This window comes from Rhinolophus sinicus, chromosome 1, assembly GCF_057876585.1.
Source record: "Rhinolophus sinicus isolate RSI-liver-muscle chromosome 1, RSI-T2T, whole genome shotgun sequence".
In the NCBI taxonomy this organism is placed as follows: Eukaryota; Metazoa; Chordata; class Mammalia; order Chiroptera; family Rhinolophidae; genus Rhinolophus; species Rhinolophus sinicus.
The window spans coordinates 209554083-209842440 of NC_142501.1; the positions used below are offsets into that span (position 1 = coordinate 209554083).

At 43.8% G+C, this 288358-nt stretch overlaps 2 protein-coding genes across 6 annotated transcripts; both read left to right on the forward strand.

The window, feature by feature from the left end:
* Positions 1–77437: 77437 nt before the first annotated feature.
* CLNK (cytokine dependent hematopoietic cell linker) lies at positions 77438–238111 on the forward strand. Of its 2 annotated transcripts, none has more exons than XM_019716570.3 (19): positions 77438–78194; positions 121934–121986; positions 163188–163259; positions 172424–172452; positions 181657–181694; positions 184124–184265; positions 185480–185586; positions 191461–191506; positions 202875–202900; positions 203119–203138; positions 204179–204289; positions 211942–211969; positions 215630–215648; positions 217508–217589; positions 221424–221464; positions 226175–226308; positions 227790–227867; positions 228577–228732; positions 235397–238111. In XM_019716570.3, the coding sequence occupies exons 1-19, from the start codon at positions 78192–78194 to the stop codon at positions 235541–235543; spliced, it is 1332 nt and encodes a 443-aa protein (XP_019572129.3). In that variant the 5' UTR covers positions 77438–78191; the 3' UTR covers positions 235544–238111. The 2 variants fall into 2 exon arrangements, with proteins under 2 accessions (XP_019572129.3, XP_019572130.3); XM_019716571.3 differs by lacking the exon at positions 77438–78194 and adding an exon at positions 108599–108828.
* Positions 238112–251280: 13169 nt separating this feature from the next.
* ZNF518B (zinc finger protein 518B) lies at positions 251281–268308 on the forward strand. Of its 4 annotated transcripts, none has more exons than XM_019716594.3 (3): positions 251281–251386; positions 253658–253967; positions 261658–268308. In XM_019716594.3, the coding sequence occupies exon 3, from the start codon at positions 261856–261858 to the stop codon at positions 265087–265089; it is 3234 nt and encodes a 1077-aa protein (XP_019572153.3). In that variant the 5' UTR covers positions 251281–251386; positions 253658–253967; positions 261658–261855; the 3' UTR covers positions 265090–268308. The 4 variants fall into 4 exon arrangements, with proteins under 4 accessions (XP_019572153.3, XP_019572156.3, XP_088649006.1 ...); XM_088792880.1 differs by lacking the exon at positions 251281–251386 and adding an exon at positions 252074–252223; XM_088792882.1 differs by lacking the exon at positions 251281–251386 and adding an exon at positions 252090–252108.
* The last annotated feature ends 20050 nt before the right edge of the window (positions 268309–288358 follow it).

The following is a 288358-nucleotide window of genomic DNA, read 5'->3' on the forward strand; positions in this document are numbered from 1 at the left end:
AATTAGGAGATGATATCGACCTTGGAGCAAGAACACCGCTGAATCATACACAAAATGTTTGTACCAAGAAAGCATGGCAAATGTTCTGGAGGGAAGTTGTAGTTGGAAACTGGGCTTGACAGGGTGTGCCTCTGTCATGTGTCGTGATAGCCTCCCCTCCAGCCTTTCAGCATTTTATGTAACATCCTGAGGGGGTAAGAATTAGGAATCTGGTATAGAACAAGCAAGGTCAGACACCTCGAGAGGACAAATCCACAAACACAGGACATCGGGTGGAGCACTTTCTTTTACTCTGAACATTCTTCCAGGACCCTGGTTGTGTCTTAAATATGTCCCATGAGGAAGGCGAGAAACAGAGTTATTGTTTTCCCGCACTTCTCTGTCCAGCAGCTTTCCAGGAGTTCTAGAAGATTTGGCAATTTTCTCCCTAACCATTGGCAAAACATCTGAGCCTCTTTGGCAGAAATCTAGACAGGGAGTGTCTGTTCGGCACAGACAATTCCCAAACAGGGAGCCAGGAGCCTGGCCAGGGACAGCCCAGCCTCAAACAAATCAGCTCCCAATGAGATCTGCCTGCGCGGGAAATGGCTCACTGCAGGCCCCCTTATGCTCCACACCATCTGGCTCCCCGCACACCCTTCCTTGCTGAGTTTTAATTTCCGAATCAGACGCACTGTCACAATTATGCCTTACTTCCTTTTATGCATCCTGCTGTGTGAACACAGAAGCTTCTGGTAATTAAATATCTACTTGGTGAACAATGGCGAGGAAGTTTCCACACTTAATCATTGTTCTAAATCGCTAAAGATACAGCAGAGAGAATCCCAAGATTTTAGCACCTTGGACAGATCCTGGATCACCAGTTCACGGACCCATTAATTCAGGAAGCAAATCTATGGTGAGAGACAGGAGGGGTGGGGGGTCATTTGGAGTTTGATGAAGTTCTCACTTGGCTTCTTACTAGCTGTGAGCCTTTGAGCCGTTGCGGATGTTCTGGGAGCCAGCTTCCCTGTTTCCCCATCCATTAAAGGAGAAAACCACACAACATAGAAGTATATTTCAATAAGATAAAAGAGGCTAATGACTGTAATCCCAGCACATGTTTGTTGACGTGCGTTCCAAGCTTCACCCTTGTCTCTTTAAGCATACATCATCAGCTAACCCTGCCATTCCTATGAAGTCCAGAGATGAGTTCTGGTATACAAGCCTTTAACAGAAACTACTCCAGTATTTGAAAAATCAAAAAAAAATTTGCATATGTTTTGGTAATTTCCAATTTATCCTGAGGAACTGGAAGATTTCGTAGTGTGGACAGCACATGTTTCTCTGGCATCAATCAGTTGGAGGTGAGGCACACCTTTAGTGCAAGAGAGCTGTGGTCCAGCAGTTTCTCAAAATTTTAAGTGCACGTTCATCAGCAGGGCCTCTTGTTTAAGGGCAGATTCTTATTTAATAGATCTGGGATGTGGTCCCAGACTGTGTATTTCTAACAAGCACCCAAGACGAGAATGCAGGTGGAAGTGGAGCTTGTTTGGAGTAAGAGGGGTTTTGGACAACATGCAGCCCGGTGTTTTTTTCCCTTCCTGTTGACTTTTAACCGATGCCCGAGAACAGGTGCCATTTATCATTACACTTGCTCTATTGTCCTTTTACTATTAGAGATATATTCTTCTACACTTGGTTTGTTTCACTCATTTGTCACCTGCCAGCCTAAGAATAAACTTGAATATTTAACCCAACTTTAAAGGATGTTTGGTAACCCTAGCCTGGTTGGATCAGTCAAAGTCCCGCCAGGAAGAATGATATCATTAACTATTTTTAATGGAGAGAATTTACATTGCCCAGGTAATGGCGAAATTAATGGAAAAGTTGGATGGAAAGTACACAGGCAATCTGAATTATTTTTGCAACTTCTTATGCGACTTAAACTATTTCAAAATAAAAAGACACTTGTCTCGTTAGGGAGACCACTTCAGGGATGATGTAGATGCCTGATCACTGCACTGTACACCTGAAGCTGAAGCTGAACAATAATGAATGTCAACTACAAGTTTGTATATATACAAGAAGCAGAGTACAGCATTAGGAATAGAGACAGTGGAAATGTAAAGGCTGTGTGCAATGTCAGAGGGGTAGTGGGTGGGGGGAGGGGGGTTCACACAGTGTGAGGGATATAAAAGATAAACATCTAAGTATTACTTTGTCTTGTGCACCTGAGACTAATTTTTAAAAAAGTTATAATAAAAAAATAAGGTCTGGGCAATAGAGAAATTATTTCAGTAAAATAACTCACTGTGGCAAGAAATCTTTGGCTCATTCTTTGTAGTTAGAAGAGAAACTACTGGTCATGATTTTTAGGATGAACACTCTTAAGGACTCAGAGATTTTAGTGATGATACTTCAAAGGCTTATTCTTGCATTGATACAGACAGTTTCATAGAGGACATGCAGCCATCCTCAGAAAAGGAAAATATGAAGGTGTAGGCGCTTGGTACAAGAGTTGTTTTAGACATACTAGCAAAATGTAGAAGTGACTGAAGTTTATTTGGACACTCAATACTATTTCAATGCCCTGGACACTTTTTCAGCTACCATTTCTCCCACCTGTCCTGGTGGATGGATAAAGATTTCAAATACATGAGGGTTTGGTCTTTATTTGGGGGACTTTTTGCAAGTGTCTGCAGAAGTCTTCTCCAGTTTCCCCACTTCACCCCCGGTTCTTAATGAGGTTTGGAAACTCTCCTGGGCATGTTATGAGGTGGGCAATACAGGATCACATGATTCTTTTGTAAGCCTCATCTTCCCACAGGTACCACATCCCCGTCTCGCAAGAGAATGCTTTTTCGAAGTTTTCTTATCCATGTTTCAGGAGCCCTCAAGAGAAAACAATCACTTGGAGCCATTGAGGGGGAGTTACTGTCTCTCTTAGTGCATTTTACAAGTAGGGGGTCATCATAATTTAACAAAAATTGGGCAGATGTGAGGCTTCTTAATATCTCCAAGATTCAGAGCAATCCATTCGTGTAGGACTTAAAATGAAGGACACACGAAGAAAAATATCCATTTTTGATGAGGGGAGATGGGGTCAGACAGAAGCTAGAAAGCCAAATAGCCAGACGCAGTCTATGCTTCACAACTAGGAGAGCAAAAGTCTTCCTGAACTTAAAAAAAAAAAAAAATCTTCCTAAATAACCCAGGGATAGAACTTGGCTTCAGCGTCAATCCTTAGTTGGCAGGGGAAAGGTAAAGAGAATGATAAAAAAATTGAAACATCAAGGGGTCTCAGCATATGTGCCCTTGACTTGAACTTTGTAGCATTTTTCCATTATTTCCAGGTCCCTGATACTCCACACCCTGCAAGACTGCACCCAATTGTTGTGAAAATAAGAGGACAACACAGAAATATTGAAATGTGGTGTTGTCACTTACTAAGCTCTCTGCATGTGGAAAGAAATGTAAGGAGAATACACCAGCCAGACTTCAGGTAAAGATTGTCTCAGTTCTTAACACCCCAGTTTTCCTCAGGCTTGTTTTATTCATGAGTGCAGCCCAAGATTCCATGCCCCCATACACACCTCCACAAAACAAACAAACATATTTTATTTATGATTTAGTGTAGAGGTCCATTTCAGAGGCAGGTCCAGAACTCACAAGACACACAAACTCAGAAGTCTGATAAGAGGTTCATGAAAAGTGATTCAAACAGAAATTTTAAAAAAAAGACTAGTAAGTAAAATAAAGTATATGTTGGAAAAATAGATTCAAATATGTTTCCTGAAAACTAGAGGAGTCACAGGAAACAAAAAAAGGCACCCATCTGCAATGAGATGCAGATATATATTTAAAAAGGAGGTCACAGAAGCAAGGGGATGGCAGTGACGGGGCAATACCTAAAGGACGGTTTTTATTATTTGAGTTTTTGAGTTTCCGAATATGTGGTATAAGGGTTCTGTTTGTTTGTTGGGCTTGTTGTTTGTCTTGGTTTTTGTTCTTTATGTAAGAGTTTATTGTCCTTATCAAAGAACAAAGTTGTAGGAATAACTCTAATGGATATCAATATTTTTTTAAAAGATATAACAAATGAGACAACATGGTATTGGCACAAAAGTAGAGAAATTGGAATAGAGACAAATTCACACAGATATGAACATTAAATTTATGAATAAGATAGAACTGTAGGATGGAACACGAAGGACTTTTTAAAATAAATTATGCTGGATCAAATAAGTATCCACATGGAAAGAAAATGATTTGATTCCTACTTCATACTATATACAAAAGATGAACACTAGGTAAACAATCAATCTCCTAGAAAATAACATTTGATAATATCCCCATGACTTTGAAGTAGGCAAAAGTACAGATACTAATACTAAAAATAATAGTCAATATAGTCAAAAGGGAAAGACTGATAAATTAGATTACAATAAAATTAAGACCTTCAGTTTATCAGTAAACACTACGCAGGGAGTGTAGAGTATGTCAGACAGTAGAAGATATCTGCAATACATAAAATCAACACGGAGTCACATTTAGAATACATGTGTGTGTGTTTTGTATACATCTGCTGTGTTTCCCCAAAAATAAGACCTAGCCGGACCATCAGCTGTAATGCGTCTTTTGGAGCAAAAATTAATATAAGACCCAGTCTTATATTAGGTCTTATTTTCGAGGAAACAGTATAAATATATATATATATATTATGTTGTATTATATTATATTATATCATCATATTGTATTATATTATATATTATATTATATTATATTATATTATATTATATTATATTATATTATATTCATGTATAATATGCAATTAAAAGTATATGTATATATTAAAAGAATGATTATCCATCTGTGTAATGTGGTTTTAGTGTTGCTTGGTTGTTTAATTATTTAGGGTTTATTCTGTTTTATTTCTTTGTTTTTGTTTGACTAATGGCAAAGATTTTAAATGTTTTTCCCTAAACACTTTAAAAAGTGAAATGTGAGAAGAGCTTTAAAGACATTCACCACTATTATTTCCCTTGCTTATTTGCTTATGCACCTGTTTGATCTTACAAAGAAAACTTATGCCTCATTACCCTAAAAAGGAATTGTAGAGATTGATATTTTTAAAAGATATGCAAACTGTCCAATTCAGTGCTTTAATCAAATAGTTTAGGCAAACTTTCGATAGTGAATATTTTGCTTTTATACAGAAATTGCTGCTGATTTGCATTTAGTTCACATGCAACACCTTTTGTCATGCTTAACTTTCTTGTAACCCCCTTACCTGAGTCATTCTTTTTAAGCATAGTTGGTATATAATATTATATTAGCTTCAGGTGTATAATATAGTGATTCAACATTTTTATGCCTTATGATGTGACCACTACAAAAAGTCTAGTACCCATCTGTCACCATTCGAAGTTATCACAATAGTATTAACTATACTCCCCTTGACCTTTTTCACCCATCCCCCACCATCCACCCCTCTGGCAATCAACAGTTTGAACTCTGTATCTACATATAAGTGAAATCGTACGGTATTTGTCTCTCTGTCTGACTTATTTCACTTAGCATAATACCTTCTAGGTTCATCCATGTTGCAAATGGTATGATTCCATTCTTTTTTATGACTGAGTAATATTCCATTGTGTACATGTACCACATCTTCTTTATTCAATCATCTATAGATACACACCTAAGTCACTTCCATATCTTAGCTACTGTAAATAATGCTGTAATGAACATAGTGGTGCATATATCTTTTCGAACTAGTGTTTTGAATTTCTTCAGATAAATACCTAGAAGTGGAATTGCCTCACCCTATAGCAGGGTTTTGTTTGTTTGGTTGCTTGCTTGGTTGGTTGGTTGGTTTGAGGATCCTCCATACTGTTTTCCATAGTGGTTGCACCAATTTACATTCCCACCATCAGTGCACATGGGTTCCTTTTTCTCCATCCTCACCAACACTTGTTATTTGGTGACTTTTTGATAACAGCCATTCTGATGGGAGTGAGGTTTTTCAGGTTTGTGGTTGTTGTTATTATTGTTGTTTGTTCTTAGATCCACTGAACATGAGAATCTTTTTTTGATGTGCCTTGAAAAGCTGACACTATCTCTTTTTAACCCCCTCTATAGGAAAGATACGTTTAAATGAATGCTGGTCAGTGAAACATTTTGTCCACTATGGGCATTAGGTACTTAACTGTCATGTGAATGTTGTATATGATTTTTAGGCTTATGTCACTAAATATTTTATTCTCAGATGATATTGTATAGAGATGCTTTGCAGTGAACTATAGTAGCAATAATTTTTATACATGGTCAAGGGTTTATTGTAGAATTTCTTTTCCTGTTCTCTCACTTTTTTGTAATAAGGGTTAGTATTAACAAATGACAAAGAGTAAAAAGTCAACATAAAGGTTTTAGAAGAAGAATTTATAGGACACACATTTGTGATTCTTTGGATGTGTCACTTTTGGATATGACTCTAAAAGTGTTTATTGAGCATTGTCAGTTGTATACCTTTCATAGGGATGGAATGTATATATATATATATATATATATATATATATATATATATATATATATATATGCCCTTCTACATGTGCTATCACAGATGTGAAATTATTGACCTTAATATCGTCTTTCAAAATGTTAAATTGAGAATTCCATTAATTTACATTTTATGAATCAGTGTATTGAATTACTGCAGAGATTTGATTTTCAGCACAGTGCAAAGTGCTTTCAAATGAATATGTCTCTGTTTCCTAATTCCATTTTATTTAAAGCATATTTTAAATATAGTTTTTTCATTTAGTAAAAGTTGTCTAATTGATATGAAACATTTTATGTATTTATTTATTTATTTATTTAAATTCTAAGACTCAGAAAGGAAAAGTCAGAAGCCCCAAATTAAAATTGGCAACAGTTTCAAGTATGCATTTCACAAGTGAGGATATATAAATAGACGATAAACAGATGGCAAGGTGTTCAACATCTTTTTTTTAAGAAATTCAAGTTTAAACCACACTGAAAAACCACTACATGCCCACCACAGTGCCAAAAATTTTTAAAAGACTGGCAATTCATGACGAGGTTATCAACTGAAAAATATGACAAGGTTGTCAACTGAAATTCTCATAAACTTCCGATAGGCATTTTAGTTGGTGCTTATAACCAATTCAGAGAACTGCTCCCAGCCACGTCTCCTAACACTAACTACTGTCTACCCTGCGCCCCAGCAATTCCTGTTCTCAGAAGTAAGAGTGTATGATCAACAGCGTTCACAGCAGCAGCAGCCGTCACGAACATTCCCAAGGCAGAAACAACTCAGGTGGCCACGAACAGTTACTGAAGAAACAAATGATGGTGTATTTAAACAATGGAATCCTACACCGTGAACTACGATGCCATTGCTACATGCACTGACTCAGCTGGATCTCACAAACATCAAGATAAACAAAGAACGGCAGACACAAAGGAGCACTGTCTGTATGATTGCATTATACAAAGTTCAAGACCAGGCAAAACTGATCTGTGGAGTTCAAAGGCAGAGTAGTGGTGTCTTCCCGGCAGGAGTGGGGTTTCTGGTATGCAGACAATGTGAAGGCATCCTGCAGTCCCTCAGATCCTTATTGCCCTTTCTGGGCACCAGTCCCCAGCCCCGACCACCTCCACCTCTGCCTCTGTGGGGCTTCAGTACACAGTACCTGCCGTGCCTCTTGGACAAGCTCTCGTTTTGGGGGCTTTGGCCATAAGCACAGAGAGCCAGAAGGATGCGGGAGTTTGTGTTTTCCTTCCCTGCAGAGCCATTACCACTGTTATTGTGAGAGAGAAATCTGGGGCCCCATGACACAGGACGGGATGCCTCTGAGTTCTCCGACAAGGCCAGACCGAAGCTACCTGTGGAGCCTTTCACTGGGAGGACACCTCTCTCTGCTGCCTTGCTCTGCTTCTCCGACTGCCTTACTTGTCTTCCCTGGGAGCACTTCCTGAATAAGTCACCTGTGCCCGAAGTCTTACCTTGGCATCTGCTTCTGGAAACCTAATCTGAGTCGGCTGACAATATTCAGCTTTTTGTTGAAAAAGCTGGTTGGATAAAAAGAATGTTGGTCATGCCGGTGCATTCACTTTAGGATAATTAATTGAGGTGTACAGTAATTTTTAGTTTTCTATATGTACATTATTCTTCGATAAGAAAAGGTTTTTTAAAAAATATTCCAAACCCTGTGACTAGAAAAATACAGAACTGTGCCCTAGAAAATTTTCGTATAGTTATATAGTGATTTATGTGTAAGAAAATTCATTATAATGTAATTATAACAAATAAACAGAAACATCCTGTATATTCAGAATTGAATGGTAAGTTAAAATATGTTACATCCATATGATTAAATACCATCCATTTATTACAAAACCCTTAAAATTATTTAATGACATAAAAATGCCCATGAAGTATTATTTTTTAAAAAAAAGTCAAGAGGCAGTACATAAAATGTAGTTCTTATTTGGAAAAATAAAGTTTATTTTATGTACTTTTAATGTACATCGAGATATTATTAGTGACTTTCTCTAAGTGGTAAGATTATGCCTATCTTTTTATTCTCTTCTGAAGTCATCTCCATATTTTCTCAATTTTCAATAATAAATGTGTATTCATTTTAACCAGAAATATAAAAAAAGTTTCCTCTAAGAATCGTGTCCACATCATGGAAAATCAAGTAGTCCTTATAAATGGGTGGGTATTCCCCACATCCATTGAGATGATAACTATCAAAAAATGAAAAGAAAGGAAAATAATGAGTGCTAGTGAAGATGCAGAGAAATTGAAACACTTGTGCTCTGTTGGTGGGAATGCAAAATGGTGCCTCTATGGAAAACAATATATTGTTTTCCATAGAGGCTACGCCATTTTACACCACCAAACCAATATGGTGGTTTTCAACAAAATTAAAAATAGAATGACCATATGATCCAGCAATTCCACTTCTGGGTATATACCCAAAGGAACTGAAAGCAGAATCTCAAAGACATATCTGTACACCCATGTCCATAGATGCACTATTCACAATAGCCAAAAGGTGGACTCAACCTAAGTGTTCCTCAATGGATGAATGGAGTAACAAAATGTCATATGCATAGATACAATGGAATATTCTTTAGGCTTAAAACACAATGAAATTCTGACATGCTACAACATGCATGGAACTCCATGCTCAGTGGAATGAGCCACTCACAAAAGGACAAATACTGACTAATTCCACTCATATGAAGTACATGGAATAGTCACAAAAACAGAAAGCTGGATGGTGGTTGCCAGGAGCCAGAAAAGGGGGATGCAAGGAACTGTTGCTTGATGGGGACAGAGTTCCAATTTTGCAAGATGAAAAAATTCTGGAGATTCACAACAGTGTGAATATATTTAAAAATACTGAACTCTAAACTTCAAATGACTAAGGTGGTAAATTTTATCTTATGTGTAGTACACCACATTTTGTTTTAAATGGGTGGATATCTCTATGGCCATTTGATGGATGGGTGAGGTGGCACAATTCTGGGTCTTTCAGTTTTAACCCTCGCACTCCTTACAAGCATTCACTCTGGGAATTAGCTTTGTATTACCACTGATGACTTCCTTTAATCTCACCAACTGATGTGCTATCCAATAGAAACTTCTGCAATGGCAGAATTGTTCTGTATCTGTGCTGTCCAGGGCAGTTCCCACCAGTGTCATGTGGCTCTTGAGCATTTGAAATGTGGCTAGTGTGACTGAGAACCTGCATTTTTAAATTTTATTTAATTATAATTAATTTAAATCTAAGTAGCCACATGTAACCACAACTGGCCACTCATATATTAATGTTGGTCTAGATTTTTCTGTACACCTTCCTCTACCATGGAATGAACTCTTCTTGTGATGATTTTTGAGGAAACAGAAGCACAGCTCTCACCCCAACTGCTTCCATTTTGCTCTTTTGCCAGATTACAATTATCCCAGGTGTTGGAAACATATCCTCTAAACAGGATGCTTTCTCTGCCTTTGCCACATAGAGCCTTTCCTGTGATCTCCCTTTTCGTTTGCTGTGCTCCACACATTTGTCACTGGGAAACACCTGATAAGCACTTCCGTAAGTTTCCAATTGTTATCAGTTCACGGAGTCCTATAGGGGATCGTTGGTGAGTCTCAAGCCAAGACAGTTTGAGTAATTTGGGGGTAACTACAGCTTCTCAGGTCTAATTAGGTGCTGCTGGGGTGCCATTTCTTTATCTGGAGAAGTCAGGCATTCAGAGATGTCTGGCCTGATTATGGAATAAACCCCTCACAGAAAGCACAATGCGACATTTTAAAGAAAGCAAGGACAAGCGTTGGAATCAGATGGCTCTGGGCTTAATTCCATTTAGGCCACATACTATCTATCATCTTGAACAAGTGAAAAACTGCTCTGATCCCACCATATTTTGGATCTATGGGAAGATAATAATACATTTTAGATAATTAAGCCTCACAGATAATGATCGATCAGTAAATGACATCTTAGAAATTGCTAACTCCAGGTCCCCTGCTCTTCTATTCACTACCTCATCCTCACCTCATCTATTTGGCTGTAACAGAAATAAGATGGCTATAACCGCACCTGCCTTTTGAGGAAAGTGTCCTTGCGAACTTGGCCTTCATTTTGCTTGAAAAATGTGTCACAGGAATAAATCACTAAACAATTTACTTAGATGCAAGAAAGTTGCAGTTTTTATTTGCTGTTTAGTTTGTTCGATTTTGTATTTTTGGCCTGGAGGTGGGTTGGGGATGGAAAGGAACCCAAAAGATGAGAGATGAGCCAGAGAAGCTGGACCTTCATGGAGCAATGATGAGGTAGGGGTGGGGGGACACCACCATGGTACAACCAAGGAATGACTTTGAAGACCAGAACTATCTTATGGATTCTGAAGTTGTTGGCTGCCAAGCATGTGGTGCAAATTCCCTGCTTTGACACCCCCATAAATTCCTGAGTAGAATCTGCTTTGCTTATTAGAACGTTTTGCATGAATGGATGCTTGTTAAGAAACTCAATGAGAAGCTCAATTTTGCATCTATATGAATGTAGGACTAAAACAGCACGTAAGAGGCACACATCTGGGCTGCCCATTCATCCACCCATTCATCTAGACTTTTAATCAACCAGAATTTATTGAAATTGCTTCCCTGAGCATCTCATCACATGAATAACCACTAGACTAAAAAAGGAGTTATAAGCCTTGTCCTAAAGGATCTTACGATAGAAGAAGAAGGACAAGTATGATAACAAGAGACGTGGAAGGGATGCTGAAGAGTTTCCAGTATATCTGCCTCATTTCACTGATAAGGAAAGAGGGGCCTCAAGGCTCAAAGGCTTGGAAAGATAAAGTGATTACAACTTAGTGTCTGAGTTGGGACTCGGAGCTGTTATTTTGGACATGTGGAATAATGGTGGTCCTGTTACACTAAGAAAGCCAAACAAAGTATCAGAGGAAGGAGAGATGGATCCTTCCATAGTCATCTCAACCAAGTGCAGTGACAAGGTGTTACTTGCGCTGGGCTGCTGCAGACACTCAAGTAAAGTTGATCCCCAGTATCTCAGTATCTCTTCTCCCTCAGCACCACAACAACAAATGTTATTAGTTCTTAGCTAAGACATCATTCTCCAGCTTCCCTTGCACTTAACTGTGTGGTACTGTGTGTACGTTTTGGCTGGGGAGGGTGAGTCGTAAGTAGAATTGGTCTGTGCAACTCCATATCAAAAGGATGCAGTGGACCCCTCAGCCTCATTCCCCACCAGTATCACAGCCTTTATTGTGACTAGGTCATCAACTAAAAAGCAGAGTGTTATGCTTTGAGCACCTCTGCTCCTCCCAGGTATGTACTTATTTCTTTGCTCTAGTTTTTTTACCATGACCTCCTCTTTCAACTTTGGAATCCTACTCATCCTTCAAATCCCAGGACAAGCCCTACCTCCCTCAAAATTCTTTGGCTGACAACACCCGCCTTCAGTAATGGCTCCAGCCTATGAACACTTATAGCACATGCTACTTGTGTCCCCTGTGTCAAGGTAAAGACCTGGAGCCCACTCACCTAGATGTTTTAGACCCCCGGGTTCCCCTGAGGCTTCTCCATAGAACTCTTGGCCTCTGCAGAGCACAGTCTGTGTGTGTGCGAGTGTGGGTCTGTAGGTGAGATGGAGGAGCATGGGGAGAGAAAATATACATTAGGATGGATAACAGAAAGTAACCAGAGAAATACTGTAAAGCCAACCAAATTCACCCATTTATAGGAATTTGCCTGATGTTTGAGGGTACAGAATCATATAAATATATGCTCCGTGAAACACTAGCCACTCCATGAAGACAAAGGAAGATGGAAAATATGAATTCAGGCCCCTGTTGTTGTATATGAAGCCTAAAATAAATTGTTGTGGAGAACTAAACTTATTGGGTACACAGGTGTAAAATGAACATGAGTCAGACTCTATTTTTAACTCATTAGTTAATGAAGGAACTGGAAAAGATGTTCCAGCCTATTTAGATGAGAAGTCAAAGATCCACATATTTACATCTAGTAAAAAAAATGCTGGCATGAATTTGCAAAACTTGGTCCCTCCATAGGGCAGTAATCAACTGTAGTCCACTGGACACAATTAATTTGCTTATATCTAGGCAGTTATTTGCACTGCTGTCAGTTTTCTACAAGCTGATGTCTACCTTCACAGAGTTGTGTACTAGCCTAATCAAAGACAAAGGCACCCAATTTGATGGAATCAGATAATCCCCAGTGAATCCATCTTCCCATGAAAGAGTATCCATTAATCTCCTTAGCTCATTCCAAAGTCTTAACTTTTTTTCTCTACTACTTATTTCTCCAACATACTTTAGCCTTTTCTCACTCCATAACTTGCTCATAACATCTCTTCAAACAGGTAACCAACCCTTTCTTTCCACCTTGAACATGCTTTTCCCCTTGGCTTTGACACTCTCCTGCCTCCTCTAGCCCATCTTCACCTACCGACTTGCCTCTTTCCCTTCCTAGTCTCATTTCCAATGTCTCTTTCTCAAATAAGCCTTCCTTCCTTCTTGACTTCCCAAATAAGAGAGGCTTCCTGGTTTTTGTGTTTTTTGTTTGTTTGTTTGTTTGTTTGTTTGTTTTTTGCACATTTCTAATACTACCTAATGCTAGATGCTTGCTCATTTTATGTTGGTAACCTCAGTGGAGACAGAAACAACGCTGAATGAAAAAAAATAAAAGAAAAAAATAAAAGAATGAATGAACGTAACTCAGCTTCCATGACTTCATGTATAATGAGGGAAAGGATCCCTGCCACTCTCAGGATTGGAGTAAGTATCAAATAAGACTTATACACAATGACAAATGGGCCTGACAAATAAAACTTTTTTTTATTAAAAAAATTCTTTAGCAATTTCCTCTTCTGACAGCCTTCTGTGCTCATGAAATAAGCTCCCAAACAGTCAATGATAAGAATCATGATGGAAAGAATGTTTAGAAGTTTGATTTAAAGTAAATGTGGTTCAAAGGGAAAAGCAGACATTTTTGGCATCATTTAAAACAGTAAAAGTTAAAATAATAAATACAAAAATGAGGTTGGCATATACTGGTGAGCAAGACTGTCAGTTAATTCAGTAAATATTTATTTCCCTCTGACACATGCACTGTTTTCTTTCAGGGTATTTATGGAGGGGCGTGGTAATGAGCTGTTCACTTTGTTATAATCTAAAAACACACAGACGCACATGTGAAATGCAGCCACCTAATTAAGGAAGAATAAATACTATCCAATCCTCAGAGCCTTCCACTCACCTGAACTCTAATCCTATGCTAGGCCTTGCCAAAGGCACTCGAAAGCTATTTACCATGTGTACCATGTCACATGGATGTGTCACATGGAAGACACATCTACGGACTCATTAAAGTGTACTCATTATTCCACAATTTTGAAAGGAAGAACATATGGGAACTGTTTTCCTTGTGAGTGTTTCTGCTACAAAAACAAAGTACATGAAATTGAACAAGTATTTTTCATAATCTATGTCATTTGCCAATGGTATTCAAAGCTCACCAAATTCATTAAGATTAACAATACTTGATTCATCCCAGTTAGAGGCTGCGTGATACTCAGTTCTTCCTGTCCTGTCTTTTATTTCCATTGTTTCTTCTCCCACTGACTCGTGACAACTTCTACCAAGATGATCACAGCTAAACGAAAAGTGAAATATTCTGACCATTCAAATAGATGTTGGGTGAACACAGTCGAGCAGCAGGTGAGATGCTTTTGATGTGTTCCTGAATTGACCAGATGCTTTGGTGCTGTAAGGACACAGAGCCCATCTGCAGTGGACACAGCAGTGAGGACCCCAGGCAGGGAAGAGAGGACCTTGCAGGCTGAGAAGAGAATATCTCAGAAAGGAAGACACGTATATCTTTATTCCTGTAGCAGGAACCAGTCTCTGGTTTCTACATAGATGAAAACAGTTAGGATCTGGGGCACAAAGGCTGCTCTATTGAATGAGGCTGTCTTTGATAGGAGCACCCAAATCCCAAGCAAATGCTGAGTTACTTGAAAACTGAATCAGATGATAAATGCGTAGAGCTGAGATTATTCATCAATAGTGCTGTTTACCTAGATATGAACCATTACAGTATTAATGGGATCTTTATTCCTTTGCCTTCCTGGGTACATGATCTTGCTGCTTGCTAGCTGGCATTTGCCTCGGGGCAGAAATGAGAACTTATCCTGGACAGAAACAGAATGCAAAGAGAAGGAGCAAGATGATAATATGGCTTTGGGCCGCAAAACTAGGACTGGGTACTGAGACAAAGGTCCTCAACCCAGGCGATGGTCTTGCGAATCAGTTTTTCAAATAGTCATTTCTCCTTTTTGGCCTACAAACAACCATGTCTCAAGGACCCATTGTCATAGTTTTCTCCTGCAACTTAACAGAGAGATCCTTCCACCGACAGCAGCAAGGGCAGGAAGCCAGACATTTCTTCATGAAAGGATGTGATGTGAGTATTGTTAATGGTTACACTGTTTCCCTTAAAAATATATGCTGAAGTCCTCACCACCAGTAATGATACATGAACTTGAGTTTATTTTGAAACGGTCTCTACAGATTGAATCAAGGTAAGATGATGTCATTAGGGTGGGCCCTGATCCAATATAATTGGGATCCTTATAAGACGATAGCCATGTGGAAACACATGAGAATACCAGGTGAAGACAGAGACACATGAACACAGCGTGGACAGCACCATGGGACGATGGAGGCAGAGATTGGAGCTATGTATCTACAAGCCAAGGAATGCCAAGGATTCCAACCAGCATCAGAAGCTAGAAGAGGCAAGAAAGGCTGCTCTCCCCCAAGTTTCAGAGGGAGCGTGGCCCCGCTGACACCTTGACTATGGACTTTCGGCTTGCAGAACTATGAGACAAAAAAGTTCTGTTTTCTTAATCAACCCAGTGGGTGGTACTTTTTTTAGAAGAGCCCTAGGAAATTTATACAAATACTACAGGAAGACGAAAAAGGGAAAGATGGGAAGAAAACAAGAAGTGGACATCTGTGTCCTTATTTCCCCTGTCTGGGTTTCTGCCCAGAGAATGTGGGAACGTCAAGTAGGTATATGTGACACCAAAGCACTGGGTAGCGGTGGGGGATCTCAGAGGACTGGGAAGAAGGCTACCGCACAGATGTCACAGATGTCCTGCATCAACCTGGGAGAGGCCTGTGGGGTAAGGTGTCACCAAGAGGCTTAACTTCCCAAGGCTCCCCGAGGTGACTTTGTGTCATTCCCAAGGCCCAGTAAATGCTGGAACCAATAGTATTTTATGTTAGAATTCTACATTTGCCTTGAAGTTCCAATTACTGCTCTTGTTTTTCTCTCCTTCTCTGACTTACAGATTTGTTTTGAAGGAGGTGGGAATTCAATGCCTGATTTTCCAGTGAAGTCACCATTGTACAAGTTGGTTAAGCAATGATTACTTTTCCCTGACATCCCAATTTCTGTTAACGACAGGATCGTTCATTGAGTCGCCCAGGCTTGATATACACATTCAGCTTCAGTGCCCACCTCTCTTAATTGTAATTGTTCTCTAGATCCTTCTGCAATTTGTTAAACACGCTATGAGACCTTCTAACATCAGCCTCCTGCCTGCTTCATTCATTCAAGAAACAAATAAAATTATTACTGACTAAGCAAGAGTCCCTTTTCAGGTATTTGAGATGAAAATGATACATTCCTCCATAGGGTTATGTGATCTATTAACAAGGTTAGATCTCAACTAATTAATTATCCAGCTGCATATATAATTGAAAGTATCATAAATGCTGTGAAAAGAGAGTGAGAGATTTGATAAGGGAACTGATCTAGTCTGGGTGGTGGGTAAAGAGAAGACTTTCAGCGGAAGTGACATTTGATGCAAGATCTTACGAGTAGGAGCTACCTGAGTGGAGCAAGGCAGGTGATGGAGCGGAAGCTGGAGGCAAAACTCTTAGATAAGCCTGAAGGAGGAAATGAGCATGGACGGGACCAACACAGGACATCAGGACGGCGGTGGAGAGCCCGAGGGGAAAGCTGTCTGCAGTTAGGCTAGAAATGATGGCAAAGGACAAATCTATTACCATTTTAAGGATTTTGAGGCTTTAGAAAACAAACGAGAAAGGAGCAATAGGAAATTCTTGTAGAATTTCAACTGAGTGTTGGCATGTAGAGGGCAGCAGCCTTTGATCACCTGGCTTCACTATGAAGAGATGGGAGCATTGGTGCAGGGATTCAAACTGACCTTCAAGCCCCTGTGTCTCAGCTTGGCTGTACGGGGCATCATCTGGGGAGCTGTCAGATACTCTGGGGCCTGTGTCTCCCCCACAGAGTCTCATGAAATCTGTTTGGGTACAACCTGAGCATTTCAATTTTTAGAGCTTCAGAACCACTGTGACTGGAATGTTAGCTTCATGAGGGCAGGCAATTTGTTTTGGTGGGTTTTTTAAGCCTCTTTTGTCACCCTCATCTCTGCCCCCATAGCTAGAATAGTATCTGCTGTAACGCTTAAGAAGGGAAGGAGGGAAGAAAGAGAGAGGGCGGGAGGGGGGAAGGAAATGAATGAACAATTTTTTATGTATGTTCCACTATTTACACTGCTATCTCTAAATATTTTGCCCTTGTCTCTAGAATAAAGCCTACACGTACAGTTATAGTTCCCCCACCCTGTTTCTCTTTCTCTGTCTTTTAAACAGTAGCATCTCCTGGGTTTTAGGTATGCTCATGGCTGCCCAGCTGGACACTACATCTCACAGCTTTCTAGGCAGGTTGCTCTGATCATGTGAAAAAATATTGACCAATAGGATATAATCTCTAGTTACAGGTGCAAGTTCTAAGTTAAGTCTTCAGAGACTGACACAGTTGTCTTTCATCTTTTCTTTCCCCTCCCGTGGCTGAAACATAGACATGGAGTGTAGGAGCCAGTTTCAACTCCGCAGACCAGAGCGACACGCCATGAGAGGGCAGGGAACACGACAGTGCTGTCCAAGGGTTGGCCATACGGAAAAACATTCACATAACAACTAGTTTTCCACTAGACAAAGGAAATAATTTTCACTCTTCAAAGATACATAGTTGAATGTACATTTTATTTTAATAACCAGCCAGGAAAAATAACATTACGATACCAGCAATGTCATATTTTATTTTAATATATGTTTCCCACTAATATTTTAACATCAAAATTCTTGAGAGAGCGTATGTATTTTAGGCCAAGTTAGCATACAGAATAGTATGTTTTTATTATGGGAATCTCATATGACTTCATGATTGTAACGCCAAATCATATTTAATAAGATATCAATTGAGCAAAAGATGCAAGTGGATTTTATACATTCCACGGTTTTCACACGGCATCTTAAGAGGAATGTGCTATGGCCCAGCTTTTGTCACAACTCTGACATCCTTGTTCTCCATGGGGTTTTAGCCCAACCACCTAACTCTTCATTTCTCCAAATGTCCATTGACGGCTGGGGACAGATGGATAATGAAAATGTCTTAGCAGCTCCAAAAAGGAGTTCTGGAGCTATTCTCAGGGTACAGTTCTTTGTCTGTAAATCAAAAGCATCTAAACTCCTTAAGAACAAAACAATACAAAAACTCAGGTATATGAGAACAAGGGGGTGAGTGTTCACACCAGCCTGCACACTCAAGCCTCCAGTTGTTGAATAAGCTGATAGGAATCCTTGCCATCTCTACACTGAAAACTGTCCCTGCCGGGTAGAATTAAGTGTGTTAATGCACCAAAGCCCATCAGACCCTTTATGCGTCTGCACCTGCCAACTCCTGATCCACGCGGGTCGGTGACGTTGGGGAAATGCCATGCACTTAGCCACTTCCTTACAAGTACTTTTCAACAGCTTGCTTGACCTTTCACCCGGAACACCAATGTGGTTGACAGAATAATGCCTTCCCCACTCAAAGATGCCCACATTCTAATCCCAGAACCTATGCACATGTTACTTTATGTGGCAAAAAGGGACTTTATAGAGGTGATCAGGTTAGGTTCTTGAGATTATCCTGGATTACCCAGGTGGGCCCAATGTAATCACAGGTATCCGTGCAAGAGGGAGGGACAGAGGTAGAGGTGATGTGACGATAACAGTAGGGGTTGGGTGATGTGGGGCTGGCTACCAGCTACACCGTGCTGGCAGCCTCTGAAAACTGCAGAAGGCAAGTAGGCAGCTTCCCTCCTTGAGGCTTCAGCAGGGAGACTCTAGGCTAACGCCTGGACTTCGGCCCAGTAAAACCCTTTGTGGACTCCCTACCTCTCGACTTCTGAGACAACAAAACTGTGTTGTTTGAAGCCACTAACTGGCGATTTGTTACATCAGCAACAGGAAGTTATCTTTCTCATGGAAAAAAGTTAATAATGACCCCTGTGATATATCATATGCAAAAATCAACTCACGATGGATAAGATACCAAAGCTGAACTATAAAATCCTTCAAAAACACAGAACATCTTTGCTACCTTGGAGTAGACAAATATTTCATAGACCCAACATATAAAACCAAATTGACTGCATCGAAAATAAAAACTTCTGCTCATGAAACAATTCCTCTAAGAAAATTCAGAGGAGGCTCCAGATGAAGAGAAAGTATTTGCAATACATATATCTGACAAGGGACTTATATCTAAAAAATATATAAAGAATTTATACAACTCAATAAAAAAAATTTTAAAGCTTAAAATACAACAGACTTAAACTTCACAAAAGAAAATATGCAAATGGCCAATAAGTAATGAAAATGTGCTCAACATCATTAGTCATACGAGAAATATAAATTAAACAAAAGCTGTCGAGGCTGTAGAACAACTGAGATGCTCATATATTGTTGGTGGAAAGGTTAAATGGTGTAACTACTTTGGAAAATAGTTTTGCAAGTTCTCATACAGTGAAATCTATACTTCCCATGTGGCCCAGTAATTCTACTCCCTGGTATTTGTTTATTCAAGAAAATAGAAATATTTCTCTACACAAAAACTTGTACTTGAATACTCATAGCAGCTTCATTTAGCCCGAAACTGAAAATAACCCAAATGTCTATCAACAAATAAATGGATGAACAAATTACAGTATATCCATGCAATGGACTACTACTTGGCAGTGAAAACGAATGAATCACTGCTACATGAAACAAGAAGGCTGAATCACAAAAACATGATTTTAAGAAAAGATGCCAGACACAAAAGAGTACATTCTATGTGATTTCATTGTGACAAAGTTCAATAATAGGCAAAAGTAAAATCTATCTATAGTGATAAAAAGCAGATCTGTGGTTAACCGGGGCTGAGGGAGTACTGGTGGGCACTGATTGGAAAGAGGCAAGGAAGTTTTGGGGTGATAGCAACGTTCTCTATCTTGATTGGGGTGGTCATTTCATGGGTAAACACATTTGTCAAGATTCATTTAAGTGGGTGTTCATCACATAAATTATACTCCAATCTAGTAGATTTAATTTCCCTTTAAATGACAATAGTTTTAAGCATACAAGAGGATAGTACTAAAGCTAAATGCTCTCTTTCCCACATCTGGAGCAAAAAATTAAGACTAAGACACTCTATTGTGTCAGAAAGCAAGAGAGTCATTCAAGACAAAGCAGATCTTGTGAAAAGGCACTGGAGCAGGAACGAAGACAGGGCAATGTGGTCATCAAAAGAAGAATAAATGAAGTTGGTGGAAGCTTATTTTATATTTAAAAACCAATGGATTCAGAATGAAAGAGACGAGAGAAGGAACATGAGAATATGAATCTTAATAGATACCACTGGGAGTAAGTGGACAATTGGACTACCAACTTCTTTTCCTGAACATTGTCAATCAAAAGAAAAGAATTAAGCATCTGTCTGGTTTTTCCTGTATAGATTGTATGTCACAGAAACTAAATAGCCCTAGGTGATAAAGAGAATTTCTTATTTACAGAAGAATTCCAGCTAATAAACATGGGGGGGAAATCGTGGAATTAGAAAATCCCTTTTTTAAAACCACAACTGAAATCATCAGCTCAGGCAATGACCATAAGTGAATGAGCAATGACTGAAAACTTACCTTCATTTATTATTATGAAGATATTATATGGATGACATTGAGATGTTCTACCTGAGCCCTTTGATCAATTTAACATCAATCATAGCGGACAAGAAAGTATTGTTCACCTCCTGGGGTGACACAATATGAAGTTGAACTTGATTCTAATCAAGCCCACAGAACTAACATCCATGTACAGAAAATAGGGGGAGGATATAAGAATATGTTAACCACCAGGAAGCAACCAGACAAACCCAGAATATGGGATTGTCTACAGAGAACCTAAACCAGAGTCTGGGACAATACTATGACCAAAAGAAAAATTTAAAGTGGATGAACTCTATTATCCTAACTGATTATCTTATGTTCAAGATTAGGCAAAAAGAGAAACGGAATAGAAAGGAAGTTGTTTGTTTGTAGTCTCAGGTGTTTCCCAGGTGAAATTTGAAACTGGCCCCCATCCGTGGAGGGCAAGGAGGGACCCAAGAGAAAGGCAGACACTCCAGATGGTAGGTGGCAGGCTTAACAAGCAAAGGAACCCATACACGGGGCTTAGGTGGCCACAAGATGAGTAGATTTCTGAACTGCCCACCAGAATCTCAAAATTTTATATAGAGGTCTTAACTGGGTTCAGTCACGTCTTCTGTCCAGAGGCATCAACAACACATCACTATCTCAAGGATGCATCCTTGAAACAGCTCCTACTATGGAAAGAAGGTACATTCCAAGGACAGGGGAGAGAGAGAGGAGTTTCTGATTCCCCGGGTCCAGCTCACAGGTCAAACTGGAGGTCACATCCTCTCGATGACCTCCTCCACAGGAGTCCAGAGTTTATCACATAATAAAGGTTATATGTTCAAGTCAGTGGGAAAATTATAAAATAGGCAATAAGTGGTTTTGGAAAAATTAAATAAATATTTAGGAAATAATGATAATAAAGGTGTTTCTACCATATCATAAAAAATTGATGGAGGAAGTGAGAACGTAAGCATAAAAATACTATTAAATGTAACAAAAAATAAAGGAATACCTTTCTAATTTTGGAATAGGAAAGGCCTTCCTCATTAAAGTATAAAATTCAAAATCCATAAATGGAAGTATTGATCATTTTTTAAAAATTATTAAAACTAAGGTATGATTTTAAAATTTAAAGTCAAACGCTTAACTGGGCAGTAATGTTTTCAAGTTACATAAATATTCAAAGCATTAGTTTACAGACTATATGAAGAACTACAAATCAAAAAAAGAGATACAAATACCCTAAGGAAAAGTGGGCAAAGGATATAAAAGATCAATTCATACAAAAGGAAAAATATGAGAAATTAGCACACAAATATATATTCAACTTTGCAACAATATGCAAATAAAAATAATAAAGATATATAAATAATTATAGCAATAATGTAATAAATAATAATAATGATTATACATAATAAAGATGTAATAAATATACATAATATAAATTATATAATAACATGTAATTATAAGTAGAGATATATCATATAATATATATATATGTAATACAAATATATAATTTTTCAGCTCACAGAATAGGGTTTCTTATAGTTTTTCAGCTCTTCTTCTAGTGGGTACTTCTTAGGAGTAAGGCATGAAACCCTAGTAAAAGCTGCAAAGCTTTTTATATCCTAGATTTGAAGTTCCCAAACATCACTTCTGTCATATTCTTTTGGCCAAAGCTACTTACTAAGGCCAACCCAGATTCAAGGGAAGGATAATTAAACTCTAACTTTTGACATGAAGAGTGGCATGTGAGTGCAGATAGGGAAGAAAAACAGTGGTGGCCATCTTTAATTTCTACATTACACAAATTTTTTCTCATTACTCAATCTATTCAGAATTCAGATATGGAAGAAGAGTTTTTTTATCAGGTTTCTGCAAACCTACAACGAAATTATTTATGGGATTCTACATGCTCTTATGAAGGGCATTGGGTAGCATCAGTTAAAATAAGAAATGGCATACCCACCAATATAAATTCTAGGATCCCTCTGAAATATTTGTTCATGCATGCACCCTGATAAAAGTGAACTGGCATCTTAAGATGCTTAACCACAGGGCTGGGAGGACTAGGAGTGGAGCTGGGCCCCTTGTTAACTCTCTAGTCCTGACTTCCTGTTAAACTTCGTGGTAACTTCTGGGAGAGGGATGCTAATAAATAGAGAAGCCATCTTGGAATCAGGGCTTTTTGCACCTGGGCGGCAGGTTGGAACCCTGGTCAGCAAGTATTCCTTCACGCACTCCTGGGGTGACCCCTGGGGTGACCCCGTTTCTTTTTTCTTTCCCTGAATAAACCGTTCTTTTGGTGGATTTTCTGGAGAATTATTTTTGGCCAGTTGACAACCAACCCATAGAGGTTTGTACAAAGATGTCTGTGTCTACATTATTTGGTATGGCAAGCAATGGAAACAGTGGATATGATCACCACTGAGGTGATAATTAAAAGCGATGGTATATCCAAACAATGAAATACTGTGCAAAAGTTCAAAAGAGTAAGGTATGCAAATGACATGGAAAACCTTTCCACTTACTCTGTCATTTGCATTTTACATACAATAATAATACTAATAATGCAAATATTTTAATAAGTTCATATATATATATGATTTATAAGACTACATAATTTTAAGAATGGTATGTTCTTGGGAGAATAATGGGAGAAGGCTGTCAAGGACATCTTTAGTTTAATCTTCACTTAATGTTTTATAATAAGAACATTCTTATATTACTTGTATAATTTTTAAGTAAATTTTTATATATATAGTAAACAGGGAAGTCATGAAAGGATTTGACATGATGCCACTGGCTGGAAGATGGAGGGCACCTGTGGCAAGGAATGCGGGGAAAGCTGAGGCTGCCCCCTGGTGGGCAGCCAGTAAGGAAATGGGAAACTTCAGTCCTGAAGTCACAAGGAACTGAATTCTGCCACTTTCTTGTGCGTTACAAGAGCTTTACTTTCCCTGGATTTCACCCACTAATTGCCAGATATATCCCCCAATCATTGTGACAAGCAAAGACAACCTCTAAGACTTCCATGTGCCCCCGAGGGGGTGACAGCACCAATGGATGAGAACCAATGAAGCTCAACCCCATTTTTTTCAGATAATGAAAGTGAGCACTAGAGAAAGGGGCTTTAAGAAGGTCTTCCAGCCCCTTAATGTCAGAGCAAAACATACCCAGGGGAATCCTAGTGCCCTGTCTGTTGCAAACATGTTACCTAGGATATTTTTTTACTAAGTCACTTGTCATCGAGTTACTGTGAAAGGTTTTGGGCCCCCATGTCTCCCTCCCTCACTTCCTTTGAGTGTTTTCTCATATGTCACCTTCTCAGAAAATCCTTCACAAGCCTTCTATTTAACATTGCCAACACCCATTACCAATACTCAGGATTATCATCTTCCATTCCTGGTTTCTTTTTTTACATAGTACTTAGTAATACTTTTGAACAGACTATACAATTTACTTTTTTTTTTTTTTTTTTTTTTTTGGTGTGGCGGGGAGGCTACCTAACTTACACTAGACAATAAGCTCAAGAATGAAGGACTTTATCTGTTTTGTTCACTGACGTATCTGATTCTTGTATTATTTCCTGACACTGGGTAGGCACTCAATATTTACGGAATAAATAAATGAGTAAAACTATTATCCTGAGTATTCTATATACGAGGTCAGACAATTAAGTTTGTGAACTTTCCACTGTGTAAGTGCACGGAGAAAATAAGTAATTATTTTCTCTCCTGTTTGGAGAGAAAAAAATAAATTTTAGAATGTATTTAAAAAATATTGTATTTGCTAATAAGTATTTCAGAGAAAAAAACTGCAAAACTATGGTGAGGAATATGAAAATCAAGTATAGTCAGTAAGGAATTTTTGTGTTATATTTTATAAAGCTAAAGTATGTAATGAAATTTGTTTTATGTTCTCGATCAGAAATATTTTACTTTCATGTAAAATCAAGGCATGAATTATGTATTTATATTATATAAATGAAGTATGGATGAGCTCAGAGAGTGATAATATGCATTCAGATTCTTTTTAATTCTGCAGCAAATTATTAGTCTACATTTTTTTCTCTTGCCTGATACCTCTCTAAACTAATAAGGTCAACAGTGGGATTTTTCTTAAAAAGGAATGCTGGATTCAAAAAAGTTAATACCGGTAGATGGTCTCAATTTAATCTGTTTTAAAGAAAAACAATGAGCACATGACAGATGTCAGTACAGTTTTATTTTGGAAATATAAAGATAAACTCAGTTTGGTACTTGACCTTGAGCAGTTTCTTTTCTGTTGGCACTGGGAAGATGTGTGCATAGAAAATACTGTCAACAACTGAGAGTGTATATGAGGTGTGATAAAAAAAATGTTCTTGCTCATTTCTATCTTTTTTCTCATAAATGCAATTTTTTCCTGAAAAACAAAAAGGATGTCAAGACATAAGTTTGCTGCCCTCCTGAATATTTTAATCTGAGAATTCAGTGTTAAATTGAGTGAAATTGCACTAAAATGTCCTCCATAATTTATAAAAAGTGATTTGAACACGTTAGGAACATTTTTGTTCTTATATAAAGTCTGTGTGTTTTTTTTTAAATGTAAAATAGGTTTTCTATTACATAGGGTGGCTGGCAACTAACCAAACATTTCTTTGCATTGTTATAATGACATTTTAATACAAAGGGTCACATTATCATCAACCCCAGGGACATCTGCAGTATTTACCTGAAAGGAAGATGATTTTTTCCAAGTAATTTAACTCAAAAACCAAGGATCGATGTTTGCTGGAGGGAGGGGGCTTATATTTCATACACTAGCATCATCTCATGGTGGAGAACGGTAAGACCGGGAAATCCTTTTAGTTCGATTAGGAATCACTCTGTAAGTTTCAAGACCATAGCTATTGAAATGGATATGGAGGTACTTTCGGTGCCTACGGGAATATGATTGATAAATTTACAGAATTAGGGGTGTACCAGTGTGCACAACAGATTTGAAATATCTTAAAGGGGAACAGGGGAACCAGTCAGAAAAATAATAGAGTAAGACCAGGTCTGGATTAGATATTGGCCTCAAGGTTGAATACTTTCTATATTGGATGATCGCACTACAGACGTCTGTTTTGTGCAGGCTCAGGACTCATTGATTTCATATCCCTCACAATGGGAACCCCGTAAGAGATTATCCAGAGGGCTCTATTAGTGAAATGTGTATCTGGGCCAGAAAGCAGTGGGAAAGGAAAGGGGGAAAGGCGCGCAGATTCAACAAACAGTGCTGGGGAAGGAACGTGACCTACTAAAGAAGTATAATAAAAGGTTATGAAACCCAGTTGAGTCCTCCTGAAGGCACATAAGAACAGAAGAGGGAAATTGAGCAAATAGAAATGCTATTTTCAGCATAGAATACTTAAAAGTCCAGGAAAGGCTGTTTCTTGAGGGACAGAGGGCAGAGGTGTTGGAGCCCTAGGGGCCCCTAGGAGCACATGCTTCAGAAACATCAATAACCTCAGTTCAGGAATCTGCTGACGGTGTTGGAGTTCCAGCTGAAACAAATGGAGGTCTCAGCCAGGCCCTGCCCAGGAAGCAGATTTCACAGCCCCACGGGAAATTGTGGAAGAGTGGTGACAACATCCTCAGGACTAAGAACGCCTGCTTAAGAGAGAAGAGTCACCCTGTCGCCTGAAAAGCTCAAACTCAGGAAAGTTCAGCGGTTTCCGAAACAAGAAGCTCAAAGGGAAAACGGAATATAAGAGGCTTTGATTAAGTCGGAAGGAAATGAAACACGTTTCAATCAAACCTGGTGATAGGGGTTGACACCATGTAGATTTCTAAACTTTGAAGAATAATTGCTAGCATTTATCCATTGCCTTCTGTGGGCTGGACACTGTTCTGTGTTACGCAGGAAGAGCTTATTTATTTCTCACTACTCTCTGATCAGGTGAGAACCACTTTTAATCCTTTTTTTTTTTTTTTTTAACCGATGAAATTCAGGCGCTGAGAGCATGTAGCCTGCCCAAAGTCACACAGCTAGCAAGAGGAGGAGCTGGGATACAAGCCCACAAATTCTGGCTCCAAAGAAAGCACTCTTCCTTACCAACCAAGGAAGGAAAGAGTCTTCAAGACAGGGTAGCTTTTCTGCCATGCTATGGGATATGCATGGTGCCAAATTAAACTCTATCAAAAGAAACCTTCCCCTAAAGTAAATTACACTATTCCAGAAAACGCATAGGCTGACATCTTGGAAGACTAAAACTAAGATGGTCTCTTTTTGGTGTGACAGACTCTGGCTAACCATCCCTATAGCCAACTCTGCTATCTCCCTACCATCTTCCCAGCCTGAGATGGTCCTGTGGCATCGTCCCAGCCAATGAGATTCAAGCAGAAAAATTCTGGTTCAACTTCCAGGAATGCTTTCACTTGCCTGACAGAAAGAGAAATTCAGCTGGCGTGATTTCATGCACTGCCCTGTATTGTTCTCCCATCCTGGAATACAAATGTGACGTCCGGAGGGGCAGCAACTACCCAGGGCCATGAGGAGAGCCACAAGCTGAGGATGGACCCACGGGAGTAGAGGACCCTGAGCCCTTGACAGCGTCCTCCAACGTCTTGCCCAGCCCTGGACTGGCTGCCTCTGACCCTTTAGTTTGGAGGACAAATAAAGCCCAATCATTTAAGAAAAACAAAAAGAAATAAAATTTTTAAAATTATTTAGAAGCCACTATGCCTCATGCCCTCTGTCTCCTCTCTTGAGATAATCACTACAGCTGACAACCGTCCACATTCACACATGTAACTAGGTCACATTCACTGTGTGTTTGTGTGTGTTTTATCCATTCCTCTATGTATTAGCACTTGAGTAGTTTCCAGTTTTTACTATTATGAACATTGCCCAGCTACAACAACCACTGCTCATGGCCACACAGGAGCCAAATAGCCCCGCTCCCCCAGCCCCCTCCTCTGGCCACACATGGTTATTTTGAAGCAATTGAAAAGTTTATATCGTTTCACCTGTGAAGATTATTTTGAGGAATAGAAATTCTTAAGTTTAATGTGTCCATATTGACCAATCAGTTGGGGGTGGGGGTTCTTTTAGAGTGGTTCTAGGGAAAAAATCTTTCTACTCCAAGTTTATAAAGAAATTTTTCTCTTGTTTCTACAATCCTTTATTTTCCCCTTTTACATATAGGCCTTAATTCATCTATAACTGGTTTCTGCATAGGGAGATTTAATTTTGTCCGTTTAGTATGGTTACAAGTTGTCTCTAGGGCATTCAGTAAACATATCAGATCACCACTGGTCTGCACCACCACATCTGCCATATTTAGAGCTTCTGTGTCTAATTTTCTGTTGTGTTTTACTGGCTCATATTTCACCAATAACCCCGTGTCCTACATCCTTTAGCTTTAGAATCTGGTAGAACAAGTGGTCGCCTTGTTCTCCTTCTGGAAGGCCATGCTCTTCTTAGACTTTGCATTTCCCATGTAAACTCAAGAATCCGCTCATCATATTACACAGTAACTATGATTTGGATTGACTTGCGTAGTCAATCAATGTTGACAAAATTGGCATCTATACAATATTGACTCTATGAATCCATGAGCATAATACACATCTCCACTTTTAGTTCTTATTATATTTAAGTAGAGTTTTGTTATTTATTTTCTTTAAAGGACTCGTATGACTTCTGTTGTACTTACTGTTAGGTACTTATATTTTTATGCTTCTGTAAACTTTCAAATTCAACTTCTGTTTGTTGATAGTATATAGAAATATAATTGATATTTATACTGCTTTTGTATCTAGCAGCCATGCTAAATTTTTACTAATTCTAATATGGTATCTATAGTTTCTTTTAATATTTGTAGTCATCTATTGGTACATAATAAATTATCCCCAAGTCGAATGGCTTAAAACAATAATAGTCATTTATTATTGCTTTCTGTGGGTCAGGAATTCAGATAAGATACAGTGGAAATGGATGTCTCTGCTCTGTAATGTCCTCAGCTGACAGCTGGGAGCTGGAATCATCTGATGCCTTGTTCACTTTCCAGCAATTGATGCTATTAGCTAAGACCTTAGCTGAGGCTGTCAGCTGGAACACACCCATGTGTCCTCTCCTTATGTCCTGGGCTTTCTCTCAACATGGTGGCCATGTTCCAGAGGCTAGTATCCTGATAGAGAGAACCATAGCATTATTTCTGCTGGGTTCCATTGGTCTAGGTGGTCACGAATGCTCTCCCAGATTCAAAGTGAGGGAACACAGATGCCACCTCTCCCAGGATGGACTGTCAATCACACTCCACGCTGCATAATATGAGATGGCATTGAGGAGGGCCATACTAGAACATACAACTTGTCACAATATTGTATACACAGGGGAATTATCTGCAAATAATGACAGTTGTGTTTCTCCTTTTACGATCCTTTTTTCTCTTTGCCATAATACACTAGGCGGTAACTTTAATACCACGCTGAATAGAAGGGCTAGGAGGGAGGCTTTGTATTTCTTCATCCCCATCTCAAAGGGAATGCTTTTAAACATCCCACCATCAAGAATACTTTTGCTTTAGGTTTTTGTTCTGGTGCACACGACAGTGAAACACCTGTGTCCCCCAGAGAGAAAGGATTTGTTGCCCACCTGTGGAAATTCTTTCAGCAGACATCTTGCAGCTGTCAGCCCTTCAAGGTTTGCCTCAGTTGCAGAGAGCTGACCCAACTGAGGCCAGAAAAACAGCCTGCCTCAGGAGGCTCAGTAAGGCGGGGGTCTGAAAACCTGGCCATTTTGGCCAGTTCTGGGCCCTGAGCTCCCCACTGTGTTTTCTGAGGCTCTGTCAGAACTGCAGCACTGTGCACATCTTCTGACAGGTCTTGCTTCCACCCACTTCCCTTCACAGATATTAACCCCCCCAAAAAAAAATCTTGCAGCTCAAACACCAGCATCTGCTTCCAGAAAACCCATCCTGCAACCATTGCACAGGGAGGGGGAGGGTAACGTGGGCAATAATAGGAGATTTGGGGACGGGTGGCCCACTGCCTGACTGGAGAGCACCCTGGTAGGAGGTGGAACACAGAAAGCTTTGGCAGAAGAGAGTGGTCCAACTGTTACAGCATTTGCTGAAGGTGAATTCTGAGAATATTTAGAGGAAAGACCATGAATTACAGGGACAGATGTAGGAGGCACTTGAGATATCTGGAGAAAATGGCATCTATAAGGATGAGGGATTGGATGGCACATTACTTCGTAGGGTTGCCCTAACCGAATACCATAGACTGGGTGGTTGAAACAACAGATATTTATTTTCTCACAGTTCTGGAGTCTGGAAGCCCAAATCAAGGTGCAGCAAGGTTGGTTTCTGGTGAGAGCTCTCTGTTTGGCTTGTAGATGGCCCCCTTCTCACTATGTCCTCACATGGCCTTTCCTGTGTGCGCAGGCACTGGTATCTCTTCCTCTTATAAGGACAGCAGTCCTATTGGACTAGGGCCCACCCTCAAGACCTTATTTTACCTTAATTGTATCCCTAAAGGCCATCTCCAAATACAATCACATTGGGGATTAAAGCTAAAACACATCAATTTGGGGGGAACACAATTCAGTCCAGAGGCGATTGCTGTTGCAAAGCACCACTGATGCCCCACAAAATGATAACCAACGGCTCAAGTGAGTAACAGACACTTCATAGGAAGCCAGGTGTGAAAGCTAGGGGCCTCTTTGCTTGCATACAGAGCATAAGACAGAGGAAGCCGGGCGGATTTCAGTGGTGCACTCCAGGCTACTGCAACCCAGCCCTTGCCCCATGCAGACTCCTGTCACCATAGACACTCCAGCAACGGTTCCTCCCATCAGCCCCGTTTTCTGAGGGGAACTTTAGAAAAGGGACATAAATGGGACAAACCACAGCCCCCATTGCTGCAGTCAGGCTTAGGGCTGCAACTAGTGCAGGTTGTCAGTGTCCTGGATATCCGCTGAGCAGGCTGTGGTGGCTTACCTGGAGACATGACCCAACCCCTCATCCCTGGGGGTCAGAGCCACACTCCTCCATGCATGATCGCAAATCAATCAACCAGTTCTCTCTCTTGTTGTGTAACGATCGCCCTCATTCCCACTGAAGAGCAGTGTCGATGACCCACCCAGGGTGGTGCCCCCTTCCCTGGCTATTTCAAGTTGTGCTGTCGTGCACAATCATACACATACCCCTCTTAGATTTTGTCCATAGATCTTGATATTTACCTGGAAGTGGGAATTCCAGGTCAAAGAGTAAATATGCATGCAATTTTCATCGCCAAATCCCCCTGTAGAGGTGCTGGTCCATTTTGGATTTATACCAACAGTATGTGAGGATTCTTGTTCCGACAATGTTGTCAAAGAGTGCTGTAAAAATTATACAGATTTTGGTGTTTTTGTTGTTGTTGTTGTTGTTGTTGTTGTTGTTTTAATGTTTCAGGCCAACGTGGTTTGAGGAAACCTGAGCTATGCAAAGACTAGCATGACAGCTCGCGGCCGTACTAGTTCTATCCGAGCATCCGTGGAGGCGATCTTTCCCGGCGGCTAGAAGGGTCTCCCACATGACTTGACTTCCAAGCAGAAGTCATCGATAAAGCTAGTGTTTAATGCCATATTTGACCCCTCCCAACGGGTCCATTTCCTGCTTCCTAAGACTTTGAAGATGCAAGAATTTCATTCAGTGAAGTGATGGCAAAGAACAGTCAGAGTTTTACAAAGAAGATGCACACGGACAACCTCTCTTTGCTAAGGGAGAAGGGGAAGTTCAGGGAAGAGGTGACAGGTGCCAGATTTCACCAGAGCTGACTATGATTTTCCTCAGAGAAGCCTGGACATTAATATATTGAATCAGAAATCACCAGAACTGCCGGAGACTTTGGTCATTATTCACCTCTCCCATTATAAGGAAATGATGGCTTCTTTCAAAGACAAACAAAGCTGGATACAAGCTAAAGTGGCAAGAACAGATTTTAATTAGTAATATACTATTGTAATGGAAAAAGAGCCCAGCGTGGTCAGAGATCAACTTGGATTTGTACAAAGGTGACAGGTGTTTTAAAGGGAGAGTGAGGGAAAAGGGGGCGGAGAATCGGGGGCTCAGCCGAGTCGGGGAAGTGGAAAATTATGGAGAGCAGGAGGGAGAGACTGATCCATGAGCAATCCATCTGGGTTTGCTCCTACCCTCCCACAGAGGCCGGGGGACAGGTCCCTTCTTCAGGTGTTAAGTGGAACGGTCAATTCTTTTGGCAGCCTTGAATTTTCTCAGGCTGAGCCTTCAAGTGGGGCTAGGGTCATGCTAGGGCCTTGTGCTGTGAGAAACTACGGTAGTGTTTGTCCAAATCGTTATAGGCCAAGGTTGGTGCCTAGAAGAGGGCTTAGAGGAGTCTGGCTAGAGTGAACTGTTGTCACCTCTAAGGATCAAACACATGGCCAAAGGTCACCTAAGAAAATAAAGTAAGAGACTAGACCAGGACTCTCACTTCCAGTCTGCCACTGGCTGGTAACATATTATTGGCAGAAAGTGCCCACTTACAAAGATTAGAGCCCCCAAATATAGAAAGCCAGCGACTTAAGCCATTCCAGCCAACATAAAATAATAATATGAATCTTCCTTTCTCTCACTCTGATGAAAGTGACATATGGAGAGGCCTCTTTCTCAGCACACAATCCATAATTTCAACAGAAATGCTGCCTACTTCCTCATTAGCTAAATTGTATTCGTTGCAGAAAGCAGCTTTTGGTAGCAGTATCGATCAGCAGGAAGTAAGATGGAAAAAATTAACACAACTTGAAAACTCTAGGCTCTGGGGTATAACTCGCCATCTGGGAATGACTTATTAGGAAAGGAATGAGGAAACACTGCCCATATATTACTTTCATTTTACATATGCACTCGGTCCTCATTAATCTGAGCCCACCAACGTGGAATTTGTGATAATTCAGAAGTGACATGCCCAATCCAAATGTTCCATGCAAGACATTTAACTTGAAACCTTAACATTTCTAATGCAAGTCAGGTGTGTTTCCCTCCACTTCTGTAATCGTTTTTATGTGTGATCATGCATATGACACCCACAATGCACACACTGGGCAAAATGAATGTATTTAATTTCTTTTTTTATTAATTCTTACATTTTACTTGGTTTGATAATTTTATCCCCATTTCCTCATTTTAAATTAATACTATTTTATACAATAAGAACAATTCCGTTTTTATCGTGTCCTGTTATCTCAAACACTTCTTTTTGCGTAACAGAGAGATGTTTTAAAATAAATGGTCAAGGTGAAAATGCAGTCAAACAAGGGTCTTAGTTATAGTACCCTCCTCTGACCAATTCACAGAAAAATACTACATAAAACATTTGTTATTGAAAATCCACAGTAGCTTTCCTTTTGTGCTTTCTAATAATTGAACAATCAGCACTCTACAAATAATTTTTTAAAATTACACTCTCCTAAATCCATTATCCAAGTTATTTTAATAATCTTCTGTCTACTTACAATTTCAAAATTGTTTTTATTTCACTCTGTTTCTTTAAATCAGTTCACTCCTTCCAATGAAGCTTACATGGGTTGACTAACGACGCAAAAGAATATGAATTGACCCAAATAATTGAGAATTTGAAGTTAATTGGAGAGGGGATCTATCATGAGGTTGGAACAATGGTAGGAGGTAAACAGCATATAATTATTCATTTCTTCCATCCACACTTCTTCTGCGTGTTTAGTATAAAATTCCAATTTGTTGTGAAGTGATTTCAAATTACAGCTAATTATCAACTATATGTAAATGCTTTTATTGCAGCAAATATGTAACAAATATCTCCACATCAGAGCACTATGTTGGGGGAAATCCAGAGAAATAAGAGGCACAGTCCTGCCATCCTAAGGATTTGTGTTCCAGTTGGAGGAGAAAATGGAAAATGGATATAGAAATAATGGATTCGTGTATTCATTTCCTGTGGCTACTATAACAAACTACCACAGGCTGGGTGGCTCCAAACCACAGAAAGTCATTCTTTCATGGTTCTGAAGGCCGGACATCCAAACCGAGCTGTCAGCAGGCCTGTAGGGCTCTAGAAACTAGCAGAGGCTCTTTTCTTGCCTCTTCCAGCTTCTGTTGGCCCTCACCTTCCTTGGTGATCAGTGGTTTGTAGCTATAATACATCACTCCAATATCTGTCTCCATCTTCACATGGTGTTCTTCTCTGTGATGCAGCATATCCTTCTATCTGCTTATAAGGACACCAGTCATTGGAGGTAGGGCCCACCCTAACCCAGTATGACCTCATCTTCATTATAGTTTCAGAGATCCTATTTCTCAGGTCACATTCTGAGGTTCTGTAAACATAAATTTTAGAGGGACACTAGTCAACCCTCTACAGGTAGTAAAAATAATCCAGTTAGGGAAAAAGGGGTACAGCCTGAATGGAGGGAGACCCCTGTAAGTCCAGAGCAAGATGGACTAGAAGGCATAATACTCGGCATCATGAAAAACAGGACCGTGCGGGCTTTTATCACCCAGGCCCAGCCTGCCTGCCCATCCCCACACTCTACCACTTTTCTAGCCAAAAAACATTTACTCTGGTCACACAGAACTTCTCACTCTTCCTGGGCGACATGGTAATCGTTTAAACCTCTGCAGAGTGGTAAGTGAATATGTTTGTCTCCGTAATTTCTGTTGCAATCCCAAAGCTGGGACACTAGAGGACAATTGTCTATATGTCCTGTAGAGGGCGCTAGACCTGCCCAGAGACGGACAAAACAAGTCCTGAGACCTATAGCCCAACACTCACCACCAACCTGACTATAAGAGATGCCCAGAGATTCATTAAGCAGATTGACTGGAGAGGTTTCTCCGAGAAAGTTGTCATTCTAGAAGGATGGCTAGAGACATCATTGTCTTCCTCTCTCTGGGAATGTGAAAACAGGTATGTGAGGGGGCCTTGACTTCCAGTGCTGACCGTGGGCTCCATGGAGCGCAGTGAGGGAGCTTCCTCATAAAGTGATTTGTGCCTGAAAGTCGCAGGGCCTTGGGAGGTGTTGGACGCTTGCCGACAGGGGACAGACTGCCTGGGGCTGCCCCAGCAGCAGACAGAGGAAAGAAAGCTACAGAGGGCACAAGGCAGCAAGGGCTTGCTTCCTATGGCCTAGGGGACAGTGGCATTAGTGTTGTCTGAAAGGACCCTCTCCAAAAGGTCTTCCCACAGGGGAAAGTAGACACCTGCAGCGAGCAACTGGAGGCCTGCCACCAGAAGTAGGAACTGAGGCAGCGTTAAAAGCCATTGCAGAATCAAGCATCTCCCATCTCAGGAAATACTGCAAACAGAGGATCCCAGCTATTGTACTATAAGGAACTCCTAAAACATCCCACGAGGGAAGAGTTGGCATTTTAGACATTCACCATGTCAAAGAGCATTGAACAGTTAAGGGAGAACTACAATTGCACCATCTACATAAAACCAGACCATTTTTTCCCCTTCATCCACCCTCATTTGTCAGTGGAGCAGCCAAACAGCAGATCCGACAAGGGGTAGGGAGAATGGAAGAATTATCAGGAAGGATAAGCTGGGTTATGCTGTGGTAGCACACACACACACACACACACACACACACACACACACACCCCACAATTCACATATACAGGAGACAGAAAGAAAGAAGTAATGAGAATTAAAGGAAGGAAGAGGGAGGAAGGAAGGAAAAAGAGAAGGAAGGAAGGCAGGAAGGAAGGAAAGAAGGGAGAGAGAAAAGAAGGGAAAGAGAAGGAAAATAGCAGACCCAATTTCCCTAAAACCATAATTTACACCTAATTACACCAATAATGATGCACTCTTATTTTAATGGAAAATTTGATTGTATGATTTTTAACAATTAGAATGTAGCAGAGAGTGGTATTATTCAGAAGCTAATTACAAACGATGGTAGTTAGAAAGTCAGAGGAGAAATCGCAGATCATTACCCTGTTCTCCTGAAGACCCCCACCCCCACCCTGAGACTCCTCTGGACGCAGCATTGATTGTCCCCGAGATCCGTCTTTGCAGGAGGTGCTCTGAGTTCACCTTCCCAGATGGCAGAAAGGTAAAAATGAAAGAGCCAGGGCTCTGGAGTAAAATAAAACAGACCAAAATATAAGCACAAATGCCAATCTGTGACTGCCTAGGTGCAGAACAGAGACTCGTTTACCCTCCCCAAACTCCCATGCCCCATCTGCTATAGAAGGGTGGGGACACCTTCCCAGAGGGCTGTTGGGTGTATTGCCCAGAAAGCATTAGCACTCCAAGTGCAGGGCTGGCCCCCAGTGTGTGGCGGTGGCAGCTAGAGACGGTGGAGGCAAGGCCCCGCAGAGAAGGTGTTTGTGTGTGGACATTGCCATGGGGCATTCGTATAGCTGAGCAATAACAATGATGGTGAAGTGATCATCTGTTTACATTTTGAAATGGTCACCCAGACTTCCAAGGGACTGGCTGGGGCAGAGAAGTCATGGGGACACTAGCTGCCATTGTGTTCATGTTCCCATCATTAAGTGATGCCCTGAGACTGGAACACCTACAAAAGCAGTCAGCTGACAGTAGGAAATGCTACGGGGGGAGAGTGGGGAAGGGGAGGAGACTGACTCTAACATGTCCAGTGTGTTAAATGGCTTCTCCATGCTCTTGCGATAAAGACAAAAGCTTCTTGCGGCCTGTGTGGGCGGGCCCTGCCCACCTGCCCCATTGGGTGTCCGACGCTCCACTGCCGGGTCCTGGTCCTGCAGCCACACAGAGGAAGCACGGGACAACTGAGGAACTGAAAGACCAGGTTCGAACCTTTCCACATGATGTCCAAATGTCAGAAACGATCCTCACGTCTCTTCTCCCAGTGAGTGCCCACCGCCTTTCAGGTCAAACGCCATGTATTTATGTGACTATTTTATTAATGATTCTTGAGACTCCTTTCGATTATAAACTCTAAGAAGACAGGAACCGAGTCAGTTTGCTCAGAATTGCATCCTCAGTTCTTATTATCATATCTTCCATGTAAAAAGAGCTCAACACACATTGGAGGGGTGAGTAGATGGACGGTGAATGGATGTCTTACCCAAAAGCATGGTGTATGTCCTTGGCCCAGGCATTTAGCCATCTCCACTCCTGAGGACAGGTAAGTACAGGGTGTCCCGAATCTAGGTCTGACACCAGTTTGCCTTATCCTCTCGGGTTCCAAGGTCACCCTGACCTGGGACTCTCTCCATGCCCTGTCGGCTTTTCTGTCCTGGTTTCTCTCCACTTGCCTGGCTTGAGACCCATGAGCACCTTCACTGTGATGCCCTCTACTTTCTAACAATCTTCCTCACTGTCTTTTTGTGGAATAGAGGCAGTTTTGATGCCGGATCTATATGGGTCCGAAGGCCGGCTTTCCCAATAATACGCCACATGGTTTGGGTTGAGTTATTTGCACTTTGTCAATCCTCATAATTACTATGAAATTATATATCACTATCCTCTTTGGGGAGATTATGAGCAATTTATGGGGGAAAAATAGAGAAACAATGTTTTATAGAACTTAAAGGAATTTTCCCAAGGTTAAAAAGGAATGAAGTTAAAAAAAAAAAAAAAAAAGAAAGAAAGAAAAAAACACAAAACTTGGGTTTCTAACTAAGTCCAGTATTTTTCCCCCGTCTGCATCACAATTTCTACATTTTTTAAAGTTCAGGATATTTTCCATTGTTATCCGAGGATTACAGCACACTCAGGCACATACACATCTGTTCCTGTTCTTAATTTAAGCTTTTCTTCATTGCTTCTGCTCCATTTAAGTCCGCTGCTCCTAGCTACTAAAAGAAAAAAGGAGTGAAATAATGAAGAGACGTGGAACAAATGAAAAGAGATGTCATATCACAAGAAATCTTGATTACTTTACTTTAAATGCTGTGTTATTGCAGAATGTGTGTGGGGAGCTTTGGAGAGAAGTATTCACAAAATTAGCCAAGGTTAAATAATGAGTATGAATATGCCCAAGCCGAACAGATTATAACATTTGAAGAGAAATTTTACAGAGAATGGAGAAAATTGTTATAAAATTAAAATTAATGATAATAAGTCTGACATTCATGTGTTAGCTTAGACCAACATGGATATGAGGGAAATGGTGCATCCTGCAGGGGAAGGGAGGTGGGATACGGGTATGACACTGACTGACGCCTCCTACGTGTCTCCACGCTGCTTAGGGCGCTCTTCACATGTAAACTCTCAGGTCAAGTTCAAATTTCTCACACTTCCTCTGTATCTCATCCTCCCAGGGCTACGTCCAGTTCTACTTTCCCTTTGCAGTCTTTTTGTTCCATACTCGGAACCAGTGGTGACTGAAGACAGGACACATGATCAGGATGGTGCATTTGAAAGGCAGAGACTGACAGCCGAGTGGACTTACACTTGTATTCTGGCTTGGTCTGGCTGCATGAGACTGTGTTTTTTCAGTCTTAGTTTCCCTGTTTATACCATGATGATAAGAAGCCTTTGTTGCAAACTTGTGGGGAAGATTTATTGCAGTCTCACACATTGGAACAATATTTAACACCTTGTTTGCCGCTTAATTGGGGGTCTTTGTTGCAAGCAATGGCAGATGACTCTGGATGCTTACATAGAGGAAAAGGGTTCTTTCAAAGACACTGGGCAGCTCCTTCATTTGTGGAAAAGATGGAAATTAAAATCACTACAGATTCCCAGCAATGTCCTAAACAAAGTCTGATGAAAAAATGCTACTGCCTGCAGAGAACTAGAGCAAACTTCCCTAACTGCAGTCATTGAATAATGGTAAAATATAGGATTACAATTTCAATAAACCCCAGCCATTGATCTAACAGTTACATTTCTAGGAGGCTTCTGAGGGAGGCGCGCAGGCGTGTGCATGGGCCAGGCCTCAGGCTTTCATTCAGCAACACCTAAATTCTGGCGGCTTCCTCAAGGTCCATTACTGAGCAAACGATGCAGTCTGTTCATCTGTGTTATGGAGTATCATTCAGACATTTTTTTTGTTTTGTTTTCTTTTGTTTTGTTTTCTTTTGTTTTGTTTTAAGGAGGCACAAATATATGCACAGATATAGAAACATATTCATGATCTATTATTTTTTAAAAGCAAACAGCTATATTTCTATTTGCTAAAGCCTGGGAACTGTGTGTATGTCTGAATGCATGTGTGTTGGGTAAGTCTAGAAAGATGCCCAACAGTGAGTAATAGAACGTCTTGAAAGTGGCAGTGGCAATGACAATGGCGGAGAAGCAATGAGAATGTGAGAGAGGTAAGAACAGCCACAACAGAGAAAGGGGCTTTTTCCATGCTGGATTTATCTTCAAACAACATGGACAACTATTTTAATTTAAAAAAAAAAAAAAGGGATTTTGCTCAAAGACATGCAGAACTCAGAGGGAAGAAGCGACAGATGCAGTACAGACTCTGCCACCAAATGGTGGTGTGGCTTTGTCCATCCCACTTTCCCTCTCAGATCAGAGTGGCTGAGACCTGCTGGAGATGTGGGCTGAGGATGCAAACCTGTGAGCAGAGAACCACATCTGCTGTCTGTTTCCTTGTTTCTCACATAGATTGACTTCCGGAGGAACGCCACCTTCTCCGTAAAATACCCTGGTGGGTGTTTCCTCTGTCCATGAACAATATATTAAATTCCCCCTTTTTTACTTGATTTCTCTTAAAATCAGCTCTCTGTTTATGTGCCTTCTGCCTATTTGTGAGGTGAACTTCCAGCCTTCTCTACCTTGGGTTGCACCATTCTCCACATCTGGGGAAAACTGGACATTTAGACAGACTGGATTGTCTTCACACGTTGGCACAACAGACAGGAAAAGGCCTGGAAGCCCAAACGCGGTCATTAACTGCATAGGACGTTAGCCCGCCCACTGGCAGTTTGCTTTTCTGCATATTTCCAATCTTCTGTAATAAATAAGCTTTGCTTTTAAACAAAGAGGAAAATCAGGAGAACGAAAGAACGCACACGCACAAACGCACTTCCGTGGAAACACAGATTTTTTGCATTTTGACCCAGCCTCAGCCTGTGCTTGACTGTTTCCAGGATCTTCCGACCTGATTGAGAAAATGTTGGACGGAAGTGCACAGGGTTCCTAGGAAGCCAACCCTGGGTGCTCTAGACTCCTGCGGCTCAACCGTGCAGCAGCATTTATAAAGCAAATTGCTCAACCCCTTTGAGCTTGTATTAGTTTCCTGGGGCTGCAGTAAACAAAGTACTGCAAACTGGGTGGTTTGAAACAACTGAAATTTATTCTCTCAGAGTTCTGGAGGCCAGAAGTTAGAAGTCAGGTGCTAGTAACTGTGCCCTTCTCCCCTTGCTCCTGGTCACCACTGGCAACCCTTGGTTTGTAGACGCATCACTCCAATCTGTCTCTGTCTTTCTCGGTGTTCCCCTAAGTATCTCTGTCTATGTCCACATTTCCCTCTTCTTATAAGGACACCAGTCATTGGATTGGGACCCACCCTACTCCAATATAATCTCATTTTAACATGATTACATCAGCAAAGTCCCTATTTTCAAATAAGGTCAAGTTCACAGGTACCCAGGGGTCAGAACTTGAACATATCTTTCTCAGGGGCCCAATTCTACCCACTACAAGCCCAAGTCCCCATTCCCTAGTTAACCTCACAATAATTGTTGTGAGGGCAAATGAAGTAAAATCGTGATTATTGATTGTATAGGTAGTGAAATGTATGCATTTGTATAGCTGAGCAGGAACAATGATCTTTGTAACATTCAGAAAATTAATTCACATGATGACAATAAGATGTTTGGAATTCCTGCAATGTGAAAAGTACTGTGCTTAGGGCGGGGCCCATGGAGAACAGAAGACCCTGGGGTGGGGGGAAGGAGCTGGCCCAGCCCTGGCTCTTGGCTTGTGGGGAGAATCCAGATGAGAGGTTCTCTCAGAATTTGGGGACCAATGCAGCCCTGTGGTCCTGGCTGGATTCTAGGAGTCCTGGTCTTGCCAGCATTTGTGTTCTAAGACTGTAAATGCAAGATGTCTCCTTCCCTTTCCCATCGCAGGACGGCTCTGGGTGAGGTTCAGAAACGAGTACAGAAGGGTCTGGTGTACAGAGGCCTGGCTCCAAGAGACTGAGGCAATGGGCGCAGGGCAGCCTCAGACTCAGAGCCCCCTTCCTACCTCCCCCCACCGCACCCCCAGCTTTCCCATTGTCCGCACCCCACGCCCTCTCTCCTCTTCCCGCAGTGGGTTGTGAAAGCTCCCTTGCTGAAACTTTAGTTTCCATCTCCTTCACACTTCAGCTCTGCTGTCCTCTCCTCCCAGGGACCACCAGGAGCCAGGCAAACCCTGTCCTGACTTCATTTGACTGGAAGAATCTGCTCTGCCCGTAAGACTGCCTTGGCTGGGAGAACCTCTCCTCTCCCCTCCCTTCCACCCACTGATGCTGATAGTAAGAGTCAGAGACCAAACAAGACATTGGGCTCAAATCCCTTGAACCCTTTCCACATTTCAGGCATGTTGCAACTTCGTGTAGTAACAAAACATTCTAAGTAACTTGCTCAAAGTCAGACTGTATGTTGGTGTGGATCCAGGCCCATCCTCTTATATCTATCTCACTGTCTGGAGACCCCAAATGGATTCTCGGCGCCCTCCCAACAGGGTAGTTCTGGAAAACTTAATCACTCTCCGGCCAGCTGAGTCCTAGGTTGAGCGGACCCCTCGCAGCACCAGTCAGCCACCCTCTATCCCTTCCCATTTTACTCCGCTGCAAGAACAGCATGGAAGGAACACGCTCACACAAAATGTGTGGAGTCCCACCAACATCTGTAATTCACAGGGGAAATCCTGAAGTTGGATTTTTCTTTTTTTTTTTTAATCATTGGAGATGTAAGGGTGGATTTAGCTCCCACGAGATTCCCATCGAGGAGGTGGGTGTTGAGGGTGGGACATCCTCTGCGAGTCCCTCCCTGACTTTGAGTGGGGTGTCCTATTAGGATATTGTCAAAGCCCCCCAACCCCAACCTGAATGAGTTTGTTATTTTAAATGCTTGTAGCAACAACTTAGAAATCATTCTCCCAGGTTCTATATCTGGGTTGATGTGGGGTTTACATCCATATCCATAACACCCTAAGGGGAGTTCTCCAGCCAGTCATCATAAAGGAATTTGGTCCTGCTGGCCATGGGGTGACCTGTGTGTCCCTCAATTGGCAGAGCCAAGGGGACCAAGGAAAGCACCCAAGATTGTCTGGGCTTCATCCTTCAGACACGGCTTCCTTCTGGAAATCTTTCATGCATGCCACATAGATACATCCAAATTGCAAACCCGCGGGTAAGTTTTTTCCCCAGTGAAATTGTTACTGGAATTAGCCTTCTCTGGTAGAGACTAACATTGATGATAACACCTCAGTGCTCTGGAAAAACTGACCAGCTGCTGACTGTGTGAGGAGTGGAGACAGGAGGAGTGAAATTCCAGTGTCACAGTCCAGCCTACATGTTCTCTGTGAGGCACAGAATCTGCCAGATAGTCCAGAGCAGGACACCCAGGTAAACAGACAGCTGTGCTTTTAAGAAATAAACTCTACTCACAAAATCAGGAAACCAGAGCTACAGCTCAAGACTATTCATTAGTAGTTAAGTGACATGGAAACTCATTTCATCTCTCAAACAAGGATGCACGATGGCGTCCGTGGGCCCTACCTGGGCACTTCCCGTCCATTCGCCTCCTCCTCCGTAACAAGCATATTAAATGATCACGTATGATTGTGTTGGCATAAAGAAACATATATTAATAGCGTATGCCAGAACATTTTCTGGTGGATTCTCTTTTGTTTTTTGGCTAAAACATCTTTCTTTTACCTAAAGTTCATTTCTGGTTGTTTTTTGTTTGTTTGTTTTCTCATTTTAAAAGAAATTAAAACATTTTTTATATTTCGGGCCCTAGGCTCTGTGCCCACTGTGATAGTGGAGAAGTTAGCTTTTCTCTCTAAGCTAAAAGTTTTCCTTATAATTTAAAGAGAGAAGTAATTCCCACATGTGAGAATTTTGATGATAATTATACGAGATACTGTATGTATGCAACCCTATCCCCAGGTGGGTACCTGATATATTCGACTGGAGTCTCAGTGAATGGAAGAAGACAGGGAGCTTCAGTGTAGGGATTGTGTCTTGGAGCAGAGTAAGCCTTGCCCTGGGGCGTCTCTTGGGTTGTAATGTTGGCAGTCAAAGCACAGAGGACAGAAAGGGGAAGGCAGAGAAAGTGCCACTCCTAGGACAGCCTTGCTGTTCTCCCCTGCACTGGGGACGGCCTGCACATGCCATGTTCACAGCCCAGGTTTGCCCTGGAAGCGGGCAGAGGTTACAGGAGGCTTCCCCAGAACAAGGGTATTTCCTCTCAGCTCGAAGTCACTCACATTTCCATAGTGTAAATTTGTTTCTTCAACATACCCTTCCTCCAGTTAAGATTCTTCGCTCATGAATAACTTGTTTCTAGTGTTATTGTAGTGATTTCTTTTTCTTTTTACGGAAGTTGAAGGAAGGATTGAGTCTCACATTTGAAATCAGCAAAAGCAAGGAGCACAGAGTGCCCAGGGAGACGCAGCCTTTTGAAACCTGATGTGACCTTGAGATACAGACTGCCTGGGAATTTACAAAAACCTTGGGGAAGGCTTCAGAGTCCTGCCAGCCCTCTCTGGACCTCATGCGTCAGAGGACCAAAGAAGACAGCCAGGTGACAGGGTGACATGCCTGGAGCAGGGGAGGGCACAGTCACCAACCCAGTCCTCTTTTGCCAACAGAGGAAATGCAGTCTGTCGCCAGGCGCTCATTTGTGACAAGCGCGCACCCTCCTGCCAGGTACCAAGTCTGTTTGGAGTGCAGTTACCACCACCCCCTCCACCCCTGGCTTGTACAGCAACTCTTTCCATGGTTCACCATTGGGGACACTGCCACCTGAGTCCCCTCCAGGCGGGGCTCTGGTCTACTTCAGGTCTCCTTTCCGCCCTTTGACACAAGGCAAGTTTACAGTTCTTCTTGGGGGCTCTAAACATGGAGTTGCAGACGAAAGACCACAGCTTTGAGAACAGAGCTGTCAGTGGGACCGCGAAAGCCAAGCGAGGAGTCCGCCCAAAGTGCTCCAAATAGTACCAGCGATTATCCAAAACAGTGGCTGCCGGCATCTGCATGCTCCCACCCGGGGACCTCAGCCCCGCCCACCCGACTGGGACATGTGGGAGCTGATATACTAAGTGTGAAAATAAGAGAAGGGGGAAGAGAAAAGTGGTGAGCACAGCATGGGGCTCTAACAGACCTCCAGCCCTAGAAGGGACTGGGACAGAAGCACATACAGGTCGCCACTTTTTGAAAACAGAAGCAGAAGTGGAGAGGGATAACCCAAGCGGGTCACAGGTGCAGCCCCAGCTCTCTTAGCATCACCACCTCCTGTTTTAGGAGAGGCTATGAGTGCTCTACCTTAAATGTCAACATGCCTATAGCTTATAAAACAAAACCCAAAATACCCTCAGCTTTGGAGACAGAAAACAAACAGCCCTTCATTGAAATCCAATCTTTGCCACTTACTGACTTTGAGACTTTGGGTGGAATCCTAAACCCCTTCCTGCCTCCATGTTCCCCAATATAAAATGCGATTAGCATAGCCATCTCCCAGAATCAGGCGGCCATTATTTGGGATAGTTTCGGTAAAGTCTCTGAAACATACTAGATAATAATGAATACAACAGTAAACATAAACATAAAAGTAATAAAGCTATGTCATTTAGTCAACTGTTCATATCTCAAAAGCTACCCATTTATAGAAGAGTTCACATAACCTCAAAATGTCAAATGATCTTTGCCGAAACCTAGGTAAGTTTCAACCATTAAAAAGCTAAGCCTGGAACTGAGCAGAATTTTAATTTCTTTTGATAACTTTTTTTTTTTCAAAGTGAGTTTCAGTTCAGCATCCCGTCTTTCCCTTTTTAAGAGATTTAGTTAAGTTTGCCAAGTGTCAGTGTCCCTTTGCCGATCTTAAGTCAGAGGTGACTTATATACCTCATCTTGTTCCCCGTTATGTGAAAACACCAGTAGACACTTTTCCCGCCATGTTCCTAAGTTATGTCTTCAACTTGGAGAGAAGAATCTGACTATTCACCAGCACGCTTCTAGGAACACATCACACATGCTACCTGGTTTTATGATGAATTACCCCAGTTTTATAAACCTAGCAAGAAAATAAGTTGAATTTTTTTAACATTAGGTAATACTTTGCTCAAAGAAATTTGATTCATGGCTAATTTTGATGTTTCTTTTCAGAGAATTTTCAGAGCATTTTTTTTTAAGTGCCTTACATTCATGAGAGGCTGAATGGCCTGTTTGGACACAAGACGTAATCAAACAAGGACACAGAGTCATATACAACTGACTTCACGTCCCAGCCCTTAAATTGAATCAAACACAGATATCGGGAGGATGTTCAATTCTCCTTGTGTTTCAATGGTTAGTCTATGGTCTGAGCCCACGTGGCACTGCCAGGAATGGGTCAACCTGGGCGGGGGCCTGAGCACATCCCTTCTACCTATAATAACTTGGGCAACTCCCCTGACCTCTCTGAGTTACTCATTCTTTGCAATTCTGAACCTATATAAATAAATAAACAAAATATCTGTGAGGAGCATGAAGTTCCCCTTCAAATGTCAGCCCCTATTCTTCCCCAAACAGATCAAATCAAAACAAAAACATTGTGTTCTGCACCTGGCATTAAGGCTGAAAACAATGATTTCCCCCAGCCCTGGCCCCTGGTTGGTGCAGCCGAGCACTCAAGCAGAGCTCTTTGGCAAAGCACAGTGTTTTTCCAGCTGAAATGGTGGTGGTTCAATTAGCTTAGCAGTTTGCAGAGGAGATTCATTCAAAACACTGAAAAGCAAACATTGGCAAAATGGAAAGTTGTTTCCTAGCTCGCTTTGGAGATATTTTAAACACTGAAACTCACCAGAAAAGGGCTATGGGATAGCTTCTTGGTCCAACCAAAAAGTAGAAGTAACCTCAGATCTAATGATTTCATACAGAAACAAGAATTTGGCACTTGGGTCGTGTGTTGTGGGTCCCTGTTTACCAACATGCAGGGTTCCAGGGTCAGGCATTCCCTCATTATTGCTTACTCTCCTATTTAAAATGTATCTTATTCTTCCTTTCTTTATTCTAAGTGGTTTAGTCTAGCTATTCCCCCCTTTACTAGACCACAAGCCACCTCAAGGCAGAATGTCTTGCTCCAAATTAAAAGTGAAGAGCACATCAGCAGTGATCAGAACAAAGGAGGCATTCAAGGCTTGTGAGTGAGTCGCGAGTGACTAATGCTTTCAACAGTGCAGTGTGTCTGGGCTGGAGTCACAGACATCTGGGTTTTCGCCCAAACTCCAACACATGGAAAAGTCACCATCACCTCTGAGCCGCAGGCTTCCACCTATGAAATTAGAGGTATGTCTCCCAGCTTGGAAGCTATTTACAGAAATGAGGGGAGATGTGGCAGGTTAACAGTGGACCACGTGATTATTGCTGTTTTTCTTTCCTACTTATCAGATGATAAGTAAGGACATCACAGGGAGTCAAAACAACAAGATAAAATCAAAGGGCCATGTGCTGCGCACCTACTGTGTGTAGGCCCCTTCGTGCACTGAGTCAAGCCAGGTGCCTGGGGCTCACTCTCCAGCTCCTGCCACTGCCAACCGCGAGCTTGCAGGGCCCTGAGGGTGAACACCTCCTAAATGTCGGGGCTACACGCCTGTCTGTCTCACCCTGGTGTCTGCATGTCTACTGTCCCTTGGCTCTTGTGCTTGTTTCCTCACGCTGTCGCAACAAATTACCATGAATCAGGTGGCTTACAGCACAAATTTATTCTCTCACAGATCTGGAAGTTACAAGTCCAAACTCAAGGTGTCTCAGAGCCTTGATCCCACCAAAGACTTTAGGGGAGAAGTGCACCTTGCTTCTTCTAGCTTCTGGTAGCTCTGGGTGTTCGCTGACTATGGCTGCCCTACTCCAATTTCCGCCTCTATCTTCAAGTGACCATCCCCTCTGTCTCTGTGTGCCAATCATCTCTCTCTTGTGAGGACATTCACCACTGAATGATCTGGGATAATAGGGGGTGATCTTATCTCAAGATCCTTAATTACTTCTGCAAAGACATTTTTGCCATTCACAGTTTCTGGGGACTAGGACATGTTCATATATTTTGAGAAGCCGCCATTTAACTCACTGCGGTTCTCTCCTCTTCTGACCTTCTCCTTCTCATATTCCTTTTCCGAATCCTTCACTCTGCAACAAAGCAACGTGACATCATCCACGTCTGGTAGTCCAGTTGAGAACATTTATATTTGGACAGATGAGAATATTCACAACACTTTCTGACTTTCATTTGTAATTACAGCACCCATCAAAAGTGTAATTAATTTGAAATTGTAAACACAATGAGAACAAGAACTGGGGCTTTTCAAAGCATTGGACCTACTATTGCGGCTCACTGGTGCTTAGGAAATGCCTGTTAAATATATAGACGCAGGAGGGTTGGGAGGTAACATAACCCTGTTATACCGCTTCTTAGGTCATGAGCTAGGATTCATACTCCCCTGCCTGGCTTAGGTGGACGAGAGCATTCTAGAATGAGAATTGAACTAGAAATCATAAAAAACAGATTTTAATCCTGTCCCCAAGTCCTAGTTTTCCATCTGTAAAATGGGAAACGAATTTTTGTCCTACCATTCCCAAAGTTCTTTATTATTATTGGTGAATGCATCCTAAGTCATTGATTCTTGCCAGCAACACACTGAGGGCAAGCGGAGGAATGTAATAAAGGTACAAATAAGCCTGTTTGATGGATCTGAGACAAATTACCTTGCACAGTAAGCAGACACTTGACTCCTCCCCCTGCCGTCCTTCACCGGGAAGTCTACCAGTCGGCACTGAATAGAGAGAGGGGAGCTGCCGCCTCCATGCCTAGGAGCCAGGCCAGGAGCCAGAGCCACGTTTTTCTCCATAGCCAATTTCCTCCCTCCTGCCTTATTTCCCAGTGGTATGTATAGTATCAGTACATGGTGAGATGTAATTAAAATGTGTGTCATGGCGCATGAGTATCCCCAGCTACCTGACCACATCACCCCCCACTTTCTCTCGGCTACTTCACCTCACACAGTGTTTCTCAAACTCTGGGTTCACATACGACCCACATGAGAATGACTGAGCTGCTGGGTAAAAAGCTATGTCCTGGCCTCTAGGCCAGACCGGCTGACTCCGAATCTCGGAAGGTAGATCCCTGACGATGCCTTTTCGTGAAATAGTCCAGATAATTCTGATGCCACTACATTTTGAAAACTGTGTTCTGGGCATAATGCACACACAGCTAACATCCAAAAGCCCCATTCTGTGTCTGTAACTCTGTAATCTGCTCTTCTCAGGGAGCTCCTCTCCTGTTCCACGTCCACTCAAATATCAGCAACTTGGAGAAAAACTTTCTACTCTCTTCCATTTAGGGCTCCCCTGAGTCTCTTCCCTTCAGGGTCCACCACCCCTTGCTTTGCCCCTCCATTTACAGCACCCAATGTGTTTTGTTGAGGAGATTCATTTCCTTCACCATGGCTCCAGTTTCTTGCAGAGGAAAAATCTGATTCATTTGTCTCAACAGTTTCAGCTTGGAGCCAGAGCTTGTATTACCTAGCCAAGAGCACTGGTGTTCCCTGAAATTAGGATGACAATGAAACAAGTGTGAGGTGGAACTACAGGGGAGCTGCGTTTGAAACTCAGCTCTACCATCACTTTGAGGGGAGACAGAGCTATGTTAGCCTCCATTTCCTCATAAAAATCAGGTTAACTTTACCTACTTGTGGTAGATTTATTTCATGAGTGGTCTAATTCTTTATCCTCCAAGTATCTACACCCTTCGCCATGTGACTATGAAGTTTCACTAAAGATGTAGAATCTGTTCCTCCATCCTGTGAATCTGGACCAGCCTAGTGATATGCTCTGGCCAATGAGATGTGAAAAAATGGAATGCCAATGAATGGAGGCTTGTGCACTTGCCCTTCTGCACCCAACCCGAGAACGTGCTCGGGCTCGTCCCCTGGAGGGTGACAGGTCCTTGGAGCAGACCCACTCTAGCCAAAGCCTGGTGAGATCAGCCAATACCCCGCTGACCCCTCGACATGAGTGAGCTGGCTAAGATCAGCAAAGCCGCCTCGTTTCTTCTCATTTGACCCCAGGTGTGTGAGCAATCGTTACTTCTTATTGTGGGTTTTGTAGCTTTTTGTCAGGCAGCATTATTGCTGTCATAGATAACTAAAGCATAAAACCACCGGGTTGTTGTAAAAATTAAATGGGCTGGACGTGAGCATGTTTAGCTCAGCAGTTGTGTCCTTAAAGCTGTGAATAAATAGTAGTTGTGGTTGCAATTATTGACACAGTGCCACGTTGTTTTTCCATGAAGGCAGCTTTGGGAATTTGGCTCATAGCCAGTGTCCCTTTCTCCTTGGTTCTGCTCCTTCCTCGTGGCCCATGACGTAAAATAGACCCTCAATTTCTAGTAATTTATGGTCAAAGAAGCAGAAGGCTACATTTAGACTTCTCACCTGGAACTCTAGCAAGCTTTCAAAGTGACATGTTCTATAGATCGTCTCTTCTTCATGAAAGGACTCAGTATTAATTCAACAAATGCTTGTGGAGCCATTATGTTCTAACATATTGTGGGCATAGAGACGAACAGGACAGAGTCCTGCGCATGGCTATGGACCAGCATGAAAACCAGGACAATACCCTTACTGAAAAACTCACATAGGGAGCAGTTGTATCCAAATCTTAAGTACCACGTGTATAGTGTCCCAGGCCCCCAACTCTGCTGCTGCCTAGAAGAAATTAAATGAAGAGCCTTAATTGTGCAAAGAGCAAGTGATGACAAAGACATAATTCCTAATTGGCAGCCCCCTCCCATATTAAGTAACCCGCAAAGCATATCGACTTGAAGGTCATTTTTAGAGTGAGAGACACTTAGCAAAGTGAAATTGTATTCCTCTCAAGCTTCCAAGAAACTCTGCGCAAATGTGTTACTGTCTGTCGCCGCAAAGATGCTACTGACGAGGTCCTGGGTGGCAATAGGTGAGATTTCCACGGGCCCCGTTCACCTGAAATTGCTCCCTCCTGCAAAACGCGGAAACCCCACAGCTGCCGTGACTTTCCTTAATTTGAGGCTGTGATCCCTGGGGATGTCCTCCTCAGTTTAGAGTCCTTTGTGGTCTCCCATTTGTCTTAGAAGATGAGACCAATGAAGCAGACAGGAACCAGAAGGTGCAGGGTCTCCCAGGCTGGGGGAAAAGGCAGCGCTGGGCTTCAGCCTGATGTTTTCCCTTTAACTCTCTGCCCTTGACCTTGGCCACCATGTTGCCCATCAGCTTCTCGTAAGTACCATGTGCCCTCCCCCACCGCCCACTGAATCTTGCACAGGCTGACCCCTCTGCCTGAAATTCTCTGCCCCCTTCTTCTTTCCCGTTTATTTCCTACTCCTCCTTCAGATTTGGTTAGAAGCTGCTGCCCCAGGAAAACCCTTCATGGGGTTAGGACCCGGGCCAGCTGCTACACAACACTCTCATCACAGCCTTATATGTGGTTTCCCCTCTTTGGCATCCCATGGGGCACTCACGCACACCTGTCTCCACCTGACTTCTTGCCCTGCCTTCAGGTCACCTGCGTGTTACCTGCTACCTGCTGCCTCCCATCCTCACCCACGCTGCACACCGACCACTCAGGCTGCTTCTCCTCAGTGATTCCCTTGCTTTGATCCCCGTGTATCACACACACAGTTTGGCAGATGTCTTAGTTTGTGCAGGCAGCTAGAACAGAATACCATGGACTTGGTAGCTTATAAACAACAGAGATTTATTTCTCACAGCTCTGGAGGCTGGAAGTCCAAGATCAAACTACTGGCAGATTCAGAAACTGGTGCGCCTGCTTCCTGGATTACAGACTCCGCCTTCTTGCTGTGTCCTCCCATGTCAGAAGGGGCGAGTGCGATCTCTGGGGTCTCTTTTATAAGGGCACTGAGGCCATCCTTGAGGGCTCTACCCTCATTGGCTAAGAATCTCCAAATACCCTCACACTGGGGGAGTGGGTTTCAACATGTGAATTTTGGGAGACATAAATATTCAATCTACATTCACAGAAAAATCACACCCCCAAAGATGTTCTCGTTCTAATCCCCTTACATGGCAAAAGGGGCTGTACAGACGCGATTAAGGTAAAACCCTTGAGATAGAGAGATAATCTGGATTTTCCTGGCAGGTCCAATGTCATTACCCACCATGTGAAAGAAGAAAAAGAGGGAAACAAATGACACACAGTCAAAAAAAAGCGATGTGACAAGAGAAGAGGTTGGGATGGGTGAGTTTAAAGATGGAGGAAAAGACCATGAGTCAAGAATGTACGAAGCTTCTGGAAGCTGGAAGAAGCAAGGAAGCAGATTCCCCCCCACAGCCTCCAACACAAACGCACTTTGATTTTAGCCTGTGCGACCGTGCTGTGCTTCTAAACTCCAGCACCCTAAGATGGTAACTTCATGTTGTTTGAAGCCCCAACGTGTTGTCATTAGAGACAGCAGTTGTGGGAAGCATACACACAGCCTTGCTTCGTGGGAATACAGCTTCTTCCCCATCACAAGGCTGGGTCTTCTCTAGGAGAAGGAGCTTGCCTTAGTCACTTTCATCCTCTCGGTTTGTGTCGCAACGTAAACGCAAGAAACACACTTTGGGGCTTTTTAAAATAAATGCATAAACGAATGAATCACACCCACTCTGCCAAATGTACTATTATGGACATTTTTTTTGGCTTCTTTAACTTCTTGAACATACTGAATGTTTTATTACAATATAATGTACTTAGAGAGAAGTGCACTTGTCATCAGTGGACAGTGATGAATTTTCACACAGTGCACACACCTGGCTCACCAACACCCAGCTCAAGGAACAGAACATTATCAGTGCCTCCAGAAGGTCCCCTCCTGCCCCTTTCCACTCACTATCCACACCGCAAGGGTCAGCACTCTAGCAACTTCTACCGCAAAGTGCTTCTTTTTCAAATAATGCATTCATGTAGCGAAGAATTCAAATGTTCAAAAATCAGAGACAGTGAAAAGCAAATGGTCTTGACCTGTCTCTATGCTGATTTTCCCCAGAGGCACCCGTCGTTGACAACTGACTATGAATCCTTTCTGAGACATCTCTGTGTATGTCCATGGACAGCTTTTCTCTTTTGAACCACTTTCTACAGGAGCATTGTCGTGTTAACCGTTACCTTTAATTTTTGCTCTAAGCAGGCATGTGGAAGTTAAATCTTTTGAGAGCCAGCACCAGCAGTGTAATTCTCAAGAAAAATGAGCTCACCCTAGCGTCTGCGATACTCACATCGCTTTGCTCACTGGTCTGAGGTCCATCCCTGCTCCACCCCGTGCCTGGTGCACCTGCTCTAAAGCAGGAAGAAGGGATTTGAGCATGGCTGAAAAGAAAGCAGCTCTAGAAGAAAGCCCATGAGGAATAGAGGTGGGGTTGGCATCCAGCTGTGAAAATGTGCCTTCTGTTTAAAGCCGAGACAACACAGGCTCGTGATTCACTGTCAGAGTAAGTGTGTGCATCGGTTGTCAGGTTTCAATTGCACGTCTGAGCTGTCTGCTTGCTGGAAAAGGCCAGATGTAAGCGAAAACCTCTTTGGGACTCTAGTCGTGCAAATGCCACGCACCGTTTTAGCTGACTGTAGACAAAAGCAAGACAATGAAATTCTGGTGTCCTCACAGCCTGGGAAAAGTAAGCCTCTCTCATCCTGTGTGCTGATTTGGTAGCTTCCAAATCTCCTTCCCCTAGAACTCACTTCTGTACCCCAAGAAGGCAGCCAAGGGCAATGGACAAAGCATGCTTTTTGAAGTCAGGAAATGTGGGTCCAAATTATACTCCACCATTTAAAATCCTTGTGACCTTGAGAAGGTCACTTAATCTCAAAATCTCATAATGTATGCAGAGAAAGGAAAAGGCTGAGTTACCTTGCCAGGTAGTTAAGGATAGTAAATGAGATAATGTGTGCAAAATCACCTGGCACAAAAAAAAAAAAAAAAGTAGTTGTTAGCCCCCAGAATTTTGCACTAGAAAATGAAAAACCAAAGCTCACCTACTTCTATATATAAACCAGCTTTCCTCTTTCTGTATACATCATCCAATTATTCAGATAACAAACACAAAACTCGCGATCGTCTTGGATTTCTTCTTTCCTTCGACATCTTTGAATTGATTAACCACCAAATCCTCCCATCCCTTCCTACAATACCTTTTCTCACCAATCCCTCTGTTCTTGCCCCAACTCAAGTATATTCCTCCTTCCATCTAGTCCAGCCTCCCCAGCCACAGGCAGTTTTACCCCCCGCCCACCAGGGTGCGTTTGGCAATGTCTGGAGACATTTTTGGTTGTCTAACTGGGGAGCTGCTATTCGGGAAGCATAGATGCTGCTAAATATCCACAAGGAAAACAGCCGCCCCGTACCACAGAGCATCATCTGGTCCAAATGTCAACAGCGCTGGTCTTTTTTTCTCATCTAATCTCCTTCCCTTGCTCTCTGCCAGATTAATCGTTCTAAAAATTTCTCTTATGACCTATAACTCATAATGACTCTATGTTTCCTGGAAGAGTAAACCCAAAATTCTGGGCTTTCTTTGTTTACCAGTAGAATAGAAAGTTAATGTCAATAATAATCAATGTTTTTAAGCAATAAGCATATGCTAGGAGTTGTAAGTATTTACTGTATATTAACTCATTTCATCTTCCAAACAGTTCTATTAGAATTAAATGCAGGTGTGTGTTAGCTGTGGTATTATAAGATGGCTTTCTTTAACTGAGCTTGGATAGAAAGTGCCCAGCAAGGATACGCAGAGCAGTAATAACTAACATCCAGTGAACCTGCTAATACTTATTGAGTTTGTTCCAGAACATGTACTACTCCGTGTACTGCGTCATTTTGTCATCACAAACATTTGTCTATGTACTGTTTTAGCCAGTAGTTTCAGAGATTCCCACTTGGCATTCCCCATTTCAAAAGGTCTTACACCACAAGCCAAGGGATCCGTGTGGGAGTTGTGACGACCACCAGCCATGTCGTGTTACTTTGCTTGGGCTGCCTTAGCAAACTATCACCCACTCGGGGGCTTAAACAATAGAACTGTGGTTTCCCACCATCCTGGAGGCTTTAGGGCTGAGAACTAGGTGTGCACAGCGTTGCACGTTCTGAGGCCTCTCTCCTTGGCGCCCTAATAGCTACCACCTCCTGGTCTCCTCCTCGCGTCTTCACACGATTGTCCCTGTGCGTATATGTGTCTTAATTTCCTCTTCCCGTAAGGACACTAGTCGCATTGGAATAGGTCCACCACCCTGATGACCTCATGTTACCTTAATTACTTCTTTGGAGGCCCTATCTCCAAATACAGTCACCCCTGAGGCACTGGGGGTTAGGACTCCCACACACGAATTTGGAGATATATATTTCAATTCATAACTCACGACATAATTGGGGACCAGAAAAAATGAGCACTTGGTGTGTCCATGGATCAGGCATTGGATGCAGCACCTCCTGGGAAAGAGGCATGACCTTGGGTGATGACCTTGGGGCTTTCGTGATCTGAAGCCATTTTTATAGGAGACTAGAAGCTGGGGGCTATGTGTGACAACACTTCTGTAAGTGTAGGATTTCATTCTTCTTCCTAAAAATGGTTCTTCTGTGGGACAGACCACAGTATCCACCACAAAATGCTCAAGCACTTTGATGACATTCAAATTAACTAATCAATCCACTTGTTGACAATTTTCTTGAACATTTTGCAAATTCAGACTCTAGTTAATTAAAAAGTACACCACTCCCCCCAAGTGATAAATGACCATCATCACTCTAAGCCTTTGTGGTTTTCTGCAACAAGGGATAATCCAGGTGGTAAAATAAATCAATAATTTGGTATCAAAAAATCCTGACTTCTTATTCCCCTCATGGAATATACTTGATACTCACAGAATGGACCAGCAGCTGCTGCATCCCCCGGAAGCTTCTAGAAATGCAGGATCTCACGTCCCACCTTGGACCTACTGAATCAGAATCTTCAGGGTAACAAGGTCTCCTCAGGTGACTCTTATTCTCATTGAAGTTTGAGAAGCACTGCTATATATGACCTTGGGCAATTAATTAACCTCTCAGAGCCTGAAGTTCTTCGTCTGTAAGAGAAGGCAATTATAGCTTGAAGACCCCTCAGATCCCTTCACGTTCTAAAATGCTGTGACAAATCTGAGCAGAGTTTGATCTTTAAAAGTAACTCTCTCATTGCAAATGCATTGAGCTTTTAGCCCTCCTTATGTGTGAATGTTCTGCTTCCTGCAAACTTCACTTCCATCTGTAATCGGCAATTAAAGTCACGGTCGAAAGGAGACTTCTGATCGCCTAAAGGTAAAAGCATCCTTGTTAACACGTCAGGTCTGCACCTTCAGGCTAGAGTAACTTACAGCTGTCACAGAGTAATGTGTAAGTGTGCTAGACCAACACTTATTGGAGTTTGACACATGATTTGGGGGAGGCCAGCAAGGACTATTATCATTTTTACCATTTAGTGACTTAACCCTCAACAGAGGGCTGATAACCCCTGGTTAGCTGGTATAATTTACGCCAATACTTCATTTAGATCCAACCATCAGCAAGATAGTGATGGCTGGGGATTGGGGGCAGGGAAAGATCTGGGATTAACAGAAGATAGAAGCTTTAAGGTTGAACACCAAATTATCATCCATTGTTTCTGTACAAATCATTTGAAGCCCCCAGCCCCTTTCTAAACTGAAACTTCCCAAATGATTAAAAACCTCACAGGACTTGAATGGTGAGCTGCAAATGGAATTTGGTATAAAAAATGCAAGTCAAAACTTATCAAAAGATGTACTCACTTTTTGTAAAAATTACAAGAACAAAGTTGCAAGGCTGGTGAAAACTGTACAGAAATTAATTAATATTATTACTACCAATATACTAATAAAAATAACTACAACTAATCTTTATTGAGTGTTTTCTCTATACCAGCAACTGCTTTTATGTGCGTCATTCATCCTTAAAATAACATAATGAAGCAATACTATCATCATGCCCTTTAAACAGATGAGAAAACTGAAGTCTAGGTTAAAGGATGTTCTGAATGTGGTGGAGCTGGCATAGGAACCCAGAGAATCTGACCCAAATCCTTATTTCTATACTATCTTCCTTTTCTTAATTCTTTCATCTTTGCCACCTGCCAGATAAATCTTTTTAATAAATATGCATAACAGGAATTGCATCCCTATTTTATAGATGAGAAGAGGTCGATGCCTGCCCGGGTTCCCCGCCACGTTTACATCTTGGCAGAAAAGAGAATACAGCTACTTGGCTGAGCGGCCCTACCTCTGCCCACGGTGCCCACCGCTTCTCAGCGCAGGCCCTGCGCTAGCCCCTTTCCCATTTGTTACAACCACGAACTGGTACGCAGTGATGCCTCTCTCGTCATCCCCACCAGGCTTTCTGTCCTGATTTGGCAGGGCTCTACGTGGCTCCTGATTTTAAAAAAAAAAAGAGAAAAAAAGATGTTACAATTTTAATCTAGGAAGAAACAGACGCTCCCACTCCAAGGGCAATAAAACCACGTGGAACAATGTTATTTGACTAATGCTTTATCAGAAGAGTCACGGTCCCACTGGAGTCAATAATTCATTCCATCTGCAGAAACACTCCAGGTAGTCATCATGTCTGTTCTGTGGAAGAAGAGCCTTGGCTGAGAGAGGCATATGGCTGTGGCACATCATGAGTGCCCGTTCTTACCCCTCAGCGCGTACCATCCTTGAGCACTGCCTCCATGCCAGGTAGGCCAGTAATGCTGGGGAGTGACTGTCACCCCACCAAGGCCTGGTGGGGGCTGATGGCTTCACGTCCCAGCTCCCTGGGCCCTCGGGCGAGACAATGCTGAGAAGTGTGGGATGCTGTCTCTCAGACTTCCTCCGTGGGATGAGCTGCTGCCCACAGTGCCCACTGTAAGACATCGCTTGTTAACACTCACCCTCATAACTTCCTTTCCTTCTCTCCCTGGCTTACCCACCTTCCCATCTTTTTTTTTTTCCCTGGGATCACCTTCCAAATCAATTATTTGCACTTAAGACTTTAATTTTGGTTTCTCCCAGAAGCAAACTCTGAGAAATACAGAAAACTCACTCAAGTTTACCCTCATATGATGACTGAGTGCCTGCTTTACACCAAGCACTACACTAAATACTGGGGATGTGACACTAAACAAGACAGACGCAGCCCCTACTCTCAGTGAGTCTAGTGTGTAGTGGGCAACACAGCGGGAAAGTAATTGCAAGTTGTCACAGTGGCATGAAAGGAGCCAGTCTAGAAGGGATTTGTAAGCAGTGTTCCATTTATTCTGATATTTAAAGAGGGAGTCATGCTGGGGGAGAATGCTGCCAGTAAACGGAGCAGCATATCAGAAGGTAAAGCCAAAGGACCAGGTGATGTATTGAAGCAGGGGAGAGCGAGCGGCACTGAGAGTAGTGACGGGGCCGGGAGGCAGGCAGGGGCCAGACCTAAGAGGGACTTTTAATTACAACAAGTGCTTGGGACTTTATCCTCAGGACAATGAAAATCTGCTGGAGGACTTTAAACAAGGCCGTGGAAAGACCCCTCTGGCTGAAATGTAGAGACTTGATAGGGGAAAATGCAGCTGAAGATCGGTTAAGAGATCTTAAGAGTTCCGGCCCAGGACTTTCACAATATAATTTGCTTCCTTTCAATGACCGTGTCACCCAAGGATTGAGCTTAGCATCATACAACAGAAAATCCATGTAATGGTGGCTTAAACAAGTTAGGGGTTTATATTTTTCTTACTTAACAAGAAATTCAAGAATAAGTGTCTTGGGTTTTGGTTTATTGGCTCAGGGATGTTGGCGATGAACTTATTGTGGGTATGTTGATACTATTCCCGTAGTCAAAGATACTCCAGTCCAATCATTATGTCTACATGCCAGACAAACAAATAAGTAAAGGACAGTGGAAAAATAGGTACTGACCAGCCACGGCCACTATTTAAGGATCAGTCATAAGAGGCCAGCCACAGATTTCTGCTTGTATTAAAGTTGCCCCAAATTGGGTCACATGGTCATTCCCATTCACTAGGGAAAATGGGTGTTGTGCAGGGAGGCCTGCGGGGTCTCTGGTCCTGCTCCCCACATAAGAACGCAGGACATGGTGAGGCCAAAAAGGAACACCCACGGAGCCATAAGTAGGGGAGTCATACCATTATATTCTCGCTGGTGGCTGGGTTGGAGAAACAGGAAACAGGAGCCACACAATTCTCAACCCTCATTGCTCCACTTGCAGGCTCAGCCCCCATCTTCTTGCTAGCCCCCATTTTTTCTGCTAGCGTAGCCACAGCTGTTATATTAGTGGCCAATGGCTCACTGGTTACAGCTGACGGCCAACGAGCCACAGCTGATGGCCATCCAATCACAGTTGATGGCCATTTACTACCTGAGCCAGCACCTGTCTATGTGAGGCCGAGAGCCTGGAAACTGCTTTTTGGGGTTCTGTCCCCACAATGGGAAATGCACTTTTTAGCTGAAAACATTGCCACGGAACAAACACCCAAAGTTCCATCAAAACAAAGGAAGAAACAAATGGATATTGGGGAATTAGCAGGCTCCATCAAATCTATGGGTGTAATAAAACAGTCAGATTAGACGTAGCAACAAACCCACTAACTATAGCAAGAGAAAAACTCATAACAGTGATATAATTCTAATACTGCCTCTGTTTGCAGAGCATTTGTACTTTTCAAGTACATTTTGTGAATTCAATTCCCCTGTTTAATATATTTAATAAAAGAGTGGAGCATAAAGATATTGACGTTTCACTAAGCAGAAATAACCCAAGAAAAGCTAAAAGCGTGATAAATCAGAATGGCAGAGGAAACAACTTGTCGCTGAGCCTTAAATTGCTTCTTCATCACAAATTCTTTTTTCTGGGCTTTGACTTACATTTGTAACTGGTCGTGTCTTCCTGAAGCAGGTGTATTTTGGGGTCATTTGAAGAAAGGACCAAACGTATTGTAGTATGGTGGAAAAGTGGGATTCAGGTTCAGAGCTGACCTCGCCCTAATAACTCAGGACTCCTGAGAAACGAGTAAGCTATTTTTCCTTTGGGGCTTAGTTTCCTCTTTCGTAAAAGCTGGTAAAGTGTACCTGCCTTACAGGTTTCAAAAGGCTGCAAGACAGTTCCTGCCTCAATACATATTAATTTTAATGCCTGTGTACTCTCCTCTTTTCATGCTACTGCTATAGATTAGATGCTAGGGAGAATATTAGGGTTACAAATTGGTGGAATGCTGAGTAAAATTGGTGCAGGTGAGTACATTTTGAGTTGGCGTGGAGGGAAAAGGGTAGTTATGAGACCTGAAGCCAAAATTGGCTGTGGGTGAGAAGTGAGTAGGTTTGCATTAGACTCTACACACCACAGGCAGTTGGGAGCGCTGCAGAGGTTCAGAAAGAGAGGTGTCCTGATCCCACAGCCTCCTGGGGCAGAAAAGCACTGGATTGAGTGTAGAGAGGCAGGGAAGAATGGGAAAGCCTTTAAAGAGAAGTTCCTGATTTTTCTTTTTTCTCAGAATCGCATGTTTGAAGTGCGACCAAAGTCACTCTTATGTAAAACAGTCTCTTTCTCCTGAAAAAAGTGTTGGGAAATGCTTTTGCCACAATGACTCTGTCATGCAGGGTCTCAGCTCCCGCTCCCCGCACAAGAACGCAGGACATGGTGAGGCCAAAAAGGAACACCCACGGAGCCATGGATAGGGGAGTCATACCACTATATTCTCGCTGGCGGCTGGTCAAGACACAAAAGCAAACATCCGCCAGTACCCCAACAAGGGGCCTTCCTGCACCCCAGTCTCACTGGCGGCCTGGTAAGACACAAAATGCAGTATCCACACGATCTGCAACCCGCCATCCACGCTTGCTAACCCCACTTGCTAGTCGCAACCCGCCATCCGCTTCTCTTGCCAACCAACCCACCCACCCACCAACCCCTTAGCGTAGCCACGGTAGTTATATTAGTGGCTAATGACTAACCGGTAACTGCTGATGGTCACCCAGACACAGCGGACGGCCATCTGATCACAGCTGATGGGCATCTAATAACCAAGCCAACACCTTTCCACGTGAGGCTGAGAGCCTAGAAACTGCTCTCTGGGACTCTGTTCCCACAGACTCGCAGCTCCTGAGGTAAAAATCCCCAGGGTCTGTGGGCAGCCCGTGTGTGTGTGTGTGTGTGCCTGTGTGTGTGTGGCAGCCCGTGTGTGTGGCCTTCTGTGAGTCCGAGGCACTTCCTCTGAATGACTGTCCTTGCCACCCCCTATCACAGGCCTGCAGATGCTGAGACAAAATGAACTGGCCCCACCCCCTGCTGAGCTGGGTTAAAGCCGCTCAGAGTTGCCAGGAGAAGACGAGAGAGGGCACTCATGTGTTTCTCAGAATGGTTGACAGCCAGCCTGGATAATCGAATCTAACAATCATTTATCAAACATGGGCTTCATGCCGCACTCTAAACTCAGCTCTGAAGACAAAGAGTGATAGAACATGGGTCCTTTCTCAAGGAGTCCACAGTCAAAGGTGGACGGTCACTTAGATGGGAGGAAAGAGAAGGGGCACCTGACTCTCAGGGAGTCGTCTGCAGAGGTGTTTTGTATGTTTGTTTTCATGGAGTAAGAAACAGCAGAATGAACTATCGGCCAGGGAGTGAGAACACCCAAAGGGATAGCTTGGCACGGTCCAGTCACTAGAAACTGCGAGACAAACAGCCCATTTTCGGAAAGATATGCTGGGTTCCATCATGACTGCAGAGCTAGGGGATGTGACAGTTTATTCTACAGTCAACAGGGAGTCAATGAAAGATTTTGATCAACGGAGGTGTGTGAAGACATTTATGTACGATAATAGCTCAGCAGGATGGAGAAGGAACCAGAGTAGAGCTACAGGGGGTGAGGAACGTGAGCTAAGGAAGGCATGTGGGAGTCCAAAGGAACTGGGAGGGGACAACCAAGGTCCTCTCCCCTGCAGCATGATGGCATCAAGTGAGAGCCGGTGTCCCTTTCACAGTGTGTGTACATAGATGCCCCCTCAAGTACCTCATGACAATGCTGTTTCCATTTTACAGAAGGGAGAACTGAGGCACCAGGAGAAGAAATGGCTTACCCTCAGGACTCCTGGCACACAATTCCAATGTGTGTGTTGACTCAAAGTTTGCAAATGGGTCAGGGCCTTAATAACAGAAATCGTTAGGTTGTCCCCAGAATTCCTGCCAGGTTTGTAAATATCTTGAGCACTTTTTAAAAGAGACCTTTTACACACATGGAGAGGAAGTGCAGGGATACTCCTGAGGCCGTGCGTTTAATTTTTGTTCGTTTTGGGGTCCCTGGAAGATAGGTTTTTGAAATAAAGTCTCAAGAATTTCAGTATCTTTACTCAGCCCCCACCCTGAGCCATCCCTTCCTTTGTCATTCCAGTCTGAAGCAGATGTATTTAGAAAGTATCAGTGATATTTGCTGGAAAACATAATCATTTCCTAACATTTGTATTCATTTCTTTGAGCTGTTGGCTTATTTCTGGATATTAATTTAAATCCGCTCCTAATTTTAATTAGAGGTAGGATTTAACAGGGTTGAGTCTTTTCCCTTTTTTATTCTCCGCCTTCTCCTAGGAAAAAAAAAATGTTAACTTCAGCAATCCAGGATTTAAAGCATCTGTATTTATTCTGAGACTTAAGAACAATGAGTGGGGATTAATATTCAGATAGGGACTATGGGAAAGCATTCACTGTGCCTTTTGAAATTAATTAAAAATGTTTTAAGATTTTCTAATAGGTTATTTAGCTAAATCACGCTAAAGCAATAAACTAGTGTGAGGCAAGTTTTAATATAAGTCCTAGGCACCCTACTGTTTTATGGCGTCTGCTTCTGTCCCACCATCATAGCCACTGACTCATTTCTCCCAATCTCATCTCTTGTATAGCAGCCCACCCTCCTGCCTTTCCTCCCCGTGCCCTTCAGACTGTAGCACTGCTCCGTTCGTTTACCTTTCCTCACCCACCACGCCCATTCATGTCCATGTACTTTCGCACTTCATTCCCCCTGCTTGAATCCCTCTCTCCATGTCCTTTCACAACTGGAAAAGTCCTGCACGTTATTCAAAACCTTGATAAGGCATCCTCGTCTTAGCAAAACCTTCAATGCATCTTCTAGACAGAATTTATACATCCCTCCTTTTATCATTTCAATCCATCAAACAACTACATTTGTATTTAAATAAGGTATTGCATTCGACAATGCCTGTCTCCCTCTATAAGCTTTCTAAAGTATCATGTGCTCTTTTCTGTATCCACCCCCTCCCCCCAAGGCTTAGCATAACATTTAAAAATAGTGCTGACTCAAAAAGATGAATTCGGCTCCCATTCTACTTCATGTACCCGCATAGTGAAAGTGGACTCTTTTTTTAACCTGCCAAGTAGATTATACTTTCAATTTCTCAACAGCATGGGTTGAATTCAATCATATGTTGGAGATTACCTTAGTCCAGTTATTAAATGCCAACTGAAAGAAATGGCAGAAAACTCGATCGATTTTATAGCTTGGAATTTACAATTTTCTGTTTTAAGGAACACCACTGATATCAAGAATTGAAATGAAATAACAATGATATGGTCTGATTAAACTGTGTGAGCAATACTGCCAAATTTTTTCTGCACTAGGCGTTTTCCTTTTTGCTGTGAGGGACTCAAAGTGAGAACATTGACGAAGGGCAAAGCCCCACGTCCGCTTTCTCCTGTGGCTTCTGGTTGTCCCTGGGGACTAACCTAAAGACATATCAAGGAAGAGACATCGTTTCGAGACCTGTAATGAGAACTAGCTTCAGAAGTCTTAGTCTAAATGGACTTTTTCTAGGATCAGGAGTTTAACCAACCTCTGAAACTTATTCCAACACCGAAATTCCAGCAAGAAACTTCATGATCATTTTCCTTGGAAACCTGGGATTTTATAAAACCCATGGTCAAAAATAATTCTCTAGACTCAAAAACATCTGTTTTTCTTCCCCTGTTCTCCAATGTTATTTCCTTTTCAGCATCATGGGTGAAACACATGTACAACACACACGCACCGTTTGGAACCCCATGCGGGGTTCACATCCCAGCTCTGACACCTGTGAGCTGGGTGATCGCTGGTCAGTAGCTCACCTCTCCCACCTTCAGTTTCTTCATATGGGGTAACCTCATCATGGCGTCGCCCACTTTAGGTACCTTGTGCAGAGCCTGTCAGGTAGAATGTGATTAAGACAAGGGAGGTGCCCCCTGCTTCCCACTTTCTTCTCCCCCTTCCTTCTTAAAAGGGAGTAAAAGTAAACTTTCATGCTTAAGCTTTCTATTCTAAAGAATGCCATGTTTTGATTTATCTTTTACTTTCCTATGAATTGAGAAACCAGATAGCCAAATTTATTTGAATTATATAGGAGAAAAGAATAAATGAAAGAAAAGGAGGAAAATTCCAGAAATTTATTTAAAGATTTATACCCAGAACAAGATCAGGAGTCAGTAGAGTAATGATGAGGCCGCATTTAACAGCTACCATGAATCAAACATTCATTCAACAAACATTATTGCTTTGCCTACTGAGTCCTGCTTAATGTACTCCATCTTTGACTCTGGAGTCAAAGATGAATTAAGATAAAGGTACCCTCTCTGCAATCCAAGACCTAACAATTTGGCTCAGGGACAAAGACACCTAGTTTTGTAGCCCTCTACCTCCCACTGCTGTAATAAAACAGACATCCAGGTGTGGCAGGGAGAAAAACGAAAGTCCAAGGTTCTGTGTCTCTCAACTGTGTTAGGGGAAAGTGGGTGAGAGTAATCAGAGACAGCTTTCCTGAAAAGCAAGTGGGGATGGGCTTTGTGAGACAAAATGGATCGTGACCTGAAAGCTAATTTCTAGGCTAGGGAGTGGCTTGATAGCATGACCAGATTTGTGTTTTGGAAATGTGGTATTCAGAATGCTGACCCATGTGTTCGCATAAAATCTTTAACGTCCAAGTAATTGTATTGCTGTTTTCCATAGTTTTCTTTCACGGTATGTTCTCATCACCTAAAAATATCATGAGTGTAGTGAAAGATATTCTTCAAAGTTATTGCAGGCCAGCGTCAACAAGGAAGATGCCTTGGGGAAAGAAGTTCTTTTCGGGACATGAGGACAAGAGATGTCAGAGGGTGATAGGAAACAAACAAACAAACAAACAAATCTGTGGATAACTGAAATAAATAAGAAAACTCCATTGCTTCTAGCTTTGTAGTGGAAAAGATTTCAAACCTATTTCCCCTAATTTTCTGTGGTTTGAATATAATTTTCTGAAAGTAATTTCTTTATGATTTATTGCTTTGCATGCATTAGTCTGTTCATGCATCCAGTGGGAAGGAAATCTCATTTATGAAGCGCCTACTGAGTACTTGGCATAGTGCAAGGCGTTTTCACATACTTTGCTTCACTGAGTTTTCCCCCAAATGCCCAGGAAGTAGATGTTGCCTTCTCCACATTGTAGATAACGAGATTGTGACTCAGAATTGGTGTTTGCCAAAGGTCAAAGGACTGCTCAGTCTTGGTTTTCAATTACTGTTCCTTCCAGGGACGCCATGTTGGTTCAGATGAGTTGTGAACAGTCCCCTGCATGGTTGTGCATTGTGACAGCCCAATGACACCCCTATGTGACACCAAAGGCCAGTCTGAAGTGCCACCCAAGATCCTGCTATGCCAGCGGTCATCTTCACACCAATCTCAATTGTATTAATTTATGGCACCGCAGTATTGGAGAAAAGACTCCATTTACTAAAAACTCAACCAATTCACAGTAGTAACTCATTGGTTGTGGATATTTGTTTTGTTCTCATAAAAATTAATCTGTGTAGAAAAACAAAATCTAATAGCTATTTGGAGGCTTTGGTGAATAAAATCCAATTATCTGAGGTTTTATTCTATGGTGCCGTCTCATTTACCTTACCCAGAGTAGCTAAGACACAGGAAACAAAAGGCAGATAGAGGGCTTTGCCCAGCCTGCAGAATACCCTCCAGAAATTTCGTGCTCAGAAGCATAGCCCATTACCCACAGAGCTGACTTGCATCTTTCCTTTGCCCCTTTACTCATTTTCTCTTGAGAACATATTTACTCTTGATTTAGGAATGAGTCTAATGCATGATTATGGATTGACCAGCCCACGGCACAGAGGAAGCACCAAATTAGGGGTCTCGGACATGCTGAAGCAGGAAGCAGGAAGTGACAGTGGAGATTGAAGAGGGATGACAAGAAGACAGAAAGTCACCAACAAGCCTAGCAGTTGGGTGCCTTTCATGTGAAGGCAGACATCCATCCAGACCTCAAATGGCCGCTGAGGGGTTCACTCTGGAGGAGGAGTCGATAAACCAGGCCCACAGGCCAAATCGAGCCTGCAGCCTGTTCTGTAAATAAAGTTACATATTGGATCACAGACAAATTCAGTTAGCATGGAAAAGCTGAGCAGCTGTGGAAGAGACCCATGCCCTGTGCAGCCTACACTATTTCTTTCGTGGCTCTTTACAGAAAAGTCAGGCCCACCCTAGAACAGTCCATGTTACAAGGATTTCCCCAGTCACCGGGTTAAGCTCAGTTCTGTGGGTCAGGCTGTAATGGGGAGCAGGCATGGTACCCCTCGTGGTACGCAGTGTCATTCACTGGACAGACTGCCCCAAGTACAGTGAAGTCCTTAAAAACACACTGATGCTTAAAATAGGAATGTTCCTTTACAGGGAAATTTCCTTAAGCGATACTGATGGGTGTCTGCCTGGAGGATGCTCTCCGACACCTGTGTGGTACGCATTTTCATTTCATTCACAGTCTGCTCAAACGCCACTGTGCCAAGGAGCAGTGCCTGACCCCTGACCTATGCAGCCACACTCTGTCTGTAGCCACACCCCTTACTCTGCTTTCTTTTTCTTCAAAGGATTTAGTGCCAACTCCCACCATATTGTAAAAGCATTATCGGCTCCATTGTATTATCCCTCCCTCTCACGAGAATCCAGGGTCCACAGGGCAGGGCCTTGTTCCCACTGTCACTGCTGTACCCACAGCCCCTAGGAAATGACCCCCTGTGTTCAGGAAATAATTGTTGAGGGAATAAATGAGTGGAGTCAGGCAAAGGCACTAAGCAGATGAGATGTTACCTTCCTCTTATTAATGGTCAAGAGGCTTAGAAAGAAAAAGAAAAAAATGTCCCCAATTAAAACATAGCTGTTTCTTTCACTCTATGATATACTAGGAAATCTAATGGGATTATGGAAGAGAATATATCTTCTATTCTATGGTGAGACTATGCGACAAAGTGGCAAATGCACGGAATGACATAGGTCTGAGCTCAAATTCCAAGTCTGCTTCTAAATATTTGACCTTTTCAATTATAAGATATTTGAACACATATTTATGTACATGTACATATTTATATATATATTATTACATATATTTATATTATTATATACTTATATTATTATATTACATAAAGTGTATGTTTTATATATACATACATATGGATATATTCAATATTTTATATATAAATATATACATATAAAAATATACATGTATATATGATGCGATTACAATTAGTTACCACAAATGACTATTACAAATGAAAAGGATTTGACCTTTTTATGTGTAAAATACTTGAATACACAGATGTGTGTGTATATATTCAATATTCACATCGGGATATAATATATTCACATTTAAATGCAAAATATTCAGGTCAGATATATATATAAAAATGTGGTTATGACTAATTCCCACCAGGGGTATCATGATCAGAGATGGTGTGTACAAAGTTGCAAAATGAGTGTTTGCTTGGTGCTGGGTTTGCTTCCACTTCCAGCAGAACTGCGTGTTGGAGAAGTGAGACATTGCTGCGTAGACCTGCCTCCACTGTTCTTCATTGAGCCGTCAGTTCCTCACTTTTCATTTTGAGAATAAAAATAGGAACCAAGAGTCGCCTCCCAGACAAGTACTCCTTGGGTCACCATCTCCTGCATTGGGAGGAGGGCACTGACTCACCACCCAGGGAATTCTGGGACGTCTTTGGAAGAAGGCTGTCATTTGTATTCTGTTTTCCACAGTCCTGTTTGTTGTCATAGCTGGACTTGGGGCAGCCCTGGTACCAGCTGCCTCATTAAAATAAAGCTGGCTTTATCCCTTCAGTGGCCAGCGGCCCACTGTCTACAAAGGGCTGTGGCCACCCCCTGCATGGGACAGTGCTTGCAGTCACAGGGCACAGACCTGCAAATCGAGGGCAGCTACACGTTTTTCATTCTCAACCCACTGCCACATAGTTCGTTCAGTCTAGAAGAGTTTTTTGGAAAAAAATATCTTTCAGCATAAAAGCAAATTTTATGCTCTCATCAAAATAACTGCCAAGTGTTTTTCGGTTTAAAAAAAAAAAAAATGCCAGAGTTTAAAGTCATTCTGTGAAAGGGTGTTCTGGGAGAAGGAACAAGAAATGAAGGAATGTTCTCACCCAGACACTACCTCACTGTGGTAAGAAAAACAGAATAAAATAAATGAAAGATTTGCTTTTCACTTTTGAGAAAGAGTAGCCAGCTCAGCAAACAAAGAGCCCCTCTGAAATGTTAAGGATTTCTAATTATGACAAAAAGTTGGCCTCAGACTAACTTCCATCCCAAAGATTTACAGCCTCCAACCACTAGGAGAATTTTAGTTCTTCAGTAGGATCCTTTCAGCCTATGTAGTATATTCTTGTTTGCCTGCAATGTTGAGAAAAATGGGGCATTCCTAGTCTATTAATTAATTCAGTAGTCATAAATAAAACTAAACATGGTTTCAAGTCCTGAGTCTGTCACTTCACAGCTGTGTGACCTTGGACAAGATCTTAACCTCTCTGAGCTCAATTTTGTTATTTGTAAAATGTTGCCTAACTTAAAGTCTGGTTGGGAAAAGTAAGTAAGAACCTATTTTCAAGGTGCCTAGGACAGCCAGGCTTGGAGTAGCCTGGCTTGGACCTCTGTACACCATACTTTAAGAGAGAAGTAGGAAAATGGCTCAGGAACATAAATGGAAAACCTAAGACAAAAATGAAAGACATCGAGATGCTTGGCATGGAAAAGTGAACACTGACAGAGACATGAAAACCATTTTCAAAAAAGGGCTGTTCAGTAGGAGAAGGATTGAACTTGTGTAGGTGACATGAAGGAGAAAAAAAACAAGATTATCAATTCTAAGAGACATGCTTTAGTTTATAATTGGGCTGATATGGAATATTAATTAAAGGTGGGTTGTGATGTCATTTTTATAGTCTCAGCTGTTACATTTAGGTCTAATAGATTTTGAGCTAATTTTTATACATGGTATAAGGTAGGGGCTCCAACTTCATTCTTTTGCATGTGTATATCCATTTGTCCCAGAACCTTTGTTGAAAAGATTATTCTTTACTCATTGAAATGTCTTGTCAAAATCAATTGATGATAAACATAAGAGGTTCTTTTTTTTTCTTTTGATTCTCTTCCATTTTTCTGTATATCCATTCTTATGCCAGAGCCCTGCTGTCTTGATTACTGTATATTTGTAGAAAGTTTTGAAATCGAAACATGTAATTTCTTCAACTTCGTTGCTCTTTTTCAGGATTGTTTTGGCTAATCTGGGTCTCTTGAATTTCCATATAAAGTTCATTCTTGGCTTATCAATTTCTTCAAAGAAATCTTCTGGGATTTTGATGGGGATTATGTTGGCTCCATAGATCAATTTTGAAAGTATAGTCATCTTAACAATATTAAGTCTTCTGATACATATCTTTCCATTTATTTAGATCTTCAGTTTTCTCAACAATGTTATATAGTTTTACAATCTTTTATTTCCTCTGTTAAATTCATTCCTAAGTTATTTTAATTTTCTTGATGCTACTATAAATGGAATTGTTTCCTTAACTTCATTTTCAAACTGTTCATCGCTAGTGTACAAAAATGCAATTGAGTTTTGTGTATTGGTCTTGTATTGATCTAAGTTTACAGTGGGCACACCAGGCACATGTGTACAGTGGTAAATAGAAAACTGGAATTGGAATCTGGTAAATTCACAGTAAGAGCTGCAAACATTTTCTTCTATCTCCTACAAGCATTGGTTAGAATTACATGGTAAGCTTATATTTGTCAGAAAATTATTTTAATTCTGCTTTTCTCTTTGAAAGACATTGCCAGAGGAAATAGAAATCTAAGACGGGTCAGAGCAGACAGGTGAGAGTAATAGCATGACCAAGGAGCTGGAGGCAAGATGGCCCTGGCCAGCTACTCTACAATTTTCTGCCATCTTTACAATTTTGTAATAAAAGACCATTGAGCACAGAAGCACATTTCTTCATTAACAACATGCTAGAAAAATAAGGGGAGAAATTCTAAGTCTTATTCGATGTGTTATCCTTGGGACAGTGTTTTTAGATTATAGTAAAACCTAAAGAAATCAATGCTTTTTGTTCAATCTGTGCTTCTTGTTTTAATCGGTTTCAGTATATTCTCCCTAAACCACTTCTGCTCCTGTTCCCCAGGGACCTTATTCCATTTTCAATTTTAACACCATTCTCGTTTTCAAAATCAGTCGTGCAGCACACACAGAAATAGAAATATAGGTTACCTGAGTCAACCTGAAAAACGTAACTATCCAGTACATCCCCATCCAGAACTGACCCTTGTGGCACTATAACACTTTGCACACACACCCCTTGCAACCCTTTACACATGTGTTACAACTATGGGTTCCCATATCTGTCCCCACAAAGCCCTTAAGAAAAGAAAGCATGCCTTTTGCATTGCTGCATCATTAGGGCGTCAGGCACAGTCTCTGGCCTATAATAAACGCTTGGAAAGTGTTTCCTGAGTGAGTGTGCAGAGGTTCCTTTTGAGATTCTCCTTTATCCTTTCTGAGGCCCCAAACAGCTTTACGAAGATAACTGTTTTGGTATAATTTTCTAAACATTTCTTCTGACATTTCTTTTGGGATATAATTTTACCAAAAGTCAACAGAGTTTTTGAGCACCTGCTGTGTGGAAGACTCTGCCATACGTTATGGGGCAGACAAAGAACAGAGCTTTTTGATCTAACTGGAGCACAATTTATATAGGTGACAAAAATAAGTGCAAATGTTGACTGAGTACCTACTATGTACCAGGAGTGGTACTTTGATGAATGTAACTCATTTAATCCTTACAACAAACTCATGAGGCAGACACTGGCATTGTCCTCTCTGACAGGTCAGGGGATGACACAGAGATGGGCTGAGTAGGTCACCTAACTCATTAATGGCCAAGCCAAGATTTGATGCCAGACAACTTGACTCCAGAACCCATCTCACGTAACCGAATGCACCACTCTGAACATATGAGACCGCTGATCACCACGGACAGGGAAGATTTCTATTTCTCCAGTGATTTAGGGGAGCAAGTGACCAATATAGGCTGAGATGTTCATTTAAGGACTCAACAAGATCGTAGATTTGAACTGGTTCCAGAAATTTGAGCCAAATTTCAACTCAAAGGCAGGGAACTCTAGACAAGAGGAAATTCTAGAGGCAGGTGGGGGCTCCCGCCATTCTGAGGTAATAATGGGTAGTAGTGCTCAAAGCACTCTTCTGGGCAATGACAGTCAAATAAGACAAACTTCCTGCTTTCATGGACCTTATAGAATACATTCAAAAACAAGTATAGACTTATCCAGTGTGAAATGTGCTACCGAAAGAACATAGTGTAAGAGGACAGAAAGGGACGAAGGAAATGTGGTTATTCTATATAGTATGTGAGGGAAACAGCCTCTCTGACATTTCACCAGACACCCAACGGAAAAAGAGGAGGGAGCCATGTGGAAACCTGGGGATGAGGTATTTATAGGAAAAAGGAAGAGGAAATCCAGAGGCTCTGAGGTACCGTATTCTTGTTGAGTTTGAGAAAAGAAAGGAGGCCAGTATGGCTGGAGTAGAAGAAGTGAAGAGGAGAGAGGTGGGAAGTGAGACCCAACAGGCAGCAGAGTCAGGTTCTATGGAGCCTTTTCTTTTTCAATTACAGTTGACCTTCAATATTATTTTATATTAGTTGCAGGTGTGTATCATAGTGGTTAGACATTTATATAATTTACGAAGTGATCCCCCTGAAAAGTTTAGTACCCACCTGTCACTATACAGAGTAATTACCATGTTATTGACTAGCTTCCCTGTGCTATACTTTACATCCCCGTGACTATTCTGTAACTGCCAATTTTACTTTCTCCCTCCACCTTTGTCATCCAGCTTGCCACACTCCCCTTCCACCTGGCAACCATCAGCTTGTTCTCTGTATCTATGACTCTGTTTCTGTTTCGCTTGTTCATTTATTTTGTTCTTCAGACTCCACCTGCAGGTGACATCATATGGGTTTGTCTTTCTCTGTCTGACTTACTTCACTTACCTTCATACCCTCTAGGTCCATCCATGTTGTCGCAGATGGTGAGATTCCATTCTTTTTTATGGCTGAGTAATATTCTGTTATATATATGTACCACTTCTTCTTTGTCCAGTCGTCTTTCCATGGGCACTTAGGTTGCTTCCATATCTTGGTTATTGTAAATAGTGCTACAATGAACCATACGGGTGCTTATATCTTTTCAAATTAGTGTTTTGGATTTCTTCAGATAAATACCCAGAAGTGGAATTGCTGGATCATAGGTAATTCTATTTTTAATTTTTTGAGGAATCTCCAAACTGTTTTCCATAGTGGCTGCACCAATTTACAATCTCACAAACAACGCACAAGGGTTCCCTTTTCTCCACATCCTCCCCAACACTTGTTTGTTTGTTGCTTTAGTGATGATTACCATTCTGACAGGTGTGAGATGACATCTCATTATGATTTTAATTTGCATTTCTCTGATGGTTAGGGGCATTGCGCATCTTTTCATATGTCTATTGGCCATCTGTATGTCCTCTTTTGCTACGGAGTCTTGTAGATGATCGCAAAGGCTTTGAATTTTCTTCTGCTCTAGACTTTCCAACAGCTTCCCGTCTGACTCACAGGGACAACATCAGGTCTTCCATTTCATAAAGGTCCCTGTAGCTGAAGTTTCCTTGGATCAAGGAGTAAATGAACAGGTACAGGAACATTGGAGGAGCCATCTTCTTAACATAAATATTTATGCAGAGGAGAAATTAGAATTGAAGCTGGAGAAAGTAGATTGGGGGTGGTCTTGGTTGCCACACTGGAAAATTTGGTCTTTGACCCTTTGGAGATCAAAGGGTGAGAGGAGGACACCATAGCAAACACAGGATACAACGCTCATATTTCCTGTCTCAAAAGTCTTCCTGTTCTATGACTGACATGAGCACTGGTGATTTTCAGAATAGTTTTTGAAAATATACTCTACTAGGTGAGACATAGGAAATCAAAGAAACTCCAAACTAATAACGGTATAGCCATCGCTGATCTTCAGGCAGGTAAGATGCTTCCAGACAATTTTATTTTAATGATAGCAGATATCTTCTGGGCATTTTATATGTTAGGCACTGTGATGCATGCTTCCCTTGCACTATCTCATTGAATCTTTATAAGACCTCACGCAATCAGGTGCATCATGATTTCACAGCTGTGGAACCAAGACCAGGAAAGGGTGGCTAACAGTCATAGTCACAGGTAAGAAAGATGACATCTGAGAGTGTCTTCACTAATATTTTATAGTCTTTTTAAAATGAACTTTTCAGCTACAGTTGATATTCAGTATTATTGTATATTAGTTTCAGATGTATAGCACAGTGGTTAGACATTTATATGCATATAATTCATGCAGTGATCCCCCTGATTAGTCTAGAACCCACTATAGTCTTTTTTCAATATCACCATACATTAGTATAAATATTAATATTTACAGCCAAGTTACTTAACCCAAGGTTTATGAAGAATTCCTAAGAAATTGTTGGTAATGGACAAACTAATAATTTCTCTGTAACATGTAATCTGAAAACCTGTGTTAAGAGGTCAGGAGAGAAAGTGGAGGAACAGTGGGTCTGTTAAGACACGGGAGGAGACCTAGTATGTGAGACCTGCATCCTTCAGTCCAGTCTTAGTGATATTGGAGCAAAATGGCAATAATAATAATAATAATAATAATAACAACAACAATTGGTCATCTAGTCAAATTTCAAATTTTTAAGATAAGAAAAATTTTTCAATATACAGTTTCCTTTTCAGGATCTTTGTAAACTTCCAAAATAAAATCACTCAGTGAGCTTTTTGTCCTCATCCTTCACTTTTCAGGAGCTAAGAATAACTTGTCGTAGGTCCCACACCTGGTGAGCCTTAGGTGTACTAACCTCAGGTACTCACGCCTCTCCCGTCCTGGGACTTATTTCATTGCCTCAGTCTGAATTCCATATCTGATACCAGTACAGCCACGGTGAGAGGAAGGAAGAGCCACATTTTCCATGCTAGCCCTCCATCAAAATCCCAAATTTCACTCCTAAAGAAAACAGGACTTCCTTCTGGCCCTGGGTGTTGTGCTGAACTTTGCGGATTGGAGATCTTTGCTCTCCAGTGTGGCTGCCCCCAATCTCTCCATAGACGTCTGACGCAAGAGTAATGAGTGCTTCACATTAACACACAGTATATGAGCCAGGAGCAGGGTGTCAGGGAACTTCCTCTTGGTGACATCTTTTATCCATCAGTTTGATTTCATTTAGCAGAAAAGACATCAGGGCAAGGGGGCAGCCATCCCTTCTATCCCTGCTGTGACTAACGGTGATTCTCAGTGACACAGCTCATTTTAGATACACAGTGGGTGAATTCCTACCACCTGAACCCTTAATACATGCAATCACATATACTTGGCAAAAACATTTTGTTTTTTATACCAGCCCAAAGGAAACTAAGTCAGTCATAGATGACTTTGCAAAGTTGAGTGCAAAATAATTCAACAGTAATGGCAAATTGGTTTACCTTCTACCATTTCAGACAGAGAGTAGAGAAGGAAACCAACTAATTCAATAAAAATAAGGTGGACGGTCCTTAGAGGTTTCCTTAGAATTGAATAGAAAAGTCATGAAGAGTAAAAGAGCCATCATATAAGACAGCACATGGGCCTTGCACACTTTCACCATACCTCCTCCAGTCCCATCCCTATTTTCCACCTATGTATCCATCTGCCCGTCTATCCATCTACCCATTCATTGTCCTATCCATAGCCACCCATCATCTATCATCCGTATCTATCTATAAACTATGTATGTAGGTATCTATCCACCTTCCTCCCTAGTCTTACTTTTTAATTTTCTTTATTTTACAGGTGTACACTGGGCATTTATGGCATCAGTCAGTCCCTCAGTTAGAAGGGATAGCGCAGTCAATGGAGTAAAGACCGACAGGATACATGGGGGGGTCTGACTAGTGACTATATGTCAATTCAGGGGGATTAAGAGTACAAGCGAGGTTAGCACAGGTTCTCTGGGGACTCAGACAGGTGATGCCTGAAAGAGACGAAGTGGATGGATAGGAATTAAACAGTCAAGGAAGGGACGAGGAATGGAATGTCCTGAGACGTGGAGATACACAAAAGAAGTCAGAATCTGGAAAGGTGCGTGTAGGACCAGGTTAAATCTTTGGTTCCACTTTGAAGCTATTCCTCAATAAGAGTCATGAATGTGATTGGAGCTCTGCCCAGAGCACCTGCAACCAAATATAAATACTGCAAGAGCCTTAAGTCCTGTTCCCAGAAATGAGTGAATGTTGATGTCATGTAAAACATTCACACTGTCAACACAGACTTGAGTGGATTGTCAGTTTAGATTATCAACACACATGTTGGGATGTCATCTGACACTCTCTGGAAAGCAAGTCCTGTTGGGAGAGGAACTGGTGGGGGGACAGAAGGAAAGGCAAAAGGAAACAAAGGAAGAAAGTCAGCCCAGCATTAGATGTACGCGTTCCTATCACCACTTGGAGACTTTGCTTTTCCATTTAACATGTCACCATCGCAGGTGAAAACAACTGAGAATTTCAGTTATTATCCAAGTAGGATTAAGAATCTCGTTCCTACACTGACGTGTTGATCTCACACTTTCCTCTTTGGATTCGGTCTTTTAAGCACAGCTTATTAAAAGTCGCTTTAATTGGCATTTTGTTAGAAAGTTAATGCAAATTTACCAAAAATAGCTTGTGAGAGAAGCAGATAAGAGTCAAAAAAAAAAAAAAAACCACACATTATAATTGCACAAATTCTTCTCTTTCATCCAACCTTCTTTTCAAAGGCACTTTTAAAAATGGTGGCTCACTAAGTCTGCCTGTGGCAGCCTTGCCTCCATCATTCCACGTGGGATCTCTCTCCTCCTGCTTCTATTCTGTTCCTGGATTGTTGGTCAAAAGGTTTTCTTACTCACCCAACCAATACTATCGATGATGCATGCTGTCATTGCCCTTTCTACACACATGTTCAGTTTGTTTGACTGTTTTCTGTTTACCCCCTTTCCAAGAAACTGCATTTTCCTGTGTGTCCTTTGAGAACTGTTTATAAATCCTCTATCAGAGAGGTTTCTGTACAGTCAACTTGTATTCTTTTCACAAACACAAGGATTCACATTGCCTATCTTGTACCAGGTAACACAGGTAAAATACGCCCATAATCCTCACCTCCAAAGAGTTCATTGTCTGGTGAGCAAGACAGATAAACAGAAAATTACAATAAAATACAGTATGTGAAATGTTCAAGATCTCGAGACAAAGACAAACTAACACAGCTAAGTCAACAAGGGGAAGTTTTCAATTCCCCCTACCCAGAACATGGAAGGTGCCACAGGCCATGGAATGCTATGAATCCTGTGGGTTACTGGACTTGTCCAAGGTCTCTCTAATAGTTCCTTTATTTGCATGCTCTTCATTCGCATACTATCTCTGCATAATAATCAGATTACCCTTCTCCTGAAGCCACTGAGAAGACATTGAGTATTTAGCTAAGAAACTTCTTAGCTACTGTCTCTTTCTCTAGCTGGATATCTCTTCCCATTCTGCCTTGCACTCTTCCATTTACACAAACTTGCACACCTGCTCTTCTCTCTCTAGAGCATGTGGGCTAGTAAGACCACTAATGCATGACTCCTCACCATCCTCGTCATCATAGAGACACTCGCGCTTAGCAAACATGTTTGGTGTGTAGTATGTACCTTTCACCAATACTCTTAAGAAAGTTTCATATCCAGTCCACGACATTGGAATTATTCTTTTTGTTTTGCAGAAGAGGAAGTAGGTGCTCAGAGAGTTCCCCTCCCCCGACACTTAGCCAAGGTCCATACCTCAGCTGGGCAATACCTGAGCCCTTTCTGTTGAGAACTGAGGCACAGGCCAGGGATGTGGGACAGACGTGAGGTTCATCAAAGCTGGAGCACAGAGTACAGCTCACAAGACTGGTGAGTCTAGGACAGGCTCTGGGACTGCTCAAATCTCTCCTTCCTGGTTCAATTCTAAGAGTCCTGTCTGTGTGAAGGAGGAAGCTGGCAGAGCTGACAAGACAACCTGGAGCTCCCTCCCTACAGCCAGGAAGACCATTACTCACTGGGCTCGCCACTAACCTGGTTTGACCTGCCAGGGCCACTTAACTTCTCAGGAAGGAGCCCATTTTGTTCAGGATCTCGTAGACACAAAGTGCCCGGTGGGGATTTAAACCCAGGCCTCTGCAGTGGTGCAGCCTGTACCCTTTAGCTCTGCAAGCCTGCAGGCAACACATCAGCTGAAAGTTCTGAGTGTCAGGTCAGCTTGATCTGGTTGCATCTCACCTTCTGCCTGGTTCTGGAGATAGAGTTTTCTCGTCATTTACAAAGCCAACTGCCCAGATGATAGCCCAGGACTGCTCCCAACCCCCAGGCTCTTTCATTACCCCCACACTCTAAGATTGATAACTAGATTGCTACCACAAGCCTTGGGCCCGAGGTCCTATTAATTACCCTTTACTCTCATTCTCCCCAGTTTTTCCACAGCTAAGTCCCCAACTTTCTCTTCCATGGCTTCCTTTCTACCCTCAGACAGAAGCTTCTGCTAAAGGCAATCATGAAGGTTGAAAGCAGCTCCCTGATGTAAGACCTAGTTTATGCTACGATCTTACCACTGCTAATTTCTAAGCATTTCCTGGTTTCCTGTTCCTATATTGTTTTGCTTGTCTCTCAAGCCTCATTTATTATCTTACACAGTTTGACCCCGAAGCTAACTAAAAGACAGAACCACAACCTGACACCCTAAGCAGCAGAATGAAGTCTCGACTTCTCAATATGCAGAGAGTGTGTCCATGGCGACACAGCCATCGCTGCAGCTTTGTCTCGTACCATCGCCGGCTACACCTGTGCTGACCCAGGGCCAATCACAGTGCTTGGACTTCCCTGAGCACACCGCGCTGTTCATCCCACTCTCCATTTACCTTTCTTGAGATGTTCTTTTCTTTCTACTTGGTAAACTCCTGGTCATCCTTTAAATCTAGAGCTTATGGCACCTCCTCGGAAAAGGTGAAACCTCCCTGCCTCCTTGAGAGAGAGAGAGAATGTGTGTATTTCCACTATCTGCTGACAGTCTGCACTACCCGTGCTCTTTTCATGAATTTTAATCATTCCACTCACCTCTCCCCAGAGTTCCACCCAATTTTGCTAGCTTATTCCAGGGCTATAAGATGACAGTCCTGGGGGCCCTCGCGGTTGTCAGACATCTTTAATAGATCATGGCGCTTTTTCTTCCTGAGTCTGCCCATGGTCTCTGAACCCTTTGTCAAGTAATGCTCCGGGCAACCACTACCAATCAATATGAAATGGAAGAGGAACCTCTGATCATCAAAAGAGACGGCAAGCCTCATCCTGGGAAAAGCTATTCGCAATGTACATAACAAAAGATCAGCATCCAGGTCTTTGGATAGAATGCTGACAAAAAAAGAAAGCAAAGAAATGGCACATTTGCTACCTTTACTCTAGGCAGGAAGACTCCTGGTGTGGGCGTGGGGCACTGGGAGACTTGCGTCCCTGAGCTTAGCATTTGGGAACACAACACAAGGAAAGGAGACCAGGGGACCCTGCAATTGTTTGGTGTAAGCAGCAGGTGTGAGTCAGGCTTGTGGCCCCACCTGGGCTCTGCTCACCTGCTTTGTCCCCCAGCCAGCAGTCTCCAGGTTCCTGCTAGCAACGTCCTGTCCTGTCCTGCGTCAGCCTGATTTGGTTCTCCTTGACCACGGCACCCATCAAACAGACCGAGACCGTTACAGACCAAGATCCTTACAGGGAAAGCAGAAAGGGGTGTGCTGTCTCAATAGTCAGTGACATAAAACATTTCGACAGTGAAGGAAGTCTGATGGAGCTGTCTGTTATGGCAGCTGGGACTTGGCTGTAATCTAGAAGACGTGTGGTGAGTGCCGGGGCAGGTCATTGAGCCATATCGCTTGCTGAATTGTGTTGCCTCCAATGGTGAGTCCATCCAACTTTCCTTTTGGTAAGCTTTCCTCAACTATGAAAAGGACAAAAGTGTCCACAGACTGGTCCCCGTAAAATGGGACCAAATAAAGAGGAGGGAAAGATGGGGCTAAGGGATGTCATAACTCCCTCTGACAGGACGATGCTGTTGCTTTTGCTATAATGATCTGAGAGGTGTTACAAGTTGGTTCCAAGCCAGAATGTGAAACTGCAAGATTGTAGGTTAATGGCCTTGCGTGCAACAAAATGGCCAGGTTTTGGTGTCATGGCAAGTGCTAGACCTGGTGGCAAGTTCTTTAACTTCTCTGACCTTTAGCTAATTCAATTCCAAAACCAGGTGAAGGATGTCTTTTCCCAAGGTCACTGTACAGAAGAAATGAGACGCATGCCTGTCAAACCCAACTGGAGTGCAAATACATAGTAGGTGTCTATTAAATAGCAGTCTGTCTCCTTCCCTTACAAGCACTCGTAAGAGAGAAAAGAAAGAGGATGTTTACCTAATGGGTTACAGACTCACATTAAAATGCACTTTGAGGGAGTAAGCACTGGAGACCTGCATCCAGAGCTGCCTACACAGGACAGCAGCTCCAAAGCAGGGTGGACACACAGGAATGTGGGCTCTTCGGGCCCAGGGACGTCTCTTTTCACTCCCTGTAGATGTCTAGCACTTCACTCCACAGCAACACAAAGCTAATATTCTCTGAAAAGTGCCAAAAGCATCTCTGGACAAAGAGAACAGGCATCCAGTCAATAGCCCCTATGAATCATGGGCCCAGCTTGAGAATGCAGACGACATGGTACCCAGAATACAATAGACACTCAGAATGATTGAGTAAATTTATGGGTCTTTCAAAAATACATAGGTGCAAGTTAGGCCGGTAGCAGATAAAAAATAACAATCATAGAAGGTAATATTTCATCATTCATTGATTGTGCTAGGAAATTTGATACACTCATTTCCTCACCAATGGGAAGTATTCCTATTCCCATTGTATAGATAAGAAGACTGAGGCCCAGACGGGTTCTCTAGCTTACCCAGTGTCACATAATTAGTACATAATGAAGCAGGAATGTGACTGTCTCCAAAGCCATTTTTCTTAAAGCTAGCCTCAGCCAGGACTGACGGGGACTTACTCTGACTGGACAGTGAAGGGGTGGGCTGTTTTTCAGAATGACCAGGGTGGCAGTGGCCTGAAGGGAACAGTGCCCAGGGGGTGGTGGGTTGTGGCACAGGGTCCATGGGCAGACACAGGAGCTGTTCTAGCTTCAGGGGTCCTGCCATGGGGGAGATTTGAGCACATGCCGGCAGAGGCACCCCCAACATAGGCAGCTGTGGAGTCGGGAAGCTGTGGGTGAAACCTGGGGGGCAGGGGAAGGTCACAGAGACAATGCCAAAGCCACAGCCACACATAAAAGGGGGTTCTGGCAGGTCATGTACCCTCCTGTTTGTGAAGATTCATCAGTTTTCTGAATCTTGGGTCATGCTCTCTGAAATCTCTCATGAAGGAATTTCCTAAAATGAAATGTTGCAGTGTTTACGGTCCTGTTCACTCCCAGCAAGAGGGAATGACATAAATAATTCACATTACCCTCTTTAGGATCATGTCGGTGAAAATATATCAGCCGATATAATTGTCTGACACTTCGAGGAAGTGATGTTTTAAAATTAGAAGCCCATGAGGAGGGGAGAGAGAGACAGAAAGCACGTGACTCACTTTGCTTCCTGTGGCTATTTACTTTAAAGATAAGCTTTTTAGGGGGGCGGGGGGCCTCAAGTTGCTGGCACATGATGTGCAAGACACCATCTCCAGGTTCTTAATTCATCAGTTTTCACCTCTTCTACCTGTCCTCAAAAAGCATCCGTCTTTCTTTGACTGTCATGGAATTTCAGAATTGAAAGGGATTTGAATAGCATGTAGCCCCATTCAGCACCTGAACACTTCTCCCCACGAGTTACCTGCACCACTCAGTGACAATGGGACCAACACCCTTTACCCCCTCCTCCCACAGTTGGCCTTTCCCAGGCACAGCCGGACCAGTTCACCTCTGCTTATAAACCTGCAGGGACTTCACTTGTTATTAGGATAAAGACTAAAAGCCTTAGTGACCTTGCCAAGCTCCCTCTCATCACAAGGCCTTGCACATGCACTTACTTGTGTGGACTCCCCACCTGTGTGGACTCCCCAGGCCTAGTTAAATCCACTCAACCTCCAGTGCTGTGTTGGAAACAGCCTGCACAGGCTCGTAAGGGCTGACTGTTAAATATTCAGTAATGTTACATGCTGGTTGTTAAACAGAGCTATTATTAAAAAACAAAATCATATAAATGCATGACTAGATTATATTAAAACAAAAGTAATAAGTTCTGAAAATTCATCGTTTCCTGATTATTTTACTACACGGCCCGACTTTCCATGCTATTTGTTTCCAGTTTTACTGAGGTATAATTTGCATATAACACTGGGAGATTAAAGCGCACAACGTGGAGATTTGATGCCCTTACATATTGCAGAATGATTACCACCATCGCCTCACGTAATAACCACTTTTTTTACGTAATGAGAACATTTACAATCTACTCTCTTAGAAACTTTCAAATATATGATAGAGTATTGTCAGCTATAATCGCCATGCTGTACGTTAGGTCCATAGAATTTATTCATCTTATCACTGTAAGTTTGTACCTTTTGGCCAATATCTCCCCATTTCCTCCACCCCCAGCCCCTGGTAACCACCATTCAACTCTGTTTCTATGAGTTTAGATGTTTGAAGCTTCACATGTAAGTGATTACACACAGAATCTATGACCTTAAGGTCGTTTCTGAATAGTAGAAATGCCATCTAATGGCGGTAACTGTACTTGCCTTTCCAACTGCACATTCAGATATGTCACATCGATAGTCTCCAGGGAACATTTACATGTCAAGGCTTGTTCTTCTCCCCACCCCCACCCACTGGAGAGCCGGCTGGTACACATTTAGCAGCACACCACTGTTTCAAAATCGCCTTCGTCCTCACATCCCATGCCCTTTCCTGGTCCCCAGTTTAGGTCAGATTGTTATGTGGTGTGATCTCATAGGGCTGAATTCCTTTCTTGCAAAGTCTTCTCTTTTTGTGATTACATAGGAACAGTAAACGGCACTACTAAATATGGAGGTCCTATACTCCATGAGAGCAGAATTCTTGTTGGACTTGGCACGGCATCATGAGGCCCCTGGGAACAAAACCGATGCCAAGCTCTGAAGGAGTGCCCAACAAATAGCTAATTGTAGGATGAGTCTCAAACTCAGGTTATTAGAGATGCTTAACCTGAGTTGACATCTTCAGCCCCTTTTAAGGGACCATCATGTGTTAACGCATGAATGAGAGTTCCTCTTAGGAAGAAACTCCTTCTGCAGTAACATTGATAAGCAATTTGAGGTTACGAGGAATGCCTGTAGGGAACAGTGCCCAGGGGGTGGTGGGTTGTGGCACAGGGTCCATGGGCAGACACAGGAGCTTTTCTAGCTTCAGGGGTCCTGCCATGGGGGAGATTTGAGCACATGCCGGCAGAGGCACCCCCAACATAGCCGGGGTGCTAGCAGGAGCTAAGGCACGAAGGAAGGGGCTAAACCCCCTGCCTGACAGGACAGGAGTGGGCAGCCCTGTGGCACGAGGCTGGAGGTCTAGGAGATGTGAACTGTCCTGTGACCAATCCCCTGTGGTTGAGTGGCCAGAGACTGTTTAAGAAGATGTCTGATATTTCGTTTGAAGTTTTTGTGGCTGCGAGGTAAATGACTCTTGATTTAGTCTTTCTCCCTAACTAACCCTTAGGAAAATCTCTACACACAGATAGATGCTGTGTGTGCGCACGTGAGCAGGAATTAAAGAAAGGCCTCCATTTCAAGCTTGAACTGATGCCACAGTACGTGCATGATGGAGAGATAATTCCTAAACTGAAATGATGGAGCACATGCAAAGGTTGGAAACGAGGGGTGATCACAATCCAGGAAGGGTAGGGATTTAGGGAAGTGTTCTCGGCGGTTCCAGACTTCCAGTACGTGAAGCATAGAAGACTTGGGGTTGTTTGCTGTTGTTGCTGCTGCTTTTCCTCAGGTCTTAAGGCACCAGAAGACTGGGACACGTTCCTTTCAGTAGCGGTCCTATTTCTAAACCTAGAGAACAGAATATACTTCATCTGTGGCTGAAAGTCCTCTTTGAGGAAGGGGGAAGGGAAAAGTCGCAGCCAGGCAGTATTCAAATGCAAAAGTAAAAATGCATGACTCCAGTTCAAGGCCATTCTACTTCTCAACATTCAGGTCAACTACACAAATGCATTTATATATTATGTTAAAACACACACACATTAGGATAAATTATTGTTTCATTGATGTTTCTTCTCCCCACAGAACACCTAATTCAAAACTCGTGGCACACATGTAATCTTGCAAACACAATTTGGCAAATACTGGTTTGAAGGAGACAAGAGAGGTTTTGTGTGGGAGGTCTATCAGGGGTTCTCAACGTCGTCATTACTGACATTTAGGGCTGGGTAACCTTCTGTTGTGCGGGGCTGTCCTGTGCATTGTAAGATTTTTTTCAGCATCCCTGCCCTTACTCACAAGATGCCAGATACCCTGGCCCAGTTGTGACAACCAAACACATCTCTAGACATTGTTGAATGCTCCGTGGGTGGCAACATCTGTTGAGAGTCACTGAGCTTAAACCACAGGATGAGAAGGACTGGAGAGGTGTCCCCAGAAGCCCCTAACCCTGTGATCTGGGGCAAGTCTCCCAAGCTTTCTTGCTTTGGTGTCCTCATTACTGAAACAGGAATGCTATGAGTAGGTGTGCCATGAGGTGACTGGGACAGTCCAGCGTGGTGGTCCAGGTGTAGCCCTGAGAACCTCACCCAGACAAGGTGAGGATTTGATCAGTGCCACGCTTATCATCTTTCCTGTGGTGTCCATTTGTGTGTATAGAATCTTGGGTGCAGAAAACCGAGTGTAACCTACTTCCCATGTCATGGCACAGCATCAACATTCATTTAGACAAGGCTCAAAGCTTCTTTCCTTCCTTCTATCCCTCATTCCTTCTCATATGGAAGAAACTCATTAGAACGGGAGGCCCTATCATCAAGTATTTTTTGTGCATGTGCATGCTGTTAATTAAAATAAATTCCCTTGAACAAGAAACCTCATTCTCTCCTTTTTAAACTATGGTTTACTATCTATCCATATGTACCTCTACTTCTGTGGTTCTCAACCTTGAGTATACATCAGAACCTCAAGGAGGGCTTGTTAAAAGACTGCTGGGCCCATTCCCAGATTTTCTAATTCATTAGACCTGGGGTGGGGCCCATGAATTTGCATTTCTTACCAGTTCCTGGGTGATGTTTATGCCTCTGGTCCTGGTACCACAGCTGGAGAGCCACTGCTCTCGTTCACGTCTTCTAGCTGCTGCCTAGTGTTCCATTATTTGCACCCTCAGAATTTCACTCATTCGCTCTTCTAATGGACCCAGCCATCTCCACTTCTCTGACCCCACGGAGAGTGCTGCAGTCAGGGTCATGCTGGCACCTGTCCCCTCACACACTGGCCCCTAAGGGTGCATGCATGCTTTCCTGCAGTAACTATTGTAGGATCACGCTTTGGAATGGCTGAGCCTGGCTGTGCTTCCACCCAATGTGCATAAATAGCTTTACCCCCATTTAACAGCAGAGGAACTATGAAACAGGAAGTTAATTAAACTGATCCCCTCCGCCCCCACCATTAACACAGCTAGTGAGTAAAGTCTTGGCGTAAACCCTGGTCTGACTCCACCCTGCTGCTTACTTACAAAACAATCTCGAAGAGGCTTTGAGTCCCACCACAGAATTTTCCATAGCTCTCGAACTGACCTTTATTATTCAGCTCTCCCATCAAGGGTGCTTTTTCCCCCTCCCTAAACCCCACTGTCTTAAGTTGGCAAAAAAAAAAGAAAAGAAAGAGCAATCATTTCATTGAGAATTTTGCCAGCCAAAAGGGTAAAGGCACCTGGTTTTTATGAGCTCTACACAGGTGGGATCTACCAGCCTGGTGACATTTCAATGTTCCAATGGCATGAAAGCCGATGGCTGTGACACAGTCCCCATCCCAGTTCCTGACAGCCTCAGACTTCTGCCTTGACCTCCAGACAGGGGGGCTGCGACAACATTGTGTCTAAGGAAAAAACTCCAGACTCGATGTGATGGTCCACAGATGCCTATAGCATGTTGGCCTGTCGCTTACACTGTGACTTTAAACCAATTACCCTTCACCCTTCCTATGTGTCTATTAGAGTCAGTAAAGCATCTTCATGGCAATGGTCCCATTTGACCTTTATCCCCCCTGCTGGGCAGTTTCAGATAATGCCATTTCCAAGTGGAGGATAAAGTTCCCCGTGGATGATTGTAAGTCACGTGGCTCGTAAGAAACGGAGCTAAAATTCTGAAGTGGGCACGTCCTTCCCACTCTGCCTTATTCGGAAACAATTCTGGGCTTTGACTTCTCCTGCACGAAATGAGAAGGTTACAGAAGTTGTTGGTTTTCAATCTTGAGTGATTTTACAGCTGAAACCTTCATTATATCGTTTATAGGTTGAATTGTGTCTCCCTAAAATTCATATGTTTAAGTTCTTACCACTAGTACCTCAGACTGTAACCTTATTTGGAAATAAGATTTTCACAGATGCACTAGCTAAGATGAGGTCACATTGGAATAGGGTGGTCCCCTTCTCCAACAGGACAGGTGGCCTTCTAAAAAGAGGAAATGTGGACACAGATACCCATGGGACAATACAGCTGAAGGAAAGAATACCCAAAATTGCCAGCAAAGCACCATAAGCTGGGGAGAAGCAATGAACCCCGCCCACACCTTGGTTTCAGACTTCTGGTCTCCAGAGCTGTAAGAGAATACATTTCTGTTGCTCTAAGCCCCCCAATTCATGGGACTTCAGTACAGCAGCCCCAGTAAACTTACTATGCACCCTAACACATTCACAACACCCAGTTGATAGACCCCTTTCTTTTCCATTCTAGTTTCTACATGTGCCAGAGTGTCCCTTTAGCTCGCAGAGAGAGGTAGGGGAGAACAGGAGGGGAGGGGGTTGGGAGGGTAGAGAGCTTTCTCTTCCTATAGCTACCGAGTCAACAAGAGAGAAACATCTACATGACCTACACGAGAAATTCATGTATATAATATGTAAACCTTCACACAGTTTCTTTCCTCATAACTAATTATTCTGAAAGCACTTCCCAAACTCGTGTATCTCTGTTCTGTACCTCACAAAGTATCCTACACTATAATTCCTGGGCAAACAAATATACCCCACTCACACACTTCCATTCTCTCTCTCTCTCTCTCTCTCTCTCTCTCTCTCTCTCTCTCTCTCTCTCTCTCTCTTTCTCTCTCTCTCTCGCCTCTGGTGTTTTCTTAGACCCCTCAAGAGAATACTAGAATTTCGGTGAACATAAATTAATGTGATATAACTGGAAGAAGCACAAGAAGTCTGGCAATTTAGTGATTTCCAAACAAGTCGTTTCAACAAACATCTATTATCTACTATGTACCAGTAAGAAATATATTGATGACAGGCGTGGTGATTGTTAGTAAACCTTATTATTACTGCCCAAGAGTCCCAAAGCTGGGAATACCAAAATCAACAAGACAAAAACCCTGCCTCACGGGAAAGGGAAGTGAACAGAAATGCAAAAGAGATTTCCCATAATGCAAAAAATTGCCAATATTTTTCCTCAGTGCCTCACACATTCCGGGCAGTTTTCTGAACACTGTCCATGGGTTATTTCTCTAAACCCTCGTCTCAGTTCTGAGATTTGATCCCATTTGCATCTGTAAAGTCACAAGGAGAAAGATCCTGAGAGTTTAACAACCTTCCCTGAGTTAAAACAATCAGTAAGTGGAAAAAGTGGAATTCAGTCCCTATTTATTGGCTCTCTGAGCCTCCTAATACAGTCTCCTGGCATACGATTAGAAGCTTCACAGACCATATACTTAAGTGGTACGGGAAACAGAGAAGAGCAGCCACTAGCTCTCCCTCCGTGGTGTAACAGGAAGGCACCAAAAGCTACAGAATGGTGGGGGCTTTCGGTTTACAAACGGGGAGAGAACATTCCCACGGAGGAAACAAATGCAGAGAAAAACGGAAAACATAAGGAGCCTAGCTGAACTAGCAGGGGATGGGGCTGGGGCCATACTGTGAGAGCCTAGCGATCCCTGTTTTGGGGCTTGGATTTAATCCTGGAGCTAAATGAAATCTGTCCTGCTGAGTGTAAGGTCTTATCCACCCCTCTGCATAGAATTGGAGACCTACTCCCCTTTCCCATTCTGTATCTACATGACTTCCTGGGTTGTCAGCAGACTAATAATTTGGCACCCAGCTCTGAAAACATGCTTCTTTTATGCAGTCAATGAACAGGTATAAAATTATGGCGTATATATTTATATTTTTATGCCAAGCAATATGACAGGTGTTGAGGATAGAATAGGCACTTATCAACATTGGTTGGTTGGTTGGTTGGTTGGTTGGTTGGTTGGTTGGTTGGTTGGTGGGTTGGTTGGTTGGTGGGTTGGTTGAGTTGGTAGTGTATTTGGTTGATGGAATATATAAATGAACTACTGCAAGCTCCCTAAATTCAGTGCCCATGTCATGCTCATTCTTCCATTCCCTTAGTGCCTAGTACCATATCTCATATACAGATGGTCTCAATAATTAACTGTTTGAATGAAAAATAAGACGAATAAGTGAATGAAATGTTTATAAATGAATGCATGCATAAGCATATAAAAGAGTGAATGAATTGACTGCATGGACAAATGAACGAATGAACAAATGTGTCCATTTCCACCCTATCTGTGTCTCTCTCTACAGGGAGTGGAGAGTTACCTGCACATATCATATTCTCTGCACACTTCCTTTAACATCATTCCCCAAACACAATCCAGAAGTAGCCCATATTCCAGAGGAGAGGAAGATGTCAATGTGTTCTTTTTATTTTTAAGTACACTTTTTAAATTTGAGATTGTTGTAGAATCTCATGCAGTTATTAAAAAAAAAAAAAAGCAAAATGCTGCAGTGTGCCCTCTATTCAGTTTCTCCCAGTGGTAATATCTTCCAAAACTGTAGTGAAACATCATAATTAGGATGTGGACATTGGCACAGTCAAGACGTAGGATATTACATCACTGCAAGGATCCCTCCTATTGGCCTTTTATATGGACCCAGGGGCTACAAGGAAGGGGGTTCACATTGGTCAGAGAGCACATGATATATGATTTAAACTCTTAAATTTGTTGAGGTTTGTTTTAGACCAGGATGTAGTCTACATTGACGTGTTTTGTGGGCACTTGAAAAGAATGTGTATTCTGCTACTGCTGCGTGGAGTGTTCTCTAAATGTTGATTAGATCCTAGTAATCAATGGTGTGGTTGAGTTCGTCTCTACCCCTGATAATTTTCTGTCTGGTTGTACTATTAGTTGTTGAGAGAAGGTGTTGAAGTTTTTAACACTAATTGTGGATGTGCCCATTTCTCCCTTCAGTTCTATCAATTCTCTTCATATATTTTGCAGCTCTGTTTTTTCGTGCACACTCGTTTAGGATTGCTATGTTTTCTTGTGGCATTGGGCCTTTTATCATTTATGTTCCTTTCTGTCCAGTAATATTCTCTATTTGATATTAATATAGTCACTCCTGCTTTCCTTTTATTAATATTTGGGAATTAATTAAAATGTTTAAATGGATATTATTTTCCATCCTGTTACTTTCAACTTACCTATATCACTATATTTGAAGTGAATTTCTTGTAGACAGTGTATAGTTGAGCCATAGTTGTGAGATGAGCTTTTCATCTGTTCTGCCAATATCTGTCAGATTAAAGTAAATTTGGCCATTTACATTTAATGCACTTATTTATATGTTAGGGCATAAGACTGCCTTTTTATTTTTTGTTTTCTACTTATTCTATTTGCCTGTCTTTCTCCTTTTTCCAACCTTCCTGTGGGTTATTTGAACATTTATTTTTTAGAATTACATTTTTATTTATCTCTAGTGTATTTGAGTATATCCTTTTGAATAGCTTTTTTAGTGGTTGCTCTGGTATTTATATATATATATATATATATATATATATATATATAACTTACCATACTCTACTGGTGTTGTCATTTCACCAGTTCAAGTAAAGTGTAGAAAACTTACATCCAATTATGTCTCTCACTTATAACTGTCTTAAATATTTCCTCTATCATACATTTGGGACACACAGTGTTATAATTTTTGCTTCAACCATCAAACATAGTTTAGAAGACTCAAGAGGAAGAGGAAAGTCTTTTTTGTATATCTGTGTTTTAGCTTACTATGTTCTTTTATCCTTCATGGTGTTCCAAGGTCACTCCTTTTAATACTTTCTTTCTGATTAAAAAACTCATTTTAGTCATTTGTTATAGTAGATATGCTAGTGACAAATTCTTTTAGTTTTTCTTCATTTAAGAATGTCTTGATTTCCCCTGCATTCCTGAAGGATATTTTTGCTATATGTAGTATTCTACCTTTATAGTTCTCTTCAATTTTTTTTCAGCTCTTGCAAAATGTAGTGCTGCTTTCTTCTGGTCTCTGATTTCTACTGAATAATTTACTCCTCTTCAAATTTTCTTTCCCCTATAAGTAAAACAATAAGTAATTTCTCTCTCGCTACTTTCAAGATATTTTCTCTATTTTCAGTTTTCAGAAGTTTGACTACAGTGTGTCTTAATGTGGATTTCTTTGGGTTTTTCCTGTTTGGGATTCACTCAACTTCTTGAATACATAGGTTTATGTCTTTTACAAACTTGGGAAATTGTCACGTTTCTTTATTTTTTTAACTCTGTCCTCTTTTTCTTCTCTTTCTGGGGACTTTCATTACACAAATGTTAGATCTTTTGTTATAGTCTCACAGGTCTTTGAGGCTTCCTTTATTCATTTGTTTGTTCTTTCTTTGTTTGTTTATGTTTTAGTTTATTTTCTTCATGTTGTCCAGATTGAATAATTTCTGTTCTACTTTCAGTTCATTGATTTTTTCCTCTTCACATTCCATCCTCCTATTGAGCCCACCCATTCAGGTTTTTGTCATACTTATTGTAGTTTCACTTCCAAATTTTCCATTTAGTTCTTTTTTACATCTTCAGTTTCTTTGCTAAGACTTTGCATTTTCTTTGCTAAATTCTTATTTTTCCATTTGTTTCAAGCACGTTCTTAATTGCTCACTGAAACATTTTTGGGATGGTGCTGTCAAATCTTTGTCAGATAATTCTAACGTCTTCGTTTTCTTGCTGTTGGCATTTATTGATTGCCTTTTTCTCATTAACCAGAACTTTCTGGTGCTTGGTATGAAGAGTGATTTTCAATTGAACATGTACGTTCTGGGTGTTATAAGATTCTGGACCTCTCTTAAAACCTTGTGTTTTAACTGGCTTCCTCTCTGACAAGCGAAAGAAGATGCTGCCTTCCTACTCCCTGGTGCTGTGTGGGTATAAGTGTCTAGATTCTCCACTTGACTATACACAGTTGGAATGCTGCTTCTTATTGCAGGCAGGGTGGGAGATCTCCTTCTGACTGGGCCTCATTCTTACCTCTCTGTTTGGGGGGCAGGGTAGAGTGTCTCCTTACAACTCCCCAGTAAGCCTCCACGGACACCACCTCACCATGTGTGTGGGGGGAGAAATACCTCATTACTGCCCAATGAGGCTGGAAGTACAGCTACCCCACATGGTCTCCACAGACACTGTGATGGAGAGAAGGCTCATTACTGCCCGGCAGACAGAAAAATTCCAGCTCCCTACTCAACCTCCTCTACCACCACCCCAGCAGGGGGTTTGGGGACCTTAGTTACACTGGGAGGGTGACAGTTTAGGGTCCCCACTCAGCCTTTGCTGGCAGGGGTGGGACACAGTGTTTTTCTGTTGTGTGCAGCTACCATAAAGCAGTTATTTTCTAGAAGTTTTCTGTCCTGTTAGCCTGCCCTTTTCCCATTCCTCTGGGTAGAGAAGGCAATCTTTTGTTGAGGCATTTTTTTATTTATGCCTATCAGCGTTTCTGGATGGCTGGCTTCTTCAGCTCCACGTTTGGGACATGTGAAGCAGAAAAAAACAAAACAAACAAACAAACAAACCTCAGGAAACACATCATCTCGTTGCTCCTTGGGTCTAGAGGTCTCTAGCCAGTCTGCCATCTTCTCCCCACATTTCAGAGTTTCCTTATGTTTTTCCTAATATAATATCTAAGGTGTTTATTTGGACTTAACGGAAAAAATAGATCAAAGTAAATCATCTTCCCAGAAGCAGAAGTCTCAAGGTTTTCTTCATGATTCTCTTGTAGAAATAATAAATTGCTCATCTACTTGGCCTCAGCTGAGACATTTTTGTATTTCTTATTAACCCATTTACTTGACTTTACTAGAATTCAAAACCTCAAAGCCAAAAAAAAAAAAAAGGTGGGAAAAAACAAAAACAAAGTCATAAAAACTTCCCTGAGCCAGAGTGTTAATGTTGCCACTTATACAGAAGAAACCTCTTGAGAATTCATTCACACAGAAACTGCTTATTTTTAATTTAGTATTGCTGAAACCTCGATTCTGCCTCATTCACTCAGAAATCCCAATTTTAAAAATAATTTTGCATGCTCAACTTTTGGGTAGATATGAAAAATCTCCCTACCTTTTCAAACAGTAGAGACTCAGGAAGAGAATTCACCCCTTTTTGATGACTCAGATCGTAATTCAAAGCTGCTGGGGCAGCTTTCCCTCTGCCAGGCAACTGCAAGCTCTCCGTGCTCGTTTCTGCAGCTGCCATTCCCTCACCCCTCACTCCTGCTTATCGTGTTCTGGGGGTTCGGAAATGAGATCAGCAGAGCTAACAGAGGTGTGTTAGGCCAAGAGTCAAACGCTTAAGCTGAGAACACAGGGTATGTCCTACCATGCAACAAGCAGGGACGGTGACGTACGGTGGTTTTGATATTAATAATTTTAGTTCCACTAAAGTAATGCAAACATTTTTCAATATTCTTAGTTATACTCTGGGTGGCTAAAATTACCAAACATGCAGAAGTTTGGGGGAAGAAAATCAAAAATAAGAAAGAAGGAAAGAGGAAAGAGAAATTAGTGTTATTTTGACAATGGTGGGTATACCGTTCCCTTGCTGGAAATAAATTTGTGGAGTGTTGGTATGAACCAGATAGTACACGGGGTCCATTATATATATCATTGTTTTAAATGTGTCCTACTTGGCAGAGTCGTGGTAAAAAAAAAACATTGTCCACGTTTTTAAAATGAGAAAACTGGAACGGAAAGTGAAATGGATTGCCCGAGGTCACACACGTTGCAAGCGACGTAGCTTGATTAAACCTCGTTCTGCTCTTGTCCTTTTCACTCTGACGGTGCAGGGCTATACGACCACAAGGGCTAGTGCAGCACCCAGACAACAAACCCCTGCAACATACTGTGTACAAGAGTGCTTCTCAAACTCTGATGGCCACAGACTCCAGTGCAGTAGGTAAGAAAGGGGCCCGTACTTCTAACAGGGCTCCAGATTTTCCTGAGGTGGCTGGTCCATCAACTACATTCTAATTAACAAGGATCTCGAAGATCCATTTTGATAATAAGCAAAGGGATTTGAACATGGATTTGATCTTCAGTTGAAGGTATTTCAGGCAATTCATTGTTACTTGTTCTTTTTAAAAATGCAGTGTAGTCATAAAAATTACATGGCTGCTTCATGACCGATACTGAAGCCCGATAGAAATTTTGATTTAAGGCAAGGAAAAAAAAATCATTTACTTCATAAATGAATTAAAAGGAAGATGTCTGACCATGAAAAGGAAACTAATTCCTTACCTATCACCAGTAGTTTTCAATATTCCTTAGTTGCGTTGATTATCATTTCTAAATCAAAAATCAGAGTATATGATTTAATGGTTTGACAAAAGATTTAAAAAATGAAATTAGGATTTTGTTAAGTTGGGTGACTTTCCCATTGATATCTGAAATATCTCACTATTAAAATCATGGCATAAATATAAAAATAAACCACACACACATTCGTGCATACACACACATACACACACATACACACACATACACACACACACACACACCTACAAGCACATTATCTAAAATACTTTAGAGTAAAAGAGATCTAAGGACCTAAGGATGTTTATATCCCACTGTTGTCCTGATTTTTGAATCTGTGATTGGTACAAATCAAAACAATAGTCCTCGGCATAGTGACCTAAAAGAAAATATTTAGTTCTTTGAACAACATATACATAAGAATGTTCCAAACGACTCTGTTTTCCTTGGTCCTGACTCTAGTCTCTCTTAAGTAACACAAAATATCACAGACAGTTTAATTCACAATCTCGCTTTACTATTAAAAGTGTATATTTATTTAAAAAACACAACTTCGACGTCAATTTCAATTCTCAGCTCTCCCCTCTCGCCCCGTTGTGAGAGCCTGCACTTTGGGGGTGGGAAATGGCTGCAGTTTGCGGCACCTACAGTCAAGGAAAGGGTCTCTAGTCGGCTTTTGCTCATTCCCCAACCTAGCACTTCCTCCTACCATCTCCCCCATGTTTGGAGCATGTAGAGCTGGAGAACGAAGGGAAGGAGAGGGTGGCAGGGAAGCTCTTGTTTGGCCAGTGGTGCTGTGAGCTGGTGGTCTGCGTTTGGCAGTTAGGACCATGAACTGTCCAAAAGGGGGTCAGACTCACAGGCCCCTCGTCACCCCTGCCCCGTTGTTGGTGGTCTCTCCCTGCGGGTCTCTGCTGTGGGAGATGCCCTCATCTTCCTCTGGTCCTTCTTCTACCTTGTCTACCTTCTCTTAGCAGAGGTTTTTCACTCCTCCAGGTTCCATCATTGACAGGCAGTAAGACAACTCCACACCAGCTCTCTTTTGCTCGTAGCACTCCTTTTATCTACGGAAAACACTCACGTTATAACCCGTCTTCCTCCCAGAGACATTCTTGGAGTGCAGGATGTCCAACACAGCCAATACCCTCTCCCCCACCCCCGCCCCGCCATTCATGCACGTGCAGGCTGCTTAGCTCATCCTTACTCTTTAGATTTGCCAGAGGAGACTCAGATTCCAGAACCCTGAGACCACCCCCCGCCAGGCTTGAGGTGAGGAGCAGGTACCTCCTGTCTCAGGAGGTATATGGGTCTCACGGCACAGCAGTATATTTTCCAAAAATACATATTTAAAAAACAATTCTCCTTACTCTCTACTTTGCTGACCCTTTTGATATCCTGGATGTAGGTGAGACCTCTAACTAGATTTTGATCGTCTATTTTGCACCTTCTGCATATGTTCCAGTACCTCCTGTGAACTGCAATATCCCTTGTCTCCTGGTGTCTCTGCCAACACTCTATTAAACATGATAACGGATCTCCAGAATCACTAAGAGTATTTCTGAGATCTCCCCCAATTCCAAATCTTCTTTTCATGGAGCAAATCACAGGACCAGTTTTGAACGCTCCTTGTAAATACTTCAGTAGAATGCTGGCATTGGAAGGGACGTCAGAAACAATCCTTTTTTTAGTAGAGAAGATGGTCTGTGGCCCAGAAAGTTTCTTGCGAAAGCCAAGTCCCCCAGGCCTGAGTGGGGAACTGAGCCAAGGCCAGCTGCCCTGACCTGCCAGCTCCTCTATTCAAGAGCCAGAAAAGAGAAGTTTCCATATTGAAATTTTTTATAAATCAAATGAGAATAAAAATAGCTTTCCTTTTCTAAGTGAAACTAAACCAGTCTTTCAAAACAAACAGACTTGGTGCAGAAAATAGGAGCAACGTGTGTTTCCAAGATTCTCTGCTCCAGTATGCTCTGAGACAGTTTGATTTATGGATTAATATATACTTTTTATATTTCAAATGATTTGGCAGCTACTCTTTGGGAAAAAAACGTTCTGTGATTCAGCAGAACTAGAAGGTCTTCTGTGAGATGAAAGACCCAAGACAGAGGGCACTCGCTTTTTGCTAAGAGACACCAACGGTTGGTGCTTGCGTTGGACTCCAGATCCCAAACTGCCTTAAAGAAGCAGCTAAGTGCCCTCACTTCCCCCTGGATCCAATGACATCGGTGCCATAAAGCAGTTAAGAGTTCAAAACATAGGTTTAGCTACTAGTTCACACCTTGAGAGACAGCAGAGTATGCTGCCCACAAATTCTGAATTTGTTATATTGGTCTACAGATTTTCCTCTTTGCTGGGAGGCTAGGACGTTCACACCTTAAGTGAGAAACCACCCATGAGGCCAACTCGTCCTAGGCTATAAATATTACTCTTCTTATACGAATGGTCAAAGATCTCCAGCCCAAGAGGAAACAGTCTTACAGCATCTGGTCTCACATTCAAAGCAATAGTCTCTCCTACGCATCTGTTCTATGCTGTCCTCTCGTCTCATATTCATTTGGCTTTTATCGAGCAGGTACTATGTGAAGAGGACCACACACAGAGTTAGTAAGACAGGCCCTCAGCTTGAGGAGGTGCCAGTGTAAAGGGAGACACAGACACACCCAAGAGAAGCAGCACGCTTCTCTCCTGGTGGTTTCCTGCGTGTCTGGGGGCACCAAGGAGGTTCGGGACAGAGAGAAGCACTCCAGCTTTGGGGTTCAACACATCACAGCTCTGTTTCCAAAGATGCAGTGACTTCATTTCCTCAGTCAAGATTAGTTTCCTCAGCTATAGAATAGGGAAAATTGTAGTGTCTAAAAGAATTGAGAAGATGAAAGAAGTAAAAGGCATAAAGCCCAGAACAGTGTCTGGAAATAATGAATGTTACGTTAGCTATTTTATTATTATGCAATGTCATCATCATAAAATGATGGGGAATCATATTTCCACATCCAGGTGTAGAACCTTCGTGCACAGATAGGTTAAGTAGCAGCAGCAAGTGACACAGGTGGGATTTGAGCCCTGGCCCCCATGACATCAGCACCGAATGCTGTCTGGGACACCAGGCTTCCTCCTGCCACCTCCGTCCCCTCAGAAGGAACTATCTCATCTCCTCTGAAAGTGCCTCTCACCTCTGCTCCAATGCCTGGGAGCCCTGAGTCCCATCTGGATCCAGTGAAGGCCTCCTTTGCCTTCAGCACAAGTATCATTTTCTCCCTGGAAAACTTCTAACCCTCTCCGCATCGGCCCAGGTCACTTCCTTGGTCTGAACATGCCCTGCACGTTCTTCCATCATAAACTGTTGTGCTGTGCTGCCGTCGCTTCTCTGCCTCTATGCTATAAGATGCTTGAGGGTGGGATCCAGGTCTTATTTACTCCCTTACCCCATGAATGAATGAATGAATGAATGAATGAATGAATGAATGAATGGACCGTACTTGTGTCCTAAGGAAGCGTATGATCCCCAGCACCACACGAGGTAGCTCAGCGGCCTCATGTAGGGAAAGGAGACACATGGTGCCTTGGCCTGGTCAGTGGCCAACTGGATAACATGGGCTTCACTTTCACTACTTGTACAAAAGTGATAAGAAAACCCCTCCTGGATATGAGGTCAGACAATTAAGTTCGCAAGCTCACCCTAGAACAAATGCTACATACCTCATTGCTGAATATCACTATGGTCACCTTGGAAGTACTCCCCTTGGGAAGCTATGCACTGATGCCAGTGCCTAGTCCACCCTTCAAAGCAATTGTGGAACTCTTTTCCTGAAATGGCCATCAGAGCTGTTATCATATTACCCTTGATGTCCTGAATGTCATTCAAATGTCGTCCTTTCAATATTTCCTTTATCTTTGGGTAAAGAAAGAAGTCATCTGAGGCCAGATCAGGTGAGTAGGGAGGGTGTTCCAATGCAGTTATTTGTTGACTGGCTAAAAACTCCCTCACAGACAGTGCTGTGTGAGCTGGTGCGTTGTTGTGATGCAAGAGCCATGAATTGTTGGCGAAAAGTTCAGGTCATCTAACTTTTTCACGCAGCCTTTTCAGCACTTCCAAATAGTAAACTTGGTTAACTGTTTGTCCAGTTGATACAAATTCATAATGAACAATCCCTCTGACATCAAAAACAGTTTAGTGACATCGTCGCAACAAGTCCGTGAACTGAATTGTCAGACCTCGTACATTTAAAGATTTGGAGGAGGGATCATAGGAGGAAAATGAATGGTACGGCCCGTGGCATCCATAGTAGATGCTCACAAACGATATAGATTCTCTTTTCCCCCTCTTGTCCCCACAGCTATCAGACTCTGGATATTTGCAGAGATGTCTCAGGAGGGATTGAAATGAAGTCTGTCCCTTGGCCAGGGAAACCCAAGTGTTTATGTGGGCATCTCTGCTCATGCGCCAGGGAGCCCTGGCATGTGGCCTGGACTGAGAACTTCTGTGTAGAATTAGCTCAACACAGAAACAACTCCTGAGACTGTCCCTACGTGTTCCCCCAAATGGATCCCTTTAGCCTTAAATTCATAGTAATAGAAGCACAGCCCTGGGGAGGACACTGGAGGTCCAGGAGTTCAGACCCTACATGACCCTTTCCATAGAGGGTCCAACTGAGAAGCAGAAAGCAGCGGCTTGCCCAAAGAGACGCCTGGCCTGGAACTCTGAGATTCAGAGACAGGTCGGCTTTCCACCATACCTGCCTTCCACTTTCTTCCTTTTTGGAGGTAATGTCTAGAATATCTTTGTAAACATACAAGGGTGTTACCCCAGCTAGAGAACAAAGCAAGACAATAACACAGACGCATTTGTTGCTGCTTCCTTCTCTTCCTTCCCTCATTCTGTCTCCAGACAAGGCTGCTGATCCACAGGTGAAGAAACAGGGAACCATCAAATAAAATATTTCATCAGATCACACAGCTCATGAAAAACGATGCTGAAACCCAAGACTGTAGCTTCTAAAACTGGTCCATGCCGAATACTTTCCTTGTGCCCCTCACCCAGTGAGGGGCAATCAAACAGCACATTTGGTTTTGTGCAGCTCTGCCTATGAAAGGCAGAGAAACAGCCCCCAAGCTGTTTATGTCCCAGTTCCCGGAGCCCTACAAGTGTGTTATGTTATGTGGCAGGGGAAGATTAAAGTTGGCTAAACAGTTGACCTTACAAAAGGGAGACTATCTGGATGGGCTCAGTGCCATCACAAGTGTCCTTAAATAGGAAAAGGGAGGCCAGAGTGATGCAACATGAAAAGGACTTGTCCCAATGCTGCTGGATTTAAAGATGGAGGAAGGGGTCATGAGCCAAGGAATGTGGGCAGTTTCCAGAAGCTGGAAACGCAAGGAAAAGGATTGCCCCAAGAGTCTCCAATAGCAAACACAGTCCTGTCCACACCTAAATTTCAGCCCAGTGTAACCCATTTTGGACTTCTAACCCACAGAACTGGAAGAGAAAACATTGTGTTGTTTAGCCACTAATTGTCTGGTCATTTGTTACAGCAGCAAATAAAAAAGTAAGACAGGGTCTCAGTGTAACTACTGTTTCCCAAGGTCACACCAACTGGGGAAGGATAACGGACCCTAACAGTGTAACTGTGTGTTTTGTTCGCTCTTCCCCTCCACTCACTGTAAAAGGAACGTCAGCCTCCAGACTCCGTTCTTTCCAACACCTGGTTACCACTGGTGGTTCCCAGGGAGTTTTCTACTCAGCTTCTATGTAAATGATGCTCATGAGGCCCAGACTTGGTCTTGTTACTCTCTTCTCCCCTTACTGACGCCTCGTCCAAAGGCCACTTGGCCTTCTTTGTTCCATGAATGCACTGCTCTTGCACCCACTCCCTGCACGGGGCAAACCACCTTGGCGTCCCTGCAATTACACTGGTCCCACTGAGGCACTGGGGTCCTGATCCAGCCAAGGAGGATGTTGTTCCATCACGTCTCCCATCCGTCGGAGTCCAGCCCCTCCCCCCTAAGCCTCTCATCCAGCCCCCAATGGACTCATGTCCAAGCACAAATCTGCGTGGCAAATACTACCTCCTGATGTAGGATGTTCTGCTTTGTGACCCCAGAAACATGTCTATAGATGCCCCGCTTCCATCTGGATGAGTTTCCTAGAAGTCCCCTCTGTTCTTCATGGGACTAGGGGTCTCAAATCCAGATGGAAAGGTTTAGGACTGAATTTAGGAAAGGTAAGAGACAAAGCCCACAGGAACCAGGTCTGCTTTGATTTATATGCACTGCAAACCTACTGTGTGCCAGGCATTTTACCAGACACTTGAGATCATTGTGTCATGTGTTTCCCTGTGCAGGGCTCTGAGCTTCAGAGTTAATTCTCCCCCAGCTGCACAGCCAAGAAGCAGCGTGCCTGGAAGATCAGGCACAGGGAGACTCAACCGTGTGGGGACAAGACGCTCCTCCTGTACCAGCTGGCCTGGGCAGAGATGTCACATCCTAGAACCAGGAGCAACATGCTACCCTAGCAGCTCCACCCTGCCCAACCTGGGGGGTGGACATGGACCTCCTCCTGCATGTGGTTGGTGAAGGTGGAGTCGGGGGAGGTAGCCCCACCCCAGGGGCTCAGGGTAGGGAGCTGACATCGGCCAGCAAGACAAAATTCATTTTTAAAGTGACCTAAGAAAAATTAAACTTGCAGTTCTGTCATTCCATATAAAAAAAAATCAAGAATGAAAATAAAAATGATTCCAAGTTATTTTATTCTGAATTTATTTTTAGTGGCAATAACAACAAAATAGCTCCTTTACATGAGTCATTTTATACAACAGAAACACGATTTCCTGAAATGGCATTCTGCAGAAGCTTAAAGGAAGCCACTGATATGAGAAAGATGGGATGCAAATAAGTCTGTTCACTTGGGATCTCACCCCAAAAGCCCCAGAAGGTTCTCACCCTCTTTCTCCTCTAGTTACCGCCCTATTCTTCCTACAAATCTTATTGAAGCTCTTACTTCCTCAGAGAGTTTTGGTGTTTTGTTTTTTTCTGGCTACTCTCACATTTGAAAAAACAGATCCCCTGCTGTATGTTCTCAGAGAATATTGTACTATTTCTTCACTGCACTTCCGGATGGTACTAATTATTCTCTGTGTGTTCACGTGCCGGGCGCTTAGGACACAATGACGTGTGGAACGGGACATGGCCCTGGTCACCTGGGACTTAAAGTCTAAAATGGGGAACCAGGTAGTCTTTGTGTCTCTCTCAACCAATTCTACTCAGAAATGCAGAATTCCAGAAAGCAAATGGCCTTACGGCAAGAATATGGGCACACACAGCAGGGGACACAAGCAAACAGCGCTTAGACGTTAACCAAACATGTCTGTACATGTGTCTCTTTCCAGTCTTTGTCTGTTTTGTTCACTCCACGTTCAGCTCTACGTGTGTGCCCCACCCATTGACCCAGCGTTGGGCACATAGTAGGTGCTCAATCAATGATTATTGAAACACTTAATGAAATGAAAGTAGCCACTTGTGACATGGGCTTGTGGTGTTATTAATGCCTGTGACTATTGGTTCAAAGCTGAAACGCACGAGATCACAAAATATAAACATTTGGACTAGTATCAAATAATCCCACAAAACGCATGCCACCTCTCATCCTTGAAGTGGATTTCAAATCTAATGGATCATTTTCTCTCTTTAATGTAATCATCCTCTGCACTGGGTAGGGTCCTGATGACACCCTCTGACTGGTTAACCACTCTCCATCCCTCCGAGCACCAGCTGAGACAGTGTAGGGCAGCCAAGTGCACGGCATAGAACCAGTCTACCTGGATTCAAATCTCAGGTCACGTTCCTGCAGGGTGACCTCATGCAACTCACCTTTCCATGCCTCAGTTTCCCCCATCTATGAAACAGGAATGATAGTAACCTACCTCGCAGAGCTATTGTAAGGACCAAATGAGCTAATTAATGTATGTGACGCTCTTATGACGGTCCCCAGGGCAAGCGCTAGGTGGATTTTTAGTACGATCAACTCCTGCACGTCACCAAATTCATTCCCAAATGCTTACACATAAATCTCAATTTTCCACTCACCAAGTCTGTTTATCAGTCTCTCACCTCATAGCCAGTTCCATGAGAGCAGGGACTGAGTTTTATTTGTCTTTCCAGCATTTAGCACAGAACATGGCAAGGACCTGAAATTCAGTGAAGGTTTTCCATAGTGGAAAAAAAAAAAAAAAAATGCCGGTTTTCAGCTGTGTTCTCACACTCACAACCTGGTACAGAGGGGCCAGGACACACACGTTTAATGTAGGACATTCAACCATACTGCTTAGGAGAGAGGCAAGGGAGGGAGTCGTTTTAAGGAGAAAATTTCGGTTTATATCCACAGGCAATAGATGCAACCAACCCTGAAATAGAGAATGTCGGCTTGCAAAATCTCTAGCATGGTTTTACGCATTTCCTCGTCCAAGTATTGACCAAGAAATAAAACAAATATGTCTTACTCATGGCCAAGGAAATTGGGTGGTGATAGCCCCAGGGATATCTTTGTAGAAGAAATGAAAGAAAGATTTGAGGGCTCAGAGGAATTTTGATGAGGCATAGGTTAGAGCTGATAAAACCTTTTATAGACACAGGAGGTGATCACCATTTTCCCGCAAGTGGAAAACATCCCAATTTGCTGAAGTGTTTTAAGCAGTAAAACAGTTGAAGGATTTAATTTCTACATACAAACCTCTGTGTAATTATGCATATGCATCATTGTATCTATTCTGTGATGACATTTGCATATTCCTATTTGCCATTGTTTATACAAAACCGTGTTTCTTTTACTGTAGGAAAGACATAGAGATAATCTGTAGGCCATTTTCCCCACCCATGCTTGTTGTTTCACCAGCTCCCGTAAGAAGCTAGACTCCGTGAAGAGGCAACTCCACTGAAGCAGGGATGACGTTCCTGGCTTCGAGTCAGGACGTCTGACCGCCAGCATGACCGCTGCCACTGAGCTGCATGGTTAACAACTCCCTCCCCTTGTCTAAGCCTCCAGCTTCTCTACTTGTAAAATTAAAAATAGTCCCTTCATCACAAGTCAGGTTCTTGGGTCTGAGTGAGGTAACGCGTGCTACATTTTTGGAGACTGTGAAACACTGTGAATGTGTAATAAAAACCCACCTAAGTCTCTCATGCACAATAATAGATCATTCCAGGGCCTCCGTAAAGTCACAATGGACTTACAGTTGGCTTTGGAGTCAGACAGGCTTGGATTCCTTTTTAGGCTCCGCGTGCTAGAAATCTCTTTTAACCACGGTGACCTTCAGTGTCCTATCAACCTACAGCATTTACTGAATATGTACGATGTTGGAGGTGCCACATAGACCAACTCATTTCATCGTTATTGCACTTCTCACTTTCCTTAACCCCAAAGCCAGCACCTTTGCCTCCATCTCACCCCTTGAATTCCACAACTAGACATCTTCTCTTCGCCAAACCCGTTTCTTCACTAATCCCCATTGCAATGCAAATTTGATTACATGAGTGCATTAGTTAGGGTTCTGCAGAGATATATATATGATAGATAGATAGATAGATAGATAGATAGATAGATAGATAGATAGACAGACAGACAGATACATAGATAGATAATTGGGAAGGCTAAGAAAAGTCCCAAGATCTTCTGCCAGCAAGAGAGGGACCCAGAGTCAGTGTGCCATTCCAGTCTGAGTCCCAAGGCCTGAGCATTTTAAGGACAGAAAAACTACTGGCTAGGGCAGGCTTCGACTTTGTTCCTCTAAAGATTTGACTTTATTCTTGTTCAATGATTTACCAGCTGTGGATCCAGGCAAGACTTGAAACTTGACTTCTTTGAGTCTCAAAAATTATCCCAAGGAGTTGGTGCGTTATAGACTAAGTAAGAGTGAATGAAGTAAAACAAAATTCAGGGAAAGAGTCTGAAAATTGTTAAGTTACTCCACTTACACCAGTTATCGTTATGTCTATTTGCCTTAAAGAGAAGAAAGTAAGTTTGGTAAGTTTGGTTTCTTTCTCCTTCCTCCTAGAAAAGAAAAGACAAAGAGACACAGAGAGAGAATGAAAGAGAGGTTAAAAGCCAAGGCCCAACTCCATTTTAGGTATTAATGTTGCCTGCCTCCCTTTCACCATCGGTTCTGAGTCCTGCTTCGTCCCACTATCTACCCCACAGATTGTTTGCTAATCAAGGACTCCTTAGCGGTGTTCGTGCTGTTTTCTTTTTCTTTTCTTTTTTTTTCATGAAAAAAATGCTCAGTTCTCTGAACATTTTCTTTTTTCTTAATCTGATCCTCACTTCAAGACCTAAATTCAACCAATGCGAGGACAGATGGCATGGGGCCCTTTGCCCTGCCAATTTAGCAACCCTGGCAATGAGTCAGCACCTGCATGGAGGGAGTGATTTTGCCCACATGGTTTAAAAAGACTACAGTGTTTTTAACCTCCAGGGAACGTGTTGGGCAAACAACCGATAACAGATTTGTGTGTGTGGAGATGATGTCACATTTCTGGCCAGATTTGTCTAAACAAGGTTCTGCTCAAGATAAATGGCTAACTATGGCTGCCATTTAAAGGCAGAATTGGAGGCATAACAGTGCTGGTGTGAAAGGATATCTGGCTAAGAGTCTGGAACTTGGGCCATTGTCTTGGTTCTTGCCCTAACTCACCACAGTGGTCGGTCACTTCACCTCGGTGGGATTCCACTTCCTCATTTGAAAATCAGAGGTTTAGGCTACAGCCAATTCAGTTCACCTATGGTTGAGTGATGCATGATGGGTTCTTGGTATTGCAATGGATTCCAAGATGAAAAACAGCTACAGCCACCTTCAAGGAATTTATAATTTATTAAGGTATATACACCCCCAAAGTTCATCCCTTTCACAGAACCCTCTTACGGAGTTACCTCTACTCAGAAGTCTTCCTTCCAGACCTACACCAGGTTTGGTCCTTTTCATCACTGAGGCGTCAGATAAAATGTCACCTCTGCTGAGACTTAACCCCAGATCACCTTATATACAGAAACCCCGCTCCCACCACATACGTCCCAGGCCACTGTCTGTCCCATTATCCTGAGTCACTTTTTCATTGCACTGCACTTTCCCTTATGTATTTCTTTCTCATGGACATTTCACCAGATGCTGTAGGCTCTGCCATTACCTGTTCCCATAACCTCCGGAGGACAGAGCCACAAGTGTTCTAGAGCTGTCCCAGGGACAAAGCTGGGAGGAGACACGTGGAAACAGTGGTGACAAATGAATCTATCACTAGTGTGGGAAGAACTTGGTGACTCTGAGACTCTGGTTTTTCACATGGGTAATAGTAATAGTGATACCACTATGAAAACACTGTTTGGATGATTAAATTGTGTGTTTCTGCAAAGTGCCTAGAACAACGTCTAGTGTACACAGAGGTCTTGATGTTAGCCCCCTGGGTCCCTTCTAGGGGTTAGGGGGGAGTGTGAGCTAAGCAATGAACTTGTATTTAATGGATGTTTGTTCATTGGCAAACCACCTATCATTTCCGTCAACAAAGAATTAAAGGCGTCGAAGGACACTGAGCAGAGGTTTCAGGGAAAAGCCCTTTCTGCACTTAACTAGCACCTCCGCCTCTGTGGTTCCCAAAGGACTTAGTATAAATACAACAAAACTCAACTAGGACATAAATCCAAACTCAGGAACCATGTCATGCTCAGAATGGCCCTTGACCTCTGACCTCTGAGCGTTTACACTGAGTCCTGGGTTTACCTAAATTGGGGTCTGCTTTTCTGTAGGATTGTTAGGGTGGTCAGGCCGGGAAGTGGGGACACCTGAAGCTCCTTCCTGGAGAGAATGGACTTCTGTGGAAACCATCCCACCTGCTATCATTCCCCAGACGTGACCAGACGGGCTTGAAAGTCAATGATGTTTATATGTTAGATTTTCCCCCAGAAAGCTACTTCTAGCAGTTATGAATTTGTCCAACTGGTAGCACAAACCCAGTTGGAACGGAGCACATCTGAAGTCCAGCAGAGGACACAGCTTAAGTTCATGCCAAGATTCTGCTTCCAAAAGTGCCAGTGTGATGTGAAGAGAGCCCGCAGCTAATTGGGGGAGCTCCTAACATGTTTCCTGAAGGAGACAGGATATGAGATGAGAAAGGAAAGGCAATTAGTGTGAGGTGAGCCCCTCTCATGGGCATGGAGTCAACCTGCCCACGGCACTGCTAGAAACAGGTGCTAAACTATAATAAATCAGAAATGCCGGTGCTAATTAACCCAGATTTCCACACAGAAGTTCAGCTCTCATATAATTTGTAAAAAAAAAAAAAAAGTACATGGATCTTGATCCATTGTAGCAGATAGTTCCCCCAACTAGGAATTTATAAAACAAGCCACACACCTACCGTGATGATGAACAGTTTCTTGTGTTTTGGGGGTGCAAGTATGTGTAAATTGAATGTTGCACCCCCAAGTCTTGTCAGCATCCCAAGACCAGCTGTGTGATGGGAACCTGAACTTGACAGTCACCACCCACTGAAAGGAGGAAACCAAACATCACACAGCATCACGATGCTTCCCAAGACCACCAATTTTTTTTATCACCTAAATTGGTTATGTTCAAAAAATTGTAAAAGAAAAACGAGAGAAGGGCAAAAATAGCAGGAAAGAGGTAAAGTTAGGTCAGGCTTTGCCATTTTTTATTTCCCCCTCCAACTCATTTTCTTGGCTTTAGAAAGAGGACACGAGTTAAGAATTAAATCTGCGTCTGCATGGAATGTTTATTCATAAGGAATCAGTTTCTCTTGGGGAAACTGGGTGATGGGTGGGTACTCCCCGCGACCTCCGTATACATATACTATTTTGACAATTGCTATTGAGTCTATAATTATTCCAAAATAAAAAGTTTAAAAGAAAAATAATTTTGAAAATATAGATAAAAATTTCAAGTTTCTCCACACGTGCAGTAAATTCATAGAAGTTGAAAACATAAAGATCTCTTTAAATGGGTTCTAGATTGGTTATCGACCTGTAGTTATGCCCACATTTTCTTACCTCCTTGTGTTTGCAAGATAATTTTATCATCTCATGCACTGAAAAAATGCTAAGAGATTGGTAGTGTCACATTCCTTTGTAAAGGTGAGAAATGAGAGAATCAGTGAAGTTAGATACTAACTTGCTGAAATGTATGCACTTAGCGAAGCCGGGGATTTACAGGCGGCCAGTGGAACACACAGCCTGACAGCCTCGTGGTTCCGCCTCCCGGCAGGGCCTGCAACACCCTCCCAGGGCCACGGTCGTCTTTCAACACGACTGGGCCTTAAAAGTCCTGCTTTTTTGTTTTTTCTCAGTTTTTGTTGTTGTTGTTGTTATTGTTTTTCCTGTCATTCTTCCACACAACCTACCCAAGGAGTCCATCCCCTGACTGGACCAGCTAGAAAGGGAAAACTTAACAAATTCACTCACTGTTGGCAAGCATTGACCCAGAAAAGTCCTATCCAGACCCAAGGGCAGCGCTGCCCCCATTGCTCACCCTTCATCCACACACCTGGTGGATCACTGACCATCAGTTAGTGTTTCTGGTGGCCCCATATTATGCTTCAGTGGCATGGGAGAGGGCCCCAGGGAAAACCAAAGGAGCTGGTTACTTAGATGCCAGGCACGGTACCAGACATTTTGCGGGAAGTAAGTAATTTAATTCTCACAGTCTCTATTCTCAAGTAACTATTCTCATTCTCATTTTATGTATGAGACTCAGAATGGTCAAGTTCTTTGCCCAAAGCCAGGTAGCTTCTCAGTGATACAGCTGGGTAATTCTGACCTGGCTATCAAAACCCGAACTCCTCAGATTTCCCCAGTGACCCCTAGTGTGACTCAGGGTTCATGGACCAATAAACTATGCCGGTGGGGGATGGAGTGTAAAGGGCAAGAGATAAGAACTCAGGAAGCAATGAACACAAAATGAATTGTCACCCAAATGGAAGATTAATGTGAGGGACTTCTCAGATTGTGAAATGCAGGACAGACAGTAAGGAAGGGGAGACATCGAATGGGACTTGTGGCTCAGACTGAGGGAGCATGTAGCCTGTCACTCTGGATGCTTCTGTGCCATGTTCTTCTCCCTTGTTCGCTCCACATTCCAGCCGCCTTTCGCTCCAGTGAGCTTTTCTGTCTCTCGTACCCAGGCATGTAGACACGTAATTCCTCTGGCCTTGAATGTTCTCCCTGACACGATCTTCAGTCCTGCCTCCTCCCTCCCTACGTCCTCCCTTCCTTCCTCCCTTCTGTCCGCCTCCCCCTCCCTCCTTCTCCTCTTTTGGTCTAGCAAATTCCAGCTCATGATAAAGGCCTCAGCTTTAACGTCACTCTCTCCCTAGGGAAGTCTTTCCTGGGTCCCCAGAGTAGCACATATCTGCCTTTCCGGGGCCTCTTCACTTCCGTCTCAGAGTACGCAGCGTCCCGTCACCGTTTCCTGTTCAGTGTCTCTCTCCTTCATTAGATTCTAAGCTCCCTCATGGTAGGGGCGAGATTTTTCTATTTCACCTCCGTACCCCCAAATCTAATTAGATCCTGTCAAATGGCAGGCAGAGGAGGCCAATAACTGTTTGATAAATGTATGAATGTCTGATCAGGTCCTGTTCATTGTATTTACCACAAATCATAGTTTTGTAGATATTTGTGAAATCCATTCATTTATTCTCTCCTCTAGATGGTAAGCTCCATGAGGACAAGGATTAGGTGTGTCTTTCAGCACCTAATAAAGAGTTTGGTACATAATAAACATTCAGTAGATAATGGTTGACTGAGTAAATGATTTCAAGAAATCTATAAACACCACCGACACTGTTAACGACATTCTCACGAGACCAAACTGTCTTTAATTCTTCTTTGGTAAAATGCAGGGATTGTCATATGATGAGACCAGGGTTCCCATGGCAGTCCAGCCACTAACTAGATGCCAACATGGGTATGAGACCATTTGCCAATAAAACCCGCAGGAATTCCATTTCCTCTACCCCCCTTTAGTGATCTTCACCAACATTCACTCTGTACTTGGTTATGTGCTTTGCTTTGGCTAATGAGACCACAGCAAAGAGGATGCAACCAGAGATTTGGGAAAGGCTTATGCATTGGGGCTGTTCCTCTCTTGCTGGGTCTGGAGCCCCAAGTTCATCGAGTGCATGAGGCCGGTCTAGCTTGCTGGATGATGAAAAGCCATGTGGCAGAGAACCGAGGCACCTGGCTGATTTCCTGTCAACATCAACATGAATGTGACGATCCTAGATCATTCAGCTGCCTGCCAACCCACCAGCAAAGACCAGGCAATCAGGTCCTATTATGGGTTGAATTGCACCCTACCATCACCATCCGCCTAAACCTCCAGTGCCCAAAAATGTGACCTTACTTGGAGATAGGATCTTTAAAGAAGTGATCAATTTAAAATGAGGTCATTAGGGTGGGCCGTTATCCCATGTGACCTGTATCCTTAAAATAGGGGGAAATGTGGGCACAGACACAGGGAGAATGTCATGTGAAGATAAAGACCATCATCTATAAGTCAAGGAAGAGAAGGACATGGAAGAGATCCCTTCCTCCCAGCCCTCAGAGGGAACCAGCTCTGCCAACACCCCGATTCAGACTTGCGGCCTCCAGACTGTGAGACAATAGGTCTCTGTTGTGTGGGCCACCCACTCTGCGGAACTTTGTCACGGCAGTCCCAGGAAATTCACACAGGTCCAGACCAAAGGACCCGGCCAAGGGAACCACACAACAGTGAACTAAGTGAAACGGTTATTGTTTGAAGCCCCTAATGAAGCAAAAGCTAATTGCTGAAGTGGGTGAATTACTTGAATGTCTCCCAGCTTCAGTGCCACCTGAGTGTTACATCTGGAGTGCATGTTAAGTCAAAACCAGAGTTATTGACCCAAGAAAATATCAACTTGTGCCTTTGAACTAGGCAGCACTTACAAGGACTTGCAGCTTAAATGAACCAGGGTTAAGGCGGAGAGAAGTTAAAATACACTGAGTACCTCATACACACCCGAAACATTCTGCGGGTCTTTATTTACATGATTTTGTTCCTTTCTGGGACTCCATCTAACGTACAAGTATTATTATCCCTCAGTCATCCACACGACAATGAGTTGAAAAATAAACTGAAAGTTGCCAAGACCACGTAAGTAATCATGAATGCGGCAGGAATAAGAGCTGGGCATTCTCAATGCAGGCCCCATGTTCTCTCCATCACACCTGAAGGATGTGGTCCATGTCTCAGGAAGCCGCTGGCAACATCCAGTCACAAGAGAATTAGTGTTCAGTGTGCACATGAAATGAGTCTAGCAAACGTTATCTTTGATGTTGAAATGTTGCTTGGCGATCTGTTACTGTGCTCTGGAAAGTGGGAAGTGCCACCTACGGACACCGAGTGTCTTGAAGGACACCCTGTGATTGGGAGATTGGGAGCCCTGAGCCTCCTACGGCTTCATTTATTACTTTGCAACTAGAGAAGAGGAAGTCCCACACGCACACGGTCACACCACCCTAGGTCTGTGGCTGCATTTCACAGGAAACCAAACCTAAAACGGACCGGGGAGGAGCTTTCTGCTGAAGGACACTGCTTAGCATTGAGAAGAATTCAGCCCACTGCCCTACGGATTACCAGCTCCTGGAATTCGTGATGCCACCACCAGTCCCCACGCAGGAGACCGACAGCTCAGCACGGGGCTTTTCGCGCTCCCCACACTGTTCAGGTAAACTAAGGTGGCCAGCTCCACGTGAGTGGTCATCTCACGGTCGTAAATGATCATTAGGAAGGAGCTGCCGCCAAACCAAAAGGGGTTTTTCTAACGTGGGAGACTGAACCTCCCATAAAGCATCAAACAGCACTTAAAAAGCCAGCTCTCATAACTCATTTTTCACTGATCCCTTCATTCTGCTGGAAGAAAGCCTCAAGATACCTACCTATAAAACATTAAAAGACTAAATGTTTCCAATCTTCTCTTCTTGTTGCTGGGACTCCCTGACTGTTTGCTACAAGAATCCGAAGGCCAGGCCAGTTGCTAGCTTTCTTGTCTAACCTCGTTAGGACAGCCTCCTAGAACAGCAGCCTCAACTCAGAGTAGGTCACGGAGATTAGAAGTTACCTCCTGAGCCCCTGTGTATATACGGGAGGTGCCAAAACAACGTATACACATGACTCGCACTCACCTTGTGTTACCAGTATATATTGAGTATTACAATTTTAATACCGTTTTTGCCTTTCTTCAAACATGTATACATATTTTTTGGCACCTTCTGTATATTTGTTTGATTTTCTAAATTGAAATGGTTTTCTTTCTGCTTTGGTGAGACTTTAGAATCATGCAGACCATGCTTCCACTCACAGCAACAAGAAACTCAAGTGAGAGCAAAGTTGGGGTGAAATGCTCACCTCTAAGGGTGCCAGGAGACATTTCTGCCAGGTTCTTCTTGGAGAGATCAAACAAATAATAAACTAGAGTGGACAGGGAAAAAAAAAATGAGTGTCATCAAAGTAGCTATACTTTAAAACATATTGATGTAGAACTTTATTTATCCTGATTTTATTATTTTGTGTTAATGTTACTAATCTGATTATCCTCTTTGTCTGTATCGTGGCACAGCCCCTCAATGGTGGTGCTTGTTTGGACTTCCAGGGGTCCACTCAAACCACAGGGAATAGTTATTTCTAAAATCAGGAAGACAATGGTAATTCGGGCTAATTGGAGTCCTATCAGAAACGACACAGCTTCAGAAATCCTCTAAGAAACTTAAGTTAAAATGGGTCCTAGAAAAGCAGGAAGGGTGACTAGCATTTATAATTCCGTCTCTTGCCAGCCAGTCACTACGCATTAAACTCACTGAATTCCCGACCCCCAACCTTGAGAGTTAGGTACTGTTTTCCCTGATTTATAGATGAAGAACTTGGGTGGCCAAGTAAATGTTCAAGGCTGGCCAGTCTCTAATGTCATAACAGAATTCAAAACTACAGTGATTTGCCCCTGAGCTGACTGACAGAGGCAATGGCCAGTGTTCCTTTGCAGCTTCAGAGAGTTCATCCCTGAATCTGGTCCTGCGTCCTCTCTTATACCAGCCGTCTTCCTGGTGAACTTTCTCTTTCTTCTCTCCAAGGAGCTTTCTCAGATGACTCTATGAAGAAGGCCATTCTAAAACCAAAGGTTATAGTTTTCTGTACCATGGGCCCAGCTCTGGCCTTAACACCAGGAAACCCTGTTTCTAGCTCACTTGGCCAAGACTCAGGGGCTGTCTTCGAAAGACTGTAAAATTTCGTACCTGGCCAAGTTGTTCAGGATCTAAACTCTGCCAACGGGACCAGGCATGTTACTTTGCCTCCTGTGCTTCTCCATCCCTGCATCTTTATAATGGGTTGCATAACACGTATGTTGAAAACTATTTAGCCTCAATAATATATTTGTATTAAATGAAATATGGTACACACTTAACACTTAGCATGTGCTCAGCAAATATAGGCTGTTTCTCCATGGCTCTCCTTTCCTCACCCAAAATCAGCTCTGGTCTTATTCCTAACACAAGCCACAATCACCGTGGAACTTATCAATACAGATAAATGTATGAATAGTTTAATAGTCTCATTAGAGAATAGTTATACTCATATACCTCAGTTGCATAGCCTTGTACAATCTACAGCACTTTTGGACACATTTTCTTATTTAATGATCTTAACAACTTAATGAAGTTGGCAGAGCAATATCAGGTCACTTAAAAGATGTTGAAACTGAGTCTCAGAGGAATTGATGAGGATGGATTGCATGGAGACACGGAAAGTAAGGAGGCTTTGAGATCAGTCAAATCTGAATACGAATGTAGTGTGTCTTTGGCTAAGTGGCTTAAACCTCTCTCAACTACAATTAGTGGTTGGTGGTGTTCTGTAAATTGAAACTGGGTAGAATAATACATTTTGTGGGTTGCTATGAGGATGGGAGTGAATATACTGTATGTATTCACATACAGTGTCTGACAGGCAAGAGACATTCAGGAAATGGATCAACGGCAGCTGTGCACTATTGCTGCCAAGGTCACACGGTGAGGAGCAGAGCTGGAGCTGGAAGTAACCTTTATGAAGGCCACCACGTAGAGCAGTTATATTCACCATCACAGGAAATTGCCAAGGTCTACCAAAACCTGAGTTCTGGAGAGTTGTGCCAGGCTATGACTACCTATCCTAGCTTGAGAGAGACAGAATGTTCAAAGGGGTTAAATTATTGCACAGAGATAAGTAGTTTAATCTAAATTAGGTTTAAGATGTTTCACAGATTGAACCAAAATTCCCAGTGATTTTGCAAAGTAAGTTATCAATAAGACTGAGAAATATCAGGTTGTATCGGTCAAATCTGAGTACTTAATAAAGGAAAACAACCATGAATAACAAAATTGTGGAAAACAGCCATCATGGAAATATTTTTGTGGTTTTTGGATTTGGGGTTTTGTTGTTGTTGTTGCTGTTGTTACTTTTGTAGACAGAATACATTGGGAATCATCATCACGATTATTCAGCTTAAGCTTAATCGTGTCCCCCAAATAACAATGACTGGTAGATTGTCATTTGAGTGCCAGATATGTGCTGAACAATAAACACTCATTGCTTCTCATTTTTTTAAGTAAGCATACTTATTCTTACTCTATAGAAGTGGATACTGAGGGTCAGAGAGACTCCATACATTGTCCATTTCACATAGTGAGTAAGAGGGAAAGACAGAAAGAAGACCCAGGTCTACCAGAATCCCAACTTCCTGCTTTCTGCACAGCACTCCATCAGTTCCCTGCTTGGATGTATTCAGGGTCATAATCACAGCATCACTTTCCTTCAAACTAACCAGCATTTTAGGACTCCCTGATATACCATAAGCAATACCAAAATATGTGAGTTTGGCTTTTGTGTTTTATTGGTGATGCAAATGGAAACATTGTTTCCCAAACACCATTGCATGAGAAATGGAATCCCACCGTGTTAAATGGCGCTGTGCATCACTGTTTTCTGTATGAACTAAGATGAGCCAAAAGGTCTAGACAGAACATGGAAATTCAATACCCATGTGTTTGAGGGCACAGCCTTTAATTATGGTGAGTTCTTGGTTAAATTTATCATGAGACTAAGATGAAAATGGCTTATAGCCCAAGCTCAAACTTGAGAGGGTTGATTGAGCCTTTGTGCAGCCCCTAGGGACCCACATTTAGTCATCAGCTCTGCAGATTTGGAAGGCTAATTTCATCCAAGGCACTCAGAATTGATGGGACTCAGGGGTATTGTCTCACTCTGGCGTTCTGGTCCATACATCCACGTTCTGTGACTTTGTTCATTTGTTAAGAGTACAATATACTCAAGTTGTAAGTTCCCTTCCAGGAAGCAAATCTACACAACAAACAAAAGAACTGTCAGGAGGTAGCTTGGTGAACACCAAGTCAGAGCTGTGTCTTTGCAATAGCTGGATTCACCAAACTATGGATGGTCTGATGTCCAGATAGGCACCCAGAAGTGAGTCTGCCCATGACTACTTATGGGTATTCATAGATCAGGTCACCTTACTTCCGGGCAAGTCTAGGGATCTGCTGACCAGCTCTATCTCTCTGGACATTCCTAGAGAACACCTCCACACTCTGCTTACCCCAAACTCCTACTTCTGTTCCCAAATTCTTTGTACTACACCATTCCATCCAGTCTTTGAGAAATAGATATCCTGGGTTGGAATTCAGAATGCTACTTTCTAGCAGAATAATTTCAGGCAAGTTATTTAACCTTTCAGAACCTCAAGCTATCCTTTGTAATATGGAATTGCAATGCCTACCTTCTAGATTTGTGGTGAGAAATGAGATGCGGTACGTGGAGATTGCATATTATAGTGTCTCGCAATCGTGAAAGGCAAAGTAAATGTCTGTGTCTATATAATCACAGTTAGCACAACTATCAGGAGTTTATTTTACCTTCAGACAAACCATCATGTGATTTTTGGCCTTTTTTCTCTTTTTAAGAATTTGGACCTACAGAAGTTCTATTTTAAGGAGATTTCTACAGAAAGCTAATCTCATCATTTTTGTGTTTATTTTAATCATTCACCTATCAAAGCCTTGGTGGTATCATACAATTCCCCAAATAAACCAATCTTCTGAAAATATTAAGATTTAATGAGAAATGATAGAAATTCCTTTAGAACAATTTCCTTGCCAATTTCATACCCTCAGTGTCCCTCATGGTACTGACACATAGAAATTGCTCAATAATTAATTACTGTTGAACTATACTTGCATAACAATTGAGTGTTTACAACATACTTTCACTTCTGTGATCTCATCAGGTCTTCAAAGGAGGGTGCTTGTATCCCCATTTTTCGGATTAGAGATACTGAGACTCACGTAGTACAATCCATCATCCCAGGGCTTAAAGACCTGCCTCCCTCACATCACAGGGGAGTGATTCTGAATAAAAGAGGGGACAAAGAAAGAGTTAATTAGATGGAGGAAGTGCGATTCAGGAGTCCAGTTCTAAATGCACTTGAAGTAACAGATTAGGTGATGACCTCATCTGAATTCATACTGTGCATTTGTTCACTGGGTAGATTTGATCCAAGAAGACACACTGTACCAAATGACGGAATTGTTTAATATTGAACAACCTGAGTCATTTGGATTGCCGCCTTACCATAGAATCTAAATGAAACAGGACGTCCTACAGAGGCTTCCGTAAATGGGATGACTAATTATCATTACCATGAATTACATTGCTCTTAGTCCCGTCTTGGTTAGATTACCTGGCTTTTCTTGCCCCTTCTTTGGATTTTCAGTTTCTCTCAAACTTCTTTGAGACCGTTCTTCTCATGGAACAGCTCCTCAGAAAATGACTAGAATACAGCAGGCACTCAGCAAATGACTGTTAAAAAATGACAGTGCTTTCACCAATGGGCCTGTGATGTTTGAGATGCCCATGGGAGGTAGGACTGGCCTGTAAGCAGTGACACACACACACATCTCAATCCCTGAATCTCAGTGTATTTTCCTGTACCTTTCTTTTCCCTCAAATGTGCCCTCAGTACTGCCTCAATCAATCAATGGAGAATCCATCACAGCTGGGAATGGCCTGGCAGTGCCCACCCCAGCAGCGTGATTCTGCCATCATTCAGGAGAGCCAAAGGAAAGTAGGGGCAAGTAAACTTTCAATAAGGAAAGAGAAAGACAGACAGGAAGAAAGAAAGAAAGGAAGGGAGGAGGAAGGAAGGAAGGAAGGAAGGAAGGAAGGAAGGAAGGAAGGAAGGAAGGAAGGAAAGATCTAATGAGGCTTTTGATAATCTTGCTATTTTTTTGCTACAGTCTCATTTTATCTGAACAATAAAATCACTTGACTGATAAAAGTGCAGAAAGAATGAAGAAAGGAAAGAGGAGAAGGAAAATTAAGGAGGAAAGAAGGGAGGGCAGAGGGAAGAAAGGAATATGAGAAAACAAAAAGAGTGAATGAGCAAAGGAGAGGCTAAGGGGATGATTTACTACAAAATGGAACAAAAGGGGAGAGAAAAAAATCATACCACTGAAGGAAGGGAGCTTTTCAGCAAGAGAAACAGAGATGGCTTTTAAAAACAAAACACACCAGGAGTAATAAATTCCAAAACTGGAGATTGCATCTGTTCATTAAGAATTTTTTCAAAATCATTTAAAATAAAAAGTGAATGCACACACACTTAGCCTTGAGATATACTTAAGGGAAGTTATTTGTTACCAAGACAGTTGCAAAATCTTAAAAAAAAAAAAAAAAAAAAAAAAAGCAGAAAAACTAGGAGAGCAATCTCTCTTATAGTCCTCAAAAAAAAAAAACAACAAAAAAAAAACTACAATAAAAATCCATTTGACTTGAAATGCCTCCATTCATTAGAAATCCAATAAAATTAAATGTCATATGTAATTCCATTTAGCTGATTGCCTGACCAGTGTATACAATTAGAAATCCAATCAGTATATACCTTTTTCTAAGTGTGAGCATCTCCAAAATGTAACTGTCTTATTTTGATACGAAAGTAGAAGAACAGTATGTATAATTGTGACCAAATTAATAAATAGCTGCATCTGAGAAACCTTGGTTCCAACTTGTTTACTCAAAGTTCATGCACGCTTGTGTTTCTCTCTCTCTCTCTCTCTCTCCCGTCCCTTCTTCTTCTTTCTCTCTCTCTCTCCCTCTTCCCCAAATACACACACATTATTTCCTCCCTCAGCTCCAAATAACATCCATCATTTTGGACATGCTGGCTGTGACTGTGTAGAGAGAACCAGATGTATGTTGTATGTATGTTATATTCAGTCCTTCTCTTGTTTTCCTGTTTTAATGAGGAAAAGCACCATCCAGCCTTGACCAAGTGGGAGTGGCACAGTTACCTCAGACCTTCCCGACTAACTTTAATATTCTCTTCAGCAATTTGTAGTTTGTTTCCAGTAATTTCCTCTGTCTGTTGGGGTACGTTGTCATTATGAGAATGATGATTCCTAAACTTTGAAATAAACAGAAGCTAGCCTTTTTATAAGCATCATCTTCAAGGAATAGGTGAGAAATGTTGGTGAGCAAAAATATCTCTTTACTGTAAAAGCCTTGTTTTTCCTTCATGAAATATTAATATCAGATCAGGTGAAATGCAGCAGAAATATTTATGAATAAATTTCTCTTTGTGAGCTCAGTTTGGTAGCACCAGTGAACCCTCAGTGGAAAACAAGAGTTCCCCAGGATAACCAGGAAATGTGATGGGTTGCTTTACATATTTCCAATTGTTTAAATTGTTTATGATACCATCAGGGTATTAATCATTTTCTGATTAAGATCGGCACCCAAATCCAGTCTATTTATAAAACATGTCTTGTCATCCTAACACATTCACTGAGACGACAGGAAGGTGACAAGTTCAGAAGCAGCCATAGTGGCTTTAACACCCAAATCTAATATACATTCTTTGGAAATATTAAGCACATGCCCAAACTGTAGAATCTTGTTTCCTTTATTTTAGTTTTCTGAAATATGTATGTGTTTTAACCATGAAATCCATTATCTTTACAAAGTATTTTTCAACCCACAAAGTAATCAGATGTAACCATTGGGACCATCATCTCCCAAACTGTGGAATTATTTGGCCAAAATGGATGGTTGGGCCAGGAACCACTTTTCTCTCTGCCCCCAGCCATGCTGTACACGTCACTCACATGGCCCTCATCCTACCTGGACACGAATGAAGTCAGCCTTATGGGGACGCAACATAGGATAGAACAGTGTTTCTCAAACTGGGGTTCATTTTGGACTCCCAAGGAGCTCCAGCTCCTTAGGGGTCTGTAAATCCCATGGGAACTCTATTATTAAAATGAAAGCATAGATTTCTAAGCCAAGCAAAATTAATTACAAGCATATTCTGGCTCTTTCACCTATGCATTAGAGCCTGGTATACTCAGTCAATTTTCGTGCCCTGGTTGGCATGTATGATTCGATTCTCATTGGGGTCTAACTTGTAATGCAGTTGGCATTTCCCCTTGTTGCAGAAATAAACAGGCACCGTGGAAAGAGGTGGCCTCTCCCAGTGCACCCCCAACAGCCCAGGGTCACCTCCCGCCTCGTCCTCCCTGACCGGGGCCCACTAGGCTCGGTCTCTCTTGAACCCCCGGGGTACTTCTGCCAGTGTCCCCACGGCAGAGCCAACACTGGACAGACTAGTACCATTCGCAGCAAGTGCCCTGCTGTGCCTGACAGATGGCATCTGAGCGTCACCTCCACAGCAAGAGCCATGCTCAGGCTTTATTTCTGCGGCCAACTAGGAAGGCAAGCTAAAATAAATGCGTAAGCGAATGATGAGATCTCCCCCATGGCTGGGGTGCGCAGCCTCTCACAGTCCCTGAACAAGGCAGGAAAGGCAAGCAGCCAACAGTTTTCTTTTCTCTTGCACAGTCTCTAGATCTGGAAGCCCCTTGAAGGAAGACCTGGAGGCCTGGGGGGCTCCTAACCTGGAAGTGATACCCCCCTCCTGTGATCATGCCCCAGGTAGGGGTCAGATAGGGGTCAGAGGTACTTCCCAGGGGCTTAGTAGAGGAGCTGGAGGGACCTCTTCTACTGACCCCACAGGGAGCCTCGTGGATTCCCTCCGGGGGTGACTTGCTCTGCATGCCAATAGCAGCTTTCGTTCCACGAGTGTTACAGATACATACCTAACCTTACTCGTTACGATCACAGCACTATACAGAAAACACGCAAGTGCTGTGTATGTGGACTGAGCCTTGCTCTGTGTTCTCTACATCCTAATACCCGTAGGATGCCCAGCATGCAGTAGCTCCTCAATAAACGTCCACGGCGCCCATGGACAAATTCTACCTTGGGTGACAGGTGCATCCGTTCATTAAGGGCTTTTTCAAAATCATTTAAAATAAAAAGTGAATGCACACACATTGCCTTGAGATACTTAAGGGAAGTTTTTTGGGGTGTTAGTCACTCATCGCCTGTAGACAAGATTGACAGAAGAGGCTGCGTGGTGAGATCAGAAGCCGTTCCCACTCTCATCTATGTCACAAATATTTGGGTGTGGTGGGTTTTCCTTAAACATTTCACTGAACTTTAACTCAGAAATAACCAAATGTGGAGGATTCTTTATAGCAGTGGCAGTCCACTGAGGATGAGCTGGGACACCAAGGCAAATGGAATGTGGTTATTTGGCACTTCCCCTAAGAATGAGAAAACGTCAGTGACGGAACTGGGCGGATGGAGAGGAAAAGGACTGATGCCCTTAGGTCCACTTCCGTCTGCCTTGCGGCCTGTTAAAATACCTCCAGCATTAAATATATATATATATACATAGATAGATAGATATCAGTACCTGGGCTCCATCCCAGAACAACTGAGTCAAACTTTCTGGGACATCAGTACTTCTTAAATCTCCCCAGTGAATTCTGAAGGGCAGACAGATATGAGATATCAAGTTTACCCGACTGCCAGTCTTGAACATTAGGTAAGCTCTTCTTATTTCTGGAAACTAAAACCTCAGAGGTACATAGGGCACCTCATTATTACTCTTTAAGTTCAGGCTAATGTTCATCACTATTTCTTCATATCTTAGAAATCGTATGTTCTCATGTAATCCTCACAAGAGCCCTACCAGAGAGCCCCACTTTACAGATAAGCAAACTGAGGCTCAGAGCAAGTAGCTAGTGGTCCAAACACATAACGAAAACATGTCAAGGCCAATGGCTTGCAGCACCAGCTTATTCTACATGCGATGTAGAGAGGGTTACTTAAGGTGTGTGAATGTCGGTTTGGATTTGTAGAACATAAGAATGACAACAAGGGGCCTATGCAGTTACTGGGGTAGGGACAGAGGACATGTAACAGTCCAATGTTCATTCCATTCTTTCTGACAATAACACACATCAGAAAGGAAAGGGCATTGTCTTTTCTACAGTGTATATTACCTTTGTAAAACCTCTGGATGTGAAATTCTGTCTGAGTCACCACACCTCATTCTCACCACATCCTTTACAAAATGACTAAGATCTGATAAGAAAGACGGTGGTGCTCTCAGATGGGTCTCAGACATTCAGGGCCAAGTAAAGTGTCTTTGCCTTGAAGAGTGCCATCCACGCTGTCATGCTGATGACACCACTTGGCTGACTCATATTCTCATGTGGGTCACTGAGACCCCACGTTCTGCTTTTTAAATGCCAGAAAAGTTCGGCCTCTCCTCATGACATTTTAAAATTCTCTTGATATATAGATTGCTCACATCTCTCAAAAGCGTCTAGTAAAATATCTTTCTTTGAATTTGTATTAAAAATTTTTAAATACAAGCCTAAGAAGTGCTGTCGTTGCCGATGAGATAATTTGCAAAGGCTTTAGTGCAAAGCAGAAGTCAAGGCTTTTGTCCCCCCTTCCCCACCTCCATCCCTGATGTCCCGTGCGTTAGTACTTTGGCACAGCCTTCTCCAGTTTTGCTCCATGAGGAAATTAGAGCAGACAGTGCAATGTAAGAAACATAGTAATATATTTCCAACTTCTCACAACCATTTTCATCACCAAATATGAATGGATTGGAGTTTCTTAAGTGGAACATTTTTATGGAATCTTTGAGCTGGAACAGACGTGTTGGGACCAATGGGCTCATTCTTCAGGAGGAAAAACGGAGGCCCAGAGCGTTCCAAAGCCTAGTTCAAGGCTATGCTGTGGATGGCAGGGGCAGGTCCAGGAAACAGGTCCCCTGACCACCTCCCCTGGCCTCTGATCAAGGCAGGAAGTTTTGAGGGGACCGTCCTGTACCCCGTGGTTCCTTCACTCTGGGCATAAGAGCTGGTCAAGACCCAGGCACAGAGGGACCCTCCACACAGACAGACTCACTTATCCCCTTCTGTGCTGCTTCAACACTGCTGACGAATGCATTCAAGGGAACAAAGTGACTATATAAGCAAGACATTCAAATGTCAGATGCTCCTGAACTGGGAAAGGGAAGGCAAATGTGTCCTTATCACCGTAATCAAGTAATTTAATCCCTCTAAATATTAAAAATATATATATAGATCCAAAAATCAGTGTCAATAACCCTAGATACCCAGTTATAACGTGACCAAAGTTAAAGGAACTTGCAAACTTTGTTTTGTTATACGAGTAATTATATATCCACATTTCCATAACGTTTTATAGCTTGAGGCATTTTCATATGCATCAGCTTATTTCACACTGAAAACAATACCGTAAAAGAAAGGTACGGATGCTACCGTTTATAAATGAGGAGAGACCAAGTGTTCCTCCAACAGCTAGTTAAGGGCAGCTCTGGAACCAAACAGAGTTCCTCAAATTCCAGCCCAGGACTCTTCCAGTATTTGACGTGCATTGTTTGTATTGTATCGACTAAGTTCAAGTTCTCTTCACCACCGTGGAGAGACAGCTTCCAAAGGAGGCCACGAACTAGAAATCCTGAGAGGACAGCTGGTCACTGAGAGCCTAACAGCTGCCTCCCCTTCCTCTGCTGTCAGACGTTGATCTAGAAGCATAAGATGGGGGGTGTGGCTATGGGGTGATACACAGGATATTTGAGGACCTAGAGCTTAGTCTTAGTTTCTTTAGCAACTTTCCTGCAGTTACTGATCCAAGATCATACAGCTCAAGTTCAAATGCCACCTGTTGGTATGCAGGGTCTTTGACAATGGACCTTTGACAATTGTAATCCAATGGACCTTCCCCAGTTCTTTTCCACATTTGACCAATATCTAAGCTGCTGACCTGTGTGGTCTCATGAAGCTATGCAAAGCTCTCTGGCACACTATGCACTGTAACACCTTCACACCATTGCACAGGGCACTCTGTTTGCCCAGGCACTTTCCCTAATTCTGAGCCTAGAGGTACAGACTGACTCTGCAAGACCCAGCTCAAGTAAGTACTGTCTCCTTTATGAAGATTCCCCCGGCGCTCCAAGGCAGAGTTCACATTTGCTTGGTTTCATTCTACATGCATCTGTTTTTACAAAGCACTTTGACAACAGCCATCATAGACAGATGGAGACACTGTATCCGTGAATTTTAGGAGTGCCTTAAGGGCAGGGACTGTCTTGTTGGCACAGTATTGCACAAAGGAAGTTTTCAGTAAATGGCACTTGGATCAATGGATGGATGGATGGATGGATGGATGGATGGATGGATGGATGGATGGCAGAATGAATTAAAAGTGTCTTAAGCTCAGTGAGGCGCCACATGGTGACTGGCTAGGAGGTAGAATTTCTGAGTCCTTTGAATCTGATCTTTCTCTGCAGCTGGGTGATCTCAGGCACACAGTTTAACCTCCATGAGCCTTGTTCCATTTAACTGTGAAATCTACTCTCTACCTCGCTGCTCTCTGCTGGGAGCCCCAGGAGGCTGATGGATAGAAACCACGTCAGTGACTCCTCGCCCCGGCTTCCCCATTGAGCTTGATCCAGGGGGTGCAGCAGCAGGAGATTCAGGGCCAGGGGACGTGGGATGGGGTTTTTATTCTCTGCACCACAGCTACTCCCTCCTGCAGGTCCCTCAACGGGAAGCCACAGTCCCCTTTCCAGCAGCCCTGTCCCTGGGTCCCAGTGCTTCCCTTCCCACCTCCAGAACCAGGCTTGGTCCTTCACTGTCCTTTGTGTATTCATTACACTCTGTCCACCCCTCTGAAGTGGTCTCTTTATTAAACTCTTCGAGGTACCTAATTAGGGGATGTCCCCTGTTTCTGCTGGGACCCTAACTCATATAGAGGGCCCCAGGGCTTCGTGTAAATCAAGTGTGATCGTTGATGTAACGCCCTCGTTGACCACTCCCAGGGTCTCCACTGCTAATTTACACGGTAAATGGGGCTAATGATCTCGCCTACGTGGGTGAATACAAGCCAAATAAAATGCCGCATTCATGTGAAGCAGTATACAAATGTAACTCCCAATAAATATTTCATGGCAAAGTCACACTTTGAAAGGAAAAGCATCCCTTCTCCCACACGCACAGATGCCCCAGAGCACAGCCAGCTGAGCAGGGCTAACGGGCCCGGGTGCCCAGGGGAAGCACACAATTGCACACCAGGGAAAACCAGGCTCCGGATAGGTCTGCTCCACTCCCCGGGGCAGATGGGATGAATGTTGACAGAAAGAGGACAGCCTGTCAGGGAAAAAACTCGCCCACCCCCACCCCACTCCAGAAATAAACCAGTTATTGACCTGGATTGATTGATTCTCTTCCCGTTGTCTCCCCTAAGCCGGCCCCTGTATCCCATTTTAACAAGAAGCGACAGCAGCAAGTTCACCAGAATTAAAACATGATGTGTGAGGTCCACTAATGGGTTTGCTTTTGTTTCCACAGGCTGAGCTGAAGATCCCTCTTATTTGCCAGGTGCGAAGAACTATGAACAGACAGTAAGTACCTCCGTGGCTGTGAGTCTGAATCTCCCAGTGGGGGCAGGAGTCTGATCCTAGAATACAGACTAAGGAATGATGCAAATGTGCCCCTCATGGGAAGGTCATTTCTAGTGTTGTGGCCAAGCCTGAGAGGCCAGGTTGAGGATGTATGCGTTGGGGATCAGTGTATACCTTTCCCAGTAACTGCATGTTTTGGGGAACAGGTCATTTGTCACCCAGCACAGGTGAGTGGTTGGAGCAGGGACGAGATACCCCAGCACCAGAATGCCCAAATACCATCCATCATTTCACACCCCGATGAATAAGGTAGAACTAAAAGAACACTGGTTTGCACACTTGTTCCCACAGCAGAGAACCTGGGATCCAACTTTTTCCTTGTGGAACCCCCAGAGTGGGTGATGCGGTCAGTTTAGGATTTGCAAAAATGTGCCTGATCTAGTAAAAAAAATCCATCCCGTTCCTGACGTCTATGAAAATAGTTAAAAGATAGCAGACCTTCATGTTGTAAGAAATATTTATAATGGAAAAAAAAGCCCTTTAAATTGAGAAGATTTGGTGTACTAATTTTTAAATCCATCTACTTCTCTTGCTCTATTTTGCCAAGTGGGAAGCCAGCACTGTTAAGCTCCTCTGTGCAAAACGAGAAGCAGAGTGGTTGTGTGAGAAGAAAAAACGTGAGTTCTAGAGTCAGGCAGACCTAGAGGGACTCCTGCCCGGTCATTTGATAGCTGCATGATATTCGAGAGGTTAGCTAACCCTCTGGATCTTGGAGAAGTTACTTTCCTCCCTCTGCAAAGCAGGAGCTGGCCCCGGGGAGGGCTGCCTGGTCACATCCCAGGGGGAGCATGAGGACGGCACAGGGAGACCAGATGATACCTGGGCCCCACTGGTGGGCCCTGGGTGCAGGGTTGGTGTCCAGAGTGACACGGAGGCAGCAGCCCCAGCATCACGGCTGCCCCACTGCCCACAGGTGTCGAGGTAGGGAGGCCTGACACACAGCCAGGTCACTGGATGCAGACACTGGATCTGGGGCTTTTCCTCTTGCTGTGAGAGTGTGCGGGGTCTCCCTGGTAAGCCGTCCACAGCCAGTCTCCTTGCCTGCCCCAGAATCTAACACGTGGGGCATTTCCTCCATCTGAGGGGCCGGACCCCTTCTCCTCTTTGAACTTCAGTGGGCCTGGAGGGCTCTGAGCACCGGCTTCCTTGCTTCGGTGACTTGTCTGTGATGGCACAGACAGTGGTGATGGAGCTGGGGCTGGAATCCAGGTCTGTCTGGCTCCAAATCCAGTGCTCCTTCTACTTATCCCACCACTGAGGGAAACCAAGGAAGCCAGAGTCAGTCAGAGAGCTGGCTGATCTGGGGACGCATGGCTGATCTGGGGACGCATGATGCAGAGTATGAATTCTCAGACCCAGGGTTGTAACCAGCAGTGAATGTGGCAGACAGCAGCTTCATCATAAGCTAAATGAATGGTCTGTGGTGGAGTAACTGGCAAGACAGGTGTGTCACTTCCTGGGGCCGCCATAACAAACGACCACGAACGGGGGGCTTCAAACAGCCGAAAGTGTATTCTTCCACAGTTCTGGGGCTAGAAGTCTGAAATCGGGGTGTGGGCAGGCCCGTGCCCCCTTCTAAGGCTCGAGACGAGCACCCTGCCTGCCTCCTCCAGCTTCTGGTGGCTGCAGGGGCTCCCTGGCTTGTGGCTGTGTCACTCCCGTCTCTGCCTCTGCCTTCACGTGGCTTCCTCCTCTGTGTCTGTGCCTTCCCCTCCTCCTGTCTCAGCTCTCCCTCTCCTTTCTCTTATTAGGGCGTTCATCACTTATAAGTGATAACCCAGGATGATTTCTTCTCAAGATTTGTAATATAATTCCATCGGCAAAGAGCCTGTTTCCAAGTAAGGTCACAGTCACCAGTTCCAGACATTTGGACATAGATGGATTTTAGGGTCACCATTCAACCCACTATAGGAGGCGTTGTTTTCAGACCCCTCTCTGGGGGCAACATGGGGTTTCTTTGCCAGTTGGCAAGATTTGCTATGAGCTTCCCTCTGGCTTTCTGGTTGAGAGTTCCAGACTTCAGACACGGCTTGAAGACACTGTTTCTCTCGGTGACCCCAGCCTGTGACAGTGGTCTCCTCTATAAAGAGGACAGGTGTCTCTCCTTCATGAGAACTCCAGGTAGCTTTGGTTTGCAGCCGACAGTTGGTCTCTTGACAATTGCTTCTCATCCCGCTTTCCAAAGGGTAATTTTATGATTTTGGCATTAGAGTCATGACAGATATGAAGCTGCCAATATGTAGAGCAGAGGATAGACCACGTCATCACATCTTCATAAACATTAGATTCTTTCCTCTGGGGAGGAGCCAGCGTGGAACCCGCACATTCGGTTCTCGTGCCTCAACATGAGGACCCCGCCTTGTCAAATTAGTCTTCTTTCCAGAAGCTCAGGGCATCCTTCTCCTCCCCTTATCCCCGTCAATCCCAACGTCTTCCCCACTCTTTCCTCCTACACAGCCTCAGATCAGCTAATCCATATGGGATTGCGACTGACCTGGCCTGAAACCCCAGCTTTCCGAGGGTACGCACTACAGTTAGCACCCCTGCCTTCAACCTCAGGGAGCGACTTCCTTTTGATTTGCAGGAATGAATAAGTGTAAATCCCACAGACTCTTGGGGGAAACGAGAAGCAGAAATTTGGACATCCTGAGGTCAGAGTCTTGTACACCGCAGAGCAGTCAGTGCGGCTGCCTTCCTGGTTACCCAGAAATCATTACGAACCAACTCTCGGGCAGCCAGGCCCATCCGTGGGTGCTATTAAAGCCTCAACGCTAGGATTCAGCTTTGTGGATGGCTGGTAGTTGGCTACAAGCTGTGAGAGAACACAGCCAAGAGCAGGGCAAGAATTTGCCAGGGGTTATAGATGCGGCCAGTGGTACCTCTGCAGGAGCAGCGGGTGTGTTTGGCCCTGGGGCTCATGAAGATAGGCAGTGGTGGGAGCGTTTTAAGACAGCTTTCCTTCTCTCTTAACGGCAGAATGGCCAGCTGGTGGTGGAACTCGCTGACTTAACTGGCTTGCTGCCACTTGGGAAACTGCCAGCTGAGCAAACATGTCTCCCACAGACTGTCCACAAGGTTGGACTTTTCATGATTATGGCTTTTTAAAATGTCATCAAGAATGAAAAAGGCTGTGACTTATTTTAATATTTGACTTTATTGTTACCATGCAGGTAACATATATTCATTATAGAAATTTTAAAAACAAAGAAAGACTACCACCGATGGAACCACTGAAAAGTGGTCAGCATTATTGGATACTTCCTTTTGGACTTTATTTTGTTTTTGAAATTTACTATTTTCCTATGTTATAGGAAAACTATTTTCCTATGTTATAAAGTCATTTTTATAGTTATGCAATTCTCCCATCCTTTAGGCATCTCATATTTTATATTCTTCTACTATTGGAAAACAACAAAACCCATGAGTTACTTTGACCAGCTTTATTAATACAATCATGTCCCAATGTTAAGATGCTGTGTTTTATTACCTGGCAATAAGAAAATCAAACACCCCAAGGAGTTTTATAAGCCAGACCAGTGTTTGGAGAACCTGACTCACGGTGACAGTTTATCATGATCGCATGGTATTTGATTATGTAAATGTGCAGAGAAATTAGAACTAAGGTCCAGGATGTTGTTGGTTCATGGAGGCCAAACCACTAGCCACTTGCTCGTTCTGCCTTAGGTATACCCAACACTCCTGCCCCCACCAAGGTAACATACAGGAAGACAGGAAAGTTGACTTCATGAAAACCTTTGTCATGCCCAAATGCAACTGATACTAAGAGGTAAAAAAATTTCCATAGTTTGGGATGGATGTGATTTGAGGCCAATATTAGGAAGTCCTGGAAAATGGATCCATATGAAAGAGAAAAGGGGATATGCTAGAGGCCTGGCTGCCTGGAATTTCAGAATTCCTGGTGAAGAGAGACCAGGTCACAAACGAGCAAAGCAGTTTGGATCACAGGCTAACTATCAAGTAGCAAACTTATGAGTGTCTCCTGCATGGTTCTCCAATCTTGCCTTCCCTTCTCCATTATTTTTCGGGGGAAGGGATATTTTTTAAGATATATATTTTAACAGCTTAAAAAAATTGTGGTGAGTTCATCCAACAAAAGAGGGATTAAAATCAAACATTTATGTAGCTCCCCTGGTGAGGAGGCCAAATACTTCCGTGATGAAGAGTGTGGGCGCTGATGGGTATGTCAGGTCTGCCACTTACCAGGTAGGACATTTTAGGCACTTATATAGCCTCTCTGAGCTTCACTTTCTTTATGAAATAGAAATAGCACTAGTAATATCTCCAAGGGTTGTTGAGAAGATTAAGTGACAATGATTGTAGTATGTTCAGCTCTGTGTCTGGCGCACAGGGGCTTTGCATAGATATTGTAGCGGAATGCACTCTGTAAAGATGGCCACAACAATACCCCCCATCCCATATGCTCAAGTGCAGTGTGACCTGAACAATCCCCATTCATAGGTGAATCTATTTCTCCACCTCCTTGAACTTGCGTGGGCCTGTGACAGTATTGGCCAATGGAATATAACAGAAGGGACACTGCCAAATCTGGACAGAGGCTTTAGCAGCCAGACAGCTCTGCTCCCTCCCTTTGGAAGCCAGCTTCCCTCAGTCTTGTGTTATGACCGCCATGTTCTGAGAAGCCCAAGGCTCATGGAGAAGCTGTGGGGTGACAATCCCATGGAAAGACAGGGAAGCTGAGGGACACTAGGCACGAAACATGAGAGTCGCAAGCCATCTTGGGCACTCAGCCTGGTCCAGCTTGGAGATAACCATCTGAATGCACTAGCACAAGAGAACCTGAGAAGGACCCACAGCTGAGAACCACGAGAGATCAAAATGAATCGCTATTCCTTAGCCTCTGCTTTGGAGCGACGTGTTATGCAGCAAGAGATGATTAGAACAGATGTTGTCTGCTATTTTTATCATCATCTCAGTTTTTATTTCATGCAGAACCCTTGCTGTTAGATATTCAGGATACAGCTTAGGGGCCCTTGTGACTTGATATCACCTTGAAGGACATTCATTCTAATGGACAAGCAGGGAGCCAATAAGGGGTTCTTTGTGCAAAGTGCTGAGGGGACACAGGCGTGTGAGTGGCTATTCTCCCTGGGGGCAAATCTTGGGGAAGGGCATGGTGGTATTGGAAGAGAAATTCTCACAGAGGAGGTGACAGCTGAGCTGAGCTTAGGGGACGACGGGGTGTGGCATAGCAGCAAACGGAAGAAAGAGCAGACGTAGACCTTCTTACGTAACTATCGTGGCTGGAATAACTATCAGGACTTAACAGAAAGGAGACCATTAAATTGACTGATAATTTGAATTTTGTTGCTTAAAAGCTGATTCTAAGTAATTGGAGAGATCATTTCTCGACGACTCATGATGGATGGTGGAATTTGATTTCCCATATCTCTTTATCAGCGAGGAAATGAAGGAGCCGCGATCGGTAATCAGAAGGAGGATGAAGGCCTGAATTTGGGTTGCAGTGATTAAAATCCCACGTTGCCGGGATGGCTTGTGCTGCCCTGCAACGTTGCCTTTGGAAAGGCGGCACTTAGAGGCATGTGCTGCCATTGTAGTTTGTTTGAACACAAGTTTCCTGCATAATGAAAATTCTGCATCTAGGTCAGTTTCTGTGGGCTTTTCTTAGGATTCTATCAGCAAAGATCCAAGAAATTTTATGAGAAAGAAACATGAAGTCTCTGCCATCTTCGGCCAGGTTTTATTTTCTCCCATTGCTTTAAATATTGATTAGAAACAAAAGAATAATCATACAATATGCATAAGGTGTAAAGAACAATAAAATAGTTCAGATATGGGGGCTCGTTCTCAGTTTTTAAAAATTACCATTGTTTTTGAGGTTTTCCTTCACCTTTCTGTGAACACAGCTCCTCACCCCCACAGGGAACAGCTGTCCTGAATTTTGTGTTAATCATTCACCTCCCCCCCCCTTTTATTTTCCATTTGACCATATCTGTTTGTATCATTAAAAATGATTTGGTTGGTTTTGTTTGTTTTTTTGAACTTTGGGCCAAGAGAATCGTACTACAGGGTATATATCGCACACAAATGACCTGAGTTTTGACAACTGATTCAGCAAGTTAGTAAATGTCACTGTGCCTGCTTTTGCAACTGCAAAATGGAAATAATAATAGTGTCTGTTTCATGGTGTTCTTGTGAAGATTGCGTGAGCTCATTCATGTAAGGCGTTCATTACAGTGCCTGGAGCGGCGTGCGTTCTGTGAGGATCAGCCATCGCCACTCTATAATCTGCGTTATGACTGCCCCAATTTACATCCCAAAGATCACCCATGCTATTGCGCATCTCCATAACGCCTTCAATTTCATGGCTAAGTAAGATCTCCTTGTGTGTATATCATGCTGTTTGTTTACCCACTGTCCGGCCAGTAGACGTTTGGGTTGTTTTCCAGACTTTGCTTACACCGCCAGTGCTGCTAAGAACATTCTAGTTTGTGTCTTGGAGCCTAATTCAAGAGCCTCTGAAATTCCTGGAGCACAGCTGTGCATACCTCCAAGTGTACTAGACAATGTCCCGGCTTCCAAAGCCACCAGACCATTTTGCACTCCCACACGGGTGTGTAAGTGATCCAGTTGCTTCACAACCATGACAACTCTCGTTCCTGGCAGTTTACATTTTTACCAGACTGATGGGTGGTTTTAATTTACCTCTTGTTGGCTGTGGCTACACTTAGCCATCTTATAGATATTCGTTAGCCGTTACGTCTTCTCACACAGAGCTGTTCAAATCTTTTGCCCACTTTTCTGTCAGGTTTCTTTTTTTTTCTTTTTCATATTGATTTGTATGAGTTATTTATTTATTCTGTACACTTTAATCAGTTTGTGACTCGGGCTTTCCTTCTCTTTTGATGTTTTCTTTGGGTGATCATAATTTTGAGGCAGCTGAGCACGTGAAACTTTTCTTTATGATGTGTTGATTTTGTGTATTGTTTAAAGAAACTTTCCTTACCCTGAGATCATTAAGATAGCTTCCTTATACTGAATTCCAAACATCATAAAGTTTGACTTTGACTTTTAGGCCTTCAATCAGCCTGGAGTTGATTAATCTGTGTGTGATATTAAGTAGGGAGGATCGTGGGTTTTTACACAGATAAACAATTTGCTCGGCACCATATATCAAAAAGTCTACACTGACCTGCAGTGTCAGCTCTGTTATAAAGCAAGTTTTCCTGTACAGAAGGACCTTTTTCTGGGCTTTCTCTTCTGTGCCATGATTACAATATGTACCGCATGTTAATTACACACCTAATTAGTATAACTATAAGAATTCAAGATGATATCCGGGAATTTACATCCCCTGGCTTATACTTCATCAGTGAATTGCCTCTACTTTTGTCTCTGGGTTCACACCTTTATTTAAATGTTGGGCTCTCTTTGTGAAGTCCTTACTTTTAGCAGCAATTGATTGATTATAAAATAAGTGGATTTTTGTTAACTGTTTCCTGTGAAGTTTTAGTCAGGTCATCTTGTTCATCCTGCTGCAAAAAATAAAAGACATTCTCCCCCGTGGCATTCAATTTTTTTTAATTATACTTTGATAAAATTTTAATTAAAAAACAGAATTTAAACATTTGCATGTTGTCAGTTTCATCAATGACGCTCTTATTTTTATGTAAAGAAAAGTAGTCCATCCCTAGGACGGGTGTTTTCTTTGCTCAGAGCGATTCATCAAAGTTTTGCAAATACTCATTCAATGAACGTGAATTAAACTCTTATTACATGGCAGACTTTGTGCTGTTCATGTTTGTACACATTATCTCATTAGATTTAATCTTCAGAGATAAAGGATTCAAGGGTTAGCCCGTACATTAAATGACAAGACTGTGTAGACCCCCGTCTGTGCAAAGCTCTAATTGCTTGTCGTGTGTCTAGCAATGTTAACAGACCCTCGTATACCAGTTAATCTTTATATGCTGGAATGAGCAGACAAATAAATAAACACGGCAATAAATAAATCTAAAATATATGAACAGCCTTATATGCTGTTATGGAATGATTGTGGAGTTTGGGCTCCGATATGGGCTATGCCAGTGAAGATTAGAAGCCTGGATTACCTCATGGGATAAAAAGAGGGATTGAATGAGATAATGTTTGTAAGAATCATCTATGTAGATCCCTCCTCCCTCTTAACCAATCAAGTTATGTTTGGGAATTTATCAGCTGTGAGACCTTAAAGAGGTCACTGACCTATGTGTGCCTCAGTTTCTTCTTCTATACAATGTAGATAATATTTAAAATAACACTGATTTTCTTAAGTTGTCCTGACTACAAAATTACTTAAGATAGAGAGAGTGCTTAGGAAATTATCTTGAGCATAGTAAGCCTTCATAGATTTTAGGTATTCTCAGCAGTTATTATCTCAATTTCAGAGAAAACCTAAAAGGTACTAACCTTTTTAGTATAAGACTTTTTTTAATTGTTTTCTCTGATTGTAAAATAGAAACACATTTATGTAAAACACAAAGATAAATCAGAAAGCTACAGAAAAAGTAAAAGCAACCCAAATGGCACTCATATTAAAGATCACTGTATCATTTTAGAAATCTCTAGAAGGGTATACATTAAATGTTAGCAGTGATCTCTACAGGAGGGCTTAGGGTGATTTTTAAATTTATGTGGGTATATAATGTTGATATAAATAAATATAGAGCTAACTATAGGTATATTCAAACTATATACGCATCTGTAGATATATCCAATTACTTCATATAATTCGGTCACCAAAATAGGTCCACTCTTTAGTGTCCAAATTAAGACTTGAGGGGGTGCAATCCTTTATTCTTTCTTCATTCATATGTTAATTCAACATCTATTCATATGTGTATGGGTTCAACCATTTATTTCCCTTGTGCAAGGCCCTTGGCTGACTGCTGGGGCCCAAACTTAACTCCAGTGGAGCCAGTAGAACAATGGACCAGTGAGCAAGGAGTTTCTAACCAATGATACACAGCAAGTGCTAGAAGAAAGTGAAGGGTGATGCAGAGCATGGGAGTAAGGGTACTTACATGGAGCCAGGTAGAGGGCGCAGGTGAGAGGTGGAGAGGTTAAGTGAGAATCACAGAAAGTTTTCTTCAGAGCTGGTATTGAAGACAAATAGGAGTTTTCCCGGTATGCATAAAAGGAAAATTCATTCCAAGCCTAAGAATGCTTAGGGAGGCCTGGAAAACAGGCTTCTTTCTATGTCAGTGAGGGCCAGTCTCCCAGGAAGCCAGAACTGCCTTATTTGAGGGATGAACCTCAGGGCGTTAGCTGAGGCTATTAGATGAACCTCTTACTCTTAGGGAAACGCAGCTGATACTGCGAGGTTGAAGGTGCGAGATGTTTGACATGTCTTCTAGAGGCTTTGTGTTAGTACTGAGCTGCTTTGTTTTCTCAAGCATTGGCACGAGGGTTCTGGGAGACTAGAACAGTGGCTCAGAACCAGGAAGCCAGAAGCCTCATCCTCTCTCTGCCGCTCACAAGCTCTTTAAACCCGGTAAGACCTTCACTCTGTGAGTCTTGGACTCCTAATCTAGAAAAGGAAGATAATAGGACCATTTTTATCCACCATCTTTCATGGGCCAGATGCTTGAAATGGCAGCATGGCTTGATTGGGAAGGTAGAGAGCTGTGGCTGCTCTGAGAAGAGATTATGTGAAGAGAGATGAAGCCTTGAGATCAACCTCAGTTCCAATCGTTCCTCCATCACTTGATAGATAAGGGTTACATGACATATGTACGTAGAGTGCATGGGAAATGCCTGGCGTTGGTTGCCTCTTAAGTTTTAGTTTTGTTAAACTTGGAGACATAAAACAGTAAGCTCCCAAGCATTTAGTGACATTTGAGACTCATAAATTGCCCATTTTCCTCGTGTATAAAGCAGAGTCTCTCATAAGATTGCGGTCCCATGATGTCCCTTGAGATAATACGTGGGGAAAGTCTTAATCAGGTTAACGGGACCAAAAGGATATGACCTCTCATTACATGGTAATTTGTACAATGAGATGTATTGCTAAGGTCAGTAACAAGGTGAGGCGCCTGTCCTGTAACACCAGCACGCAAGTGAGCTAGGGAACATCACAGCAGGACAAGCGGGTGTGGCGGAATGAGCCCTGGCTTAGACTCCGGAACCCCAGGTTTCCTCTCAGACTCTGAGCTGTGCTGGTCTTTTGAAGATCAGAGCAGGGCTGTCCGAGCAGGACCTTGTATGGGCTTCAGGGCAGCTAACATGTCTGTTCATCATCCTTGCGTTGCTATCACCTGGAATGCGTCTCAGATGGGTCAGCTGTTACGGTTAACCACCCGCTCTGTGAAATGGAGATCATAATACCTATCTTTCACAATTGTAGGCCAGACAGGAAATTCCTCACCTAGGACAAAGCAGCTGCTTGTTAGAGAGCATTTCTCTCCCTGTCCTGCTGAGAAGAGGCTCACTTCTATATAGATGGATTTCCTACGGTCTTTTCCTACGAGTCCCCACAGAGAGCGCAGTAGTGTGTCCATAAACCGAGTAGTGTGTCCAATTTCCAAAAGGCTCCGTCTTAAATTGTTATCACCATCTCCTCCCCCTCCCCCTTCATCTTCTCCTCTTTCTTCACTGGAATTAATAACAAACAAAAGAAAACAACGTTTCTGCTAATAACACTCCAGTTCTGAAGGTGACAGATGTCTACCTATTTTCCAGCCCTAAAAAAAAACATTTCAAATTCGTAATCCACCAGCTCAGATGCCTGATATAAAATAATCGGACAGCAGAATGGAGGGGAAGACTTTGAAGGCTCTTCCACAAACCTGAGACTGAAACTACAGTTGCTAAGTTCCCACTTTTCATCAAAGCATCACAGAGGGAAACGGTTAAGAAAGGGAATAACCTCTTAATGGACAGCAAGGTTTTCCGTGGTACATTCAAGGCCAGCTTAGGACAAGCCATGTCTCCCATGCATCACACAGACCCAGGACCTACACAGCAGGTGTTGACAAAGCCCCTGCCCGAGGAGCCACACAAAGACAATACCACATGGGGAATCCTGGGGATGACATGTAAACAGTGCTCAGGGCTGTAGGAAAATCTGCCTGAGGATAGCGAGGGAGGTCCAGGGAAGCTGCCCTGACATTTGTCTTCACTGTAGTCTTGGCAACAAGAATCTTAGTTCAGCAATGTCTTCATGTGGCCAAACCCAGGGCCTTGTAAGTGAGGCTGGGATGGACCCAGTTCCTGTAGAAACATCTGCATAAAGTTGATCCTAGTGGGCAATAAATAGTTCGGAATGATGGTTTGAACATTGGCTGTTGGGCTCCTGTGTCACAGTTTTGTTTGCCCATAGAAATACTCAGAGTTTTCCATACAGAGAAAAGGAGACAGCGAGTAGGAGGAGGCAGCCTTCCTCCATCGCAGTAGGATGGCTCAGAGGACGCAGGTCCTCTCCAGCTTGAGCCCAGCAATGCGGTGGGAAGTCACGCTCCCTGCACAGAAGCACGTAGGTTGGTGGCTGACTTCTGTCCCCTCCATTTCTGTCTTCCACAGGCCAGGTTCACTGGCAGTGAGGAACTTCTTCCTGACAAAGTGATTTGCCTTCACAAATCTGCTCTAACACTGATAACATGTCCTGGGAACTCATCACTGGACCACTTCACTTTGCACCTCAAGTCTTGGGTCTATTTCCCGAGCTGACACATAAGTGCAGAGACTGTCTCTTCTTCCAAAGCTCTCTGGCTATAACAATAAACCTTAACCTTGCAGAGTTCAGCCTCTAATTTGCTTTGGGTTTTGTTTTGTTGTTTTGTTTTGTTTTGTTTTGTTAAGAAAGAAAGCATTAACGTTAGCAGAAATTCAATTAGAATTTGAAAATTTCAAAACGGCTATCTATACGCACGGAGGTATGTGTGTGTGTGTGTGTGTGTCTACATGTGTGTCATTTTTAAAGCCCAATTTATACCTGGTGTAATCATGCCACAGGATCATCCTAAGGATTAAATGAGGATTAAATATATTATTGTCTCCAAAGTTAGAATATGTAAACTCAACTATATCTGATGTAAGCACTTGTGTCACTTCCACTTAACCATGCTGATTTATAAGGTTTCTACCCTCAGAAAGGAAAGGAATTGATATTTCAAGAGGCACATAGAATCTTAGAACAATAGCGCTAAAAGCTCCCTTGTAGCACATTTATTCACTTTGCAGACATGTAGTGAACTCTCTCTTAGAGCCTGGGCACTGACTAGACACTGGAGGCGACGTGATGAACGCACTGCCCATCATCCTGTCAGTGTTTTCACATCACATCGTCAGCTGTTAGAGGCAGCAAGTGCTGTGACTGCAGACAGACACAGGATGCCTGGCATCGGGGAGAGGACCACCTACCTCAGGCTGGAGCAGGGGCCCAGAGAGGACGGGGACCAGAGAAACTTCCTCCAAAAGGAAGGAAGTTTCACTATTCTCCCCTCTCCCTTTTATGGCCCGAGGTGTTGCTGCACTATTCACAATTGTCAAGATATAGAAACATCCTGAATGTTCCTTGACAGAGGAATGGATAAAGACAATGAATGGTAAATACATAATATTATTCACCACAATCACCTCAACAGAAAGCTTTGGCATAGTTTGGGCTCTATCCCAAGGGCAACAGGGCATCCATCGAGTGAGACTGGTATCTGCCGTTTACTTTCCACTCCATGTAAATTCTTGTTGCTGCTGAAGCCATGCTGAGCCCTTGGTGCAGACCCAGATTTAGTCAGTGACCCGGACTTTAGGACCCACCTGGTTTGTCTCTGCTTCCTCTGAGTCTTCTGCTCCAACCTGCGTAACTTCAGAAATGCTATTGCAAGTACTCACGCCCCTATGCCAGCCCTCCCCTTCCGGGGGCCCTGTGAAACCCCACTCGGTGAGCCCTGCCACACACCCCCAGCAAAGCTCCCTGGTTCCCCCTCTAGCTGTCCCTCAGGAGGCCAGTCCCTCTCTATTTAGGCGTCTAAATCAAGCTTGAAAGCACCATCTCATCCCCCTATATACCTTTAAGACACCTGAGGCAAAAATCAGACGTTTTGATCTAATACTTCATTTTATTTTTCACATGAGAAATAGCCCTGACATGCTCAGAGGTTGGGGAAGTGGGGCTGGGCAAGCTTCCAGAGGCAGCTGCCCCCGCCCCTCCTTGCTGTAGCCAAGGTCTGCTTCTGAAGCCTGAAGCCCCGGCTCCCCGGCGAGCACTTCCTGCTGTTTCAAGCACCTGCTTTTCATCTGCTTAGAAGTAGGTTTCCCATCGCTGTTTATAGTTCTTGCTACAAGGACAGTTCTTGGGGAAGCAGAAGCCTGAGGCGCTTGGGAGAAGGCAGGATCGTGATGAGGGAAGAATACGAACAGCAGCAAGAGCTCTGTTACAGCCTGCATCTCAAGCCTCCTGGTATGAAGTAACAGCCAAGCCATAGGGTTCCTATTATTTTAAGGGAGTGGAGTGAAGAACATTTATGCAGCTTGTTTAAGGTTGCGCGGCAGCTGGCAATAGAGAAAGTTATGACACGCGAGGGGTGTATGTGTGTGTGTAGTAGACAGAGACAGACCTTTAAGACCTCTGCTGAAAGCTTTAGCCCAGCCTCCTAATACCAATGCCCTGCATAAATGCCGTGGCAAAGGTGCCAGAAGCCCAAAGCTTACTCACTGCCTTGCAAGTCAGATTCCAGCATGGTTGACTCTAATGACAAAAGAAGCATCCCGGAAGCGGGAAGTATGAGGTAGTGTGGGGAAGTGACACAGAACCCGGACTTTAGAAATTGGGCAGCTCTGGAGCTGAGTCCCAGTTAGTCTACTTGACATGTGACATGGAAGAAGTAACTTAACATTGTCACACCTCACATGCTTCACCTGTGCAGTGGCGATTACGTCCATCGTCATGAGAGAAAGCACCCAGCGTGGCTCCACCCAACAGAACGCTCTGTGATGGTGGAAATGTTCCAAATTTGGACTGTCCGCTGTGGTAGCTTTTCGCCACATGTGGATATTGAAAACGTAAAGTGTGACTAGTGCATCTGAGAAACTGAATTGTTTTTCATTCATTTTAATTGTAATGTAAGGAGCCACAGGAGTATGTGGCTGCTCTCTGGACAGTGAAGATCTAGACGCTACAAATTCATGGTCTCACGTGTCCTCCATGACAACCTTCAGTTATATGACACAGAAAGTCTCTTCCCATTTCATTAATGAGTAAACTGAGTCTCAGAGGAGATCCTGCTAAGACCTCACAGGGACATGTCACACCCTCAGCTAGCTCCTAAGGGACCTAGAGAGAGACAGCACAAGGAAGCACCCCCCACCCTCACCCCGGCCCAGCAGGGTCCACGGGGGCCCTACAGCACGACAAGCAGGCCTGAGCTTTGCACAATGAGCCAAAGCCACTGACAAACTGTTATTCATTGTGTCAGTGCTAAGGCATTCCATCTAAACCATTTCCCATCACCGATGGGAGAGGGCTGGCTGCTGCAAGGCTCAGAGTCGTTCCATGAGTTTCATGCAGCCTCACTTGGCAGAGCAAGAAGGAGCTTGATTTTTCTTTTTTTCTTTTTTTTTTTTTGGTGGCTCATTGGTGCTCAGGCAATGCCTCTTTTTAAAAAATTAATCTCTTTTCCAATTACAGTTGACACACAATATTATATTCGTTCCAAGTGTACAAAACTGTGATTGGAGCCTGAAATTTGATGTTAGAACTCATCAAGAGCAAGAGTATTCTTGAAATTTCTTCAATACAGTAGGATTTGGCCTTGAAATATACCAGCATTGCTGTGAGTGGGGAAGGCACCTGTTATGGGCTGGATGGTGTCACATACACCCCCAAATTCATATGTTGAAGTCCTAACCCCCGGCACCTCAAAATGTCACTGTATTTAAAGAGGTCTTTAAAGAGGTAATTAAGGTAAAATGAGGTCTTAGAGTAGGCCCTAATCCAATATGACCGGTGTGCTTATAAAAAGGGGAACTGTGGACACTGATCCCTACAGAGGGAAGACCTTGTGAGGACAGAGAGAAAAAGATAGCCACCCAGCAAAGGAAAGAGGTCTTAGAAGAAAGCTCTGCCAACAGCATGACCTTGAACTTCCAGCCTCCCAAGTTGTGAGCAAAGAAATTTCTTTTAAGCCACTCAATCTGTGGTTCTTTGCTACAGCAGTTCGAGCCAACTAATACAGCATTTATTTGATAAATCTCCCCAGGTGAGGCTAGCCAGCAACCCAGGTGAAGAACCCCAGCTTTAACTCACCAAGGCACAACCATCAGTAACAACACCAATGTCAACAGCATGGATGATAATAATAGATTAAACCATTATAGCTTTCTTACAATCAATACGCCACTTCCCCATACACTTTCACAAAGTGAAAAATACATTGTGAGGATGAATCATTCTTAAGCAGAATGACTCCCTCCCACCACGGATGTCCTATGGATCACACGCCATCTCCCACGAGTACGGCCTTCGTTCCAGTGTGGGAGTTAGTGATTTGCACTGTCTGTCTCCTACTTCGAGGGCAGGGACGATGTCTTATGTCCCCTTGGCATCTCCCTAGCATCATCACACCATGCTGTGCCGAGCAGCCTTGTCTAGAAGAAAGAACATAGGCTCTGGAGACCCCGTCCTATGAACTCCAATCTTGCCACCTCCTAGCCATGTGACTTTGGTATTTAACCTACAGGATTTGCAGTTTCTTTATCTTTAAGATGCTTATCATAACCCAACCAAACTATCTTTAAGCCACAAAAAGAATGTATTCTCCCCTGAAGAACACCCGGACCAGCTGCGCATTTTATCAAAGTTCCTTCCAGCGATATATTCTCCGAACCTTCCTCATTTATAATCTGAATGAACCTGAAAGGAAAAGTCAAATGTTTCTCCCAAGCCCTGCACAGAAAGGAAGCAAAAAAGCTTCAGAAGGCTGAGCAGTGACAGGTATTTCACAAAACTAAAGTTTGGGATAGCCGGCAACCCGGAGGTGCCCCCGAGAAGTCCTTAAATTAATTAGCGCCAAAAATTCAGTCTTTCAGAGAGCAGTAAGCCTAGTAGGCAGATTCTGGGCTGCGTGTTATTTTCTCTTCCATGAGATCAAATGTGGAGAGGTAGAAAATGTCAAGCTTGAGCAGGGGAAATGACAGGCAAATGCAGTAAATAGAACTAATTAACTTCAGTTTCATTCCCCAGGTTACAAAGGGCTGAGTACACGCAGCAAGCTGGCAGGGAAACGATGGGGTCTCTGGGCCTGCCTACCCATCCGGGGACAAACTGTACGACGCCTCCCAAAGGGACTGCTCAGGCATTTCTTTTTATATTCGAAGCACCCTGTGGGCCATATTTTTAGAGGACATCTTCAGTCTTCCTCCCTTAGTCTCTACTCTGTGTCCCTTCTTTTCTCAGAGGCCTTCTGTCAAGGTCCTAGTGGCTTCTACCCCCCTTCTCTGAGCTCTGTTTCCTTCAAGAAGCAGGCATTGGCCAAGGAGAGGGGGTGTCACACAACGACCAAGGGCAGGGCTCAGGGTGAGGCATCAGTCTGGATCAACTCTACCTGTGTGATCGTGAAAGGTAACTTAACCACTCTGGGTCTCATTTTTCTTGTCTGTAAAATGGGAGTTCTAATGCTAAGCTCACAAGTTATCCTCAGTATTAAGGGAATATGTAAACACAACACACAGCCATCCTTAGGTGACAGAGCACCCAACAGTGCTTAACCTGTCCCATTACAACCAAGCTCAAAGGGCTGACACGGGGCGCAAATGAAAGCATGTAGCCCTGCCTAGCACTTCTTATATTGAGATTGCCCATCCTATTAGCAGGGTGTGGGGTGGATTCTCTCTGCTTCTTGTCTATGCATCTTTCAGCCCAAGTTGCATTTCATCGCTCAGTATGGTGCGGAGCAGATGTAAAAGCACGGAGTAGAAAGATGACAGAATCTCGGTCCTCGAGAAGTTGCAGACATCCAAGAGGGCACCACCGGCCAGAGGAAAGAGAATTAATTGTAGGGTCAGGTATTCCTGGGTTAGGCGTGCCATCTCCATCCAATCACTTATCTCAATCACAGTCAGACTTCCCACACAGGGAGAAAATTAGAGGCGAGAATGCAAACAAGGTGTTAACACATTGCCTAGCACATAGTAAGTACTCAGTAAATGCTAGTTTTCATCATATCCTCTGAGAAAACTGCAGCCCACTAACAGAGGTGATAAGGGCAGTAACCACAACTAACAGCACAAAACAACACCCTCAACCTAAGAGAACACACACGCCTCAACTTAAGAACTTTTAACTTAGCTTGAACTCTATACATGAAAACAAGTTCCAGATCTTAAATGCTTCTGTTGTGAGTGGCCTGCCTAGCTGTATTTACTTATCTGGACAAGCAAATGCAGGTATTTTGGAGGTATTTTAAAAACGTTATTTAGTTCATGATATGTGATGAATGCAAAAGTAGTGAAAGCAGGGAAAGTGGCGGGAATAAAAATGGAGTTTTTTATGTGAAAAGTGAATTAACATGACAAATGTCACATGGTTTGTGTGGCATGACTCTTTTAATAGTAACAACATTCTCAAATACAAACAGTGAATCTGTTGGGTTTGAAAAGTGTGGCCAGTGTACACCATACCATTTATTTATCAAAAGAGGAGGAAAGTAACTAGAACCAGAGTCACAGGACACAGAGTGGCTCCCTGCCGTTAGTGCATTACAACATGATGGAGGAAACAAATATCCCACAATAGTCACACAATGTGGCTATTAGAGATGCTAGATGAAAGTTGTATGTTGTTATGTGCATGAAATGCTATGATGATTGCCAGCCCAAGATCAGAAGTCCCTCATTGTCTTTTATATGCCTTCACACGGAGTCCTGATAAGAGCTAAAGATATTGTCTGTACTCCTCATGGACCAGGAAACAGACAAAGGTGATGGTATATGTGGTAGAGGTCAGATGGAAAGAAGTGCATGGATCCAAGAGGTACCGTGTTTCCCCGAAAATAAGACCAGGTCTCATATTAAACTTTGCTCCAAAAGACGCATTAGGGCTTATGTTCAGGGCATGTCCTCCTGAAAAATCATGCTAGGGCTTATTTTCTGGTTAGGTCTTATTTGGGGGAAACACGGTAATTTGGAGGGGAAATCTCCTAGATTGGTGATGGCTTGTTCTGGGAGTATCGGATGGTCAGGGATGACTCCTGCACTCCTGTATTGCACAACTGGGTGAAATAAGGTGTCATTTATAGAACAAAGGAAACCTGGAGAGATGGATATTTGAAAGATAAGAGTTAGGTTTTGGATATTTTAATTTTTATATGCTTGCCAGTCATTCAGTTGGCGATATCAAGTGGCCACCCTGTATAAGGACGGTCCATGCCTTCATCGACCATTATTAATATTGCAACTCAACCTCCTTTGCATCAGGTGACATACATATTGAGGCTAGGTGTTCAAATAAAAAGACCTCAGGAGCAGACATATTTGACTCCTTACTCTATTGTCCTTAACCATGTGACATCTGAAGGACAGGAAAATCTTTTTTGTGGTTTGAGCTTCACTAAGAAGTAAAAATAATTTCGGTGTCACCAAGTGGCTTTGAGAATGAAGAGACAGAAAGCTTTCTAATTGCCAGACACTATAGTTCAACTATTTCCCTTTTCACTTTTCTATTTCCCTTACTCTCCTCTATCGCCTTTACTTGGTGATGGGGCTGGAGTGAATTACGATTAGATATGTAATTAAAGATCATAGAAATTATGTTATGTTAAAAAATTATTTGCTTTACCCCAAGTTCTTGACTATTTCAGATAGATGATAGATAGATAGATAGATAGATAGATAGATAGATAGATAGATAGATAGAGATAAAGATAGAGACCAAGTGTTCTCATATTATTTTCAGATTACGAGATGACTTGACATTTTTCTAGCTCCCTGTAATTGTGGTCTTTCCTCTCCAGCCATTTCATTTCCTTTCCCTTCCTCTGAGCATCTGAGACAGAGGCACAATCCATCTCTTCTCCCACCTGTCTCTGATTTCCAACCTTCTGCCTTACTCACTGCTGCCCGTCCTACAACAGGACACAATTAAATGACATCCTTAGAAGGCAGCTAGAGCTCAGCCTTTCTGAGAAAGGATGTATACCTTAGGCAGCTTGGAAATGCTCTTCAATCAAGATGCCCCAGGTAGGGGTCAGTCAGATGGTACTTATTATATCCTGCAGAGTAGGCGCTGGCCTCAATATATCGCCCCCAAGATGGCCAGACACCAGGAGGAGCAGGAGGGACGTGGAAGGCCAGAAGAGAAGGCTTTCGTTGTGCGATGATGGGAAATGAGAATGGATCAAGAAATGCTGATTCCCTAAAGAGCTCTGCCGTTTGGCACCATGGATGTGACATGGTAGAGAGTACAGGGCATCTCTGTGTGTCTCCTCTCTACTTTCTATAAATACCTTCATTATAGCTCCTATTCGTTTCCCCCCCCCCTTTATTCATTCATTCAGCAAACGTGCGTGGAGATAGTGTGCACGGAGGTAAGCATCACGCTCAATTCTGCTTACCTATTTAAGGGGCCCCCACTATGGCACACATAGGACAGTGGTACCTGCCTAGCTGGGGCTGTCACCCCATACATGATGATTTGTGGTTGTAATTACTAAAGACGTGTATGAATGTATGACTGAATGGAGGATGGATAACTATAATAGATGAGCGAATGAATGAATGAATGAATGAGCAGGAGGGATGCTCCGCCCGGCCTCTGAGATTTTGTGGGTAGGAAATGGGAATGAGGTGTACTGGGGGAAAAGGCCAAGCCTTCCCACTCTCGCGGTGTTGCTGTAATTAATTTCATTGGCTCCGACCTTCCTAGAGTGCAGTCTCTTTGGAGTGAGAGTGTCTCCATTATTTCTGAATCCACAAGTCACAAACACAGGGCTCAACTTGGAGTGAGAAGAAGGGAGGGCCATCTCTGGTTGAGCAGATGAGGCTGTGAGCCCAGCTCTGCCACGGGCCACCTGTGAGAGCTCCAGGGTCTCTGTTTTCTCCTCAGACAATGAGGGTCCTGAGAGCCTCTCTCTGCGGATCTCACAGAACAGTCACAGAGTCCAAACGAGACACAGCAATGTCAGAGTAAGCTGTCAACCACCGAGCGCTGTCTAAGGGCACCCTTGTTCAAAAGACCTCAGCAGGCTCAGGAGGAAGATGAACAGGAAACCAGCCCAGGTCAGCTCAGATGTACAATATGTAATCGGCGTCCACAGGCCGAGGAATTTTCACAGACAATAATCCGACTCTTGGAGTGGGGCGTTGTGAGACTACTCTCCATGCATCCCTCGACTCATGTCCATCTTTGGGCACTTCTGACTCCCCAGCCTTCAGAGGCCTTGTGGTGCCCTGGTTCTCCAACACCATGCATGGTGGGGTGGGCTGGCAGCTCCAGAAGCACTGGAGGTGGGGGGACAGGGCGGAGCTTTTCATTATTTTCAAAGATTTTATGACATATTTCTGAAGCTTTAGGGGGAAATTGACAGCCTTCCTTGTGGAGGCTGTAAGTCTGAAGTCTTGAGAGACTCTGACTGTCTATCTGTAAAAGGCCTTTCCAACGAGCAGCCAGCGTGGGAACCACTGCCCCCTTGCCACTGTATTGCCTTCCCCCAGGAGCTCTGCAGTCTGGAAGTTGTTGCCTCGAAACCTACTTGGGCTTGTGAGACACTGGCCTGAGGGGGTCTCCTCACGGGTAAAGGTGAAAAACCTCTGAGGTTGGATGAAACTCTGAACCTTGAGTGGATGTTGTTTTAGGCCTGGGTGATCCTCTTGTCGCCTTGACAGATGTTAGCGCTTCTTCACACCTGCAGGGTCTGTGTCCACTTCCGTTTCCTGGGACAGGTGAAATGTCAGGGGGCCTCAAACTGAACACTCCATCGCCTTGGGTCTCAGAATGCCCGTATGTCTGGGGAAGGTGAGCCTACCTCATCCCGCTTCCTTAAAGCCCAGGCCAGGTTAGCTCCAGCAGTAGCCACTAGTTATCGAGCAAGGCCCTTCGCACAAGCCTGTGAGGGAGGCAGGCTCGAAGGATGAGGAAACCATACAGTTTGTCCCGAGGAGCTAGCAATTGAGTCCATCTCCACCTGCCTCCAAAACCCCTCCACCCCTCAGGGTTTCATCCACGGCTCCATTCTGCAATGTTTCAAGCATCTGTCATATCCTAGTGAGCAATCAGGAAATACACCCTCCCTTTTAGAAACTTAACATTAATTCAGAGAGAAAAACAGAAGTAAATAATCTCACAAATACGTATTTGCAAACTATGGTAAGTCCAGGGACAGCTATGCGAGGGACACTGATGTCATCTGGGTTAGAATGTAACCTTGAGTTGAAATCTGAAGGACCATTGCAAAACTAAGCAAAGAATGAAAAATAAATAAACTTCCCATCTGAGAGAACCACATGAAGAAAGACCTTGAATTTGAGGGGTTGATGGCCCTTATGAGGAAATGTGAGGTCAGTATGGCCTGCCCTAGGGAGGAAGATTGGGGTTAACCTGTGAAGGCCACCCAAAACCGTGTCAGTCCGCGTGGCCTGAGCTCTAATAACAAGGGGAAGACACTGACAGCTCTCAGGCGTGGGCTTCACAGAAATAGATATTTGTTGGAAGTTTCCGTAGGCTGCTGTCTGGAAATCTATTGGAGGGGGACAAAAACGGGGTGTGGGAATGCCAGCCAAGGGACAGTCACCCAAGTGAGAGGTGCTGAGCTGCTTAACCCATCTCCTGTGGGAGGAACCTTTGCCATGTGTCGTTTCTCTACAGGAGCTTGAGACTCAGGTTCAGGGAGGGAGTGCTGGCAGGAGAACCGTGCAGGGAGGGGGAGGACATCAGGAGGGGGAAGGAGAGTCCCGAGGACACTGCCCTGGTCCCACAGGAAACTCCAGAGCATAAGAAGTGTGTCACAGAGGTTGTTCAACCCAGAGACAAGGGGCGCCATCAGTCAGGGGCTCAGGATGCCAGTAGCAGTGGGAGTGGGGAACCCACCGCTCAGGCATCACCAGACCAGGTGGCTCCTGGAAGGTAAAGACAGGGGTAGATGTGAGGGAAAGGGTGTAGATGTGAGCCGTTAGCAGTCACACCTCCCTCCGCCAGCAGCAGGAGGAGGGGTACGCTGGCCCAGTAAAGGGGACCCAGTGGGGTACCAGCAGCATCTGCTACTACTCCAACCCTGAACCCAAGTGGGAATATTGTTTGAATAAATGAATCAAGCCCAACTTAATACTGTATGTTAGTAAATAGCAAATGAGGTAGATATTCTCAAGTAGGCAACTACAGAGTAACAGGAATGGAGAGGAAATCAACAGAGCTGGGGTTTAGTGATAGTTCTACAAAAGAAACATGCTGCAAAGCTCTCCCTGTTGTGCAGGTGAGGAAACTGAGGCACAGAGCGATCATGGAACACATGGGTAGAGGGTGGTAAAACCCTCAAGCCCTGTCATGTCATTAAAGCCTATACTCATAGCCATGAATTTGGGAAATTGTTAACATACAGTATAAGAGCCATATACTAAAATGTTACACAGCTACCAAAAATGATTTGATGGAGGTTTATTTAATGATACATATATTTTTTACCAAAAAAAATCATCATTTATTTGTGTGTGTGTGTGTGTATGCTTTAAACTAGAATATGTCAAGACTTGTATCACATGATTTTTTATTTTCTTGTTTCTCCTTATATTTGTTTTATCAATTTTCTAGAATATCCATGTATTATTTTGTAATTAAAATGTTATGGAAATAAAAACTTAAAAGCCAAATTTTAAAACTAAGGAAAGGGTGGGGGGATTAAGGAGGAGCTGATCTCCAGTTGTTGGGAGAGGAAAGACAGAATTCTGTGTGAATCAATTAAAGGCCATTCAAGAAAAATCAGAGGACGGGCAGATGGGATGATGCGGGTTGAGGAAATGAAAAGGAGTGAGGAGAGAATGAATGAGAAGTAGAAAGATAGACGCAGGAACTGTCTGTCCAAAATGTATGCCTCTTGGAGACAAAAAATAGTAATAATTGGTCAGGCCATTGCCCTCAGAGAAATCCTCATTTCATAGATGTAGAAATTGAGACCTGGGGCTCGGAGACAATTTCCCGAAGACTCTGCAGGGAACAAGGCACAGCCGGCCCTGGAAGACCCATGACTCACCACGCAAAAGGTGTGAGCTCTGGCGCAGAAAGGCCTGGGTTTAAAGATGGCGCCACTTCCCATCAGCCAGAGCAGACAGACAAGTCAAGGATGTCCCCCAAAATTCAGGCACTGCAGTTGGAAGAATAAGCATTCCCATGCCCAGATAGTTACACGGAGGTTAAGTTACATAAGCAGCAGCAGTGGATGTGTCTGATAGAGGGGGTTACAAATGTCGGCTTCCTTTCCTATCAGATGACCCCTTTTGCCCCTAGATTAGAACCCTGTCCCCTGCGCCATGTTAGCCCTCAGATGGGTTATGGGCATTTAAACAGTTACAGACCTGGTCAACAAAAGAGAGGGCTTGGTTTGGGTGCCCTCCCTGTCTCTATCCCTCTCTTTGTCACACAAGCCGGGCACACACACACACACACACACACACACACACACACACACCCTTATTACAATAAATGCCTGGCACTCTTCATTTCCAAAATGTATACGTGATCTCACTGGATCTATTGGAAACAGAGAGGTGAGCCCAGAAGAGCCAAGCTTAGTGTAGAAACAGCGAGAAAAGCAAGCACAAAGTGCTGAAATAACCTCACGGTGGTGTCAGCCTGTCGTGTTTGCCCCCACTCTCTCCTTTTATGCACAGACCAGCTCCCTCCACAAAGTGGAGAGCAGCTCTGCTTTCATCTGAATTGGTTAGTGTTTTCCTCTATGCCAGCCTCAAGTCCCGCCCCACATGCCCAGGGCCTGGTCTCTTCAAAGCCTTGGGTGGTTTTTCACAGGAGGTCTTCAGGGCAAAGGCATCTTGGAGCTGTGATCTTGGTGTGCCTGGAGCTCTTGGGGAGAAAGACACACATTCACAATATTGTGGTGGTTATTAGGTCATTGTCCTGTAAAACTACTCATCTCATATGGAAGCTGCCACGATAGACGCTGCCCTGTCATCAGTGAAGTAGAACCCAAGGGAGGCTTGAGTCCAGCCTGGGCTTGCCACCAGCTGGGTTGGAGATGTTGGGATGGTCACTTCCAGTCTCCTCCTTAGGGCAGTTTCCTCAACCCTAACACAAGGCGTTTGGACAGAGTCACCATTCCCAGTGTGTGTTCCTTTGAACGATAGTCACCAACATTCTACAGAAGAATAAATGAGTTGTTTCACAACCAAATAATACGGGAAGCTCTGAATCGTTGAAACGATGTAAACCTAAAGTACTCCGGCTACTGACTTTCCTACCTCAGGATGGGGGAGAGAGAACACACTCCAAAAGGCTGGGTTGCTGCAATTACTGGGTCGTGCCATTTCACAGAATTCACGTCTTAGCCATGTCTCATCGTTTCGTGTTAAAGACATACCTTGCAAAGTGTAACACTGCACCCTTTGCCTCCCCTCTTCACCGTCCACTTCTTGGCCTGTAAGTCTAGACTTGCCGTCCTGACTTGGGGTTCCACAGGAAGTTTTCTAGGATTGAGTTCCCCTCTGTAACAGCTGGAGATGCCACATCACAGCATTTTCACACTGAATTGGAGTTGCTTGCCCCTTTGCCTGTTTCCCCTTCTAAACTGAGAGATGCTACAGGTCAGGGCACTATTTTTTGTAAGGATTTTATCCCTGTGTGCCTGACCATTAAAACGAATAATGTCTAAGATTTACTGAGTGCTTATAATGTGTGAGGCACCGTTTTATTTCCTATTTTCAAGTATCCAGTGAGCTAGACACTGGTACCACCTCTGATTTATAGACAAGGAACCCAGGGCTTGGAAATGTGTACTGACCTTCCTTAAGTCCACACAACTACGAGGCTAGGGGCTGAAACCTGAACCCAGGCAGTCAGACCCCAGAACTCCTGCTCTGATCACTATATTATTTGATCAAGGCACTGACAAAAAGCTCAACAAATACTTGTGGGAGAAAGAACTGAGCAAAGCTTTATGAAAGGACCTTTCTCTAAGGGGCCCGCGTCTCTGATTTTGCGTGCTCTGAGTCTTGGAGGTGACTGTCCCTTAATCCTCTCTAAACTGGGTATCTATCTCTAAAAATCCTTAAAGGGATTTGTTAAGTCCAGAGCTCATTAAATCAACCCATGAATTAATGAAGTTAAGGAGGATCCATTCTCTGGAATGAGAACTGCATATTGTGTAGATTTTTTAAATAATATTTTAACAACTTTGGTGAGGTATCATGTACATCCTAAAAATCACTAAATTGTGTGCCTAGGTGAATTTCATAGCATAGAATTTTTTTTTAATGCGTTTGTACTGTGGTTCCCTCTACCAAACTACGACAAGGGGTTTCGATACCAGAGTCATGCTTTTTGTCAATAAAGAGCTGATGAAAACCTGCAGCCCATATGCTGAAGAAGACCCCTCCCTTCTCCACATTATTTTGACCAAGGGTTGTGCCGAGAGCTTCTTTGGTTGAGCCAGGGCCCGCATGCCGGTGTTACAGTTAGCCATTAGCTATTACAGCCAGTCACATCTCCTCATCAATTATAAGTTCTCAGAGGAGAACAAGAGGAACCCAAGAACAAACAAGTCACATAACTATCTGGAAAGAACTTGGGGTTTGAAATCAGGTGACCCAAGTTTGCTTTCCAGCATCACCCCTTTTAAGCCGGGTGATTCCAGGCCTCAATTTTCCCAACTGTAAAATGGGAATAATACCTATTACAAGCCTGGGTGCCAGACTGGCTATGCCTCTAATAATCTGTATGGCCTTTACCAAATAAAGAAGTAGAGCTCAAAGACATTTAAGTATTTTCTACTCCTTGGAATCTTTCAATGACTAGAATTTAAGGAGTCAAATTTCCAAACAAAACCTTTTTTTTTTTCCTAGTCTTTAAGCAGCTATTGTTCCCAAACCATTTGCTTTTATCACTTAGGCTCCAAATTCCAAGTCTTATTTTGCCCAGATGAAAGCATCATTTGAGAACCCTTGAACGGTGTAAATTTTCTCAGCATCACAATCACAGAAATACCTGGGCTAAATGGCTCAGGGCTGATCTGCTGTGAAAATTTGTGGAGTGTTCAATTACCCTTAGAATTGTTGTCTCTTGCCTGTGGAGCCCGAGCCTCTAATCAGGGAACACAATAGGCTGCAGTTGGGAATTTTTTTCTCTGCACACAAAGAAAGTTCTCTGGGCAGCCACAGACCCCAAGCCCCTAGTAGAAACTAACTTGTCCTTCACTTTTCAATACATGAGCGTCCTTTTTTGACATATTGTTCTTAACGTCTTCCTGGAGAGGAGAGAATGCTAATAACTTACCTGACATTGGCTTAGGGGATTTAAGGACAAAATGATTTCAAGGGCTAGGGATTCCAGGGGCTCACATTCCTGGGTCTTTCCAGGATGTGGTTCTCTTCCAGCACGTGACCCAACTCTACGTAGCAAAGATTATGCCTTCAATTCAACGGACCCCAAAATGGAGAGGGCCCAATGACACTTTGCTTTCTCGGATTAAGTTATAGACTTATTCATCCATTGCTTACCCCACAAATGTTTAATAAACATCAGTTATCTGCCAGAAACTGTGCTTGGGGCTAAGAATTTAGAAGCCAAACGAGATAGAGGGCCCACGCTCAAGAATCTCCCTGTCTCAAGATGTACTGCTACTATTCTGCTCTCTCCAGGAAGGTGTTTCTTTCTCTCAAGGGACAGACAGGCAAGCAAGCCCGCGGCGCCAGGACCGTATGGTGAACATTAGGAGAGAAGTAAGCGCAGAGAACACGCGAGCCAGGAGACGACCGCCTAAGGGAATGGGCAGGCAAGACGTGGTCAAGGAGGCCAAACGGGATCTGGGTTTCAAAGACGCCTAAGAATTAACTTGCAGAGGAAGTGTGGCAGCCCCACAGCCTCTGTGGGTACGAGATGCTTATACCACGGGTGCAGTGCATGGGTGCCTCTACGGGAGAGTGAAAGGGAGGGACGTAGAGGTCAGCAAGGGCATCGCCCAGCAGCTCCAGACATAACCAACGCAATCCTGAGACAGTTAAGTCAGTGCCTGAGTAAGTGACTTTACAGGTTGGCTTCTGGCATCAGGGGATACCTGGGTACAAAACGACTCGCTGAAAAAGATAAAGCAATTGCCACCACCCCACCCACCGGACCCCCTCAGAAAAAAGGCACCAACTTCTAGTAAAACGGTACCTCTCGGGGACAGTTATCTCTGACCACTGCCTCATGGCTACCTTGGCAAGATTAGCTCCCTTTCTGCAAGTCTCACGCTGAGGATGTGTGAGCTCTAAGGGTCTGAGAAAAGGGGGCAGATAGAAGATCTCCTCCCTTTATCTTGATACACAGAATTTCCCACATGACTGTGAAGACCAAGAAGGAAGGAGTCTCCAGGCTACAGATTCCTCACATTCTTGTGTGGAAAGAAACCCAGGGCTACTTAGCTAGCCTCTCTTTTCAAACCACTTAGAAACCATTGGTGGCTGTTCAGACAGCGCGGTGTGGAAAGAATCCTGGCCTTGAGCCCAGCACGCACTTATCCCTCACAGGGCAGGGTGTTTCACCACCCTTTGCCTCAGTTTCTTCATCTGCAAAATGGGGATAGGGACACCACTAGTCTGGGAGGATGACCTGAGACTCTCCATGCAAAGCACACAGCACATTCCTGCCAGACATCTTTTTCATTTGTGCGTGTGTTTATTTGTTTTGGGTTTTTGAAGATCATGGAATTCCACGCCAACCCATCTGTAATGCTGACCTTCCTCTTGCCTGTCGTTTTCTTTCCTTTCCTTTTATGGTTAACACTCCACCCCCCACACCACCCCCACATGCCTGTTTCCTTCAGAAGTGAAGATAATTCTGATAACCAATTAGTGAGGCCATTGTCACATGGAGAGCAGCCTGAGAAGGATGGTAGCTCATAACATTTAATTTTATTTCCAACAAGCTATTGACCACATCATTATTACCCAAACACGGTCCCAAAGACTCCATCTGTCTCCCACTGATGTCTATTCCTGGTTTGCAGGCAGCAGCTCAGGAGTCTGGCCGGCTTTAAAAACACAAAGCTCCTGAAACCAGAGGGAATTTATTTTCCTAACAGGTGATTACTGTACATAACTCTAATGTAGCTTGGAAAGCTGGACACTGTTAGAATGAATGACAGCTCAGCTCGGGGCATGGGTGCTGGCCCCCTGCAGGTACAGCTGTGGAAGGGCTGCCCACTATGGGTTTCGGTGAGGGGAGAGCTGGTGTACAGCACTGAGCTACTCGTGGCTTTTCTGCGGGCAAGGATGGAGCCTGGGACGTTCACTGATGACTGATCAAGTAACGAATGATGCTGACAATATGTAATTTTCTCCTGGACCTTTTCTATAAACAAATTGATTTAGGCATTCTTTAGATGTCATGTAATTCGCCCATTTCAACTGTACAATTTTATGTTGTTGTTGCTTTTTAGTACATTTACCAGGTTGTGTATGTAACTGACACCACAAACCAACTTAGAACATTTCCACCATCTCGATAGGATTCCTCATACCCACTTACTGGGAATCCCAGTCTGCCCCAGGCACTCAGTAATCTGCTTTCTGTCTCTATAGATTTGCCTTTTCTGGACATTTCATATACATGGATTCATACAAAATGTGCTCTCTTGTGTCTGGCTCCTTTCAATGAGCATGGTTTGGAGGCTTGTCTAAGTTGTAACATGTGTCATAGTTCATTCCTTTTTATTGCTAAATAGTATTCCATTGCATGAATGCACCTACACTGTCCATCCATTCATTGATTGATGGACATTTAAGTTGATTTCCACTTTGGGCTCGAATGAATAGTAAGTACTGCTAAGAGCATTCCTGTGCAAGTCTCCATGTGGATATATATCTTCATTTCTCTTGGGTGGATCCCTAAGTGTAGAATTACTCGGCCGTATGGTAAATATGTGTTTAACTTTCTAAGACACTGTCTCCGGAATCTCGACTTTTTGGTATAAGCTCATTGATTCTTTCCTTCACAACTAAAATGCTAGTGATTGTAACATAAGGAACATAGCCCAGGATTGAAAACAAAAGCAAAAGCGATTCTTCTGCTCCTGGTTGCACATACATTGGACAGATGTGAAAGGTTCAAACCACACAGTGAGCCTGCCCTCTTTCTCTCTTTTCTGGTTCTCTATGGTTCAGGGAAAGCAAAATCACCCACGAGGAGTTACTGGAAAATCAAACCATAAGCTTCAGATGCTTGGCTTGGCTCATGAATCACACGTTAAATTCTTTATTTTTAAAGTTCTGAGCAAATGTCGACTATTATCTAATGATAATTTAAATTATGGGAGTGTTGGGGACCTACTAAGTGCCTCGCACAGAAAAACGAATGGAGAAAGGTAATTGCAAATGAGCAGCCTCTAGCCTTCAGCCGCCGGCAGTCCCACTGACAAAAAGCCCACACCTCACAATTACTCAGTACGTTGTAGTTCGTAGGGGATTTGGATCTTTTCTCCTCTTTTGCTCACATCAATCCTTTTGACAAAGATTTTTTGTGGGGAAAGAGAAAAGGATCTTTGAACGTGGATTAATCCTTGGTTTACAGCTCCTCCAGCCACAAACAACAGCTGCTGGAAAGTTGATCTTGGAAAACAGAGGGACACTTATTGAGGTCACCAGCACGCTAGGGAGAGGATAAAGAGGCATGGGAGGGAGGAAGGCAGCACAATTCTTTGGGATTGTGTTCTTTGTGTGTTCCTATGCTTGAAAGGTAAATAGAATTAACCTTTACTGGGCACCTGGCCTCTCATCACATCTACTAAGATGTTATTACTGTTCCCACTTTAGAGATGAGAAACATGTGACTCTCGGCAGTAAAATCACTGCCCTAGGTCAGTAACCCAGGGTCTAGTCACAGATGTGCCATATACCAGCTATCTCTGGCACCTAAGCTGACCTCATTCTGCCATAAGACACCATACATGGCAACGGTGCAGAGTGGGTTAGCCAGGGGTCTGGTAAACTTTATAAATATTTAGCAAACAGCTCTCTGAAAAAAAATATGTGTATATGCATATATATGTACACAAGTTTGTTATAAATTTTACAGATACAAAGGATGCATAGCATATCCTTTAGAAGTAATAATGAAATATACAGTATTCTTTGTTGTAAATTTCCATGTGGCCTGTTGATTCTCACAGAACGATTTTATGGATTTTTGCTGAACGCTCATATTTCTAGTCAACCTATGGTTGCAATTGACAAATGAGTATAGTCCTTTCTATTAATGAGTAAAACAGAAGTAAAACAACAACAGGGTATGGCAGAACCTCATTGGTTTGTCAGTGAAGCGAGCAATTCCTTTGCTGAATCAGAAAATAGTTTTAGATACTGGAAAAATGTCTCCTCAGTTTTTGTTCTATTCTCAAGGCTGCAGTCACAGACACGACAGTTTTAAATTAAATCTGCTTTATTAGCATGCCGCCATCATTTTCTTGAGTTAGTCTATCAACAGGGCAAAAAAAAAAAAAAAAAAAAAAAAACATCAACCCCTGATCCGTAGCATGTGCCAACTTCTGTGGTGTAAATGCCCCCACTGAGGTCAAAGCCAACAGCAGTGTAAAGTATTGCCTTTGAATGAGGAGGTGGGAAGAACACACAGTGGGTTATTTCCACCATCCAGCTACTACAGATGTACATAGTAGCCTCCAGACCACAGATAATAGCCAAGTGCAGTGAAATAATTGGAAGGGATGCGTTTTGAGTGTTTGTGGTCTTGGTTTTTAATACATGGTATTCAACTGTAATTTTCTATAACTTCATGTGTAACCACCGGCTGTCAGACTTCTGACATGGTAACCACCAGCTCCGCCGGGCAGTTTGAGCTGCTCCAGCCACCACTGCTGAGCCGGGCTGGACCGGACTCGCCTTCTTCCTCCCCTTGCAGGGCTGATGCTGAAGGTCTCTGTCATCACTGCCTTTCTGGTCAGTAAAACCCCAAGCTTTCTTGAACACTGCCAGTTACTAGCTGACCTTGGGACAGGCATGTGACCTTGGGACAGGCATGTGACCATGAGCCTCATTTTCTTCTTTGTCAAGTGGAGACGTCATCCCGCCATCACAGTGATGGTGTGAGGCCTGGCAAAGTGACCGGCACTGACTGGATGGTATGCCTGCTCAGCAAGTACGAGCTCGCACCCTCGTCTGCCCCACCCTGCATCCTGGGGTTCTATACGTGGGGTGGGTGCATGGAGAACAGCATGGGCCCCCACCCACTCATCCAATGTTTGCCATGATTTCACCCAGAACTAACACTGACCCAATGACCTCTCTGATGAGCAGAGTGGTCACTCAGAAGAAGCAATAGTAAGCCACAAAGCTTTTCATGTGTGAACTCATTGGATTCTCACAACAGCGCTAAGAAGAGTGTTCTTATTGGCTGCATTTGACAGCCAGAGAAAATGAAGGTCAGAGTCACTCACCCAACGTCACACTAAACCTCTTTCCCGTGAAGTGCACACAGATCCCGTGGCCTCTTGTTACAATGATTCCATGTGTGTGGGGCTGAGGAGTCTGCATTTCTAACCAGCTCACAGGTGGTGCTGCTTCTCCAGGGACCACGCTTTGACTAGCATGGAACTGGACTGCCTGAGCTGGAAACCAGACACGGTCCCATAGCTGAGTCCAGAGCCCATGCTCGTAACTCCCATGGTAGTCACCCTTCTAAAAAACAAGAGCTCTATGCCAAACAGGAGTCTACGAAGGGAGTTCCTGAGGACACAAGGGCATCAGAAATGTTTGCAGAACAGAAGAAGACACCGCAGCTCTAGGACCCTACGTGGATGAACCTCAGAACCCAGAGTACCTGGCTTCTCTATAATGATAGCATGTTTCATTATCTGACACACTCACCAATGTGCTAGGTCCCACACACCCAGGATGTCTACTAGGCCACAAAAAAATCCCCTACCACCAGGCCCCTGCAGACACGTCACCCAGGCATCTGCCAGGGAGAAAACTTAATCACTGAACCCACTGAAATTTGAGCCAGAAGAATCTCAGTGCTCAACTTATTTTACAGCTGGAGAAATCAAGGTCTGGAGATAGCAAGCAGAGCGTGAGGCAGAAGCTGGCTGAGAACCACTAGCTTTGCCCTCTCATTCTCCAGCCATGGTGGCAGTTGCCACTGAAGGTGGCCTGGATATTCAGTGCCCTTGGCCAACCCCAGGGCTCTCTGCTTCCTCTGGAATCCTAAGTACAACCACGTCTGTGAGGCAGGTACAATAGACCATCACAGACAAAGCCAAGTAATTAGATAAACAATGCAAGATGGAACAGGGGGAAACGTGAAACGTTGAGAAACTGACTTTTTTATTACTATTAAAGTATAGTTGGCATACACTATTATATTAGTGTCAGGTGTACAATATTATATTAGTGAAAGGTGTACAGCATAGTGATTCCACGTTATTATAGCTTGCGGAGTGATTGCTATGATGTCTAGTAACCATCTGTCACCGTACAGTTATTATGATATTACTGACTGTATTCCCTGTGCTGTACATTATATCTCTGTGACTTATTTACTTTATAGCTGGAAGTCTGTACCTCTTATTCCCCTGCACCTTTTCAGCCCATCCCCCCATACCCCTCTCCTCTGGCAATTATCCAGTTGTTCTCTGTATATCTATGAGTCTGTTTCTATTGTGATTTGTTTTGTTTTGTTTTTTAGATTCCACATATAAGTGGAAGCATATGGTATTTGTCTTTCTGTATCTGACTTATTTCACTTAGCATAATACCCTCTAGGTCCATCCGTGTTGTCGCAAATGACAAGATTTCAGACTTTTTACAGCTAAGTAATGTTCCATCGTGTATAAATATCACATCTTCTTTAACTTTTGATGGTTTCCAGGGGGACCGACATTAAGGACACATTAATTCTGTAGGTGGGTTTGGGAGAGGTGATGTAGGAGACTGCTAAAGAGTCCCAGCCATTGTCACAGGATAATAACACCTCCCCTGGTGGCCTCTCTGCCTCCACCCCGAGGTCCCAGGTCCCAGCCAGCATGAATTCCTGACTGGGTTACTACAATAGCTTTCCACAAGGTCTTCCTGCTTCTGTCTTATCCCCAACGGTCCTTTTGTTCTCCACCAAGCAGTCAGAGAGATCCTATGGGGACACGGCTGATACCAGTGTGTCTGTCCACCCAAGATCCTGCCATGGCTTCATGTTTCTTTGGAGCCTAAGTCTAAGGCCTCCCAATAACGGCAGGGCCTCACCCCACCTGCCTTCACCACCACCACCACCACCAGCCCCCAGAAGCTCTTGGATCACCTTCCAACTCCATCCCTGAACTCAGTCCTGTTCAGCCGTGCCGGCTCCTCCCCTTAACTCAGCTCCCTAGCTGTGCTCCTACTTGCCCGCTTTTGCCCCCTGTCCCTGGGCCTGGGTGCTTTCCCAGCAGATGCCCCATAGCTGGCCCTGCAGTGCCTTCTCCCAGCTCTCACCAGCTCAGGGAGGCCCACCTTGCCCAGCGCACGGAGTAGTCTCCCCTGCCTGCCAGCCTCTCTGTCAGCCTTCTCCTCCCCAAGGACAAGGGTCCTTTTCTGTTTTGTTCCAGGCAGAATCTGTTTTGTTCCCTGATGTATCCCACCACAGAGAAAAATTCCTGGCCCTTGCTGTGAACTCCAGGGGGAAAAAAATGTGTTGTTGAATTAATTGTGATAAAGGTTTCAGCCCAAATGTTTATTGACAACGTCATTCCAAGCACTGTTCTAAGCAGTCTACACCCATTATCTCATTTAATTCTCACAATGCTCTCAAAATATAGCAAAATCTCAACACCCCCACTGCCAAATGATGCTATTATGGAGTCCCCGGGAAGCACAGTAGAGAGGACGTGTTATAATGATTAGCTCTCCGGCTTCGATTATTTTTTGATCAGTGCTTTGAAGACCAATGTTGCCAGACAATGTGTAAAGATAATTCTGTTGCAGCTTCGAGCTCATCAGGGTGGGAAAGCCACTGGGTACAAAGGGCAGCACCTAACCCCTGGGGTGAGTCTGGGATCCTAGCCACTCTCCATTTCCACGGCACCCACTATGATGCTGTAGAAAGAAACGGTCATTGAATCAGATATTGGGCCTGATATCGAATCCCTGCTCAAGCATTCATGAGCAATGTATTGGGCCTCTCTGGGCTCTCTTTCTCTGCCTGTAAAGAAAATGTATCAATAGGAATAATTGAGAAGAGTGGTTGACACCTAGTAGGATCTTCAGTCCGTTTGTCCATTACCCCTAGTTTTAGGGACTGATTTCAAACTTCTGCTTCTCCCTCGGACCATGATGTTGCACAGATCTGGTGTGAATCTCAGCTTCATCACGTCACACCACTCGGCGTGGAGCCCTTCCTGTGGGTGGGGCCCTGTCCTAAGAGGTGGGAATATGGAAATACTCGTACAGTAATGTCCGTTTTTCACTGCGGGGTGTGAGTAGGTCACTTGAGCGCTCTCAACACTCAGTTGCTGGGAGGATAAAACATGATGTGTCTGAAACAAGAAAGCTTGCGTTAGGTGTTAATTCATGGACCTCTGCATTGTAGAAATCTGGGGGTGTGGGAAGACATTGTTATGCTTCTTTCTCTACTTACAGAAAGAGATATGAGGGACCAGGCTCCACCTGGGACAGGCCAATTGCTCATGATGACTGTCATTGGGGTGCAAAATGGGGGCTGTAGAGAGAGAACCTCGGGGAGAGGGTCAGGGACCAGACCAGGGTCAGGACACAGACTATAACTGTACGCAGTGGAAACACCAGATTATAGACTGGGGACCGCGGCTGCAACATGGCGGATGATTTGGAGAGAATGAGGAATGATGTGACTGGAATTGGAGAGACAACTGCAGAAAGTACTAGAGATTCCCAGGGGAGAGAAGGTGGAGCCGAACCCAGTGAGCGAAGGTTCTATAATGTGCCAGCTTTCTCCTCTCATTGCCCTTCCCTGCCTTAATTTCCCTTCCTTTCTTTGGACCCTCTGGAGGCAGAAAGTGTTGGACCAGGAGATTGAGAAAAGGATATTGTGTTGCGGGGCTCATTCTCTGGAAGCCCCTCCTGCATGTAAGTGTGAGGCCCCTCCCTGAGTTCCTGCAGACCACAGGAGAAGGCCATTTATGCCCCTCTTCCTCTTGGGTTTTTACTGGGTGTGTACTAACCAGGCACAAATCAAGTTTCTGTTTGGAGGGTTTTTTTTTTTATACACATATTGCTTTTTTCATATTGTTTGCTATCACACTTCCAGAATCTTTCAGGCATGACCATCTATAAATTAAATTCCACTATGAACACATCTATGGACCTATAAAAAGGGTAATTCACTGTTGTCATTGTATTTGCTCATTACGTACATAGATGATCTCTTAGAAGCGACATCCCTTGACAGTCAAGACAGAGAAAAGAAAGGAGAAAGCATTTGAAACTATGAGATGTAAGCCTTCTCTTTTTTTGGCTCACTTGTTTCCTTTTGCTGAATCAAAATTTAAACATAAAAGAAAGAGGAAAGCATAATGATGGAGAGGAACTAGAATTTTGGGAGTGATCATTTGTAGTGTATACAGACATCAAAGCATAATGTTGTATACCTGAAACTTGTAATAAAAAAAATTAAAAAAAGAGAGAGATTGAGGAAAAAAAAAAGGAAAAAGGAAAGAAGTTTTATGGGGTTTCTTAAAACCTGGACATAAAGGATTCAGGATGACTTTCTTGTTTTCTAAGTTAGATTATCTTTTGTCTTTCTTCTCTCCTCAAGAAGAATACAAAGAAAAAGGAGAATTTATTTGGAATGCACATAAAAAAGCGTAATTAGAAGACAAACTCTGGGGACGCCAAGGCCAAATGACAGGGGCATTGAGCACCACACATGGAGCCAGGAACTATCCCAGAACGTTCTCTGTTAGCATCTGCTTAGTGTGGGCAGATTATTCCACTTCTCTGGGCCCAAGTTTTCTCATCTATAGAATTAACAGGTTCGAGCAGATGATATCCACCTTTCCATCGAGCCCCATGCTCTGAGAAGCTTTAAAGCTATAACTCAGGAAAAGGAAGGAGCTAAATTCAGACGCCACCCTCTACTCTGCATCTGCTACCCGTAGGCAGAGCTGGTCTATTCCAGCATATTGTGGATCCATGTTCTGCCTTAATAAACAAGAATTAGTAACGTCCTCAGGAGATTCCTGCCTCCATCTCCGGACTTTCTCATGCACCCACATTTCCTCTGTGGCTCTTCTGTGTGAGGGGAATGACAGCAACACAGAGTTGGGAGACCTGTGCGCACCCATGGTGACCATGCAGGTGGCCAGCCTTGAAAATCGAAGCCTGATCTAGTCCCACAGAGAAGCTGGAGCTTCTGTCTGAGTCAGGAAACGCTGGAGGAGGTATCACAGGAGCCTGAAGGGGGTTCGGTGGCTACCTCCTGGCCAGGTGTAAGTCCACCAGACAGCTGTCAGAGCTGTTTCTAAGGGAAAATCGGGTCAGAGTCAGGTAGACTGTCCTGACACTGGGTAGCCAGTCAATCAGGAGTAAACGAAGGTAGGAAGCTATGGAAAACAGAAGCAATGGCCAAGGGGCTGAGCTCCCGCTCACTGGCTTGGTTCCCTCTCACATGGACACCAGCTCTGTGAGGGTAGGAACTTTTGTGTCTGGTTCACTGCGTCCTCAGTCCTAATACAATATTCAGTACATGGCAGCTACTCCATAACTGTTTGACTTGAGGATGGCACCAGGGTCTGCTTCCCCATTTCAATTCAGTTCAGTAAGACATGAGTCTCAGAGGGCTTTGTTCCCATGAGCCTTTCAGGAGCTGTTGCAGAGGATACAGAAGGAGAGGGATCCAGGATGGGCCTGGGGGCGTAGGATACAGGACTGTCACACAAAACACCTGGGCACCATAGCCTCGCCAAGGTGACACATAAAATTAACCATCACAAAGGTGTGAATAGGTGAGGGACAGCAATTAGAACATCTCATTGTGGTCAACTCATTAATGAGTGGACATTCCTCTCAAGTTACTCTAGGGAGGGCTAGCAGCTCCAATCTTCAGGGGCCAGTCAAGTAATTTAAAAAATGTAAGATAGAATGGAGAGAAAGGTGGGCTTTATGAGCTTGAGAGAATGGGCCCTTTGTAAATACATTCAAATTCAAACTTAAAAAAATAAAAAACTTTGGCAAGAAGCCTGGGTCTGCCCTTCAGTTTTTCTGGGTTCAGTGCAAGCACATAAAAAGTGGCCAGCATCCAGGCTATGGTATGTCAAATCCCCGAGAAACGGAGCTTTGCTCAGGTGGTCAGGGAGAGTGCAAAGAGTTCCTAGGTGGAGAAGAGGCTGTGTACAGGAATACACAACTTGAAGGAAGTGTGCACAGACCACCCATGTCGCTCAGGAACCAAATTGAAAGAAGAAAATGGGAATTTACTTGGAGAAGTTGTTTCTGACGACTGATGTGGCTATTTAAAGGGAGTTATAAGTATAGCACTCTGCTGCCAAAAAAAAAAAAAAAATGGTCATAATGGCCTCTCACATGCAAGAGTGAAGAGTTGGAGAAACAGTTTATTCTGGTACTTGCTGGAGTCTTCTGGAATTAGCTGAAAAACTTGTGAAAATTGGTCTGACATTTTCAGGAGTCAAAGAAGGTTAAAAAAAATAGGCTGCAGAAAAATTCTAGCTGATTTGGTTTGTAGATTTGCAAAAAACCTTCTGGATGTTACTTAAGTGTCACCTCTACTCACACTTCCACAGTGAGTAAGCAGTATGTGTGGCAGACAGACACTAAAAGTGCCCCCCATGAGCTCATCTCCTGGGGCTCACATCCTTCCCTTTAATTGTGAGCAAGACTGCTGCTGCTTCTAAACCATAGGCTAGGGCAAAATTGACGGGATGTCCTTTCCGTGATTACATTACATAAGGTTACATCCTTTCCTCTTGTCTCCCTGGTTTGCGTGTTGAGATGAGGAAACAGTCCATGTTAGGGAGGCCCCCGTGGCAAGGAACTGAGGGCAGCCTCCAGCCCACGGACACCAAGGCTCTGGGTCCAACAGACCCTAAAAATCTGCATCCCACCAACAATCACGTGAGCTTAGAAGCAGATCCCAGGCCAGGTGAGCTCTCTAGGCTGACACCTTGATTGCACCCAGGAAAGCCTTCCCTAAATTCTTGACCCACAAAAACTGTAAGATAATAATAGTGCGTGTTGTTTAAGCTTCTAAGTTTGTGATAATGTTGATGTGCAGGAGTAGATAACTACTACCGTACGGCACACTATTTAAGGATGAAACAAAAGGTAGTGTGACATCTCGTAAGCCTGCTAACATACCAGTGTATTCTTGTCTTTCTGAGGGCATAACAGAAACTAAGAAAACAGACTTCATAATCATAGAAGAATTGATAAATCACATCAGGGAGGGGGAAAACCCCATAGATTTATAAGGAAGAAAAAAAAAAATCCATGGACTTTATAAGGAAGTAGAAAGTCTTGTGGACTGTATAAAGGAACAGGAAACCTAATGGGTGCCCGAATTAAGGTTTGTGGTGAGGTGCGTGTAAAGAAAGAGTGATAGACGGCAGAATGGCGGTCGTGGCTCAGAGAGGCCTGTCCAGATGAGCACGATATCATGTTGGCTGGGCTGGACTCAAACTAGAGTCTCAGGAGATCCTTTAAAACACTTGGTGCTACCACACTTTGTGGCGTGACTTCTCCTATTGTTCAAGACGAGGCTACTGTATGGTGTTCATATCTCAGAGGCTGAGAAAAGGAAGAGTGTTATCTCTGCAGAAGTACTTCCAATCTCGACAGTCAACCCGATGGCAACACAGGAGAAACAGCAGGTGGTGGGGTCAATATTTTCAAAGTCCTCGTGAGAGACAAACATCTTGTACTTGGAAGCGGAGTGACGTAAGTTGACTTGGTCAAGGAGGTCGTATCACATGGAGAGACGTGAACTGCTCGTAAACTATATGTCATGCAGTCATTTGCTACAGCCTTCAAAGCCCTTCATTGGGCACAGGAAGAAACTTCTAGAATTAAGGCCAATGACAACTCCAAGGCCTATGCAGTACCGGCTTTGATAACGAGGTTGAAGTCCTGAAGCAGTTGAGGCTTCTCAAGCAGAGAGGTGACGGATAGTGATCTGTAGGGTTCGTGCTGTAGTTCAGTGCGTGGAGTGGAGGCCAGGAGGCCAGCAAAGTGGGTTGAGGGCTTTGCCCAGAGGCTGGGCTGGAGAGGATGGGAGCAGAACTACAACTGAGTATTGCTCCTGGGAGTGAAGAGGGGCAGGCACAGAATGAGGGACACTTAGGGATCGATTGTTAGGATCCGGTAACAAGTTAGTGAGATGGCAGTGATAGAGAGGGAGATGGCCAGGGTGCTGGTTTGGAAAGCAAGTGGGCATTGGAGCACCTTACTCGTGAAAGGGCCTTGATGCACTGAAGGATAACCAATGAGAAAGGCCCAGAAAATAGGTAGATGTCCATGTCTGGAACTTGAGAGAAACCAGAGTTCAGGTAGAGATTTATGAATCAAATTCTACCCGGATAGAAAAACAACAAAAGAATGAAATACATGAACTAATACAATAATTTAATGATTTTGAAATTATGAAATAATAAAAAATTAAAGATGAAAGAATGCCATTATCTTTCTAGCTACAGTGACAAAATATATCCAAACAACTCACTACATTTTCTATGCATTGTATTGCAATTAATAGGCTACACACAAAATCCCAGATGGAGCGAGAATCATAGGTCATCTTTAGGCACTTCCTGGAGCCCATTATTTGTGTGGACATTCATGCACGTCCACTGAGGGCCACTGTGGGCCAGGCACTGACCCATGCCCTGGGGAGGCCCAGCCCAGCAATCTCGGCCTTAGAGAGATGGCAGAGGAGCAGGTTTATTAGACATGAATACAAGCTACAAGCCATAACAAAGGCACAACTACAACTCAGACAAGTGCTGTGAAGAAGCCAGTCTCAGAGGTCGGGGACGGTTTCTCTAAGGAAGCGACAAGTGACTGAGCTAAGAAGCATGAGTCAGCGTGAAGGAGAAGGAAGACAGGGGGCATTTCAGAAAGAGAGAACAGCACCTGAAAGAAGGAGGGAGTAGAGAAAGTCTGAGGACCAGGAAGGAGCAAGTCCGGCTCAAGCGCAGGGAGCCAGGAGGACGAGTCAGGGACGCTGAGCAGGCAGCTTCCCAGGACGGCTGGGGACAGGCGAGCACCCCCCACAAATGGCTGACACAGCTCGTAAGGATGCCGACAAAAGAAAATAAAGTATATTCTGCCTGGCTAATTAAGTTAACTAAGATACATAATAGATAATGTACGTCTTACTGAATTTTAACAAATTAGCTCAATTTAAAATCATTTAATCTCCTCATAGAAAATGTCACAGAGAAGTGCCTAAATTATATAGGAGTTCAATAAATATTATTTGAACCTAAGTTGCTATTGTTAAACAGTCTGCCTTCCTACACCCAATGATGTTTGCTAGTTTGGGGTCACATTCCACGAACAAAGGAAAGCATCTAGAACATTCCTTGGCCCACAGGCACTGTCCTTGTTTGATAGCCTCCCATCAATCACACAGTGAAGGTCTGATGCTCTTCATTTTATGGCACAATGTCACAGAAACTCAGTTTCAGGAGTGACCCTGCTGAGCTGGGAGAGCAGACCCCAACCCTGTTTTGACTGGGGTGCTTCTTTCATCCCCAGCTACCACCCCTTGCAAAAGAAAGCTCTCGTGTTTAAAAAATAATAATTAAAGTAATTGAATTACTTAAAATGTAAATTTTTTTAAAACCCCAATGGAAATGCTAAGAAATTTGGAAATATGTGTGAGACGTTAAATACTGAAACCGGCTGGAGTGGTTGTTTGTATGAATGAAAGCACTTAATTAATTTTTCCCCCAGCATCTTACTATTTCCTGACTATAATCTCTTTTCTTTTATCCCAGGGCAAATAGAAGGACAGCAAAACAAGGATCCAGTGATTTGAACATCCAGAACGTCACCCTTCTGAAAAACAGGTAAGAATATGTTCTTGTTTATGACAGAGGAGTGAAAAGTTTAATTCTGTGGCACACAGCTCACACACACTCACACACACACACACACACACACACACACACACACACACACACACAGTTAATGTGAGAGAATTGTAGGGCTGGCAGTGACCTAAGAGGTTACATGGAGACTGAGGTCCAGAAAGAGAAGGGACTCGATGTGGTTGACCTGCCAGCATGTGTGTGATGCAGGTAAAGGATCCGAAGCCCCAGTGTCCATAGCATTCCCGACCAGGGCTATTCCTACCACCCACCCAGGTCTCTAAACAGCCCAAGAAAGCAGCACTGAGAGGGACCTCTCCGTTGTTCAGCTGGTGAATGATTTAGATGATGGCTCAGGGACGGCGCAGGCCACGAGCCCACCGTCAGTCAGGTCTCACACGCAAGGAGACAGGAGAGAGCCACCTGCCTATGTGGTTTCTTTTCTTTGTCCTTCAACTGAGCAAGACGCTTACTGAGCGATTATGGCCTCCGGACTTGCAGACTACTGAAGATGCAGAGAGATGCACGACAAAGTCCTAGCTTCAAAGGGCTCATGGCCAAGTCTTCAAGCTCCGAATGGGGGCTCACGTGATAAAGTCAGTGACAAGAGACCGATCCTAATGTCCAGGCCAGCTGTGCCATCGGCCAGCAGTCTGATCCCAGGCAACACCCCAATGCTCAGAGGGGTTACAGGTCTCCCTGCGCCCAGCCACAGCTCCCCCAGGGGCCCGCCAGGGCTGTCTCTTCCTGGCGGTGCCATGGGTCTCCGTGCACTATACCAGTTCCTACATCCCAGTCTATTTCAACTCAAGTCAGTCGCCAAACATTCATTCAGTTCCTACCATGTGCGAGACACGCGGAACACTCCCAGGGCCCTAAGATTTGTCTGAAGAAATATTTTCCCTAAGCAGAGTGAGTGACTGCCTGTAAAACAGAACACTTGAAATATTTTCAAGACCACATTAAGCAAAGGAAAATCTGTGGCTGTTCTTCAATGTTTACGTTACATTTAAATAATGCATTTTAAGTCCGTTTTTCTTACTTCTTGACAATAGCGAGAGATGGGAGATGGAAGGGTGAGAAGCCTTCCTTCAGATGGAGACGGTTGCAGCAATTACATACATCAAAGTAATATTTACACTTACATTTGGGGGGGAAGAAAACAGAGAACAGTGCTTTTTTTTTCTGAAGCAAATTATTTCAGAATGTGTCATAGCATGCTCAAGATATATTAAAAAGAGCAACAGACGATGTTTCTGCAACCTGTTCCAAACCATTTATAAACCCCAACTTAAAAAAAAAAATTCCCATATCCATACAAATGTCTGTACCACTGCATATTTTATAATGAAAGTATTATATGAATACAAATTAGTATTTGAGATATATAAATCAAATCAAAATGTCTGAAGACTATAGACTTGGATGCACCGTCTTACTTCAATAACTGTTAAACCGACGTACTGATTCTCCATACAAATGATAGTTATCAGCGTTTGATGGTGAAGAATGTAGGGGGCACTACAGATGGGCAGCGCCGTGGGGTAGAACACGTCCATCGGGGCTGGATTTAAATCGCCACGGACCTGCTTACTAGCTGGGTGACCTCGCTCAGACAAGCCCATTTCCACTTCAGCGCCTCAGGTATTTTAGGAATGGTATTGGGAAAATAATAAGTAGGTTGTCCTGTCCACCCCCAATCCCTATGCCTAAAGCGATTCCTGCGTTCTCAGGGGCTAGATGAGTGACCTTCGTAGCGCCTGGAACATAGTAGGATCTCAGTCAGCAACAAAGACTAACAGGCACTGAGCATCCCCCTGCTCTAGGCGCTGTTGTAAGAGCATCTCAGAAGTATCTCACTGGATCCTAACCACCCCAGCCTTTTCTAGGAAAGAAGGATGCAGCCTGGAAAGGTTTAACTTCCCCGGGGCTGAGTGGCTGGGTGTGGTAGGTGAGGGTAGACATTCACACATTTTTGTTAACATCTACAGCCACCCTCGCACTTCCTATTATTGCACTCAGTACTGCCACCCGTTAGTTAGGGGCAGGAGTCAGCTCTCCCAACAGTCACAGCATGCTGTCCACTCCCACCCACCCCCAAACTCACACATGCATGGACCTCCTGGTAACAGACAAAGTAAAGCGCTAAGCTGAGTGCTAGGGCCCCACCCAGATGAGACGGCCCAGGGGACTGTCCAAGAAAATTACAAGGTCACACCCACAGCCATCACCCTCGACTTGTCCACAATATTGAGGTGAATGCGTCCTAGAACATCCCATGGGGGTCATCAGCGTAAATCCCCAATGCCCTCTTCTGTTCTGTATCGTGTCCCCATGGGGTACAAACAGAAACATACTGATGGATGTTTTCCAACCGAGTTCAAACTCAAATCGTTAGTGAAACACCTAGCATACTCCAGACACCAGGAATGGAACTTTGACACGTAATCCTTGCTATGTGCTGGTACGAGGAGGTATTATTATCCCCATTTTATAGATGAGGAACGAGAGCCTGAGAGAGGTTACATGTCTTGATCACAATCCCAGAGCAACTAGCTGGTAACGGCGGGATTTGCATTCAGAGTCGAACTCCAATCATGTGTCCCTTCTGGGGCCTAAGTCATCACAACTTTCTCCTATGTCAGTATGTACACGCGAACCTCACCTTCCAGTCCTATGAGTCTTTAACAAGCTCGTGTCCAGATGCTCCACTACGGACAAGGGTGATCACACTCCAGAGAGGAACGTCCACCTCCGTGAACAGAAGGAAAGAAGAGACAGAAGACAGGACAGTGAGGAAGCGGCACTTCTAGAGTGTGGTCCATGGACCAGCCCCGCCTCCTGAATCAGAAATGCAGGTGATGGAAGCGTCTGTGCTTAAAGAAGCCCTCCTGGTGACTCTAAGGCCCGTTCAAGTTGGAGAACCTTGGCTTTGAGCAACCCGACCGACAGTGCAAGCTTTGGAGCTGGAGGAAGAGGTCTCTGGAGCCAGCACTCACCCTGCCCTACTACCCTTTACATCCCAGTAAGTGGGGCGGAGAGAGAAGATATAAAATAGGGACTAGGTGTGAGAGGGTAGGAGGGAGTGGGACAGAATGCTCTCCCCACCTGGGAGAGATCACGGCACTGGGGCCTGGGAGAAACAGAGATGTAGGCACAGCCCCCACCATCAAGATGCTCAGTCTATAGTGGGGGAAACGCACGAAGAATATATAACAGATCGTCAGACACTGTGCCAGCAGCCATGACAGAATCAGATGCAGGTCCTGTAGGAGCACAGGGGGCTGAGGGATGGAGAGCCTAAGGGTTTGCCCACGCTGACATGCTCGTGAGTAAGAGTCACCGTCCCAAGGCGTGTCTTCACCTTCCCCTTTGCAGGGCTGGGCCGTGCTCTTACGAACAGTGTCCCTCATGCTTTGCACGTTCAGATCCTCCTCCAAGCCTCACCTCACTGGCTGTCAGTGTTTTCCCTTCTGCCACCAACACCTGCAGCAAGAGTTCGTTCCAGGGGAACAAGGTGCAGGTGGCTGTCATTTCTCAGGGCCCCCGAGGAGCAGCGCTCATCCTCTGGGAGCCAGCCTCCCTGTTCTCTTCCAGGCATGAGGAGGCCCCCTGCCGGCCCTTCCCAGAGACAAGACGGGCGGCACTGCCACTTGTCTGCTCTCAGCCTCTCTAGTTTTGCCCCCCTGTTCTCCAGCTACCCTGGCAATCCATGGCACTGAGGGGTCCCCAGGAATCACTTCTGCTCCCTCTGGCCCCCCTCACTGGGCGGAAAGTGGAGTGGCCTCTGGAAGATCTGACAGCTTCACGGAGGGTTCAAAGGGCTTCCACAGGGAATGTATCGAACATAGTGGAGTCCCGCCAGCTTGCCCGTGGCTGTCCACAAGGAGCTGTTACACAGTAGATGCTCAATAAACACTGATGAAGTGGGGGAGAATAAAGTCCGGACCCACGAGAATACACCAGGGTGCTGTTAGTGCGTCCTGGTCACAGTGCCTGGCACGTACTAGACTTAAATAGATGATAAAAGGAACTTCAAACAGCGGAAGAAGGATGGGGGGAAGAAGAGACAGGAGACAGAACAGTGAGGAAGGGACAGAGAGAAGCTGCAGGAGACTGTGGACTCGGGGGCTGGCCTGCCCCCTGCAGCAACACCAGGCACACCAGGCCTTCAGCTCCGCAGCCGTCACTTGGCAGCTGGACAGCCCATCAAAATGCCGAACATGTTTGTTCTCATCTTTTAATATTTGTCAGGGACGTGGATGGCTTATAAGAAAAGGACTACAGGTTACAAGACATGCTTTCCGTCCTCAAAGAACTTAAAATCTAGTTGAGGAAAGAAAAAAAAAGAAGGTTTTAAAATACGATATTTAAATAAGAAATTAATAATTATACAGTCTTTTAACTGTGCTAAGTATGTCATTAGAGCAAGAGGTGCCACAGGTGGCCAGAGGAGGGAAGGCCACTGGCCCTGGCAGGCAGGATCCTGGGGACAGAGGGGGTGTCCCCAGCCAAGGGTGTCTTGGGAGGTACGAGCTTCTTTCCCAGGACCCCTTCCGGGAACTGCATGCTCCCAGTTTTTTTTTCTTTCTAAAATTAAATAGAAAAGAGGAGACTGTTGAAGCTGATCAAGGATTCCTTTGACAAAGAACGAACCCAGGTATTCAAGTGTGAAATATGAGTCTTGGCCTGATTTCACCTTGGTGTGAATTTCACCTGCTTCCAAGTGCTGTGGGGTTGAGAGATACTCGCCAATCTCACATTTACCATGAGAAACAACACAGAGCCTGTTGTGGGGTATTTAGGTGGGATGTGTGCACACGTGTGGGACGGGCTCCTGCTCTGTGTGGACACCACTGGGCCTTGTGGGACAGGGCAGGTCTGTGCATGGACCCAGCCTCAGTCTGCAACACGTCTCTAGGCTGTCTTACTCTTGAGATGCCCCTCTTATCTCTGCTTCCCTCATTCATTCATTCTCATTCAACAACACATCACTGTGTATGGGCCATGTTCCAGGCACTGCATTAGGTACTGTCTCCCTTTTAGGAGCTGGCGGCCCAGTATAGGAAGTGTGAGAAGTCATGCTGTACTCGGTTCTGGCCATGAGTGTGGGTTCCGTTGGGCAGAGGCCTGAGTATCAGAGGAGGGGTTGGTGGCCACACCCACTGTCAAGGCCATCACCACCTCTTACTCAGACGGCTACATCCCAGCCCTTCCCTCTCCAATCCATCAGAGGTTCTCCTACATTACTTTTCTGAGATGCGGCTCTGAGCGTCCTTTATCCGCTGCCTCCAAAGCGCACGCTGCCTCCAGATCAACGCAACCCTTCCAGTTTATCCTTCAGATTCCCTACTCTCTGCACACACTGCGCTTTTCCAAATCTTGGCTCCCTGATGCAAGCCCTCCACCTCCCTCCAGGTGGGGGAGAGCAAGGAGGGTGGGCCCTGCCATTAGACAGGCCAGGTGTGGAAGGTCTCACTCTTCCAGGGGCTCACCTGGGCCTCGGTCAATCCACCTGCAAATTGAAAGGTCTAACTCATGGTCCCACTGGGCACTAACATTCCATTAGCCCTAAAATTGATATGAAGATACTGCCCACCAAGAATTACCGGGAGGTTTGGGTGAAATGACTTACATAAAATGCACTATGACAACACAGTACAGACCTCCAGACAGAAGGAAGACGGGGATGAATTGAGAACTTTAGATCTGTCTTTATTCCCCTCTAGTTATATTAAAAATAACTTTAGTAAATCTTAAAAATATCAGGTGTCTTCCAAAAACTAGAGACTTTTATTCTAACGCAGTCTTTTCATTTCAGGGGCAGAACTGAAAGTGAGCTAGGGAGCTAAGTCAGTTAATCTTGGAGGTATAGGAGAAGGGGAGCTGACAGGGTGAAATCACCCTGACCATGTCCCAAGGGTTTTGCTGATGAACTCTGGACCAGCTGTGGGTGCCAGGGGAGACCCACAGGGGCCCACACCCCAGGGGGCAATGAGGAATCAGTCTCCTTGCCAGGAGCTTGACCCTGGAGACAAGACCAAGTCCCGTCTCTATGGGGCCGGAATAACAACCACCCAAACTTTGTTCCCATGGAGAAGAACAACGCAGCTGCACGCAGCCCACTTCATCAGATCCAGTTCTCCCAGGCAGCAAGTGGTGGGGCGGAGGGAGGATGAGTTTAATTGAGGACCCTTTAAAAATCAAAAAATTATTACACATATTAAATTATTAAGAAGTAATAAACATTTAAAATAATTCAGACATTGAAAACCTTTATTTGTAATAAGCCATAAATATTAAAAACCAGAAACCTCTGGAGGTCAGCCCTGTTCATTTCACCTTCCGTGAACTCCCCACCGTAACCTGGACCCCTGCCTATACAAGCCAGAAACAGAGAGGAAGCCCTGCGTCACTCAGGCCCAGATGTGGAAGGGAGTGAGGTGGGGGGGAAGGGGAGGAAGGGCAGAGGGGCGGCTGCCAAGCTGCAACACCATCCAGCTGTGACCTGTTGGCACCTGGCCATGCTCTTGATGCTGCGGACGACGTGACACCAGGCTGCATCCTTGTAGTTTCCTGGCAAGAGGCGCTTACTAACACGTGAGCCTCGCTTGAGCGCAGAGAAACCTCCATGAAGTTTGCTAGCAACATCTTTCATTAATCATCCTGGGCTGTCGAGCTGCAAAGAGTGTTAACACACAGGAACCTTTTCAGAAAGCTTGTCAGTGGCTGGTGTCAACGTCCTCGGTCCAGCCAGACACAACGGTGGCGTCCAGGATGCCTCCCGGGACCCAGTCCTTCCTAGGCCTGAGCCTTTCTCTTCTCCCCACCCCCACCCCTTGTGAGCTCAGCTGGAATAACAAGCCATTCCCTGCTTTGCTGATGCTTCCTCTGATAATTCATTTGGCTTACACTGACGCATGCAAGGAGAGCCCTGGGGTGCACAATCCCAGAGGACATGACACATGAATGAGCACCATCGCTCTGGGACCCCAGCACCGAGAGCAGAGTGGATCAGATAAGCCTCTTTCAGACAGTGCTGACAATTGCAAACTCCCAGACGCAGAGAGCTAGCGGTCTGAGTTGCTGCTCTGGGCTCATAAATAATAAGGGATTTAGAGTGGGACAAATCCGGCTCTGCTGAGCGCTTGCTGCCACTTTAGGGAAGTCACTTCACTCTTCTAAGCTTTAGCCGCATCTGCAAAGTGAGGAAAGCCTTCCAGCCGGAGTCCAGCCTCACCCAGTGCCCCTTCTGCAGAACCACTCCCTTTAGGCATCAAAAGACTTCGGTTCTGCCTCCAGGAGTCTGAAACTTGGAACAGCGAATGGGGCAACATTACCTCAGCGTGCTTTCTAGCGTAAACAGTCTTTGATTCTAAAAACCACGTGAGGCCTAGATAAGAAAAAGGACAGAACCCTAATTTCAAAGCTACAGTTCTCTCTAGGAGCCTGGCAAGAGTGTGTGTCAGGTTCCAGAGGCCTGGGCACAGGCTGGCATGCTGCCTGCCCTGGACACGCTACCTGCTGGCCCTGGCCACAGTGGACACAGTTGAGAACACATATCATTTCCATCGCATGTGCCATGAGTTGCAAGTCTGGGGAGACTTTTCAGGCCTTAATCAAAGACCAACAGTTAGGGAAGAGGCCGTGGGTGGAAAGTGTCAAGAGAGAGCTCTCAGGCCCCAGATAAATGACCAGCCTTCCTGGCTGACTTACTGTTAATTTCTGCAGAATCGCAGGTAACTTGAAAGGGTGCCAAGAGCTAACCACCAGGGTTCTGAGACCGCAGATGCACAGTTCCTGCAAAGTCTGACCCCCCACCGCCTACAGGCCCGAGCTGGGGGGCAGGCAGGCAGGTGACAACTCCCTCGCTCTCTGTGGGACTGGGCCAGTTGTGGGGCCCTCTGAATCCCTCGTTTCCTCACCTGCAAACTTGGAACAAGACTCGCTACCCCACAGAGTCGTTTTGAATATTAAAATGGTGACTAGAAGGTAGCAGCATGAGTTGGAAGTTGGACCCGTGGGCTGTGGTCGCCTGGTTACTAACCTCTCCCGGCTTAACTGTTCTGTGCCCAGTGTCCCCGCCACCAAATGGGCCTCGTAAATATTTACACCTGGCGTGTGTTGCGATGCTCAATTAATTGCTGCGGTGACGCAGGTTGTGAGCCTCGGAGGAAAGGTGCAACGCCAGGCCCGGGGGTTGTTAAAGGCACAAACAAGGCAGCTCGCAGAAGCCATGTCCTTTGGAGTTTTCCATTGCCCAGGGTTTCTCAGACCATTGCCCGAAATCAGGGGAAAGGTGCTTCCAAAATCGCACTGTCCAAGGGCGAGTGGGGTGGTGAGGCGAAGACCTCATGGGGAAATGACAAAGACATGTACAGACAGTTTACCAAAGAAGAAATGCAAATGGCCCAAAATCATCTGATAAAGATAACGATCACAGTTCAATCTCAGGAGTCACACTGAGACAGAGAAAACAAGGGGACAAGTAGGCAAAGTCGTTTTAAAGGATGCACTTCGTGCTGGTGAGCTACAGGGAGATGTCGCTTCTCACCTGTGCCTCAGGAGATGTGTTGATGCCCCTCATCCTGGCTGATATGCACCCAGAGGTCAGGAGGCCTGCGTGACTGGACCCCCTTCATTGCACGCAATGGAGTCTCTCCACGGAACTAGTCAGCATTGAGGTTAAAAAGGTCAACGTGGATGCACATTGCAACATAGTAAAAATGAGCCAGAACCTAAGTGCCCCCTCCAAAAACCATACGGCCCATGAATACGTTTTTGAATAACAGTGAAAGACTGTACAATGTGTTTTTAACACTCGGACCCTGCTGCATTCTTTTTATGCTATGTTTATACAACTATATCTAAATGTACACAGATCTCCTCATCACACCCGCACGCACATGTGCAAGGAGATTTGCCCAACTTGGCGTCGATTGTTATTTACTTCGAAGTGCGTTGTTCTATTTTCTATAGTCTCTGTCACGAGATGTTACTTTCGGTCTAGAACAGTACAAACGTTAAGAAATGGTTCCATAGGTTGATCCGTGAAGTGGCCTTTGAGGACCGCCCACCCCTTTCCAGGAGGTCCGTGAACTACGCGCAGCTGACACTCACCCTGGTTCTCTTTTCTGCCCTAGGTCATGGCCTCGAATCAATAGTGCCACAGGTGAGTCAGGGGCCCTCAGTCCCCTAGCGGGTGGGAATGTCGGCACAGACCTGTTGGACTCTTCCTGTCATTGTTTTCTCTCTTTCCTTCGATAAACCCCCAGGCCTGTTAGAAATGACATGAGCTACTTATGGTGTTTCCCTCTGGTCACTGCAGCATACAGCCTGGCCTGTGACTTCCACAAGTGCTGGAAGCTGGCAGACCAGGTGGGAATCCTGGTCTCCACCTGTTAGCCTGGGATGAAGCACAGATCCCTGGGGCCTGGGTCCCTTCATCTGCACAATGGGTAGAAGTCTGCCTAAGTGCCAGTGTCGTGATTACTCAATAGTGTTCGTCCGACTGGACTCTACATGATGGGTCCCCCAAAAAAAAATACGTGTTGAGTGGATGAATAGGTCAGAAAGCACATTTTGTGCTTCTCCTGCCTTTCTTGTCAGAGCCTGGCACTGGGCATTTCGTTGTAGGCCCTTCAGGTGTGACTAAGAGGCCGTACTATTCATCTTGGAGCATTACTATTCCAAGGAGAGTCCCATAGAATTTCCCTAGAAAGCTGGTGGCTAGACAGGATGACCAGAATGAGACAGAAAAAGAGAAATGGACAAGAGGAAGTGTGCAAGGCTGTGATAGAACCACAGGGTGTAATGTAATCAGCAAATGAATTCAAATCCAACCGCCCGCGTTGGAGCATTAAACCAGCACCAGCGTGTCTCCCAAAGCAGTGAGGAGAATGGCGGAAAGGAAAGTAAAAATTGCAAGTGTGAATCGAAATCAGAAACGAGCACCAGGTCTAATCCCTCCTAGGGAACACGTTTTAATCAAGCTTCCCGGTCAGGTCCCAACAAAGGTTGTGTTCTCTCAAGATAGATGCTTCCAAATTGTACTAGAATCTTTGCTCTCCAATACACCGGCTCCACCAGCCTGCCACCTCTCATCCCATCCCACCATTCACTTCGCATCCTGTAGAAAATTCTAAAGGGGGTGGTTCCCAGGAACGAAGTTCCTAATCTGATGCCGTGCGTGGCTGGTGAATTATAAACCACAGGACCTCACTTTCCACCTGTGTTAAGGTAGAGAGAAACTGACAGCTTTCCATTTCACTCACAGCATTTTAGAGACATAAGCAGGTAAAAGAAAACAAATCAAACCCCCCAAAAAAGTCCGCTGAGGTACAGCTGCCCAGGCCTGCCCACACACACTCAAGTCTAAAATACTGCCAAACATACTCAGCAGCAAACCACACCACCGCCTTTGCACGTTTACAAGTGTCTATTCGACTCCAGCAGAGCTGATATAATTAAGGATGCACATGATTGACGCAAGAGGCTGCTCACCACAGTGAAAGTTGTAACATTCCTAGATACTGCAATTTTTTTTTGCCAAGGGATTAGTTGAAAATACGGTGGGGCATCCATGAGAATACTATGTAGCCATTAAAAATAATGACGTGGAAGCAGATTCACAGGCATGGATGTGTTACATGCTGCTCTATGAGAGAGCGGGCAGGAAAAGTGTGCACACGGTGTGGTCCTCCGTACGTAGACTGCAGCGCCTGGGTGTGTGTGCGTGAGTGATCTGGCTGTGCTCAAACATTTACAGAGGTTGTCTTGGTATGAGGACATCATGGGGGTTTTTATTTATTCATTTATTTTTGCTTATCTGTATCTTATACTTTACACTAAAAACAATCTATCTAGCTATATTTTATATGCTAAAAACAATGTATAAACATATATATATATATATATATATATATATATATATATATATATACACATATATATATATACACACACACATTCCAAGCCTGGAGAAGATAGCCACGTATTCAAACTTGACAACCTGACAATATCAATACCTTCTGTGAGGCTGGTGTATAGAGAACAGTGTCATACTTTTCCATGAAATAAACTCAGTTTTTCTCCTTCCACTGAATAAAGAATGAAACTGGAGCAGACATTCCTATTTTAAAAGTGGGTTCTTCTGTCTTAAGTTACCATATACAATTAACAATTCAGGCAATGATATATATTGGTTGATTCAATTAACCAGACAAGAACTTTTATTTTTGTCCTGAGACATTTGTTTTGTTTTGGTTTTGTTTGTTTGTTTGTTTTTAGTTTTCTCAGAAAAGAGGTCTTGAAGGTTGGTTTTTCCCACTTTTAAAAGAAAAATTAATAAGGACTTTATAGAACTAGAGGGAGGAAAGGTTGGTACGGAATATGTGAGCAGCTGATGCTCCCTGCTGGCCCTTTCTAGACATTGCAACGCCTGCATTAATTGAGCAGAGGCTGGTTCTCCCCCTAGAAGTTGGGGAAATTGGTGAACAGAAACAGATTGAAAAATTGACAGTTGAATTGCTGGGCAAAAGTGTTCACCCAAATCTTGTCAGCACAAGTCAGAATTTCAAATCATTCAAGGCTGGTAAACTCAAGGATTAAGAATTATCTTAAAAATGCAGTGCATACCAGAATCACAACAGTTAAAACCTCATGTTCTCAGGCCCACCCTGGGGTTTATGCTTTGACAGGCCTATAGCGAGACCCAAGAATCCTTACCTTTTACAAGATCATTTCAATTCAGGCAGTTTTAAGATGGTCTTTTGAGAATTACTGGCTGAAGCAAAAAAAGGAAAACTATCAAGACGGCTCCCAAGAAGCTGCTCTTCTGTCAATTATCAGAATGATGACTGTCTCAGAATATTTCGTCTGAATTCTCGGAGATTCCCCAAGAAAAGGATGGGAGGCAGCTGCCTGACTTCTCACCACTCATTCGTATATCCTTCCATTTAATTCAAGCAATTAGTGGTGGTTCTTCATGTGACAGATACTACAACCAGCCTTGGACACGATTGTTGTTGTTTTTTAAGGACATGAGGATGGAGGGTCCTGGGGACTCTGCTAGTCTGACATTCTAAGACCGTGCTTTACAGGTGAGAGAACTAGGAACTGGAGAAGGGAACTGAATTTCCAAGGGCCACCCAGGGAGAACATTAAGCCTGTTCTCCCAGCTCACTAAGTGCTTCCCATGTAGCTATTTCTGTGAGTTTGGACTATCTGTGCTTAGAATTTATAACTCATAATCTTCACACATCAGGAGACTGAGGTTCCGTGAATAATACCATAATGCCCACCTAGATAGCTGAGCTGGTAGATAGATAGGTGATAGATAGATAGATGATAGATAGATAGATAGATAGATAGATAGATAGATAGATAGATAGATAGATAGATAGATGATAGATAGATATGAAAGAGGACAGATGACAGATGTACTATATAATAATACAATAGCTATATCTAAGATACATACGTTATATGTGTGTGTGTATTCTATCTCTCTATATCTATTTATGGCTTTTTGTCTCTTTTCCTTCCTACTTCCCTCTTTTCTTCTCTCTTCTTTCTCTTCTTCCCAAATAGTAGTTATATTGTCAAGGCTCATAGGCCATCATAATCCTTTACTCAGAGATAGTACAAATGAAAATCAAGTTCGTTCCTTCCCTTCCTATAGCCATGGATTGATGCCACACTGAAGATGGTCTAAAGTTAGGGACGTGCCAGGGTTCAGGGTGTGGACTCCCCTATTTCTCATCATAGTGAGACGGAGGTCAGGTCGATGCTGCCTGTCCCCAAATAGCTTCAATTTCCTGAAAGATGAAAATGAAGAGATTTAGTACAGTGTAGAGAAGAGAACCCAGGGCTGAGAGTCTGGATCCCGGAATCTATCTGAGTGCTGCTTTTCTCAGGACACCAGCACGTCCTAGGACTCGAAAAGGAGAGAAACTGGAAAGAAACTAACAAATACAGAGTCCCTCGTTTGTGCTTGACATTTTATAAACTTCTGTAACTTAGCCACAGGGAAACGATTTTATTATATTCAGGTATAGGCAAACAGAGCCCAAGAGAAGTTAGAGAACTTGTAAAGACTCGGTAAACCCCAAATCCATCACAATACACTTGGTGTTGTGTGCCAAATATTTTTGGCTTCACTGTTTTCCATCTTTAAAATGAGAGGGTCAACAAGATGCTGGCGGACACTGAGCCCCTGAGCCTCCCAGCTGGGAGGGACCCCAGCTTGAAGAACCCTTGTGAAGGAGTGACAGATGCTTGTCAAGAGTTGCATGTTGAAAAAGCACATTTTGCTTTCAAATGAGCAGAAAATAATGAACAAATTCCTACCATAGATCTGAAAGCAGTGAGTACTAAGGATCTGGATTGAGTGGAAAAGATTTGGTCATGAAGTTGAACTTGAAAAGACATGAAACAGAACTCAGCAATTCGTTAGTGGGGCACTGAGTCAGGGAGTTTCTTTTCTTTAAACTTCTCAACAGCTGTTTGGTAGACACCATTATTCCCATGTACAAGTTAATATTAGTTAACCGAGGCTTATGAGCTTGCCTGAGGTCCCATTGCCGTAAAGTGATATTGCCACAGAGTTGAACCTAGAATTTCTCATTTGGCTTCCATGAAATACATATTTATGGATTTGATCAAAGGGTCCGCTATGTTATGGGTGAACTCCAAAGCTAATAAAACATGAAAGGCTGCAAGACATTTTAATACATTGCGTACGGATCACGAGAATCTTCACGAGGGATTTAAACCCCGCCATACGCAACGTGTTAAAAAAGAAATCACTTTAAAAAATAACCACGGTAGATGTTTATTTTTTTCTCATGTAAGTCAAGTCCAGAGGTAAGCTGTCCAAGGCGGTTTGGTGGCTCTATTCCTTGAGAGCTCCCACTCTTCCTGTCTCCCTCCCTCCCTTGTATTGGCCTCAATCCCATTGCCCAAAATAGTGACATCATGTTCCAGGCCACAGGAGAGAGAGACGAAGGGAAGAAAAGGAAAGAATAAACAGCACACAACAATTTCTCTTAAGAAAGTTTCCTGGAAGTCATGAGTTGACTTTTCACCTCTTCCATTGACCAAAACTTGGGCTCAAGGAAGATTAGGACGTGTAATAAGTATTTACTCTAAGCAGCCGTGTACCCAGCTAACTGTCAGGGGTTCTAGTACTGAGAAGAAAGGGGAAGTGGGGGGGGGGGGACACAGTTGTCCCTGGAGTGTTTCCCGATGGTCAATGGGATTCACTGGCTTCTTGCTTTTCTCCGTATGTTCATGAGTAAGCCCAGCTGGCAGCTTCTGGAGTTGGAGGCAACCCCAACCTGCCCCCCACCCCAGACCACTCTCCCTATCCCCTCCCTCAGAATTCTTGTGAAGAAATGAAAATGGAAGTTGATTTTGCTTGGAGAATTTGTTTGAATGTGAGCATCTCATGGCAACAGTGCTTGGGGCTCGGCCAGCTGCCCTGGCCCCGCACAGGTAGGAAGTGGACCGTAGATGAGGCACTGACGTCCACGGAAGTGTTTACAAGTGAAAATAGCAAGAGCGTCTCCAACTTCATCTAACTGACGTGGCCCACCATCTAATGGAAAGGAGTCTGAGCTTCTAAGTCAGTAATTCTCAGACGTCAGTGCGAATGGCTACCACTGTAGAGCTTATGTAGAGAGCAGCTGGTTTGTACTGGAGCCCCGGGTTTTCTGTATCTCCCTTTTTTTTTCCAGCACCCAAGATGAAAATGGTCAGGGGACCTTAATTTGATGGGCGTTGGCCATACGCCTTTGTCATACCCCTGTGGGCATGAGAAGAGGTGGCCAAGGTGATGGCCGAAAGCTGGGGTGATTGCTTTCTGCCAGTCAGGAAAGCCCCTGAGCTTTACAGGACACACATTTATTTTCACTGCCCTCTTAAAAATCACGTGCAAGGGAATGTTGTCTTTTCTAAAAAGACGCTTCCTTGAGGGGCACGCAGAAGTCAGTTGTTCCCTGGAGCTGCCTGGTGTCAGTGGGTGATGAACGACCCTCCACAGACATGATGTGAGCATAAGTCTTCCAGACGGTGACATGAGAAGCAACTTCCTTCATCTTTTTAGAAAATGGCTTTCTGAGATGCCAACCTAGCTTTTGGCTCCAGGAAGACTCAAAGACCTGGAAGCATTTGCGGGGGCAGGAGGGAATGGTGCCACTTTGGTGGGGACTGGGGCCCAGCAAGAGGAAGTGTCAAACTCAAGTTCACTCAGCAAGGGAGGAGATCGGGTTCTACTTGAAGTTCTCTTGTTAGTTCCCAATTCTGGGGTGTTTCCACTGGACCGCTCACTCTAGCAGACTATTCATTTACTGTACACTTGCCATGCCCTGGGTTACAGGAGCAAACAAGAGCCTGAAATCCTGCCACTGCCTCGGGGAGGCGCTCACCTGAGTCCATAACTATGTATTTATTGCCTTGCTTGGTTCCTACATGCTACAGAGCAACTCAAAAGGACGTGTGAATCAGGGGTGGCCAACACCTATAATGCATAAACTACAAATGTTAGTAGTTTAATAAAATAAAGGTTTATCTCTTTCCCACATCACAATCCAATGTGGGTTAAAGGAGGTCTTTGTCCAAACACTCATTTGGGATTCACGCGCCTTTCATCCAGTGGCTTCCATTATTCCTAAGGGCCTATGGGTCCTCTGTCTCTGGCCAGCCACCGAGGCAAAAACGAGAGCATGGAGGGTCAAGTGGGCTGCCCTGCAGTGGGGTCCATCACGCCCACCACATCCCAGCAGCCATAACGCCAAGCTGTGGCTGCCCAGTGCAAGGAGTGCTGGGACATGTATGCCAGCCGAGCGCCCACAGGAAGAAGAAATGGGGTTGGGGAGCACACAGCATTCTCGTTGCCAGGCCAGGAGCTTGAGGGAGTGAGGACCAGGACCAGAGAGTAGCTCCTTAATTTTCACCTAAGATTAGTAGTCAGAGATGGTGGCACGTAAGATATGATCTGACGGATGGAAAGGGCCCAGGCAAGGGCAGAGCTGAGGAAAGACTGTTCTAGACTGAGGAACGGCACATGCAAACTCTCTGAGGTAGAAGGAGCCGGGTGTCCTGGAGAGACTGGAAAGGAGGCTGACGTGGCTGGACTTCCGAGGTGAGGAAGAAACTGGAAAGACATAAGATTGGGAAGGAGGCAGGAGCCCGGCGGTGTGGGGCTCTGGGGCCGCAGCAGAGGATCTGGGCTGTATCTCACGGGCCATGAGTAACAGGCACTGATTTACAGGTTTAAAACGCTGCTTTTAAAACTACATTTCCAAAACTCTGCCTTGCCATTCACACAGAAAGGTACTGTGGGAACCAGAGGTAGGAGACAATTCCTTTCCCAAAGGTGGACAGTGTATGTTCACAACAAAGAAGTAATCGGGTGCTGCCTGTTTTTATGTAAGTGTCAGTGAGTGAGCGAGACAGAAAACGAGTGTCCTAACAATTCAGAGATATTGAAATAGCCCAGAGTGAGCAGAGTGACGTGCCAGGAGGCTCTCCAAGGACAGCGTTTGGGAAGCAAACTGGGGCTGGGGGGATGGGAGGGAGGCAGGGAGGGACTCTGGGGGGACCAACACGAAGACCCAGAAGTGACACGTGGCCTGTCTGGGGACTCCAGGAGTCTCAGGCAGCATTGCTGGCCTTTGCTGAAAGAAGAGACCCCGCACTCTCCCACGGGAGGTTGGTATAATGAGCACACTCAGCGAGCACAGCCTCCTGGAATGAAATCACACTGAGCCCTGAGTTAGACAGCGGGCTTGCTTTCCGAGATGACCGGGGCCACAGCAGATCCCCAGGACACCTGCGATCACTTCAGGGCCAGCGGGTGTTTGATGGGTGACCTTATCGTTTCACTCAATTCATGAGAGGATGCAAAGTGCTCCTCTGAAGGGCCCACCAACCTGTGGGCTTCTCTGCCAGGGATCTCAGCAGGGCTGATCATGCTGGGACAGGCAGGTGTCATTAGTGCCCCAGGGTGGTGATGGCTGCTGGCTGGGCTGGGACTGGTGGTGGTGTGGGGCGGCGGGGCGGGGGGGGGGGGGGGGGGGATACAGGGATACAGGATTCTGCATCTCCCAGCAAATCTCCTCAAGGAGATTAGCTTTGGCTGTTTAACACGTCTCCAGCCACTGGTCCCAGGCATGCTCCAGACAGCTGTGTTTTCACTGAGCCCAACTTTCCTTAATTTACACGTTGCACTTGTGTAAGAGACTTGGGAGAGCTGACACAGAGTCACAGCTCTGAATTTCATATTTTGGGATGGTAAGAGAATTCAGGGGGAAAGGACAAAAGTTTTAGAAAATCCTGAAGCCAGACCAAGACGCAGAAAGGCGTATCATACCATGGTCCTCCGCCCTCCCCGGGTGCAGGCCAGACATTTGCCCTGAGACTCTAGGCAGCCAAATGAGGAGGGGAAATATAATCTCTCATGGGATTGTGTTTTCCATTAAATCGAGGCAAACTCATTGCTAAGACACACACAGCTTCTGGTCCTGAGACCTGCTGGGAACTTCTCACATATGTGCTAATAAAGAGAACGTGATAAGAGCATAATGTTCCTCCATGCAGACTAACAGCATGAAACTGTAGTGCAATTTAGGAAAATTAAGTCTATGAGGAAGCAAGAAAGCAAACAAAACAAAAGCCCTGCAGGTCATGTGAACCATCCTTTGGTGGTTTTGCAGAATCTGAGGGTAAAAGGGAAAACACACAAACACCTAACACCAAGTGCCCTAGATGACCTTCAGGCAATCTGTCATAAAACAAGTCCAAAGGAGGGAGAGACATGTTGAGAAGCTTCAACTAAACAACATTCACTCAACAAACACCTACCAAGCACTCATCCGGTGGATACTGAGCCACGTGCCTGGAGGTGGGATAGAATAATGATAGAGGAATGTCCCTGCCTTCAAAATACTTACATACAGTCAAGGAGACAGACATAGGGACAGAATGTATGGACAGATAATTGAAATACAGTATATTGGCCACAAGCAGGGGAGGGGTGGGGACTTAAACCTCTCCATTGGGTGAGATGCTGCTGAGTCATGACTGGCGAGGTGCAATTGATGGTGGGGGGAGGGCTCCTCTCACAAGTTCCTCTTAGGGTGAGAATGTTAACCTGCTGGGGAAAGAGTGAGCCTTCCTAGTCCTTTGTCCTTTGCCACTGCTCCTGGTTTAAAGGGCACCAGATAGAAAGAGAAGTATAGAAATATGCACTTCATTTTGAGCAATTTCAGTCAAGAAAAATTAATTGAAACGAGCATCAGATTTCTGGGGAAAAACAGAGGCCCAGCTGAATTCAATGTTTTGCATTAACATTTTGTTCTGTTTTTGTTGGCAGGCCAGTACCAGACTATCAATGAGCCTCTCCTGGATTGCGTAAGTCAACCTATTTCCTCCATCTTTGATATTTACAAAACAAATGGCTTTTTTCAAGGTCTTGGTGAATTAAAAACAAAGAAAAAAATTTCCCAAATGGTATAATTTCCTGGCAGGGGAAATTGTATTTCAATTCATGAGTATAAAACTGTATCGCAATTCCTTAGCTATAAAATGGAGATAAAAATTAATTTACCTGCTCATTGCAAAAATTGAATAAGGTGAAAATTCCAACATACAGTGCTTGCAAGTGTGCAATAAGAAAAGCACTTCCTAACGCTTGTGGTGAAATGTTAAAGTGGAACAAACTTTCTGGAAAGCAATTTCATAATATTAACTAATCAAGAGAAAAATATCCATTTCCTTTGGCCCAATAATTTTATGGTTTGGAATTTAAACTAAGGAGCTAACCTAAAATTTGAATTAATATTTAAACATACTCATTTATATTTTATAATAATAAATCTTAAGTGGAAACACACTGGAATCATGCTGTTCAATAATAGAAAAATAGTTGAATATATTATAATATATTCATATTATGAAGCCATTAATATTTACAAAGAATTTCAATGACTTAAGAAAATTTGTAACAGAACTCAAATATCTAATGTTTATAAATATTTTTATTGTTAAATTGTATATCTGTATAATTTAAATAGTTTTAACTGACATCTATGGATGGAAGATGGAATAGATTGGATGTCTAGATGATAGATAGATAGATAGATAGATAGATAGATAGATAGATAGATAGATAGATAGATAGATAGATAGAATCTGCCTGTAATATCACTGGTTCTTTCCTGTTTGAAAGACTTCTTTAAGAATCTAATTGAGCTATGGCTCTTCACCCCAGGACACACACACTGGACTTTTAGTTAAGAACCCCTGAGATGGATAGTAGATAGGTTAACAGAAAAATAGAGGTAACTTGTTATAATTAATACAAAACGCCATCTCTTTCTCTTTCTGGAATGAAAGAAACTAAAATATTTATATTCAGTCCTAGGAGCAAGGTTCGCAGTGTCTGGTGTAGATTCTCCTCAGACCGGGCACGGTGGTTATTGCTCCTCCTGGTGTCCCTAACACGCCCTGCCCCCATGAAATCTAGAAAGGCTACTAGAGGAAAACAGAACTCTGTTGTCACATCCCCAGTTCTTCCAGTAAGTCTGAGACTTTCCCAAAGAGTCTGCACTTGTGTGGTTGCCATAACAGTGTGTAAATGGTGCCCTTGCCACAAGTGTCCATCTGTCAAGTCCCCAAAGGAGTCACATGCCTGTGGCTCCAGCTCACAATTCACTTGTGTGCAATTCTGAAGGAGAGCAGCACGGCCACCATCCCATCCCCCCTTTGCCAGGTCAACTGGGACACCTCCCACCAGCTTTGCTTTGCCCCAGCACTCTGCTCTACGGATACTGAGCACAGCACAGGCAGATGCCAAAGTAGAACCTTGATGTACATTTCACTCAGTGACTCTCTGAACACAACCACGTAAAATAGGCTTAGCCATCTCCAACTTACAGGTTGAGCGTCTGAGTCAAGGAGGTGCAGTAACCTCCCCAAGGTCATAAAGTGGGTCCACAGTTAAGATCTAGGATGGGGTGACTCCATCCTGGTTCCATGCTGCCTCCCAGCAAGCCAATCTCACCTGGTTTCCCACCCAAGAACTCCCAGCCTGAGCCCTGCTTTCCTCCTGAGACCAGGGAGGCGGGGCTTCATGGCTGCAGGGCCCAGTTGTTGGGGGCACAGCATCCATGTGGCCAGGCAAATGGCCCTACTCCAACCTTGTGCCCAACGACTAGACCTCTTTCCTTTGAGTCACCAAGCTCTCCCCTTCTACGCTATGATGACGATTACATCTCTTGTGGATGGGTACCCACTCCCAGCGTTCAGACTCAGAGCTCATTACTGGTATAGCATAGAAATACAGCTGAGATTTGCATAGGGATCATGTATCCTGCCACCTTGCTAAATTGTTTATTCGTTCTAATGGGTTTTAGGTTTTTTTTTAGTGGGTTCCTTGCCATGTCACCTACAAATAGGTCCCATATACAAGATCGTGTCACCTACAGATAGGTCCCCTTTCTGCTTCTGAGGACGTACAGGATTACATGGGCCTGCTCACGTAATCCGGGATGATGTCCTGATTTCAAGAGCTGCTAATAGCAACCTTAACTACATCAGCAATGTCCCTACACAAGGGCACCTAGAGAATTATTTGACTGAATGACAAAGGATGGAAACATTTGGAGACATCTTTAGAATTCTGCCTATGGTGAGAATGTAACTGCCCCGGACCTCAGACTCCTCAATCTTTAATTCCCAGTTAGGAGAATACATATCGCTCCCTACCTAGCACTGTAGTCTGTAATTTTTATCATCACTGTGCCTTTCTTTGACTCTCTCGAATGGTCCCTCCTGCTTAGGAAAGGAACTTCGCTGCAGCCCTGGATGGAGCAGAAGGCCACAGGGATGACCATTACGAAGACCCCGAGCTTCCTGTGGCAGAGGCGTGGCGATCAAAGAAAATCCTACCAGCCAGGCCGATAAAGGAATCTGAATATGCGGGTAAAGGCTGGGGTCTAGAACCTGAAAATGCACGCCCCTGCTGCAATATTGCACCGTAATTAAAGCTGCAGACGCTGAATGAAATAACTCTCGGTTCAAGTCCTGCCTCCATGGCTTTCCAGATGTGTGACCTCGAACAAGGCTCTAAAACTCATTTTCCCTATCTGAAAATCAGGTTCATAATAACAGAACTTACTCCAGAGTTCTTTTGAAGATGCCATGTGTGATGTATGTTGAGCTCCCACCAGAAGACTTGGTACAGATTCAGAGCTCTGCATCTGTTGGTTGTTCTTATCACGGCGCTCTTCCCAAGTCCTAGGGATAACGGGTGAACATGGCAGAGGGTGGACAGGCAGAGATACGGAAAACATTCAGCCAAGGTTTGCATGGAAGGGAGCAGAGTGAAGGGGAAGACTTTTTAACTCGCTTGATTCGTTTTGCAGGGAGCCAGCATATGAGTAGTACTACAACATGGCATCAAAGCTCAACTTTTTAAGCGTAAGGAAGACCTAAGTCCACACCCACCTTTGCCTCTTTCTAACTGGGGCACATCAGCAGCTTCAGCAAGCTCTGTGAACCTCAGACACAGCACACTGCTGTAAGAGAAAGCAGGAGACGTGTGACTTCTGAGGGCCTCGCCTACTGAAATGAGTCTACCAACGTTCATTTGGAGAGAATCACCTTGTAAAGAAGGTTGATATTCCTTTGTGCATTCACTCAGCGAGCATTTACTGAGTGTCTACCATGTGCCAGTTATCATATTAGGATTGACCAAGGGACACAAAGATAAACGAAGCATAATCCATGCTCTCAGGCAGAGCAGAATCTAGTGGCAGAAACAGAAAGATCCACAGATAAATATAATAGAACATGTTACGTGTATAACATACAATGGTGGGTGTGGGTGGGAGGGATCTAGAAAGATTTTCAAAGGGCATGACGCAGCCCAAGCCTTGAAGGATGAGTAGAATTTCCCAGTGGACGAGAAAGCATGTTCAAGTTCAGACGTTGCCGTTCACGTCGTGTGTGGACAAAGAGGAGTGATGTCTCCCCTTCAAGCCTCGGGCTCCTCCTCTGAGCAGTGGTAGTAGAATTGTGTGCCTCATGCTTTTGTTGTGGTGATTCAGTGAGTTTGCAGACGTGCAAATGTTTGGTAAATTGTAATGTGCTGAGTCCATGGAAGGTATGACTTTCGATTTTTTCTCGTTTCACAGATACGCGCTATTTCACGGCTATAGTGGACCCTCCCCTTTCCTTCAATGCCAAGACTTCTATCCCCAAGGAGAGGCCAACCTGGAACACGTGCATGAGGCTGGAAGAAGTGAGTAAAGGTTTGACCTTGTGAACCAAACAGGTGTGGGACACTTCCTATCAGCCAGGAGCTGGCCCACCTCTCATTCCCGAGGCACCTTGTTAGGTAATGAGCCGGTCAAGCTCAGTGAGGTGCAGGGAGGGCAGACACATACTGCTGGTGGGACCGCACTCCTGTGGAAGAGAAAGGAGAACCAGCATTTACTGAGGATTTTCTGTGAGCATCAGGCTTTCACATGCGTCTCATCCAAAGCTCATCCCAATCTTCTCCACAGGCAGAATTCAAACTCAGATAATTTTGATAACATACGATTTGGCCCAGAGTCTAGACTCAACATTGGCAACTCCTAGCTGGTTGGTAATAAGTAAGTCACACAACCTCTCTGAGTCTGTCTGTGACCTCATCGACAAAACAGAAATAAAAATCCCTGCCATGCTTCCTTCGAAGGCTGTCTAGAGACTACAAAGATAATCTTATGAAGCTGTCTTGTAAATGCAAATGCTCTAAACACATATATAGAATTTTATTTTTAATAACACTTTTGCTAATGTTTTATTTTCTTCATGCATAAATGCATAAAATACAAATCAATGACCCCTGGGGTTGGTGCATTTCCTGTCAGTATTTCCTAAGCAGATATATTTCATACAAGGGAGTTCTGGCTGTATTGTATACCTGGTTTTCTTTTCACGTTATATTCTGGTTATAAAACAATTCTCCATGTGATAAGCATGAATAAGCATAAACTTTATAAATATATCATACCCCATTATGGAATTTTTAATTATTTGACTTAACCATTGAGTGAAAACATTTTTCCTCTTTTCATTATTTTATATTAGTTTTAGGTGTACAGTAAAGTGGTTAGACAGTTATATAATTTATGCAGTGATCCCCCCAATTAGTCGAGTACGCACCTGGCACTATACAGTTATTACAATATTATTGACTCTATTCTCTATGCTGTACTTTACATCAAGTGAAAACATTTTAAAGGCTTCTGGCACATATCGAGAAGTTTCTTTCCTCAGAAATTATTTCAGTTTATTTGCCCAGAAAGCCCGATATGGGAGAGTGCACCTCACAGAACCAAAACTATTACTTTTTTTAATCATTTTTTTAAAGTGATTTCACTGTCCTTTTTAATTTGTACCATATTTGTTAGTGAGTGTGAGCAGGCTTTTGAATATTTATAGCACATTCTTCCTTGTGCATTATTTTTTCACATTGTTTATCTATTAAACTTGAGGGTTTCTGCTAATACTGGTAAGAAAAGGAAACTATAAATTTTACCAAACAATGTCATTTACACAGAACACATCCCATAGAGATTAGGAGAGCAAGATGAGAGATGAAATATTGAACACTTCCTCTTTACACAGGCACCAAGCTAAACATTTTAATCATTCACTCAACAAATTCATTCAAAAAACATGTAGCGTCGAATGCCTGCCATGGACCAGTCACAATTATAGTCCCTGCTCCCATGAAACGTACATACTAGTGGGAGGAGATGGTGATAAATAAGTAAATAAAAGATAGATAAATAATATGTCAAGCAATAATACAAGCAGGGTAAGAGAAGTCAGGGAAGGTTTTTCTGAGTAGAGACTAGAATGAATGAATGACATTTAATCCTTAAAATAACCTTGCAAGATGAGCAGTCGAATCCCCGTGTTACCAGCTCCATCTTGTGAGCGCTGTCCCTTGGGGCCAGCTGCTTACCTTCTCTGAGGCCTTATTGCCTTAGCTCTGAAATCTCGTAGCTGTTATGATAATACGTACTGTGCCTGGCACAAAGCCACCATCGATAGAGGACATGTCCCGGGGGAGGAGGACTCTTTTAGTCCCAGCACCTAGCAGGGTGCTCTTACATAAGAGGTTCTCAATATCTACCGGTGAAATGGATGAAATGAACCAAACAAATTCTCGGTCATTCTAACTAAGTTGGGAAATAGGAATAGCTGTTTAATAGGAAAAGAGACCCAGTCTTTCCCCAGTCTGACTTCTAGTCGAGTACCTGGAACCCTTTTTCAGTCCTTCAAACTTCTCATGTGAATATCTGCTACCATCACCAAGATCGGCAACTGGGACAGCCCCACAGGGGGCTGTGTGACAGGGATGAGGACATTTCGGGGCACTCCTCACTAGAACATAACTCATATCCAGGGAACAGTCAGAATTTTAGAGCAATTGGATCAGCAGCTGAGGACACAAGTTCTGCCCTGGTTATAAAGGAGCAGAGAATACTGACCTAAAAAGTTGAACTTTCCTTTCCTTAAAAATCACTGATTAACTCCCCTTTATGTGTAAGTTAACTTTCATAGGAAGTGTAACATAATTCTCATTTGAGTTTTTAAAATAACTATGCCAGAATTTAAACCTCCATTCTTATTATTTTATATTCCTCCATGTTATCTTTGTAACTTTGGTTACAAAAAAAAAAAAAAAAAAATGTCTTCCTCTAGCTAGACCACTTTGCCAGTGGAACTATAATCTTAACATATTAAGTCAAGTGAAATCATGTGAGAAAAAGAATATGAGAGGCAAGAGCACAATTTTGGCCAGCAGGGAAATTGTCTTATAAATTAAATAAGGAGTGGGCCTCAATTCAGATAAAGAGGGAGTCTTACTTTCATAATCAATGTTTGAATAACCAACTTTTTATGGTAAGCAGATTATATTTTTCACTCTACCCTTATTCTCGGGAGTAAATTCTTATTAGTTCTGTGCGTTTCTGTTGAGATCAAACTATCTGTGAAATGGATTTTCAGTAATCCTTACAGAGGCCAGTTTTTATCTGGTTGGTTCCCACTGTCGTAATGCACGGCCATTTTTCCATGTATTGAGCACTTACTGTATACCAAGCACCGTGCTCAGCAGTGGATAGAAAAGAGGAGCCGGGCCCACAGTAATGGATGAGGCCCAGCCTGGCAGTTTCAGTGTAACAGGAAGTGCTCAGACAGGTGTGCCCAGGGTACAGCGAGAGCACCGAGCTCCATCCCTTAGCTCAGCCGGAGGCTTTTGAGAAGACTTCTGAAGGAAGCCGTGCAAAGCAGTGTGACACTAGTAACACATGGCATCCTAATCAGTGGTTCTCATCGGGGGAGGATTTTGCCGTAGGGGACATTTGGCCATGTCTGGAGGCATTTTCGGTTGTCAGGACTGAGGGGAGGAGTGCTACTGACATCTAGTGCATGGGGGACAAGGATGCCACCACACATACCACAGTGCACAGGCAGCCCCCCTGCAAAGAGTTATCTGGCCCCAACTCTCAATAGTGCCGAAATTGAGAAGCTGTGTGTAAATTAAAACTGTGTCATCATGTGTTGTAATAAGTTGTAAACTCGGGCCTCTGAGCATGTGTGAGTCCTCCAAGCTCTTATTCCTCTTTGTTCCCTCATAATCCAGCATTGTTACAGGTATACAGTAGACACTAATACATATTTATTTGATAGCAAATGGGAGTGGCCCAGGGGAGGTGCAGGAAGGTCCATTGTCCCAGGATCTTATATTCACACCCTCAGAGGGCACCTACCGCTGGGGAGAGGCAAAGAAACCCTCTCATGCAAAAGACCCACCAAACACAGGGATGAGAGAGAACTCTGCTTCCGGGACCAGGCTAGCGATGGGGCATGGGCAAGCGCATGGAGAGAGACCCCCTCTGCGGGGCAGGCACAGAGGGAAGGCAGAAAGCTGAGGGTGCAGCAAGAACACTGAAAAAACTGTCCAGCACACCCAGACCCCGCAGGGTCACCCTGGAGGAACTGGAAGCTGACAGTGCAATGAAAGAAGCCATAGCAACGACAAAGTCAGAACCACACTCACCTCCTGGCCAGACTGACCAGCAGCTGAGTCACACTCTTTCCAGACATAAATACTGTGGCTCAATGTTCCACAGAGGAAAAGAGGTGGACATTGAACTTCAGAAGATAAGAGGTAACGGGGTTCAATGACCCCCTCTACACATCCCCCTTAGCCACCTCAGCTGGGAGCCATTACAGAGTAACAGTAATTCCCCATCCTAATCAGGGGTCTCTAGCAACATAGGAGATAGGTTAGACCTATACATATGTACACGCCATATATACATGTAAATAAAACAGTGATTATAGAAGCTAAGTCCCACAGTCTGCCAACCGAGAGCGGGGGACCCAGGAAAGCCAGTGGTGGAAGGGCCAGTCTGAGCCCAAAGGTCTGAGAACCAAAGCCGATGATGTAAATCTCAGTGGAGGGCAGAAGACCCAAGTCCCAGTTCTGTCAGGCAGAGAGATCAAATCCTTTCCTCGGCTGTGTTCTTTCCACCCCTGGGTGGATTGGATGATGACCCCCACCTTGGGGAGGGCATCGCGCTCTCCTCTGTCTTCTGATTCAAATGCTGATTCATCTGGAAGCACCCTCACAGACACACCCCGAATTAATGTTTAATCAACTACTGGGCCCCCTGTGGCCCTGTCAAGTTGACACATAAAATGGACCATCATAGACCCTGATACTGATGGAGGTTAAAGGCTTTCAAAGGCTGTGGGCACCATTGTGACATGTTCATCTCCCCCCTCATATCTTGCAATTGTGCCCCCTTGATAGTTCCCCAGTGTCTGTAATAACATTAATAATGACCGCTAACCATTATTTAGCTTACGTTGTGCCACTCCACTGCTCTCCAAGGCACATTTGTGTGGTATGTCTCAGGTAATCCTCCCTCCCCCATGAGGGATCAGTACTTTTGTTACCTCCGTTTCACAGATGAAGAAACTGAGGCTCTAAGGGCTAAGTGGCCTGCAGCGTCTCACAGCCGGCACGTGATGGAGGTGAAATCCCAACCCAACCCAGCGAGGCCACACTCTGATCTGCCTGATCGATGGCTTTCGGGGTTCTTGATCATGTCTATTGATCTTTTTTTTTTTTTTTTTAGGGAACAGGACTTTATTGGGGAACAGTGTGTACTTCCAGGACTTTTTTTTTCCAAGTCAAGTTGTTGTCCTTTCAATCTTAGTTGTGGAGGGTGTCGTTCAGCTTCAAGTTGTTGTCCTTTCAGTCTTAGTTGTGGAGGGCGCAGCTCAGCTCCAGGTCCAGTTGCCGTTGTTAGTTGCAGGGGGCACAGCCCACCATCCCATGCGGGAATCGAACCCGCAACCTTGTGGTTGAGAGGATGTGCTCCAACCAACTGAGCCATCCGGGAGGCAGCTCAGTTCAAGGTGCCGTGTTCAATCTTAGTTGCAGGGGGCACTGCCCACCATCCCATGCGGGAATCGAACCCGCAACCTTGTGGTTGAGAGGATGTGCTCCAACCAACTGAGCCATCCGGGAGGCAGCTCAGTTCAAGGTGCCGTGTTCAATCTTAGTTGCAGGGGGCACTGCCCACCATCCCTTGCCAGACTCGAGGAGTTGAACCGGCAACCTTGTGGTTGAGAGCCCACTGGCCCATGTGGGAATCGAACCAGCAGCCTTCGGGGTTAGGCACACGGAGCTCTAACCGCCTGAGCTACCGGGCCGGCCCTGTCTATTGATCTTCATAGTAACTCAGTGAGGTGAATTGATTAGGCATTTTACGTATCGTAAAGATGAAAAATCTAAGGCTCGTAATATGCTAAATGCCTTTGCAAAGTTACACAGCAACAAGAGACAGGATGGGATCTCAAACCCAAGTCTTTTTCTGCCCAATACACCCAAGGCCACCACTCTTGTCACTGGCACAGCAGCACACATATTTACACATACTAATTGCCAAACATACACATCTGGTGATTTCTAAGAATGATGAGACCAGGGGACTTACACCTTTATCTTCAGAATCTAACCATACAGAGTAGTAGGACATTAGATGGTATCATATTTTAAGTCACAGTTTAAGAGATAATGGTGCCCCATTATCTTCTACAGGTGGACAAATCCATGCCAAAGGACATCAGAAGCCCACCCATTAAAGGTAAAGTCAAGTCACAAAGTGTGACATATAACTCTTTGCTTCCAAAATCTTCTTGCATTTTTGTTTGTGGTCACAGATTTTCTTAAACAAAGTGATACACTGAATTATCCTTTGCGAAATAACTAATTTTAGAAAGACTCTCACATATCTTACGCCTTTTTATCACCTTACCTTATTAATGAAGAAATTGATTGTAAAAACTCATTCTGTGTTGTGCAATTTCGAAAGGAAATTGTTCTAAAACATGGATTGCATTAAATGTATAACTAAGTTATTTCTCTATGCGTACCCCCAGTAAAATCACAAAAATATAGAAATCTAATTTTAACATGTTGATTAATTAATATGAAAACAGATTTTAAAGCTTTAGGCAAAGCAACTCAATTTGGAGATGAGGATACAGGTAGGAGGCAGAAAGGAAACAATCAATTTTAGTGGTGCTAGAAGCACAAACAGAGGACAGCCAAAGAAATTTAATTGGATCGTATCCATTATCGCTTCTCTCATTATTTTCCCCTGTGCCCCCATCTTCTCTTTCAATGTGAATTTGGAAAAGATGGCAATCCTATGATTTACATGTCCCAATAATATAAATATATCAAAATCACCTTTAATGTTCCTAATGCTAATCCTATAACATATTACTAGCACTGCATTTTCTTTAATGGGAAAGTGTAACAGTTAGAGTCCTAACAGGAACAGATGTCACATTTCAATTAGGATAATTTAAGGAAATTTATTCACAAAGGAACCATTTACTAAGGACTGTGGGGAGCAGGGGAAGAAGCGATGGTCAGAACTGGAGATAAAAGCAGTGGTTCTAGGACCCCCTGGGCACAAAGCGATGAGGGGACAGTTGCTGAAAACCAGAAGAAGCTCACCACCTTCAGAGGAGCAGTGACCATTGGCCGAGGGTCACCACCAGCCCAAGTGGACCTCACAAGGTAGAAGCCACAGGAATATACGCCCAACTCCCTCTGATCTCCTCCTGGGATGTGCCAATGGCTGCATCCAACCAGAAACCGGAGGACAGGACAGTCCCTATGTGGTCCATACTGGTGGGTCCCCCAGATTGGAGAGTGGGATGGGGAGGAGGGTGGGGCTGGAAAAGCAAAGAAAAGACATCCACAACAGGAAACACAGTGGAAAGAGCAATGAGAGAACCTAAAACCCAAGCTCTGCCATTCCCTAGCTGTGTGACCTTAAGTAAGTCACCTACCCCATCTGAGTCATATTTCCTCTTTAAAATTTGAAGTGAGCAGGGCTCTTATGACTATTCAATTCAGTCGCATTAGTGAAGGCAAGAAGGATGCTGCAAGCTAGAAACAATAGTGTTCCCTAGTGCATCTGTCCTCTCCGTCCTGCGTAGCTTCACACACCCCTATCTTCCGTCCAGCCCATTCCTAAACCCCCCAAAAGCAGGGGAGCTTTCATATCAGTGCTTCTTTAGTCCTTAAAAGTAGCAATGACTAACGTACACAGCACTTGGTTGAGAGTTCTTCTCCGTTAACTGATGTACTTTACCCCTTAGAAACACCAGATGAATTACGTAGGGAAAGTATTTTCATGCCTTTTGACAGAGAGATGCCAGACCAGACCACAATTGTGTGATCTACAAATGTCCTAGGTCATAATAGGACGCTCATAGGTGTTCCCTGAGAAATGCGTTCTGGGAGGAAACCAGACAGGAAATGGACTTCGTAATTCCCCTTTTATTTTACAGTTCACTGTAGGCATCCACCTTTACTTCTTTGATTGCAGGAGCTTCTTTGGCTATTATTCTACCTATTGATATGTCTGTTAAACTATTAAGACAGTTCCGATCCCAATTTCAATGTGTGTTTGGGGTGGGGGGGCTCCCTTTCACCACCAGCGGGTGGACTGAAAGTTCCAAACTTCTAATCACCTGGGTGGCTCCACAAGCAAGCAACCCCCAACCTTAGGTGTGCTCTAAAACTCGCCTTATTAACATAACAAAAGACACCTTTATTGCTCTCTTCACTTAAGAAATTCCTAGGGATTTAAGAGAGTTCTGTGCCAGAAACAGGGACAAAGACCAAATATACACATATATTTCTTATTATAAATCACAATATCACAATTATCCATCCATATATTTATATATACCACATTTCATCTCACAAAGATACAGGAGTAGTTCACAAAATATTGCATAGTAAAATAGAAGAAAATTAAAATAATCACAGGAAAAAATCTAGATAGACTATATGACAAAGATTCAAGATCCTCAGGCACACATCACTACATGCTATTAAAATTAAGATATTAATTTGCCTCTGAGTTTCCCAGTAGTCTAAGCAAAAAGGGGATCATGCTTCTTTATGCGATATTCATTGCCCATAACCAAAAAAGCAAACCAACTCCTCAAGGGGAGCAACAAAGACCTATTTTTCAGAGTTAGTGCTGTCAATTTTATAGGGGTTGTTGGCTGATATATGGGTTCCATGGCTACAAAATATGACTATTTTTTAAAAGTAGACCTCAGTGTAAACTGAGGCCATAACTACAGAGGGGACCTCAGTGAAAGCAAGGCTCATAGATGTTTAGGCTTGTAGGGGAAGGGGGAGTTTGTATGGAAAATTTCAGTAAGAATTATTTTCTTTACATCTTCCTACACTTCCATAATTGATGGTTTTCCATTACCACCCAGATCTCTAAGGTACTATACAGAAAAGAAGTTGAAAGGGGGGAAATTAATATGAATGCCCCCGTTTTTAGGATCAGGCATCTTGCTGAAAAATGTTTAAATGATTTATGTGTTTATTACAAACTTCTGTGTTTTTGATGCAAACAGATTCTCAGATAATTTATTCATTCTCACAAAATGTCATAGAAAAACATATTGGGTGGTTCAGTAATGGCAGGATTTTATGGTGGTATTTTTCATCAAGTTGAGCAGTTATAGATTTATGTTAATGTACATTTCATGTCATTTTTCTTGTAATCATATTCTGACATTATCTGAAAACCATCAGATTTCAAGAACTTATCTTCCCTGAAGCTTGACTTTATTTTCATTCCTAAAAATGAATAAAAGTTTTACTTGGGGGCAAAGTATATGAGTAGTATAACTTGTTTGTGATGAACCATTAGCATTAACCACAGATTCAGGAGAAATCGTCTTTTCAGATAGAATAGCTATAATATTCAAATGTAGTGAGGCTTATCTTCTTAATGCTGAGAATAAGGGGGCTAAAATGAATTTCTCTTTGCCGTAAACCAAGCACAAACTCTAAACCAATTTCCTCTGAAGTGACAAGCATACGATATACAAGAATGAATTTATAACGGAATACAACGAACTATCCAAGAAAAAAGAGAATTATACAGAGTGACTGAACATGTACATCCAGAAACACAAGCTCGGTTGAAAAGAAGCAAAACAGAATTCCTCATAATGCCATCAAAAGACCTTTCTACTAGTAGGCTTTTTTGATGAATTTAGATGCCAAGGAAATTAGAATCAGAGATGACATTAAATTTCACTCGTTCAACTCCCTCCCTCAGTTTATGCAAGGTCTAGCAAGAGAAGTGGCTTGCTCAAGGTCACCAAGCAAATCGTCAGACCCAAGAACCCAGTGTTTTGTCAACAATGGCAATGTTTCCAGAGTTTTACGGTGTGTGCTAGTATCTCAAATTTATTCTGCTAACTCCCTCTCCTAGTCTCTGATAGCTCACTCATCTGCAGGAGGAAAGGTTCAGAAGACATGAATTGATGGGTGATACTGCCCCCTAGTGGCAGAAAAAGGCAACACAAAACATCTTTCAAATGATGGAATTTGGCATCTTACACATTATATCCCTAACACAAATAACAAGCCTGAGGCCACAGAGATGATCAGAAATAAATTTAAGGTTACTCGCCTACCATTTTAGATTCAAATTTATTCGCAACACAACCCAGGGCTCAAAAGCAACAGAGGTATTGATACAATCAGTATTCAGTTCAAAGTTAATGTTATAAATTTCGTGAAATCACTCGTTAATGAGACTACAGGGCAGTATTTTGTTTCGCCACTACACAGAGAAAATAATAAAGCTCACAGAAAAGGAAAGGCATCTGGTAGCTACTTGGTATAGCAAATACGTTTTCCAACAGAGAAATCTAAAGTAGCCACAAATAGAGTTAAAAACAAGGCAGTTACAACACTGTATGATAACTGCCAGGGTAGAAAGTCACTTTACACATTTTTAAGTTTAAAATAACTTTGTGCCAGGACACTGAGTCACATAGGACCTTGGACCATGGGGAGCCCACAGTCGGGGCAGCTCTATATTAAGTGTGTGGGAATTCAAAAAAGTGCAGGAAGCCTTTGCAGAGCAAGGGACATTGGAGTGAGGTGTGAGATGGTGACCTCGGGAGAAGTTAAGCATTATTTCTGATGCTCGGATGTGGCTAAAATGTGGTTATATGAATGTTAGACTTGGGAACAAGGAGCCTTGGGTTCAAACCCCAACTGTATCCCTTTCCAAATATGAAATCTACAAGTCTCTTCTGTCTGCAAGTTCAGCTTTCCATCTCTATAAAATGGAGGTGACAGCACCTGCGTCACAAGGGACTTGTCTGTTTTAAAGGTGATAAACACAAAAATCTATAGCAGTATTGACACATGGTGGAACCTCGGCAAAGGGACATTGAATTAATGATTCCCAGAATTTCTCCTTCTCTTTTACCATCTGCCATTCTCCCAACACTGGAACGTCTTCCTGACCCTCTCTGTAGGCTGAAATCATCTCATGCTCTACCTAGCTTGGTGTTTACCATACAAAATAAATCTGTTGCAGGTAAATATTAAGATAGGCTAGACTCATTCACAAAACCACCGTTTATTAGACATTGTTTTCCCTACAGCAAATGCACAGCACTTCGTCCAGCACTTGGTGAATGCATAGTAGATATTTATTAAATTAACTCTGAAACGTAGCTCATTTTAATAGCGTGTTAGATAAGCATTGCCGGGAGTCACAGGACCACCCAGAGACAAGCCTATGGCCCTCAGTCACACAGTCCCATAAGGTGGGGACCTATGAAGGGGCGAGTCAAGTAGCCTGGGTTGCCTCTGGCCTCGTCTCTGCTCTGCTTTTAAATTTAGGCAAATCATATTCCCTCATTGGGCCTTAAGAGCCGACCTGTAGAAATACAGTGGGATGCAATGGTCTGTAGCATTTTGCGAATCCGTGAATGTGGTTCATACACACAAATCTGTTCACCCCACTGCCGTCTCATCCCCCTTCAGTCTTAGTCCTTCAGTATACCCTGAGTACCCAGCTTTCCTCCATTCCCTGAGACACCCAGGCCAGCGGAAAAGACATGTCCTGTCCCCAAGCTTGTTTTGGAAAGATGTTTCTATCCCACAGAACCTCTCTAACCCCAGCATGAAGCTGCTGGAGACACGTTCCAGTACAGGATCCAAAAAATTATACTTTCTGGCCATACTAGAAGTGCTGTTAAAGCAGGTGGGCCCCTCCCACATCCTTGACTTTGCCTAAATTTATCCTCCCCTTTCAACCCAAAGACTGGTGTCAGCAATTTGTTGTTGGCATTAATTTCTGAAAGTTCAACAGACTTGGAGAGTTTTCTCAAATGGGCCTTGCCAAATATACATTAGCCACTTGGGTCATAAGTTGCTTATTACTCTTCCATAATCAGTCATCAGGAAACAAAATCCCGATGGCTCCCTTTCCAATATCGTAAAACTCTTAGATATAATAAATACGGTGACAGAGGCCAAGTTTGATACATTTTTGTCCCGAGTCTATTTCTCTAATTACAGAAGAGTACACTGATGGTCTGTGTCTGAAAGTGTGGATTTTCATGATCATATTTCATAGTTAAAGGGCATTGCATATATTTAACACAAATGGAATGGTAGCTAAGTGAAAAAGAAGCATTGTTTTATTTAATTCTGACCATCCAAGGAGCTACACTTTGTTACTTGCATTTTACAGACATGGATGGACACTGAAGCTCAGATGTTTAAATAACTTGTCCAAAGTTAGTAAGTAACAGAGGTGACATCAGAGCCCAACTTGAAAGACTACACGGACCCCACTTGTGACCGCTCTGTTGCGCCATGGTCCCTTCCAGCAGGAAATGAGTTCTCGTATCTGACCACATGTACTCTTTCAACCATTTAAATCACAGATGAGGACGCAAAGCTCAGAGAGGCCAAACAGTTTGTGTTAAGTCAGCCATCTCATTAGTAGTCACGCCAAAGACATATCACAATCAGTGGTAAATGTTTAATGACTGGATCTCTGAAAACAATGTGTAGGAACAGCTTTGGAGGACTGATGCTACTCAACTTCAAAGCTCACTATAAATCTGTAATAATCAAGACAGTGGCAGTGGGGGGCAGCAAGATGGCTCAGTTGGTTAGAACGTGAGCTCTCAACAACAAGGTTGTCAGTTCAATTCCTCATGGGATGGTGGGCTGCACCCCCTGCAACTAAAGATTGAAAACAACAACTAGACTTAGAGCTGAGCTGTGCCCTCCACAACTAGATTGATGAACAATGACTTGGAGCTGATGGGCCCTGGAGAAACACACTGTCACCCCCAATACTGCTCAATAAAATTAAAAAGAAAAAAAGACAGCGGCAGTGGAAGAATAGACAAATAAATCAATGGAACAGAATAGACCCACAGTAATCTTTGACAAACAAGTAAAGGCAATAAATGGAACAAAGAGAGTCTTTTCAACAAATGCTGCTGGAACAATTGGACATTCACATGCAAAAATAAATAAATCTAGGCACAGACCTTATATAGCCTTTCCAAAAATTAACTCAAAATGGAACATAGCCTTAAACGAAAAATCTAAACTATGAAACTCCTAGAAGATAACATAGGAGGAATCCTAGATGATCTTGGGTGTGGTGATGACATTTTAGATATAACACCAAAGATACAATCCATGAAAGAAATAACTGATATACTGGACTTCATTAAAATAAAAACTGCTCTGTGAAAAACAACATCAAGTGGATTAGATGACAAACCACAGACTAGGAGGAAATATTTTCAAAAGACACATCTGATAAAGGACTCTTGTCCAAAATATGTAAAGAACTCTTAAAACGCAACCATAAGAAAACATATAACCTGTTAAAAAAAAGGGGGGGGGTGTCAAAGACCTTAACAGATACCTCACCAAAGAAGATACACAGATGGGAAATAAGCATATGAAAAGAGTCTCCACAGCATAGGTCATCGGGAAATGCCAATGAAAACAACAATGAGATACCACTACACACCTATGGGAACAGCCAAAATATCAGAACATTGACAACACGAAATGCTGGTGAGCAGCTCCCATTTCCTCAGTTTTCCTCTTTTCACAACGGAACAGCACAATATACAGACACAACACACTTTTCAATTTCATTTGCTTTTCAAATTTAATTAACATTTTCTGCATCACTTTCTTGAGTCTAGACAAGCAGCAAAACCATAAATCAAACCCTGATTTGTAGCATTTGCCAGTTGCCACGGTATAAATACTCCCACCATGGCAGACTTCAAGCCACCAATATGACTGTTGAACACAACGTTGGGAAGATACACCATTTCATAGTATTTCCACCATAGACACAACAGAGGTAAATAACTTCAGCAGCAAAGACAAGAGTAAGAGGCAGTGGAATTAGGAAGTCACGAGTTTTGAGCATGCGTTACCTTTGTTTTTGATATAACCCACGTGTACGTTTATATAATTTTCTTCAAATAATGACTGTATTGAATGACTGCATTTCAAAATTCCTTAAAATGTAACAGTCAGGCCTTGTAAGCCAGTACAAGCTGCTCCGACACACCAGAAACTGATCTCACAAGACTTTCTTCTTCTACGGGAGGTTTTGCTTTAACTTCACAGACCCCTGTGAGGTTGAAAACTTCGTCGTGGTTTCATCCTAATAAGTTATAGATGTAATGGCCAAACGGGGTCCAACAGATACTACAGTCATGCTAGGCTCACCTCACTACATGACCTCCCAAGAAGCAATAAATTTTGCAGCTGAAGTGAAATCTGGCCTCAGACTGAAGAGCACATGACACTGTGGTCAGACGGTGTAATTACACATACGGCCACCAGATGGCAAGCATGCCAGCCTCCTCCTAGTGGAACGGCTTTACTGAATTTCAAGACGGCCAGGAAGAACAAATATTTGGGTCTTGCTGTGTGACAGACAGGAAACTTTCCATAGCATTTGAGAATATCTGTGCACTTCATCAGGAAGGTAGATTGCCATTTTCCCTCTGATTTTCCATCACACAACACTAGTAACAGTGGGTACGCAATAAAAGCCGTGACATGAAGTCATTTCTTCCACACATGAATTCCCATGAAGTATGAGTAACTATTCCTCACTTTTCCAGAAGAGAAAACTTAGTCATTCCTCAATCCATTTGTTTATTTCATAAGTATTTATTGAGCACCTGCTATGATCCTGCCCATATCAAGATTCAAACTCAAGAAACCCAGCTCCAATCTTATCCTCTTCCATTATCCCAAATACCTACCTGAGGGGTGATTATTTTATTAAACAAGCCCTCCCCACAAAGAAGTCTGGCTGGATTTCGTCTGAATTATCATCAAAGCCATAGGATAGTATGACATCACCTGTTGCTTCACCTGTTTGGTCCAGTTTCCTCACTTGTGGAGTCACTGATATTCGTCTCTACCTCTTAGTGTGTAGGATTTCTAAGCGATGCGTCAGAGAAGCATATGGCATAAATGACTGCTAGTAGGCATACTGACATAGCTGAAATCCTCCGGGAGTTTTGCTGCTGTTGCTGATAATGCCTCACAAAATCTTCAAGTGGGGGGAATACTAAATGATGCCTGAGAAAACCCTACGTTATAATGAAGACACAGGACCCGTGGACCACGTACCAAAAAGACGCAGCATGGTTAAGGCACAGTTCTTACCACAGCCCACAAAACCAGTGTGATTGGGGCACTCCCCACCTCCACCACCACCTCCCCTGTGCTCATCTCACCTCAGGGCCTTTGCACCTGCTGTTTCCTGTCAGGAAAACTCTTGCCCAGACATTCACATGGTGTGCTCCCTCATTTTCCTCTGTTCTCATCACCTATCCAGAGACACCTATCCAGAGACACTGGGAATCTGTAAAAAAGTATCCCCCCCATCTCTCACCTCCATGTCCCTTCTATCTCCCTCACTCTGTTTCATCTTTCTTTGTAGAACTTGTCATCACCTGTCGTCATATACTTTTGTTTGTTTGTTTTCTATCTCTTGCCACTGAAACATAAGTGACATGTGAATAACAGCTTTCTCGGGGCAGAGGGAGTGGAATTATATTCCCCAACAACCGAATCAACAAATATATTAAAAATGAATCCATGCCTGACACATGCTATGTGCTCAATAATAAGTCCATGAATAAAAGGAAGATAGATGTCCTTTTCTAAACTCATAGTCACTGAAGCAAATGAGATAGATATTTCTACAACAATAAATGGAATGTTCCTATTGAATTCCAGACACTCCGTCTCTTTATTGAATTTTTTTTCCAGTGAATTGAATTGATCCCCAATAGATGTAGTGGTAGCTGTGAAGGAAGCCGTCTTGGAAAGCCAATATCTAGCTCCACAGGGAAAGCCATCAGCATGAGCAGCCAGACAGCCCCCAGGGAGCTCTGAGCATGAAGCCAATACACAATACAATGAGAGAAGTTAATTTTATGTTTCCTAATTTCATGCCTTAAGAACGCATCATGTGGGCTAAGCTTTCTGGTAATATCATTAAAATAGCCAAAGATGTAGCATTAACTAGATTGCTGCTGTTGTTGAAATCCATCCTGGGTCACATTTTGTGTTTTTACGATGCCAAGAACATTTACAATTCCCGTTTGCCATCAGTATTTGAAATCATCAGAGAAGTCCATCCTAGCTATTTAAAAAGTGTTTCCCAAAACAAAAACAGAACAGGGAAAATGGTAATTTTGTTCAATGAAGTAGTTATTTCAGATCTGGAAGACCTGTAAAAATCATCCAGACCAGTATATATTGTGTTGGGTTAGGTTGGGTTGGATTGGGTTATATTGTGTTGTTTTGGGCCAGCTGGCCCTTTCCCAAAAAAGAATCTTAAGAGGAGATCCAATGGGAAGTAGATGAAGTGGAGACCCCCTCCCCCAATGACATGGGGTGATGAGCCAGAATCAGCCCCCAGAGTCCTCAGGAGTCCCCAGGGGGAGCCCAAGGGGCTCTTCAGAGCATAGTGAAAAACCACCGATTTAGTCCAACTTTGTCTCACAAATAAGAAGACGAGGCTCAGCGTGTAGTCACCCAGCCAGTTCTCAGCTGAGGTGTAAGTCTCCTGCAATAGGAGACAAACATTATCTCATTGACGCCTCCCTATGAAGCAACATTTATGAACGTCACACCCATTTTTATAGATAAGCAAGCACTGCCTACTCAAAGAGGCTTTTTCTGACACCCCAAACTTAAGTCTCCTGTATATTCCTTTCGTACCATGCTCTTCTCTCCTTGAAATTCTCATCACATTTTAAATAATGTGTCCAATGCCTGCCTGCCTACTTAGGTATAAACCTGTGGCAACAGAGACCGTGTCTCTCACCTTCCCAATCTGTCCCCAGGACCTAGAACTTGGCCTGTAGACAGAATAACGGTGGCCACTTAAGGGGAAGGATCGTGTCGTATTTGTCTTTTCTCCGCAGTACCTGGCATTATGCTTAGTTCAGAGCAGCATATCAATGATTGTCCGACTTCTATTGAATTGTGGAAATAAAACTACCTAGAAGTCAGGAAAATCTTTTCCTGGCCTCATTCCGATTTTTCTAGTGTTGGGTAGTCTTGAGCAATTGTTCTACCTAGTTTGTCCTTAGTTTTGTCATCTATAAAATAAAGGAGTTATATTCTGGGGTCTTCGAAAACCCTTCTGTCTGGAAAATATTATAATGCTATTTCCCTCTGCTTAGAAATGTCCAGTTAGGTGTTTGGCCAGAACTTGAATTAATGAGATGACTGTATATAAAAGAATGCTAATTCTAATGAAGAATTGGTGGGTAAGAGGGGATTATAGGAGTTAGGAGCAGACCATGAAATCTTGTTCAGCCATTTACACCTGGGTAGCTGGAAGCCATTTGATCTCCCCATGCCTCAGTTTCTTCATTACCAGAACAAAGGTGAGGATTGAATGAGATCAGTAACTAAAGTATTTAGCTTGGTGGCAGGTACTTAATTAGATATTAACAAGTGTTAATTGACATTAACATTATTCAAATGATTTCCATTCGAACATATGTAAAAATAAATTGGTGATATTTTCCATAAACTCACTGCTGTTCCCTCTTGTGTTTTAGGAAACAAACCCACCAAAGGAAAAAAGGTAAGAGGAATTATTAAAACGCATGTGTTACCTACTCCTTATTTTAGAAGCATAGGAATGTGGACAGTGTGAAGGCTTAGATATACCTTGAAAAATATAATATCTCCTGGAAGTTTGGTTGGGATTTGTAATTTCTGCTTGTAAACCAAGAAAATGTTAACCATTAGCTCTGCTCAAAGAACAATAAATTTAATTTCTGATTCTCTTTCCTTTTACAGACTCCTTTACCAACTCCTCGGTAAGACACTTAAAATAATATTTTGTTTTGCTCTGTAGTTAATTAGTTCTAGAATTTGAAAAGCTCCAGAATTTAAAAAAAAAAAAAAAAAGAATCAAAAATTTGACATTGAAAAATTAATCTGAGTTGGCCAATGAACAAGATTAAACAGGCCTTCATTCATCCATTTACTCATTCATTCATTCACAGTCGTCTGTTCAATAGACCTTGATGCAGCATTTTGGGATCCAGGCATTATTTCCCTGTTCCTTTCGGTTTCTCTTCCTTCTTGCACAAAAATCTTCCAGCTAGGACTGGCAATGGGAAATGCTGCCAAGGGACTTATAAAGGACACATTTATATAAGCACATACACATACAAATATATTTATATATATATGGAGATGGGAGCAACAGACTTGATTTCTTAGTCTGAGTGAGTTGGCCACGCTGGGGCCCTGTGAGTACTTCCGTCACAGCACTCACTACCCTCGCTGGGAATCTTCTCATCGCTGCTCTCGCTGCCCTCCTAGAGGGAAGTATTTGAGCCAAGGACTGTGTCTTTTTCCTCTCTGCATCTCCAGTATCTACCACTAGTGCCTGATACACTTTATAAATGAGTGAATGGTGAAGAAGTGGGTGAGTGAGGCATTCATTGACTTTCAAACATTTTCCTGTTTCTTGGTGGAGTTTAAACAGCTCAGGTCTTCCAGTCTGGGATAAATGAAGGCTGTTATATTTTGTCCCCAGGCACTCCTAAAACTCCAACAGGGGGCACATTGAGGAACCAAAGACACCCTGGAGAAAAGTATGTCAGAAAACAGAACCAAACCAGAGAGCACGTTGCAAGGAAGTACATTTAGGTGCCTTAGAAAAATGACTCCTCTGACATTCGAGGCTGCCTGAAACGGATCGGGCAGACCTACAAAGTATCGACACCCAAAAACTGACATTTCCAACCCAAAGCTGGGGTCACTGAGGGCCGGGCTGTGTTAATTCTGGGCCTGAGGGGCCACCTGTGCAGCAAACCTTCTCCATGTCTCCCTGTGACTCTTCACACAGGCCACCTGCCTCTCTTCCAAAGAAGTACCAGCCCTTGCCCCCCGAGCCGGAGAGCAGCAGGCCAGCCTCCCCGCAGAGGCACACCTTTCCCGAAGTGCAGAGAGGCGCCAGGTAAGAGATGTGCTATTGCTGCTCATGAAACAACCAGGGAAGGTGGTGGGCTGGGAAGGGTGGCGAGGACACCCCAACCTGTCACCTCTCAGAACAGATTCCCTAATGATGCAAGGAAGAGGCCATTATACCTCGAGGGAAAATAGTCTTAGAAACTTGCAGTTTGAGTCTTTCTGGAAAATACAGCTTCTTTGTAGTAAAATGAGTTATTGAAAGCATGGCTCACTTGAGACCTGAATTAGTTATTAAAGAAAAATATTAAATGACAGAATGGAATCTGGACTTTTTATGTAAAAACCAAAAGGTAGTTCAGACGATTCAAGGGCTAATATCGGTCCCCAGCTTCGCATCACCCAGGCTGGAGGAATATAACCACACATGAAAACCGATTTGTCAAAAACCATTATTGCCTTTTTGACAGATAAATATTACAAAACCAACCCTCTGTTATTAAGTGCTGATGACGGAGCCCTACTCCCAAACATACTGAGCATTTAGCAGCCAGCTCCAATGACAAAATGTGACAAACATGAAAGTGCATATTATTTTTCCCCAAGAGTGTTTGAATTGCCTTATTTTAGAAGTCAGAATAGAGATTAGCGTTTTCCTCTCATTCCTGTTACAAAGAATGAATGATGTTTTCTTACTGCAGGCTTCATTCAGTCAGCAGGTTGGGGCACAAGACATTATTTAGTTGGTAATCCTTTCTCACGGATACAAACACTCTAGCATATCAGGCGTATCTTGAGCTTCTACGGAAAATCCATTCCTCACTGATGCTGACAGATGTTAGAACGCCATTTCTCCCTCTTGATTTTCTGGTGAATGTCTCCTCAACTTTCCGACCTCCACAGCCCCAAACAACATGGGTCTTCCAGGCTGCAACCCCACCCCCCATCCCCCGCCCTGCTCTCTCCTCCTGCCATGTCTCTGTTCAAAGTGCCCAGCTTGAAGTTTAGGTTCTCCTTCTTATGAACTGGCAGACTTGGGGCAGGGGTCTTCAACTGGGGCGACTTTGCCCCCAGGGGAGTTAGCAGTGTCTTGAGACATTCTGGCTGTGACAACTTTGTGGGGGGGAGATGCCACCGGCTTCTAGTGGGGAGAGGCCAGAGTTGCTGCTAACCACCCTACAGCACAGGATGGCCCCCCAACAAAGAATAATGTGGCCTAAAAGATCTATAGTACAAAGGTTGAGAAACCCAGCCTCTGGGCAAATTACTAACCTTCTGTGAGCCCAAGGTTTGTCTCAGCAGTAGAGTAAGGATGGTAATAGCAGCTGCGTCCTACCTCGTGGGCTAAAGTGAGAATTAAATAAGGTGATTCCTGTGAAGCACTTAACAGTGCCTATCCAGCATGTGTTTCTAACCAAGGTTTATTGCATTTTTATTACCCTGAGCCCTTTTCTATCGGTGCCTTTGCCATCTCACATAATACATTTGGATACAAGTCTGCCCCTTCCACCCCAAAAGGAGGGGCTGCCTCATGTCAGTATGCATATTGCCTGGCACATAGAAGTTTGATAAATAGGATAAATACATATTTCCTTCTGCAGCTTCCTAAGGGCCGAGCCAGACTAGGAGTCACCAAATTTTCAAAGACTGAGAGACTAAAAGGCACCAACCATAACAGACCATCAAACCCACAAAGTGGTGTCATCTGAATTAGAAATGTAAAATGCATCCCCCGTAAAACTCCTGAGCACGTAGGCTAATATGTTAAGAATAGATCAAAATTCAGAAAAGTGAGGAGGTAGGAAATGGGAAGGGTAAGATGTCCAAGGTGACGAGTTTGTTTAGTGTGGAGAAGAGGCTTTTATCTTTCTGTGGCTTCGTGCTGGAAAGAACAATATGTTGGCAGCCAGCAGACCCAGGTCTGGGTCCCAGTTGAGCCACTTTTGGCTGGATAAGAAAGTAACACTTCTGAGACCCGTTTTCCTTATTTGTAAAAAGAAAATAACCATCCTCATGTGACAGAATGTGGTGTGGAGGTATGTATGTAATTGTTCTCAAGTGCCTAGGAAAGAAAAGAAAAACACACCGCATCTCCCACCTGTACCCATCAGAATTAGGCACCCGTAACCCTATTTTTTCTGGGAATAGAAGCTATAAATGCTAGGGCAGTGTCTCATCCTGGCTTTACATTAAGATAGTCAGGAAAGCTTTTTAAAGAGTACTTGTCGTGCGGGAGACCCTGCTCGCTGCGCCATTTGTCATGCAGGGAGGCCTGCGGGGTCTCTGCTCCCGCTCCCCTCATAAGAACGCAGGATATGGTGAGGCCAAAAAGGAACACCCACGGAGCCATAGATGGGGGAGTCATACTAGTATATTCTCGCCGGTGGCACTATACTCCCACTGGAGGCTGGATCCACACTGTCCACAACCCACCATCCTAACTGCAATCCGCGCTTGCCAGCCCAGCCACCATCTTCTTGCTAGCCCCCATTTTTTTCTCTCCCTGCTAGCGTGGCCACAGCAGTTATATTAGTGGCCAATGGCTCACTGGTTACAGCTGACGGCCAACTAGCCACAGCTGATGGCCATGCAATCACAGTTGATGGCCATTTACTACCTGAGCCAGCACCTTTCTATGTGAGGCCGAGAGCCTGGAAACTACTTTCTGGGACTCTGTCCCCACAGTATTATTCCCCAGTATCTGTTTTAAATGCTGAGAGGTGAGACGCGGCATTCCCAGGTCAAGCTGCTGGGCAGCCAGGGCTGAGAGGCCAGAGGGAACAGGGTTCTAGGAACATGTCTGCCACTAACGCCTGAAGGAAGGTCCCCGGGCCTTCCCTATCTGCGCCCATGCTCTGAGGTCTGAAACAATGCTTCCTCGAAACAGGTCGGTCCCTCCAGACAGGCTGGGTCATGCCCGTCTATTGTGCAGCTGTCTAGCAGAGGTTTTGGAGTCTTCAGAAGTTCGCATTTTGTACTTCTAGGGCTTCTGCCATTATAGTTCACCTTTATTTAATCATTATTAGGTGTGATGAGTACCGTGCTGGATCTCTTCACCATAAACACCTCCAGATGGTAATTCCATTTTGTCCCATTGAATCCTTCCAGTGGCCAACACAGTATGGTTTTCTAAGGATTGGAAGGGAACAGTGCCCAGCCTAGTGGATGGCACACAGTAGGTCCCTGGGGAAAATCACTCCCCTACCCACTGGGCACATAATGTTACTAAGATTCTGAGACGTTAGGTGAGTTGGTCTGAGTTATAGGGCTGGTATACAACTATTGAGAGGCCAAAACCTGAAGCCGCTGGGAATGCCACTGTCATACAGGGCGTCCGGCAGGGTCTCTGCTCCCGCTCCCCACAAGAGAACGCAGGATATGGTGAGGCCAAAAAGGAACACCCACAGAGCCATAAGTAGGGGAGTCATATCACTATATTCTTGCTGGCAGCATCCGCCTCTCTGCAATCCGCTCTTGCTAGCTCAGCCAGACTTCCTGGACACAGCCAGGGCTCTCAGGGCACTGCCACTCTCCCTGGGAACAGCCCAAATTCCTGGGCACAGCCATTCTCTCTCTATATTCTCGCTGGCGGCTGGGTTGGAGACACAGGAGGCAGGAGCCACACAATTCTCAACCCTCACTCTGCTGCATGCCAGCCCAGCCCCCATCTTGCTAGCCCCCATTTGCTGCTAGCGTAGCCACAGCAGTTATATTAGTGGCCAATGGCTCACTGGTTACAGCTGACGGCCAACTAGCCACAGCTGATGGCCATCCAATCACAGTTGATGGCCATTTACTACCTGAGCCAATACCTTTCTATGTGAGGCCGAGAGCCTGGAAACTGCTTTCTGGGGTTCTGTCCCCACAGCCACCATGAAAAAGAAAGTTTGCTTTAAGAAGAGAGCTTTCAAATTCACTTCTAGTTGGGCCCCTATAGGTAGTCAGATGGCCGTCACCGCTGACTCATGTCACATGTAAGCAAGCACTGGAGGCAGTTGCTAGGCTCACGTTCTCTGAAAACAGAAGGAGACCTGAGCCACTTCCACCAAAGCAGGACAAACAGTGCCGCTCCCAGCCTAACTGCTGCTCCACAGGCACTGAGAGATAAACTGTCCCCGCTTCCCCCCAAAGCGAGGCTGTGATTTACCTCAGGCACTCACCTGAGCCTGAGGGCGGCAGCCTGGGAGCTGCAGCTGCGGCCCTTTACAATTGGCTCTGCTCTCCCTGGGTGGTGGTGGTGCTGTTCGTATCTCAGCTCCATTTGTGTCCACCCCACCCCCCACCCCTGCCCCCACCATTCTTCTTTCTTTTAAAGCTAAATCTTGGCTTCACAAAACAATGACTGAGTGGAAGCACTTCAGATAAGGAAAATGCCATTTAGATCATTCATTGACAGCTCAAAGCGAGTAGAGGACTTTGACATTCTGGGACAGTTGGTTAGACGTGCTCAACCACTAATAGACCATTACCGTGATGTTTGCCATATCCATGTACTTGATATTTTTTGCTCAGCTCATTTTTTTTTTCACTTAAATAAATTGATGTAAAAGGGAAGCATCTCGCCAGAAGTAACTGCAACAGACAGTTTCAGACCAAAACTTCGAGACTGGGGACTTTTCTCTGTGTTCAAAGGGAAGAAAAGTAGATGTTAGGGTGGCTAGGATACGCAAACCCCACACTGAGACTCTCTGGAACTTGATCAGAAAGAGACTAAGAAGGGAAGGACTGTCCAGCTCTGCATCCATTCTAGTGTCAGTACCATGCATGACACGCCTGCCAGATGAAGTCACCCTGGGTAACCCTGAGAGTCACTGACATTTGCTGAGCTCCAGCTACGCATGGGGCTCACTTTGGGGTCTTTTGGGTGCATTAACTCAGCCCCACAACAACACTGCAGGAAGCAGTATTACAATCCGCAGTGACCTGATGAGGTCACAGAAATGCAGACAGCTCACTGAGGCACCACGTCTCCTTTCTGCTCCAGCACACGCGGTGGCCCACGGTGCAAGCTTCTGCCAAATATAATTTAAATAAAGCACCTGATAGTTAATAAACAAAACAGCCATTTGCTTCGCCATGGTTTTCCCTTTTCAAGCAGCGACTCTGGCACCACGTCAGTTCAAGCCATCTCAGTAGCAAAAACGTATTCTGATGATTTGGGAAGTGAAAAAATCATCTTTATAGATAGCGAGAAACCATGGTCCTTTGAAAGAGAGAATGTATGGATTATGAAGAAGATATACAAATTCTCATTTATGAATGGAAACTATTGATTTTAGAGCGTGAACTTTATGACTATAGTTTTACAAGATGTTGCTTTAGGGGGACACTGGGTGAAGGGCGCATGGGATCCCTCTGATCTATTATTTCTTACATCTGCCTGAGACCGACACTTATCTCAGAATACAAAGCTCACTCTAAAAATGTTAAAAGTGTTCCACAGATGTAAGGTGTTATTTTATCCCAAGTAGCTTTCACATACATTTTTTCATGAGAACCTTAATCGACCCTCTTTGTTACCATGGATTTACCCATTTTCCAGATGGGAAAACTAATCTTCAAAGAGGAAATGTCACTTATCGAGAGGGACAGAGCTCACGGATGATACAGTGAGGACTCAGATCCAGTTCACTTAAAACTGAGCCAAGAACTAAGGGAGGGTCCAGAAGGGCTATTTTTATAGTTAAATGTATAATACTCAGATACACACTGAGCACCTATTTGCTCAGGAAAGGACGTGGGACAGTGTATTCTATATAGTCAGTGACCACGTTTTATTGGTCATCTCCAGAGCCAGAACGTGGGAAAACAAGCGTGGAAAGACGCTCTCCAAGGGGCAATGTGATGCTATGGGGGGAGGCCAGAGTCCCGCCCTGCTCTGCCATTCTCTGACCTTGTGCAGTCCCTCTGTCTTCATATTAAGAGACCCCTCCCCGAAAGCCAGGTGCCTTCATGTTACAGGCAAGCGAAGCAACTAACTCATGGGGTCTTGTCGACATGGCCATTCCAATGCCCAAAGGTGGTCGCTGTGCCCAGAAGGGCCTTCTCACAATTACTGGGTTTCACTTAACAATCCAATATTTAAAGTCATCAGTTCCACTGCCTTACTTTCCTGAAGCCTCACATTTCCATTTATAAGGTATATTGCTCTATTTCTAGATCTAATGATTTTTATCTAAACAGCAAGACCATTGTTCTGTCCGTCAGATTAGAGAGGTTAAGAAATCTTAGACAAAAAGACTTATTTACAAACTCAGTTAAATCTCCTTAAACATTTGAAATGCCTTGATACATTTCACTTGCTTGATTTTTAAGTATTTCTAATGCAAGTTTAAGCCCTAACAAACAAAACTTTAACAATTAATTTTTGTAAATCTAATCAAGTAAATGCATAAATACAGAAAAATTCAAGTTCTCTTAAACAATTCAAACTCTTTGTAAATGGTGTCAAACATAGCTTGACTCTTGAAACTTAACATCACAAGACTAAAATCAATTATACACTTTAAATTGAAGCCACATGGCCCATTTGTCCTAAGATGCCAGAGACTCTTAAACACAGAAAACACTGAGATTAGCCTCAATTTAACCCCCAAATAATTACTACTATGGGTGTTTGTTCTATTTTATGACTTTTAATCCTATTTCTTTTACCTTCTCACTTGTCCCATTAAATGGGGGAGGCAGGGTGCAGACGTACTATCTCAGATGGGCTGATGACACAGGTTAAAAATATGGGACCTCGGTGTGGATGCCTATTAGAAATCTGAGACCAGACACAGCATCTGAAGGCTGTATGCCTCTGGATCATGTCACCTGACGCAGACAGAACTTTATAACTAGATCACCAGCCTTCAACCGAGATTGTTGTCACAGCGTTAATCTCCCCATACTTCCAGGCTTTTCCCCGACAGACCGGGGTAGACAGAATGTGTGTGTCACCCCCATGCCCTTCCCAGTGTCCTCATCTGACTTTGAGCACAGTCTAACAACAGTTCCCCTGAATGCCCAACGTTTTCATTCTTATCTTTACCGATTCTATAACAATAACCCTCTGAGATGAATATCCTTGTGGCCATTTTGCAGATGAGAAAAATGAGGGTTAGAGACATTGATTGATTTAATCATCAATACAAATGAAAGGTTTGGAGTTTCTTCTGAGATCTGTCCAATGTCCATATTAACAGATTCTCAGTGGAATTCTTTCCTGACCACTCAGTTTCGTGTTTTTCCTGTCTCAAATCTCCTGTCATTGTTAGCACCCTTTCTCTCTGTAGGACCATGCCGTACCTGCCAACTTCATATTTAAAACCCTTTACACTTCCGCAAAGCAAAAAACTAAGAGCTTTAAAATCAAGGTAATGATAGCAGGTCTGACTGTGCTAATGAAACTTGACAAGGAAAATCAAATGTCAGAAACGATGTTATTTAAATTATCCTAAAATGAGAAGCAAGTGTATTCGTGTCCTTTCTGTCACCACCTTTTATGTTGGCTCATCACTTCTTTTTTCTTATAACAGAAAATTATGAGAAAAATAACCTGGCCTTAGTTTTATAGAATGGTGATAAACATCACACTGGACCATGGTCTGTTAATTTGGCAATAAGAACATAATCAACGGTTTTTAAGGGCTCGGCATGATTTTATTTTGATCATTATGAACTGTATTTTATGTAACGCTGTATTTCTTTTCCCTGCAGACAGATAAGCTTAAAGAACTTGGGTGAGGTAAGTTGAAACTTTGTCCTGGGAAACAAAGAAGAGAATTTTTTTGTGCATTAAGCATCTGCCATGGGCAGATACTATTTGCTTCAGATACTCTATCCCACTTAATTATCAGAATAGCTATGCTCATTATGTATTATTAGCCCCGTTTTAAAGGTGAGAAACTTAAAGCAAAACAAGTTAAGATCCAGATTTTACACCAAGATCCTATTGGGCCTCCATATTCAGTGTTTATTGGTACAATTCAGAGAAGAGCAGCCCAGTTCCCAGAGAAGACAACGTGTCCCCCCACGGCTTGCAATTCCCAGCATCGCAGAAATAAAATGCGGGAAACCGTATTACACCTTGCTGTTGTTCTTCAAAGAAAGACAGGACTGCAAAGTAGAAGAAATAGAAGATACAGAGTCACACAGGCCTGGCTTTCAATCCTGTTCCGGCATCTGTGACTTCTGTGAACACTGGCAGATGTCCCCACCGCCCTTTCCTTCCCCGTTTCTGTTTCCCCAGCCATGATATAGAGATGGGTATGCTCAACTTTGCAAACTCGTGATAAGTCCAAGTCAGTCAGTCAAAGTCAACGCCTAAATGACCAGGCGAGAAGTAGAGGCTCAATAAATGGCATGAAAGTCAGGCAAGATGGCGCTGTCTTAGAGCCCCCTTAGACGTTTACTTCCCAAAGACCCCAAAAGGAAGTCCCCTAAGATGGTGCGCCTACGGTGACTGGTGGAAAGTCTCTGCCCAACCACACAGGTGTCCTCACCTCACTCCCACCGGCCTCCTGAGGGGTTTGGTTCTTATCTTAGTGTTTGGCTGAGCCTCTTCCATCTAGACTACAGCACTTCCTTTCTTTTCTTCCTTTCTCCCTCTCTTTTTTTCTCTTATTTATTTAATGGCATCATGACACTGTTAAAACCAAAAGTCATTCTTCTAGCTTGTGACTCAAACAAGACATTTATTACCGCTAATCCGTAAGACAGTCGTGTCACAGAGGAAACCGCAGCCGTGCTGAAGGAGAGGCCAGCCCTGGTTCCATTCAGGACTTCACCAGCTCACCCTCTTCTGCATGTTGAACTTCCAGGTGCCACCAGGAAGGAGGAAGTTGGGGGTGGTACCCACTCATCCAGAGGGACCACCCTTTTCTTCCTATAGGTCCGGTTTATGTGTCCCAAGTAGCAGATGGCTGCCATTCAAGGTGACCTATAGTCCGTAACTCATCGGTCAGTCTGAAAGGACAATAGCCCCCCCCCTTCCCCAGTCACTAACAAACAGGAGGGAGATGAGGTCAGCCTCCAACAGCAGGGACCATGCAGGACGGTTGGTTTTCCAGGCAGCTTCGGTTGGCATTTGCTAGAAGCTGATATCATCTCAAGAACAACTAGTGGAAAAACACATTCTTCCTCCTTATCTTTTGCCAAGATATTTCCCCATTGTTTATCTGGCCTAAGAGTCAAGACCATTTCTCCATCACAAAAGCTCATCTCATAGGACAAATGCCATGCTTGTATATGTGACCAGAATCTTGGGGACCAGAATCCAATGATGGTCTACCCAGCTCAACTCAAATTCACAAAGCACTTTACAGATTTCAGAGAAAGTAAGAGACTCGTGGTCTCATGTAATTCTCACAAAACCCTAAGAGAAAAAATAACCTCAGAGAGGTAGAGAGACTTGCCAGGGTTCCCACAGCTGGCAGAATATTGGGCCAGCCCCTGAAAGCCCAAAGCCCAGGTCTTCTCCCCAGCCTTTGACTCCCTGCCTTAGCAAATACAGAGATGTCACTGAGCTAAAATGCAAAAAGAAAAAGAGGGGGGTGGAGGGGAGAGAAAGAGAGGACGGGAAGGAAGCAAGGAGGGGAATAATAAAGAAAGCATTACTATTTAGACTTAAGTACTTTGATTTTCTAACAACCAAAAACAGTTCAAGTAGAGAAACTAGAGAGACTTCACTCCACTTTTCTAATCTGATTTGATTTTAAATTCATAGCCCTCAAGCAAAGAGTTGCCTGGGTCTCGATTACATAAAACTGCTCCCCCAGGCAGTTGGCTTCTCAGCCTTACGTACACCCAGCTCGCCCCCTCCCTTGACAAGCCTGGGAACCACAGCCGCATCTGACTGAGCACTTTGAACTGCCAGGTTCAAAGTCCTGGGGAAGATTCAGAGGGGAGACTTTTGAACCACTAGTTAGTATGGATTCCTTACCCTTTACTTAGCCTATAGATTTGCCTTGATTTGCTGTCCACGGTGAAATGCATGCCCTCCTTCCAGAACCCTGGGGGATGCCACGGTCTTTGAAACAAAAGGGCTTGTCTGTTGGTTGGCTTCAGATAAGACTTATGATGCCTCGCTAAGCTATTTGTTGCGAAAGGTTTCTTGTCCATGAAGCAAATGCCAATCGGGAGACCTGGGCTCTAGAATCAGCTCAGCCGCAAGATAACAGCGGGCATCTGGGTAACGCTTCTGGGTCTCATCTGCAGGCCCTTGGCTTTAACTGTTCATGGACGTCAAACCCTTTCGAAAGTTTGATGAAAGACATAATAAACCTTCCTAACACACACAAATATATGCATATATTTATAGAAAAAAACATTTAGTTTTTAATGTCAGAAGGTTCATGGACCCCAGTAGGCCATCCAAGGACTCCCTCCATCCCCCAAGTTAAGAAGCTCGTGTCTAAATGATACCTGAGCTCCTCCCCAACTGCATGAAATGGACTTTAGAAAATGATTTACAATTAAGGAAACACGTCAGCAAATATTGTACCTCTTGTAAGCCTCTTTGCTTCTTCAAGAGCAGAGTAGGGCCCATGGATGAAAGTCCAATAAGCACACAGATTTTCGTAATGAAGGGTGATCGGGAATTCTACCACCATTTAGGAAAGAAAGAGAAAGGGAATGTCTGCAAAGATAAATGGCTACATTTAAAAAGAATAATGTGACTATTTTAATGCTCATTTTTTTAAAACAAAGAAAATTAACCATAGACTCCTCGCTTAAACACTCTATTAGTATTTTGTCATTTCTCTTCAAATCCCTTTTTACACACACACACACACACACATCTCTGCATGTAAATATGTCATAAGCCACATTTTTATCCTGAACTTTCTATGTAACATTGAGGCATACTTATGGTAATTGTATTCCATACTCCACATAAATACTTACATTTATAATATTACAATACGTGTATGAACATAGCACCAGAATTTGCTTAACAGTTCCCTCTTGGATGGGCATGGAAACTGTTTCCATTGTCTTGACACTATCACTGGTGATATACTGAACACCTTTGTACATGGAATTCGGCCCAGACTTCAGGTTGCTTTCTTAGAAAAAGAGTCTCATCAGTGGAATTTCTGGGATACGAGGAAGAGTATTTCTAAGGCTCTTGGCAGCCATGGTTAAATTGCTTCCCGAGGAGTCAAAGCGACTTACAGGCCCATCAGCAAACGGTACGCTTGCCAGGTACACACAGAGTATCAAATGTTGATTTTTGCTTTTAGTCTTTAGTTGTAGTGTTTATAGATTTTAAAAATCTCTATACTAATAAAAATTCTGCCCCGATTCTACTAACCAATTGCTCTGAAAACACATATAGAATAGTTGTAAAGTTCTCTGTCACCGAGAGTTATTCAACATCTGTTTTTTTTTTCATTTTATACAGGTCCTTGGAACAGAGAAAGGTGAACTGTTTACATTTGTTTTCATACCCTGATACCATTAGGTTAAGTTCTGTTTCCAGATTTACAGTCATCTGTTGAAAGTATTAATGATGCAGGTCTGGGATGCATGAGCGTGTGTGTGTGCGGTGTGTGAAGTGATCCAGATGGATCCAGGACCTCATAGTCTGTTCAAGAATCCTCCGGTCTGAACAGGGTGAGTTAAGTTGGAGCTGGGCTTGTGGTCGGTCCTCAGACACAGACTCCTGCCAAGAAGGAGGCTCACTCTCTCACTGTCACCCGTTGCCACTTTGGGAAGACGTTGCTGCTCCACTGCTTGAGAGAAGCTCTTGGTCTCTCTATCTTTAATGTCACCCATGCACACACACATACATACCCTCATTTGAGCACACACGTGGGCGTCCTTGCTGTGGAAGCATGCAATCCAACACTTGCTAGCTGGCAGGATGCTAAGCAGGTAAAAACTTCATGCCCCTGTGAACATACTGTTCACCATTCACTTAGAAGGATGAATTAGGACCAGAGCTAAAGGGCCCGCGCCATGGCCCAAAGTGTTAACACAAGCAACATGCTTCAAGAAAGCAGCAGAGGCCTCCACCAACTCACTGTGTGGTTTGGGCCAAGTTCATCACCTCTGCAGGTGCCAAACATGCTCTTCTTTATATTGAAGAAGTTAGACTGGAGCGAGGCCTCATCTGGGTTTGTAGATTCCCAAGGGCCCCTGATGGAGGCGTGGGGGCCTGTTGGCAATTCTAAGTCAATTCGAAACTTAAAGGAAACTGTGCCCTTTTCCACACTAGAGCCCAGTATCCTAACTGACATGTGCAGGTGTAGTTGTGTTGGGTTCAATGATTATCAATGCAACAGTGTGACACTGTCCAGAGCACCAGGGGCGGGTCTCTGGGTGCCTATCGGTGACATGAAATGCTTTCAGAGGCTATATGACTAGCAGACCAGTCACTGACTCCATCACGTTTCAAATAATCGCAGTCCTTCCATCGAAGGGGGGCATTTCGTGATCAACCTTGAAGAGAGCACAGAGTAACAACCGAAATGAAGACACGTAGGTGTCTATGTGCTTCCTGAACTTTATTCTTTACAACCGCAACCGGGAGAGTGTTTCGTGGGATTTCAGGCCGTAGCAGTCTTGTGTGCCCTTTGTGTGTAATGCTGGATGGCTGGTTCAAATCTATTCATGACGAAAAGGAGAAGAGAACGTGGTGACACCAATGGCATGTGTAATTACCAAATAACTCCAGTTCATATGGTTGGCAGAACTTCTCGAAACTTGAAGATCAAAGGGGAAATTTTGAGAAAATGCATGCCTGATGGTAACCAGCGGGACGGTTGGTCCACACCAGGCTCCTGGGCTCTCCTGCCCTCGGGCAGGAGGGAGCTGAGAATTCGGGTGTGAGGGCCAGCCCTGGGCGTCCCCAGGCCTTCCGCTGCCCAGAACAGTTCTTAGGTTTAACTTTTCTGTTTACGCTTCTATGTAACTTTTCATGTGAATGCACGTTTCCTCTTCAGTCCACTTCCGCTTCAGGCCTTTCCATACCAAATACCATCCAATGTAACGTTCCATATTTCAGGGAGTTCATGAGTTCCAGATTCAATACTTTGGATGATAGTATTGAATATTCAATATTCAAGGCAACTTTTATAGCCTAGATGAGAAGCCATTCCCAGGAGCCAGGGTCCTTGCAGAATCCGTGGGTTACAGTTTGTGGCAAACACCGAAAGCCCGCTCCTCATTATCAGAGATTATTGGATAAAATTATAGTGGTTCCAATAGGCCTCTACTAGGCCCCAATCCCTTTCCTTCTGCAACCTGACCAAATTATGCGACTGCCTTCCTTACACAGCACCTCATCATCCCGTGAAGCCCGAATCATCTCACCTGTCAAAAAATCAGAGTGCTCCCGAGCTCCCGCTTGCCGTTGCCAGGTAAGAAGCCAGGAAGCCCTTACAGGACCCCAGCTTTGGGGTCAGGCCGTGTGTTGTGCCGGCTGACTCGCCAAGGCTTCCTGAGAAACGGGAAGTCCTGGGCCTTGGATAACGAAGCCCAGGGATGAGACCCCATGGAAATCTGGGATCGCCGCAGTTCCGGAAGCTGACAGTGTCGTTCTTCCTGCTCTTTGTATGTGACTGAGTGAGTGCCAGAGAGCGTGGGCGATTCGAAGCCTTGCGTATCAGCTAGGTGGGGTTAACTGCAATGGATGCTAATCAGTTTGGGAAGGAAAGTTGGCCTTTTCTAACTAGACTCAGTTCATGACTACACAGAAGCTTCTATTTTTGAATTGCACTGTACAGATGGCCGGGGCTTGAAAATGTCATTATCTGATTAAATACGTCCCTGATCCAGCTGTTGTGAAAACTGTCATCCCACTGAAGAGTCGAGAAGGTTAAGGCTCAAGCTGGTGACGCATTGACCAAGGTCACCGTAAATTAGTGGGGTCTTCCTTAAAACAAAACCCAGGGCCTCCACAATTAGTGCTGTAAGGCCCCCAGCCTGCTGTGACTTCAGCGTCAGCTCAGGCCCCCTTCCACTTTCCCCCTCTCCATTGTCACCTAACACAGGACACTTGCACGTGCTATTTCTATGCCTATCACTCTTCCCCCATCGTCTCCCCTTCTTCACCCTGTCCCGACTTGGGGAACTTCTCCCCATCCATGAGACCCCCGCTTAAAGCCACACTGAATCCAGGAGATCGTTGTGACCCATTTCTCAGAGGGGATAAATGAGACCCAGAGACACGAACGAGGCCCTTACCATTGAAGTCAGGTCCACCTCCACTTTTCAGCAGCCCGTGATCCTACACTGACTTGATTCTCCAAATGTAGCCCATGGATCCTGACTTTCCCTGGTGTCTGTCTACGGTGAAGATGCTGTCTATTTGTCTAATAAATATGTATAGGGCGTGTACCCTGCTGATGGAGGAATAGCATAGTGGTTAGGAGGAATTCACAGGGATTGCCTGGCTTCATCACTAGCAAACCACGTGACCTTGGGCAACCCTATTCCTCGTGCACGTGAAGCTGAGAGCAGAGCCAAGCCTGTGGCAAGTGCCCAGTGACTCTCTGCTCTCACGGCCATTGCCAGGCCCTGCACATGAGGGTGAGTTCACCCCCATTTCCTTCCCTTCCTTCATTTTCTGGCCTTGTCCCATTTCACATCTTCCGTAACTTTGTTCTCACTCTTTGTCCTGTGGGTATTAGGACTATGGCTTCATAACTCTTTTTAGGCTGTTTTCTCTTTAAGGCCCAATCTGACGCAGTATTCTTCCCCATACCTCAATATGATACCCTTTCTTAAGGTAATGTTGTAAACGGGGGGGGGGGGGGGGGGGGGAATCATATGGTCGTGAAAAGGTCATGAGCTCTCCGTCAGACCCACATCTGCAGCCGTTGTTGGATATAGTCTGGCTTCTCTTGTTTATTTGTTTAATATATTGAACAACATCTCCTGATTTTTCTTCCGCTGGTAACTGGCTTCTTCTCCTGAGTCCCCTTTTGAATTTGTCCCCAAGCTGACCTCTACATGCTGGTATTCCTAAGGCCCCGCTGAGGTCCTGTCTTCCATCACTCGGAGCCTAGGCACTTTCGTCCATCCCCACAGTGCTGAATGTCCACCCGTGTTGGAAATTCCAAAATCCCTACCCTCTGTCCGAACCACCCTTCTTAGCTCCAGACCTATACATCCAGTTACCCAACGTGTAGTCTTCCTTAAACAGGGGACAAGCATCTCAAACTCCTAATGTTGGAGACTGAGCTCTTCATTTCTACTTTCGTTCCCAAACTAACAGTACCCTCCTACAAACTTTCTCACCTCAGTCAATGGTAAGCTCTCTTTCCCAGCTTTTTTTTTTTTTAATTGGGGAATAGTGTGTTTTTCCAGGACCCATCAGTCGTTGTCCTTCAATCTAGTTGTGGAGGGCGCAGCTCAGCTCCAAGTCCAGTCGCCGTTTTTAATCTTAGTTGCAGGGGGTGTAGCCCACCATCCCCTGTGGGAATTGAACTGGCAACCTTGTTGTTGAGCTCACGGTCTAACCAACTGAGCCATCGCCGCCCCTCTTTCCCAGCTTTACTCTTCCCATCCAGTCCATTTCCAACTCCCCAAATTCCACTCCAAAACATGCCTTAAATCTATCCATTTCTCCTCGTTTCCCCAGCTCCCAACATCGTCCAGCCACCATCCATCTTGCCTGGACTATTGCAATAGCTCATGCTTATCTCCACAGCCTACTTTCCACCCAGGAGGAGCTGTATTCTGGTCACTTGCAGAATAAGCCATGTGCCCTTGCCGCTGCGCCCTTCCAGCTGCTGCTCTCTCTGCCTGGATCACACCCTGACTCCTCACCCATCTCCTAGTCACCTTTCAGACGTCAGCTCAGTTAGCATGTCTCCCAGGAAGCCGTTCTGGAGATCCAAAGCTATTTGTCTGTGTTAAACCAAAGGAACGTGTGCTGTGTGCACACCTGTCGGAGCATTTCCCCCACATCGCACTTATGATGCTGTGATGTCTTCTTGCCATCAATGAAGTGCTTTAGAGCAGACGCCATGCCTTATTCGTTTTATATTCCCCCAAACATACCACGTACCCAGTAAGTTTTCAACACATGTTTGCAAAATGCAAGAATCATTCATTGTCTTTTATATTTGTTTGGTTTTTGCTTCTGCTTCTATCCTTATAAAGTCTGTACTTGAGGCCTAGAATATCCTCAGAGGATATTTCTATTCTCTTGGCTCTTTCTAAAAATCCCAAAAGCTTAGGATAGAGAAATTTTCGTGGTTTTTTTCCAGATATTCATCAGAATTGTCCTCTGGCTCCTAGTAAAGACTTTCACAGAGTCAAAGTCTTGGATGTCAGCAGAAGTCTGAGCAGGGATGACAGCATGGTGTGCTGGTTGAGTGACCTGTGAGCATTTCGATCTCAAAGCTGGCCGTGAGACCCCAGGCTTCTGTGCAGATGACAAAACCAGATCAATACTCAGTTGATTTCACCGGTGCTAGAAAAGGGCTAGATGTCGTTCATTAACCCAGAGGCTTTAGTCAAGAGAACAAGCCCTGGGATTCAGCACGTTCCGTGTAACTAGATTTAACTGTGGCAGCACCTAGAGTTTATCATGACAATGCTGACCATAATACGAAATGAACCAGAAATTACAGCTAATGTCAGATAAAACTAAACATTAGGTCAAGTGCTAACTAGAGCCATCGGTAGACAGTCTCGGTGACATCATTATTGTGCTTAGAAATGCATGTTGGTGTTTCCTCTTTCATTTTTCATAATCCCCTTTTCCTTATGGGTTTTCTTATACTGATCCGCACAGTTTTCGCACCTCGCTCACATTTCAAGAAGGAATAAGTTACTTTCTATGCTCTTCTTCTTGCTATGGCTGACTGTCCTTCAATGGGTAAATAATTCCTATAGAATAGAAGCCCCAACCAGCCACTTATTTTCTATAATTACTGTAGTGACAAGGCAAGTGTAAATTCATGGCTTCCAAAAGTACATCATCACGGTAGGTGCTCACTGGAGTGACCTGGAAAGAACTCACATGGGTCAGTTCGCGCCATAGCTAATGTTTGCCTGTCTGAAGAAAGGACAGAAAGACCAGCATCCTCTCGCTTATGACACAGACGCTTCTAGCTCATCCAGTAAAATCTGAATGGCTTTGCACATGTGACCTTGGCCATTACCACTGACCTTGCCTTTGAGCGGAATGACACCCAGCATGGGAAATACTAACATTCTTTCAATTCTAACATTTTCTTTAGCTCTTCAGTCATGACGAGCACCCACAGCCTGCGAAACAGAGGTAAGAACACGTTACCTAAGAGTTATACAATGAACAGGTAAATCATCTCACTGCAGTATTCCTACACTGTGACTTACGTAGCTTTGGTGAACCTCCGAGTTGCCGAACCAATGTGTATACAATTAGCTTGTTTTCACTGAGAGATAGCATTTCATTGTGTGAATACAATTGTTATCCGTAATTAAATATGTTCGCTTAGGTGGTTTCCAGTTTCTTCCCTCTTACACCATTCTATTGTAAACATTGTACATGTCTTCCCTTACACATAATGTGTACGTTTTCCCACATACAAAATGTGGTAAGTTCTCTTTCTAAGAGCAAAATTTCTAGGTCATAGGATAGTCCTCTCTTCAATTGTACTTGGTGGATTTTCCAAAGTAGGCGTATCATTTAGTTTCACCAACAGCTTATGATTCCCCTTGTTCCTATTCTCTCCAACAGTTGTTTTTAACAAAACTTAGTTTTCAACCACCCATTGGGTATAAAATAGGTTTCTCTTAAGTAAATTCTGAGAAATGGAGAAAATAAAACTGATCTCTCTTACTGATTGTAAAGAAAAAAATCAAAAGGATATCCTGTCTGCAGAGATAACGAGAGCAGCATATAAATGTGGTGTTAGATTACTATTAGTGTTCAGTTTTGATATTATTAGTGTTCTGTTGTCCAAAACTACATCTGTCATGTTCTTTTGTCTTTCTTTCCTCTCTCTCCGTGCCGTGGAGACTCTGTGTGTAGGTCTAATCCAACCTCTCTCTGCTGAGCCGTAAGGGAGAGCCGAGGGCTGGAGGGAACAGGCCCCATGGGGAACAGTGGAAAGGCCGGGGCTCTGTTGGCCTTGGTTCCAACCCTACCTCTCTCCCTACAATGGGCTCAGCTTGAGCAGGTTAATTCTTGGAGCTTCGACTTTCCCATCCATAAAATTCAAATAACAATATTAACTCACAGAGTTCACACACACACACACACACACACACACACACACACACACACACACACAGCCCTCTGGAAGCCACATTTTAATATTTTTCCCTTTTTTCTGCATTCCCTTTCCTTCTCCAGGGAGTTCCTGTCCATTGAACCAATCAGACCAACTGTTTCCTCCCAGGCCTCATGTCTTTATTTCGTTTCTGCCCTATAACATCTAGGCCTTGGGTTGGAAAACTCATTTCCCCTGATGTACATACAGCCAGGAACAGCTTCCCAAGAGAGGACAACTTTTTTAAAGGAAGGTGGCTATGATTAATGGGATGGGCTCAGTCCCTGAGAATCGCATGACAGGAACTGTCACCCTGGAGGCCAGATCTCAGCGTAGGAAGATGAAAAGACCTGGAGTATCCAGAATGGAGGACCAGGGGCAGGACAGGCCCAGACAGGGCATTATTCACGGGGTTTTGACACTGTGCTGCAAGGATGGGAAACAGAATCATGGCTTAAAGAGGAATCCAGAGTCTTAACTTGAAAGACAAAAATCTTGCACACATAAAAAATTAAGAGCAATTGACGAATGGCACAGCAGTAGATGAAGTGGATGGACTTCCCAGCCATCAGTCCTGTCAAGCACCCTCAGGCTGGACATAGATGATTTGCCCTGGGGTTTCGGAGATTTTCTCTACACTTCTCAGAGGAAACAGGGTTGCTTCAAGAAACAGCCTGGGATGGACAGGGGGAGTATTTGGGCCTCCAGAGAACTTCAAACACCATTAATTCCTCTTTCAGTCAACAAATATTCACCAAACACATGATTCATACCCCAAATTGGGCTAGGCCCTAAAAATACAAAAAAGAGTCAGCCCCGCCCTTCAACTAACCAGTAAAAGCACCTTCCATGCCCGTCCACCAACTGACTGAACCATGGTCATTCTACCAGATAAAAATTCACCTCTGGATTGCAGTACCTGGCAGAAATTAGGTGCCCCAAAAACAACTCTCAATCCAGGCTCTCAGAGTTCTCGGTCTAGTGGGCTCTCAAAGCTTCCTGGTTTTAATTGGAATTCCTTAGGTGAGGGAAGATGTCCTCTTCAGGTAGAAGAGTGAAATCTCCATCTCTGTCGGTGGAGATAGTGTCATCCTTATTTTACAAGTCAGAAAAGATTTGGGAAATGTTTAGTTATTCTGGGTAGTTCAGTTACTACTTCATAAACAGCCTCTACCTAATTCTCTGATAAACAAATTCAAGCTCAGCTATTATTAGGAGCCTAAGCTGATGGATCGCAGGACAAAAAAATAATATTTTGAAATATCGGAAGAGGATCCAGAATGGTTTGATTATACTCCAAAATAGTAACATTACTCTCTAAGTTTGGGACTCTGGATGATTTGTTTTCTTTTTCGTTTGTTTTTAATTTTTGTTCACTAATGTTTTTTCTAACTGCATTTTGTTCTTTCAATTATATGGCTTTTTTCTTATAAGACTGTTTTTTAAGTTGTATGTAGGATAAATTAAAATATGTTAATAAATATGTATGGATATTTAAATAAAAATGTTTTTATTATAAGTTACAAAAGGAAGGTCTAGAGCTGCATTTCTCTAATAATGTTAACACTAGTAGTAACATTTATTGAATGACTAATATGGGTGAGGCACTGTGCTAAGAATTTGATATACATAAGAATTTTAAAATATTAGTAATTATTGATATCAGGATGATTTTACAGCCATACCATTTTTATTAGGCTCTCCTGCCCCCATTTTTATTGCCACAATGTCCTTCCACTCACCCTGTGTCAGCCTCTTCGTTTCTGTGTCATCCTTTCTCCATTCTCCAAGTAAGAGAGTCCTATTTTGTGGGGGTGTAAAACTCAAATGCAATGTTTTATGTAAAATCTTTCCAAAGATTAGCTGCCCTTATTTTAGAACAAAATCAATCAAATACTTGTAGTGGATTATAAGCTCAGAATTGTATTTATTGATTAAACAAAGACCCAACTAGCCTTTAGGGGAAAATTGCACGGCCAAGTTGGTTTTTTGTTTGTTTGTTTTGTTTTATTTAACTCATTCTACCAATAGGCTACGATGCGTATAGCTGTTCCCCAGTGCTCTTTTGCAAGTGGGGCTTTTAAAATATTCAAGAGTTGAAATATAGTAAATCAGTTGCCACAATATAATGAAAAATTCATAATCACTGAAGACTGTTCTGTACACTACGCAAACTGATAGGAAAAGCTGATAATGGTTATTTTCTTCTCTCAAGTATGTTCTTATTGTTTCAATCGTGTTGAAAAGATAGCTGTGGCCATTTCAATAATAAGTCTGTATGTATTGCTTTGCTAGAATTCAAAATAAAGTTTTTAGAGTCTTTTTTTTTTTTTTTTTTTTTTTTACGATACCTCCTTTAGCTTTCTCTTGGTTAGTATTTGCCTGGTATACAGTTCCCATGCTCATTAGTGATCGCTCTGTGTCATTATATTTCAGATGTGTAATTAGCACTCCACATAACTAGAATGTTTAAACCAATCTGCATCTGATTTTTAAATGCTGTTTACAGTTCAGATATTTATTATGGTTACTAATATTTTGGATTCATTTTTATATTATTTTGTGCCTCCTATTTGCCCTGCTTTTTATTGACTTTTGGTTTCTTTTCCTGCCAGACATTGGGTTCATCTCTTCTTTATTCTCCTTTGTCTTTCTTGGAAGTTATACTATTCTTCCATTGGTGTTAATGTTTTAAATTAAAGCATGCGTGCATTTGAAACCTCTGCAGTTCACATCCTCTTCCCAAACAATACAGGAAGCTTTTAACATTTTTAAAGGAGAGCTGTCTTTAGCATTATTCCTATGTTTAAGGTTCTAGCTTCTCTTTTAAGGACTCTTTTCCCCAGGCATGATTTTGTAGCATCAGACATTAGTCATTTGGAAAATAATGATTCACAGACCCAAGCAGATCTTTCCAATGTTAACATATTTCATTATGAAATATTTTTTTTAATCACATTTCTAAGTAACACCACCAATCTCATCAAGTCTAACTATTGGGATGCTGTTATGTCAAGATGGCAAACACAAGTTTTTCCAAATTCCAATCTGCATTTGAAAAGTCTAACTTTACAACTGGCAACAAACTGCCCGCTGTTTTCCATAAAGTAACAGGCTCACTTGGTTCATTTTTAACAAAACATCTGCCAAATGCCTGAGTCTGACTAGCCATAGTTTGTCAGTCATTTTTCAGGTTACAAAAGTGGTATTCCATGAAAACAAAATGTTATTCTTTCACGTTTAAAAAAAATAATGTTTCATGAGTTAGGAACAAGTTTAGCTTGTTTAAGAAACTGAACAAGTTTATTACAGCCAGACTAGAGCAAATGATAGGGGTGTGAATGGGTGGGTGGATGGATGGATGGATGGATGGATGGATGGATGGATGGACAAATCAAAAGAGAAAGATTGTTCAGGACTTTACTGACAGAAGTAAAACATTTCAGTTTTCTTCTGGGTGTAAAGAAAATCATGGAAGGATTTTCACCAAGGGGAATAGCAAAGTCAGAATTACATTTTTTAAAGATGACTCTGGATACCCTGGGGTCGGGGGACAAAAGTTGAAGCAAGAGAACAGCCCAGAGGAGACTGCCATCCAGAGTGAGATGACAGTAGTGTAGACGGCGAAGGTTACCACAGACACAGGAAGGGGTGATGGGCTCCAGCTCCGTGTTGGAGGGAGGCAATCTGAGATGTGTAGTAACAAGTCATTTAATTGAATTCTCTTTTCCCAGATCATAAAGAAAGCACACAGTCCAACCCTCCTCAGAGATGTCAGTCTCCAGCCAGCTACAGCCCTCAGGAAAATTCCCTTCACTATAAAAACACGAGCTGGAGAAAACCTTGCCCCCCAAGGTCTGAGGAAAAGGTAAACTAGACACTCCTCTGCGTTGTCTTTCTAGATCAAGGTAGCGTCTAAATAGGGCTTTTTTGAACAATGCTTTAAAGGAAGTCACAAGTGACTTTAATTTTTCCCCTTCTGGCTACGTATTACTGGGTTTTCATATTTTAAAAAGTGTTTTGCTGTAAAACATTTTATATTGCTCTTTCACCAGATTCTTTGACTTACATACAGTAGTCCCCACTATTCACAGGGGATGCATTTCAAGACCCCCGGTGAATGCCTGAAACCTAGACAGACTTTGTTTTTTCCTATACATACAAACCTATGATAAAGCTTAACTTATAAATTCAGCACAGTCCGGGAGAAACAACGATAACTAATAATGAAATAGGACAATTATAACAATATACTTGTACTGTAATAAAACATAAAGCAATTTCTTCCAAAGGAGGCCTCAAATAAGCGACGACTTTGATCCCAATCTTGATGGAAGACGATGGCAGAGCTGGGTAGAACAAGGGGGAGGGGGATGCAGGGCCAGCCCACACCAAGCCCTGAAGCTGGTGTCCACAGAACGGCCAGCACAACTGGCTGGCCAGACCTGTGTCCTCCGGTTCGGTGGTGGCAGGAAGTGAGGCCTCAGAGTTAGGTGGGAGCTGGCTCGTGGCACTCACCTGTGCTTGGGCCATTCATCTTGGAAGGGTCAGGTTTGTGCTGAGAGGACCAGAGAATCAGACTGAGAGACCCAGGACCTGATGTCACATCCCTAGGTTTGCCAACCAGGTGACAGGTGTTGACTGAGCCCCCACTGTCCTTCTATGCCAACTTCCCGGGGTTGTGGCAGGGGTGGACTGAGGATGAGGGCTGAGGAGGGGCCCTTCCTGTGCTGGACTCATGCAGGGGATCATTGAATATTATAATCCTTGGGAACTGCAGACCCAGGGTGCACCTCTCTGTCTGTCCTGCTCTCTGTTACGGTGGATGTTAGAACTGAAAGAAATCAATCGGTAGAAATAAGACAGCAAAGCACAAGGAGAAAGCCAGACAGACTAAGGTTCGAATCCTAGCTCTGCTGCATGAGATTTTACGCAAGTGGCATAAAGCTGCTCTCAGTCTGCATGTGTCTATCCCTCCCCACGTTTTCATGACTGGGGCGGCATGGGCTTCAGAACAAACAATAAACATCCCACCTCAAACAGCTTCGGCAGGTGAAGACTTAGAAAGCATTGATAGCTGGAGGGTTTATTATCCGTTCTGCCTTTCGCAGTAGATGGAGTGAAATTTCTGGTTGCAATGACACATGGACTCTGTCATGCCAGTGTCACACTTCCTAAGCTGCAGTTACTTTCTCTGGGTCCAGACCCGGGACAGAATTTTCGTACTGCACATCTACTATCAATGAAACTGTGATTCAGCACTGTGGGGACAAAAGTGAATTTTCATTAATTAAATTACTGGTGCCTCCCTTTGACCCCTAAACAGTCATCATTTAACCTGTCCTGCAGGATGTCCAGCACAAAGAATGGTACATTGGCGAGTACAGTCGCCAGGCAGTAGAAGAGGCGTTAATGAAGGAGAACAAGGTAATGCCTTCTGTGGGGTCCCTCTCCACAATGTGTACGGCCCAGCGTGTCCTTCCGCCAACGGCTGGGCGCTCAGTCATTGCTGCCCCCCTTCCCCCTTCATGCCCGTTTCTGCCTTCTCCCCCCAAAACACTCAGAAAACAATATCCCAGTTGAATGACTTCGTATTTTCCTCTATTAGTCTGTTAGTTTTGTCAAAATGTGTTTCCCATTTACCAAAGATGATTTAGATTGCAGGATTGCCCAGATTCATTGTAACAAAATCATTGCCGAGCTTAAGGCTACTCGGTGCAGCCCCAAAGCAGGATGGTGCCATTGGGAAGTGGTGGCGTGACTGGAGCCAGGATCTAGGCAGGGACTGGAGACTACAGAAGTGACACAAGATAAAACCACAAAACAGGGTGGTGCATTTATCCCTGACTGTCAGGCTAGGTTGCAGGCACGACGCCGAGGACAGCGGGGAATGTCAGGAGATTTGGAAGAAGGGGGTGCCATGATCTGACTGCAGCACTTCTCAGACAGTAACAAGAACCCTTATGCATGCTGACACTCAATAAATACTCACTGAATTAAACTGAATCAAGAACTAGTTTGCCAAAAATTAAAGCCGTTGGGGAATCTCATCCACGCAAGCGTCACTGTTGTCACCATGGCGAGGGTGGGACGTTGGCATGCCTGAGGAAATAATCATTCTTGCCTTTCGCTTCAGGATGGCACTTTCTTGGTCCGAGACTGCTCCACAAAATCCCAGGCTGAACCCTACGTTTTGGTGGTGTTTTATGGAAACAAAGTCTACAATGTGAAAATCCGCTTCCTGGAGAGGAACCAGCAGTTTGCCCTGGGGACAGGACTCAGAGGAGATGAAGTGGGTATAATGCAATGGCTTCCCTTTTCCATGTCAAAGACAAATAAAGGGCGAGTTTGGGGGGTGCTGGCCAAGGCATCTGCACATCCCCAGGGCCACAGGACAGGAGAAAAGGACCCCACCCTGGAGGAGGAGAATGTAATTAACCCTCCCAGCCCCCTTCCACAAGCATCCCACACACGGCTTACACTTCAGCCCCCGGGCCAGCACCCAATCCTGACCATCCCACGCATCTTCTGTCCTGCTTTGCCCATTAAAGAAAACTCACTCTTCAAGACATACCTAAAATCTGCCTCCCAGGAAGCCTCCACATGAATGCCACATTCCTTCCAGCCCCAGGGCTGAACTCCCACCGCAGGCACTTCTGATGATATCTGTTAGTGTTAGGGATCTGTACGTAGGTTTGTATCCCCAAATTGAAGGTGAGCTCACCTCAGTCAGCATTTAGTACTGCATGGAACACACCCGTTATCAGTACAGATCCGCTGTTAGGCGACCAGGTGAAAGAATGAATCAACTAAAGCACTCACTCGTAACTATCGATAAATCAAAAAGAAAGGAGATGGATTTTCACTGCATAGGTTTGTGCTCGGCCTGGTTGAGCTGCATTACCTCCTTTTTAATTTTCAACAACTCTTTGACATAACAGTTGTTCCTATGTTACATGTAGGGAAACGGAGGCTCAGAAAATTAAGTAAATGGCTAGAGACATATAGGTGGTGAGAGGGCAAGGACAGGCTGTTCTTTCCATTCTTCTTGAAGGAAGGAAAGAACGAATAGAGGGAAGGAAGGAGGGAAGAGTCGGGTTCCATGTCTGGGTCACCATTTATGAGCTCAGACTATCCATGTAACTTCTCTGGGCTTTAGCTTCCTCAGATGTAAATATTCTTTTCGAGTCTAGATTTCTATAATTCAGTGATTCCCACTTAGCGTCTCCAGACCTCAGTTTTATCTGTTGGTGTGTATTATGGATTGGATCGTGTCCCCTCACTCCCAAGGTCATATGTTGAAGTCCAGAACCTCAGAAAGGGACGGATGGTATTTGGAAATACGGTTTTCAAAGAGTGGATTAAGGTAAAATGAGGTCACTAGGGCAGGTCCTAATCCGACATGACTAGTGTCCTTATAAGAGATTAGGACACAGACACAGAGGGACGACCATGTGAGGACACAGAGAGAGAACGGTCATGTACGAGCCAAGGAGCACAGCCTCCAAGGAAACCTCCCTGCCAACACCTTGCTCTCATACGTCAAGCCTCCAAGAACTGTGAGAAAACAAATGTCTGAGGTTTAATCCCTCCCACCCTCCCCCATCTGTGGTACTTTGTTACGGAGGTTCGAGCAAACTAATACAGTAATAAACCAGAACTTACACCAAATATCTATTTTTCTTCAATAGATATCAAAATAAGGAATATTGCCAGGGCTGCCAAAATGCTTCAGGTGGGCACATTTGTGCAACTCCTATGAGCAGGTTCGTGGAGATTTCCGCTTAAACCCAGTGTCTGACCCAGAGCACTTTTCTGAGAATCACGGGTGGCTGGAGAGTTGTGGTCAGCACTGGCCAAGCTGCCATGACGTCAGACCACCAGGCTTCGCTACAGCCCGGGAAAGTTTTGGCATCCATGAGAGTACAAATGAATAGATTAATATATCAATCTGCCAAATACAGCCAGATTAAGAAAATGCTACGTCAAAACTAAAGAAAATAGCCGCCAATTTTTCCTTTTGTGATAAGGATCAGTGAGTCCATAAATGTGGAGTACAGCACTGCCTGGAACGTATCAACTCCACCATAAATGTGAGTTATTATAGTTTCATTATTATGACTGAGTCGTTTTAGCATCGAGGCTATAATTTCCCTCAGCTAGATACCTATGGTTAATGGACTTTCCAGCTCAATATCCCTTTATCCTTCTATATCTTCTTTCAACTCATAAAGTTTCTCATTAAAAACAAGTTTAATGTGATTTTTAAAGGCTTGGGATGAAGGACTCCTTTCCTTAGAGAATCCAGAATATGGAAGCCATGCGCATTGACGTGTGCCCGCAGAGCCCCTGTGAGATGCTGTTTCATTTGCTCTCTCACTTGACCTTGAAACTCTGGAAAGGACCCACTATTGAACCCCTTTCACCAGAGAAGCAACTGAGACCTGAAGAGGTTACAGCTTTCTTTCCCAAGAAGCCATACTGTGACCTGCTAATAAAAGAGAGAACAGTGGCTCTGAGTAACATCCTAATGACATTCCATCAGATTGTCACCCGGCTCACTGACTGTGTCGGCAGGTAAACAGCTGTCATCTACGACACCCCATAGATTAGACCATCAGCTGCCAGGTGAACTGCTCTAATTATTCTCAACCGGAATCCCAGACGGATTCCAATGCCTATTCTAAGAAGAACTTTGTATGTGATTAAGGCATTTTTCTCCTCCCGTATATCCTCCAAGCAAGAGTTTCCTTTCCATGTATTGATTTAATTAACACTTACCTATGTTTTCTACACATGGGCACTATTCTGTGCAGTTAACAATGATTAACTAGCTTGATCGATTTAATCCTCATAGCAACACTGTATGTGAAGTAAATGCTGCCCGTATATCCATTTAATAGATGGTGAAACTGAGGCACAGAAATGTTAAGTAACTGGTCCACGGTAACAGCTAGTATTTGGCAAAGCTGGGGTTCCGTGTAGTCTGCAAAAATACAGACTTCCTCATATAGTCTCAGATAACATCGTGGCCAAATGCCAACAATCCACAGCCCACTTGCAAACATCCCAGAATAATAGTCCACACTTACATGGAGTTTACTATGTGCCAGGAACTGGGTGGAAAATTATCGTTTACAGGTAGTTCTTCCTGCCTTTCCTCTGAAGGAGCCGTGCCCTGATCTAAGAGTGAGACAGTTACGATTTCTCTCCTTTCCCTTAGCCCTGTCACAGTGGGAGCCCTGTGTCTTGCTCAGGAAGACTCTCCCATCTTAAAAAGAAGATAACAGAATTTGATACAGCGGGACTCTGCTAAACGTGTGCCCACTAGTAGCTTCTTCAGCTGTTGCTCAAATAAAGAAACAGCATCTTACTCTGACTCTGCAGGGAAAACGTAGTGAGACGCAGGGTTCCAGGGTAGTTTGGATTCTGTATGGCTTTTTGGCTGTCTTGTACACTTTAGAATTAACCACACATACACTGCAGCAACACCTGTCTCAAGGAAGTTATTTGAATTAAGATGAGCTGATGTCAGCAGAGTGCAAGACACATAGGGCAGATGCTCAATAAGTATTGTTTTTTGTTTTTTGGTTTTTTTTTTTCATTTTAACTGTGTCCTGAAAGCCCTCTTGTTAGATCTGTGCGCCCCTGGGCATAGGCGGGAAAAAGCTCACATGTGGCCAGGAGAGCCCGGACGAGGTCTCCCCACTGCATCCCCACCCTAGAAGGCAGGCAAGCACACAGAAAACTCTCATGAGCAGAGAAGGCAAGCAACCCACATACGCCTGTGAAGAATAAGTCTGGAAAGGTCTGTTTTACTGCATATTAGGTATTTGGTTCCTCCTGTTAGCCACATGAGCTAGAAACTCATGTCTGAATTCAGATTTAGGGAGTACCCAGTGTATTAGTTTCCCGTGGCTGCTGTAACAAAGTACCTCAAACTTGGTGACTTAAAACAACAGAAATGTATTCTCTCACAGTTCTGGAGGCTAGAAATCTGAAGTCAAGGCATCGGCAGGGCTATACCCCTTCTGGAAGCTCTTCCAGCTTCTGGTGGCTGCTGGCTTTCCTTGGCTTGTGGCCACACCACTCAAATCTCTATCTCCCTGGTCACACTGCTTTCTCCCCTTCTCGGAATGAATCTCCCTCTGCTTGCCTTACAGGAATACACATGATTGCTTTTAAAGATAGCCTAGGAGAAGTTCCTCTTCCCAAGATTCTCAACTTATCCTAACTCTAGTCACGTAAAGTAATAGCCACTCTTTTGATATAGAAGGTAACGTTCACAGATTCCAGGGATGAAGGTATGGCATATTTGGGGGGACCACTGTACCCATTTGCTCAGTTCTTGGCCAGGTATTAATTTGATGCCTACGCTATGTTAGACTCAGTGCTCCATTCTGGGGACAGAGAATGGAGTAAGGTGGAGTCCCTGCCACCCAGGGGACACCTGTGAACCTGTGCCTGTCTATCTATGCATGCACCCAAGCAGAGGCAAGATTGGGAATATTGAGCGATGGGTAGAATGCCAGCCCTGCCAGCCAGAGAGGCACCTGCCATTCATAGTCTGCAGAGCGTCCTCCCCTACTAATGCCAGCCCTGCCTAAGTGGAGGAGTCACGTGTCAACATTTCTGTGAGAACTCGTAGAAGGGAGCAGTGTCAATCATCAGACCTTTCCTTGTCCTGCAATGTTTACGATCAGTGGCTGATAATGATGACAGATGTTTACTTGATAAATTAAGCTTTGAAGACTAGAAGACACAGACCATTTACCCATGGGAGTCGTTTTCACTTCCCCTGCCTGCTGCTCGACTCCCTCTCTCTCTGCATTTACCACTCTCTCTCTCTTTCTCTCTGTTCTTTTTCACTCCCATGTGTGTACCCAAATGGATTTATTTACCATCCAGGCAGTGAAACATTGCCTACAGTGGGTAGATAGGGCAAACACAAAAGGTTTCAACAAATTTTAAGGTCCAATGTTAGGGTGACATTTGCTGTCCTCCTGAAAAAAATCATTGAATGTAAAAGTAAGAGCTTGATTATAATTTTTGTAAAAGTCTCTTTAGGGTAGTATGCCAGCTGCAGGCTTATCACCAGAACTCAACAATAAGAAATGACAGTAGAATTTATTGTTCCTGCCTTTCTTGCTCCCTACTTGTTGAAACAACAATTTCATATAAAATGTCATCCATGCAAATTATAAAAATGGTTAAAATGGAATTCATTATTTCGGGACCCTCCTAAAGAAAACAGGAGTGAGAATACAAAGCAAACATTTTCCTTCTGAAGATTCATACCAGGAAAGAAAATTTCCTTTGTGCCTTTGGGTGAACCGATGATGTAGAAGAGTTCTCCATGAAAAGTTTTTTCTCTTAAATCCCTTTTGGTTTTGTCAAGTATGAAGAAAGAGAGAGAAAAGTGTTTTTACTTTATAACCAGAAATGAAATACAAAAATTTCCTTTCTTCCTAAAGTCTTCAGTGATCGTCTATAAACTTCTCCAGTGGTTTCGTTCCTCCTTCCTCATGTTCACAGCAAAGCCAGAAGGGAGGAGGTCATAGTAATGTCTGACACTTACTGAGCGCTCACTGTATGTACAGCTCTCTTCTAAATGCTGTGTATGTGTTAATTAACCCTCACAATGGCCCTCGGCCCTCAGAGGCCATTGTGAGAGCTCAGAGGTACTTCCCAATATTACCATCACTGTTCATAGATGGAGAAATGGAGACAGAGGGTGTAAGAAACATAGCTAGTGAGTGGGAGAGACCCGCTTGGATCGCAGGTCTGTGGGCTCCACGGGCCCTTCATTTACTATCCCCATTACTACCCCCCCGTTGGACAATGGGACAACCACCTCCCCTCAGCATCAGGCAGGAACTAATATTTATTGTATACTTACTAGGGGTAGACAGATAGCTTATCGCATTAATAACCATGCACAGATCCAGTAACAGGCCCAGAGGAGCAAGTCACTTACAGATTTAATCAGGAATCTTTCAGTGGGAAAGACAAAACCCAACTCAAATGAGCTGAAGTGGGACAATGGGAGGTTTGTTGATGCAGACATTAGCAAGAACAGGAATGGAGTGAATCCGAGACTGGTCCCTGTGGGGGCATTGTCCCTCCACAACTCTTTCCCCAAGTTGTCCCCACTGTGGGGCCCTTCCCTCAGGCTGTGTCATCTCTACCATGATCTGTCGAAATCACCCAGAATGTAGAGCCCATTTCAAGTCGCTCTCTTCGACAATGCACTTCCTGATTCCCCTCAAGTTGAAATAATCTTACTATCTGTCAAATCGCCAGTTCTTTATCTCTAGAAACATAAAAGTGTAATGATCTGCGTTTTATGTCAGAAGAAGCCCAGGAAAGGAACCTAAATTGGCGAAGAGCTACCAGCCGCCCTGCAGTCATCATCGGTCTTTCTAATTACACTAGAATTATTAGAACAAGAGAAGTTGGCAGGAGGGAGGTTCACTGCAGGCCTTTCCCACCAACTTACTAAGTGAAGGGCAAGCCTTGGTCTTCTACATTTTGATTTGTCACAATTGTGGACGAGGTGAGGGAGGCACCGGATTCCCCGTGGCTGCCTGCGGTGCAGTTAACTCATGGAACTCATCTGAATGGCTTCCCCTAGGGAACCTGTGATAACAACAGGACGCTTGACCAGAGCCCCGATTCTGGTAAACACGGGAAGCTGAGAGCTGCCCTGGCCTCCTCACCTTTGCTCTCCCCAAGTGCCTTTATTCTCCCTCGTTATCTGATCATTCTTATCACCCACCCTTCAGGAGCTTGCCTGCCACAGCCATTTTTTTAAAACTCACTTTGGGACACACCTTTACAATCGAAAAAATGTTTAATGAGTTAACTTCTTTTCTAAGTAAAACTAAACATCTGTACTTTACCCTGAGGACTCAGAAGGTATTTAATTTTCATGAACTTTCCTTTCTGTGTTTCAGAAGTTCGATTCAGTGGAAGACATCATTGAACACTACAAGTATTTTCCAATTATACTAATTGACGGGAAAGATAAAACTGGGATTCACAGGGAACAATGCTACCTGACTCAGCCACTGGCTCTCAACAGACACTTCTCACCTTGGTAGCTTGGTCTTTGTTTCCTCTTCAGCTCAGTGGATTCAATGCCTCTGTTATTTGCCATTTATTTCAAAAGATTATTTTCTGTGGATTTAAAGGCATTTCTTCATAAAAAAAAAAAAGAAAAAAAATTCTATAGTGGAAATTGGAAAATCAATCATGGTTTTGAAAGCTCAAGCCACAAAAGAAATATTTATAAGATGCAAAAATAAAACCTAGCTTTTAAAAACAAATCTTCTAAAGACAAAATTGTAAAGATAGTCCTTCTACTCCTGTTACAACTGACCAACACATGTCACAACAATTGCTTCAATGTGTGTGGCTAACACATGACAAGTCGAGGTGAGATTCCCAAATCTACTCGTATGCTCTTTTATAGGACCTGGTGCGGCCTTTATTTCAGAACTGTTTGGACATGAAAATGTATTGTGTTTTCATGATTCCTTATGCCAAATGTGCTGGCAAATGTTAGCTCTATTTAATTTGGTATCCTGGAAATTCAATTATAGGAAAGGAATGTGGTATAGAAAAAAAGAGCACGTGTGAATATCACTTTAAAGACAGAAATCAGAAATGCTTTTACCATGGTGTGAAATGGCCAGTCTGCAGGATATTCTGTTTAGAGTGGCTTTAAGGCAAATAGGATTAGCGGACTCGTATAGTAAGAAAGTGAGCTGAATCGGAATAAAAGTATAGTTTTTAAAAATTAAAGTTGTGGATTTCCATTCAAAGGAAAAAAGACTGCTCTCCACTTAGTGCTGTTTTGCACACGTCATATGGTCCCACTCAAGACTAAGAGGATCAAATTATATTCCTGTTTCACAATACAGATGAGGAAAGAGGCTCAAAGGAGTTATTGATCTTACTCAGTATAAGAAGCAAGCCCAGATTTTTATCCATTTTGCCTGATTCGTTCTGAGCACATCTTCCCAGGTATATTCCTTGTGCTATGAAATGTTGCAATCGAGTTAAAAAGATAAATTACAGAGAGGAAGGGAGAGAGGTAGAGGGAGGGAGACAGAGAGAGAGAGAACTTGAAATACAGATTTATCCACTTTAACATATATAAATAAATAAACTCCTATAGTGCAGTAGGTTTTCTGTGTTGCGGCTTTTTTGTTTGTTTGTTTTAAAGAGTTCTGGTTGAAATTAAGAGTACACAATGCCTTCTAATGTTACCAAAGCCTCCATGTGAAATTCATGGAGTATTTATGTAACTGTAGCTTTAACGCAGAAGGATAACCAAAATAGAATTAGAAGGCAAGAGACGGGCAATGAAACTAAAACAAACAATGCCCATTGTTATCTCTTGTCCAAAATAGCAGACAATGAGCACTCGGAGATGAGTTCCCAGCATCTACCAACCAGCGGAGCCCGTGCACGGCTGTCTCCTTTCACAAGATCAATGTGAATTAATGCCTCTAAGTTCTATGGTCAGCACTGGATGAAGGTGCTCCTTGTAAAGCTGGAACTCTAGAGACCCAACTGAGCTTATCTTGGAGTCTATCTGCACAGAGTAACAGGGGAACTAGGAGACAAGCGTGTTTAAATTGGACCTTGGCCCCTAAGGAAGAGACTGATCAGAGCTGAGGGCAGTATGGTGGCTGTTCACTCTCAACCGGGTTTGAGCAACTCAGGCCCAGCGTGTAAACAGACTCCGCAGGGCGACCACAGGCTCCGGTGCAAGAAGAATCTAGTCATCACTCTAAAAAGCTACTGGAAGATTACTGACTCACTTATTCACTGGGGCTGCACCGTTCCATGCTGTGTCCTCAAGAAATGTGTCTGGCTTTCTTCTTGTTGTTTAAGTAGATGAATAGATCCTGGCTAGCATTTTATGGCTTATGTTTTAGTACCTCTTATTCCTAAGTGCATGATGGGTGCTACAAGGAAATAGAATTAGAAATTGACCATCTTAAAATGCCCACAATACTTACACATATGAAAACCCATGAAAAGAAATAGAAAATTTAAAATAGTGACAGGGGTTGCTTTAGGTCTTTAGGGTTTGAGGAACCATGTTAGTTGAGTCTTCTGGACCTCAGATGCCAAGACAAGAGTTAGAGGTGCAAACATTTATTAGAAGTAATGTCTGAGAAAGATAAAGGCGAACAGGGATGGGAGTAGACAGGGAGTGACTTCGGGCTGTGCTGTGCTGTAGGTCTGACACTTGTGGGAGGAAAGAAGGAAGGAAGGAGGATGAGTAGGAAAAGCATCAGACTAAGATGGAGACTGGAAAGCCTTGGCCGGCCCACTGGTAAGAGCCAGAGCAAAGATTGCTCATAGAGAAGAGAGTCCCATATTGGGCAGAAATGGCCAGGTCTCAGTACACCCCCAGGCTAAGTCATTGGCAGGGGTTGTCCCGGAAAAACATGACCTTCAAATGCTATGGGACACCCAGAAAGCACTGCGGCTGGAACCTGTCAGGTACCTCGATGATGAACAAGGTCTTCTTAAAAGGGAGACCCAAGTGGCCCAGCTCCATGTCGGCCACAGGGACATTCCGGTTCTCAGTGTTGATTGTAATGACATTTTGATTGTAATCGATTATTAAAGAATAAAGATATGTACATGTTGCTTGTTCTTGATTCTTACAACCGTTCTGTAGAGAAGGCAGGGTTGGTATTCTTAACTCATTTTATAATTGAGGAAACCATGCCTCCTTGGCCAAAATCTTAGTGACACAGTCATGGCTGGAAGCAAGGTCTTCATACACACTTCTCCATTCAGTGTCTAGCTGCTCATTGAATCTGTAATTAAAAGTTCAGTGATTTGGGCTTGGCGTGCCCAAACTCCAAAGGGCTTTGATCCCTCTTCAACATTATTTCATTTTCAGTTGAAAAGTATCGTTTCACACTTAGGCTCAGTAGAGCAGTGGCATTTTAGCTTTATCTGATTATAGCATCTGTGCATTCAAGAATATTTCTTTTTGACTAAGTCATTCTCATTTGGACCAATTGATACCTTCCTCATCTTTAATAACACTTTCCTGTAAGTACTTGTTTGTGTGTGAATATGTATGTGTTGCTAAGCAGTCTTAGAGGTGTTGGAATTATAGCAGTGTGCTAAGCAGAAAAGCAAATAAGTACACAGTAAATAAGATAATCTAAGTTGGTTTCCCATTACTCTGTTGTATTTCCAGTTTAGCACTTATCACTGACTGCTTGTAGTGAGGCCAATATTAGGTATTTTGCTGAAGCTTAGCTGAGACAGCTTTAAAAAGTTTTCAACCAGAAAATTTTTACATTTCCCAAATTTACTTAATGGAAAACCGCCCCCTTGGGTAATGTGTGTGTGTAGGTTATGTGTTTAAGTAATCAATTAAGTATTGTGCTCTAATTTCTATAGAGGAGTCAAATTTTACCTGTTTAATAATGTGGTCTATATTATAAATGATTAGCGTTATATATTTGTGTGTTTTGTTCATCCTGAGTAATATTTGTTCTACCTGAGCACATTTACTTTTTTTTGAACATTTCATGATTTACAGCTGTACCAACTGAAATGAAAGCAAATTATGTAATTAAATGTCTCTATTAGAAAAAGGAATTCAAACTACAATTAATTTTGTTTCATGCCCTATTATTCCTGAAGCCCTTTTGTAATCATATTTAGAATAAATTTATGACAAAATTTCTAGAATAATTTTTGACAGATGAGCATTAGTAAATGCTAGATATTGAGTATAAAGATGAAAAAGACCTAATCCCTGTGACTGAGGGCTAAGAGCCTGGCAGGCAAGATACACATGTAATTAAAAGCATACAATGCAGAATAATAGCTTTGGTAATTCTCTCCCGTGTACCACCATTCACTGGTGAGCAGAAATGGATGTGTGGGGGAGGGTGTAGTCGGGGAAAGCTGCCCATGGTGGCTGTTCAAGCAGAGTTGAAGGATGCCCCAGAACACAAGCTTTAGAAGCATACACACTTCATCAGTCTGTTTTTGAACGCTCGTATTTTTAGGGCACTGTTCTAGGCCATTCTAGTCGCTAGTCAAGCAGGGACCACCGACTGAATGGACAAGTAAACCCAATAGAAGCAGCACCCATGGGCAAGGACAGCTGATTGATTGAGGGCATCTGGGGCAATTGGCTCACCATATGGGAAAAAAATACAACTATGTCTCTACTTCAAATCAAATCCCAAAATAAATTTCCCATGGACCCAACAAGCAAATTTTAAATTGAGTCTTGTGTTTTTCTTCTAATAATTTTTATGACTTTGGGATAGGGAAAGAGTTCTTAAACAAAAGTAAAACATGACTCATAAAGGGAAAGATTGATAGATTCGTTACAGCAGAATTTCAAGGTTTGCAAAATTAGACAAAGTCACAAGGCATTTAAAGCTGGACAATGGACCCACACAGAAGGAGGTTCTAGCCGGAACGTTTCAAAAGAGGCCGGGAGAGTAAGCAACCTGCAGGAGAATGGCTGGTGGACTCCCTGTCTCCCTACTAGATGGAAGTAAAATGGGCAAGTGAACCCTAAACCGTCCCTCTGTGCTCCTTGAGAGGCTTGTGGGAGCAGAGCAATTACCTAGGAGCCCCCACTGCACACTAGGCTTCATGCTCACCTACCAGCTACCTCTACAAGAGTAGCCAGAGAAACACTAATTACAATAACAATTGTACAGCACCCTTCATCTATCAGATTGGTCAAAATTAAGGATTCAGATAATATCAAGAAGTGCGGAGGATGTAAAGAAATAAAAATTCTCAACTACTAGCTAGAATATTGTAATGGAGATGCCTGACAGTTAGCTTTTCTGATTATAATGTAAATGCCTGACCTTAAGCTTTGGCTGCTGAAGCATCCATTTCAAAGACATCCATCTGGAATAAACACTGCCAGCTAGATAAAGAGCCAGGCCGCCCTGCCTGTGAAATTCCCCTTTTAGAAAGCCCTGGATAACCTAGAAAATTGACCCCTTTTGTGATCCTTCTTTTCCTTTCTGGTGCTTTAACTCCTGCTCTTAGGTTTTAAATCCTCCATTAAAGAGTGAACCCGAAAAACCCTAGGCCCCTCACCCTCGACCCCAGTAAAAGCAGAACCCTGGGTCCACACTCTGTCTCTACTTTCAACCTTGTTGTGTGGCCCCGTGCATGCTATGTACCCGCCAGGATTTGTGAGTAATAAACCTTGTTTTCCACAAAGTTCCCTGGTGATGGATACTGAGGTGTGTCTAAAAGGAAAAAACAGACAAAACCACAATGATAGGTGGAAATTTGAAAACACATCTCTCAGAAACTAATGAAATCAGCAAGCAAAAATGAATAAAGCTATAGAAAATTTTAACAACACCATCAACCAACTACATGTAATTGTCACATAGAGACTATAGTTCACAAAAAAAATATAGAATACACTTTCTTTTTTCCTAGTCCACATAGAACATTCACCAAGAAGGACCATCTTCTGGGAACTAAAACAAGTATTGATGAATATTAAAGGAATAGAAAAATATGTTACAGTCTCTGAGCAAAATAAATAAACTAGAAATAAATAACAATATGTCTAGAAAAATTTCCAAATGTTTGGAAATTAAACAATACATTCCTAAATTACTCATAGTCAGAAAAATCTAAAAATATTTTCAAACAATTCATAATGAAACACAACAGCTAACCTTTAAATATAATGATTTAATACAAATATTTACCGTTTAAAAGCAGTTAATGCTTATATTAGAAAAGAAATTTCCATAATCAAGTACCTAAGTTTCTACTTTAAGCCATAAACAAAGTGTAAATTAAGCTTACAAAGAAGAAAATATTAAGGATAAGAGCATAAATCAAGGAAACAGAAAAACAAAACTAACGAAGCCAAAAGTTGGTTCTTTGAACAATTAAGCAAATTAATAAACAGCTAGCTGAAGTAATCAAAAACAATAGCAAAAGAAAATACAAATTACTAAGACAGGATAAAAGGAGGAAAAAGTCAACAGATCCTACAGACATTGAAAGGCTATTAAAGGAATATTATAAGCACCTTTATTCTAGTGAAATTGAACAATAAACCATAGATAACAAGACTAATACAAAAAAAAAAAAGAAAATCTGAATAGCACTTTATCTTTAAAGAAATTGGAAACTTTCCCACAAAAAAAGCTCTAGATCATGATGAGTCCTATCAAAAAAATTAAAAAGTAGTAACACTTATAATCTTTTCAGAAAATGGAGAAAGAGGGAACATTTCCCAGCTCTTTCCATACGGCTGTCATAAATACACAAATAAACAAATAAACCTGACACGGACAATACAAAGAAAGAAGATTACAGATTGCATTCCTCACAAGCACAGATACAAAAATCCTTCACAAAACATTAGCAAATCAGGGGGAGAAAATGTGCTGACCTAAGTAACATTGGGACTGAGTGGAGAAACTAAAGAGAAAAAGAACTGCACGTAGCACTGTTCTCCAGTTGTCAAGTGTTTTCGCACAGGGGTACATGTATAAATATATACTGGGATTGAACAAATAAGGAAATGAATGGGGGGCGGTGGGAGCCAGGCTTCTCACCGTTAGTGGGAGATGACAGCTAAACAACAAAGCCAGAAGAGCCGTAACACTGCATTAGATTCGGAGACTTCAGTATAAATTCATGTTTTGCTTAATATATGTATGGATAAACCTAAAAACAATTACAGGTATATGTGTACACATGTTAGTATACACACATCCAATTTCAAGCTCTGCTAATTTCGAGATCCTAGAAGCAATGACACTCTGTGTAGGGAGGAATAGTGAGCAGGGGCTCAAGAGGCAATCTTGTCTTTACCAGATTCTTAAAAATAAAGCCACTGTAACTAAACCATGCTGGAAATTCATAAATAGGAAAATTAAGATGTGATAAAGGAGAAAGGGTGGTTTATTTAAATAAAGATTGCTGGGGAAATTGCCCGTCAAATGAGGAGGGCAAGGAATACCTACATTTGAACAATTCCGTGAGGGGAGCATTTGAGATCTTGCCTCCCAGCATATGGCATCAGTTTGGCTCAAATAAACTCTTATAAAAATTCTCAAAAGAAAAAAAAAATTCCATGGAGATTAAATATTTAAAGATAAAAATATATAGTAATAACTATTTAGAAGAAAATCTATGAAAATATTTGCATGCCCTTGACATTTGTGGCAGTGTTGTATACATTGGGGGCACTTCTTAAGCAACACAGGAAACTAAAAAGGAAAAAAAAAATGGAAATGAAGAAACATTTGACTACACATACTTAAAATACAACAAAAAAGATAATATGTGAAGTCAGAAAAGAAAGAATAGGCTGAAAAACCTTTGAAGCACAGACCAGATACACGGTTGCTATATATACCACATTAAAAAAAAAAAAAAAAACTCCCATAAATTGATAATCTAAGGACGAATAGTGCAATTGAAAAATAATCCAAAGCTAAATCAGCCATTTTATAGAAGGGGAAATCCGGATGCTCATAGGCACATGAAAAGGAGCTCGACTTCACAATTGTCAGGGAAATGCCAATTAAGGTAACAATGAGCTAATGTGTTTTTCACCCAACAGATGGCAAACAGTTCAAAAGAATGTTACACCCATTGCTAGTTGGGGGGTGAGGGGAGGGCAAGCTAGACGTTGTATAATTTGTGAATAGCAATGGGCACTGGAATTACTGCAACTCTTTGGAAATTAATCTGACCAACTGTTAAAATGAAAAATATATGTATCCTTCTACTCACCAATTCCACTTTTCCTATTCAAATAGTCCTTATAGTCTATAATTGATAAAATCACCTTGAAGAGAAATGTGTATAGAATTATTCTGTGTTTATAAAAACTATGCTTCACAACATGTATCTGGCTATTTTTTATATTATAGTGATATAAGAACACCCTAGGTAATTACAATTTGTTAGAGGTGAGATAACGACATGTTTGAGAAGAGAGAGATGGTTTGGAGACAGATGAGGGAGGAAAAGATTGTGTGACATGAAAAATACTCTAGCATTGTGTAAGAGAAAAAGTAAACTAGAAAATTCTGTTAATATACCAGCAAATGTGTAAAACTAAATATATATGTGGACAAGATTAAAAGGTAGCATAGGAAAATGGGAACATTATCTTAATTGGCTGTAAAAAGGAAAAAATATATATCATTCTTTGGTCCCAAGCCTTATAACACATCGCTCTAAAATGACGTTATCTATAAAACTCAATTTACTAAGTCAACAGCTCTGTGCAATTTCTCATTATATTTGCAAGCAATCAATATTTTTCACATCGAGTCCCTTTCCAAACATACACAACTCATAGTCCCCGTTTTCTCTTTAAAAAAAAAAAAAAGTTTTTCTCTAGGGAAGGAAGAGCGTCAATGTGCACAGGGGAAGGACAGAGGTGGCTGTGGGCATATCTGCAACGTTTATGTTTTGTTTTGGAGGACATGGGGACCTGCAGTAAATAAAGTAAGACATTAGGATTCTCTACAGCTGGCTGAAGAGTATGTGGATGTTTCCTAAAATCTGACAATATTTTTAGATACTCCATAATCTAAAAGGAGGCAGAATGCCCCAAGAAGAAAGAAATCCACATTCTGGCTCTTAGGAGTTTCCTGGCATGAATAATAGCTTCTACGCACTCAACCCAAAGTCATCAGGCCCTGCCATGGACCCTCAGTTTCACATTGGCTTTTTATTACTTCATTATAATAAATGGAGGACAAACAAGGGTCACTAGACAGTTGAGGGAAACCTCCCATTGAAAGCAAGAGAATAAAATGGTTTCCCCCAAAAGAAAAACTCTTAAAATCTTCTAAGTAGTATAATCCTCAGAGATGTGAGAATACATTGCATTCATAAAATTCTATAGAAAAGAATTATACACGTTGGAAGATAAAACCAAGGAAATCTTCCAGAAAGTAAACAGAAAGGGGGAACAGGTAGAAAATACAAGAGAAGAGACTGAGAGACAAAGACCAGTCAAGAAGTTTCATTACCTGAATATTCATATAATGATGGTGAGGATAGAAACAGATACTGTAAGAAAAACAAGAATAAAAACAAATCCATAATTGAAGGACAATAATTTCTCTATTGAAAGCTACATTAACTGCACAGAATAATAGATAGGTAGCTAGATGGTAGGTAGATAGATAGATAGATGATAGATAGATACACATATACATATATCATCACAAACAATAAAGATAAAAATCTCAAGTTTCCAGAGAGATGGAGGGGGAACAGTTTCCTTATAAAAGAAAGACAAGTAAGTATCAGTGTTCTCATCCACACTGAAGCCAAGAAAACAGTAGTGCTCTGCACCCAAAGATTTGAGGAAATGTTATTTTCAACCCAGAATAACCCACTGGCTAGTGTAAGGGATGAGAAAGATATTTTTAAACATTCAATTCTTCCAGAAACTTACCTCTAACACTCTTCCTTAGTAAATTATTTGAGATAGTTTATTTGGGCCAGAAACTAACAAGCAACATACAGAAAACTAAGGGATTCAGGTATTGTGATTTTAACACAGACAACGGGGACAGAAGGGGGTGGAAATCACAGGATGACCAATGTAGACACCAGTACAGATAAGCAGTGTAGCACCGGAGGTCCAAGTGTGTCAGCAGGTGATTGGAGAGTTAGGAGAAGGGAAGGGAACGTTTTAGAACATCCCACTGAATAGAGAGGTTGGAAAAGTTTAAAGATATACAGCCATCTAGTCCCTTGGTGTCTGCTGGGGATTGTTTCCAGGACACCCCCCACCCCTGCAAATACCAAAGTCTTGGCTGTTCTAGTCCCTTATACAAAATGGCGTAGTGTTTACATATAACCTATGCACATCTTCCCGTATACTTTAAATCATCTCTAGGTTACTTATAATACCTAATACAGTGTAAATGCTATGACGAGAAAAAATAGTTTGACATAATATCTGGATCATATACCTGTAATTCAGGTCACCAAGAAAGCTCACCTTAAGGCTTGAAATGCTGAAAGCTTATAAAATTTTAAGTCCCACTTCCTTGCATTTCAACATCAGCATTCTTTTCGCCTTCTCATTTTGTCTATTGGTCATTATGGGTGTTCATGAAATACTGCACCATTATGAAGAAACGGTTCAAAAGTTCATACTGATCACCAACCATCCTGCTGAGGAGCATTGTTTAGCCGAGTGAGTGACGTGAAGGTGAGTGCCTGACTCTGTATGAGCTCCTCTGAGCATCACCAACCATAACATGCATATAGAGCTCTCTGTTCATTTTAAAGGGACCAAGGAGATACAGCACTCTTAACTCTGAGATTCCAATTAAAATGGTGAGAGCCTCCCACTTGTTGCTTTATATCTGGGGATTTCTGCAGGGATCAGGGCGGGAAGAGAAAAATTACTTCTATTTATTCTGCAGACTTCTCATTTGTTGCTTCTGCTGAATTGAATTTGTAAATCATCTAACAGACACTGCTAATTTTTCATATCATGTCGGCTCAGGCTTTGCCTAGTCCCATCCTTTACTTCCCCAAACAACACTGGCTCAGTTCATATTAGGTTGCGGCGAGTGGTAGGAAGTCCAAAAGAGCAGTTTATTTCCCTTTAATTAAGTCTGGGGTGAGCAGTGGCTGGCAGTTCCGGTAGCTCTGACTATCAGGAGCTCAGGTTCCTTCTACCTTGTTCGCCACCGTCCTTAGCAAGTTGTATTCATTTCATGGTGCAAATGGCTGCTCCAGCTCCAGTCATGGAGCCAGGAAGCCATGGCTCCATCCCTCTATGCAAGTCAGCAGCATGAGCAAAGGGGCAAAGAGTCGCATGGCCCTTCCTCTAAGGACTCTCTGGACGTTATGTACACTCTAGTTCTACTCACTTCCCATTGACTAGAACTAATTGGCATGATCACACCTACCTACAAGCAAGACTTGAAATTTTACTCTTTTTTTTTTCTTTTTCTTTTTTTTTGAGCAGCAAGAAATTGGAGGCTTAATACTAAGGAAAAGGAGAAACAGATTTGGGAAAACAACTAGAAGACCCTGCTACCACTGTAATCTTAAACTGACGCTAACTGCTGGTGGGCTGCTATCAAGGGTCTTCGACAGGAGAAGCCGCGCAGAGGGAGCCAGTTTGCGGAGAGCACAGGCGGAGAGGCAGGGAAGGGATGCTGCGGGAGTCAGGGCCAGACGGGAGGGGCTCTTCAGGAGGGGAGTGACTAGATCCCATTTGCTTTGTGGAAGGACCACTCGGGATGCGGCCGCATGAAAGGCACCGAGTGCAAGTAGGGAGGTGAGACAGCAGGGCTACCGCAGCCGCCTAGTGGTATCTACCCGGAAGGGCCAGGTCGCCCCTCCCCCCATCTTATCCCTTTTGAACCTCCATGCGCCCGCTGCGCAGGCCTAACACTGCCTGAGCCAGCAGCGACCACCTTCTGAGTGTGACTACACCCCACCCGTATCCCTCTACTGATTCTGCGGATCCCACACCCACGTGATGGCTGTAAACCCTTCTACACACCCCTCTGTACTTATTCCCTTCCTCGGAAACCTATGCGGGGGCCAACCCCTGTCCCCACCACGCTTTGCCTAGCCCTGGTCTAGGCGAGGGACACTGGCAGTTTGGACCAGTTCAGTCGTGAAAGCTGGGCCTGTTCTGTGTCTGGCATTGTGGGATCCTCCATCTAACCATTTGGTTAAATGCAAGCGTCAAGAAGGTCAGTGCGGATTGCGCAAGGCGGGGCCTAAGGCCGGGGCCGGCAATGCCTGGAGTCCTCTGTTATCTTGCCAGCACTGCGAGTCCAGCCCACCCCCACCCCCCACCTCCGTTGCTGCTCCGGCTCCCGCGGCATAAGCGAAACAAAAGCAAAGCAGCCCATCACGATTCTCGCAACAAGAGGAGTCCGCAAGAGGCAAGGCAGGCCTTCAGCTAGGGGCGCCCAGGTTGCTGCCTCGACGGCCAGGTGAGCGCAGGACCGTCCGTGGGTCACTGGCGTGGGGTAGAGCTCTACACTGGCGAAGCCCGGAGTGCCAGCCGCGCAGCGACACCACAGGCCACCAGAGATGCTGCAGCACGTGGAGCTCGCGGGCGGGGTTGAGGACCGTGTCCAGGCAGCCTCCGCGGGCTCTACCGGCCGGGCATGCCTGGTGCACGGCTCCCGGCCCCACCGCGCTGTAGCGCGGCTACAGAGGTAGTCCAGGCGGCTGGAACCCGAGCCTAGCGTCAGGCGCGACCCTCCACCCAGACGACCTCCAAGAAAGGTTGCTGCAGTTAATCCGTTTTACTGTAGAGAAAAGCGTCTCAGAGACCAGCAGTATCTTGCCCCAGGTCACACAGCTTGTACAGATGAGTAATGGGATTGGGATTCGACTCTGCAGCCTCCAATCCCTGCCCCCCAGGACTGGGAGGAAAGCTGAATTTCAGTATCGGGGCTGTCTTACACGAGCTTGGGGAACCTGGGCAAAGGCTTTTATCCCTCTACCACAGATAAGCAAACTGAGGTCAAAGAAGTTACTAGACATTTCTGACATGTTGTAAACAACAAAAAAGCCACTTTCCTGGGGTCTCCTGTTTATGCATTGTCTTGAAGCACCTGAGATTTACATGTCTTTGCCCCTTCTCCCCACCCCCCAACACTAGCCGGAAGTTCCTGACTTGGCTGTTAGAGACCAGGCACAGTGGTGTCAAGTACCTCCCTCTGAGCCACTGGCAGCATCCGGGTAAATGACTCCCTAAGATCCGACAGTTTGTAAGTGGTTAGGATGACCCAAATCTGCACTGCCCTTCCTTCCCTTCCTCAAACATGCCCAACTTGTGCCCATGTCAGGGCCTTTGCACATGCGCTTCCCTGTATGTAAAGTTCCTTTTCATCCTCCTGTGCTGGCTCCTACCCGGGGCTTAGAGCTCATCTTCCAAGTTCCCTTTCCGAGCCTTTCAGATCATCTTCCTCTCGCTTTGTACTCCCTTCCACACCACACTACCCAGTTTTATTTTCTCTCTGGCCTCTAGCATTCTCTAATATTATATAGTCCACTAATTGTTTGAGCTCACAACCCCCGACAAAATGAATGCTCCCTGAGCAGAGCCTTATTTGTTCTTCATTCTGTCCTCAGCACCTAGCCTGTGCCTGCACTAAATAGGCGCTCAACAAATGTTTGTTCAATGAACAAGTAAACGAATGAACATCAGCTCCCAGCCCTAACACTCAATGATTGGTTTTGTTCATATGCCTTCCCTCCTTTCTCCTATATGTTAGGCCGTCATATCTGGGAGTTTGTATTCATTTCTGAGGGCCGCTGTACCAAGCAGAAATTTATTGTCCCATAAACAGAAATTTACGTTCTGGAGGCTAGACGCCTGAAATCAAGGTGACAGCTGGCCATGCTCCCTCCAAAACCTATAGGGGAGGATCCTTTCTTGTCTTTTCCAGCTTCTGATAGCCCCCGGCTTAAGACGACACCACTCCAGTCTTGACTTTTGTCATCACATGGCCCCTTTGTCCCTGTGGCTCTGTGTCTTCTGATGGCACTGTCCTCTCTGAATCTGTTCTCTTCTAGGACCCCAATCATGGGGTCAGGGTCCACCTGATGACCTCGACTATGTCTAAATTGTGTCTGCAAAGACCCTATTTCCAAATAAGGTCACATGCAGATGTGTGAATTTGCATTCACATTCACTGGGGATTTAGGTCTCTAACATATCTTTGGAGGGGACATAATTCAACCTGTAACAGCGGGAGACTCATGGAACACTGAAAAAAAAGATTTAGGCAAACTAAGCTGGAGGATGGGAAAAAGGACATGAAGGGCTGCTGTAAGTATAGGACAGGTGCACTGGCTGAATGTAAAGAAATAATATTTCTGGGTGAACTCTCCCTGTATCAGAAGGCTTTTAGGGCACAACACTTCGACTTTAATTAAAGGTTTCTACAGGAGTGATTTCTATCCCCGCTTGGCCCTTTTCCAAGCTGTAAACACCCCACTTCCAAACCCTTCACAAAGCACTTGATCTCACTGAATTTGGGTTCCCGAGAATAAGAGAACAGGCACTTCCTATCTGCCAAGGACTGTGCTGAGCCCTGGCCGGCTTCCTCTGTTTTATGTTGACAACTGGCTTTTGAGTTGTCCTAGCCACTGAATTTTACATGAGAAATGATGTTTGGACAGGTTAGGGTGCAGCTTCTTCATGCCAAGACGGGCTTTATAACCAACTCGAACTCCAGAGAAACTTCCAGGCAACCCACAGGGACTCTCTCATCAATTCTATGTGACTCAAGAAGGCAGAACAGTCACGCATGGGTGGAAGTTACAAGGAAAGGCAATAATCTGGGCTCAAGATTTTAGGAAAAAAATCTCTTAGACTTCCGATTCTCCAATACTTAGAATTAACAGTTTTTCCTGACCTGGTTCCTTTTGCCACGAGAGATTTCCAGGCAGTGGGCAGTTTAGATTCTCAGTGTCCTTCCTAAGTCCACCTCACTCTTAGGGGAGACTTTGAACTCTCTGTCGTATTCTTGTTGGTATGAGCTCTTTGTACATAAATGTGTGTTTCTGAAAAGAGGTCCACTAGCTTCTCTGAGCCCTAGGAGATAAGAGGACCAGGGGGCTCCCTTATGAGCAATGCGGTCCAGTATTGCAGCACAGAGTAGGGGAAGACGCTGTTGGTGGTGCTGCATCTCTGGGTGGGCATTCCCTGCCCAGCTCTTGCTATTTCAGTCTTGGGCATTTCTATCCTGCCACTGATCCTGAAGCTGACATTGTTTCCTGAATTCCATTTCTCCGTGTTGAAGATTTGCCCCAGCCCTGCATCTCCTCCCTGCTTCTGGCTGATGTCGGTGCACTCTGACCTCTAGCCTCCAACAGGAAAGTATTGGAAGCCAGCCTTGCTCTTTCCGGAGCTTTGAAATAAACTTTCGGCTGTTATTTCTGGAGAAACGGTGCTTCCCAGTGACTCCGATTCCCTGCTACAATCTGCCCTTTCTAGGGAGCAATTTTATTTTGTAGGGAGCAGCATCTGCGCTACTGATAATGGGGACTGAGCAATATGGTCCCATTCTTTTCCTCTGCGAGGAGTCTGTTCTAAATGCATCTTCCTGCTGGAAGGACCGAAGGGAGCGTGTGAGAGGGTGGGGGTGGGGAGAGGTTCCCATAACCGGTACTGGCGTCCAAGAAGCAGGAAAAACTCTGACATTAGATGAGCTCACACCATGTCCAGACTCTCCCAACCGTTGTCTCCTCTGACCCTCACAATCTTACCTACGTAGCAGATGAGGCTCTGGGCTTCGGGTCTGATCTTCCCCACCTTTAGCAATGAAAACACTGAGACTCAGGTCAGGGGACTTCCTTGCCCAAGGTCCCCGCAGCTAGGATGAGAAGGAGTCGGGGAGGCGGAATTCGAATCCAGGCCTTTTAAGACCATCTCATTCACTGCCATTGTCAAGACAGGAGGAATTTTTGACTGGAAAGCTGACACCTTTTCTCTTTCATTCCTCCACTGCTCAACTTCAAGCTCCACGAGGGCAGGGGGCAAACACGCCCTCCGCTTGGCTGGGCACAAAGCAGGCGCCCACGAATAGTCTGCTGGGCCGACGCCGAAAGCAGAATCAGCTCTGGAGCTCCTGGAGCTTGTGGGCATTCGGACTAGGTGTGGACGTGCTGGGTCGAGCTCTCAGCCCAGGACCCGGGCTTGGTCTCCGGTTTTGCGTAGCGCTGACACCAGGCAGGGACCAGCACAGCCCGAGGGGCCTCGGGCGGCGCCGCTCCTGCGAGCCTCTGCTCAGCACTGCGCGTGCGCGGCCTTGACCTGGGCTCCGCCCCCGAGTAGGGACCTACAGCGGACCTACCGCCGGCGCGGCAGCCGGGCCTGGGGCCACCGGTGCAGACGCCCCTCCGGACCGGAGCGGCGGGTGAGTGGCTGAGCAAGAGGCCCGGGCGCTGGGTTCGCGTGCATGGGGCAGGTGGGGTCTGGGTGCGGAGGGGGGTCGCGGGGAGCGGGGTCCTAAAGAGGCCGTGCCGGCAGGATGGGTGGTGCGGCCCGCGGCTCCGCGTGCCTACCCAGGTCCTGGGCCCGCTTCGTGGCAAGGAGGCGCGTGGAAGGCGGGCTGCAGGCTTGGGGCCGGGTGGGTGCGGGGGAGGGGCGCGGGCGCGGGGCGCGGGCGGCGGGGCAGGGATGCTGGGGGAGGCGGGTGCAGGAGGAGCGCAGACCTTGGGGGCCCGGGTGGCGGTGGGGTGTGGGTCCGGCGTCCCCTGCCTGCCTGCCTTTGTGCCGCCGCGACCGTGCAAGGCTCGCCCCAATGCAGAGGGGCGAGACCCTCGGGGGCAGTGTCCGGGCCGCAGACGCCGCTGTGGAGCCGCAGAGCCGGCCTCCTCTGCCCGCCCCCAGCATTTTAAATGATGCATCTCTTGGGAAAATTTCTACCGGTCGGCTCCAAGCAGGAAGTGTCGTCAGGAGGCCATTTTTAAAGCCTCCTTCGGGCGGGCCTCCGAGGTAGGAGCCGAAGTGTTTTGATTTTCAGTAGTTAGAAGAAACCCCTGGGAGACCACAATGTAACCCCATTGTACCGCGCCTTCCCTTGTAGCACCCACGCTGTTAGATGTGGACTTGCCTCGGATAATGTGTACCATCTATGTGAGTGTGACAACAATAAACTGGAAAACCACATTGGCATTGTCTTTCCTTCGGCGTTTTGGGACATGTGTCCAGGCACGGCTTGTCCACTGAAGACCTGTGCACCTTTTGCTGGGTAGGGGAAGGACAGATGGTGAAGATTTGACTTGTTCCAAATGCTGATACTTCTGGTTGTGGGACCTCCCCCATCCCAGCCTGCCCTTTTATCTTGTTGCCTTAGGGTCATTGGACGGTTTCAGACCAGGGAGGGAGACAACGCAGTGCAAAAGAATGAAAATTTCTTAACTAGAAAAGGAAAGCCAAAGGAGAAAATGAAAGAAAACACAAGTCCCTCATATATGTTGGATATTTCACATATCCCATTAAAAATACCCTGACTTTAAAAAGTGGGATAATGAACAATTGATCAACGTATCATTAAAAAAATAAAAAGCGAACTACTGGGCACTTTATCCTATTTGAAAATAACAGTCTAAACAGCTAAACTGTAATGTTGTGTTAGAACCCTTAAACATTGTCCCTTAAGTTTAGAATTGAAGTCACCAAGAGGACGACAGACCTTGCTCTCCCCGAGCTGGGAGTACTTTCTTATAGAAGAGCAGAGAGTAGGAATGTTGATCTCCTCTGAGTCACACATGCAAAGTTCAACCCATTGTGTGGTGTGTGTACACAATAGGATATACTGCCCAAGGGTTCTGGAAGCCCAGCAAATGGTTGTTTAGACACCAGTGTCTTTAAGCAGAAGCAAGGAGAATGTTCAGCCCTCTAAATTGTATGATATGTTATCTTTAATCTAGGATGTGTTTTTTATTATATTTTATCTTGGGTCTAATATAGCCTTTGAAAAATAACACTTTTGTACCTATCCAGTTATGTTAGGCTGATGACATTCATCGCAAGTGCATTTTGAAAACAGTCAAAGGAGGGCATTATTAGATTTACTGGGCCTCCTCCTGATGTGTTATGCCAAAGTAATACAGGTTCCTTAAAAATCCAGTAATAGCAATTAAAAAACAAAAACTCATCTATTTGCTTTTAAGTAAGGTGATCTGGGCCAGTTTTTGTGTAAGAGGAAGAACAAAAATGTTTCTATTGCCATAAAGTCTGGCCTTTCTTTCTTTGAATCATTCATTGATTCATTGATTCAACCAATATGTATTGAGTGTCTTCTGCAGCCAAGCCCTACTGTTTACTCCTAAACAAGATCCTCGCAGTGAGTTTTTCCCAGTCTTGATTGTTCTCAAGCTACCTGGCATAGACTGCATTTTCTTTGTTCATATGCAAATCAGCCAACTTCAATTTCCAGAATCCATCCTTGGCATGAAAGCGACTAGAGACCATCTAATCCAGACATTCTCATTGTGGGGTGAGGGGAGGGGAGGCATCAGAATCACTTGGGAAGAATTTTAAACCCTATGTGACTTTGCCCCACACCCCTTCTTGAGAAGTACTCTGGGGTTCATCCCCTTAATTTCTAGAAGAAAAGTGCCTGGAGGAGCCTGGTACACAGTCCCAGGGCTTCAACCCAAGTGTCTGGCTTATGTTACAGGGCGCTTCGTGCGGTGCTCGCTGCCCCCAGGGCTCTGAGTAGACGCCTCTGCGGGGCCTGACGTTGAGACTGATGGGACTTGGTGCCTGAGAAGGAAGAGCCCTGTGATTTGCCATGCTTTTGACTCACATCTGCAGCTCGATGGCTCCAGGCTGGAAGTAAGAACAGTGCCCAGCACAGCAGATACTGTTGACTTCCATTCACAGCCTCACAGTGGGTAGCAGAAGGCAAAGAATTTGGATTGGATACCAGCTGACCAACTTGGTGACCTTAGAAAAGCCACACAGCTTCTCCAGATCTGTTATAAGAAGTAAGTAATTGAAGGTGTACCTTGAGCAATGTTGACGTAATGTATGAATCTGCTTCTGTAGGTACCCGTTCCACCTGATTGGGCCAAGGTGCTCCGATTGACAAACACAGCCAGCCACTGAGCATCCTGATCAGACCACTGGGTAGCATTTAACACTCTACTGAAACCACCCACTTCTCTCCACCTCCTGTTACACTCCCTAAAGACAGCAGCCCGGGTCAGGTGGGGTGGAACAGTCCTGCGTGAGACCTCACTGGGCTCACACCACGCCGGGCACTGTTCCAGGAAAATCTGAAGTTCCCAGAACCTACAAAGTGGTGGCTGTCATGACACACTTTACAGAGGGCATCAGTGATGACGTTTCCAAGGTCACATGGCTAAGCAGGGCTAGGACCCAGAGTGCACTTGCCTAATCGCCTCATTACAGTGCAAGGCTGTGGCCTTGTCCTGCCTCCAGGCACCCACGAGTGGGTTAAGCACAGAAGAGATTGCACAGGATGTCGATATTCTTGCCACTCCTGTACGCTCCTCTTCTGCCCTTGTAATGTCAGGTGGTGGTTCTCAGCCTCAGCTGTACGTTAGGATCACAAACGGGGGCGCAGGCATCATTCTTCTTACAGCTCCCCAGGTAATTCTAGTGTACAGTAAGTAGGGTGACCATCCCAGGGACCTCTTTAAAAAATAAGTGTAACATCCTGGGCATATTATCATAAGTTGGCCCCCGAATGCAGCCAAGGTTAAGAATCACTGGTTTTCTGGGAGATACTTCTGCTGTGTTTGACTGCATTTTTTATTTCAGCTCTTAATCCATTTCTTTTATGAAATTTTGATTTTTCTTAAAGGCAAAAAAAAAAAAAAAAAAAGGAAATAACAAAAATTTATCACCATTATAGACCTGAAGTCACTAGGTGTGTTTAATAACTAAATTTTATAATGTTGCTTGTCATAGTACCTTGTTTATTACCTTGAGTTTTTGTTAAGGAACAAATATGCTCTTGTTAGTGTTAACTTTTTCCCCCCCACATATAGAACTCTCCGTTTTAGACTTTCAGAACTCCAGCACGGGTTATATTCTTTCTTTTGAAAGGTTTTCTCTTAAAAGGTTCTGTTTTTAAACTGTATGATAACCTCCTTTGTTTTCTGAAGTCATCTCAGGGGGTGGGCTCTACAGGGTGGAGCATATCCCAAAATAACTCCTCTGTAGACTGAGGGGTGGGGAGCAAGACCCTCCCCTCCAGCCATAGCTCTCCTGCTGCCATAAAACCATAATCTCATCAGGTGCCTTTGTTAGCTAAGAGTTTTCTGCTTCTCTGGAGATTACTTGACTCTTCTGTGTTCCAAGGAGTCTTACAAAAATATGTTGACTGACTTGTTGACAGAACATGTACTGGATGCCAACCATAAGATTAGCTGCTATCTGCATATATACCTTTTCCTCGTGTCAGCCATGTAAATTAGGCATTATTTAGTCCCGTTGTACACATGGGAAAACTCAGGCTCAGAGGTTAACAAGTACAGCATCACACAGCTACTAAGTCAAAAACCTAGGTTTTGAATCTTGTTCTTGGTATCCCAAGGTCATTGCTCTTTCCACTGTTAGACTTTTCACCTGGAAAGCAGAGGCATCAGAAAGCGGGGGCTCTCTTGTCCAGCCCTCTTGCCCCATTCTGGGCCTACCTCCTGTTACACCCCTTGGTTTCAGAAGAAAATCTAGGATCCCAAAGGTGGTACGTTTGTTAGCAACATTTGGAAGTGATTTTTTTGTCATCAATTTGGAATTCAGTCATTTCCAAGTTCAAGGTAGTTTGGGAAAAAGAAACTAATAGTTGATTGATGTGTTTCCTTCTGTGGATGTACCGTTCAGTTCAATTCTGATTCTTTGTAATGGTCTGAAAAAGTTCTTGCTGAATGAGGACAGCTTCTTCCTGAGTGCCATCCTACTGGGGAAATACGAGCAGTTTACACACCTACTGTCGAATTGTTTCCCCCTGATTGGCTATTACCTGTCCACATGCGTCTGGGCACTTTCGGGTAAGATGTTTTAAAAGGGGGGTGACTGGGAGACATTTAGGTGAGCCTTCGCTAAGGCTGAGCACACAACGGGAGCAGGAGCTGTTTGTGTGGCCTGTGCCACGGGGCTGAGTGCTTTGTCTACATTCTCTAGCTTGTTCCTCCTAATGCCTCTAAGTTGGATGATCTCAGAGCCTGTTTCCTTGCCTGACACGGAATAGGAGAAATCACTTGCCCCAGGACCCAGCAGAGAAGGGACAGAATCTGAGTCTGAACTGCAGACCCTCCACCTCCATCCCAGGGTAGAGCAGCAGTAGCCCTGCCCCTGTGACGGGATGTGGCCAGAGCCCCGATGACGGGATTTCTGCAGAGAGCTTCCTAAATTTGCTTCTGTGTCTAGGAAGGATGCAGTCAGTCAGCTAATACTGATTTGGGTGGGCTTCTCTCATGAACAGAAGTACTGTGTGATGTCGTTGGCCAGCCGCTTTTCTTACTCTTCACGTGAACGTCTGACGTGGAGACACGTTCATTTGCTACAGGGTATTTCACCATCTAGCTGGGCTGGGAGAGGAAAAGGTCGTTCAGTAACTAGCTTGCACGTAAACCTGAGGTGTAATTAAGTTGGCCTTAAAGCATCTTCTCCGTGGTCATTGTACGCACCTGCCAGCCAGTAAGGCTAAGGTGGACGGTTTCTCCCCACAGGTCCTTTTTCTTTTAGGCTGTACAACTAAACAAATACAACGCAGATTATAAAATGAGATTCAGTATATGTTCTGGAAAGAGTAACTGCCAGGCAGCTAAGAAGCTTGTGATTTAGCCCCTGGGACTATTTTTGTGATTGGCGTCATTGTGTCTTTTTCCATTAAAAAATGGAAAATGTTTTTAGCAGTTTTCTGATGTGAGTAACTTAGCTCTAAGCACTTATCATCCCATTATCTCATTTAATCCTCACGACAGTGCTGTGAGGTAGGTACTGCCATTGTCTCTGTTTGACAGAGGAGGAATCTGACAGTTTGCTGCAGGTCACACACCTCAAAAGTGATGGGACTCGTATTTAAAGCCCTGTAATCTGACTCGAGAACCTGTAGCTTTAAACACTGTTAAGTACTTATTTCTGTCCTAATTCTGTTGAACACTTGACGTTTACAGTATTTGGAAATCAAAGCTTTCTTTTTAATAAGTATTTATCCTTCATGGTGTTTATAGCTCTCAATTTCACCAAACTGGTTTCTAACAAACCCGTTATTTTTTTCCATATATCCCCGCAATAAATCCTTAAGAAATCAGGGGAATTGTGCTCCAAGTCAAAAGCAAATGCTGCACTTAGGCCTTTTCCCAGGAAAAGACAAGATGGTCTAGAGGAAGCATGTGACACACTGTTCCACATCTCTCTGGCATGTGCCTGTCATCTAGCTGAGGCTGTAGATAATTCTGCATTTAAAAGCTCACTGTATGCTGTTAAAAAAAAACCAAAAAAAAAACAACCAGGCAACTTACTATTAACTGACCATTTTCATTGCATCAGAAGTTACTAAGTATTTTCTGCGTTTTTGAGGACCCTTCTAAGTTATCTAAAGGTTTGTTTCTAGTCCTAGGAGGTTGGGTGCCAGGCATTCTGTAACAGGTGTGGTGAGTCCAGAAGGCAGGTGAACACCAGCAGCGATGTCAGCAGTGACTTACTGAGCGCCCTCTGGGTGTCAGGCACACGCACGGTGCTTTGTCTGCAGTGTTTTACGTAATCCTCGGTCATCAGCCCACTGGCAGTAATGTCAGGAGGACCCAGCTGGTTGGGCCTGAATGTGAACCAGAGGAATGGGGAGGCGGGGGCGCAGGTGTCCCGGCTGTGGCCTCAGGAGTTGTCCACATGTAAGTCCCATCACCAAAGCCACATGAGTTCTTCCATGCCACTTGGTCCATTTACCTCTGGCTTGGGTGTTCCGGCTGAGATCTTACCCCCTTGACAAGCCACACAAGTTACAAAGGCCAAAGAGAACTCTGTGTACTTGTTTTAAAGACACCTGACACCTGGACTAACATAGAAACATTGCATTATTTTGAGAATGTTTCAGAAGTCGAGAAGACACTTTCTAACAGGTGTCATACTTCATGGCCTAGATGTCTGGCCTTCCCCATAAACTGTTTGCTAAGCACAGCCTCACGCTTCGTATTGGCACTGGCTGCTTTGGGTTCTGAACTCAAAATCACTGCTGACATGGTTTTGTGGAAGCACCTCCCAGGGGACTCTGCATTCCCTGGGCTCTCTAGGTGGCTTGGCTAAGTCCCTAGGGACTTGCCTCCATCAGGATGACCTCCACTGCTTGCTAACGTGCATGATCTTACCATCCAGCCTATCTCACATGTTAGGTCTTCAGTTTTAGCAGGAATGGCACCTCCGCGTTTTAAAAGGACTTGGAGAGAAAATGGCAAAACCTCCTTCTGTGATTTTTGAAGAATGTTGGAAGCTGGGAAAGGTACTGGAAGACTGAAAATGTATGAATGGAATCCTGGTTTGGATGATGCTTCAAGTGGAGGAATCTCATTCTGTGATTTTAGAATTTTTTAGGATTAATGTGTAACATGTTACGTTGGAAGAGTTGCTATGCAAATTGTGCCAGGCAGGCAAGTTGCTTTTTCTGTTTCTCTTTTTCTTCCCCTGCCCCCCTGTAACTAGTAGGATTATGAGGCTGGTAGATGAGAGACGTACATACCGACTGGAATGCAAATCTTTGTAGAGAGTTGAGAACTAAGGACTGGGTGAGAGAAGAGAATGCCGATTAACAGGTAGTCTGTCGAGCGGAATTAAGTTGGTTGTAGCTCCAGAGTCAGGATATAAGAAAGAACGTTACAAGGAGGCTGCTTTCAGTTTCATTTAAGGATAAAGTCTTGACGATGAGAACTATGTAATGAAAAAATTAGCTGCCGAGGGAGGAAAGTTTTATTTACGGCAACATTAGAGCATCGATTGGTGAATATGTTCTAAAGGATTTAAATGTCGCTAGAACTTTCAAACAGTTATTTCCAATACTGGGTTTCATCAGACTTGCACGGCAGGTATGCTTTTATAAACCACACGTGTCCCTTCCCCTTCCCCTTCCCACCCAGATTTAGACTCACTGACTTTGGAGTAAAGCCCAGCACTGGCTGTTTTAGCTGTGAGTCTGGGGCTCCTCCAGACCTGGGAACCACTGGACCAGGTCCCCTTGACCACCCCTTTTCAACCCCTGTAGGCTTTGGGCGTGTGGGTTTCTTAGGTTCCGGTTGCAGCCCTGGCTTTCTCCATTTTAAGAGGATGAAAATGCTTAGGTGAACATGCTGCCGATCGTAGCATTCTTAGATGATAAAAAGTCTGTGATTTCAGGGATCAGCTGTGTCAGACTGGGCGTCGGGGTCACCTAGTTGAGCAGGCAAGCCAGTGGGCAGCTTGCTTGAAGGCACTCGATCAGTAGCAGAAGTTCTGGGTGTCACTGTCTGTGTCACTGTCTCCCTTCACCAAAGCCACTGCACAAATCTGGGAAGGAGTCATCAGCTCCTAGTGAGTCCTCTGAAAGTCCTACCTGTTGTATACACCAGGGGTGCAGTGGAAAATGGAGGTCCTCGTCTTTGCCCATGAGTCTCTTTTCGCCAGTTTGAGGCATTCGTGCGTCCTGTCCTATTCACGGTCCCCTTGCATAGGTAGGTGTGTGAACATTGAGCCAATCGATGGGGCCTTGCAACTCCACCCCCCCCCGCCCCCCCAGGCCTCTGCCCACTTGATGTCTGAGGATTATACACATTGCAGGTAGAGCAAGTCTGATTGAGCCCTCAGATGTCCCCAGTCTTGACTGCATACTTTGGAAGGAGGTAACTATCTTGTGCAAAAGCAACATAGGGAAAAGACAACACTGCCAAAGAAAAGAAAGCTTGGTGTCAAATATAGTATGTTCTTATGATGCTTTCCGAAAATGTTTTTAAAGGACAAGTTCCATGCTAGACCTGAGCATGCAGTCACTGTTTCTCTTGACCTTGCAGAGGGACCTTCTGGTCCAGCAGATGGGCCTTTCGGGCTTGGGTGTGGCTCCTGGCCTGGTGGCCGTGCGCCAGGAGGGGCCTGTGGATTGTCCCCTGCAGCGCTGCCCACCCCTGAGCAAGTGCTTACGAGTGCCCCTTGACATTCAGAGAAGCACTCGGAAACTTCCCAAGTGTTCTCTCCTGCTCCTTAGCATTGGTCATCATGCTAGCACCATGGGGGAGTTGGAGACACGGCCTTAATTCTAGTAGCCAAATGAAAGCATTGAAACTCAAAAGGTTGAAGTGGTTTTTTTAAGGTCATAAAAGACAGGTTTTTAACAGATTCCCAAACCACAACAGTTTTTGCAGCTCCTAATTCTGTGTACTCTGGGGGAAAAAAGTGCATTTAAAGATAACCATGTTTATATAAAAAGTAGTCACTGTTCCACATAGTGTGGTCCTTGCTCTAGAAACGTGCGTGTCTCTCCTGCGGAATCAAAGCCACCTTCTTGTCCCCCCGGGCCTCCCTGCCACCCTCATTGCACCCTCACAGACGTGTCCTCATAGCCGCTGGAAGCTGGTGCTGGACATGATTCACAGATGTGTCACATCGCTGCTCTGGTCTGTGCCCTGGTTCTCGCTCGTAGAGGCAAGGCCATATCCGTGCTACCGTCCTTAGAGCCTCCCTTGACCAGTCCCCGCCCTCTGACTATCTCCTTGTGTTTCCTGCCCTCCGCTCCTTGCTCCTTACCCCCGTCTAAGCCTCCTTGCTGTTCCTCCTGTGCTCCACACGCACTTCCCACAGATCTTTGCTTTCTCTTGGCGTGAAACCCCTTCTCCCAAACAGCCACAGAGCGCACCTCTGGCTGCCCTGCGGTCTCTGCTTGAATGTCTGCTTCTCACAGGCTCTCCGGATGTCCCTGCCTCCAGCCCCGAGCCCCACAACTTCACCTACTCACTCCCTCTGCCCCTTGTCTTCTTTTATGGTATTTTGTTCCCAATTACTGTCTGACAAATCAATATATAACCTGCTGCCCCCCATACCCTCATGAGGGTATGGACTGATTTGCTTTTGGTCACTGCCCTAAGCACTTAGGACAGTGCCTGGCACATGATGGATACCAAGCTGTTGGAGGAAAGAGCATGTGTCTATCTGGTACTGTCCGTGTTGGCGTACCTCTTGTGAAAGCAAATGGAGCATGTGGGATCCATGCTGGTAATCGGCTCTACTGTAGAAACAAATGGGTGCTGGAGCCAAAGCCCAGGCCACAATGCTTGGTGACTTGTGTGTTTCACAACTGAAGTGACAACCTCCTGTACTGTGAGGGAGGCTAGTCAGAAATTACACCTGCGAAATTGCTAGGTGCACTCAGTGAGGCTTAAAAATAACTGTCACTGATCAAAGGCCCTTCTGAGTGACAGCGGTGAGTCCCTTGCGCCCGGTATGTTCACGTTTACAGTCGGTCTAAAGTGGTGACTTTTAGGGGGCTGAGTTTGAAAGTATTTTCAGTTTAGGCTTGTCATTCGCCAGCTGTTGTATTGTGTGTTTCAACATGTGTCTAAAAGTACTATATGTTGACATTTAGCATAACTCCCCAAGGTCATTGACATAAAGGGTAAGTTTGGAAATAGCTTAGCTAACCCTTACGTTCATGTATTCATCATGCTTTGTGATTTCTCTTTTTCCCCTTAGTGTTGCCTGGAACATCAGAGAATTGGAAGCCGTCACATCTGGGGACCATGCACGGACTGTGGTTGTATATAAAAAAAGATAATTGAGTATGCTCCCAGGAGGTACCCACGTCTCTGCCAATCACAGGGCACATTGAGGGATGCCTCCGAAGGATTTTCTCATGTGAAGTCTCTGGCTTTCAGTGGACTCTGTTTAGAAATGCAAATAAAGAAGATGAAGGACACTGGGCAGCAGTTGTTCACTCCACAAGTGAATGGACATAATTCCCTGACCATGTCGCCCAGACAACCGAATGCTGATAATCGAGCGCCTCGGCCAGATAGGCAAGACGCTCAGACTCTTCTGTGTCAAGGCTCAGAGGCAGAGCCTTCCGTATTGACCACCACTGCATGTGTCAAGTGCAAAAGTGTGCATAAAATCCCTCTTCAGGACTTGAGAAAGGGCACCGGGCAAGGCCCAAAAGAAGATGGGTACGAATGCTTCCAGTGCAGCCTTGGTGTGGCTTCTCCTCACTTTCATTTGGGGGACAGTAATCCCAGCGCTACTCATGTAGGAAATAAAATGGAAACCATCTCAAGTCCTGGCAATCACAAATTCAAGGTAAGGAACTTTAAACCAGGCAAATACTATTGTGACAAGTGTCGCTTCTCCACCAAGGACCCTCTGCAGTACAGGAAGCACACACTTCAGCATGAAGAGATTAAGTTCATTTGTTCTCACTGCAGCTACATTTCCTACACCAAAGGGGAGTTTCAGAGGCACTTGGTGAAACACACGGGCATATTCCCTTACCAGTGTGAGTACTGTGACTACGGTGCCATCAGAAACGATTACATTGTCAAACACAGGAGGAGAGTACACGAGAGGGCTGGTGGCAAACGGCCGCCCAAAACTGTTGCCAAGCTGGAGCCCAAGAGAACCAGCACGTCAAAAACCACGGAGCTGTTAAAAGCCTCCGATTCCAGCTCTGCTTTTCAGAGTAAGTTGTCAGATCAGCTTTCAAGATTCTCCCTCCATACAAGTAAAGACAAAACTCACAATGTCAGGTCGTTACCTGAATCAAAGGAACACCAAAAAGATGTGGTGTGTGTTCCAAATAAAATGCCGCTATTGGAGCCAAATGAAGTCACTGTGTTCGAGGACAAAAGCGTGGAGGTGGAAGTGTTGTCTCCGGCCAGAGAGCCCGTTCAGCCCGGAATGCCCCTAACCGTTGTGGCGCCGGCAGAACTGGTGGTCCCTGCAAACTGTTTAGCCCAGTTGATAGATGTGAAAGTTGTCAATGGAACGCAGCAGCTTGTTCTGAAACTGTTTCCTCTGGAAGAAAATAATAGCCTTGAAGCTGGTGGGGGTGATGGAGGGCATTCTGAACGGATGGCTAAAGAGAAGAGATTGAATGAGCAAGAAAAAATAGTTTCTGCAGAGCAAACAAAGTCCCTAACGATCGGAAGGAATGTTGCACAATTTAGTGGTGTTGATAATCTTCAATCATCAGTTCAGAAACAACTTAAAAATGTGAAGTGGATGAGGTCTTATGACTTTTTCATGTCAAATTCTAGTGTGCACAGCTATAGAGAGTCCTTTCTCAACTCTGAGCGAGTTGAGTATTTGCAGAAAAAAAGCCACATGTATCCACATAGAACTAGTCTTCCTCCTGTTGCCTTAAAACGTCCTTCCCCATCATCTGTAGACAAGAACAGTGTCTTATGGGGTCTTGGCTCTGCATCAAATCCTTTTCCATATAAAGCTGCTGTTTCTTTTACTGAAGATGGAAGAAATTTACACAGTGATCCACAGAGGTTACTTCCTCTTGCTGCATCCCCTGCAACCATTTCCTTCTTGGGAGAAAAGGGCTTATTGCCCATAAGAAAAAGTAACTTGGAATCTAGACGTGAGATCAGTATTCCTGTGACAATGGTTCCATCTACTAGGAAGGTGAAAGACAGCCAGACAGAGGAGTACAAGGCAGTTTCAACTATAGGCCAACGTAGAAGTGAGTATTTACATATAAACATAACGGGAGAAGACAGAATCAGATCTCAACAGCCTGGGGATAAACCTTTGGAATTAAAGAATTCTGAAAGGACCAGTGACTCTTTCGAGGGCCCGGTCATCTCCTCCGTATTTTCTCTGAGCTCTGGATCTGAAGACGTCCCTGAGGGCGTGAAGTGGAATAGTTCAACATCCAAAATAAAGTCAATTGAACTCTTGCGCAGAAAGATAGCTCAGTTAATTGAATCCTGTGGCAAGCCTTCATCTTTGGCTGCAAATAACACACATCGCCGCTCTGTGGGGCAGGCAGCAAAGGTACCTGAGAAAGCCGCCCCTGAAAGTGTTCGAGAAATTAATGTGTCATTCACTGGCACTGGCTACCCCCCGGGGACTGTCCCCAAACCTCGGGATGTGGGCAGTATTTGTGCACAGCTCACCCACAGTAAGCACATGTATCCACAGTTTGCAGGAGGCCGCAGTGGGAAAACTGAAAGCCGGGGAACCAGGAAGGCTCATGTTGCTACTCCAGTGTTGATCCCCAAGGGGGCAGTCTTGAGGGTCCTTAATTCCTCCAAGGATGCCCACGTGATAGAGGCTACGTGTGGTGCACCTGTCAGCATCCCTTGCAGTGAGACCCAGTTGATAAAACCCATTCCATTCTGCCCAGCGAAACAGATAAACTCAGACTTACAGTCTCTGACAAGTGAAAATGGGGCAGTAGACATGTCCCGTACCCTTGACACAACTCTTCGGCCTAAACCAAGAAAAGGGAGTGTGGTTTGTAGCACCACCGCTAAAAAAGCTGGCCCCCTGCATGGTCTGCAGGGAAGCAGTGAACTGAGCAAGCAGGGAAAACTGCTTCCCAGAAGTCTTTCTATAAGTAAAAATAAAAGCAAACAAGTGCACCCATCCAAGAAGAAAAGCAAGATTCAGGCTGATGCCAGCCACTTTCTCAAGGACCCTTCGATCTTTCAGGTTGCAAGGCAGCTGCGGCTGATAGCAGCCAAACCAGACCAGCTGATTAAATGCCCCCGTCGCAACCAGCCTGTCATAGTGTTGAACCATCCAGATGTTGACTCACCAGAAGTGACCAATGTGATGAAGGTAATAAACAAGTACAAAGGCAACGTCTTGAAAGTTGTCTTATCAGAGAGGACCAGGTGTCAGTTAGGCATCAGGCGGCATCACATCCGGCTGACCTACCGGAACCTGGAGGAAGCCAACCAAATAAAAAGACAGATGATGTTGAAAATGAAACTTAAAAAAGTTCATAAAAACAACTACCAGGTGGTGGGTGCCTTGCCTGATGATGCACAATGTATATTCAAGTGCTGGTTTTGTGGACGGCTGTACGAAGACCAGGAAGAATGGATGAGTCACGGCCAACGACATTTGATAGAAGCAACTAGAGATTGGGATGTTCTTTCTTCCAGGGGCAAATGAGCCACAAATGGGTGTTGGAAGCAAAGTGTTTTTCTTGTAGTTTATTCTGGTTTGGGTTGGGGTTTTTCCCTGCCCTCCCTGACTCACTAGGAGAAATACAGATTGTAGGAACGGGGGAAGGACCCTTAGTTCTTCAGACCCCTTGTGGGCATGATGGGGACCAGGAACCCGGCGTGACCTGAGATACGTGACTGGAACTTGGAAGGTGTCTGAAGCCCCTGGAACAATACACACAGATTTAAGTCCATGCATTTTTCTGCAGAGAAGTGAAACGTGCCACCGATTTTCAGTGGGATCTGGGACTTTTCTTTGTTTGGCACCCCTTTTTCTCAGTAGATACCAATCTTTTGTAATCCATGCAGACAAAAGGCTATTGAAGAATCAAACCCGTGCTTTGGTGTGCACACCACTTTTTTTGGCGTTGACGCGCCTCCTGAATATTTGGTATATAATGAAAATTATATTTTCTAGTGTTACCTTAAATTTGGTTATAGAAAAGAGGTCATTCTTTTAAATCCCTGACCTCTCCTCTCCCCAATAATACTCATAAGTGTTCTTTATAGCACAGAGAGCTGTGCTTATTTGGGAGCTGTTTTAAAGAATGATTCCAAGGGTTTGCCTGGATGTCTTACTTCAACAGCAGGTGGTAGAAAAGAAAGAAAACATTTTCAAACTACTACGTTCTCTTTAAATATCTTAATTTATGACAGCTGGGGAGGGAATGTGTCTCTTTGCAAAATCAAAAAAGAAATGGTCACAAAGGGAAAATAATCTAAAATTAAGTCTCCTGTTTGCCCTCACCACTTCCACAAAGCAACCAATTAAAAATGCGAATGAACAGGCTTCTTACAACGTAGGTAAACTTGGGAAGATAATTCAAGGTCAGATTGTAAAGACAGTTGTGGCTTTAATGTGACCGAGTTTTCATTTGGGAACTCAGCCGTAGACCACGGGTGAAGGCCGCACACCTTTCCTCCGTCACTTACAGATCGCAGACACGGCTCTCCCAGGTCACAACCCACTCCCCCTTTGCCATTCTTCTGAACAGGCCCTCCCGGGGAATAAGGTAGCTTCCCCACTCACGTCCTATCCCTTTCCTTTTGTGCCTTTCAGGCCTCTTAAGGTTTTCCCTCGTGAAAACCTAAAAACGGGCAGGCGTCAACAAAATGGAAATCCCCCCCATCTCTGTTGAGGTTATAGACACACCATTCCTGGGTTTCATCGACAGTAACAGTTTCATCTGCTGCTAGTGTATCTTAGCCGCAGGCAGGCTCTGCCTCACTGTCCCTAGGACGCAACTCCAAGAACTCCCCTCTCTACCCACAGACGTCGGGACAAGGGCTAATCTCTCCAGCACCTGCGTGTGCATAAGTAAAAAGCCCGTCCTCTGCACTGCATGGCTGTTTAGGCAGGTCGTCAGCTTGGCAAATACAGCTCAGACTGGATTTTAGTCCTCACTTGCCCACTGCACTGGGCACCGAGCATCATGCAGAACATGAATGGCTCAGCCACCAGGCAGGTCCAGCGCTTGTGTCTGCCTCCCGGTGGGGACTGCTCCTTCCTTAAGGAATGTGTGGGGGTAGTGAATGAAACTAGGGGCTGTTACACTGAAAAAGACCAGGGAGATTTCTGTTGCTTTGGGTAGTCAGAGACTTTTTTTTTTTTTTTCTCCACTTGGGAAAGTGTTAGACTGTCTTCTGATAGGTGGGATTACAATTCTTCGTAGTTGGTTCTCAGTTACAGGTAATCAACATTTCTTATATATAATTTAGTACATGATGGTTACGCTGATTGGTTAACTTTTATTGAAATTTGGATTTTTATATGTGTATATGTGTGTACACATATAAATATTTTTTACCTTATGAAAACTGCAGTAGCTAATTTTCTGATTTCCTATTTTGTAATGAAGTTAAGTGCGCTGGAAAAATATAAAATGTTTTTTATTCTAGAAAATTTATTTTGAAAGTACCTTTTTATAATGTTCTGATCTCACTATTAGATAATAAAAGCACAGTAAGTGATGGGTCTGATTTGTATGAACAAACATACAAACCAACCCCTGTGGATCATTTCGTTACAGTATTTCATCCCCATGCATTTCTGGTTGGTGCTTTTTGGGGAGTGGAGCTTGTGGACTTCTCGACTGCAGAGGAGAATATTCTGAAGGTTTATCTATCCCTGCGTGGATTTGTACCTCCGGCGTGAAAGGAGCCTCCTGAGATATTCAGAGGAGGAGAACAGACTGATTTTTTGTTTGTTTTTTCCCCTCTATACCTCACTACTTAGTAGCATCTTTCCTGAAAGGTTTGGCATGGCCTTTCAAGAAAGATGACCATGAATCAGGTCAGAGTGTTAAGTGTCAGCATGAAATGTGTACACTTTGCAGCATCAACTGTTTTTCAAGTGTTACCTAACCTCAGCTTATGTACTTGTACAGAGCTAACTTGTGAGCAGAATACGTAGCTAAGCTTCGGGGGATTTTCAGAACTACAGTGCTTGTTAAGGAATTAAGAGGGCGCCTGGAGTCGTAAAAAATGAGAGCAAAAATTGGCTATCTTCCTTCCCTATGTAAAGAACTTTAGGAAATAGCTTGTTGACATGTAGGTAAGTGTCATGAGATGAGTATGTCATTTCTAACAAAATTGAGAAGGTAGCAGGACTGTGTTGGATGTTTGTATACTTCATCTTGGTTTTGAAGGACCTCCACTCACGAAATTTTATTAATAGTACTAGTAAAATCATTTTAGACTTTTTAAAGATTTTCTTTGGGGGATCAGAAATGAGATGATCTTGTTATATTTATGATATGACAGTGAAAACTTAAAAAGAAACAACTCTTAAGTATACGCTAATAGATTATATTTTACTCACAATTACATTTTACAGATAAGAGCCCCAAACAATTTCGTGAGCCCCTGTTATGGGTCAAGAAGTGCTGTCTGTTGAACTAAACTGAACACAATGTGTTAACCCTCAAAAGCTCCCGCTTTCTCTAGGACACACGATAGAAGCCATCCCAGAAAATGAAGGCGTGATGCTGCTCAGCCTTTGGATTAATTTTTGAATCTGTCAGTCAACGTGAGCAAAACATGAAACACCGCATAACATGTTTTAAGCATTATAAGTCCTGCGTTAACAGTTTGTGTGTCTGCTGCTTTGTTTTTGAAACATGTCTGTAGCTAGATACAGAAGTTGGAGTAAATTTTGTTAAAGCAACTACAATCTTCTCTGCCTTTCATTTCAAACGTTAAGCATCCTGTCTTGTATGAACCACATAAAGCGAAAGAGCATCATGCGACCCAGCACGGGTGCTTAGCATTCCACCAGGGTGTATTCTGACTTAGACGCACTGCTCTTTAACCTGCACACCCTGAAATAAGGCCAGGCGACATTTTTGGTTTGCATTGGCTGAAATCCACAGAGGTGCTGGTTTGGGCAGCAGTGTTCGTTTTTCATACATGGTCAGTAGCCTCCTCAGGGGCACATAACCTGCCCTCCGCACGTAGCCTCTCAGCCGAGATGGGGGCCTGGATGGGAGAGTGCCCGAGAGATTGAGCCTCCGGGCCCACGTGACTAGCTGCACTGTTGATGGCATCTATCCAAATGTAATTGGTCCCACACATATTTGGGAGGGAGTGGGGATATTTGGAGGGGGCACAATTCCTTCACGTCATTCTCAGCACCCACGTTGTCAAAGAGGGAAAAGAGAATTGGACTAGAGATGGATCTTGGCAGACCCTGAGGGAAACGGGAGATGCGAGTTGCTGGAATTGAGCAGTTTGGCTGGTGATCTGAGTTGCAATGACTCATATCCTCATCCCACAGGTCGAATCTAGTAAGTTGTCACCTTTGGTCATTTAGAGGAGAGAGCAAATAAGGCGAGAGCAGATTTGTCGTAGGCACGGACTCCCAGGGGTGGCTACAGCATGAATAGAAGAAGAGACTAGGGAGAAACTGTCCTCAAGATGCATCAAGTTAGGAAGTGGCAGTGACTAACCCACATTTTATTAGTAAGAAAACTTAAGCTCAGAACGATTAATAATACCCGATTAACTGGGTTTACATGCAGATGAGTGAAAATAGGAGAGTGTTGAGGCAGAAAGCACCGTGATAGCCCCTCATGTATGAGGCTCTTTGCAACACGTAGCGCCTCTGGCTACCACAGGTCACACTCAGCATGAATTGTCTTCTTAAGGTTCCCACTCAGACGAGCTGGGATGGGATACCGTGCTAAGGAATTTGGACTTACTCTAAAGCAGATAGTGTCAGCTTATATGTAACCTTCACTTTTCCAGTAGCCACGTTTAAAAGAGTGAAAAGAGCAGGTGAAATTAAATATATGTGACGCAATACATCTAAAATGTTAAACATTTTCAATCAAGTTTACTGAAATCTTTTGTGTATACACTTATTAAACTTTTAAAAAATAAAGTTCAGAAATCAAGTGTGTATTTTAAAGTTATAGCATGTTTCCATTTTAATGCTAAATTATTTACTATGGGATGTACTCCTTCCAAAACAAGATGTGTTTAATGGAAAGATTTCAGACTGCTGCAGTTTTTTTATTTAAATTAAAATTTTAGTTCTCCAGTCACCCTGGCCACATTTCAAGTGTTCATTACCTATGTGTGCCTGGTGGCTGCCATATTGAGCAGCCCGGGACGAGGGGAAAACTGGATTGTTGTAAATATACGCTTACTGGGTGGGAAGCACTAGATTTTACTTCTGTATCTCTGAAACTAGGGTAGGCTAGGTCTCACTCTTGTTTAGGGGATACCAGTGCTGTGCCAGATTCTGTATTAGTGCCCAGCAGTTCTATTTGTAGGCCTATACCTTAGAAAAATGGTTGCATATGTGACCTTTTGAGGATATTTTGCAACTGGAGTTGGTCAGCCAAACAAGTGTTTATTTCTCGTTCACACTGCATGTCCCCAGTCTGACGGGGGTGGGGGAGTGTCTCATCTTGTAGCTGTACCAACCTAACCAGTTGGGTTCCTGCATCATGGTAACAGGGAAAGAAAGCAGAGGATCCTATATAACAGGTGGGCTTCCACTCGCAACCCAATGCCCAGAAGAGGTCACAGCCCCCCAAAGGGGCTCTGCAGTCCCCTCTTTGCAGAAGAAAAGCATATTGACCCCTAATGATCTCTAACACACGGGGTCAGAGGGTCCCTGCTGGAAGAGTACAAATGGCAGTCACCTGTGTGGAAAGCAACTTGCCAGTCTGATGGTTGTGAAATGGTGACAGTCGGCGAAGAGCTGGTGAAGATAGGAAAAACAGGAACTTCAACATACGTTTGGCAATATCTCAACTTGAAGAAGCAATGTTCCCGTTTTCACTTTGCTGATTCCTAGTGAGATAGTATACTTTTGCAAGTGTTTATCGGACTTGTTCATTTGCGGTGTATGGCCTGCTGGTATTTCATCCATTTTACTATTGAGCTACGTATTTATTGTAAACTTTTTAAAGAAAATCCAGGTATATGTAAAAATCCATAAAGAAAAAAGATTTTCCCTTTAGGTTTGGTGCTTCTTGTGCTTTATTTTAGAAATGCTTCTCTACCTTTCTTCAGGTTCACTATTCCATATAATAGTGGACAGTGTAGTAAAATACAGGCTGTCAGAGGCTTTGTAAAAATCTTTTGCAAAAGATCTGGGCCCAAACTTTTTTATATGAAAAATACCTAAAACATATTTGATTGATACCCTCGCAAAAGTCAGTCCCAGGTGAGTTACTCAGTTGTCCTAACACCCATTTTTAGAGAGTCTCTGCTTTTCTCCCTGGTTCCAGGTTCCATATTTGTGTGGATCTAAGGCCGGGTGCTGCGGCATTATGCTGTGTATTGCGATTCTTCAAAGTTAATTCTAATAAGACAGTTAACCATTGACGGAGGCATCTGCAAAGTGGGGAGACTTGCCCTAGCGGATATTACAAAGCTACAGTAACGGTCTTGGCTCTTCCAGATGCATGTTAAAGTCGGCTTGTCAATCCCTGTTGAGATTTTGATTGGAAGAGCGTTGCACTTACAGATGCACTTGAAGAAAACTGGCATCGAGGATAATATGTTACTACCATTTAGTCTGGTAATTGGTTTGAAAATGTCATAGAAATAAAGTGCTGGACCCATGTTTTATAATTTATTCCCCCAATTTGGGAGAAAAGATCTCATTCACAGTAACAATAAAAACTATAGGTTGCATAATCAATTAACACCATGAAGAAGGAAAAAAGTATTTTAGACCATCATTATCACTTAGAGAGTGGTCAAATAAGAGAGGTCAGCAAAATTGCCAAGTGCAAATTCAATATTTTTAAAAAATCAGTTGAATTCCTACATATCAGCAATGGAAATAGCTCTGAGAACAATGCTCCTGTCACTTCTATTTAACAGTTTAATAAAAGTCCTAATTAATGAAATATGACATTAAAAATAAACACAGGCATCCTTGTATTTTCTATGTAAGCAAAAGCTTAGCGCTTAAGAGAAATCAATATTGGAAGAGACAAATGGTTTCTTAATTTCACCATTTTGTTAAAGCATAATTTCTGTCATAGATTTTTGGAAAATACATTTGATCAGCTTAAGGCAATTCCCTTCCATCTATAAGTTGCTTAGATTTTTTTCATAACTACATTTATTAAATTTATATAATATTTGAGTTACTTTGAAAACAACCTAATGGAGTGTATTACTTGAATAAATTTTTCTCATGTTAAATCTTCCTTATATTCTTGAGCTAAACCTTACTTTGCCATGATCTCTTCATATGTATATACTGCTGTGTTTATAGATCTAATATTAGAATCTTTATGTAAGTGACATTGGTCTGTAATTTCCTCTTTTAGTACCACCCTTAAACCATTTTATTATCAAGACATACTCCTCTCATAGAATGGGTTGGGTCACTTTTCTCTGTTTCTTCATTTGATGCCGATTGTTTCAGAGAACAGAACTCAGCTGGTCCTTGAAATGTTAAGCCATCTCACTAGTAAAAAGATGTTGGACTTGAATTTTTAGCAAAGGAAAAACGTGGATGGGGGAGGGCAAGCTGAACCATGTCAAATACCAATATGATTTCTACGATTATCCTTTTTCAGGTTTTTTCTTTAAGTCAGTTGTGCTACTCTATTCTGTTCAATTCCATATCTCTAGAAAAATATAAACAACAGTCATGTCCTTTTGATGTTCACATGAAAGGAGGATGATGCATCTGACATTACTCTGTGGGACACAAATCCATACGCGACTGTGTACATCCACATCCCCATCCTTGGAATGGGTCAGTAAAGGTGATAAATTACTTGAGTAGGTGTGCACTAATAAGTTTCGAAAAGATTTCATTCAGTTCATGCATGTAGCCCATAAGACCTCTAAAAGCAGTTTTCCTCATCTCCATCATGCTTGAAGACACGCCTCTATGTGGATAAAGGACCGGGTTAGAAAGCAGTGGTGCTCGTCAGAGAATGTTACAGAGAACTGTCATGGCTGTTGCTATTATGTCATATCTTCAGATGTTTCTCAGGGCACTGGTCATTTTCATAGCCCCAGTGCCCAATATTATCTGGACTCAACCCACTGGCAGTACTGTGGTATGCCTAATCTGGACTGGACTGGGGGTACGCTCACCTTTGGGGGACCTAGGGTCCCAGATCAAAGCACATGATACAAAGAGTGGTCTGATAGAACACTTATCCCATACTAGTCAGAACACTGATAGCAAAACTCAAATTTGCAATGGTTTAAATTCAGCAAAGATTTACGTGTCCTCACGTGAGGTCCACTGCAGGCGGGGCAGCATGTGTGTGTCAGCAGAGTACAAAACAGAGAAGAGAGGGGTGGAGAAGACAGGGCTAGCTCTTGATGGCCTGAGCTAGGAGGTGACACATGCCGTGTCCCCAACTGTCTATTGGCTGGAATTAGTTCAACATTTTCAACTGCAAGGGAGATTAGGAAATGTAGGGAGACACATGGAATATTTGGTGATCCCCAACTTGCCAAAATAACTGTACAACTATGAGCAAGTGCCTCGACCCCTCTGTGCCTCAGCACATGGAGGATAAGCCTCAACTCCATAGCATCGGCCTCACCTGATATTTCATAAGAACTCCACAACCCTTGTCCTACTGCTAAGGTCCTGAGTCAGAATCCACAAATCTCTGGTGACTTGTATGCGACAGTTTGAGAAGCGCTGGCCCAGAGCACTGCTTCTTCGTCAGGCCTTCACCTGGTTAATCCCTTCACCTGGCTCATTCTTTGTTTCCTTTCTCGAGAACACCTGCTCTGATCCTCTCATCCACCCCACCTCCATCTCCACATGAGGGCTCAGAGGTTGCCATGGCACCGCTCTTACTCTTAGAAAAGGAAAGGGAAGAAAAAATCCTCCTGGTCCAGTGGGGAAGGCGGCCCACTGTCTGTTATCAGAGAAAACAGCACTGTGCGGAGCTGCGGGCTATAATTAATGGTAACACGAACCAGGGGTAGAGGGGAGGGTGGGTCAGGCAGGAAGAGAGATAGTGGAGAACTGAAGGCGAGTGTGCCTAGGGCAGGACAAGCTGGGCCCCGAGTCAAAAAGAAAACTCCTGTTTGAAAGACGTGAGCCAACCTATGTGGCAGGCCAGTTGCTGGAGAGCTTATTCAGGTCTCATGTATGGAAAGCTGAACGAACAGCTGCTTGTGGCAGCAATTGTTTTCTGGCCCGTTTACAAGACAGCTGGGATGGAGGGCAAGACTTCTCAGGGCCTCGAGCATGAAGAGCTTGTGACTTCAGCTCCAAAGTTTGAGAAGCACTGGTTTACTGGGCAACATGTCATAAAAGACCTGAAGAAAACACAGACTCTGGTTCAGGATTTCTGAGGAGGCTGGCGCCACTGCCCCAGGGACCACCCTTTGAAATCTTTAAATTCTTTCATAAAAACAGGTCGAACAATAGCTGTTGGGTAAAGTCACCCAGAGCCTTGCTATTCCCACATTCTTACATATTTCTATGCCGGACATCGGACATCGCAAGCAGCTGGATGCTTCACTTTGCAATTTACCCTTTGGAGCTCAGTATGTCCAACCGCAAACTTCTCCATCTTGCCTCAAAAGCTAAAGAGCAAATGGTGAATCAGCCAGCTCTCTGGCCTCTCACAACTGTGACAAGGCGGGTCCGAGGGTAGCTGTACCCCGTGCTCCCCAATCCGTCCCCTCCAATGTCACCCTTGCAGACTGCAGTCCTTGAGGCTCCTTGTACGTTCTCTGAATCATGGACGTATATCACCTAGGGGTTTGGAATAAGAATTTGTAAGAACCTGGAAATGGCCATTGCGAGGATGGGCCCCTGGAGGTCGCTACGCTGCTCTCATGGCCATGAAATAAGCACCGTAAGTGCTTCTGAGCCAAGTAGGTGGCACTAAAGTCCCCGTGTCCTGCCCCACGCTCCAGCCAGAATCTGTTGTTGCAGTTATTGTTGTTCTTAATTTGTCTCGATACTTTTTGGAGGAACAGAAGCAATTCGACCCTTCGGAAGACTCCTAATCTAGCCTTTATTCTGTTTGAGAAATCAGAAACCCGGCAAACCATTTCCTCCAGCCTTTATTATTCACACCGTTTATTATACAAACCCCTGTCTTTTAAAGGGTTGTGTACTGTATGTAAAGAGAAAAGAAAATTCTTTCCAGTCTTTATTCATTTTGGTGGAAACTTCACTAAGAAATTCATAAAGAGAAATTATGATTTAGAATTCAGATTTCTCAAAAGAAGATCACTGTCAGTGGCCATATGTGCTGGTAATTCACACAAATGTTCTCTGAAACGGGAAGGTATCTGCATGTTCAAATACAATTAGAATTGAGATTTGTAAGAGCTAAAAATAAGTTTAGCCATAATGTTTTAATGGAACATTTATTTTAAGAGCAAAATACACTTTTAACCTGTGAAATGTGGGGGTTGGCCTAGATCGTAATAATGCTATTTATTATTACTATTAGCAGGTAGAGATGGAAGAGACATTATTTCAGTACATCTAAACCACATCCTCAAATGGGCTCCCTGTTGCCTACTACCTTCTAGAAGAAAGAGAACTGCACCAGGAGCCAGAAAACCCAGACCATTCAAAACAGCAGAAGCAGGAACTGCGTTTGGGGCAGTGGGTCTCTGGTTGGCTTCATACCGCTTAGACGAAACCTGCAGGAAAGCTCAGTCCCACAGGAATTACAGCTGTCTTTTCAGAGTAAAGTTCTGGCCTGTCAATTTGGCTAAGAAAGGGTATAAACAGGAGTGTCCATCCACATGTGACTGGTCACGCAGAAAAGATTTGCCTGTTTTGAAGGGGGCTTTAACCAAAGCTCAGACACCTTTCCCATAGTTTTTGCCTTGGTCACATTTTGCCAAGAGAATGGCTGCGTGTACCCAGGGCAAGGTAAGGTCAGAGAGCATCACAGAATGCCTACTTCCTAAGTACTTGTCAACCTATCAAATCAAAACAGCCACTCACTTGTGACCAGCGAATAAGCTCTCTGACAAACCAACTACAATTGGATGAAAATCTGCACTCTTACACCCTTGCTAAGCCCAAAGCCTTGATCTTGTACCTTATTTTGTTCCCAGCCACCAGAATTTGTGTCTCAAAGTCCCTGGCCCATGGATCAGGATATTAGTATTACTAATCGGCCTTCTTAAAACCCTTTGATCCACTCTCAACTTTGGAGTCGACAAAGAGACAACAGAGAAGTCAGACGGCACAGATGGCATTAAACATGTCAACTAGATTGGAGAATGTAGCTCATATGTGTGGTCACAGTGGGCCTTTGGTAGGTCACGTTCACATGGAGACCTGACGCCCAGTCACTGACCCTACTGGATGAATACAGGACCAGTCTGTCCCCGTAAGTTCCCCACAAGAGGAAGCAGGAGAGAGCACACGTCCTGCGGGAATCTAGAAGAGAGCAAGCATGAAGGTGGTGAGCACGCACACTCAGTTCACTATTCCGAACACAAGAGGACTCCTCTGTCAACAGGGAAGGTCATGGGGAAGAGGGCTGGGGGTGTCCTCATGCACTGCTGGGGAATGGAGCAGAAAAATCCCTTCTATAGGTGAAAAGGTGAGAAATGAGGGGGGCAACAGGCTATCCATCATAGGGGTGACAGGCTATCCATCATAGGGGAGACACATAAAATCTGAGAAGGATACTATTGGGGACATTTTAGAACCAGTCTTTCCAGTTACTAGGCAGGCAAAAGGTGTTAGTTTCCCTTGGGTGCCAGCCCTCTGCCAGAGGTTACATATGCCCCACGTAATTTTCTCCTCCCAACAGCTCTATAGAAAATATTCACCTTTACTAGCTGGGTGATCCTGGGAAGATTACTTCACCTGCCTGAGTAATGATTTCTTCATCTATAAAAGGGATAAGTAGACATTCAAACTTATTTCCAAACCCCCTGCTTTTCTCATGACAAAAACCAAGCAGCTTTCATAGGTCTGATTCAGAAAACAAGCTCAAAGCCTTTTACAATGGCCATTCTAATTCCAACTCAGTGACTCTTAGATGTTGTAATTACCTGGGAACTGTGTGTGGACCATCCATTCACTGAGGGTTATGGTGGGGGGTGAGGCTGGCAGGAACGCAATTTTTAACATTCCCCTAGACTCTATTTTCTTGCAGAAAGCTTTGAAGTCCTTGGTTGGACCCAGTAAACCGGGCTGTAATAAAAGATGTTGATTCAATTTTCACAATCCATTACTCCAAGGCTGGTGAACAATGGAAAAATGAGCTGCTTTTGTTGGAAGGAAAAGAGACTCTCTGCCAAGTTATTTCTACTCATTCGTATTTATTAGCTCTGTCTCTTCCAATATGTCACCTGTTGAGCCTGGCAGGATAGAAACAAGACAGGTATAATAGCTCTAAATGATGTGTATTAGGAAAAATAAATGAAAAATAACAAGCGGAAGGATCGGAGGAGATAAATATGGTTGCTGTCCAGTCTCACGCTCCCTGTCAGAGGATGAAGAGAAAGATGACAGTTCTGTTCAACTTAATCCAAGGATTGTGAGGAACTGGAGATGCAAAGATGAAAACACCACCTTGGCCCTCAAGGAGTACAGACAAGGTGAGTCTGATGGTCCAGCACGTAACAGCGATGCCAGACATGGCTCAGGTAACTCAGAAGCAACCTCTCCCTGACCCCCCGTCTTAGAGAGACTTCTGAAAGAGATGCTATCTGAGCTGAGTCAAAGGTTAAGGAGTGACTCGTGCAAAGGGATTGGAAAAAAATCAGTGATAAGAGAATTCTAGGCAGAGGAAATGATGTCTAACACCTCCCAGATCTTACTGCCTTCAGCGCTGTGCTGCATGCTTTACACAAAATCTCTTTGAACCCTGTGATACTGTGAACTATAGTAAGAAATATATATTTGGTCTTTGTCCATTTCTGGCAGAGCTCTTAAAACTCTTAGGAATTTCCTAAGTGATGAGAGTGTCTTTTGTTATGTTAATGGGTGACTTTGGGACCTTATCTAAGGATGGGGGCTGGTTGCCAGTGGAACCAACCACTGATTAGAGGGTTGGAATTTTCAGTTCCATCCGACCTCCCTTCAGGAAGAGAGAGAGGCTGGAGATTGAGTTCAATTGCCAATGGCCAATTAACTAACCAATCACGCCTAGGTGATAAAGCCTCCATTAAACCCCAGGACGACTGGGTTCAGAGAGCTTCTGGATTTGTAAATACTTGTAGGTGCTAGGAGAGGTTCACCTGCAGGGGGCACGGAAGCTCCTTGCCCTTCCCCCGTACTTTGCCCCCTGCATCTCTTCCATCTGGCTGTTCCTGAGTTACATCCTTTTATAATAAACCAGTGATCTAGTAAATAACATGTTTCTCTGAGTTCTGTGAGCTGCTCTAGAAAATGAATCAAACCTAAAGAGGGGATTGTTGGAACCTCTAATCTAGTCAGTAGCAGGTGACAGGCATCTGGCAGGAAGGGGGCAGTTTTGTAGGACCAAGCCCGTAACCTGTGCAATCTGACGTTATGGCTGCGTAGGTAGTGTAAAATTTCAGTAGAGTTGTAGGACAGCCAGCTGGTGTGCAGAGAACTATTGTTGGTGTAGAAACAACATCCCTCTCCCATAGACACACGTGGGAATTGGATCCAGAACTTTTAAATTCTCATGGCAACATGAGCATGAAACAGCTACTGTTGGCCTCCCTGTATTTCAAATGAGACAACTGAGGCTAGAGAAGTAGCTTGCCCAAGGGGTGGGTGGTACACACCAGAACAAGGATTCAAGCCGGTCAGTATCACTCCAAAGCCTAATTTTTAATAGAGACAAGCCATACTGCCTTTGCAACGTGATAAGCAAAGGCACAGAGGTGAGTTACAGTGGATTGTCTACAGGTAACTACAAAGAAGGCTGTTTCTGGACAGTAATGTGGGAAGCAAAAATAGCTAACTATTACTTGGAAGAGTTTATGTACCACGTGAAGAGGTTGGGTGTTATCCTGGGGTTACAGGATCTCAAAGAGTTTTCAACAGAAATGTCATGGTTAGATGTGTTTTAAATAAATCCACCTCCGTTGGTCCCACCACAGTAATACAAAATAAGACCACAGACAAAAAGCCTAGTTAGGAAACTCTTACGGTGACCCAGAGAGAAGGTGGTGGGTAGTGGGAGCTGAGATGGAGAACAGTGGGACAATTGGAGAAATACGGAGAGAGAAGACTAACAGGACCATTTGAGCTAATGGACATATGGATTATGGAGCAGGAGTCAAGATGACTCCAGGTCTTTAGCTGGAATAACTGGGTAGGTGTTAGTGTCTCCCACTGGAACAAGGACACAAGGAGAACTGTTTGGGAGGGTGAGTCAACACGTCGGGTCTTTATGGCTTGAGACCGTGAGTCTGGTCTAATGCAGCAGATTCTACATTGCAGAAGCTATTTCCCATTTTTCTGTAAGCTAGTGTGAATTGGTTTTGAAATGCCTCATGGTTATATCTGTCACAGCTCAACCAAAGTCAAATAATCTTTCCCCCAATCTCTGAGCTCAAATCTCATGTTAGCTCACGCTTGGACTCTTTCTTCATGGTGGTGATAATGGTCCAACTCTGGGTTGTACAGTCCGGGTCATCATCACAGCTGAAGAGGCCCCTTATCTTTTAAAAACCATGTCAACAAGTGGAAAGGAACTTGAAGCAGCCCTCACTTGGATCACATGTCTGCCCCCAGAAAATCACGGTGCGGAAGGGAGGAGGTACTTTGAACAGTGACTGCGGATTATTTGTCCCTCCCACCCCACCACCCCTACCCGGTGGGAAGAAGTAGGGTCAGGGAAACTCTGAAAGCAAAAGTAATGTCAGTAAAAGAGGCTTGTATGATGGACAGGTCAACGCAGCAAAAATCCACTCCACGGGAAAATATCGATCCTAGGGGTGATGTGACCGTGAAATGTGGAAGGACAGGTCAAGGTCGGAGGTAAACACTGGGAAGTCATCAGCACATGGAGTTAAAACTCAAGGAGAGTGCAGATATTAAGATGATTGTCAAGGAAAGGATGAAAGAACTCAGGGAACATCACCCTGGAGGACAGGAAAAGAAAAAAGCAAACTGGAGATAAAACAGGAGAAGAAATCAATCATATGCCAAGGAATGTGTGAATATTGTCCCACTTAATATTCACTACAGCACTATAATGAAGGTCGAAGGTTTGTTGTTGCTTTTTTTCCCCATTGTAACGGAGGAGGAATTTAAATCTGGGCTCTTTGTTTTGTCCCTGGCAGAACACAAAGCTGACAAGTTATGGAGCTGGGTTTAGTTGCTTTGGTTGTGAGGCTCCAAACTCTGTCCTGCTAGAAAGAGTCCTGAGACTCCCCACCAAGGACCAGAGGACCGGGGGTGTTCCCAGACGGCTTTTCCTCACATCTGGGAAAACTCCATTTTTCAACCCCCACTTTCTTCTTGGCAGTAAATAACATCTTTGTTCAAAAAAAAACCAAAATCAAATTAAAAACAGTTCTGACCACTCTTGCTTCAGAAGAATGTATGTTTATACACTCACAATCTGTCCTTGATTAAGTGGGTCTGTTACAGACTTGAGAAAACTTAGAGAACATGAGAGCTAATAAGATCATTAGAAATCATCCTGTAAGTGAGCCGGTGATGGATTTTCGTGGAATCATAAACACTTGAAATTGAATACAAAATTATGTTTGGGCATAGCAGGCTTCTCTTCTGGGGAGAGGATCCGTACTTTCTTACACAATGGGGGTGAAATAGCATCTTCAGTACATGGTACTGGGAAAACTGGCTATCCACACGCAAAATAATTAAACTGGACCACTAAAAGTAACCCCACACACAAAAAGTAACTCAAAATGGATTAAAGACGTCAACACAAGACCTGGAACCCCTAGAGGAAAACAGAGCAGGAAAGCTCCTTGACACTGGCAATCAGTTTTTGGATATGACACCAAAAGCGCAGGCAAAACAAAATAAAAGCAAAAATAAACAATGGGACTGCATCAAACTAAAAGTGTCAATACAGCAAAGGAAATCATGAACAAAATTAAAGGGAACTTACAGAATTGGAGAAAATATTTGCAAACCATATATCTGACAAAGGTTAATATTCAAAATATATTAGGAACTCATACAACTCTATGGCAAACCCTCCAAACAATCCTATTTTAAAAATGGGCCAAGGACCTGAATAGGTATGCCAAAGAAGACATACAATGAACAACAGGTATGTGACAAGGTATTCAGCATCACTAATCATCAGGAAATGCAAACCAATACCACATAAGATGCTACCTCACCCCTGTCAGGATGGCTATTAACAAACAGACAGGAAATAACAAGTGTTGTCCAGGCTGTGGAGGAAACTGAACCCTTGTCTGCTGTTGGCGGGATTGTTAATTGGTGCAGCTATAACTGTTGTGTTATTTTAAGGGACTTTCCTTCGGGGAACTGAATCCATGCTATTTCCTACACTTACACACCAGATGGTGGTGTTGAGTGAATCAAAAGGAAAATCCTAGGCTATGGAGTTGTATAGGATAAAGGCCTTCAACTAATTCTAAATTGCTCTCAACCCCTCAGAGCTTCTTGGAGGCACAGGAGTCCCCACTGACGTGCAGGGGATACATTGCAAGTCCCCCAGGGGATGCCTGAAACCGCAGATAGTCCCAGACCTATATGTACTAGGTTCTTTCCCTGTACATAAATACACTTTACGGCTTCTCTGTGGTGTATCTGAATTGCCAGCATCACCACTCTTGCATTTTGGGGCCATTATTAAGTAAAATAAGGGTGACTTGAACACCAGGACTGCAATATATGAGGACGAGGACAGTAGGTCTGGTAACCGAGATGGCTACTAAGTGTCTAATGGCGGGAGCATATACAGTGTGGACACACCGGACAAAGGGATGGTTCATGTCCCAGCTGGGACGGAGCATATGGTGCGAGATTTCATCATGCTACTCAGGTTGGCACACTTAATTCATGAAATTCATCAATCGTTTCTGGAATTTTCTATAGTATTTTCGGACCGTGGTTGACCACAGCTAACACAAATCATGGAAAGTGAAACCGTGGGAAGGGGAGATGACTGTATTTTGTAAGCTGCCAACAGTTGTAAGTGGTAATGCTATTCTGATAGTAATCCTATGCGCTGGGGGATGTGGATTAACTTCACAGTAGTGAGGAGGAAACTCACCCAGGGCCAGCGCCACTGGAGAAAGCTGTGGGTCTACAAGTGGCTGGCCCAGGACTAGGACCCACGTCTTCTGGCTTCTAGTTCAGTGTCCATAACATTCACTGACATGAACTGAAGGAATATTAAATATATATTTTTTTTCTTTCAATTTTCCTGTCAGATAAGAAGTCCTTGCTTGTTGGCCCTCATTCCTGCCCAGCCACTCCCACCCCAACTCTGTTACCTGCTGTGTGTTGCTATAGTATCTCAAAGTACCTGATATAAAGGCAGTTTGAGGACGGCGGGTGGACTCGCAGAAGGAACAAGCCAAGCAAAACCAAAGACAAGTGCAGGGATGCTAGTTATTTTCAAGAGTTACTTTTGAGAGCCTGAGGGCTCCTTTTATGAAATGTATTCTATTGTATCTATTGACATTTAAGCTATTTTCTTTTGCATTTTTAAATTGTTGTTCTCAGAGTCATAATATCCATTCTTTACTTTTCACACTCTAGAGTTGATACTGTACCACTTCACAAAATATGTAAAAATCTTGTAAATATGTCCATATATCCCCCACCATCCTTTTTCTATGATTATCATTATATATCACATTAACATACACTATAAACCCCATAAGACAATGGCATAATTTTTGCTTTAACAGTCCTATGTGTTTTTTAAAAACTAAGGAAACAGTGTCTTTAATATTTGCCTAAATATTTACCATTGCTCATGATGTTCTTCCTTCCTTGTTAAAGATTCAATTTCCTTTCTGGTGTTATTTCTCAACCTGAAGAATTTACTTTAGCATTTCTTGTACTGTGGTAGTGTGGGAATGCTGACAACAAATTCTCTTAATCTCCTTTTATCTGAAAATGTCTTTATTTTTGTTTTTCATCCTTGGGCAATTTTGCTCAATATGATATTCTAGGTTGACAGTTGTTTCTTGCAGTATTTTTAGATGTTGTTCCCTTGCCTTTTGGCCTCTATAGCTTCTGATAAGTCGGTGATAATTTGAATCATTGTTCCCTATATATATTGTTTTTCTCTGTGTGCTTACAAAATTCTTTACTTTTGAGGTTCAGTAGCCTAGCTAAGGCTCACGGTGAGCTCATCACTGAGGAGCAAGTGTAATTTCGAAACCAAAACCAACCAGGGGGCTCCTCAGATTTACTAAGATATGAAAGGAGCACTTCTACTCAGAATTGGCCAAGGAGGTCTCTGCTTCACACTCAGCAATGGTCAGCAGAGAGGCCCAGAGAAGTGGAACCCTTGTTACCATGTACCGGCAAATAGCAAGTCCATCTGACACAGCCTGAAAATTAGCTATTTTCCCCCATGGCACTTGTCCTCTAGGACATCAGAAACATGCTTCCCAGAAAAATGTCACCAGGCACAACCAGTAAAGGGTTAAGTCTGGAAAGGCACAAGCATAGCCCCTACCCCAACCCAGAATACACACTAGATTAATGTTTTTCCCTCACAGGATACACTGAAGTCCAAGCAGCGTGTCACCTTGGTGACTGGAACAGTTACAGAATTCTGCTCCATGTTTCCAGATGGGACCCTTGCTGCCCTGAGCAGGAAGTGCTGCTGCTGACATAATGAGTCCTTATCTTCAGCCTGTCTGGGTCAGCCATGTGGCTGGCGGTGACAAAACAAGAAAATTAAGGGACATCTAGTTCTCTCCTTCTTGCATTCCACCTGCACTTCCTGTGCCCTGTTCTGCAGGCACACGCTGACCTTTGCAGTCTGAGAGCATTTATCAACTCAGCAAAGATGTACATCCAACCCAGGTGGCCCATCCTTCAACGGGACGGAGATCTGACACGTGGACTAGGATGACCTCTGCCCCCAAACATATTTTTGGGCAGAGTAACCAACAGCAATGGAAAAGGGACCCACAGATCAAGGCAGGCCATCACTTGAAGGTGCCACCACATGAGACACTGAACCCATACCAACAAAGTCATGGGCGATGTCACGGCAGTGAGAAGTTCACGCTGTGTAACCTGAGTGACGCAGGCCGCACTACGGAAGCTCTGACACGTGAGGTACATCTCATTCTACATCCTGAAACAATCCATTCTCACCTCTTTTTTGTGAGAAAAGAATGACTGTTAAGAAGGTGAATCATCCTTTGATACATGAAGCTAATTATTGTTCATTTTTGGCAACCCAAGGTTTACCAGAAGGCATTGCAGAAGACAGGAAATGGGCATAAGGCTGAGTGGCACTTAGGGACTGTGTAAAGAAACCCCTCGCAGGAGAGGGAGCCCCTTGCTTCAGTAGGCACTGGACCTGCCTCTGTTCTGCCAGCAGGGAACCCAGCACGTTGGGCATCCTTCTGGGAAGATGGGCTGCCTCCTGCTGCAGCCCCACCTGGCCCACATGTTTTCATACAGAGCACCTCACCTCAGTCGCACAGGGAAAGGATGCTTCTGAGGAGGAAGGTAGCTACAAACAACGGCGCAGACTGTGTTGGTGGGTCAACGATTGGACTGTCCCTCAGGACAGTCCATGTGAGATGCACTGTGCATGCTTCTTCAGCGGGTCCTCTGTGGGCTTGAGCCCCATCACCTCACAGGTGACCAGCTCCGTAATACCCAATGCAGGGGCTGCTCCCACCACCCCATCTCTGGTCCACCACTCTCAAATAAAGCACCAAACAAAACAGTCAAAAGAATTGCTGAAGATGGTCACATTTCAGTCCTCAGGCTCTTGAATGTGTCTTGTTATGTGGCAAAGGGGCACGAAGGCACAGATGGAACTGAGGCTGTCCGTCAGCGGACCTTAAATTAAGGGGATTAACCTGGATTGTGCACATGGGTGCATTATAATCACAAGGGTGACTCAAGTGACAAAGTAGAAGGATTCAGAAGTGGAGGTGAGTGTCAGAGATTTGAAAACATCCTTGAAGACGGAGCAGTTCTGACTATGAAGATCAAAGACAGGGCCCTAGACGAGGCATGCAGGAAGCTTCTGGAAGTGGATGATGCACGGAAACAGAATGTCATTTAGGACACCAGGAAGGAATAAAACCTGCAAACACCTTATTTTATCCAAGTGACACCCCTTTCAAACTCTGTTCTCCAAAACTGAAAAATAGATTTTGATTTAAGCCAAAACTCGATGGTTATTTGTTACAGCAGCATCGGGCAATAAAGTACCTGTCCAAATATCTCACTTCAGACTTTACATTCAGGGGAGTCCATGCTAACTCACTGAGGTTTATTTTATAGATCAAAAATAGGATTAATAGATATTCTTTCCATGGCAGCACTGATAAAGAAGATAGTCATAAAAATAATCATAAAAATAGCAACGTATCTTCTTAGCATCCCAACCTATAGTTTTGAAAGGATATTAAGTATTCGTTTAATTTAAACTTCAAATGTAGAAGCATAAGTGCCTTCAAAGACTTCAATTACTAAAACTGACCCAAGAAAAAAATAGATATCAGTATACAGATTTCCTGTGAAAGGAACTAAATATATATTTGGAACCTTCCCATGAAGTATTCTCTGGGCCTGGATAAGTTCCTTCCTGGATTCTGCCATCAGTACAGAAGAAATATCCTAATCCTACACAGATATTTCCTTTGAAAGGAAAAAGCCTGAAATTTTTTCCAAAGACCGCACTCCTCCAACTACCAAGAAGATGGACGAAGATGCTGGTTGCAGTCTCAATTTCTCCAGCAAGTTCTTCCTGAGAACCAGCTCTCCCCTTTTCTCCCTTCCCCTGGGACAGCCATCCTAAGGGCCTCTGAATCCCCTTTCCCAAAACATCAGTGGGTACAAAGCGCAGGGGCTAAGATGTGCAAAGCAGAACCAGCAGCTGGGTGCACGTCACAGGAGGAGGGGTGCTGGCTCACGCGTGTCCCCACTGCCCTGGCAGGCCCGGACTGACACCGAGACCATGGCACTGACCCTCAGCACCCAGCTCTGAGTCCTTGGACTGGAGAACACGGAGCCCTCCCTTCCCAGAGCACAAAAGGGCTGGCGTGGCTCGAGCTCAGCACCACCCCCACACTTTCCAGAACAACATGTTTCAGTTGGTTCCAAAGACATCGAAAGAGAAAGGCAAATGCTTTCTGTGCTCCCTGCCTTCCTCCCAGCTGGATGAATTTCCAAGACACAGCACCTTCGAGTGACCATCCTGAGAAACTGCGAGAGCTGATTTAAATCTGCTGCTCACAAGGTGAGCTGTGACTAGGGGAGTGCGTGTTCTGCTCAGTGGTCCGGGGGGAAAGAAACAGCATCAGAGACACAGCCCCGTGGGTCTGCAGGTCGTGTAAGAAACACTGACGACACCTGCTCCCTGCCTATTTGGAGGCTATGAAGTTGAAATAGGAAAACTCATTTCTTAGTGGTCCCTTGACCTTGGCTGCCCAGTGAGCAGGGGTCCACGTGAGGATTGGGGTCATGTATCAGCCCTGCTAGTACACTGGAGGCGTCCCGACCAGGCAGCTGTTTTCTGCCCATGAAAGACGTTTTGCTTTCAGGTCCCTGCATGTACAATCACTTCCCCTAGTCTGGATGGAATTGTTGGTAGCGGGTGGGTCGTGGGAAGGGAAGACAGTGCCTGTGAGGGGTGGGCTCAGGCCTGCCACCGGGCTGCTGAGGAGTGTGTGACTCCAGGCCATGGGCTCGTCCTGCACACGGGGCAGCATGAAGGAATGCAATCATTAATGAAACCCGAGCAAGCCTCTCGGGACAGAGCCGCTCTTTGCACACTGGGCAGTGACTGTCAGAGTGTCCCAGGATGCTCCATCAGCCACGTGGCTGCAAGGACTCACCTGGCTTTTATGAGATTCAACCTGTGTTACCAGCAGTTGCAAAATAAAGAGGACATTTTAGCCCATATTACAGGAGTACCTTTTATATTTACCATGGTGTATCTGATCCTGTGGAGAATGCCAGTATTATATATTTTATATTATGTTATATATTATATAAGACCCAGTCTTATATTATAGTAAAATAAGACCGGTGTTATATTAATTTTTGCTCTAAAAGATGCATTAGAGTTGATGGTCCGGCTACGTCTTATTTTCGGGAAACACGGTATGCAGAGTCATTGCCTGCAGTGGCCAGAATCCCAGCCAGAAGTACCCTCTCAGGGCCCTCACTCTATTCGCTGAATGCAGGCTGTGTGGGAGAACTCAGATCCTCTGTGGTAGGGACGCCTCCAGTGTGCCAGGCTCCGTGAGGGGCTGTACTGAGTCAACCTGGGAGGAACCCTGAGTCTGATCTGAAGTCACCAGCCCTGGAGCGCAGGACGGTGACACTGTTTTAATAACCTCTTAAGTTTCCATTGTCTGTCTAATTACCAGGAAAAACAGAGTTGTAAGGAAAAGGGACAGAATGTTTTCATTTCAATTATTCAAACACCCCCTCTCAGGGACCCGGCAAGTACAGGGTGGAAAGGTACATACTTCCAGGCTTTTGGACCTGGGATTTCTTCCATGGTCCTTGCCATGTGGTTCAAACACCTATGGACCAGTCTTCTCAGAGAGAAGGACCAGTGGAAAAGGGAAAGCACAGATCAGAGCCTGTCACCTGAAAATTCTACCCCTTTAAGTTACTAAACTTAGTGACATGAAGACGAACATTGGAAGGAGGACCCCAGGCAATGTGATGAAGGCCAGAGATCTGAGCATCCAGGGGTGCCAGCCTTGGCGGGAAGACCGGAGTGGCCCAGGACCCCTGTACACACTTCCATGGACTCGACATCCTGTGCACGTCAGGCAATAAATTGGAGTTAAATCTTGTTCACTTCTTCAGTAGATAAGAACCCTCACCTGGGCCATCTCAAATACTCCAGTTCTGACACATAAACAAGAGAACCAGGCAAAAACAAACGTGCTCGGCTGTAACATAAGGGGCGTGGCAGGGTGAGGATCCCACAAAACCCATAGACACCTCTGGAAAGTCAAAGCCAAACAGCCTTGCCTTCACCTTGGTCCGTCAGTACAGTGTCTACGCCACCGTCACGTGGCTGAAGTGAGGGCAGCAGGATGAGGGTTTTAAACAGGCCTCGCTCTTGCTTTTGAGTCAGTCCTGGGAGTTTCAAAAGGAGGTCGTACCTCGCAAGTCAGACTTCATTAGAATTCAAGACACTAAACAAAGATAAAAGTCAGAGATTGGAATATAAACCTTTCCCTCCACAGAAATAACGTAAGTTGATCAAATTCAAGAGAGAAGTGAACCGTTCTTAGAAGCTCAGGAAACGAAAAGGATAATTTATGAAACTCAAATGTAATAAGAACAATTTTAAATCACATTCTCTCTTAAATGATAGGAATATGAAGAACTGTGTATGATTAGAAATGCATAACTGACATATTCAAGCATTCACACAGGAATAGGAACCTTAAACATCAGCAATTATTCCACGGGGATGTAGGAAAGAGCTAAGTTTTCCAAGAAATATTCTGTGGGAGAAATCTACATACATCAATCAGATTGAATTTTAGATAATACAACAGTGTTATATTCTTGGATGGCAAAGAATGATATTTGGAAAGAAACACCACCCATAGAATCCAACAAAAGCAAGTTAATTTCCAGTAATCAGAACTGTAAGGTCTCT

What these genes read in the sequence shown, in the direction of transcription:
- CLNK (XM_019716570.3), top strand. An exon ending in TCGAATCAATAGTGCCACAG is followed by an intron (nt 172,453 to 181,656) that starts GTGAGTCAGGGG and finishes TTTTGTTGGCAG; the next exon opens with GCCAGTACCAGACTATCAAT. An exon ending in AAAGGAATCTGAATATGCGG is followed by an intron (nt 184,266 to 185,479) that starts GTAAAGGCTGGG and finishes CTCGTTTCACAG; the next exon opens with ATACGCGCTATTTCACGGCT.
- ZNF518B (XM_019716594.3), top strand. Translation starts at nt 261,856, where the DNA reads ATGCAAATAAAGAAGATGAAGGACACTGGGCAGCAGTTGTTCACTCCA.